A 288,358-nucleotide genomic window follows, 5' to 3' on the forward strand; every position below is an offset into this window, starting at 1 on the left:
CTGACTGCTGAGTTCACTCCTTGGCTCTGATTTGGGCCACACCAACAAAGTGCCTCTATGTGGTTTGTGGGGACTGGCTGTAGTGCAGGGAGCTCCCACTCATGGGAGCTGAGCCAGTTTTGGTTTCCCCCCACCTCTGCAGCCACCCAGCACTGCAGGCTGTGTGTCAGTGACCCCCATGTCCCCGTGCCGCACCTCAGGGATGGCAGCACACAGTGCAATAGGAGCTGTAGGAGCTCTGCTCCCACCCTGTAGGAGCTCTAGGGGTTGCAACACAGGCCTTGTATTACTGCAAACATTTAAAAATGAAAACAAATGGAAATTATATTTTGTGTCCACAGGAACATCAGCACAGAGCCAAGGGGAGACCCAGGGCTAAGAGCTACATGTTGTTGATGGGGCCAGCCTGGCCTAGCAGTGTGGATGTGACCTTGCTCATACAATTTGGCTTCAGAGCTAGGTTTTCTATTCTCTGGACTTACTTTAATTTAAAAGTATAGGTGTATCCATGGTTGGCAATTCGGTCCCAAGGTGGCCTGGTCTTTCAAGATCAAAAGAACTGCAAGTTGAAGTTAAATGTATTTTTCTAGACATATTTCATTATTGAATCTTTATACTTACAGTTTTTTGACCTGTAGTAGGTTTCACAGCTGGGTGAGCTGGGGCTTGTTTCTATGAAACTTCTTCACTGTTCAGTGTACTGTGAATACTATGAGCCACCACACCCCAGCAATGACCAAACAATGAGCAAAAAGTTTGCTGCAACGGAGCAGCTGAATTTGCATTGATTCAGGATATGGCTTGTCTTTCTGAGGTATCTAAATCCATTTGCTTTCAGACCACAGTCACAAACTGTGGTGATGTGCCCAGCACCTACCAGATTCAAGCCCTCAGCCAACCCTGCAGCTTCAGCTGTTGTGCTTAGTCAGGAAGAAGCTACTGTTTCATTGACAGCACAGAAATCTATAGGGTCCAGATCCTCTCTGATGTTCATGTTCAAAGTATGACTTGCACATTTTCATTTCCAATATATCTAACCACACAAAAAAGCATCTTGCAGATCCCCCTGGATGTCACTAGTGTCCCAGGCCAGAACTGTTAAACCAAGGAGTGTGCTGTGGATGAAGTTAGTAGATTTGTAGCACATCACGGTACCGTTGCTGTTTGAAAACCGATTAGATAACCCACTTGGCAGCGGCTGGAAGCACAGCGGTGGGTGCAGGGCTCAAGGAGAGGCGCTTGTTGTGTGGCTCTGCACTGACACCTGCTGCCCGAAAGGGTGTAAAGTAACTCTAGGCAGCTCCCAGGTAGCTCAGGCTGTGACTGTGTCCCCCTCAGGGGACAGAAACACATCTGTTTCCGAAATGACTCTTTGGCTTGTACCCCATTTACTACATATCAGGTTTCACTGCAAAATGGTGTCAGAGCACGTAAACAGGACTGTTTTTTGCTGAAAGTAAAGGATGTTTTGTGACAGCATCACACCTACCAGACACCAGCCATCCACAGGTGCTCAGGCCTCAAGTCTAGGCCTGGGCAGATCCTCCCTGAACAGGGCTGTTGCAGTTCTTGCCTTCTCAGCCTTGACTGTTTTACACACAGATCCTCCCACTGTGCTTGCATGACTTCCACTATAGATAGCTGCAGGCATCTAAAGGGACTTTAGTGGGGAGAGTGGGGGTGGTCTATGCTCAGACCTGAACTCTGAAAAAATCTTCACTCAACTGTCACAAAAACCTAGAGGTGCCTGAACTCCAGAACAATGTTCTGATCCAAATGTTTTTTTGCTTTTGTTTTTGTTTTTTTTTTTTTTTTTCCCAAACTGTTAGAGTGCATTAGCACCTCAGGAACAACAGGATTTACTTGCCAACAACAGCTCTTAAGTTATGTCCCTGCCCATGGTGGGAGGCTGGAATTAGATGATTTTTAAGGCCCCTTCCAACCCAAACCATTCTGTAATTCTTTGTCTGTAGTTCTGGAAAAGAAGCACTATACATCTTTGCTTTTCTTCAGGGTTCAGTTGCTAGGTCTCAGAAAGTGTCTCACGCTGTCCAAGGGTGTGAGGACAATACTGGCCACCCTATTTTAAATTCTAGGAGAAACTTTTCACATAACATTGGTATCTCCCAAAGATGTGTAAGCCTTAAAGTTCTTCAGCTCCAGGCGCTCTTCAGAAAGTAATGAACAGAACAGACACACGTGCCACTGCTCTGCAGATCAGAAAAAGCCAAGAACGTCCTCCTCTCAACCCTTCCCTTGCCTTCAGTGCTTGCTGATGAAGTCAGATTTAGGCACTTGTTTTGTTCCTGAGCCTGAAACTGCCTAATGCCTGTAAAAGCTTCCTGACAGTGACACCATGTGCTGCTCATGGACTCAACGCTTCACCTACAGGACAAGAAGTACTGTACAGAAAGAAATGCAAAAGATATTCAGAAAGCAACACACTGCTTAGGATGCATACTTAGGGATACGACAGATTTTGCCCTCTTTAACTTGGCCTAGTTTTATATTTGATGCGTGTTTCCAAGAGAGCAAGGATCAGAATTCATTGCTCTCTGTACCTCTTGGCTACAGAATGAGTGTTTTATACTTTCCTCCACACTCCTGTAAGAGAGCTGTAAAAAAGGCTCCCACCTAGTTTAGAAGATAGGGCACTAAGCTTCTGATAGTTTAGAAGACTGAGCACTGTCCTAGAAGTTTCCATTTCCTAAGTGAGTACTTCAAGCTCTCAGGTAAGAAGGAAGGACAAGTGAATGGGTGGACCACACTATTGCACCATGCCCTTCTTTATCTCTACCTAAGCATTAAGAGAGAAGAAAGCATCTTGCTTGGTTCTTTCAAAGAAGAGCTCTTCCAAAGAATGTAGGGCACACTGCTGGTGCTGGATAATTCCCTGCAAAAGATAGGAAAGGTAGTTATATGGGACCTTGCTTCAATTTGCCTTTGTCCTTCAAGTCCTCCCAAACTCACTGGCTCAGCCTACTCTGCACCCTGTTTTGAAATACATCCTGTACTTCCCAGTGTGCTTTCCAGGGCAGACATCTCTCAGGGTCTATCTGGCACTGCAATGACTGCTTTTTGAACACTTAGGTTCACCCTCTTTCCTGATTCCCACAAATTTCATCTGTCACTTCACACTGGCCGGAGCATCAGGGTCCAAGGACTATGTAAAAGAAAGAAGAGTTCAAGAAGCACAGATTCAGAGGCTGAGTTTGGGTATGAAGCTAATCTTATTTCCAGCCTGTCAAACAAACACAGAGTGCAAGTAAGAGGGAGTGAGGGAGTTTACTTTGAAACCTAAATTCTTTTTTGTGATGACTCTTTTACAACGAGACACTCCTCCTGGCTAAAGATCTGTGGTCCACTCTTGATAAGCCCTGTGTGTCCTGTCTACTGTGCTTTGCTGTCACAGGGAGAACTCTGCAGGGAGGAGAGAGAGCAGCAAAGCAGGACATGGCTTTATGTAATGTTGCCTGACTTCTGGGAACTGCTGGTTGTGCAGCTCGGTGCATTGACTTCCAGGAAGAAAGGATCAGATGAGTTTGGAATTAAAAAACATAAAGTCACAGCATGTCTTAAACAAAGAAATATATATTATTCACATCTCCAGGAATAATTTATAGCTAACAGAATGTTGTGTGTTATTTTGTTACCCGTTGCTTTAAATGTGGATGGATTCTTAAAACTCAAACTGTTAACATACTTTTAAAATAAAACTTATTTAGGAGGAAAATTGGATCATCTGGACTTCTCTGAAGCAGGTAAAGTAAAACACTTTTTATTTCAAGAAATATTGCTTCTAGACTTTCCCGAAGCCAGAATTGTACTATAAAAGTATCACAGAAATATTATACAAGATTTAAAAACACAGTTTATATCCTAGTAACTTAAAACCTATGTACAAATAGCATCATTCATGACCATAAATATGTTTTTCTATCAATCAGCCCATGACACATACATCAGATAAAGAACTAGTAATTTTAACATATTTACAGAGTCCATCAAAAAGACTGCTTCTTAAAATTATTAATCCTACTAAAAGAATCTCCTTTTTAAAAAGTTTCAACTTAAAATACAATGTAATGAATGTAAGTTTAACCTGCAGTGCTTGCAATAGCCAAAAAATACTCACTACACTAAATAACATGTAAGAGATAGGAAACACCTGTGAGTTGGACACTATGGAATTACGTCTTTTGAGGTAATTCTTTGTTGTTGTTGTTGTGCTAATCATTTAGAAATTTATAAAAAAGCAAGGGAAAATATTAAGTTTTGAGTAATACAGATTTTCAAAGTCATTTTGGTATTATACTTCATAAAATTTAATGTTTGGTAAAGTTCAAGAAAAAATTTAGAATATAACAAAAATTATCTAAACTACTATTTTTTAACCTTGTGTGCCTTTTGTTTCTAAAATAATGGAAATCTAAGATGATTTTATCATTCCCTTTTATGCCTGTTCAAAACAAAGAAAGAATTTAAGACTCAAAATGATAATGCTTTCAAGATATTGTTCAGAATAATAAAAATCAGGTGGGGTGATAAAAGCATTTATCTATTGACCTTTTTACCAGTATGAGCAAAAAAAAAAGTCAAAAAAATTAATGGAATTTTAATACTGACAGTATCAACATATAGGGAAACAATCCAATTTAAACAAATCCTTCTACAGTTAACAATCATTAGCCATACCTTTCTGAGAGTAAATTTAATTAAAGTAACAAAAACATGCAATATTTTTGCTAAAATAATACTCAAAGAGTCTGTTTCCTCAATCCATTCTGTATACCTCTTTCCTGTCAATCTATTTATTGGTTTCACAATTTCATGAAACAATGAGCAAACTAGGAACCTGTAAGGTATTAGATTCATAAATGGTATGGCATACAGATTTTAAAAGTGCATTTTACTTGAAAGTGTGACAGTAAGAATTGCCAGTGGTTAAAATAATTGATGAGAAAGACATTGTGCAGGCTTATTGGGTGAAATGAAACACTCATTCATGGTGGGATCATTTGGAAATAGAGAAAGTAACTGGACATCCTCTTCAAAGAAATAATTTTTAGCTTTCCCATTTCAAAGTTAACACTGTTTCTTTTAATGAAAAACTGGAAATCTTGCTTCCCAGTGGGGAGAATTACAGTGAAAGCATGTGCATGTAAATAAAAGAAAATGCACACAGACAAATACTGAACTGGGCTCAATTTAGCTGCAAAATGTATCTACAATAAACATGGAATGTCAGTTGCCATGATTACCTTTATTAGTTTGCTAATAAGAAAAAGGAGAACTTATTTAATGGTTTACAACTGGATCTAATCCAAGGAGAGTGGAGCTGAGGCACTGCCTTCTACATTTAGGATTTGTGAACTTTCTTCTGCAAGACTCTGTTCTGGTTTTTTTGAGAAAGTTCCTGCTTTCTGGGTACTGACAGGTGAATCCCTGATGGATATATTTACAGCCTGATGAACAAGGGGTTCATCAGACCTCATGGGAAGATACATTTGATCCTCAAATATATCTTCCATAGTGTCACTATCCTGATGAGCATCTTTTTGAGGAATGCTGATGGGCTGTAGCATGAAGGTGTGATGGGACTCCAACTCTATCAAACCATTTCCACTGAAATCCATATCAAAACGGTCCGATTCTTTATCCTCCATCCATTTTTCAGCTTGATGACTATTTTTCCAGTGTGCGTCAGTCAAACTACTTTTCTCAGGAATATCATTGTTTAATTCAAGTTTCCTCTCCTGACTTAAAGTCACTGTGCTCAAAGCAAGGGCTGCAAAGTCCGTTGGCACAATCAGCTGCAACTCTTCTGCAGTCAGGCCGCTCGATTCTTCAGCAGAAGTCATTTCCACCAAGGTAAAAGTCGTGGATGATTTGTCCCCATTCCCATTGCTTCGAGTAGTATTATCCTTGTCTGTTTGATTTTGCTGGTAGTAACTGTTCAGCAGTGCAAACATTCTATCTACATCCTTCAAGTAATTAGTCCAGTCAGCCAGACTAAGTCTAAAGTTGTATCTGTATTCATATACACTTTCATTCACACTGTACAAGTCTTCCAGTCCTTGCCAGTCAATGTCGCCAGTGAAACTGGGCAGGTTAGCCTTCCCATCCATCCCATAACTGTCCTCTGTTGAAAGAAAGAATAAAGCCTAGTGGTGAACACTATTAAAAGTGCAAGCAAAGCTTCCATATGTGCTTCTACTCCAATGTGCTTGAAAGCACCACTGTTCATAAAGTAGGTAGCCCGAAATGTAAGACACTCCACCTCTTTTGTCATCACATGAAAGGTTCTGGCCTTGGATATGTTCACAGCTCTTGCTAAACACACAGCAATAACGCCCCTGTCTTCTGCTACATTCTTGGGCTGAGTAAAAAAGAATAAAATCTGGTCTAATGGGGTAAGTCTTTCCTCTGATATTTCAAGGTAGGAAAGGTGTTTCAATACACAAATTCACCTTTCCTGAACACAGCAGCAAAATATGCAATAACCAAACAATGGTTAAGTATAAAAGATGGGACGAACTCTGAAAGCCACTGGTGACCTGAACTTCAATGCCCACGTGAATTTGGTTTCTAGGTAGCTTAAGGAATAAGATCTACAAACTAACCAGACACAATTTATTTAATAAATGATAGACAAAGGTGGGTTTTATCTATTTTGTAAACATTGATTTTCATTTATATGGAGCAATTAGGGGAAATAAAAGCTGTAAAAAATTGGTGTGAATTAATTTATAGGACTGCACCACTTCGTAAAATAGTGTTAAAATATACACAGATAGAGAATCTTCTTAAGGTTTTTTTTTAAAAAAAAACTTTCAAAGAAAATATCCAACAGCCTTATCAGATAATAAGTCTGAATACAGGGCATAGATGTGAGTCCAAAAGTAGCAGTGGAGCTGCATTTTTTATTGATCACAGCCAGAAAATGCAAAGACATGAAGGAAACCCATTTCCAAAGTATTTTAAAAAGTCACTACTGTAACTATAGTTACTCAGATTATCAATCGTGGCGTGAAGCCTATTTTATATTGACGAGTAACACAGAACAGCACTGTTTTATTTAATTCACTGTGTAGACTGGGTTCAGTCCAAAGATTTTATCAACTAAGTGGTCTACAAGGAAAAACTAATCAGGAAATGCAAATGTCTGTCAGGAAAAGTGACAAATTTGTCCAACAGTGTGAACTGAGCTCAAATATTCATTTGTATTGAGCCTTTCATCTCTATAGTTGGTTCTTGGCATCTCAATTAATTTGTTTGCATTTTAAGTCGCCCTTTCTCATTATTTAAGTAAAACGGAAGATAAAACTTCTATCACAGATTATATTCTTTGCTTCTTAGTATCTTGGGATTTCATAGTGCAAAGAATTTCTCCAGTATTTAGTCCATCATACGGAAAGTCAAAAAAATACCATTATGGTCAGGGAAAAACTTTGAGATTTTCTTATGATGTGGGGTCTTATTCTGCTCCCACCAAAAGGACATCATTTTCCATACTTGAAAACACCTGAATATTTGCTCTTGTTATTTTTTTACTTCATGAAACTGTAAATATTTGACAACATAAAATTTAACTATTTTCTTTTTTTTCAAATCTAGATCTAGAAATTTTTTTTTTTTTTGCAAACATTTGGCAAACTTTCTGTTTCAGGAAGAAACACAAACTCTTTGGATTTGGTAGAACAGCTAGGACAGAGCTTCCTTCTTTCTTTTCCTGAAGTAGACAAGAGAAATGAAATCATGGCATGGCCACTTGAGAGCCACCTTGGCAAGTCAAATATGGATAATTTGTTTCCTGAAACAAAAGATAATTCAATACCACAGAGATTTCAAGAAAGAAGACTTACTATTTCAGTGCTGAGAGGCAAAAAGGGCATCACAGGCAAGGATGCTTTTTCGGGTAATTTAGTCACCAAACCCTCTAACATATTAACTGTGCTGCAAATGTGATGATATTTAAATTTTTCTCTGTTATGATTTCTATTGATAGTTTTGTAATTTTTTTTTCTTTTATACATTAGAGCCTGTATAGGAAAACAAACTGCTGTAGGGACAATAAGTGGCCAAAGCAATTTGCTGTGTTATGGCAGAAACTGAAACAGGAGTGATGTTTGACCGGTAATCAGTTTGGGGATGGACCACGGCAGTGATGGGGCAAAGAAGGAGACAGAAAAGTGTCTTTGGGCCCAGAAGAGCCTCTGCTGCCTATCCCCAGCAGTGGGACAGAGGGTTGAGCTGAGCAAGCTGGGGTGGCAGGCTGGGCAGTGGGGAAGTCATAGGACCAGTGAAGAGGAACAGGGTTTTTCAGGAGCCTTGCAGCAGGGCAATGGGACTGTGCTGTGGAGGAGCAGGATCAGCAAGGAGTTTGTTGTATTCCTACAAAACAGCTGAAAGTCTGAGCTACATGGTTCTTCACGCTGGATCTAACTTTTACCCTCTAAATGTGGCACCGTTTCTGCAGTTTCAGAGATGTTTCACAGCTGTAAAGGCATTGGGAATTGTTCCTTGATCTTCATGTCAAGCAGGAGAAAATAGCTCATTAGAATACACAGGACAGAGGTAACTTGTATTCATACATGTTAAATAAAGGGGAAAGCAAAGTCTTAAGGTCCTAGAGCTGACTATGTTGGTTGACTGAGCAAGTTACCTCACATCTTAATCCCACGACTTGCAGGAAGCCTGAAATTTTCCTACTGAAATCAAAGCATACAGAGGGAAGAAGAGAGGAAAGAAAAGGTTTTCCCCTGTAAGAAATTTCATTATAAATAGATGTAAAACAGGAAAGTGCAGATGAGTTGCATTTGAGTAACAGCATGGCAGTAGTCTCCTTGACCAATATTTTGGAATTTCTCAGCTATGACACAGACCCAGAAGAGAGAAAAATTGTTGCTAACTGTTCACAGCAAAACTTATTCTGGTTTTTTGTTTGTTTGTTTTTAAATCAAGCATTAGTTAAGCTTTGCTCTCCATTTATCATACCCTGGAGTCTTATGATGCCATCTGTGGATGCATTGTCTCAAAACTCAGAAGAGATTTGAATATGTCTCCTCTGAGACTAAAGACAGGTAGGTACAATCATATCCTTGGTGGCTTTGAAAACCTTCAGACAAGTAGGAGAGGAGAGAGGAATGTGCAGTTCACAAATCCTGTTACCAACTATGCCTGCAGAGCCACATTCTGTCCATCAAAGGACAGAGGTGACACTAGTTCTTTCCCGCTGAAGCTCTCTCCCTGTGTTAAGCAAACAGCACTATACAGCCTGTTGCCCCAGTGTTTTACTTGCAACACAAGTAGTGCAACTCATGGCATTTTGAACTGGAAACAGGTCCGAGTGGAGAAAGCGCATGATCTGAAGGAAGCCTAAAGGGCAGCTCAGATGATTTAGCAGCATAGGGCTCTTCCTTTCTTGTTCCATTTGTTTCTCTGCAGGCATCAAGAGAAGGATCCTCTAAGAGATGGTTTTAATGATTCCCGATAAATTTGTTTTATTAATTTAATTTTTTTTGTTGTTTTAGAAAAGAAAAACATATTCCACCAATATGGAGCTTGAACCAAAATACTGAACTCAGGCATCTGCATATATTGAGAAACTGGGTTTCTGGAGCGATAACCCTTGTGTTATACTGTACCTGCTATTTATTTCAGTAGCAAAATGTTTATTTTATGTTCTGTTGGTATTAGAAGTTAAAATGTTTTTGTTACTAAACAGTGTAGCAAGATATAATTTAAAGATTAATCCGGTGTGCTCTACTATTTCATGCAATCCTACAATTCAAAAATGCCATCTTTGTTAGATCTGTAGTTAAAATGAGGAATGCTTACAAGGACACCTTCTAATTAAAGACTTAAAAGCATAATTATAGGGATTACTTTCTATCATTGCAGTAACCAGTTCCCACCAGGATGTAACAAGCAATGCAAACATCGGGATACAATCCAAATGAGACCTTATCGTTTTCCTAGGTCCCAAAACTACTCAAGTGAGAAGATACAAAGTTGGCTGCAAGAAAATTAGCTGCATAAATTGGAGATCTATAAAACATTGAAACATATTAGCTTAATTGTTCCCTGGCCGCGGGAAACTAATGACAAGGTTCTTTTCAGAAGACCCTGTGAAAAAAGTCTTGTGTAGAGTTGTATGCCCCTTGGACCCAGTTTACCTCTCAGGTAAGCAGTGTATATCAGGAGCTACTCCTCCAAAGTGCACAGAGATGAAAATGCATAAAACTGATAAACTGTGTAAAGGAGTCAAGTCTAGATATGACACTCGACAGATGTTAATCTGTTTTTCACCCTGAGGACAAGTACTGCTCAATGAACAGCAAGTGCAGTACTGTTAAGACCTGCCGTTTCTCAGTCTCTTCAGGTTTTTGCTTTATGTTTGAGTTGTTTCTCTAGCAGCAGACACAGGCCTCTGCATGATAAACATGTACAATAAGTATACTTGGAAGCAGAAAAATATACTTGCAAACAGCCTACTTTCATGTAGGTTCAAGTGTTAGTTATAAAAAACCTCACCTGGTGCCCTTCCTTAGTTCAAATAATATAACCTTCTTAAGAAATTTCATTTCATGCTTGTCTGATCTGGTCCCAGCCCAAAGGAGCATCATCTTTCTGCCATACTTATACTGAACAGTCTCCCGCTGGCTTCTGAGCGCATGCTGCTCATATTGAGCACTGCTTTTCCTTAAAGCAGCATCTGCCAGCATTTCCTAAAGCCAGTGAGAAGATTTTACTTTACTTTCATAGGTTTGATTAGGCTCTTTGTACTGCAGAAAGCTTTTTAAGCACATTTGGTTTACATTTAAAAAGCAGCTGTACAGACTTCGTAAATAAAACCAGAAAAAAACCTCCAACCCATCCAAAATCCACCCGATAATATGAAAGTAACCCAAAAGAGGTGATTCTTTTTGTGTCATTTTCCTAGGGTAAACATTGAAGAAATACAGGCATGAAATATGAGCTGTATGAAGTCTTGCTATGACAATGAACTACGTTAAATGCAGAATGGTAGATCTAAAAAACAATGGCCAAGTTCAGTGTAAAGTAGTTAGAAAATGCATGCATCAAAAGCTATGCTGTGTGCAACATGGCAGGATACAGACATTAGTTGAAATGGACTGGAGTCATGCAATTATTTGGAAAGAAGCTGCTGAGTAGAATAAAAAAGTGTGGATACCTGTGTGGATCATAGCTTCCTCCATCTTTATTTCCTGATATAGGAAAATACAAGAGTAACTTTTGTTAGTGTTTAGAACTTGTAAAACCATTCACAATGTAGTTTTCCATGCACAGCATCTAATTCCTAAAAAGAAATGTACTGTGTTAAATAAAGACAGAGCTGCAGTCCAACAGAGATTTCCTGGAAGTTTTATATAAAAGAACTGAAAAACCACAGTTTTTCAAAAATAATAAAACCCCCGTTGTCAGATATTGTAAAAAAGAGAAATATTTGTAGATGAAGAAAGAGATACAAAGATGCAACACCACAAACTATGTAGAAAGGAATGTTCCTGTAAAAAAAATGAATCGCAATGTTCAGTCAACCAAAGTTAAGTGCAATGAATTCCAGTGATTTGAAGAAAAAATACCAGCTATTTTTGTACTCAGAGACTCTTGCAAAGAAATATTGTTTTCTTAAAAAAATGAAGACTACTGGCGATTAGAAGTTTATGTTAAGTCTCAGTTGTGGTGTAGGGCCTGAAGTTGTTCGCATAGGCAGACAGCAACCTGAGTAAACACAAGATTTAATACCTCACCTGATACTGGGAGGCAAAAACTAACCAAATAAATCCTGCAACAGAGAAAAGAATTATGATTATGAAGATCTGCATGTACTTGTTATGGATTAGTTCCAAAAACATGATATCCTTTCTGTAGCATTTCTCTCAAATGCTGTTGTTTGCCATCAATATCTGTTGAGAATAATCTGTGCAAACTCACAAAGAAGCTTCCTGGTCGTGTTTTTTTGTAGGTGTATATGGATCACTCCAAACTATTCAGAGCAACACTTAGGGGAGTGACACTTCATGCATATAATTAGTACTTAAGTAGATGAAAAAAGTATGAATAAAATGGAAATAAACACTACTATTTATCTTGTACCTGTTTCAAGTCCCTTCGGCCTTGGATTGCACTGCTTATAACCTTGACAACTGCGCAGTTCCATCAGCTGTATGTGTAATTGATTTAAAATGCCTCTTTCCACTGTGTGCACTGTGTTGGTCAGCTGAGAAAGAGAGGAATGGAGGGAAACAATACTTGTTAACAGAAATAAAAAAAACCCTAGAGGAGTCTGGTGAACAGCATTTTGTAACAGGGAACAGGGTTTACCTGATAAGGATCAGTGTTCATATCAAAATATTCCAAGAAGCCAGTTGCAAACTCACAAAAGAGAAAATTGTGGGTGTCATTAACTGTTCTCAAACACCAGTAAGTGTTGTTATTCGAGCTTGTGCAAGCACAGAAAGAGCCCACTGTAATTAAAGAAACAAGTTATTAGTTTTCAGTGAAAAATAATATGCTTGTTTCTTCTACTAGTATCTTTAATTCCAATAATAAAATACAAACATTGCCTTATATTTTTGTTTAGATTTATTTAGATTTGATTACTGTGATTAGCTGTAACAGTATCAAAGTTTTCTGAACAAGCTTCATAAAAACAGTAATGGTATTATAACACATTAGCTCTTCTTTAAACTATAGACTGTGTCAAAGGGACATTTTTTTACCCCATGACTGCTGCTGGAGCACTGCCAGAATGCACAGCAACATGAGAACTCTTTTCATAACTGTTTGTAACTCCACAGTTAAAAAGTAATTAGCCAACTTAATTGTTGTCTTTATAACAAAAATCATGCATATGACTACTTTGAGTACATTTTAAAATGTACTTAAAAATACATATTAGCAGAAGTCTTAGTGCAATCAGAACAGATTATCATTAAGAGACAATTTCTTTCTCCAAATGAAAAGTTGTTCTTAGCAAATTTTCTGCTTGGAGTCAAATATGCTGTAACTTAATCATCACCTGATCTTGAAGAAGTTTTTGAAAGCAAACTTTTCAAGCACTTTTCTTTCTCCATCACAAAAGATGAGAAAGCTTCAATTTTTTGTTAATGCAGAATACTGAGAAATGTTGAAGCATGCCTCAATAGGACAGTTTTCTTTATACCCTGAAATTTAGAGACTTAAAATATCTTTTAGCTCTAATACTTTCTTCATATACGCCATGAGTGTTACACAGTTGTGGTTTTAAAATTACTTTAGCATATGAAAATGGGAATAATGGGCAGAATTCATAAGGGATAGTATGTGCATTTTTTTCATGATAAGTTGCTTATTATACACATTGAAATAAAAATGTTTAAGTAGACCTGTGCTGAAGTTTGTGACAACACTAAAGGTCAAAATAATGCTCTGATTGCACAAAGTGGAAAAACTGTAATAAGAGCAGAGGATAACCTGGATCACATCTGCATGTAGACATAAAACTTACAGTTCCAGAATGGAGCTGTTTGCCAGTGGTTGTTGTCATGTGTAAAACACGTCAGTCCAGGAAGGCTACACTCGTCTCCTTTCTTCTGGCGCCTTTTCCCCTTCCTTTCCTTCTTCCTTCTCCGGTTCTCTTTGAACAGCTGCAGTTTGCCATCCACTTCCTGTGCTGCTTCTCTGTTTAGAGAGAAAGTTGGGCACAGCTGACTAAGAACAGTCTCTGCTTGGTTAGCAACAGCACTGACAGTTTTCATATCTTTCTGGGTTTTTTAAAGGTGTGAGGATAAAAATATGACTTTCTCCTATCTCAACTTCCACCCCAGCTATTGTGACAAGGTGTTCCCTTCAGCAAGCATGAGAAATGATACACTGCTGCATTTACCGGCAACTAAATCTTTTTAAAAACCATTGATCAGTTTATGATATAATTATTTTCATCCATTTTCTATCAATAGGTTTAAAAAATATTATCCATAAGCATTCACAAGCTGGTCCAAAACTACTGAATGTTTCTTGTGAGAGCTTGCTGCATGTGACCATTACTTTTCCTCACCCCCTCCTTTCCTCTCTAGATAAAAAAGACCCAACGAAACCCCAAACCAAAAACCACCAAATCCCAAAACTACATTTCTCCAGTCACCAAAAAGCCAACTATGAGAATGAGAGGATAATAACAATCTTACTTGAAGGGATGAAGATGGCTCTTGAGTTTCTCTTGGGCTTTCACCCCTTTCTCTTTGTTGTAATAGCTACAGGAAAAATTATTAGGAATTATTAAGTCATGAAACTATTTGCACCACAAAACCAAAACAAAAACATACTATCTTTGACACTTTCTTAAGAAACTATACAGAATAACTTACAATTTTCACTTCATGTAAGAAAGTTAAATCTGTGTGAATGATCCCATTCTAGGTTGTAGCAAAACTACAGCTGGATCCAAACATTTTAGTAGAATACAAATATATTTAATCTTAAAATGTTAAAAGTTATCTTCTTGAGATTCACAGTAGCTTCTACTTATAAAATGTATCTAACTAAAATAGGTACCCTACAATGGTTATAAATATCAATAAAGGTTAGGTTCTTTATTTTCCAACTCAAAAAACCCTGGAAAATGTGTGACCTTAGTCACAGTGTAGCTTTCAGTATTTAATGCCATCTCTCTTACCTCTGTTTACTACAATCACATTCATCTGGCTTTCTTCTTTTTAGGTGTCCTCTAACTTCCCTCAAATTCTTAATTTTGTCTTGGAGAGCTTCGATCTGCAGAGAATATTTCCGAGTTTCAATTATTTCGACATTTCAATTATTCTTTGAAAAGATAGCAGTGTGAAGACTTCATTCAGGTTTTAAAATACCTCTTACCTCCTTATCGATGTAAGCCTTGTGGTCCTTCCAGGCTCTGGCAGATTGGTACAGCTCCCTCTCACAGTGAATAGTGTCATTTGGAAGAATAAAACATCTGTAGTCATGAGTTTAAGAAACAGAAAAAAGAAGGTCAGTGATTTCCCAGTTGCCTACCCATTTTTTCTCTTTCTTCTGACATTCTTAATCAATTAATTTTTATGGTCTGTTAATAAATAAATAAACTCGACCAGACCCTCTTATGCTAACTTAATAATAATAATTGCATTCATTTGTTTTCTTTGAAAAAAAAAATCCTCATCCATGACAGATGCTCTCTGCCTGGTAAGCAAAAAAATGCATTAACATTCTTAATCAATTAGAAATTAAATTGAAACTGAAGTAAAAATCTGTTCAGAGTTTAAAGCCTCTTGTTAATCAAATGTGCCATTGTTTATTTAACCACCAGCTTCAGCAGAACCCTTCTTTTAATTTTTGAGAAGAACAGCAGAAAAAATACGTAGATGCCTATCTCTTCCCATGTTATCCTGTTCTGTTTTTTGCCTTGTTCAAAGAATTCCTAAAGCAATGCTGTGTTCTGTAAAGGTCAAAACACTTTATGGAGAAATAATAACTTTTCTGGAAAACTATTTAAAGCTTTATTAATTCCATGATTGGAAATTATCAATGTAAAAAAAGGGATGACTTTTACCTATTCAAAACTAACTTTTATGTTTTCCTTAAAAAAAAATAAAGAAGACAAAAAGAAATAAATACTTATGTTTTAAGTGCAATAAAAGGGATTAAAGAGAGATTTTTGTTGCCTGCATCTTTCTGGCTTTTCAGATCACTCACATTAGCTTTTTTAAGCTAAAAAATTATTTGAGATGTTTGCCTTTTCATTCAGATTTAGTGTAGGGCTAAAAATTGAAATCTAAACAACATTCAGGATGGGAAAATGATTGCAGATTTCTTCAGGATCATAGAATCCTAGGCGGTTTGGGTTGGAAGGGACCTTAAAGATCATCTAGTTCTAAATTCCCTGCCATGGGCACCCACTAGACAAGGTTGCTCATGGCCACATTCAACCTGGCTTTTAACACTTCCAGGGATGGGGCATCCACAACTTCTCTGGGCAACCTGTTCCAGTGCTCTACTACCCTCTGAGTAAATAATTTCTTCCTGAAATCTAATCTAAATCTGTCCTCTTTTAGTTTAAAACTGTTCCTCCTTGTCCTATAATTTTCTGCTTATGTAAAATATCACAAGACCCTTTTAGGTACTGGAAGGCTGCTATAAGGTGTCCCCAGAACCTTCTCCATGCTGAACAGCCCCAGCTCTCTCAGCCTGAATAAACAGGTCTAATGTATCTTAGGTAATGCGAATGGCTGCAAACAAACAAGTATTGAGAAACATGATGTAACTGATCTAATCTATCCTCATGACTGATTTCAGTCATCTCAAATTTGGGCCCCTATGTCAAGCTGGTAGCCTAGACTATAATGAACAGCAGGAGCATCAGCTTAACGGGATGATTAATCCATCATAAGATGCATGTTTCTATATGGAGGATGAAACTCTCTCTGGAGATGCCTACTCCTCCTCAGAAATAAAACCTAAACTAGAGGCCTCCTTTTAAAATACATGTACTAAATATAAATGATTCCACTTCCTAAAAAATACAGCTCCAGGTATAAAATCCAGGATGACAGTTTTAAGTTTCTAAATACTGTATGGAGACAGTGAGGACACAATTAGAAAACAAAGATTTCATTTGAAGAAGAAAAGAAAACAACACAGAAAAAGCAATCATACTTGTGTGTCACTCTAACAGAGCTGGGTTGACCTATGGCATCAGCGCCATCAGCGAACATTGCATCACCAACAGCACCAGCAATTTCCTCTGTTTCTTCCTCATTTTCAGCATTGTGACGCTTGGTGATACTCCTGGTCTTTAACACCTGTAATTCTTCTTCTTCCAGATTTATGTCATATATTTCACCTTCAAATTCCACAGACAAGGACCGGGTTTGGCGAGTGTGAACAAATCGGGGTTTGTATTCTGAAGCAGAAGAAAGAAACATTTCCAGTTGTATATATGTATCTACATGACCCATGCCATGAACACAAAACATATCCCAAGGAACAAGAATGATGTTCAGTAAAACCAGCTTATTTTTCCTCTGACTTTACAGAAACATATTTAATGATTTTTGATACATTGTGACCCTCACTTTCATGAGTAGCATGTAATTTCTATCACTTCAAGGTTTGCATTTCACATTAGTCTGACCTTATGCCAGAATTAGCATCTATATCTGCAAATAAAATCAGTATCTCAGAAATCAGGTATCTAAAAAGAGACACACAAATCAGAGATCGCAGGGTTACAAACCACTTTAGAAAATTAAACCCTTCACCACTGTGAAAGAAGTGCAAATTGGCATGTGACATGTTTGACTTACACTTCAGAATAAAAATGACTTTTTAAACAGTTAACACGTTTTCCTTTTTAAAGGTAAGAATTAAAATGGTATGAATCCATCAGATATCAGTCTATACGTATCTGTATGTATCTATATGTACATATGTACATATACTTTGACACACACGTCATCTGTATTTATGTGTGCAAGTCATAGATCACCAAAAAATTGCCTCATTGCAGAGCTACAATGAGATTTATTATGTCACTTTCACCCCTTGAAAGCTCTGAGCTTAGTAGGGTTGCAGCTCTTTTAGTTATTGCATATGTGAGTAAGACTAATGAGACAATTAATTCTTTGAGGGATTTTTAATGTTATGTACAAGAAAAACCTGTGTTGGGGCTCAGTCTGAAAGACCTTAACTTCTTTTGCTAAATGCACTTGACTTAAACTAAGCTGATAAAACCCACAGTCAATACCATACCAAAGCATGTTCTGTCTAGCAAAACCACACACAGAGATCTCCAGAAATACAAAATTTATCTTGTAAAAAAATCAGTTGTAGGGCATTTCCATTTGTTACATCTATGCTGAGCACACCTATGTCACATAACAATTCTTCATGCAGCAGAAAATGGTAGCTGTAAGAAAGTACTGCCTTTGTCGGGTAGTGTCAGTTCTACTCACAGTTTTTATGTTAGTGTCTTTAAGAATCTCACACTGAACCTCTCCTGCAAGAATCTTTCAGAAGTGCAGTTAGTGAGTCTGATTCAACTTTTCATTCAAACCACCCTGTCCTGAGGGTCTTTAATAAAATTATGCAGAAACATTCATAGAGTCAGATGGGACTGACTCTATTTCTTATAAGAAATAAGAAATATTTCTTATATTTCCTCTTCCATTTCACAGCCTCTGATGATACTACTTAATAATCAAGTGACTGAAAGGATGGAATATACATGCATCTCATCCACATGTCATCTGAAGACTGAGGCCTGAACTCCTCATTCTCTCAACAATGTCTCTTCATCGTGAGTCTTTCCCTGCACTACTCAGAGGAGTGATAAAGTTGATTTGGAGGAGACAGAGCAGGGAAGCATAAGAATGTTGTAAAGGAGAAAATCATAACAAAAGAACTTTTTCTGATGACTCTTTCAGATGTTTTCCCTCCTTTCCCTACTTTCTCTCCCCAGGTAACTTCCCTTGGTTGCAATCCCCATTCAGTCCTTGCTGTGACTTGGCAATACCTCTTTCCAAGGTATGCAGCAGTTATCTCCCTTTGAAAATATCACTTGAGGGAACATTCCCCAGTTTGAGAATCACTCTGGTAGTCTGTGGCATGTAGACTTTCCAGGAGAGGTCTGCTTGTACACATTGTGAGGTTCCTTAGATCATATTAAACAAATGGAAGAAATTATATCAGGGCAACACTTAGTCTGAACAATGAGACAACTTAAGACAGACAATATTGTGGTGGAAAGCACAAAAAATACTAGGGATTCTTGTTCACATCCAGAGTGGAGCTCTAGATAAGGAAATATTTTTAATTATACTGACATTATTTTCTTATTTCATAGACATCTGTGCAGAATCTTCTAACTTCTGTGCTTCTCATAGGACTTCACTATCTTCTTGCTTTAAAGACCCATCTTTACTTTATTCCCTAGTCTAGTATTCTAATTAGAGTGCAAGAGAATACAGCCTGCTCTTGAACCAAGTCTACAATCTGGGGTCCCTTCTATTGCTAAAGCTACAGAACTTCACTTTCATTGCTTGGCAGAGAGAAGAAAATACTTGCTCCGTTTAAAATGATGGCTTCTTTAAACAGCCTTCTTTTGTAGAAATCATTACCAGAAACAAACACGTCCTAAAACCCTCTTGTACATTCCCTTCAGCCCATGCTCCACTAGAGGACACTGCAATCTCACTCGTGTCCCTGCGGGGATCCCGCTATGGACGTGCAGGGAAGTGAGATCCAAGCAGTGTTTCAGGTCCGTGAGCAGCCCCAGCACCACAGTGCAACAGGTGTCTGCGGGTTATCACTGAACAACGAGTGAATTCAGCTTTAACGATGAAAGAAAACACTTGCACTGGCCACCTTGGCAAGTAACAGCACTGATTCACCCGCGGATGCCACAGGGTTGTTATGTCTGAGCAGCGCGAGAGGTGGCACCAGAGCATCGCCACAACCACCACTGCAAAGGCAGCCTAAAGGCTATTCCTCACTGTGATCCAAAGGATAAAGATTGTTATTATTGTTATAATTGGAATCACAAAATGGTTTGCCTTGGAAGGGACCTAAAAGACCATCTATTTCCACCCCCCTCCCCGACATGGGCAGGAACACTGGCCACTAGACAGGTTGCTCAAAGCCCCATCCGACCTGGTCTTGAACACTTCCAGGAAGGTGGTGTCCACAACTTCTCTGGACAACCTGTTCCAGTGCCTCACCACCCTCGCAGTACTGAATTTCTTCCTAATAGCTAATCCAAAACTACTCCTTTCCAGTTTAAAGCCATTACCCCTTGTCCTATCACTACATAATCTTATAAGAAGTCTCTCTCCAGTTTAGGCCCCCTTTAGGTAGTAGTCTTAAACGGGCTTAAACCACTCTTGCCGTGGTTTAAGCCCATTAGGCTTAGTACTTATTTAGGTACTTATTACAGAGGCAATTATGTACAACCTGACTACAAACTACAGATGTCTTCATTAAACACAGAGGTGAAAGCAAGAGCATACAGGTAGGACAATGCTCTGCTAGCCATTTTCCTCTGTTCTTTGCCTCAGAGCCCAAGAGATAAATAACACTTACTTTGCGCATTAGGGTTTCTCAAGAACTGTCTTTGATTTTTTCTCTGGGTCCTGCTGTTTCGGTAATCAGCGTCTCCACAGTTGCAGTTTTTGTCTTTACCACTATATCCCCGGGAGTGAATGCTGCGGGTTCTCTTCCTGATGGCAAGTATGTCGCTAGGCACCTTACACTTGTGAATTCGAAGTTTGCCAGAAGCATCCTCTGTGCACTGCCATTTCTGTGAGAGGGAGAAGTGAAGATGATTTCCCAGCAGCCTTTCAAACCCCTGTTGTTTTCAGGTGGATTGTAAAACAAGACAGGTAAATTTCTTTAAAAATTTAAACGGTGCCTTACATAACACACTGAGAAGGGAAACATTTTAAGGCACATATTCACTCACATTCTTCCCAACATCTTTCTCATGCTAGGCAAACATAAGTTTGAATGAAATCACTGCAAATCTGCATTAAAAAAATACAACCCAGACAAAAAAAAAAACACTAAAAAAGAAAAAAACAAAAAAAGAAAAAGAGATATAAATCAAGAGTATCTAGACTAAACACATGCCTGAAAAGAGCAAGTAAAAATCTTAATTTACTGAGGCAAGGCGTACAGCTGTCAGGGCTGTTTTCACCAACTCTTTTTTTTCTTTGAAGAAAACAAACTTTTTTTCTTTGTTCTGTGACTCAGAATTTCTAACATGATTCAGGGAAAAATAAAAAAAACCCACAGATGAAGAAGAACTGGTTCAGCTGAGAATTCTTTGGAAAGAAAAGGACAAATTGCAAATGTAATCTATAGAAAAATACATAAACCACTCCCTACAGCCAGCAGGTGCAAGCTAGAAGAACCTTAGGGACACTAAACAAGAAATTATCTTGAATAAACTCCTTTGGGTATATAAGCCTTGAGATTTTTATCAGACTTGGGAGGAAAAGGTGTAGTCTGGAAGGAGTACCTGTAAAAAGCGTTGTATGCGTGCTGAATATCAGAGCAAGTGTGGGAGAATGAGAGGAAACAGAGGTTTTTTTCCAGCTTGTCTGCACAATATCTGTCTGACTTAATTATCAACATCACTGAACCAGATGGAAGATTCCAGGTGGATTTTTCCAGTGGATCCACTTACCTTCACATATCAAATTAAAAAGCAACAGGGACTTTAATTTCCTTTCCACATGACACTGTCTTAAAAAAGCTAAATGTAATTTAAAAAAAAAAATGGATAGGTGTTGAGAGATCAGGGCTTCTTTGCCCATGTCCAAAGCTTGCCATATAGGGCACTTCCAATGCACTACACAAACTAAGAAGCCAGTGAAGACTTTGAGTCAGTAGTAGTCTGAATAACAATAAGGAGAACTAGAAATAACATTGTTTATTTATAATTTTGATAGAACCATAAATGACTATGACAAATGAGTTTACTTCACTTTTTGCATCTTAAGCCATAATGACCAGAGTTTGCATACAAAGCAATTAAGTTTGGCTGGATATTGTAAAGAACAAAACTCAATAATGCTATTGATGACTGGAACCTTTTAGCTGCAGTTTCAGTTAAGTTTCCTATAATGTGTCCTTTTTTTGGTTCCCAGCACTGAACAGCATAAGTAGCTTTCTCTTGCCTCATTAATAATAACAAGACAGCTAGATGCTGGTCCTAATGGAGTCCCCAACTTAATTTTTGAAATGGGCACTGATATCAGAGCATACACATTTCGGTAAGTTCCATTAACTAATGGCTGCTTTGGACTGTTTTGGGGATGCTGTCATGCTGACTGAAGAATGAAGAAAGAAAACTAAGCCTTCAGGTAGATTTGCTGATCCGATAACCTGAGGGATGAGCTGATGTGGGTCTGAACCAGGTCCCTCTGGCCTAACATGTGGGCTGAGTTAAAGATGGATTCCATGCTGAGATCTTGGTGTGGACTGGCATGACTGATCTCAGAACAGTAAGCAATGTGTAAAAGGACATCAACTTGACCAAGTCTATGGCTGCCTGAGAAATTACACTCATGCCCAGACTTTAAGTGTAAACATACACCTACAAGTGACAATACGACTTTGTACAAGTAAAAGTGTCCAAGAGCTGTAAAGTTTTGCAGACTATACTCTGCAACAGCATGTGCACTCTTCCTACCACAGCATGATTGTTACAGGATAAGAGCTGACTGCATCACTATATTTCCTGTGTTTATTGGGTACGTGTTACAGTTATAAACATATGGCAGTCTTTAATGAGTCTCAAAAGCACCATTTTGAAGCAGAATAAGTATTCTCTTTGTCTAGCATTAATTATAGCAAGAGGTTCTAGGAGTGGCTTCAATAACCATTTAGATCATTTTTAACAATATTATGACTAACATTGAAACAAGACTCTCTCTGTCTAGTACAAACCAATAATGGTTCTCTATTTAAAACAGGGATTAAATATGATTCATTTCCTCTTTTTTTTTTTTTTAATTTTACTTTAAAAAGTGTCATTATAAAGATGCTTTAGAGTTCTAAGACGGAATTTTCGGTCTAACTTTCCTGAATCCCTGCCCATGCCAGCATAATCAGGCACTGAGCATGCATTATGTAGTAAGTTGTAATGGTCCTTCTGCTCATCTTTAGATCTATAAAATGCATTAATGCACATAAAAGAATATTGTGACTGAATGCACTGCCCTTTCTCTTCCCCTGTTTCCTACTTTCCTTCCTGCTATGAATACCAAACTACTCTTTGTAGTCCAGGAATATTAGGTTTGGTTTCTGGATTCCCATTTCTCCATCAACTAAAAAAAAAACCAAAACACTGGCTTATACACAAACTAAATATGTCTTCATTAAGTTTTCATTTGTACATGATTTATTTTCCCCATGTTTATGTTCTTTCTTACAGTGATATTTCACAAGACACCTAAGCCAATCTAACACTTCATTGTTGCCATAGGAATATGGGATAGTCCTTGCTTCTGGCTGCATGCTGATTTAAGAAACCCTGCACTGATTTACTCTCACCTCAGTAGGAGAAAAGAGAACCAACTGAGAATTAAAAAACCTAAACTAATAGTGTTGTGAAACTCAAACTGTGTCAGCCTTTTTCCCTGTCATTGACTCATCTTTTCCTTCTTTCATCGCATTTCATCACCTACCCTCCAGCAACTATTTCCCTCTCACCTCAGCTCCCCACCCTCAGTTTACATTCTGCCTCAATTTAGCTTCAGAGGGGAAGCAAAGGTGAAAGAGGACCTTTAATGCTTCCACACCAATGGAGTCCTGAAACCCCACACCTGAAAGCTAGTAGGACTTAGCCCCACTAGGAGGGGCTTTGCTGGTTTACAGCCACCCTGAACCAAGCACGGTCTGTTCTGCAGATGCACTTGGAGTCTTGGCTGGATCTGTGTGTGCTGGCTGCCAGCTCTCCCCGAAGTGCTCCCTGCAAATTGCAGAGGCAACTTAGGAGAGGTAAAGGTGTAAAAGGACTGGGCAGCTAAGGATTTTAGGTTTGTCCAGTTTGAAAAAAGGAAGCTGAGGGGCAACCTCATTGCTCTCTACATCTCCTTGAGGAGGGGAAGTGGGAAGGGAGGTCTGGAATGGTTCAAAGTTATGCCCAGGGAGGTTCAGATTCAACATTAGGAAGCATTTCTTTACCAAGAGGGCAGTCAAAACCCACTACAGGCTTCCTAGAGAGGTGGTTGATGCCTGTCAGTGTTCAAGGAGCATTTGGACAATACCTCTAACAACATGCTTTAACTTCTGGTCAGCCCTGGAAGTGGTCAGGCAGTTGGATTCAATGATTGTTGTAGGTCCCTTCCAACAGAAATAGTTCTATCCTATCCTATTCTGCTGGTTTTGGCTGGGGTAGAGTTGATCACAGTGGCTAGTATGATCACAGTGGCTAGTATGGGGCTATGTTTTGGGTTTGTGCTGAACACACGGTTGATAATATAGAGATGTTTTAGTTATTGCTGAGCAGTGCTTGCACAGAGACAAGGCTTTTTTTGCATTTCATACTGCCATGCTGGCAAGGAAGTTGGGGGTGCATGGGAGGTTGGGAAGAGACACAGCTGGGACAGGTGACCCAAACTGACCAAAGGGACATTCCATACCATATGACACCATGCTGGGGAAAGAAGGAGGAAGGGGGGGACGTTCGGAGTGACACTGTATGTCTTCACAAGTCACTGTTAAGTGTGATGGGGCCCTGCTGCCCTGGAGACGGCTGAATGCCTGCCTGCCCATGAGAAGCAGTGAATTAATTCCTTGTTTTGCTTTGCTTGTGTGTATGGCTTTTGCTTTCCCCATTAAACTGTCTTCATCTCAACCCATGAGTTTCCTCACTTTCACCATTCTGATTCTCTCCCCAATCCCACTGGTGGGGGAGTGAGTGAGTGGCTGTGTAGTGTTTGGTTGCTACCTGGAGTTAAACCATGATTCCCATCCTATCCTAATCCTAATCCTATCCTATCCTAATCCTATCCTGTCCTTCAGAAGGATAATCTCTGACAAACCTGAAGTTTAAACATGTTCCTGTGTTCCTCAGTGGGGAGGCAAGTACTGCAGCAGGAGCTCTTCCTTCAATAATTGCATTGGCATGATGTATTTTCTTCTGGGGGTAGAAGTTCGCCCTTATAAAGACATTTCAAATACAAAGGGGAGCACATGGGCTGGTTAAAAGGTATTGTTTGTACTTGGTGGCTTTGCTTTGCATTGCTACTGGCATGGGTCCAGTTGCGACTTAGAGCTACATAAGCAAGACAACACCAATTGACTTTGTAACTATCTGGGGTCTCAATTTCCTGGTATTAATCAGTTGTGCCACAGCCTTCAAACTAAGTAAGTCTATTTAACTACTGATTATAATTAAGGCATAAAACTGTATGTTCAGCATAAATCATTGTGATGCGCTGCACTGTAAATAGCTACTTAGGCAGGACTTCAAATCAACTTCGTGTAGTTAATAGACTGTCACAGCTTTGAGACAGTTGCTGCCCCCTTATATAGAGGGGAAATCAATTAGGCAATTCATGAAAGATGTCTCAACAGTAGGCAAGCTAAGGGTTTCTATGACATGTAAACATCGAGTATTTACAGTAGACGAGTCAGTGTTAAATACCTTGTCAGATTTTATCACAAAGCTATGAAACCCTGAAAAACATGCAACCGGAAATATAACACAGCAGCAATATTTTTACAGGTGTTTTTTCATATTTGTAATGTATGACTGAGTATTATTGCTCAGCCTAGGGAATGTTAAGATAAGGCTTGAAAAATGAAGACTTCATGAATTTAAACATGTCCTCAAGATCTCATTTCCCTGTTTTCCTGTTACAAAAGGAATGCTCTAAATCTGAAAATAGTTCAGATGAAAATACCACCACGGGCTGCATATGTGTGTACCATTTTCTTCTATTAGCAATAACCAGATCTAGGGTAGTGCCAGGGGACTTGATGTGATAACCCTGGTAAGGGAGTCTGGTTCAGGGCTGTGCTACTGCAATCAGAACTGTCTTGCTTTTGCTTTCTTTGTGCCATCCAAAGTGACCATACTACACAGCATATTGAAAGGTGACCTGTAATTAGTTGGCTCTGGTAAACAGTACAGAGTAGCAGGAATTCATTTCTGCTGAACTGGACCTGAATACTGAGAAATGTTTACAGGCTGAGGTCATGTCCTCTATGCATTCCCACAGAGCAATCACGAACCCTGGTCCTGACCAAGGCTCTTGAATACCCCTGGAAATATCAAACTGTGTTGTTACATCTCAGCAGTACTTGAACATTGCACATGAGTGCAGCTGTTTAGCAGGGATGGTTTGCCAGCTTCGCTTAGGGAAATTGGAATTGCTGCATTTTTATCGGAAAAAAATCTCCTCCTTCATTTTAGAACTGAGTTGATGCTGCCTGTAAGGGCAGATCCCAAGTTTTGTACCTCTCTCTCATAACTGAACCACCTTCTATTGAATCATGCTCCAGAGTCTGCTGTCATGAATATATTCAAAGATGGTTATTTATATACAACCTTACCCCCGAGAAGTGTTGCTGAAAAATGCAGTGGTCAGTGGTTCAACAGAGAAGGAAGTAGTTTGTCTTATAAGAATTGATGTAATATAGGCAGAAATGTATGACAGACTTTAGAAATACATTCAGTTAAATGCACAGGGACATAATTGGAGGAAAAAAAGAATGAAGGAATTAATCACTCTAAAGAAAAGGAGGAAAGAGAAAATTGCCAAGGAAATTTGCAGACTACACAATTTTGCATTCTTGATGTATAGACAAGATTGATTTTAAGTGTCACAGTTATAGCAGTTCTCTAGTTATAGAAAATGCATGAACTGCTTTGTCAGCTCTAGAAGTGTAGGCACCTAGGTTGAGACAGAAAATATTTCACCTCCATAGCATTCTCCACCAAATCTATTAACTTGTCTGTAGTTAAAACTCAATATCAACAGACTTCTGCTGTTATCCAATAAGCATCCACTCTCAAGTGCAAGCAGATAGAACCCAATGAAAAGAATAAATTTAGTCTTTTAGTTATAAATAGTAATACCAATAATAATCTGTTAAATTGTACTATACACGTTTAATTTGCAGAGGACTCAGTTTATACGATATTTCACTTCATAATTTAAAATGGAAACTCTGCAAAAAGAGAACCTCAGAGGAGTACTACAAAAAGTGCTAAAAATGGTTCTTGCATAAACTATGTTTTCTCTCAAAATGTTTTTGGTATGTAAAATTACTTTAAAAAAGGTTCAAAAAAATTGATCTGTTAAAAAAGGTGCCATTCTACCAAAAAGTCTTTTTATTAGAGAACACTGACAAGATGATGGCGAAAATGCTGAACACAGTTGTGCATTGAAAGAGATGAAACCAGTGAACCCAGTGATCTTCCTGGAATATCTCTGGATTTCATCCAGAATAGAGCTAATACTTCAGATTAAGAATTGCTTAAATTTGAAGAGTTGTCAAATCTGGGAAGAGCTGACCTCTGTTTAACAAAAAACTTAAATATTTAGGCTGAAATGTGAAATATTTAGGCTGAAATATGAAATACCATGCCTTGAAAGATTATTTTTAGAGATAAAGGAACTTATCTTCATATTTGGTTTCAACTCATAAACAGAGTGGTATGTTAACTAGGGGTATCATAATTTCTGGCAATTCCTACAAATTCTTGAGCAACTAAGTTGCAGGCATGCTTCTTTCAACTATGAGGGATGACTCTGCAGGGTCTAAAGTGAGCTACAAGAGCTGTTCACAAAAGCACTGAAGTACGTGCTTTTAAGCACTGGTCCCAAACACCTATGTTTCCACTTAAGCCTGTATATAGATGCTCTGCTGAATTAATACTAAGAAAAGATGCTATCAATGGGCAGATAGCAAAGATAAACCAGCTTTGAATCAATGCTCTGGTACAACAGGTTGATCACCAGTGCCTTCTGCAAGCATCAGGAGGTTGTTCTGGAATCAGGAGGATCCATGAATGATGTTTATTTGTCATATCATAATTTTAGTTGGGTTTTAGTGGGTGCTCGGGGTCTGGTTGTCAGTGGTTTGGGAGCCACCTGACACTTCTGGCCAGCTCTTACCAGCTTATGTGTTTTTATTCCTACTCTGCAGCTGGTCATAAAGCTGACCTATACACATGTATGGTCTGTGATATTTTTTTTATGAGAACATAGATACTTGAGCCAAAACAGACTACACCTAATAAGCCCCACTCTAATTTCCTTTATTATATTATCTGTAAGCTGATTGATGGCAAGTGTTCTTTTAGGATGACAAAGAGGTGTACTTTTGACTAAATACTGATATGATAATGTGATAAATATGAATCTGAATAATAAAAATCAAATTCTTATGCTAGGTTTTTAAAGGGTGAAGAATATATTTGAAATAAGAGTACAGACTACATAACGTGCTTTTTGGATTAGAGCCAGGAGAATCTTGTATATTTACTGCAGGGCTGATGTTTGGATTCAGCAACACGTCCCCAGTGACTACCTGTAAAGCCCCAAATCACTGTAAAATACATCAAGATCTAATCTAACTACAGTCTCACTGTACAACCGTCAGGCATTTTCTCCAAACAAAACATTACTTCCTCAGGGTAGTTTTGGGATACAATTCCTCAGGAGGAAACACACTATTATGCATCTCCAAAGCTGACATGCATGAAGAAAGAGCTCTTGGAGGGTGTGGCTACAACATTATACCTGTCTAGCACAGTTTGAGTAAATGGGTGTGCATGTCATACCAACATGGGCAGCACGATGCATTTTTCCGTTCTGCCCATTGTCAGTGCTCATTGGAGCTGGCACCAGACCACAGACCTTTACAAGTTTCAGACGTTTGCTGTTCACAAACTGGCAGGTAGTGCCGAGCAGATGGTAGGAGATGTATGCCCATAAAACATACAGACCTGTGTCTGGGTTTCGTTGCTGAGTCATCCAACCTAAGAGCTGAAATTTTAAACACAATGCTTCACAGTCCTTATTTTGGCATGATGGTTCTTTTTTTTTCCCACTGGGAAAATTTTAGAATAAGGCTGTGGTTTGTGTGATTTTTCTAAGAGGATAAAAATGCATGTTTGGCTATGGATTTGATATTGATTACAAATAATAGATTGACCAGCACACTGGAAACAGCCTATCAGTCACAAGACCTCAAAAGGTAACTATGATCTGGGAAAGAGTGTTAAATCCCAGAAGCCAAAATTATGCCTCTGGAAAATTCCTATGACTCAGACTGGTGGAGAAAAAAAGAAAAAACACTTATGAATTAATTCAACTCCTTAATTACACATTTAGGTAAGGGAAGAGAGAAAGAAAAAGTTTAAATGAAAACACAGTTAACATGGTTTTATTTGATATTTGCTAAGTATCCAGAAGAATTTCATGGGTGAGAAGATGGAGTCAGTTCAACAAAAATAATCTGCCAGAGGATTTAAGAGCAGCTTGCCTCTAAACCTCCTGAACTAACATATATTCTCATCTCAGGTTATTCCAGTGGAAATCTGAGAAGAGATTTGTGTCACGATAAGGTCGTATTAATCCAGAGAAACATTTGTTCACATGCTATTATTTCTGCTCTATTGGAAAACTAACAAAGCTTTAGCTACAAGTTCACACTAATTGTTTCCCATTTTAAAACAATAGCAGGGATAGCAATGCTGCAGATGAATTGATATTTCTGCACTGTGTACCTTATTACAGTAAAGCTGAGAGGATAAATATAAAAATATCCTGCAAACCATTTAAGTGTTAAACCCCATCAATATCCACTGCTAAACTAGGCTTAATCAGGTGACCTCAGTAAGTTACAGCATGTAAATTGCTGACAAATTTGGCACATAAACTATGAAGGAAACCTCCCATTCCCACCATAATTTCTTGAGCATTCTCTGTGATGGGGAGGGACTGCAAAGGAAACTTTTACCCTTCTCCAAGCCCTGAAGCTGAGCAGAGAGCCCCTTTGCAGGAAAAGTAAACCTGGCCTGGTTGTGATGGGACTGCCTGTGCTTTGGGTGAGCAAAGGTCAATAACTGGGTCAGGGCAGGAGCTAAAATCTAGTCTATATCCAAATATGATACGAGCAGGTGACCCATAACTCACTTACAAGATGGACAAAATTAATGGCACTTCCCAAGTTGTGAAGCTGAGGAGGAAGAAGAAAACATGAAATCTTCAAGTCTAGGTACTAAGTAAGTAAAAAACAGAGAGCATGTGTTGGAAGGAACATCTGGAGGTCATTTGGTTCATTCTCCTCCTCAAAGAAGTAACAAAGTTATTAGGTTTTGGAAGTATCTCTGGATGGACTTCCCACAGCCTCTTTGGGCTTTGGTTCTTAATTATGCTTATGGTAGCACTTTTTTTCCCATGCATTTAGTTAGGCTTCCCCTTGCTGCAACTTGTCTCTTGCTGATGACCATTTTGCTGTGCACCTCCAAGAAGTGCCTGGGTCTGTCTTCTCTCTAGTTAGCCATTAGTTAGTCGAAGAAAACAACTAGATTTCCCCTTTGCCTTCTGCTCCCCCCCCCTTAGTATTTCCTCACCATCTCAGGAGTCCTCCACTGGACTTGCTCCAGCTTACTAAAGTCCCACTGCTCATGGAGGTCCCACACCGAATGCAGCACTCCAGCTGCAGCTCACAGGCACCAAGGAGAGGCAAGTGCTCACTTCCCATGACCTGTTAGCAGTACTCTTGCTAGTGCAGCTCAGCAGGCATGCTCCTCTTCTTGGCGAGGGCTCACTGCTGACCCAAGTTAATGACTGCCTGAACATAACTCAAAAAGTGTATCCAATGCGCATCTCATTTCTGATGTGTTCTCAAGGAGATGACTGAACTTTTGGAAACTGTCCTCCAGTAAAGGGGATTATGAAAAAAATAAGAAGGGGACAGTGCTCTACGTTGAAAGTACTGCAATCTGTCAGTGGTGCTAAAATAGTTAAATACATTAAAAAAACCAAGGTGAAAGTAGTTTATATGATACAGATGTTCAACATTTTCTCTTTCTTCGCCTCATATTTTATCTACTTTCAGATAGACATTGGACATTGAAAAATTGAAAAAATTATCTTTACTATGCCAGGTTTTTTTTTTTTTTTTTTTTTTTTTTTTTTTTTTTTTTTTGTTTTTTGTTTTTTGTTTTTTGTTTTTTGTTTTTTTTTTTTTAAATAGAAAATAAGCTGAAGCTGTTATCCTGAGTACCACATCCTTGGAGATTTTGGAACTAGCAGGTCTCAGGATCACACCTTGTTTTTATACAGGAAAAACTAAATTTTTTCTTTTTCAACTTCCTCGTGTTCTCCACTTCAAATAAACTAACTATTGACTTAAGTAAATTTAAGTTAAGAAGAAGCTCTAAATGTACTAGACAGTACATTGGTGTATTAATTCCCCAAATGGTTATTCTTAGTTTCAGACATTTAGCAGCAATTTCCCACTGACCAGTAATTTCATTATTTAAAAATCTGGCAGCAATCACTCATTCTGTGAAGGCAATCTTAATTTAACAGACATTAACTGCAATTGATTAGAGTAAACGTAGGAAGTATTATAAACCATAGTAATTAGAATGATATTTTTCTATATATGCACCTATGTAATTGAAATTAAATATAATAATCTCAAAAGATAAAACAAAGTTAAGTCCCACATAACAATATTTCCTCTTTCTCTTTTCCAAGAGGTGCAAAATGACTAAGGCAAATCTGCTGGAGGAATCTCGTAAGTGCACACTGGAACCCATCTGTACTAAAGTAAAATTATTTGATCTATTAACTTTTGATTTTTTGAAGACCTTTTCTACATGGAAAAAATCCTACAGACACTTATTTCACATTGCAATGCCTCACTGAAGCTCATGTTATCTCAGTGTTGTACGCCCTTACTATGTTGACTATTTTGACTATGTTGACTTCCCTGTGAGCACCTCATGTAATCCATCCCTGACAGAGAAACTGCCCTCTCTTCTCAAGGCTGGTGTGAGGGCAAATGGGGTGGGAAGAGTGCGTCTGTGCACCAGGGCCTGAACGAGCCCAGAGGATGCGCTACCACCCTTTGTGGCGCTCTGTCTGATGAAAGGTTTCAGTAGGCGCGTTTAACTTCAACATCACTGGAGAAAGCCTTCAGGATATTAGAAGTACCAGGGACAAGTTTTATCTATTTGTTTAAGAAAAATAGTTTATACACTCCAACGCCTAGGTCTTAAATTGGTCTTAAAGAGGTCATGAGGGATGGCTGCTGGGCTCTGTGGATCCAACATATCTTCTGCATTTAAAAGACCTTCATGGGAGTTTGTAGGTGCGAGACCTGCTATTAAGCACTATCGCTCTCATAACCTCCTTGATGACTCAAGCCCTTCTTCCTTCACCCTTTGATCAAATGGGATTCACAAATATGGGATGGTCTACTGCCCTGGGCTGAGAACAGGGCTGTGAGCAGTGTTTCCTGCAGTGATATCTGGTCAGGACACTTAACCTTTTCTCTTCACATGTGGAAAAGTAAAGTTATTCCAAACCTGGATTATGGAGAGGTAATAAATATAAGGAATAATTGCAAAGAAAATATTTTGGTACTTTAAAACTAAACATTTTAGCGTCTAACAGTCTAAATGACTTCATTGATCTCCTTTAGTTTTTATAAAATGTTCAGATTTTCAAATTTAACCTCTGTTTACAATGGCAGTGCCTGAACTTCTGAGAACTTTGCCCTTGGGTGAGATGGTGTTATTGTGTATATCCCTTCAAAAGTGCCTGCATTTAAGCAGCATGTGTGAGGTGAGAGCTGTGACAGAGGACCTGACCAAGGATGTGCCAGCCAAAACACTAATCCAGTCCAATCTGATTAACCAAGACTTACTGTAACACTTTAATGAACGAGAAGGGGGAAGGTAGGGACGGAGCATTTCTCTCAGCCCTCCAGTTTGCTGTGCTGAGCTCTACCTGCTCTGGGCAAAGCACCATGGGTGGCTGCGGAGGGGAGCAGAGCACAGTGAAGGCTTTATGCCCTCCTTCCAAACAGTCTACCGATATTTCAGCGCCAGGTCTATGCCTGGCTGCAGTGGTCTGAGCAAACATCTGAGGGAAAAGTGCAAGTGCCTGCCTGGGAGAAATCACCTCACACTTCTCTGGGAAGGTGTGTGGGGATGGGGATGGAGAAGGAGGACAGCAAGGCAGGCACAAGCCACTGCCTGGGGCCCCCAGCATGTGCCCCAGCATGGTTGGAGGGGGTGTCAATGAGAAGGCATACAGATCCCTTACATATCTACCCAGTAAATTAATCTCTATATGTTACCATAGGTATAGCATTAATTCAAAATGTATTGAAGAGAATTTGGAGTCAGACTCACTGTTTCTTAATTTAGCTCTCTCTCTGTATACGCACTACAGAGCTTAAGGTGTAAGCATAGTAGTCACGGGTGCAGTAACTTCTGGTTTTATGATCAGGCAATAAGGCCTTTGTATCAGAGTCAGGCATTATACTGAAATAATAAGGGCTACAAGAAGAAAAAGTAATGCTTGGATATGGGTATCACTGCCTGAATCCTTTGAGGCAGTATCACTGCCTGAATCACTGCATTTCTGAGCCAGGGGACCCCTCTATTAAAGGTGTTTCAATAAAAAAACAAACATGAAATCACTTGTAACCTTCAGACTAACCAGCTTGCTTCAGTAATTCTGAACTAGCCCAGGAAGTACAAGCTTTCACTGCTCAAAAAGCTTCTTTCCCTTACTCATAATTATCACTGAATAATCTTACATATTTAGCAAGACACTGAATCAAAGAAAAAGCAGTCATTTCATGTTATGTTTGAGCATGTGAGTTCTACCATAAGACCTATACTAAGACAGTGAACTAAGGGTCAGTCCTTCAATACCTTAAACAGGATCACTGCTTAGAGCAACCATTGTGTCTGGGTTTTTTGGTTTGTTTGGTCTTTTTTTTGCTAGAGATATTCACAACAATGATCTTTTAGTTATCTTTCAAATGCCATATTCTTCAAATTCTTTTGATCTGTAGTGTACATATTTCCTTATGGCTCTTGGAAGACCGCATTTACTTGTTGCTTACCTGTCCTGGTTGTTCACAGGCTGTCTGGTATCTTGCTTGTTGGCATAATTCTTTTACTCTCTCATATTTTGGTAGTTGATTAGATTGCTGAGTGTTTTTGCTGGATTCCTCCTTCTTGCGTAGAAATTTGCTTACAAAAAGATAAAGTTGAACATTTTAGATACATTCTTCTAAACTCTTAAGAGGATGAATGTAACTTGAAAAGCAAAGCTACTTGAAGGTTTACTGTCTTCTCGGGGAAAAAATCCCCACATTTCTGTTATTGACCTTTGATGAAGGTCAGGTACTGAAAAAAAGGCTCAGGTGATTGGCCGAAAATTGCCCAAAGAGAAACAAGGGTTGCTAAAATATGTCAAACTGGTACAGTTCATCACCATTCATACATCAGTGTGGTTTCTTTCACAAGGCAAAACCCTCTGAAGCAGTACTCGCCTGGTTGAAAAACTCAGCTGAAGACACAATAGGACTTCCATACTCAGCACTAGCTTGGCTGTACCTTATATATTACAATGTGTCTTATATGCACTGTTTCGTAATACATCACACAAGATTTCCACAATCTGTAAAGTCATAAAGTGCCAAAAGATAATTGCTGTAAAATTTTACCCAGAGAAAATTTTCACAACAACTGGCAAGGTGAGAGGATCTAAGGAGGTATCAGTGAAAAGAGGAGCAGTTATAGTCACAAATCTCATTTAAACATAACTCTTTTCTTAGCTGCAACAAAAATGAGGAATGCTTCCAGCCTATGATGGAAAATACAAAATCAATGGATAAGAGGATTCTGCACAGCTGGATTTGAAACAGAGATTTGGTAAGAAAATAAATCAGATGATGGCATAAGTGGGCATGAGCACAATGTTAAGGAAAGAGGCTAGGAGAGTTGTCAGAAAAGCATGCTTTCAAATTTCTTCCAAGGTAGGGATTTGGAAGCACAGCACCTTCCAAAGGCAGCGGTGGGAAACCAGGAAACAAGTCAGGCCTGTCAGTTTGCTTGCAAAATTTACTACTTCTCTGACCATAAAAAGAAAGAGGAGAGACCAGAAAGGAAAGCATGTACAAGAGAGTGTTCCCAGCAGGCATGCTCTCCCAAAACTCTCTCACCCCTAACAATTACCCTCTTTCCACCAGAAATGTGTCACGCCAAATTTTGTTCTTCTTGTTCGTTCGAAACCTGAAAGTAAAATAATAATATTTACTGCTGGCACTTAGGTATAGCACTGCTAGTGTTAACAAATTATTTTTGAAAAAACAACTCTCCACTTATATATACACCTGCCATTTTATAGACGTGCTATTTAAGAGACTCTTTGAATGGAAAAGCTGTGGTCGTTGCCATGACACAGCTCATTTTCACAGAGTCCCTTTTTCCACTCAGTTTTTGATTTACTTAGGTGTTTGCTTCTGAACTGGCTAAAAACAATGTTGGGGCCCACCTGTTTCCTGGTCTCTCCAAGTCTAGAAGCTTTAGGACAGATTTGCCATCCATATCTGGAGGTGTGTCAAGTCCTGCTATATCCAGAATTGTTGGAGCAAGATCAATATTCAGAACTATCTGAGGCACTCTGCAAATCAACAGAAACAGTCAAAGTTGTCATGTGTTTGATATGTAAGTCTTCACATTCTCTTGGAAATAGAATGGTAATTAATGTTTATCAGGACTTTGAAGATGTAAAGCTCTACACAAGTGCTAAGTTTAGAAAACCTCCTTTGAAGTCTACAACTCAGAATGATTGGCCAGTACTGCAGACTGTCATCACAAAGAAAAAGCTTAGCACAGTAAAACAAGGAGGTGCAGCAGTCACACTGCTCTTATCTCATTGACAATGAGGGCATGATGCCATTCATTCTGATAAACCACAGGGTGAGCAGTAAAGATGAACACATAGTTTTTAAAAGCAAAACCCAGAGTCTAACACTACATGACTATGCATTACACAATTTTCTCACCTCCTTTATAACTTATTCATAATATGCAAAGTGAAAGACCTGCCTCTTTATGAGACTCATTGCTTTACGATAATAGGGCATCCTTTATGAAATTAAGTTGGGCAGAATGATAATTACATGCTCTATGAAACATTTTACATCAGGCTCAACAGCTGTGCTAGAGACACAAGAGAACGTACACTGATCCCGGCTCTACACTTGGGCCACGAATAAAGAAAGGAACTCGAATATCAAAGTCATACGGCATTGACTTCCCCTTGACCAGTCCAAACTGCCCGATATGGTAACCATGGTCAGCAGTGTAAATAATGTAGGTGTTCTCCAGTTCTCCCATCTCTGCAAGCATTTGGTGTAACTGCAACACAGCACAGAAAGAACTCTGAGTAAAGTGTAGCAAAACATGTTTTGTGTATAATCATGTATAACCATCATTTATAAGCCTTAAATATACAGAACCAAACATGGCATCAATGAGGTTGTTTACACAGATGTTTTCAGGATGGGCATTTTTACATCTTGTCTTTACTGTGCTGTTAAAAAAATCAACTTACAAGTTCAATTTCACATTTGACACAGGGGACAATTAAACAGATCCAGAAAATTAGAATAGAAAAAAATACAGTAATAATGGCGTAGTAGCGTTAGTATGTCCAAAATTCATTGTGTACTCAGAGCTTGTGAAAAAAGTCTGCTACAGCTTTAGGGGAAAAGGTACTCAGATTTGATTTACTGTGTTAGTCTACAACTTTCTCATTCCTTACACTTGTGGGCTTGGGAAAAGGCTGTAAATTTTTATTAAAGTTTAAAGAAATCTCTCTAGGGGAAGATCTTTGGTCATGGTGCTTGATTTTGGAACAAAAAGTCATACAAAGTACACCTAATAGTTCATGTATCATGTTACCTATAATTAGCTGTACACTGCATTGCCTAACTTCTGCAAACACCAGTAGACTGACACCTGAGTTCCTGTGATTTGCCAGTTCCCAGATTTCAGCTGAAGGACAAACTTTGAAGGGAGTGTGTGAAATGAATAGAAGTTGTCATCTGGGCACCTGTGTCTATCCATGTGTACACACAGGTGATGCATCTTCTGTTAATACCAGGCTCTATATTAGGCCCAGTGATTTTTCCCTCTAAAAAAATCATCAGTTTATTGACCCAGCAATTAAAAAAGGAAGTTAGGAGCTCGGCATTATATTGCAGAGAACCAGAACTCATTTCTGCTGGGGATAAGTGGAGTAATTCCTCATGGAACAATGACTTTCCCTGGAATGTGGTTGGTGAAGGTAAAGAATGAATGAATGAATTTAGTTACTGACTAATAAGATTGTATTCAGAGTAGTTTCTTGAACTCACTCTTTCCATAGAGTCGTCAACTGACATCAGGGTCTGAAGTCTTTTGCGCTGCAAGACATTTGTAAACTCCATGTGGATGGGCAGCATGGGCCCCGTGTACTGCATAATCCAGTGCTTATCCATGTTTGGTGCATAGTTATAGCTGGGAGTGCTGGAGGAAAAGAACGGATCTGAAAAGTTGTGCAGCATTACAGGCATCAGAGGAAGGTGGGAACTCCTCTAGCACAGAAATAGCCAACAAGCAGTTAAGTTACAAATTCCATGTGATATTTGACAAATACCAACAAACATCACTTCAGTGGCTTCCAAGCTTCATTGGTTCATGCATCACTTTCTCAAAATTTTTTAACCACTTGCTTTCTGAGCTTTCTTTCAGACTCAAAGATCATTACAAGCTCCATGTTAATATTTGAGATATGCCAAAATGTGTTACTCAACAAATCTGTAATCATTAAAAAGACTTTATCTGAATGATGCATCCCACAAAGATAAGCAGAAAAACTAAGAAAGTCAGAGATCAAAGATAAATGCTTCCCTTTAATATTAAGGTAAGCTGCCCTGATGCATCCAGTAGGAAAATTACCTTTAAACAAAACTCAAAGAAAGTGGGATATCTCAGTGGGATAGAGAAATTTAGTAGTCAGTACCAAGAACACCACCAGTGTTATGAGTTTTCAAGATGCCCCAAAGAGTGAAAACACTGACTTTTTCCCTTCCCATGACCAGAGGTGAGTGCAGACATTACCATGAGCCTGAGTGCAATCCCTCCAGGACTGAGTTCCTGGGTGTAGGGTCCTGACAGGAGACCATGTGGTGGCCTTGAATGAGAGAGCTGAGAAAGTGATGCAGCCAATGTTGTTCCTCCAGATCCATGTTCAGTCTCCATTACTTGCCCTTAGCCCTCATCTAAACTATGTCCTGGTGATGCCTGGTGATGTGGTAGACATGTAAATCCCACCCATACCAAAATAACAGTTATTCATACCTTAAATTCTGTTAAGGTACTGTTTTTTCAATGTGAATGTAAAGCACACTGCATTACCAGCATAACATGAACTATGACAACAATATTGAGATAACACTGCTATTGATACTAGTACTAAGAATAAGTAAGGGCATAGAGTCCTATCCAAAGCAAAGAATGATGCTTTTGGAGTTTGCACAAACATTGAAGGAAAGATTTAAGAGCAGTGTTCTATCCATAGCCAGTGAATTTTTGAAGGATAACATATAAGAAACAAGAATATGTTCACAGATACACCTCCTTGGAAGAAAAGGTACCGCAAAAAATATGTCAAGCAAATTTGCTGTACAGACAAGTAGGTTACGAAAGCTCTCCATCGATCCAGTTTTAATACCTAGCATACATGCTAGATATAAAGGTGAAGTGAAATCAAACAAAAGCCATGTCCCATAATGTTTTCACCTATGTATGACTAGTTTCCTTCTCCAGGAAGAAGGAATCTAGGCTTTGTCATTTTGATTAAGTTCTTTGGCTGTTATTTTTTTCCTGTTTCTAATACACTGCAGTACGTAATACATGAGTTGCAGCATTACATTTGAAAAATAGACATAAATAGAAAGTGAAAAAAATGCTGTTGTGTTATTAGGTTAATTTGATTCTTGTGATTCTCTTTTCAGTTTATAATAAAAATGTAATTAAATATTAATTTACTGTTTAGATACTGAAAATTATAACGTGAGTTAAGGTACATTTTCTCCATTGAAATATTTATGTGTAGTTGTCTTTTCTTCAGAGGTTGCACTGAACCATATCAACAGTGTATACTGATTCAACTTAAGTCACACCTTTGACCAGTCCTTTGCATTTCTTAACATGGTCGTATGTGATCACAGAATAGTGGAAGCAGTTGATTTTACTGTATCAGATATCGTATGATAATCTATAACTATATAATCCAAGGATAAAGATCAGCTGAAAGGATAACATAATAGACTTGTAGTCAACTGCAATAAATTAATGAAGTCCACATTTTAAGTGGAGACCATTTTTTGAGAATTTGAGAAGTATGCCTCTAGTACACACATCTAGTTTTGACTAATCTACTTAACCATTAGCCTCAAGAAAAAGAGAAGTGAGACAACAGTATCACAGGATTTTTCAATCTTCGGTAGAGATTAAGAAGTATGAAAAGGTTGGTTCCCTACTTGGCAAAGACAAGCATAAACTAGAATTCCTTTTCTGCTGGGAATTCTTTTATTTCATGTTGAAAGGTCAAAGTTTTTGTAATTTCCCATGGTTGAAGTCTGATTTTTAAAATGAATACTGCCACAAAATTAATAAAATTTATCCCAGGAGCACAGCCCTTGTGTTGTTGGCTAGCCAGCAGTCCTAGCAGAGGGACTGATGAGCCCCAGACCTTGAAGAAGCAAATCTTAGGAGTTTTGGTCACCTATCAGTTATCAGGCACACTGACAGAAGAGGATACTTCCAGTGCAAACTTTCCTCTGCTTTTTGGAAGTTTGTCAAATGAGACGTTTTCCCATGAAAGAGCTCAGTTTTGATTAATCAGCATTTTCTAGTAAAACCCTACTTTTTTCAGTGGAGTCCTGAGTGCCACTGCCACAGAGGGATGAGGTGGCTGTGAGCTATGCTCAGCCGGCAGCACCATGACAGCCTGCTGCTGTGCCAGGAAGGAGAGCCAGCTGCTGAAGCAGGCTCAGGTCTCATGTTCCCAGGCCATTGTGAGAAGCCTCCTCCACATAATGGATAATCTTTAAAAGCAGCACTCAAGGATTTAGCAGGGCAGTTAAAACCTTTCACAGACACTTTCCAAATGCATTTTGAATTTTCTGGGTGAGAAATGCAGCAGGCAGAGAGTGAGCAGAATTTTCCTCCCAGACAGCTCAGGGAATGGGACCTTCTGTGAAACATCCAGTGTCACTGGCTGATGGATAAATGTGAAACAGGGGTCCAAAGTGTCAGAAAAAGAGTACTAGGGAAGAGACAGAAATGAATTCCAACACCCCACAGCTTTTCTGTGTCCCCTGTGTACCCCTGTTTATTGGGCCTTTCAGAAATCCACCAGAATGGCACTGGTTTCCAGCCACAAGACCTGACATTGCCCTCAGATCTATCTACCTTTTTTTGGTGTAAAACAATCAAACAAACACTACAGAGGTGAATCCTGGGGAGAATATTGCTGATTTCTGAAAAGTTTTCCATGTAAATAGACCTCTCCCCTGTCAGTGATAATTGTTTAACACAACATTTTTTTTTTGAAGCAGCTGGAGATATCGGCTAAATGTTTAGCTGTTATAAGCCCTTGAAAGTCATCATAGTACAATCACTGTTTCTATTCTTCCATTTTTGGGAACGACTTTGCTCAGTATTGACAAGTACTTCCATAAGGTAACCCTGACATCTATATTTCCTTGATTCCTCTTTGCACTGGGAGTATAAAGTTAAAGGTATGTACCTTCTTCTATTGCCTCAGTCACAAAGGCTATCTTCTGCAGAGCACATTAGTTGACTCATGATCAGCAGACAGTGTCAGGTAGCCCACTATCTTCAGGTTGTCCATGGCCTCTAAGTCTGGCAAGGAGCTACTGTAGTATTTGTCATTCTTGTAGAACATACTAACCTGGGCAAATCTACATTGCTCAATTGCCCACTTACATTTGTCCAACACATTCTATGCAGAACTTAATACACAGAGACTTCTTGGTACTTCATGACAGATGTCTTCTGGCACTGGGCAGGACACCGGAAGATGCCAGATTCAAAACATTTTGAACCGATACCCCCAGTTTAACTAACAAAAAAACCCAAATACATAACAATAACACATGTTGAACATGGTCAGACACTTTCCCACAAACACATCCTCATAATGAGAACAGTAATTCACCCTGAGATTTTGTAATCATTCACCTATCTGTGTAAATAAATTTACAGAAACATCTAAGGTGATAATTAAATGTTCTATAGGCTACGGAAGGAGTAAATATCTTTAAGCACTAGTGCACTTTTCTCTTTAAAGGAAGATTCACCACAAAATCTATCATTTCTTTATCTGTAAGCATCAGTTCCAATAGGTACTTATAGTTATGTTGAGAGAAAAGGAGTTGTATTAGCAGTCACCTTGTGGTCAAAAGGCCTCAGTAACTCTTACTGACAACATATTTGTTATATTTATATATTTAAAATTGAACTTCAAAATAAAGAATGCATCTTATTTGGCTTTTAAGGTACCACAATAACTTTTAAGTTCGACAAGAAATAAAAAATCCAAACCCAACAACCTAAAACAATGGATGTTTGTACTTGAGGATCTATTAAAATGAGGTTCCCAAGCAGCAAATAATTCAGAAATGAATTTCACTATCTTCTACTAGTAACTGAACTGAATTGTGATATTCAATGAAATAAATGGAATATAGCCTTTTTGCAAAATATTATATAAATAAATAACATAAATATGTAATATATAAAAATATAATTAAAAGATATTTAAGAAAATAAGTTTAAGAAAATAATGGGAGATTCAACTTGACTATTGCTGTTTAGCCAGTTGTGGTATCTATGTGGAAAAGAAATAAAACAGAGTATAGCATGCTTTAAGAGCTTCCAGAATTCAGTACAACTTTAAATTAGTTTGCTTTCCAAAAAATTGATCTAAATATATACAAGTCTCTAACAGATGGGTTAATGTGGAAAGAAATAAATATATTTACAAACATTTGTTCAATTGCTCACAGTAAAAATCTATGTTTTTCCCTATTTACAACCTCCTGATTCTCTTCTGTTTCTATTCAACAAAAGAAAATTATGTTCACAAAAATACTGCCTAAAAGATATTGGTTTTAATAATTCCATAGAGTTCTCAGGGGTTTTAATCCCCAAAGTGTTTGGCTAATCTGTTTGGATTGGGATTCCTCCCATTAATGAAAATAATACAGTACTTAGGTGACCCAGGAACATTTTCATTTCATAAAAATAAAAGTCAACAACATTTTAAAGTAATACCTACAGTAAAACTGATTGAAAAAAATTAATACTTTCTGTACAGAATTAACACCTCTATTATTCTTTGAAATATGATTAGCAAACATGGCATAAGTGGTCATGTTTCTTCAGAAAAAAATGTAAATAAAAGAAGGAAGCAAATTCTTTGTTTCCAGGAAAAGCAGACTTCCAGGTTTAGACACTGTTCTTGGAAAGCAGGAAGCCCAGATTCTGGGCAAAATTAAAAGTAAAAAAGCCCCAACATGACCAGTGCCATGGTCTGTACTAATGTGAAGTTGAATTTCACCCTACTGGGTCTGCTTTTGCTGCCTTTTAAAAGGGAAATCTTTAAACCCAGTGACATTTATAGATCTAGGGATGTGAGGTATGAAAGTTTCACTCTGAAGTGTAACACAACTGCTATATTTCAGAACAAAGAAGTAAAAAAGTTGTTACCTGTTAAATATAAAACCTTTCTATTTTAAGAAACATTATTTGTTGCTGCTGCAGAACCTCATTGTGCAACTAGAATCTTACTTACATTTCTATTTCACCCCATTTCTTCTAGTCTTGTTTCAAGCTACACTCGCAATGACACACGTGATAATTTTGATCATTTATCTCTACGTCAGGAGTCCAAGCAAGCCTCAGGCCAGCAGTGACACAAGACATTGATATGTCAAGATTTATTACTGATGCAAATGTATGATTCCACTCTAATGGTCAAATGTCCACATTACGAGACATACCATTGTAACTGCCAGAGGCTTCAGACTCGGCCTCAGGGACTCCAGATACAGTCACCTCACACCCCAAAATCACAGTTAAGACTCTGCTGGGAATTCAGAGGTGCAAGAGCATTTCTCTTCATGCTTTGCTACTGCAGACACACCACTACCTCCACACCAGGTCTATCAGCACCTATCATATGATCTTTAAATGGAAATATAAAGTTCTGCCTTTCACATCATCTACCCTTTCTCACATTAGCTTGTGAAGGTTTCTGATCTCTCCCAAGATATCATTTCTATCTGTTCCTCCTAAGATCTCTATCTTGGCAATAGAATTTCTTCCAAGTAGTCATAAAATCTTGCTGTCAGTCCTCCTGCCAGCCCAAGGATCTTTAACTCAGCCCAAGGATCTTTAACTCAGCACAGCCAGCAGTGTTTCAGATTTCCATTTTTTACATTCTTCAGTAAACCTGCCTCCTGCAGATTTTTGCTTCTAATGTTTGTTTACTCACAGCTTATAAACAGCTTAGGTCTGATTCACAGTTCCCCTAAGACTGGTTCACACTGGAAGGTAAAGGGAAGTTAAAGTGCCAGAGGCCCTGAGCATAACTGAGAATTCAGGCTTCCATTAGAGCACCCTTTGAGTCAGAGCTTTCCTGCTTAGCTGTCTGAAGGAACGATATTGTCGTGTAACATAACTTCACATTTAACAACAACATTTCCAACTCTGTTCTCCCACAGATGATGTTCATTACCACAGTAAAAAAATCTATGTATTGCTTTCATCTAGTACATCTTCTCCAGTCCCATTTTCTTCCACAGAAGTGATTTCTGGGCATAGCTAGAGTACATGCCTTAGTATGATTTATTTTCAGAAAATATCACTCATTATGGTCATAGCATCCAGGATAAAGCTTCAGAAATATTTTTAGTTGTTAGAAATAGGACATATTTTAAGGAGAGGAGAAGTGGGAGAGTGAGAGGGAGAATTGAAGCTTAGAAAAAATAGACTGCTGCTTCTGGTAAGATATAGTTTGTGTTTCATTGTAAACTGGAGTTAATAAGAATTAGTAGGAATCACTTAATATTAATAATTAAACAGTGTACACATCATTACTGTTCTTGTCCTTGTAAGACTTCTCATGGCACTCAGCAGGCTGTTTGTGCTGAGGAGGACAGGACTGTACATAATGATGGTATGTAATTCTTCATTTTCTTTTTGGCTCTGATTTTTTTTCATAAATCTTATGGACTGTGCTACTGTATTCATTTGATTTTCTTCTTACCATGTCGATAAGGGAGGAACTGAGACCAACAGACACCCACATTTGAGGGCAGAACTCTCCCCGAGCTGGAGTAGCCACTCCCCTCTTCATATGTGCCAGTGGAAAACTTCTTCTAAACAAACTTCTGGGTTGTGGGTTGGTGTTTTGTTTTGGTTTTTTGGTGGTTTTGTTTGTTTGTTTTTTAATTTTTAGACGAGGAATTTCAATCAAATGGCACTTTACCAGCAAAGAGACATCATATAATTTAAGGGTCTGCTTCAGCTACTGTTCTTTTAAGCAAAACTTCCCCTCACATGTGGTTGACAGGCTATCTTAATCCTTGGTTTGTAGGTATAACCTTCCATCTCAGTTTGTTAAGCCAGCAAGCAGCTTTTGACCTGGTTTCCCTTCTTTGTTGGAGGTAGGCGTTACAGTAACATGATACAGCAACTACATTTTTAAAAACAAAATCCAAGGTCAGATGGCTGTCACCCAAGGTCAGAAAGAAAGGGATTCAAATGGTGCTTGACCACCAAGGAAGAAAACCTAAGGGTTAAATGTTCAAATTACACAAATCTTGGCAGGAGGGATTTTATTGTTCTTGTGCTGTTTTCACATGGAGCACCAAATATTTCTGTAAGAACTGAACTACTTATATCTTTTAGAGCATGTTGCTAGAACATAATATTTTTGGTAGAGGAATCAGTTGTTTGGAATCTTCAGCCACCCAAATTGGCAGTTTATCTTCATTTTGTCTCATTTCTTAGTCTGCAGACTGAACTTAACACATGCAGTCAGTCAGTGCAATAAGAAACACAAAACAACGCAGCAAGAAGGATCTCTTGAGGTCAATAGAGCAAAAAATCTTTGCAAGAAGGTTGCCAAGAAATTAACAACACCAGAAGAAAAGAAGCAGCACAGCCGAGTGCTCTCACAAGTAGCCTAGCAAAGCAAGATATTTAGACCCCAGGAGTCTACACAAACAAAAATTAATTTACACTCAAGTACTTAAATGAAACTAAGCCTCGAACAGATAACTAGGATCTTCTCTTGGTCTTTGGAGGTAACATGCAACCTGTATAAGGTGGAGAGGTAGTTAAAAATTTGGAGACTAACTAAATCCATTTGGTCTAGCAGCACAAACTAGAAAACAAGTAGGCTGAAAACACCAAGCAGTAGAAAGTGTCAAAAGCACGATAAACCAAAGCAAGTTCCTACAAGCACTTTTCAGACGACAGTGAGCAAGGAGCCTAAAATGAGTTACTTTGGCCTGGGGAGATGTAGGGGGAGATTCAATGATTCCAGTGCTTTTCTTCCAGACCTGGTCCCCACAGCTGAGCGGAAACAGTTTGAATCCTACCCTCCTGTATGATGGATAGTCCCTCAGCAGACAGGATGGCTTGCCTGAGGCCAGGCAGTCTGTGCCACTAAATGGGAAGCAATCTGTTGAACGGGGTGAGAACAAGTAGAAATAACTCTCTTGCTATGAAAAGTGGCAATTGAAAGGAGACATGTGAGAGATCCATTAAATTTGATGTAGTGGCTATTCATTATTCTTCACAGGATGGGAAGTAAAAGACACAGGTGGCATAACCAAGCTCCAGGTTTAGAAGGAAAGAAAAGGCAGACCTTTGTCCTCAGTGTAGGGAGTGACACCATGGAACTTGCTGCCACAAGATGGTGGGGTTGCCATCAGAGCTGAAAAAGAGATCAGTCCAATGCAAAGAGAATGGGGCACATTGATCTAGATGCTTCATCTAAAGTGATGATTTTCAGAAGCTGGAAAAACAGAGGAAAAAGTTTGTGGGGTTTTTTTTCCCCCTAAGCATTCCCTGCTGCTTTCTGCTGGAGCATGTAATTTAGGATACTGACTTAAAAAGTTCTTTCATACAACCCAATATTACAGGTTTTATGTGTTCATGTCTATTATTTGCAAACTAATATCTCAATTTCATTAGTTCTCTATACAGGTAGAAATTATTCTGAATATCTAAATAACTACAAAACATGGCTGACTGATTTGCATTACTTGCAAAGTCTAATCTCAGGAATGTGTAATCATTGAGAACACAAGATTATGAGGTCAGGGAAAGTGGTGTATCTAGAAAGTATCACCCAGTAAGAGGATAAAAAAATACCAACTAACAAATATTTAACCATATGCGATGAACAGCAAATCTCTTTCTGGCCCCAACTAGTGATCAGTTTATATATGCAGTTTATGCAGTAACTGCTACATTGCAATTTTAAAGAAGTTAATATAACTAAAAAAAACATCCTTGGGAATTAGCTACTGCAGGGTGCCCAAAAAGCAATTTGCAGATCAAGAAGCTTTCCAACTGTCTTATGAAGCTGATTTATCCTCATTTAGAGACACCAAATCAATGTACAATCCAGCTGTAATATTTTATTAAGGTAGGGTTTGATGTGCAAAGACATTGTTTAAGAACAAATGGAAAGACCAGTCTACAAACCCATGGTAGACACAAGTGCAGTGGAAAACTTCCATAGCACCTCACTATAAGGAAAAGGACACAGAATACTTAAGGTATGAAGCAAGATGTGTAATCCAAGACTATCTACAGATTTTTAGCTAGAGTTAGTTTCAGTTCTAAAACTAAAATGAATAATTCTTTTTTTTTTCATTATAGTTTAATCACCAGGAAAGATTAGGGATGCTATTTTAAAATGCAGTGTAATAAGCTATTTTGGGAATCTGCCCTTATCTAGTCTATAAACAAATCTGGTGCACTCAAAAGCTTCAAAAGGGTGTTTTTACTCTCAATGCATTCAGTTTGTTAGAGCCCAGGAAGCACATATCTTAGAGGAAAATGAAGGAAGTAATATCTTTCCAACAGATCCTGACCTGTGTCTACATATTTTCAGGGTATTGTAAGAAGCTGCCCTTACAAAGCCAAATACTGACCTTTTAATCTCCCACAACTTCCCAGGAGGAAAAGAGCTTCTCTCTGCTTTAATAATGGTCAGAGCTGTCACTCTCCCCCGCAAAAGGAGCAAGCACAGCAAAAAGCCAAGCAAATGTTCACTGCTTACTGTGAGTTTTTTATATTTGAGTTCTCTGTTCCTGCAATGTCTCCATAAACAAATTCCTCACAGAAGCAGGCACAAGGAGTGGGTCTGGCAGTATGTGATTTTGACTTACATATGCTGTGAAGCGTTGGGGTAGAGCTCTGAGAACTGTGGTGCAGAATCCTCGGGGCCATGGGGTGCAGCGTGGCTGATGACCATCATTATGGGCCTATGGGGATATATCCTCTTAGACATTCTGAAGTAATTAATGCTCTCATTAGTGATTAGGTCTGTGAAGTAGTCCTGGAACATACGATTAACACAAAGCAAAAGTTACAAAGTGCATGATTAATTAGATCACATACTATCATGTTATTATGTTATTTTCAAGTCCTCATTAAAGCTCAGATCAGGAAGTAAAAGCATACCATCAAAGAGATGTATGATTTGAGGGAGCATAGGGGAGACCGAGAAGTAATTACTTTCTTAAGCAGGCAATGCCACATAAAATGAGATGGTATTTTGCAAATCAGATATAAAAGAAAGCATTAAGTAAATTTGATTACCAGATTTCGTTATATAGTGCCAAGTAACATTTAAAGTGACAGACTGTACTGACAAATATATGTTTCTTGAATTTCATTGATAAAACACTTCATAAGGTAATGGTTCCCAACTAACATTGACTCTTATGCTGGTTTTATGTTTACATAAACCTTTCTTGCACAATCTTTGTTCAGACTCTACTTTCACATCTGTACAAAGTGGAACAGATTGCAAAAAATCTTTATCAAAGAAATTGCAAATGAGAATGCAGGGTGCAGTTGAATTCCTGCGGGCTCTGTTCATTTAATTGTGCAACTTTAAGCAGTGCAGCTGCTGAGATTAAGGTTGTGACTCGCTAATAAACTGGCTTAACCTACAGCCAAGGTGGCAAATGGAAGCCTACAAGGGGAAGGGAGGAAATGGAACTAAGAAAAAAAGATGAAAACTTAAATTAAACCACCTGCCACCTTAGAGTATTCACTGTTGGCCTGGAGGTCTAGTGCGAGCTTCATTGAGAAAGTGCTGAGACAATGTTTGTAATTTCAAGCACTTCCAGGCATGACTAATCTTATGTTGTGGATTCGAGGCCCCAAACAGCTGCAAAAGCAGAGCCTCAGGGACAAGGTCTGTGTCGCATGTCAGCGCTAGGACAAGCCAACCAGCTGTGACCTCCTCGCTCGCCCACTCCCTGTCCCCCTGCCCCTTCCCCTCTCCTGTAGCAAACTTGGAGTGCATACAGTAGCCCTGGCTGCTACAAACCCTGCAAGCATATGGAAGAGACAGTGAGTGATATTTTAGTTTCCAAAATGGAAAATGAGTGCCAGGCACCAGGGTTGTGATAATTTTTGGGTTTGTGGCCTGTTCAAGTGAAATGCCTATATGACTGCTCTCCCAAAGCATATGATCCCCTCTTGCTTCCCTATTTATTCTAGCTACATACACTGTCTGTGTAAGGAACGTATAACTAACCAGTACTCTTTATTTTCTTTTTTTTTGCTCTCTATAAATATATAATCAGTATCATGTAATTTCTATGGATGGGAAAATCAGAAACAGGCATTGCGAGCTTCCAATAAAATCTCATTACATGGGTCAGAAACCACAGCTGCAACATCTGTATCATCTTCCTTGAGCTAGTTTGAGGAAATTCCAGATTGCCTTCTGGAGGCTGGAAAGTCTGCGTTCTGCGCTCCTAACCATTTCGGAGAAACTTCATGGCAGTGGGCAGGTCACCTTGGCATACTTTCCACACTTTGTCAAGAGCACACACAAGCTCTGAACTTTTCCAGTGGCTGTGTTCTTGCACTTATCTATTCTCATAGTCATATCCGGAGTCTGACACCACAGGCATACAGCCTTCCTTTGGTGTGCACTGTATAATGGAGAACAACACTAACTAAGGTTTCTCCTGCAGGTAGTAAGTGACAACACTCAGCAAACTTTAAAGTTCAGTGGCGCAAGGGGCACAATTATTTTGGGTAAAGGTTTCTATTTACTTTTTGCTCCTGCCACCAAACCATCACTCTCTGGGAGAGAGGAAGGGAGGGTGGGAAAGCGAGAGGGAAGAATCATCAGACTCCACTGAAGAGCCCTGGGAAACTTTCTTCTGTTAAGTGATTAATATTCTCACATGGAAATTGATCTGCAGTGCCCTGGAGAGAAAATGACATCTCAATTTCATGGTTGTACTTGGTTAAGTAATTAATTACCTGGTTAATTAATTATCTGAAAGCTATTTTTATATGGATTAATCATGTGGCATTTATGTGTCTGGAAAATACCTTTGCATAATCAAATCCATGCTTCTCTTTGTTACCATTGCGAGAAATGGTGTAATTATAGAAGCGAGAGTTCTTCACTAATCCAACCCACTCTCTCCACCCAGGAGGGATGTAGCTGCCATTGTATTCATTGAGGTATTTCCCAAAAAAAGCTGCGAAGTAAAAAAAAAAAGAACACACACACACATGAGGCTTTGCAATCCAAGTCTTTTAGTCTGAGTCAAAAGAATGCATGAATGAAGAGAAAATGTGTTAGAATGAGTCAGAGTTGCTTTACCAAAAATCTTCCTTTTATAGCTTAGAGGGTTTTGAAATTAAAATAAGTTATTTCCAGAGTTTTATGAGAGTTGAAAGCCTTCGTGACTCTACGTTTTATTCTTAATCTTATAGAATCTAGTGCTCATGTGAAATGTTTTCAGGCTTTTTTTTTTTTTTTTAAGAAAGAGTATGTTGCCCTTCATTTCCACTTGAATATGGAATAAAAACTCAGTGCCCAGAGGATATATCTGAGAAACACCTTGTGGTTTTAAGCAAGTTCTGTGATGTTTTGAAGCTCAGCTTCTAACTTGAAAGTTTGGGCTTGCTATCCTGGCTACATTTGCTAGTTTGATAAAAGGTTTGAAAAGTCCAGATCTCCATCCTACTGTGACACATTTGGGTAGAGCAAGAGAGAACGCCCACCCTGCTTTGCTGCCACATCTTCTCTAAGGCAAAACTAACAGAGACAAAGGCTTGGAGGTCAAGCACCTCTACCTGGCCTGCCAAACTCTCTGTATTTTTTTCCATTAGGTGACAAGTCAGAACCCACTCAGACTGAAAATTTCAGCCTTTGCGGTCGGGCCCAGGAGGGTTTGTAAGTGCTCCTGTCAATTCCTCTGGAAGGAAGTAAGAAGAAAAGCAATCTCACAATGCAGCTGGCTCCCAGATATCTGGAAGTGTGGATTGCCTATGCCAAAGATAGACACCAAAAACCAGCCAACTGGCTTTGGGAAGGAGCATTAATGCTGGCATGGCACCGTGGCAAATGCTTCTAGGGAGAGATGGGCATGGAAGGTCTTTAGCTGCATATGTATAGTCTGTGGCCTGGATAGAGTAGTCAGTTCAGATGGCTCTGCCCTGCTTTTCCACTGCCTGGGAAGTGTGGTGGCAAAACATCTGATTAGGTCCGCAACTTGGAATTTTAGGGACTTATTATCTCCAGCTCAGTCCCAGCAGGTTACTCTGTGGGTGTCTCAGTAACTTCACTGTTTCCATCTTTAATTATCTTGAGGTTTACTAGACCCTGGAGGGTCACCTTTGCCAGCAGTTCTGCTGCCTTTGTCACCAGCAGTCTGCACACTGGTACTCCAGGCGCTCACAAAATGAGAAACTGCTGAAGAGGAGGGAATGACACAGACCTCTCCCTTTACAGGGGCGGAGTTCCTCTGGGTAAGAGATGCTTCCCTCCCTGCACCCCTCGCATTGCCCCACTCCCTACCCTGAGTGCAGCCAGGCCTACCTGCAAAGAGCTGCTGCCCAGAGCTGCTGTCTCTCAGCTGGGCCATGGGACACACCTCAAACCCCCGTACTTGTTTCCTACTAGGAAATGAAGTCACATTGGAAAACCTCACATCCAACCGAGACACATTCAATCTTACCAAAAGAGCACATTTGTGGAAAGCCTTAAATTATTCAGATCTAATTGATGTGGGCATGGGGAATTTCTTGGGAAAATTGGTGGAAAAATCAAAATGTTCATAATTAAGACTTGCCTGAGGCAACATAAATATGATGCAATCCAACTGTGGAACTGCCAAATGTCACTAACCAGAGATTATAGTCATATATAATCTTACTTTCCTATACCATGTGGAATGTGACATATAAACAAGTCCTACAGACACTAGACCAGGCTTCCAGATCTTCCTCCCACAGCCACCAAGAAAGCAATCCAGCCTGTCTCCTTTATTTTCCTGAGGCCAACCAGAAGTCAAGAACTGTGAGGTGAAGAGGATGGATGACAGTGGGCAGGAAATATGTGCCCAGCACTGTTTTCTCCTGGAATGGAAACCATGCCTCTCTCCAAGGCAGCCAAACTGGGTTAAATTTTCAGTCAGATGTCATGGGAAAGTGTAAGGGTAAAGGCTGAAATACTGTGAGAGGGGAAGCCAAGGAACGAGTAGAAGGGGAAAAGAAGTCAGAGAGAGACAGCAGCGAAGAAAAGTATGGGGGAGTGACATGACTGAGAGAGAGGAAGCATTCTTGAGCCAAGCAAAATCAAGGACAGTCTGTGGTTACAGGGGAAATCTGAGGTCAGCCCTCCCGAGTGCCATTCTAGATTCATCAGCAGCTACTGCACAACCTTGGGGAACCTCTGAGTGCCATGCTCATCAGTAGAGGGCTCTACTGCCAACCTGCCTCCCACAATCATCAGAGGCTTTCAAGCTTGAAATGGGAGTTATGGCCATTTATCATACAAGATGGTTTGATTGCCCCATCTATTATTAAGATTGACTTATACAGAGACCTGGACTCTGCTATTTACAGTCTTGCCAAACTTCAGTCATTAGTGATGATAGTTTCCATGCTATCTGACTCAGGCTGCATTTTGCTCTATGGAACCTTTTAGACAAACAGTTCAGCAATTTCCAAGGAAAGGGCTAGGGGAAAATAAACAGATTTGCCCATTTAAAAATCATTGTCAAGCTTTTCTCTAAGAAGTTCTAGTGTCTGCAGGTTTTGATGTAGTGCCTTTTTAAATAACAGAGGTGGCTATGAAAATGTCTCAAAATGACCAAGCTCCAAAAAACTGTAGCACACAGATGATTAGGAAAGTCTTACTCCAGCTTCTCAGTTTAACATCACCATGGGGTGTTCCTTTATGGACCTGAGAAGGTTCCCACAGTTTCAGTTTTGGCACTAAAACAAAGAGCCACCAGCTTCTTTTTCTCCTTCTCTCCTCTCTCTTTTGATATTTATTACCTGAGAGAAAGCCACCAGCATAAAAAGCAGAGATGAAATGACCTGGGGCATAAGGATGAGAACAGATAAACTGAATTTAGAAAAGGAAAGGGTGGCTTGGAACTGGTGGAGGCCAATTCATCTTGGAATTTCCTTGCTTTAGATTACTTAATTTTCTAACTTTAATAATGTTTTGTTAGCTCACTTTTGGCCCCCTGAACCCCATATTTTGGTGCATGCTATGAGACTGTGGATTGACAGCCTGAACCATTCACCTTTGTCTTGGCAATGATTTAGTATTTTATCATAAAAATAATCTCAGTGCTGTCAAGTTTTAAGCAGCTCCCTGAATGACAGCTTGCAGAAATAGACGTTTTCCCCTGTTGCAGAGTAAACCAGTTCCCATGTCAAACGTGTAGCAAAGCCCCGAATACCAGCAGAAGCTCCAGTGGCTGTGATAATGGATTGCATTTGCCAAACTGCTTTAACCAAAACTGATTTGTTGGTCAAAAGCTCAGGAGGATATGAGTAATTATACAGATGAAGGGAAAAGACAGACTTTTACTGAAATATAAGAGTTCAGCCCTGCACCATGAGGTTTTCTGAGTACCACTGAGTATAGGATAGGTTGAGTGAGTCACAGCTGGGGCACTTAGTGTCTGGCTCTTCATGGTCTGAATGAAGACAAGTGCCAGAGTAAAAGGAAAGCATAGTCCATGGGGCCAAATAACAATCAGCAAATAACCATGACGGGTGTCCTAGTTGTTTTCTGTTTAACCAGAGGATTGTAAACAACTAAAACACTATGGAAGATGCCATAGAACTGCCCAGGAACTGACACTGTGATGTGCAAACGCTGGGTCTTCACATGCTTGGCTTGTAGAGTCAACCCCCATCCTTAACTCAGGTGTAGTCCAACACCTGCTGAATTGCCCAAGTCTGAGTACTGACTGGGAAGGCTCAGCTTTAAAAGCTGCTCATAGTCAGCAGTTAGAGGATTTAGAAAGCCATTTCTGCTTGTAATTAGTAAAATGGAGATTATGACTCAATAGGTAAAAGCCTCATTAAAAAGTAATGCCATTTCAAGGGACATCTTTTCATTATTGCATGTAATGGCCCCCATAGGGATAACAGGAAAGATAAATGCCTGCTTTTGCATTTTAATAACACAATTTTTATCTGCATTCTGGCAGTTTTGCTAACTGTTCCCAGGACACATTGTTATTTTTAATCACATGTAGTGTAGCTTAATATATCAGAATAATTGTATTCTGTATGAGTACGTTCAATTAAGTTTATGCAAACAACAACACATGGCATGGTGAACAGACATCTATGTATCTCTGGAGGGGCTGCAGAATATACATGCTTGCACCTAACATGAATAGATGCCTTAATACAAATTTTTGTTTTCCCTTTAGCAATTAACTAATGATTTCTGAACTGGACTGAGAGATCCAGGCAGTTACAATGAGTGCAAGACAAAGAGAATTTGACCTAGGAGATCTCTGGAGTTTGAAGCCAGAATACTTACAGCTGAATGTGATTCAAATTCTCATAATTCCTGGGACATTTTTCCCCAGCATTTTTTACAAGCAATTATGACTAATGTTTACAGTATTACACAGTAGGGTTAGTCCTCTAACTCCTGTCAGCATTACTGGATTAGTGTACAGGTGAACTGGGCTACATCTACTAGTGAGACATCTCTGCACTTCCATGGATCAAAGGATGTATGTTTTACTCTATACCCTTGTTATTTGTTGAGGCTTATGGGAATGTTTCTGATTTAAAACAAACCCAAACCTCTAAAAAGGCATGCTGTAGAAAGGTTTAGTCACCGTGACCCAGACAAGAGCTTTATGTAGACAGCCCACTTCCTTTAACAAAGTCAGGAAACCATTTACAGGAGTTGCAAAGCACTGTTTATATGACATTTCAGGGCTGACACGCAGTGATTCTGTGCTTCTGGGGACAGAGTCCAACATAGCTTCAGCTTCCGGATTATTCCAGTAAATTCCTCCTTACTTTCTTCCCATTATGCAAGCCATAGATTCAAACCCGAGAAGTTTGATTTTTCCCTTCTGTTGTAAAATTGCAGAGTATTAGTGTATCACATCATAGAGGTGCAGAAAGCCAGCTTAGTATGTCAGCACCACCCAGGAAATGAAATAAGCATTGTCCCCAAATAAACATGGTGAGGAAACTGAGGCACCAAGAGGTTAACCCTCCGCTAGACCTAAGTCATAAAGGAAGCCTGTGGCATTGCCAAGAATTCAGATTTCTCAGTTTCCAGTTTTGTAACTTAAACACAGTTCTCCAGCTTTGTGGTTCTTTCCCAGTTGCTGCCAGGTTTACCATTGCAACCAAAAAGATCATTAAACATTTTATAACTCAGTAGTTACAAAACGCATTAACCTATAACTTGGTACAGCAATTGTTAGACTGGGTGATGTCTTTAACAAGGCCTGTATTATCGGCCAAGCTGGTAGCACTTTCCAGTATTGATGTTGCCTGACACTTCTCATTATAAGATCCTGTTTTAGGTGCTTATAACTCTCTTGTACTTGGACTTAAATTTTTCACACTGGGTGTCTGCTGCAGGCTGAATTTTTTGAAACTTCTTAGCCCAAACAGTAGCCATCTTTGAGAACTGTAGTAATGGAAAAGGAATTGTGGTTAATATCTGAAAAAAATTATGTGAGATTTCATTTGATAGCACTTACATGCTCTGCACTGAGAGCAGAAACCCTGTCAAAGACAGGATGGACTCCCTGTCAAGGAGGCATCTATTAGAATCCTTTGATAAAAACCCTGAGATTTGCATGTGCTGGAAATCAGGACACCTCAGGACATTATTCCCTGTCCACCTGTGAGTGGTGTCAGTAGGTGGGAGAAAGTTGATTGAAATGCAGAGGGCAGGAGGTGACCAGATAAGGACAAGCAGTCTGGGGAACAGCAGGAAATCCAGCAAAGGAGCTAAGAGAGGGGGGAAAGCAGTGGGGGCTTGGGGGCCCAGGACTTGCAATGTCAACCGAGAAACTGGACAATGAAAGGAGAAAGAAACTGACTGACAAGAGGGGTGGGAGAAGCAGATTTGCTGATCAGGCTGGGAAAGGAGATCGCTAATGGTAAGCTGTGGGAACAGGACATGTCTGTCAAGAACTGACTGAACCTTGGAGGGAAGGGAGGGAGGGAGAGAGGGAATGACTTGAGGACAGACAAGCAGGGGGACAAGGCTCAGAGCAGAGGCCAAGGTGATGTCTTACAGGGCCAGAAAACTGGGATGAGAAAACAGGAGTAGACACTGCTCTGCCTAACAGGGTAGGACAAAGGGAGCCAGAAGTGCTTTCGAACAGCAGGGAGGACACAACAATGTCTGAAAGGACTCCTGAGTCTCACTGGTACCTTCCTTTACTCAGACATCTGAAAACCTATAGCTGCATCCCTGGCCCAATATGTGTGATAAAAACCCACTTTACCTAGTTCCTCAGCAAGTGAGCAGTTGAGTGTTGCAGAGAGGATCTGAGACCCCCATCCTTGCAGATGCCAGCATCATCAGCACGCTGATCAAGAATCAGCATCTCTTGATAGAACTAGTCTCTCTTTTTAAACTGAGGAAATTTCACCCTCCAAGAAGTGGTATCTTATTATGTAGTTAAAGACTATAATTTGGCCATGTGAACAAGAGATGAAATGGTTCCACAGACAATGTTCTACCCAGATTTTCCTAAATGAAGCACTTGAATACATAAACTTGCTAAACATTTCAGTGTATGGTTTTCTGTATGATATTTAATAGCATAGGATTCTTCTTTAAGCATAAGTAGGCAGATAGGCTGTGGTTTTTGATGAGGTCCTGGACAGAAAACAAAAAAAGTTTCACTTCACATGATACCATAGAACTAGAAAATCCTGCATGTTATCCTTTTTGGCCTTTTTCCTCTTCAACATTTCATTTTTTGTGGATTATGTGCACGTATTTGCCATATTTCACTTTCATTTATACATTTTTATTTGTTGACTGAAAGTGCAAATTATTCAGAAAAGTGTGGCGTATTTTTAATTATTTAAATATTTAAATATTAAATTATGTCTGATGTTTCCCAGACTCTTTTGTACCAATGAAGGAAGAACCTGAAAGCTCAGAGTTCTCTTTCTTTTTATTTTCACTGTAGAAATAATCTGAAAACCAGGACTCATTCTCTGCTCACTCATTCCCACCTCTGTATCATATTCTGCCACTCTCTCTGCTTTGAAAGGGTGCATGAGGCAGGATACAAATTAGGTCACTGAAATGATGCAGATTAAAAATAGCATGTGCTGGCAGTGATTTGTGCTGTAAGGCTGTGAACAGGAAACACACTGGCTTTGCCTCCAGAGGAAACGTATTGTCTGCCTACACCTTCAGAAGGCGTAGCTTTTGCTCCCTTTATGAAAGATTAACTTGTCCCTGTGTGTCAGAAGGGAGTGGTGCACAGTTTAAATACTCCTTAGCTTTCAGTCTCCTGTCATCTTTGTGTTCTATTAGTGCTCTGGTCATTAGACTAAGAAATGTACCCATAAGTGACAGATGTCAATGGACACACTGATGTGTACTGTTGAACACATTAGCTAGTTGTCAACCAAGTGACCATTTCTGTTCAGCACTACACAGAAGTCTGTGACTAATGTCAAAACATACCAGATAAGGGCATCTTGGTGTAAAGTCACTTCTTGAGTTTTGAGTTTTGCAAATGCAGCCATTTAGGAATTATTGTTTGAGCTGCTTACCTTTGCTATGCTAACATTTTTTTGACACAAAAGGAGGAGAATGACCTCAGAACACTCACATGCATGACTCTTGAATGTTTTTCTAATCAGCTGATACATTTGAGCAAGAAATAAAATACTGGGAAATACATCTTCCCAAAGACAATTGAAAAAGTGAAAGCAAATAATTGCCTAACTTGGTGATCCCTGTTCTTTCAGGTGGGATTCCATAAAGGGAGAACATTATGCATTTGGCATGATGCTGTGAGGCTGTCAGCAGCTACTGAGCCAACACAGATTCCCATTCTCTCTTGCACGGTTACACTGGCTGTGAAGGGCTAAGAGGAGTGAGGATTTACATGTAGTAATTTTACAAAGCAACGTTAAGCAGAGAGGGCTTTGAATGTGTAGGTATGTTGAGTCAGGGTAAGGATTTTAAACTTGTATTTCTTTTCATATTTGCAAAGGGATGAAACTTAAGCTGGCAAAAATGTAAAATCCTGCAGTATACAAAGCATGACACACTATTTAAGAAAAAAATACTAATTATATTTATGTCTTTTGGATATTGGCTGTTCTCATGTGATGGTGTTGTCTTCTAAAATACTAAGATTATGCTTGGCTACTTCTCAATTATTAAGATGTAGCACAATTCTCCTTTCCTATTGGAGGAAGCCAAGGTTGAGGTACTGCACTCCTGGGATTTTCTTTTGTGTTTGTGTAGGTGAAACACAGTGGGAACTGGCAACAGTAAAAGGCACATCTGAGAGGCAAGACTACATGTTGTAGGACTGGGACAGAACAGAACAGGACAGCAGAAGGTGAAGAAAGTGTAAGACTGAAAGAACAGCAAACCAGACGACACTCTGGAAAGCACAAAGCAAAATCTCTAACTTCTGCATCTAATAATCTTATGAATTAAATTTCTAAATCTAAGTAGCTGAAGGGTTATCTACTGACATTTAAAACTATGAAATGAAAGAAAACTTCCCAAGCTTTTCTCACAATTTCCACAAAATTTGAGTGTGACTCTTTCTTCTCTCTAGTATGAATAGCTGGAACCTATGTAATTAAAACAAATGTGTCATCTGTTTGAAACTCTCCAGAGTTACTTTCTTTTCTCTTTCTACCTATTTACTGTATCTATTTCCTACAAATTCTAGTTTAATGTTACCAATTTTGTGGACTTTAACATTCAAGAAGTTGTGCAGTTGGCTCACTTCTGCATTAGCATACAGCTTGTGAATAAGGGAAACTGTAAACATTGAAACAATCCTTAAATGTTTAAGGATTTTTAAAAATGATAATTAGAAGCAAAAGTGATTTTGGTTTGGCAGGGATGCTTCTGAATATTGCCTGCCCTGCTAGTGCCCAGCACAGTTCCAGCCTATGATTTAGCACTAATGTATAATCTTCAAAAAGGGAGGTTTCCATGAAATCCAGCATTGCCTTTAGGTCACATCAGAGCAGAAGAGTAAATTAGAAAAAGGAAAGAAAAAACATTCTGTTCTTTGCCAGGTTTTCCCAGTGGGCTCCAATTATAACTGCAGTTTATTAGAGCACATTTCAGACCTCTCTTTAAATGGCCTGCTGTGCTTGTGTGGAGTCCTCGTGGCTTCAGCAGGACTCCTCTCATAACAGTCTGCCCACATGTGATCAATTGCAATACAGAGGGTTTAGTTAATGCTACAGCAGGTTTAGACAGTGAGTGCCTTATAGATACTGAAAACTATTTGGACTAAACAGAAGTGAGGACATTGTATAAACACTACCCCACCCCTTTATTTCCACGGACTTATATGCAGAAAGTGGGAGGTAAATTCTCATCATTTCTGAGTACCAGGTTGGAGGTATTGTACATCATCTCATTCGGACTGGAGCTCTCTAGTCAAGTGCCTTATCAGGACTGTCACCAGACTGTGACTGCCCTGGGTCATTCACTGCTCTTTCTCTGTCTCAGTTTTCCATTGAGGGCGTTACTGATTTACTCTCAAAACATGTAGAAATGCACAGGATAAGTGCCCATAACATCTGCAACATCAAAACAGAGTCACAACTACACTGTGTGGGGTGTAGCCACTTTCTCTCCACAATTCTCTCATTTTCACTCCCAATTATTTTTGACTCCCAGGTATTCTTGAGTCATTATAATTTTACTAAACTTTCTAGCTGTGAAGTGTAGATTATTACTTGGCTAGCACACTTTTGATGACTTTTTAATAAGGCAACAGTATCCTTGAAAAATATATTATAAGATCTGCTGTTAATTAAACTACCACCTCAAAAAAATAATTGCGGCTTAATTAGAAGGTAGGCTCCTCTTACAAGGAGTAGAAAGATAAATCTTTGAGGCCATGGTATTTTGGGTCAAACAATGTACCTTGGTCAGAATTGGAGATTCATATAAGTATTTTCATTTGTTTCTATTTTCTTTTAATCCTTCTTGCCCTCTGGTAAAACTCACCTACCCTGATGTTCTCTCTGCTTGCCTCTGGAAAAGGACTTTTTTTCTTTTCCGTTTTTTTTTTGACTCCTTTTTCCTTTCAGTGTAAGAGGGCCTAGTCTGTATTTAGTGGACATCTCCACATGCTTTCTTAATACAAGGCAGTGCAGAAGATATGCCCAAAACAGTGTTTACCCCCAGAAGGGCAGAGAGGGCTAGTGACAGAGTTCTGTCACTAGCTCTGTCCACTTTACGTGTGAAGCATTTAGTTGTGCAAAGCTAAGATGACAAACCAATAAGATAGTAAATTTTAAGAACATGAAAGCCAGGTCCTTCATGAAGCAGCCATTTATCAAGCAGAAAGGATTTCTGAGACATAAGTCATGAGACGAAGCTTATATTTTAGGCCAAATTCAGCACCTTTTCTAGCAGTGATTGCCAATTCTCTTTTCCCTCCTTTTCTTCTTCAAAGCCTTCAAAGAGGTTTAGCAGTGCTGTACTCAGATGACAACTTCACTGAGACCAGCTTAACAGAGATTGAAATACTATTCCGCGCATGGGTCAGAGCCAACACCAGGTCCAAAGAAGTTAAAGATTTGTCTGGTTTTGCTTTTTACACAGGAAGCAGAAGGTCTCCAGAACTACAGATGCAGAGATTCGGAAGAAAAAAGAGTGAACTGTCTGTGTGGTGAAGAAAAGATGGCAAACAGGCAGATAAGTTTGAAGCACTGGATATAGCAGCATTAAGAGATTTAGGACCAGCAGACATTCGCCAGCTATATGTTTTGAAAGCATTCTTGTGCCTACGCTGCTGATAGAAACAAATCTCTTTGCTGCCAGTTACATTGTAAGGAAGTCAGTTGGCACCAAAATCTGTGCCTCGCTGGTCCTGTAAAGGGGAGTCTTTGTAGCTGAATGATACTTCTGGACAAATTGCACTCTGATGACCTCGCACAACTCCGGTACCTTGTGAAGGGGAAGTCAGACTGGAGCCTAACGTGTCTACAGATTGAATCTTAGGGGATAGGTGATGCAGAAATGAATTGGGTTTTACATCAAGCCAAAGCACAGATGAGAGGAATAAGAAGAGTTCTTTGTAGACAGGAAAGGGATCTCCTGACTACAGAAAACCACCAGGAATTTACAAGAAAACTATCAAATCTTATTGGTGCATAGTAGAACAATCCTTTTTAAAGGCATGTTTCTATTCCTTTTCAGAAAATGCAAATGAAATATCGCCCCGTGGCAAAGTTTAAATTATACCATTCACCTTGTTTCGCTCCCATGACAGGCACTCCACTCCTGTGAGGTCTTTGGCACCAGTTCCCAGCCTGGCCCTGACATCTTCTTCCATAACTGTTAGCAGCTGTCCACAAGCAGGCCATAATACTGACCATAATCACGGCTGGAACTGCCAGTTCAGACCCACAATGCCACTAAAATGCACCTCTTTCACAGTAAGTGTAACTGCCCAACAGCTTATTTTCCACCTGGGACATCCAAATGTGAAATATGCTGCTTCACTGCAACTGAGTTTCTTTACATGGCTGTTACTGCAGATGTGGACCGTCAGGCAGTACTACCCTTCCTCTCCATAACATTCAACCTCTGCTCTGCATAAGCAATTTGGGACAATAGTTGCTTCTGCTGTGGTTTAACCCCAGGCAGGAACTAAGTACCATTCAGTTGCTCACTCGCTCCCCACCTCCCATCTCAGTTGGATGGGGAGAATAGGAAAGTAGGTAAAATCCATGGATTGAGATAAGAACAGTTTAACAATTGAAATAAAATATAATAATAATAAAAATAATAATGAAAAGAGAGACAACAAAAAGAGAGAGAGAAATAGCTCCTCAAAAAACTCCCAAACCCCCAAGTCATGCACAATAGAGTTGTTCACCACTCATTTATTGATATACAGCCAGTTTCCATGCAGCAGCCCCCAGCCAGCTTTTCCCACAGTTTATGTACTGAGCATGATGCCATAGGGTATGGAATATCCCTCTGGCTGGTTCAGATCAGCTATCCCAGCCATGTTCCCTCCCAAATTCTTGTGCTCCTCCAGCCTTCTTGCTGTCAGGGCATGAAAAGCTGAAAAGTTCTAGAGTTAGTATAAACACTACTTAACAACAACTAAAAACTTCAGTGACCACACTGAATCAAGATTCGGTGATCAGGATTACTCTTGTGCTAAATCCACACCACAACACTATACCAGCTACTAGGAAGAAAATTAACTCTATCTCAGCCAAAACCCAGACAGTTTCATTTTAGGCAGTGATTCGAGACTGACTGCTGAATATGTCAACTTCACCCTAAATGAAGAACTGCTGTTGATTCGTCTCTTACCTGTTCTATACCCAGTGTTATTGAGATACACAGCAAAGGTACGTGGCTCGTGAGTAGCCTGCCATGAGGGAGAAGAGCAGTTTTCGTTGTTGGTGTATATGTTGTGGTTGTGCACATACTTCCCAGTCAGCATTGAGGAACGTGATGGGCAGCACATTGGGGTTGTTACAAATGCATTGATAAAAGAGGCTCCTCCATTCTCCATAATCCTTCTGGTTTTATTCATCACTTGCAAGGACCCTGCAAAAAGAGGTTCTGATCATCACTGTGCTGTAAAAAGTTGTTTGAATATATTGGCTGTTGTAATGCTATTAAAAGTACAGTATCAGTGATTAGCTTGCCTTTGAACATCTGTGTGCTCTACTCTGTAGCTTGGGTAATTTTAGAAGAAAAGATCAGACTTTTATTATATCATCAAAAATATTTTACAGGATTCAGGAAAGACTGAGTTCTTTTTTGTCAGGCTCCAAAACAAAGTTAAAGTATCGATTAATCTAGAAATAGAGTGTTAAAGTTGTATCAAATTTACAGGGCAATAGTTCTTCAAGTGCAGCTGTAGGAAAACAGTACGTTACACAGAATGAATTATTAGTCGATGTACCAGTAAAATATGAAAAATGCTGATATTACCAAAGGATATGTTAATGTTCTTTCAGTTTTATCAGATGACTGAAGAGAGAGAGAGATAGGAATGGGGTAAAGGAGGGAGTGAAAGATGGAGGAAGGAGAAAGAGAGAATTAAGTGGCAATTTTTCTAAAGGAAAGTTTCTGTGGATACAAGATCAGCATGCTTGGCTCTGATACTAAAGCACTCTGCTCAAAACCAGTTTTTGGGGATAAGTATGTATGCAAAATTATTGGCAAAATGCAGCACCTTTGTCAGGAAACTGCATTGATAATGTTTAAAGAACAAAGACATTTTTTGCATCCTTCAAAACATGTTTGTGAACAGCAAGGTGAGAAAGGCAGGGCTTGCAGATTTTTGATTGCAGAAAGGCTGAACAGCCCCAGATAGGGTCTGTCAGTATTTGCTAACAGCTGTCAAAGTTTGTTCTTTCTGTTATTCAACAGAGCAGAGATTGAAGGGTGAGGGTCAACTGTGGATATGTCAGTATGTGCCCAGGAAACAGGTTTGTGAATTGTAATACTTGCACAATTTTGGTGGTAAAAAATGGTTTCTACTTTGTTTATCTTTGATTTTAAAATTTTGCACAGTTGACAGTAGTTGTTTTACATTTAAATCCATTGATTCCAGTGATAGAACAAGCGTTTTTCTTGATGATTTTATTTGTGTTGCTTGAAAATCAAATTAAAAAATATTTTAAAGCAATAGATGGCTGCAAAACCATAAAACTCCCAAGGAAGCTCAACTTTAGGTGTAAGCAGTAAAAATATTACAGATTATCAAGTTAAGCATGCTCTGTTTTGGTTTTGGGCTAAGGAATTGGTGCTGAATATCAAAACTTTTGCATAAAAAATATTTGTTTAAAAAAGGGAAGAGGCAGTAGGCTCTTCAGCATTTCATCGTGAAATGCCAGGGCCTGTGTCCTTAAGGATACATTTAATACCGTGCATATAAGTCACCATAATTTTAGATTCTTCCTCTTTCACAGCCCTTATTTTTCAAATGCAGAACATCTGCATTTGTGCTTTCCTGAATCCCACGTACTTAGGGAGATAGAGAAGTAGGAGAGTAACTGAGCACAGTCCCTGAGGTCCCTGAGCACAACAGGTCTCCATTTACTTGAGTGGGAGCATTTCACTGAGTTGTTGAGATTGTCCTTGTTCTACATCTCTTTATCTCGGACCCCAGGTTGACTTTTTCTTTTTGTTTTTGTTTTGTTTTGTTTTCTTTTGGCCATAACTCTTCCATTTTTGAAAAGTCACAGTTTATTACCGAGAAGTCAGCTGTAAAGTGCTTTGAGGTGCTCATATATAAAGTGCACTATTCAGGCACCTTAATGCATGGTAACTGCAGCAGAGCTGATCTGCACTTTTCTGCTTCTATGTATTATAAATGAGTAGCTGTTAGAGTACTTCCTTATTCTTCCAGCTTGTCAGTCCTCTGCTCTTGCAAACCTGCTGTTTATGACTAAGTTTTCCCTCCAGGTATGCACTTACTGACACTGATAATAGATTTAGCCCCTCTGGAAATTCTGGAATAGGCACTTCAAAGCAGGTGAGACTTCCTCATTTGGAAAACAAAACACCAGTAGGAGATAAAACTTGCTGATATGAGTTATAATCCTTTGCTGTCTGTAGCTCTCCTCACAGCTTGTGCTCTTTACCATCTGGCCCACAGTCTTCAGGGCATATGTACTCAGGCACTATCTGTCAGCAAGACACTTGCGCTCTCCATGACCGACTGGGGAGCACCTGAGGGGAACCAGATAACTGGGAATGGCCACTTTGGACACAGAAGTTAGCAAGTTTTGTCAGGCAAGAAATTCAGTGTCATTTCTCAGTCTATCCTCATCTATCAGGAAATATGTTTGGTAACCAAGGTTTCGTATCAAGTCTTAAAGTTGCTAGGGATTTTCATCACAGGTGGGCATCTCTACAAAGGGATAGCTAGGAGCCACCTTGTCTTTATATGGATTGTATGCAAGGCTCCAGGAAGGTAATAGACTTTCTCAGATCTCAGCACACATCCCCATTTTTTCAGCTTATGTGTTTTAGTGCTTTAGTTCTAGTGAAGATGGAAAGCAAACCAGGCAAATTATGCCTGATGTGATGTATCTAGATGATACTGTGATCTCTTCACCCAGCTCTACTTAGTGGATGGTTTATATGGATTTCACTGAATGGTGCATTAGGTTGTTAGCAAGGGTTAGAAACACTGGAATTACCAACACATTCATTAATTTTGACTTCTTTCTGACATGCAAGATATTATTTACAGTGAGGATTATAAGAGCAATTGGGGGGGTCACGTTTTGAGGTACTGATGTGTGCAAATGAAAAGAGAATCTGGAAGACTGGGGAAGAGACTAAAGAGTGAGCAAAATGTTGGACTGAACAGAGTACAGACCTGAACCCAGTAGGAGGTGGGGCCATTGCCCTGAAAACCTCAGCATGTTGTCTCCATCAGGGAAGCAGTTCTGGGTTCTGGGAGCTGATGCTTTGCCTTGAGCAAGATGCCAATTTGCCTCAGTATTGGACAGTTATTTCTCTACCCTCAGGATCTTGTGGGAATAAAGTGCAAGGTGGCACAATTTAAGAACTAATTTCCCAGCATTAGAGCCCAAGTATCTCCTGAGTTTCTTCAAGAGCTGTGGGCCAGGCAGCTTCACACCACTTAAGCTGCCATCTACCAGATCTACAATATCCTTCCTCTGTGACACATTTCTCCTAGCATAGATAGGAAGCCACTGGAGTTGTTGAGCAATTTGTGGGTTTTATCTCATAAATGGAATGAGGCAGTAACTCTGCTGAACTTCTTTGCACTCAGAATGCAAAACTCAAGGGGATGGTGGAGATCAATAGGAAGATGTGTATATCCCTATGTTTTGAGCACTAACTAAATGCACGTTCCTTGTCTCTTGCAAATTTTACTTTGGCTAACTCCTCTGTATATCATTTGCTCTCAGGCAGATGAGTACTTTGGTTCAATGTTTATATATGCTCTGGAGACAAATCCTTCCTGATTTAAGTCTATAACGTACCTTATATGCTTTTATGTTAAGGCATTAGTTTAGACTAGCTTTTAGAAATGTTCATGCTGGGAATATAGTAGCAAATGATCCATATTGAGAGACTTTCAGTCTTGTGATTTTTGGATACCAATACCTAAGTTTTACTCTGTTTGTGGCAGGAAGTGTTACTTCCCAATGACCTTTGGGAAATTTAAGATTTTTCTTAGGAATCAATGAGGAGCAGGGGGAAAATTCACACATGGAAAACAGTTTGCCTTTATTTTTCGAATATGTGGAATGATTTATTATCAGAAGTGTGAATAATGCGGTACAGTAAGTCTTGGGGCTGAATCCTGTTTCCTGTGAAATGATCTATGAAAAGGGGAAACCTGTGTCTTTATTCAATGCAATGAGAATGCATACACACCCAGGCTATGGCTCAGCTGCCTGCTGATGGGAGCCAGCATGCCCTGTGAACATTCAGAGCAGCTTTCAAAGAGAGGAGCTCCCAGTATGAACAAAGTGACTTGCCACATCCTTCCTTTTCCTTCACCACTTGCAAACCTTCTTGCAAGACTGAAGACAGCAAGATGGTAACACTGTTCAGAGACATGTGTCTGCTGAGCTACCTTGCCCAGTGCCCTGGAGAAAGCAGGCTCTTTCAGACCACAAAAAAGAAAGAAATGACTTGACCCTTTTAACAAAATTTTTCAGAATGACTCTATCAAGAAAAAGTGCATTCCTATTGTAATAGCTGTATTTTAGGCTAAAAACAGAGCTGGGAACAGCTATTCATTATGCAGCATGGCTAAACAGAGCAGACGTTTGAAAGAGTGGGAAATAAAAAAAGATAAGATGAGCTCAGATCTAAAGGCCCGGTTTTGAAGTTCTGCTGCATAAAAGCACCAACACTCAGTCACAAAATATAGTTTATTAATTATGTTCTCAGAACCCTGAAGGGCTGTGAAATTATTATTGCATCATGGAAAATACAAAAATGCTAGCAACTAAAGAATCACTTTTAGATCTAGACCAATTTTTTTCTACAACTTTCTGCTTGAAAGTGTGTGATTCTAGAACAAATGAACTCTTCTGAGTTTCCTGGAATGAAGCATTTTTATTTTCCAAAGTCATACGTCATTTTGTTTAGAAATTCACTATACTTCTGTTAAAAATATGACTTTCATTAAAAAAAAATCTAAGAAGGCAGGATTTAATTTCAAATTAATTAGCCATTTTTTCACCTTCTTGATCTCACATCTCACCCCCAAACCCAAAATATTTGCTTGGGGGTAACCTAAAATGATCCTCTTTCTCTCCTTGATTTTTTATTTCGAGTAGTGAACCAAAAAATCAGCTATATGCATAACTACCATTAATCTCTTTCTAACTTACTTAATGGAAAACATTCAAGGGCCTCCTGGAACATCATCCAAGTTGTTTTAACTTTTTCCATCTTAAGAAGAATATGTGAAAATCAATTCTGGCTAGTATGTCCAGGTTGTGCTCAGATATTTAGTATACTTGTGGAAGTAAAACTATCATATTTTATACATAGAGCATAGTCTTAAAGAGGAATTTTAAATAGTCAATAATGTATAATACTTAATATAATGCACAGAAATATTATGTCCTGAAACCAGACCTGTTTGTCTGTGTGCATAAACATGTCAGATGACACACATGCCTGTGACAAATATATGGAGATAGAGATACATATATAGCACTGAGGGAAAGGTTGACCTCATTAGGCTCAAATTTTTAAATGCTACAGAAAGTCATAAAGTGAGAAAGGGCTTTTGATGCAAGTTTTTTACCTGTATGTCCTTGCATGCATTATTAAATCCTTTTGTGGTGGTGATTAAAGCCTTCCTTGGTGGATTTTGATAAGCATGTACTTCCTAAAGTCTATAACTAAATGTGATGAATGCCATTAAATAATATTTGCTAACTCATTTTCCAAACTTGTCCCACGCTCTAATATTGTTTCAGGACTAGCACCTTCTCTGAATTTAAAGAAGACACAAGACACATGACAAAATGTAGTAGCAAATAACAATTATTTCTCACCTAGCTCCACATCTTGATCATCTGTGAGTACAAGGATGATATTTGGTCTGATATTTTTTCGCTCCTGCTGCACACGTCCTCTGAATCTTGGGGACTTGATGGTGGAACACTGACTTGTTAACAATTCAGTACTGAGCACTGCCAAGATGAGTGCAAACCAAGAAGACTTCATAGTAGTTCCAGTATTTCAATGAAAAGACTGATCCAGAAGTGTCTGAGCTCTAGTTTTCAAGCCTGTAGGAACAAAAAGAAATTCCGTTCAAGCAATAAATAAACTTCCAGTCATACAGTGAAAGGATGACACTTAGGGAAGTCAAGTCTCACACATACCATTTAACATGATTATAAGCTATATTGTTGAATAAGAGGTTTATTCTGTCATTTTCTAGGAATAAACTCAGTCATTATGCAACTATGCTTTTTCAAAAAATTTTTGCTTGAAGTCATGCTATTGCCTGCATTTTGTAGGCATGACTTCTGGTATACTCCTCACAGTGCTCCTTCTCCTACACCCCACGCTTCTTTTTATGTAGCTTGTTCCATATATTCAGTACCTGGGTGCAGTAAAAAATTGCCGGGACGCAGACGTGTTCAGAACATCTGTAGGAGGAGCCCTGTGAAAAGGAGAAAGCAGAAGGCTTGTCAGTCAGAGACCTCAGTACTGTGGCTGCGCTTCAAAGTCTGCAGAACTGTTTGTTACACCTTCTTTTTCTGTACTGAAAGAAAAGAGCAGAAAAAAAATTGCATTCCCCCTAGCTCTCCTACTTAATTTAATACCATACCTATGCAGGGGTTAGGTGGTACCTTGGCTGCTAGAGATAAAGGACATACATCTCACGTCATCAGACACAGGTGCTTTTCCAACATTTATAGTCAGATTCTGAGAATAAGAGTTAATTCCAGAGTATGACACCTGGCAAGCAATAAAGCTATTTTAACTCACCTGCATGAGTGACTAAACCCTTAAAAAGCAGAGGGGAGAGCATGGCTCTCATTTGCAATCTGCATTGGATCACTACATGAAAAGTCATCTTCCCACTGACAAGAAGGCTCATATTAAGTGACAGTCCATACGATCTTACCCAGCATTGTGAAGGAGCGTAACCATCCCTCAGTCAATCAACGACAGACCTGACTGCCTCATCCATAATGCACAGTACCTCTGCCACAGTCTCGTCCTCGATACTCCACTTCCTGACTTGGCTCACTATGTTATTAGAACCCTCACTCCGTGCCTGTCAGTCAAACAGCCTTGCTTTTGTAAGACCTGCTGCAAGAACAGAGGCTTGGCTTTGCTGCAGCAGATTTAAACCTGTGACTGAAAATGACTGATTGGTCTGGGGAGGAAGGGGCAGCCACTTACACTTTAACATTTTTGGCATTACTGACTGAAGCTCTGCAAAGCGGTTCTGTAACACAAGGGAAGGGAGGGAATATCTGGGGGCAAAAAGGAAGGGGGAGGGAAGGAAACCATGGAGTCATGCCTGTTCCCTCCAGGGTATTGACCTGCCACATACATTTCTCCTGTTTTTATTGTGGGACTGTGGATAAAGCATGGTGATATTGGTCAATTAAAAAAAACTCAAAAAACCACCCAAGCCCAAGAACAATCCAGAATTCTGCCCAAGGGGAAGACTGCATGGGAACTGGGGTGCGCCTTATATAATTAGCATAATGGAGCATAAATCACGAGGAGATCTGTGCACCCACACCTGAGACTTCATATTCAGACATGCAACATGAACTGCAAACAGATTAATAAGCAGAAATAATTTAATGAGAGCAAGACAGAAGACAAAAAGGGCCCCACCACTCACCTAAAAATGCGCTAATAGGAAGATGCTCTAAATTTCAGGGGAAGAAGCCACGGGAGAGGGAGGGGATGGGACTTGGTGCCGGACGGCTAGAAAAAGGATCGTGTTCTTGTTTCCACATACACCTTTTATTTTAAGCTTCACAAGCTAAACAGTTTCATGCTCCTCGCTCTGGCAGGCTGTAATTACACCAGAAGAGTGTGAATGTCTTTAAAAGGAAAATCCAAGCATCAGTGGCAGAGAAATCTTGTCTTTCATTGTCTCTGCACCAACAAACACTCCAGCCTTACACTAACATTACAGCACTGCAAAGTCAATACAGGGGATCACCATTAAACCTTAAATGCTATTTCAGTGATTACACAACATTCAGATAAGTAACTGGAAGTCTGTAATTTGTCTGGACAGACTTTTAAAAATAGTTCAGTTTCCATGTATTTGTTCTTAAGTCACATGAAAACTGACAAAAGCCCTGAAGATCAGGGTTACTGGAGAAGTCAACCTTCTTCTGACAGACACCAGATACCACATGCTCTTGGTGCAAAAGCAGAAATACAAGGTCTCTAAATGTCTGATCTTTAAATAGCGAAACTTTGACTCATATCACAAAGCACAAAAGCCTATGTGAAGTGAGACTCAGTGTTTAGTTTCTTACCTCAGTTGTACGGTACAGCAAAGTTTTACAGATAATGCTGACCCAGAAAGTGCAGTCGTCCTGACTGTGCTGAGCAAACATTGGCACCAACATGTTTGAATAATCCCCCACGATATGAAACTGCAAGTTTCTGACAATTACACCTTACTGCTAACAAAATTTACACTAATCCGAATGGACATACAACAAGTATTCTTCATTTTCACCCTCTCTGGTCTATATTATTTAGTTAAAAAAAAAAATCCTTTTCCTGCAGAAAGTTAGAGCCACCTTTGGCAAGTTTTTTCTAGAAAAAACAGTGGGAAGGTTTCTTTTCCAACTGTAATTTTTTCTTATTGATGGATAAAGGAAACTATCAGGATGGATCTACACATATAAAATTAATTACTCAAGTTTCACTGAATGGTTCTTGCACAAGAGCACAGTAATGCCACATTTTGTTGCTCATATTTCAGTTTTGCATATGGCAAATCTTTATTAAGAAGTAATCTTTGACAACTTTTTCTTGTACAGCCTGCTTCTCAGTCCTAGAAGGAAATGAAGTAAAGAAAACTGTCCAAATACAGGCTTGATAGCTTGGTAGGGAAGACAAGGCTGCAATGTTTGCAGTGGATACATGGTTGGTAGCCTATAAGAGCCCCTGCAGACACTGCAATTTGTCTTGAGAAACAGACAAAAATAGGAGAAATTCTAAAAAGGACCTTTTCAATTTTACATGGGGAGGCAAACAATTTTTTTTTGCACGGTGTTCAGAAATCAAGATGGTACTATAAAATGCTTTACTCTAGCCAAAGTGCTATTGGTGAAATTTAAAGTATATTTTTCCTATATAAGATACCTGTGACAACTGAAATGTAGTCAGCAAATAAAGGAAACCAGAGAAATCCAAAGAAACTACTTTTCATCATCTGTATATAATTTTTTTTTCTTTCTGTCATTCTTCCCCCCCACCACCCCCGGAGCAGAAATTCATAGTTTGCAATCACCTTTCAAGGGATAAAATCAGGAAACTCCAATCTTTAGTTGTTTCTATGCTGCTAGTATTATAACAGACAGTTCAAGGACTTGTTGGCATGGAGAATTAATTACTCACAAAACTTGAATCACATTGGCAGGGTACTGCAAAGAAAGGCTGCAATGCCACTCATGTAATGTGGCATAAAAATTACAAGGACTTTATTTCTAGGTCTGTTAAGAGAGTATTGTGCAGTAACTAAGAAGAAAAGCAACAGGTAGAACAATACCTTTTGAAACTGTAGATTTTATACCCATTTTGATCAAGAACTGTTCAAGATTTTTCAGTGCATTGACTGAAAGTGCTTAATTTGGAAGGCACCAAAGACAGACAGTATTCAAAAAAGAGCATTTTCCACTTTGTTTTCATGTCCACATTTTTACTCTGTTCACTTAAAATGCCATTTTGTGTTTGGCCAATAAAAATCTATCCATAATCATACACTTTTTTTATGAAATAGGGCACTGAGCATCCACAAGAATACTCCATTACAGGCTTTAAAGATATATGGACTTATTATATTTAATATTCTACAAATGTGGCTTCCACATAATCTTGCACAGGGAATCTGGCTTACATAAACAGATTTCTTGTTTGTAAATGTGAAATCAAACTTTGGGATAATGAGTGAGTATACTGGACATATGTCCATCCCCCGTACTATGTGTTGTGCAATGCCTCACATCAGTAATTCATGATGAAGGGGTAGCAAAGGGCAAACAACTTTATCTTCTCTGTACCATGGTGTTGGTGTTTTCTTTCAAGCATGAACATTGAGGACATCACATTATCCAAAGTCATAGGTTAAGGCCCACTGCTCTAGTGGTCTTTCATTAGAAACAAAAATGGATCAACTATGGCCAATAAAGGAAACAGAGGTAATAATAACAACAACAACAACAACAACAATAATAATAATAATAATGTGGACTGTGATTGTGGAGCTTAAGAATCACAGACTCATGGACTCATTGAATCATTAGGGTTGGAAAGGACCTCGGAGGTCATCTAGTCCAAATTAGCCCTGCCAAGGCAGCACAGTCTTCAGGGGTATCAGTCACTATCACCAGTTTTGTATAATTAGTAAACATAAGAATGAGAATTCTGGTTTCTGTTTCCCAGATATTAGCAATAAATGTGCCCAGTGAATTGAGAGTATAAGGTATCACAGGGATCCTAAATCAAGAGACTCCTAATGTGGCAGCAATTTGTGTTATGTTGTGTTCCTCATTACTATCCAGTATCCTACAGATTTTATCTCTGTAGTTAGATTTCCCTACCTCCAAAAATTGATATAGTTGTATATAATTAAGGTATAATCCAAAACAGATGTTTTGCAATTTAGGACGTTTTTTAGATTCTCTGATAAGTGCTAGTGCACAAAAATATATCAAGCACATGGAAAAGAAGCAGAAGACCTTGCCATTGCAAGTGTTAAGTTGCCTCATTTCGTTTATGCAAAAGATAATCTTAGATAATTTCTTCTTACAGGCTTCTCTGATAAATAAATGGATAAAACCTCTCAAAGAAAAAAAATCTCACAAAGAAACCTCACAAACCGCCACAAGAAAATGACCTTCCTTTTCTCACTGCAAGCAGAAGAACATCTTCCTATGTATTTTACTTATGACCTGCTGACTTGACAATTTTAGTTTTAATGAACACTTTTAACAGGAATATGACCCCACTGTTCTTTGTTTCCTTAAAATCAGACTCTCCATAAGAAAAATAGAAAGGCAAAGGACAACTAGAAGAATTCTCTTAATTCAGAGTTGGGATTCTGCTATTTTCAGTGTTTTATAATCTCCAATATGACCTTGGAGGTTGGTCACATTGGTGGGCACGTGGTCAGCATAATTTCAAAAACCTGCCAGTCTGCCTGTAGTGCCAGAAATCACTGCCACTGGCATCATGCTAACTGGAGGTGGCTTCATCCACTGTGACCCTACAAATTCCAGACTTAGTAGTTTACAGCTACCATTTTCAGTTCTTTCCTTTATGTTGAAATGTGTCCACCTGGCAATGCTGCTGTAGTCAAGAACATTTTGCATGCACAGAAACTCCAAGGCGAAAGGGAGTAAAAGGGGTTTTCTCAGCCACACAAATACAGCTTCTGTGAATCTTTGATGTTTATGTCAAAGGGTGGATGGACCTTTAAAAGTCTCACATAGTATGTCCTATGAATCATAACAGGTGTGTAGTTAGAGACTCAACAAAATTAGTAACTTCATGAGATTAGTAATTGCATGAAGATTGTGCAGACAGATTGAAACTATGTAATAAAAGGTCAGGGAGGTGAGATGTTGATCTGCACCACAGCAACCCAGCAGTTCAGAGGACTTAAATCTGTCCCCTAAATCACATTGCCATGACCACCAGTGAGTTGTAACACCCTACATCAACAATAACAACTCTCACTTTCACTAATACAGTGAAGCACTTCAGTGGAAAAAGCTGTTGACAGATGACTGTTTTGAGTTTAGTAATGTTAATGCTCTTCTCACATCTTACTCTTCTATCTTGAATTTAAAAGGCAAACACTGCAATCTCAGACTACCAGGCACTACCGTGTAAATCTGCAGGTCAGTTTCCTGTGGGAATATTGAGCCTGCAGCCATGGGAAACACATTTGCAGTACTGTAGAAGCCAGGAAAAAACCGGACCTACCATTTCTTTTTAAAGGTTAATCCCCTAATCTAGGTTGTAAAGTATAGGATTTACAGTGAACACAAAGAATGTAGTTCCTATCTGGGTCTAATCTAATCCTTATCTATTGGATTTCCAGCACACTTTACTAATCAATCAGCTATCTGCTCCCCTTTCAAATGTAATCTGTGTTCTAATTCTAATGATGTATCCTCAGTGCCTCAAGCTAGATTAATTTAAAGTAACTATAATTTAAAGTAATTGCAGGTAGGGAGAATCATAACCTTATATTACGTTTTTACATTGTAATTTTGCAAACAGTTACAGACAGGAAAGGAAAAAGCTTGCAGTGACTTGAAAGTATAATGCACACTTGCTAACCCACTTTTATAACTTTGTACAGGTTAAGGGATATTCTTAGTAGGTAGAAGTTTCCAACATTTCATCTGTTATGGTGAAACAACAAACTCCAATAACATTTTAAAAATACATAACTGTAGAAGAAATGATCTGCCTTTGAGAAAAGAAAAATATGTCTTTTATTTTAATGCCATTAATATAGCCGAACAGAACACTAAAGAACATTAAAATTAATGTTTTTATATTAACTTCAAATCTGTGAAAGTTTTAAAAGAAAATTCCCACATATTTTTCAGTACAAAGAATGCCTGCTGCTAAGTTACAAACTTCTAATAATATACAGTTACTTAAATTTATTTCTCACCATCTGATTTACTTTATTTTAGAATTTCATATTTCAACACAGCCAAGAAGTGCACTTGTCATACAAAAGAGCCTGGTATAATTGAGCCAGATGACGTGCCCCACAAGTAAAATCAGCCATTCATGAAAGCTGGTCACCAGAGGCCATTTCAAACAATGCACATTTCAAAGTAATCTAAAGTAATCCCTTTTTTCTACTGATTTGGTTTCCAGGCAGTCTTAAGCACATGTGTGCAGCAAACAGGAGGCTTATTAAAACCTGATGTTATATTGGAGGTTATAATGCCATTGCCTTGTGATTGAATTCCATGTCTGTTAGTCTTCAAAGAGAGAGGAAAAAAATCAATTAAATTTATATGCTTATTAAACATGAGTGTCACGATACGTGCAGTTTATTAGCACTTGCTAAATAATTAAGACTGAGAGAGATAATTAGACGTGTGCTAGGCTCCAAGGAGGCTTCTGATATCAGATTTTTTTATCTTTAAAGGAAGTGGCTTTCCAGCTACGAGGTAATATAATTACTAAAAGACTCCAAGTATTTTTCAAATATAAAGAGTAAACTCTGTGTATGAAGGAATCTCAGGTAATTTTAAAATTCCATTTTAAACCCACATATCTTTGCTATACTCCTGCTCTCTTCAGCAGTGTGGGGCATTATGAAAATATACTATACAATAACACACTGGTAATTCAGTGATTCAGTAAGTAGTCTTGCATTGGAAGATAATTGTTGCAGAAGTTAACAACAGCAACACAGTTTGCACATTTCTTTAAATTCCTGTTTAACTCCACTGGCTTTAGAAACTGGAAGAGTGCAGTTTTCCACATCTTCTTTTTAATTTAAAAAGCTTCCTTTCTAGATATGTTTGCTTCCCCTCAAATGTCTGAAACAAGAGGGATTTTTGATTTTTGATCTTGTAAATGGTTTGTTTCCCTAAATAAATGGACATGATTAATTTGATTATGAATACAGCATCTTTAGGACAGAGTATCTATGGATCTCCATATTTATTTGAGAAGACAGAGAACATGCCCATTTCCTCATGGTAATGTACACACCTCTGTTATCAAAGGGAGAGGTTATGGTAGGTTGTGCCATCATGCAGGTGGGTGGTTTTGAGTGGAAACTGAGCTCAATGCATGGCTGCTCTGGCTGATCTCCTTGCTGAGCACACAGGGGAAGCAACAGGGTCCTCATGGGGACCACAGGAGTCTATGTAAGGACTGAAGGGTGAGGAAGTATGAATCTACGTAAGTGTATGTATGTTAACTGATAGCATCATCTGTTCTTCTAGGAGAACTCAAATGTACTTTTAGCTGTAATGACGAAGGACTGACTACTCAGAAACACTGTATGTGCCATTCCCTGGATAACCAGGTGAGTCAGGTGGTTCCTCTAAGTGCTTTTAGAAAACTTACTCTATCATACTACAGTGCAGAAAGTGAAATTATTTATAGTATCAGCACTTTGTGTGTTTACATGCACAGTGAATGTGCTTATGTGAACGTAGGTCCACTACAGGCTGCACATGGTGTTTGTTGACTTTTTCTTTCACTTTCAGATCTGAACACCAAGCCTAATTGTTTTTTTTTTAATAATCCCATTATATTCAAATGAGTTTTACTTTCAATAAGTTCAAACTCAATTTAATAGGACTACTAAGGTAGACTCAATGGATCAAGTCCTGAGCACTGTTTGTAAAGCACAATCTCTCTTAGTAGGCTACTTCCTTTTGGCAAGCAGTTTTTCCAGTCCTGGTACAGTACCTTCACTGATAGACATGTAAAAGCTCCTTGACAGACCAAGAAATGTGTTTTCAAATAAGCTCCTCCCCGACAAACCTGTACTATAGAGAAAGCAGCCTACTAATAATAGTAAACAGTCAGCCAGACCAAACAAAACAATCTGTTACAAAAAACAGATGCTTTATATCCTTTTCCATAAAGACTAGACAGCAAGGAAGTTGCATTTCCTTGAGATGCTGTTGTGAAGAACACCACCCTGCCATCAGTCTTTGTAATCAGGAAGACCCTGGTGTTCCCCTAGCTATGTTCCCTGGTGGGGCACAAGGTAGAGCTCCAGGAACACGGGGGCTTGTGTCTGCTATCACAGTAATCCTTCCACTGCCCTCACCTCTCATCAGCTCTCTGTCCCACAGTCTCCACTCAAGCACACATCTGTGTACGCTTGCGGGGGATCCCCAGAGTGACCTGTGACTGACCCACCTCAGGGAAACTCAGAAAGTCATCGCCATGTGGCCATGCCCTGTCAGGTGAAAACAGTTTTGTACAGGAATGACAGCAAATACGAGCAAGGAGTACAGCTGATGGATTTTACTGCCAAATCAGGTGTCCAAGACTTATTTAGACCCTGATATATATGTTTTACTGTGCAAACTAAATGCGTCTGTTGGATTCAAGAGGACTGCTTGGCTCCTTAAAACAACTGCCTGCAGGCTTTTGAAAACATTTCTGGGACAAGGATGTTTTAAGATCTTTAGTATTATTTTAGAAAAAAGCAAAGCATCAGCGGCACAGGAGGAAAGGCCAAAATGTATGAAGCATCTGAATACTGAATTTCACCTGAAAATTAGTACTCCTATCCAAAAAGCCCGAAATTAGAGTCACATATGCCTATTCAGGGACAGAATATATCATATACTGCTTCGCTGTCTGAGGAATACCAGCCTGAATTTTGAAAATCAGTTCTCAGAGAGCTGTTTGAAAATAATCCTCAGTCTGAGATCTAAAGGACTCAAGAATGACTTCCTGAAATTATTCTGAGAATACCTTTATCTCGGAAAACATTTCGAAAGGGTAGCACATATAAATGCACCTTCATTTTCCAAGTGAATATGCCTGTGGAAACACTTTCTTCATCTTTCAAGTGCGCATACAGGTATTTCAATTTCACAGTGCTGGCTTTTGTAGATGAGAGAGCAGTTTTAAAGCATAGAAGATGAAGCTGAATACATTGAGGCAAACATTTTTTTATTTCCAAAGCACTTCTTATTAGGCAAAGTTCCTATTTAGCAATGAAAAGACGTGATTTTACACCGTCTTTATCAATTATATATACACACATATATATATATCTTTATAGTTAATTGTAAGCCTGCTCATAAACCGAGATTATACTAAGATGCTTGACACAGCACATACTGAATTATTTTCTCTAGCAGTGATGGAGTAGTCAGTTAACCTTATGTTGCAGCACCTGATTGTCCATTATGTACAAAGAAGGGAAGACAAGAATGGAAATTCGTAACCATTAGGTAAAAGCTTCTGAATAATACAGCATGGATCAGAAATGGCAAGGATCAGGATGTATAGGAATCACTCCCAGAAATTTGAGATGAGATAGCAAGCCAAAAGACAGGACTGTAGTGTTTTTCTTCATTTTGTGTAGGAAGGAATTTGGGAGGCATCCCAGTTTACAGTGATTATTGTGGGGAAACCATCAATGCTTGCTTTACTGGATGGTTGGGGTTTCTTTCCCTAAATGTAAATGAGCTGTTCTTATATGAAAGGTGTCTCATAAACTGTGTCAATGACCCAATTCAGGAATGCTTAGACCAACATATAGAGAATCCCATTCTCTGTCTTTAGTAGGCTCAGCTGTGAGGTCAGACCAGGCTGCTCAGGGTTTTACCGAGTCAGGTTTGAAAACCGCAAAGATGGACACTGCCCAAACGCTCTGGGGCCCTGTTCCGCTGCTTGTCTGTTCTGAGGGTGAAATTTGTTCTTTCCTATATCCAGTCTGAACCTCTTGTATTTCAAGTTATGCCCAGTGCCTCTTGTCTTGTCTTCCTGCCATGCATGACTGTCAAGAATGAGGTTCCATCTTCTCAGTGACCTCTCTCTAGGCACTGTAGCGCTACTGTTAGGCCCCCCAAAAGCTCTCCTTGCTCCAGGCTGAACAACTCTGCTCCCATAGCTTCCTCACACAGGACAAGAACTCCAACGCCAACCATCTTGATGGCCATTTGCTGAACACATCCCAGTTTATTGATGTCTTTCCCATATTAGTGACCTAGAGCTGGACGTATGTCGTGGTACTATTTCAGTTAGTCCTAGAATTTGTTATATAGTAGCGTCATGGAGAATATCTGTGTCTGTCATTGCCCGTAAGTCTGAGATCTTCTCTATTGACTTCTCATTCCACTTACTTCATCACTCTACACAGTTTAAAAGAAATCCCTAATATTTGTCCCCCCATTTAAAATTATTAAACGTTAAAGACTAAATTTTGTTCCTCAGTTGAAGGAATTAGCCAAAATTTCAGTCCTTATCCAAAGTCCTTTGAACTGAGAAGTCTTCAAATTATTTCAGTCATCACTGCTTCAACAGAAATGAAAACTGATTTAAAAATCTTTTTTGTTTGTCTCATTAATAAAAAAGTTGAAGCAGTTGGGACTGGGGAAAAAAAGCGAAACTTTATATTTGAGAAATGAGAGATTTGAAATACCCTCTGTCCCAGGTCCCATGTAAAGGTAAAGAGCATAGTTGGAATGAAACAAATGATCTTGCTAGTTTCTGATGAGCTGGGTGGTGTAAATGTTTCACACTAACCACACTGCATGCTCATAATATAGGAGCTAATTCATCTGCCATGAATACATTCCTGTGTATGTTGTCCTTTAAAATAAACATGCAAAAATGAGTAATTTATCGAGTTAAATGAATAGTTTTCCAGAGGGGCCACTTCTGTCCCATATGACTGATTTTAAAGTCTAAATGAAGGCAGATTTAATGCTACATCCTCTGTCTCACTATGTGAAACAGTTACTGCTTTAAATATGGAATTTCAAATTTTTAACACTGTCAACAAGTTCCAATTGTTCCTGAAAATATCATTCAGGCTGCTTATTTGTTTCTGAGAAGACTGCAGAACTCTAAACACAGGACTGCACATGGTGAATCATGATAATTTTCCAAAGCCTTTATTTACAGTGGCATTGCATTTGCAAAATGTGTTTATTTCTATATTTAATTTAAGAAATTTTGATGGAAAGTTTATAACCACAATAGAACAGTTTTATAGGAAGAGTCTCCTGGAAAAGGTGGCAAATCATAACCAGCCCTGCATGTATTCAATTTTACAAATCCTTTTTTATTTCTCAGTATCCTAAAAATTATCAAAGAAGTTATTATTCTTGACATATCAATATGATCTCTTAACTTCACAATGATTAATGTGTTTCCCTGAGTTTTTCTACACTAGAAATGAGGTTATTAACTTGCATTTTTCCCACAGAATCCTCCCAGTAGTAAGGGTTACTCATGTATGCAGCTTACCATAAGCTCTTACAAATAGATAATCTGAGACTGAGGGTCATATGTTTCTTAGACTAACACAGATTCCTAATAACTTCCCTCCAAAATTAAAGGTGCTTTCCATGGGTTACAGTGAAGAGCAAACAATGCCTCTTGGACAGAAGTTTCAGAAAAAGCCTACAAGGAGGTTGTAGCATAACTGCCAGTGTCTTCTGCCCAAACATTTTCCTTGTGGCAGAAGAATTCAACAATGTACGTTAATATAGAAAAACTTCCAGACTGCAAATACTCTGTTATTTGTGTTTAGTGTTCTGATGTGTATCTGGAAACCGTAATTTGCTCCTAAAGAAAAGCATTAACACTGTTTGGGAAAACCACTTACTGTGGTGATGGTGTTAAACAGTTCAAAAGACTTCCACACCACAGAAAGGAGGATGCCCGGAAAATACAACATCTTCATATCTCTGTTATTTTATTCAAATTTATAATGTTCTTTTATAAAATTCTTGGCTCTCCTTAGCATGTCCTTTAAAAGTAGGGTGGTTTAAAGCAGATAACACACCCTAAAACCCCTCCCTTGACCTTCAGGACGTGGATCATGGCACCCACAGAGCATAACCCACCACTCAGTCACCCGCTCGTGCTACCCCACCTTCTTGTTTTTCCATTTTATTGAAAGCTCCTAGAAGCTTACCTTTTCCCTAACTAAGAGAATATGTTTAGATTATAGTCATGTTTAAATCTGGTAAAAAATATACCAAACATTTCTGGGCATGAAGAGGGAGAATGCATCTGAAATGAAAAATGCACTGTGCTAAAGCATCGTATGGCACCGGTTTATGTTTCCATTAACTCCTACATTTAAAAAGCTCTGTTGACCCCTGTCAGAGGCATTTATCTTAACATTGCAATGATTTATAAAACTCTGCACATTTCTTTGCATGATTTTTTTTACCAAAACTAGACCTTTATTACAATATTGAGTTACATATTCTTTTTTTTCATGGAATAGAGCTGGGAAAGAGATACAGCAAACTGTCTGAGCATTGGCATCTGTTTCCTACACCTGCTAATGTAATTTTTATGTATCTGCAAATGAAATCCTCCTGTGTTTCCAGTAACACCTATAAGCATGTTTTCAGGACACAGTGTGGGTCCTCTGGGCCATGGCCGGGAGCAGCCGGGCAGGATGTGGCAGCCTGTCCCATCCTACTCCCTAGTCAGCAGCAGGGCACAGGGACAGCCCTAGCTCCACACACTGGGCATCTCCCTGGGGATGAGGACAGGCCCAGGCCAGGCTGGAAAATGCTTGGCAGGGCTGGGGGCAACCCAGGGGGCTGAAATGGAGTCCTGGGCCATAGGTAGGGTGGTGAAGGCCCTGGAGGGGGCAGGAGCTGGCAGCCATGGGTGCCTGATGGCCGTGACATGCAGGCAGCAACAGCATCAGTTGTAAATGACTGAATAAATATATCCATACAGTGAATAAGAATCAAAGCCATTATATATAAGTGCAGGAAAGTTTCCCTAGAAGTTGTAATGGGCAAGTACATTTCACCAGGAAATTGTTATGGATAAAACCACAGAATCAGCTATTGTGTGGGAAAGGGCATAAACAACAACAAGCAAAAATTGTGAGCAGTAGCATGTCACAAATCATCACCTTTACCAGTGTGATAAAGAGGGGTCTATTTATTATAAATTATCCTATCCTCCATGGTTTAAGATTCAGTTCAGCATCTACGCAAAATATATATTCACTGTTAACAGTCAAATGACACAGGTTTTATCTTACAGGTGAGGACACAGTGGGAAAGCAATTCTAGGAAGTAAATAAATGTAACCAAACAGCAAAGAGCTATTGCTAATATATTTTCTTTTTAGTGTGAAGTTGCTTAAAACGAAGGCAGCTGATTGACTACTGTGAATCAGATGGATCTCCTAGACAGTGTGATGAATGTCACAAGTTAGCATCTAATACCTGCCTAAGGCTTGAAAAACCATTCTGTATGCCATCTGTTATGGAAATATCCTGTTGAATAGGACTTTTGGACAAATTTTTAATCTGTCATTCTCTGTTTGTAAATGATATAGGGAATATAACACTTCCAGTATTTTTTCATGTTTTCTTACATAATGTCTTTCATATAAGTTCCTTGATTCACCCTGCAAAGAATTAGCTAATTGATTATCACTGGTATCAATGAAACAGCATTGAAACTAAAACAAAGAAGGATCAGTCTGACTTCTCAGAGTCCAGACTAAGCTTTCTGCTTACTCCCAGATGTGAGGCTCAGATGGAATACCTTAACTTTTCAATCTGAAAATAAATTTCAATACCATTACATGGTATTGAAAAAAACCAAAAAGCACTGGAAGGCTTCTCTTTTCTTTGCAGTGTGAAATGAAAAAATCTGAATCCTTGAAAACTAAACTGTCATCCTCTGGCCATCTCTACCTTTAATGAAAGACAAAGTGCAGATCATACATCCCTATGATATTAAATGACAAGAGTCATAAATACAAGGCCTCCCTTAAAATTCAATTCAACAATATTAATATTGAGGATGTTATACCAGAAGGAATTTCCAAAAACCAACATCCATAATTCCTTATGGATGATGACAGTCAAGCTAGACTGGACCATGAACTTGGATCTTTAATGATCATCCAGATAAGACTCCTTGAAATGTATTCCTGAATTTGTTTTCATTCATCAGCCTTGCATATGAGCTAATACTCTCTTACATTTAATTAGTCACTTTGCTTGTAAACTGATCACACACTATTCAGAAATTATTAAGAGAAATGATAAATTGACAATGCCATTATTCCACTTAATCCTCTATCCTGTAGGAATATAAGACAGACGGTGTGTCCTGGTCTCAGCTGGGATAGAGTTAATTTTCTTCCTAGTAGCTGGTACAGTGCTGTGTTTTGGGTTTAGCTCCAGAACAATGTTGATAGCACACTGATGTTTTCAGTTGTATCTAAGTAGTGTTTATACTATGTCAAGGGCTTTTCAGCTTCTCATGCCCTGACAGGGAGAAGGCTGGAGAGGCATAAGAAGTTGGGAGGGGACACAGCCTGGACAGCTGACCCCAACTGACCAAAGGGATATTCCATAACATATGGCATCATGTTCAGTATATAAACTGGGGAGAAAGCTGGCTGGAGGCTGCTGCTTGGGAAGTGGCTGGACACTGGTCATATAGTGGTGAGAAATTCTATTGTCCATCATTTGTGTATTCTAATTCTATTAGTATTATTGTTAGTAGCATTATTGTTATTATCTTCCTTTATCAAACCATTAACTACCTTAATCTCAACTCACTAGTTTTCTCACTTTTACTCCTCTGATCCTCTCCCCCATCCTGCTGGCTAGGAAGTGAGCGAGCAGCTGTGTAGGGCTTAGTTCCTGGCGAGGGTCAAACCACGCCACTGCATTTCTTCAGTAATGTGTGGTGTGTGTCACCTTAGGAGCTAAGGAGGGGAACTTGAAAGGATTTACTGATATTTACCTATCTACTAATGCAAAAATTTTCAGAGAGGTTTATTTCACAATCTTCATCTGTGTTGGTTCTCTGCCCTGTATAAATATGCAGCCACTGGATATTCTACATCTAAATTCTCAACACTATGTCTTTTCTCTCTTTGAAGATAAAGGCATTTAAATTGCATAATCCACAGGGCATTCAGACTTTGTAATGAAAATGACAACGAGGATTAAAATATGCTTGCCTCTGTGTTGTGGACTACCATGGCATCTGTTAACTGAGCATGTCACCTGTTCCAGCAAGTGCAGCACATCTTGAAGAACTGTAAGTTAGCACAGTTATGCCAGTGGATGAACTTGCTGATCCCATAGGCAGGTCATTTGTGTTATTTTGATACTTCGTTCACAGGTCCCTAGACTATGTGCTGTCACAGAGAAAAGTCCTCACAACATGCTTGTGCCTTAAGGAACAACACTTGCTGGCATTTGAACAGTAATCACCATCTGCTGCTTTTTTGGTTCATTACTGGCACAGACACAGGTAAGATGTCCTGCTCCATCCACCATTGTGTTTGAGTCTATCTAACAATATCAACTGACATCTGAACCTGATTTTTCTCAAGCACCTTTCGATTGCCCTGGAGCAAGAAAGAAGCTCAAAGTGTCTGTCAGCATAGAGGCAAGGTTCCTTACCAGAAAGGAAGCCATACTACAGATGGGAAGAACAGGAATGACTATTCTAGTGAAAATGCTTGTTAAGTATCATTTCCCACTTTCTTTTCTATAGATGTAACACACCAAAACTTCAGTAAAAGGAAACTTTTATAGTCTAGTAATCAAAGCTTTCTCTACTTCCACAGCCAACTATTACTGTTCCGGTCATCTGTGCTCACAATGAAATATCTCCCTCTCAATTTGGGAATTATTCTGTCTTGCACTAATGAGTGGTTATGATTCTTCTTATTCTTCTTATTTTTTTATTAACCAGCCTTCTAGGAAATTACATTGACAGCTGGAGATGGGGCACAGGCATTAGTAAGCCTTCTTTATTTACAAATGTTTCCTGAATTCTCCAATTTTTCTCTGATGCTAGGTGGTTATGTATTTAGTGAAAACTTCCTGCCTTTTTCATTCCTCCAAGAAAATCACATAATGTAAGTACATCAAAGCTGTTGGCTATAAGGAATTAGCAAGGGATCGCCCTGTGGAGGGTCTCTCAGACTATGAATACTACTAATAAGGTAATAAGTATGAGAGTTTCCTCAATATGTAATTGCTCACTCTTCATCTCAGCAGGTTTTTCTTTACCTAATCATCAGCAAAATAACCCATGTAAATCACAGAATAGTCTAGTTGTTTGATCAGTCCCTTTCTTTGTGTTAGCCCTTTGATATTTAACCTCCCATTTCAGCCAGCTTTACAAGGATGTTTTCCAGAGAAACAGTATGTCTCATCTGATGCTATATTAATCATTTGGAGAGAACGTGTATGTTGCTAGGCTGGCAGTAAGTGTATGCATATGAAAGCAGGGCCAGTCATGGGCCACAATGAGTTTCTTCTGCAACAGACCAAGAGCCCTTCATCTTTAGTGCCTAGTGACCTAGGGAGCAGGTCAGATATGATGGCTGCTATAACAAAGACATTTCTTCAATACAAAAATGCCTTTGCAGTCACACTAGCTAACCAGTCTGAAAAATCTCAATTTTATTTGTCTTTAAAATACTTCAAGATAACAGCACAATATGACTGACATGCTAGAAAAAAGGCTAACACATTAATCTTTTCCAAGCCATGACAGACATGCAAATTAACATCTGACTGGAGATGGTAAGCCTTTTGGCAAACTCTAAGTAACTTTTCACCTACTAACAAAAGCAACAGATAACTCCAGAAGAAAATAACTTCACCAGATAAATAAAACACTTGCATCTCTGTTTTAAAAAAACCAACCAACCAAACAGAAAAAGTTATTGTGTTAAGCAATGGGCTATATTGCCCCTTTCTTCTCTGCAAGCATTTTTCTTTTCACCCAGCTTGTGAGAGAGCAAGCAACCTGCATGCTAACTGTAGCACATTTACCTGTCGTTTTCTACAATCAAGCAGATGACAGTGAATTGTGTGCAAGCAGATGTTGAAAAGTAGTAACTTAGGATTCACTTGGATTCAGGTAAAGAATAAAAACCTCCATGTGAATCACAACAAAAGAAGCATAATACTTTTCCGTTCTCCTATCCTGGGGCAACTTACCCAGCCTGACCTGAAGAATAAAATTTCTAAGGTCACCAAAACGGAAAATTAATACCTTTACATTTATGTGTGTGTTACACTGGAGGTAAAAACTTAATACAGAATTAATAATCTTTTCAACAACAGAATAAGCTTTTACCCATAGAGATACATGACACTCTGCAAAACTGCTCAGAGATTAAGGTTTGTAAGTTGTGTGGCAAATATTATAGGGATCTTAGTTTCTATCCTGCTTCATGGGATGAAAAGAAGCGTTTAACTGCTTGTCTCCTGCTGGTTTTGAATGAAAATCCAATGCTTCATTAATATTTATCCCTTTTTCTTCTAACCCTACTATATATGCTCTCTTTCGGGAGTTTCGGGAAAACCAGCAATTATCACATCAAAGGTCATCAGTCCACCAGAGAAACTTCATCCTTAACTGATGAAGAATTGCTGTAGCTTTTGTAAACAATTCAGATCAGGCAAGAAAGTGTTTTCCCTCCTCCCTTCCCTCCTGTTACTCTGTTTGGTTTTATTTAATCAGCTTAGAAGACCTCCTTAGTTTTCCTGTGATGCCATACACTACCCTAGACATCAAAAAGATTTTTATACTGCTTTTACACTATTTATACAGAGGGAATAAAAGAATAACAATAATTTAACCATGCTGCACAATAGGTTAGTCTGAAACAGTCTGAAGGACTCTGCCTAGATTTCCCAAAAGATATTTTTGTTAAGATATGTTCTGAAGTTATTTGCAACTTACTTCAGTAGTAACAGTAGCAATAAAGAAAGAAGATGGTCCATGCAGACGAAAATGACAGAGATGATCAAGTTACTGAATAGAAATCAGAAGAACACCGAAAAATGAAGACTCTATTCCTGCCAGCAGCAAATGTTAAATAAAAAAGGTGTGAGTCAAATCTCCAAGATAAATCAAGAAACTGTTTTCAAAATAATGTTATTTTAAAAATAATAAATGTTGTGTTCATGTTACTTATCTTTTGGCTTCAGAGCCTCTATGATTGTCCATTTTGAAAGTTTTTTTGGCAACCCTAGGTACTGAAGAACATCTTTTTTTTTCTTCCAAATGAGAGATAAATTTTCCTAGACTCATATGATGCCAAAAATGAGATGTCTGATAAAGCAGAGTGAGCTGGCAATGTTAAAATATGTTTTCTTCATGACTTAGGAAGACAGATCTGATGACATGCAGTGGAAAGGGCACCATATTCATCTCTGTTTCCAAGCTCACTGGAGAATCGATGACCAAACATCATTAATTCTGAATATTACTTTTTTTGGCTCTTGTACCTTTGCACAATGAATTGATTTAAGTATGTGGGAATCTTGATGTTAATCACAACACGACTTCAGTGTCATGTAGCCTGCTAGCCTGGGCAGGTTAGTTCCACTAAAACAAAGTATCATTCAGTGTTTAAAAAAATAATAAAAATAAATCAATGAATTTGGCAGAACTGTCAGGGAATACTGCTCCACTTTGTCTGAAGTATCATTTCTTTCTGACCACTATTTCTGGGTCTGATTCTTTACACAACTCTTGTGGTCAAGTCCCATTAAATAAATCTTTTCTGCTTTATATGTGAAGCTGTGCAGGGAATTTTCCTTCATGGTATTACAAAGCAAATATGAATAATTTTATTCAATTTATTGCTTTAATGTAATTAGTTAATTGATTTAAGTTAATAATTTAATCCATGCTCCTCTGCGCCTCCTTTAATGACAGAGACTAGGAGGGAACACTCCTATTACCAAGCCAAACCAGCTATATATTTCTGAAGCATGGTTTTCATTCTGACAGAATTAAAAGTTTTTAATTCCTCATTTCTCTTCTTTACCATAAAGTAGTCTCACATCTCTGAGAGTGAAGATCCACATAAGAAGCCACAGAACCATATGAATATGAAATTTCAGCTTTTCTCAGCTCTGCAGCCATCCTTATCAAGATATGAACTGGTGTGTCCCTCCTGCATGAGAGACTTCCCTCATCATGTAACTGTTTTGGCGAGGATCCTGTCCTTGCACTCATTTTGCTAGGGCAGAAGGTGAGTAGTGGGAGACAGGAAGAAGAGTTGTTTCTTCTCCTGACAGCAGAAAGTGCTGCTGTCTTCTTACTGTATGCTGGCAAGGTTGGGAACATTGGTGTTGCTATTACAGCTTTACATCACATAATTGGCTTAAATTCCTTGGATACTCTGCTAATGCAGGACCTCATCTACAGTTAATTTGCTTAAGGTGGACATAGTAATGTGTTTTTACTGTACTTTCATATTACTACATCTACTCCTTGGGAACTCAAGATTTCAATGTGGTTGGCCAAGCAAGGTAAACTCAAGAATTAGCTAGGAGCACTTTTTGTATATAAAATGGACTTTGTTAAAAAGTGACTTGAAATGTTAAACAGTTGGTTTGTTCAAATAGCTAAAGTGACTAAACATTTGAACTTGACTGCAGAACATGAACACTCTCACAGCAAAATATAGTGCACTGAGGAATTTTGCTGATGGCTATCATATGAATGACCTAAATCATCCCCTAAAAGAGAGACATTTCTTCGATCTTCCACTGAGCATGTAAAACAAAGGAATTGGTGTAGTATAGCAAGCAAGCTTTCATTCGAGCAGTGAAACTTTACTGTTGTGTTTCATGATAAGTACATTTGGCCACACTGGTATTATCAGCTTCATAATTCCTTGCTACTGCTCTGTTTTTAGCCCTGCTAACTTTGGTACAATTCAGACAGATTTGAAGAGCACAGTAGAAAGAAGCCCCAGAAGCAGCTAAAAGAATTTCACTCCCATGGACTTGAGGTCCACTGATGTGAGCTGAAAGGAGCTTCCCAAGTAGGGAACCATTGGTGAGAGACGAGGGACATGTCACAGGTCTGCCATGTGAAAGCTAAATATGCTGAACTGCCCTTAAGCAAGATCCTTCATGGTGAAAATGACAGCTGAGACCACAAAGGCTTTTTTAAAGCTTTCAGCTATAAAAACAGTGACACTATTCCTCTTGGATAAAAATCCACTATCGATATCAAACCCTTGTCCCATCAACACTCAGCTAACAATGCTATGTCATGAGTAGCTATGAGTTGTTAGAAACACACTAAGGTTCTGAAGCTGCTGCAGAACCTTAGACTCCAGAAGAGTTACAGGACAGAAACTGATGAGCTAACAAAAGCTGCTCTGGTTAGCTGTTCTGTATGGTGTGATAAGCACTGAATTTCATCTACAAAAAAACAGTTCTTGAGCACCGTACACAACATTTTCCTGAATTACAGTTCTGCAACAGGGACACCTTGAAGACAGATTAGTTTGCCTGTTCGATACACTTAAACTTTCTGAAGCTTTAGGGAAAGATGGATTTTTATGAAAGAGAATAGAACAGGCAGTATGCTTGTGGCACAGAGACTTGTGCAGTTGTGGCTTTCTTTTTCCAACAGGCTGAGGAAATTCAGTTGAAGAATACAGTATCTGGATTACACCACTGTAAGGGCAAAGGTTGTACAAAATACATTGGATTTTTCATTTTAATCAAGTTATAGTGTCTCTATATGCTATAACAATCACACTGAAATAAAAGCTTCATGTGAAATACAGTATTCTTACTTACTGGCCCCAGGTACTGCATATTGCAAGACTGCTGCTTGTCTAGACACAAGTCTGTGACTAACTTATGATTAATTAGCTTAACTTATACTCTCATCAAATTCATTACTTTCATAAGTAATTTCTTAAATGACTTAGCTCATGTAGGCAAACTTGGGTAATTATTGACATAGTTCAAATAATTAAAACACTTGTAGCAAAAGGCTCTGAGAAATACAGTCAAAGTGAAGTCTTACCAAATGTGAAGTTTCCTCTAGGGTCACAGGCAACAGATTTTTCTGGCTCCACAGAGCTTTTTTTTTTTCAAAATCTGTTCCACATGGTGTGTCTTTGGTCCTTGTTTTGTTAAGAAAAGATTGAGGGACTTGCCCAGGCAAATAGCAAGGCATGGTTGGAACTACCTGTATTTATGCATTTCCAATGCATTTAGCAGACAATATTGACAGTAGTTCCCTTCTCAGTTTAGTCAATGTGTTAATTCTGCCATTTTTTACATTAAATGCTAGCAGGTTTGGGTCACAATCTTGACTGCAGTTATAATCTAGAAATACTTACTGTATGTGATCGTTACCATCTGGGTCAACAGATGTTCTTCTCAAATATCTCAAATATCTCAAATATCAATCACAAATGGATCAGACTGTACTCTAGTGATAAACAGGATCATCCCAATATATCTCTTATTCATCTTTCAAATTGTGAGGCTCAATTGATTCATATTTTTAGAATGTTCTTGATTATAAGTTGCTATAGAAATCAAAAATATTTGCAGCCTAGAGAAACTTTTTTCAGCACAATTATTTTTCTTGTTACATTTTTTCTAATTATGTTTCAGTCTTGTCCATGGATCTTAGTTTTCCATTGTCTAACAGAATGTTTGAGGCTTGTGGATTCATTATACACAAGCTGATACTATAGTTTTAGAAACTCCGTTACTTGAAATAGGACTTTTGAAGAGAAGAGTAAAAATATAGAAATTAATATAGAATCATAAAATAGCTGATGGACTATGCCAGAAGTTTATTGTCCAGAATTCTCTGCATTTGACAAAAAAAATAATAATCAAGGGCCTCTAAGAACAAATTCATTTGGAAATGCTTCCATCAATATGAAAACAGATGCTTCAACTACAGCAACTTTCACAACCACCATTAAACCACTAAGATTTTAATAAATCTGAGGCTAGGCTTTCAAGATTAGTCTAGAACACGTCCCACTGTCCTATGAAGAAACTATATATATATACAAATGTTAAAAGTTTGGAGAAACTGAAAGAATAAGTGCAGGAGTGCTATTTCATGCCTTAGCTTTTCAGGAGCTATCCAGGTCGTAGTGTCTCAGCCTAGGATTGATGCACTGGAGTCTCCTGATGTGAAGTACAATTTAAAGATAAATATACATCCTTAAAATTGATCACTTGTTGACAACTTCAGAACACCTACCTTACTAAAACTAAGTAAAAACTAAAACCCCCTCAATCCATAGATTTCTAGAGTGGACTTCTCTGACTGAACACAGGTCCATGCAACTCCTCCTGTCACTTCAAAACGATACGTTAGTTGAAATTAAAAACAAACAAACCAGAAAAGAACAAAGTGTCTGAAATCTCCTGGCACTGTGCCTCCACTAAGAAACCACAAACACCTCTTCTAGAAAAACAGACTATGGTACAGAAGCAATTGCTTCATTCCCTTCACCCCCTTTTACCTGGCAGCATCAGGATTGCCACCAATGTCAGTTCCACTATGGGTTTGTCAGAGCAATATTGAGCCCAGATTAATACACCCCACTGGATACAGGTTGAGTCTCTGTGTTTCCCAGGGAACTGCCTTACCATGGAGCCAGACAAGATTTATATGGGCTTATTAGCTCCAGCTCTGTGTAATGCAAAAGCAGCTGTACTGATTACAGAGCTGAGATGCTCCTGGAAGGAGTGTAGAAACATTCATTTGGCTTTGAGCTTCAGCTAAATTCTGTGGCATGAATAATCTGCACCACATGGATATCAAGTGCTGAATGTATCCTGCTTCTGAATGGGTGCACAACCAACATATCTAGTGAGGCAGTGCTGAGATAGAAGAATTTAAGAGCTCTGAGCCTAAAAGAAATTCAAACTGTTCTTTATTTCTAGGCTGTCAGCAACTTGTTTTGCACAGAAAAACAAGACTGAATCTGATTATTTAAAGGAAGGTCAGAGAGTCAGATTCACCTTCACGCATGGGATCAAGCACAAAAATCTATGAATCACTTCATGTCTGTTTTGACTGCTTGTCAGTGCTTCTTAGGTCCTGGGCTGAGCCTCTCCTGTGGTATGAACATGCCCTTGAGGCCTTCATCGTGCTCAGTTCTAAACAACTTCTGAAGGTGACGAGTGTTCTTACTTTATGGTAGTAATCATTATCTGGAATTGTTCAGACTCTACAGGACTAGCCCTCTAACTTCTGGGTTTAATATTTTCATTGGAAATGAATAAGTGTAATTGACTTATGTAATGCTTAATGGGAGTTAGCATTACTAAATGCCTACTGAGCACCCTGAATCTTAAACATGAAAAAAATAATCTAGAGTTACTTGCCTCATGAATACAGGCATATATATCCCCCCTGTGATAGGTAAATGCATATAAAAGTTAGCCATACACTGGATTTTAATTACCCCTGAGGGTCATATAACAGAATAGGTTGGAATTTATTCATGTTAAAATCACACTAATTTTAATTCAATCACTGTTTTTACTTTACACGTGCATCTGTGTCTACTTAAATAATTTCATGGGGTGGGATTCACCTCTACATCATAGACACTAAGATTTAATTTTCAAAATGTTGGTGTCACTACATGAGGTAGGTGTCTAAGCTCCCACAGCAGTCAGAAGGCAATCCAGCCTGTACAGTTAGGGGAACCTTGAAACTATTTGACTGTCCAGGTGCAGATCTCCAAGCTCCACAGGCTGTATTGACTCAAATGCTATTGCCTATAATGGGAGTCCAGATATGCACACACTAGCACCTACATCTAGGTCTCTGAATCCTATCCAGTAGATGAGGTAACTGGTGTCATTTTTGAGCTATTGGCCAACTCTTTTTACTGAAAAGATATTGAAAAGCACAAATTTGAAAGTTTTAGGATATAATCAACATACTCTACATACGTGGATTAAAATCTCCCTGGTGATGCTCCTTTAAGCTGTATGCAAAGGTACAACTATTGCACAATTACAAAATTAGAGAGGAAGAAAATGAAAAAATCACATTGGGGATGGTTTCTTAAATTTTCATGATTTCACAACTTTTGTCTGGGGAATCAATGATCACCACTACAAAACAAGGCTAGAGATTACAACGATGTCTACCTCTTTATCTACCTATATGTACACACACACACACACACAGAGATCCCAAACTTTGCTGTGAAATGTTTGGGGGCAAACTATATTGGATTTTCAAATCTTATTTAGTCTCATCTTCCATCTGCCATTTTTACATCTTCTGCAGCTTTCTGCTAAGATAAAAGGCATAAAAAGGAAAAGGTTCAGAGAAGTGTTAAAGTTAGGGAACCTTTTATAAGGAAAAATGTGACAAGAGGAAAAAGAGAAAGGAGGCAGCGAAACAAATGGCACAGATGTGAGAAAGGCATGTCCATGTACAAGTCTGTGCTGATAAAGCTAATCAGGTTCAGTTAAACCCTTGTAAGGACACCTCTAGGAACTGTGACACATATACAAACAAATTAACAATGTCTAAGAGTACTTGGGTCACTATAGCATGAACCAATGTGCTTTTCAGCAAGCATGCAACAAATTACATCAGTGCCCTTTCAGAGAAACTCAGAAGCTTAACTTCACAGGAGCAATTAAAATAATCCATACCTATCGTACTGCACAACTTAAGATACCGAAAGTTCCTTGGAGACCTAATGGTAGGCTTCTGGGTCTGCTCAGTTGTCACCTTGTCTACCTTGCACTAATTGCTTAAGACCCTGCCTTTTAGCTAAAGCTGTTTGGGAGATGCAAAACAGGCATGATTCTCCAAAGAAGCCCAATTTGTTAGGCACACATCAGCCATGGAAAACTCATGGGTTGCTGGGGATCCATCAGAAACTGGAAGCCTGAGGTTCAAGCACTCCCCCTCATGATGACATCTGGAGCTCCAGCTCCAGTCCCAGGAGTGTTCCTCAGTCATCAGGCAATAGTGATAAAATGTTCAGTCTACCTCTCCTGGGAAAGTTGCTCCAGGCAAGGTCCATATGCTGGGGATGAGGAGGAGCAGGGATTGGTTCTGTAGCTTAGCTCACTTGATGTGGGGACAGGCTGCTGTCATTCTTGAGACATTTCTGCTCTTTATCAAATGACAATTTTGTGATGATATGGAAAGAGTAGAAAGAGTTTAGGAGAAAGCACTGAGACTGAGGATATGACTCCAGGCTCCAAGTATCTGCTTCTCAGAGAAGCACGATTGTAGCCCTGACCTAGGTATCTCTGTTTGTGCAAAACAGACAGCTATCTGGGATATCCATCCCTACATCATCCACCATAAGCTGCTTCCATTTCCTCTTGCTCAGACCTCAGTCTGGGAGGAAAAAAACCTCTCCCACAATTGCAGGTGTCTGACAATACTTAGCAAATTCTATTCCCAGAGATTTCTAACCTAAAGTCCCTTTACTGCCTTTTGCCCTAGAGAACGAAACTTTCCTCTGAGCATTCTTCACCACTCAAATGTACAGGAGAAGTCATGTGTACTCTGTGACTGTTTAGGAAGTTTCAGGCCCCCATCTAAGTGGCTCAATGTATTTTCTGATTACCTGTTAAAGATGACTCACAACATTGTGTAAAGCTTGCTATTGTTACACGACTTACTTTGTCACTCAACAACCCAGGAAGGAGCCAGGAAAGCTGCACTTCAGTGCTGCTCCTGAGTTTCAGCTATTTGATCAGGCTTCCTTCCCTAAGACCGATGTTTGCAAGTTTCACAGTGGCTGTTGGTTTTTGTAACTGCAATTGTAAGGCTAGTTTGACACGCCATAGCTAAATATATTTAAACAAAAAATGTGCTTAAAAAGGACTAAACATATAAATGATTCTATTTGTACCTAGTAAAGTCAGCTTCAAAATTGTTTGCTATTTAGCTAAGGGCATAAAAATTCCTTGGGAGGTCTGAACTAAATGAAGCGATAGATTTCAGGGCGGGAGGTTTAATAATTCCCCTAGCTGTATGCTCAAAGGTGCAGGGCCCTCTTGAGCAGAGGCTACATTTTGCCAAATTCATTGAATGAAGCTAAAAAGACCATGATCTACTCAAACACAGAAACAACTTGTCATTACTTGCACTGTCAATACCTGAAAACATGTGACCTTTGCTGCTGGCAAAGTAACATCTTATAGCCCAGAGGTACATTAAATGAGCTTAACATAGAATCAGTTTGACACTAACATTAATCTAGGGTTTGTGGACTTCGGAGAATCACAAATCTTCTTTTATAGCTTGAAGCAGGTCAAACATCTCCCTGTATCGAAACAATTTTTGAGTTCACACAGGTAAAGAAAGTATCCATTATTTAAAATAAACATGTCTGAGACATATACAAAATATTTTAATTAAGTAGCATTCTATCCTGCTTACCTTTTCTGTGCAGTTTTAACAGCATATATTATTCTACTGCTCACTAAACCCTTGTTTAGTTTCCTAGCATCCATAAAATTAAACGTCACTGAAATGGCTGCATTTCAGTGATGGGTGAAATGATCCCTCTTGTTTTCTTCATATAGTGAAGTAATAGTGCCACTTGAAAATGTTTTTCTTTATTTCTACTTACAGAAAGGACATGTCTACAAAAAGAAAAAAAGTGAAACATAAGAGCCAGAATCTCTTACGTTATTATCTAGACAGAAGGTGCGCCCGTTTCAGGTTTCATTTTAAAATTCTGATCTACGTAAGTATTTTGTTGCTATTCAATATACTGATCAAGAATGCACATAAACTGTTGTTCTACATGAAAAATTCAAATATCACAAAGTGATACCTTCTTATTCAACAATATTTGTGCAGTGAATAGCAAACTTCAGAACTAATCCAACATCAAAAACAGATTTCCTCCACAGATACGTTTTGTTCAGATGCTATAACGGTGATAATCTAATGAGTAACTCTATATAGGGCATCTGAAGTTTGTAGCCAGCAAATCTTTGCTACAGGAATATGTTGGATGTAGCCTATATTCCTTCAGTAAAAGTGATTTATTAGATAGAAGCTATGTTTGTAAAGTTGCTTGCAGAAGCTGCAAAACTTTAACACAATCACTCTAACCATCATGAACCACAAAAGACATGGGAAATTCATGATAGTGGTCTTATGATAGAGTTACACATCAATGAAAGTTTTCAGAAATCAGAAGAAGAGTAGAGCTGTTCTACCTTTGATATGTTCCTGGAATGAGACAGATCCACTCAGCTCTCTCTTATCACAATTTTTTTCCAGATAATAACCGTAAGTATCCTTATGCTGTCTATTCCAGTTAATCTCCTTTGAGTTAATAGTTATGTCTTTGTTGCGGTTGTATTACAGCATCATGCTTCACCTTAACTACTGTATCACCTCTCTTTATTTTAACCCCAGCCTATGCATTATGAGTGGTATAATATTCAGACTGGGAGAAAAGTCTCAGCAGAGAACCAGCAGAAAATTACCATGCACCTGAGCTTCAGACAATGCACTCTGAAGATGGTCAACAACACTTGGTAGTGAATAGAAGGAAAATCATGGGGGGGAAAACATCAACACCTCCACTCCAAAATATTCTTAGAACACCTACCTTCTTTCATAAGGTTAAAAATTCATAATGATCCAACTGGGTACCTTGAGGTGTAAAGTACATTCACTATGTTCTGAATATCACAGATTATAATTCTTATAGAATTCTAAGTATAACGCAAGCATGAGGCTGTGCAAACACAGTTCACCACTTCCACGGCATCACGGCCACTAGTCGGGATATTTACGAATTTATCTAAATCACAACTGAAATTCAAAGTTCAAGTTTCCGTATAAAAACTGTTTTCTTTTGTTGTCTTATGGTATTCCGGTTTATTTCAATAGCTGTGTACAGTTTTAAGTATTCAGAAACACACAGTGTACATGATGGTTTAATTTGGTACCATTGAAACTAAGAACAGTGGTGGGGAAGGCCTCCTACCTAAAAGAAAAAGTTATTGTGTGTAGAAGAATCTAAAGATGCTGGTGAAGAATGTTTTCATTTCAGTTACAATTACTGTGTCATCATATCTCTATTTGTTTTCAATTAGTTGCATGGTTGAACATCGTCAGTCAGTCATGTCTCTGACTATTTATAAATATAGAATTAATGGCCATAAAGACCTGCTTTGTTAATCACTGGTTATATTTTATTGCCTTAGTCATCTTAATTTACATCTTACAGGACCTGATCACGGAGAGGTCTGGGAATGCCTTCAGTGGGAACTGGTATGACCTGCAGCTTCCAGGATCAGTTCCTAGAGATAAACATGCTCACTGGGCGATACATGGCTGCCAAGCCGTGAAGCCTGGCATTTCTCCACGGCATTTATGAGCATCCCATTACTGCATTATCCAAGCACTACATAATCTTAAATGTCTCTGTCCTGTGAGATGGTGAAGCAATATTTTCCCTATGGCATTGACTGTAGCACTGTCATGCAGGAAATCTTGCCTGGAGCAAGGAGGTGAGCCTCGATTCCTCTATCAGCTTAATCAGCTATTACCCCAGTTTTCTCACTGCAGTGTAGCACCAAAGGAGCTGAGAAGGGGATGATGACTTACTTAGGGAATCTCTCATGTACACCTCTTCTCTCCTCTGTACACACTCCTATATATTACAAACTGGAAAACTGGCTGGAAACCCATGAATTTTTCTTCCACCCGAGGAATAAAGTGTGAAACACGGTGAAATTCTTCCCAGAAGTAATATCTTCTCTCTCAACATTTCTTTAGGTGAGAGCCTGCACTTCACTTGTAAACAATCTGGTTGCATGTCAAGACACAAACCTACCAGACCTTTACATGACACAGATAAGCAGCCATTTTCTTCTTCCTTCTGGGAACAGATTGAGGAGGAGGTAGGGAAAATTATTACAACTTGAGGAAACAATGAGAAAGAAATGTTGTCTTAGATCCGTAAAACTGCAAGGCAACAACAAATGCTGGAAAGTTTTCCCATTAGTGTTTCTTGGCCCCAAGTCAGTAAGCTGCTTCATTGGTATGTCAATAGCACATATACTTATATAAACACATGTCCAAGTGCTTTTCTCACTGCAAGTAGATTTAAGTAGTTGCAGATATGTAATTTTTTTTCAAGATGTCCAAAAAAGTCCTCTGTGAAGAAATGTCAGTCTCATCCATACATCTCACTCAAAAAGCATTTACAGTTTTCATATTACTTTATATCACCACTGATGTCACATTAGGCAGTTCTGACTGGTTGTATGGTTTTGTTTTAACTGTTTTCTTTTGTCATTCTGGTCTTAATACATAAAGTCAGAAAAGAGTTTCCTTTCTAGTATTCTTTTTTTCCATTCCCTGAGTATATCATGCAATACAGTTCCTGTGTGACCCTCATGAAGCTCAACAAGGCCAAGTGCAAGGTCCTGCATGTGGTTCAAGCACAAATATGGGCTGGGCAGAGAATGAGTTGAGAGTAGCCCTAAGGAGAAGGATCTGGGGATATTGGTTGACAAGAAGCTCAACATGACCTGGCAATGTACACTTGCAGCCCAGAAAGCCAACTGTGTACAGGGCTGCATCAAAAGAACTGTGGCCAGCAGGTTGAGAGAGGTGATTCTGCTCTCCTACTCTACTCTCAGGAGACTCTACCTGGACTGCTGCATCCTGCTCTGGGGCCCTCGGCATGACAAGGATGTGGAACTGTTGGAGCACATCCAGAGGAGGGCCATTAAGATACTCAGAGGGCTGGAACACCTCTTTATGAATACAGGCTGAAAGAGTTGGGATTGTTGAGTCTGGAGAAGTTTCCAAAAAGACCTTAGAAAAGCCCCTAAAGGGGCCCTACAAAAAGCTGGAGAGGGACATTTTACAAAGACATGTAGTGATAGGACAAGGGGGAATGGCTTCAAACTGAAAAAGGACGGATTTAGATTAGACATTAGGAAGAAATTCTTCTCTGTGAAGGCAGTGAGGCACTGGAACAGGTAGAACAGAGAAGCTGTGGATGCCTCATCCCTGAAAGTGTTCAGGGTCAGGTTGCATGGGGCACTGAGCAACTTCATGTAGTGGAAGGTGTCCCTGCCCATGGTGGGTAGTTAGAACTAGATGATCTTTAAGTTTAGTTGGAACTAGATGATCTTCCAACCCAAACCATTCTATGACTCTATGATTATATGGTAATTACAATCTTATTAATAATACAAATAAAGATATTTTGTATTTTTGCAAAATCTCAGATACTTCTGGATAAAGTTACTGGCAATTGAAGTGTATGGCTAAAAAAAATCTCAGTTCTTCTTAAATGTTCATCTGAATGGAAATATTTGGAAGGGGTATAGGAAAACGTGACACATACAATTCTTTTACAAAATCCACCTTAAAGACACTTCTTGCATGAAATATTAGAAGTATTTTTATCAGACTGTGCATGTCTTACTTTGATGCCCTTGCATTGTGCCATTCCTCCAGTAAGGCACAGTAATATGACTGATAATGGATAGGAAGGAAGTGACTTGGCTCTTACAGGAAAAAAAACCCCACCTAAATTTAGGAAAAAAAATCATAAATACTCCCAGAGACGGGCAATCTGACAGCTTGAGCTTGTAATCTTAAGAGTACACTTATACAAAAGTTCCTGCCTTCATTCTGGTGCAGGTTAGAAACAAAGCTATTTGGATCTATTTTGCTCTTGCCCGTCTCTCTTTTCCCAAGCCCACACTAAGCATAATGCCCACCAAACTGCTGACCGCCTGTTCCTCATTAAGGCATGCGGTGCAGAGAAACACACCAGCAAGAAAACCAATGAAGCAACATAATCAGCAGCTGAGAACCCTTTCCCACTAAGTAGCAGGAGGAAACGAAGGAGAAAAACCTCATCCTTTTTCTTTGGAGCTCTACTGGTGTGAACTAATTTAATAGGGATGAGCAGCCACAAAGGCAAACAAGTTAAGTGACATGTGGTAGGTTACAGATATACTAAAAGCAAATCCCTGAGTCTTCCTTTTCACAGCTTGTACAGGGAAAACTCCAAGATCACAGACTTTCTGCTGTATTGACAGTCTGTAAAAAAAAACTCCCTCTAGATCTTAATCAACAGCATATATAGGAAAACAGAAAGGGTTTATGTGTGACTGTGTGATGGAAAAGAAAACCAAATGGAAATGGCACTTGTTTACCAGGTAAGATCAGAAATGTGATGTGGGCAAAAAAGTAACAAAATAGAGAGGAAATGAAGGGGCAAAGTTGTGTCTTCTTGGAATATCTGATTTTATCAGCTATAACTATTGCAGTTAAAATTCGCTTACCCTAATGCATTTAGGTGGAACCCCCCTTATCTTTCAGCTTATAATCCCCTTCTAAGTAATCTTCTTTTCCAAACTGAGAAACTTGACAACATGAGAGGAAAAAAAGTTGAGAATGAATCAGTTTGTTTGCAAAAGTGGGATACACTAGTGAGAACTAAAGTCACTGATGTCAGAGATCACTTGGGAGGGATGCAGAAGCAAATAGCTTCTTAGAATGCTTGCTAGCAGATAATCTTTCCGTGGGTTTGTGTCTGAACATGTATGCGCATGCAACACAGAGATGTACTTCTGTATCAGAGCATTTTCCTAAGGGACTTACCTATTTTTGGTAGGTATTTCCTAGTGACCTTATAGCAGGAAACAAAGAAAACCCTTCTAGATAAGGAGATGAAGACACAACAAGATCCTAGATAGAGAAAGGCTGCCTGACTGCAGATGCAACACAACTTGGCTGCATCCTGTGCAGACAACTAATAACAGCAAAACATCACAGCACAGAAAGAGAAACCCTACAAAAAGACAGTAGTTTTGCTGTACACCTCCTAGCAGGACATTTAGCAATACCTTTGCTGATAGACCAGTGACTGTGCCCTCTGTGTGCATACACTAAAATGAAGGGTGGTGATGCAGTGAACTGCAAGAAAATGATACAAGTTCTGTATCTCTGTTCCTAAGTTTCTTGACCTCCCCTAGCGTCTCCCAGCCTGCTGGGATTTTTGCAAATTATTCTGTGAGACCCATCTTACCATACATCCAGGTTTTTTGCTTGGAGATACCACTGATCAGTCCAGTACTCTTTGACCTCATGTGGACTCACTCTCTTAAGTCCTGTAACATGCAAGCCTCTCCAGTTCTTGTTTCTAGATCGTGCTCATTTCAGATGAACTAAAATGGGTTTTTCAAGCTCTTATACTTCCCCAAAATAAACTGGGAACCATATATATCTATTTGGAACTGGGACTGGGATACGTGTGTGTGCAGTAATGAAACTACGTTTCTAAAAAATCTGACCCCAAGGGTTAAGTTGTATTCAACTTAATTAACTGAAGTTGGCTCTTGGAACGTCAGCGGATAATGTGCCAGGAAAGTCTTTGCACTGAGTGTGTCATTAATAGATTATATACATATGAGACATGATTTTTAAGCTTCAGGTCAAAAAGCCGCCTTTTCATTTTTCTTGGAACTTTTCAACTATTTTATCCATGGTGCAAGTGATAACACTTTATTTCATAATAAATATTCTGAAAGCATTTCTAATACTAACAAATATGAATTACATTTATGCATACTTCACAGTTATAGGTTCACTGTATGAGATATATGACCCAAAACCTGTAGAGAAAAAGTATGTTTATAAACTTTTCTTGCAAAATCTCTCTAGAACAGCAGATGAGGTAGTCAATAAAGAGTGAACCACTAAAGTTTCAGGTTAGATAAATAATGTCCAAGCTTTAAAAAAAAATAAAAATTAACCTTTGGATCTGCAAAAATTGCTTGGAAATCTTCCAGTTTAAGTCCTTTATAAGACTATTTGTGTTTCCTGCCTTTGGTAGACTGGGAACATGGCCGAAATGATCACTTGTAATTTCACTGAGTAGAACTGGAAGGTATGGAAAATAATAATCCAATGCATTCTCTTCATCAAAAGCAAGATCACCCATTGAAATGATACTATTTCATAACTTCCACTTCTGTGAAAATCTAAGGCATGCATTTTCCTGCCCCTAGTCTAGTTAACCTCTTTAAGAGAAACCTAGGAAAAATACAGATAAACCTAGTAAAAATTTAGATAAAATTGGGAGAGAACATTAAGATGTAAATGAAGTTATTAGCTAGATCATCGGTATAGGACAGCCTGGATATCCTGATATGTGGTATGCAAGAAAATAATACATGCTTTACAGGGGACCAATATACAGCCACACATCTGGAGGGAAAATAAAGCAGATTGAATAATCTCACATTAATTCCTATCATTATGAAACATTATCTAAAGATCTGGAAACTTAAATATTCTGTAATTAAAATAAACTATGAGCTAACATGTCAAAGAGTAAGTGGTTCCAACAAAAGTCCATACAAAAACTTGCACGTGAAATAAACTTGATGTATACCAGCTGTCTTTCACAGCTAGTAATGTCTTAATTTTAAATCAAATTTACCTCTGCCACACATATACCTGCTACTAAATCACATGTATTTGCAAATTGTTTAACCAGAAATACTTTATGTAAATGAGGTGACAGAAAATAATACAGTTAAGGGAAAAAATGAATCTCAGAGCATTTTGAACTTCCTGCTCTGTGTTCTGTCATGTGGCTTTATATTTTTATTTGTTAAGCTGAGACGAATCATTTGATACTCAGTCTAGTGCCATAATTCCCACATCACGAGGTCACCACACAACTTGCTATGATCTCCTAATTCCACCTAAAAGTCAGCCAGACCTTGAAAGCACATAACTACTGCAGATATTTTGGAATTGCTTTGGCAGAGTCCAATACGACAGCTTGCATAATGCTTTCTCTTTACCATGACCAGCTGCATACAGTGAGGTTAGGTTCAAGTTTTCATAATCATCATGTTCACATAAACAAGGGAAAATTCCAAACCATTACTTTTCACTTAATGTATATCTTTCCCTGCAGGAAAAGTGCGCTTTTATCTTGACATAACTGAAGTCTATAAAATATTCCTTTTTGTAAACTCACGAAAGGCATATGTTTTGTTCACAGGATATTATTCAATAACCACAAAACATACCATTCCTGGATGTCTTAAAAAATAGAAAGTTAATAGTAGCAAACTTTGGATTGAAAAGCTATCTGCGTAATCATTTACTGGCTTACTAAAATGTTAAGGGTCCTTGAGTTAGTCTTGAGCCTTTAAAGTTTGGCAGGACAGAACCTCCAGAAGATTTACTACAGCTTAATTATTGACCTGACATAAGACTTAGGCTATGTAGCACATGCTGATGGCTTCTTTGGTTTAATTAATTAATGAATAAGCATTATATTTTTGTACCTTTGAAGATTTCCTGAAATTAATGTGCCTTGGTTAATTTTCATAGCATTGGGTAGAAGTCTGTACGTCTTGCATAGTGAATTTATTACAGGCAAAACCTGCAAAAAGGGGAAAGCACATTAATACTTAAAACTGCTAGGAATCACACTTTTCAGTTTTAACACAAGCTCTGTTCATACTGGATTTAGAATTTGTTTGTAAAACTAAACTAAATAAAATAAACTAAATTCCTGTTTACTTTGCCGAATCACTCCGCAGAATCAAGTTTATCCATGTATAATTACCTTGCTTACAAGTTAGCAAACTGCCATATTTAAAATAATTGAAACTTTACATTTTTTAAAAATCCTGACTTCATTGTGTTTTGTTCATCATTAAAGCAGCTATCAGTGTGTACCTGCTATTTCAGAGCCTTACTACAGGCAAGATAACTTACAGCGGATGTTTTTCTACATGAGAAAAAAAAAGGAGCAATTTCAACTATTGTAAAATAGTAGAGAAAGGATAACCTATATTCTATTTAGTTATCAAAATAAAATGAAAGTGTTTTCCTTTTGCACTCCCTGTGAGAAAGCTCTATCAAATTTAACAGCACTGTAGATCTTCAAGTTCAGTGTAGTCCTACTGTTTGACTAACAAAACCTTTCCATCTCCAGCCCCAGATTCGAATGGACAGTTCAAATATCCAGCTGTTTGTTATTAAGTTCTATAACTTGTTGACACATTTTCCAGGAATATTTGTAATATTTGAATAGAAATTTGGAGATACTTGCCTTGGCTTTCATAATTGTTCATTCATTTACTTGTTCTTTACTAAAATGAGGTAATATTGAAATCATATATAAATTACCACAAACAATAGTTTTGTCTTTAGGCAACTGAAAGGTAGCTACTAGTATCTAGTATATTAATCTAAATTCCTCAATCATCTTCTTCCTTTGGTAAGAACCTACTGGTTCATATCTACTTTCTCCTCTTCTAGCCTGAGCAACAATTAAGATTCCAGATCTCACAGGTGACTCTAGCCAGGAGAAAGTTTCACTGACAGAAAAAGGAGCTTTGCTTCATTTATTTTGATGAACACAAGAAATATTTTGTTGACATGAGCTATAGTTTCAGCCTCCACGAGTCACAATCTTCTGACAGAAGAGACACCACCTTCCCCCACTGTCCTGACAGCGAGTGTCTCCAGCATGTGTCTGCACACACCCCCGGGGCTGAGGAGGGCCAGAAGAAAGAACTAATCCGCCCAAATACTAATCGTGCCAGCCAAAACCATAACAGCAAAACAGCAAGCAAGATTAGTTTTCAGATGGGTCAGCTCTATCACATGTGTTGTCACACCACTTCCAGTGCCATCACAAGAAATGCGGAGAATCAGGGGCCACCACCCCAGCAGTCAGAATGTACAACATGATGCCCTTGGCTGGAATATGGAGGCACTAAACCCATCAGACAGTGTTCTCCTGCCTAAGTCAGCCTGTCAGTCAAAAAGGCTTCTCTCTAGTTTCCTCTGTTGTTAAGTCTCTTTGTCAATCAGTCTGTCTGCTCCCCTTCTTCAAGATCTCTCTCCATCTGGTGCACCACCCTTCTGGGAAGGCACAGCCAGATCCTGGCTGCCTAATGCTTGCACACTCCTGAACAGCTCTGAGGCCTGGCTTTGGTTTTGGAACAATCATGCTTTACTGTTTCTTACAGCTCTTTATAAGGGCAGTGGCAGGGAAGTCTATCTCTTTTGAGGCTAATGAGTGCAGTTAGATTCTTCATCTGAGAACTTCCAAAAGGTCAAACCCAACTTTATTAGGAAAACTCGGTTGACTTGCACAGACACCAGCAATGGGAACAATGAACACATATGGGGAGCATTATTTCATTCACAACTGGATACCTGGGAGCAGGAAAAAAAAAAAAAAAGGAAATCCCAGGAAAAATTGGGGCATTTATAGCTTCCAGGGAATGGAGTGGAAGCAAAAAAAAAAACAACTCTCCCTTCAACAAACCCAAACTGGAGACAGTATAAATCAAGCAACCTGAAGTACACACAACCCCAACATGCTGCTCCAAAGTGAAATGTAACCTTTTCTTCTCTAATGCAAAACAGGTTAATACAGTGGCATAAACAGTGGACTCATTGTCTCAGTTAATTGGAAAGGATTGTGAATTTTAAATCATCAGATTTTAGGCAGCCAAGACTGTGAATGTCTGAATAAGTTTAAATCAAAAGCTGTCAGCGTTTGGTATCTTAAAAAATTACCTCATCGTTATTATTATGCAATAAATAAGTACTTGCAGTATTATGGTCCTCTAAATCTTACCTTTTTCTTATTCAAGAAAGAAATATTATCATTATTTTTCCACTCTTCCTCAGTTCAGTCTCTTTTCTTCTGTAATAAATAAACCAATAGAAAATTATAACAATTTCTAAGCAATAAATTTAATGATATTTTGAAAGAAAAAACCCCAAACAAATCACTTTATCTATATATTATTTCTAGGAACAAATTCCAGCACAAAAAGAAACATTGCATAGAGGAATGTTTTTTTGAGCTATCCCATAAGCCTCACTGGGACTATTGCCTCAAGTTTCAGCAGGGAATGGTTACAGCAAAGTACATTAGTACTGCAATTTTCTCCATTTAACATCAATTCTCTTTCCTACTTAGTATTTTCTTGAAAAAGTTATACTGATAGGATACAGTATCTACAGAGGGCAGTAGCTCTCTAAAGCTGCTTCTTCAGGTGCAAAGCAGAAATACAGCATGACTTATTTAGATTCCAGCCAGTAAGTTCATTTAAGCCTGCTTCCTAATAAATCAAAATACAAACCAATGTGCTGTTAGGTTTTCAAGTTGGTAGTGGCTGTGAAAACCAATAGGTCTTCTATGATTTCCCTTTGAAAATTTAAGCTCAGAATCTAGACTGAACACTCTTAATATTAAAAAACTACATAGGTATGAAATAATTGGAGAAGTGAAAATTAATATTATTATTGTATGACCTAATATGTGGGTTTGCCTCTCTTTATTTGAAAGATCATCTGTCCAGTTTTTAATAATTTTTTTTTTGTTTTGTTGATTGGTTTCCATTTTTTTTTTTTAATCAGGGCAGTAATAGCTAGAATAATCAGACTGACAGGTTTCTTTGACATTGTCACTAGCTACTATTGAATCTTTTTAATATCATATACCATTAATATCATATAAAGTTATGGGCAATTAGTGAAGACTTGTCTTTTTCTCTGGACACCCTCAGCACTCTTGGGCATGTATATTGCCTGGGCCAAGAGGTTAGGAATTAAATAAAAGCACTCTCATAGTCGATCACCCTCAACACAACTTATCTGTCCCAGTGGCCACATAAGCTCTCCTTTGACCACATCATCGGAGCCAGCAACGCTCTGCTGACCTTCTGAGTGCAATAACTCTTGGGTGACCAGCACCAGGGATGGGTGAGTGCCCCAGGCCCCTTCCCACAGGAGTTGGTTGAACGAACAGTAGTGTTAGAACAATTTTTTCCCACAGCAAAATCTGTGATATAATGAAAGGCCAAGAAGTCATAACTGACACATTTTTTTCCACTTAGTCTATTAGCTAGACCAAGTCTCAAGCACATGATGTAACGAAAGATTAGCCATCAGCCACAGTAGAAGAGGATGTGAAGGAAGGATAGGTATGCAAACACTAAGAGATGATTAACCACACTATTCCCTCAGTTTTGAAACATAAATGAAGTCTTACTCTGTTTTATTACAGTTCCTTGTTGTAGTTACATGTAGTTACATGGGGGAAGGCTGTGATGCACAAGGTCAGATTTTTAGCTTCAGTTATGTGAGTGCAAATCCCACTGAAGGAGTGACTGCATATAAGTACCAAAGGATGAACCAAATTGCTATTTAAAGGAGTATTTTTTCCCCATTATTGTTGTTGTTATGGGAAACAATTTGGGCAAAGAACTTTTGAAAGGAAAGGGTTTTCTAATGGCCAAGTAAGTAACAGCAAAGAAAATAAAGAAAACAAATTATCAAGCTGAAACTAAGCTAATGAAGAAAATGATTAAAACTGCAAATTAAACAGAGGGAAGATGCTTAAAAAACAACCCTCACATCATTCCTGCTCACAGTCAGCAAGCTTTGAAAAATATCTCCCTCTTTCACTGTGAGAAATACATGACTTTTTTATTTTTCTTTCTTGCTCTCTACTGCACTGAAGATGCCAATTTCAAGTACATGGATAAGACAAAATCAAAAATCACCTAATCACACCAGTTGGAGTGAAACACTGACTCCTTATCTACACAAAAAAGAGTAAGAATATCAGGTGATGAAGCAAAGTGATGATGAAATAAGCCCTTGAATGATATACAGAAGAATGAGTCTAACAGCACCGGAGTCAACAGGAGTCTTTCCATTTACCTTAGTAGGCACTGAACAAGTCCATACAAAGCAGAAAAATACACATGGAGATGGTAGCTACCATTGTCAAAGTTTCCAGATCCCTGTTTTCCACATTCACGAGCATACGGAAATATAACACTTTCCAGTAGGTGCACGAAAGAGTTCATTATGACTTAACTTCAGAGAGGATGTTATGCTATAATTTTATTCTATGGAAAAAGGATCCGTTCCTTTCTTTAAATGCTGCTGTCTTTAAACATATTGCAGGAGAATTTTAATTTTTTTTCTTTCATTTTATTTCTTCAGGTTTTTGTACACCATTTACTACCAAAATTCTGAATACAGCCTTAGTCAGGAACCTTGCCACAACATATTTCCAACCCGTACAGATGGAGACCTAATAGCATCCCAGGATGAGAAAGGCTTACAGCATACTGTAATGCAAGATTAGTATTTATTGTTTCTGCCTTTGAACAGCAGGAGTTTAGATACTGGTGGATGGCATATTGTTTGGGAATTTGAGAGAGTGTAGGTCTGTGTGTGACACTGAGAGAAATCTTCCCTGTATAACACAGACAACCAATAGGAGGGTTTACTATGTGCAGGACTTTTTCCATACTTGTGATATCTTGGTGACAAAACATTTTCCAAATCATTCCAGAAGTGGTAATACGTGGCTGTTACCATGTCCTGGGGATGCAATGATCTTATCTCACAAAAGAAACACTGTCACAAAGCCTCCAAAGGAAGACTGAGGAACTGCGGGGAGTGTTATGTGTGTTTCACTTCATCTCAGACAGACCTAAATTTATGTACTCAGTTTCATGCCAGAAGGGAGATCTTTCAGAAAACAGGAAAATGCTAGACCCACATTTTTCTACAGACTCAGCCAGAGACATGTTCATTACTTCCTCAGACAAATGATGTATAAAGACTGTCCTTACGCACCAGCTTCCAATTTCAGTCAGAAACAACTTTATTCCAGTGGTGAACTTAGTGATTTCTGTGTGCATAAAGTACTTTTGCACTTCCAAGGTTTAAATATTCTATACACAAGTTAGAAGTGCAAGATGATTGCAGCTGTAATTCACTGAAAACAGAATGACCCAGAAAACATTTTGGTGGCTGACTTCACAGTTTCCAATAAATGGACAGGAGAATCCAATTCTAGTTATCCAGTACTTTTTTCCTGGACCATCTATAAGAATGATTGCAGAGCAGTCTGAGCAACTACAATTTATGCAAGCATTCAACTCTCTTCTGGCTTCATCTTTCCCACTGCCTTCAGTAGGCACTGCAAAAAGTACTTCTGGATAAGGATAGGTCCTAGTATTTCTCAGAACTCAAGCTCTATTATTGACACACAGGGGACCTCCAGCGTACACAGAGCTCTCCCACTACCGGTACTGCAGTGATGATGCCATGTAGCTTTGCTCATAATAGATTCAGAAGACAGAGTAGTAAAAAGGCACCAAATGCCAGCAACCTATGAACGTTACGGACTTCATTACTCATGCAGCAGTATTGCCAAAGCAACGGAAACATCTGCTGTTTAAAAAAACAATTGATCAGCCTATGCAGATCATTACAACATCTATTTCGATATGCAAAACAGTGACAGTTATAACTGATCTCATATGCTTCTAGATATTCATAATTCAATAGGATTATCTCAGTAGACTAATTTATAAAGGGCTTTGATCACTTACTGCTAAAGATTATTTGCTATCAATATACTGGATATGCAAGGGGCAATTTAGCATCAGTCCTAAAATGACCCCTGACCCCCATTTCTGGAAGAGAAGGTGCAGAAGAAAACTTCTTGTTGTCACCTTTTTGAAGAGTAAATACTGCTTTTAACAGTCATGAGTAAACCCCTTAAATTAGATAAAATCGAACTATATACATATTTTTTCCCTGAGACAACAGACTCTGCTAACTTAATTTTTCATCATGATTTTGGTGGATATAACTAAAAATTACTGTAGTAGTTGATTGTTCATTTGGAAAAATGTGTTAGCCTGACACAAGAATCTATTTCGCTACATTGTGAAAAAACACTGGCTAGAGGATTCAAGTCTGCTTCCCAGTGCTTAGCTAGCTAGCAGGTGCCAAAACTAGACACAGCTCTTAACTTCAAAAGAATAAAGGACAAATTGTGCTTTCTAACATAAACATAGAAAAACAAAAGTAAAAATTTGAACATTAAGAGAATTGAAGTAAAAATACAATAAAGCCAATGTAGTAGGTAATAGAAATACATTAAGCAATCTAAAATAACAGAAAATATTCCATTCAGCTCTGATACAGCAAGCCACTTTACATATAACTTGCAATTTTTCCTAATTCAGTTTAATCAGAAGGCTTACGGCGTTGGTGGACGAGGGAAGAGCAACTGACATCATCTACCTGGATTTGTGCAAAGCATTTGATAATGTCTCGCATGACATCCTTGCCTCTAAACTGGAGAAACGTGGATTTGATTGATGGACAACTTGCTGGATAAGTAATTGGCTGGATAGTTACACTCAAAGGGTTGGGGTCAACGGTTCTATGTCCAAATGGAGAGCAAAGTGGTGTTTCTCAGGGGTCGGTACTGGATCAGCACATTTAACATCTTTGTTGGTGACACGGACAGTGAGATCAAGTGCACCCTCAAGTCACATCTAAAAAATGTTCTGCTCCACCTCCCCCTTCATGTATTTTGTGTGCTTTCTTAGTTGATAAAATATCAGCATCTTCCTGTGAGTTACTGTTATGGTAGATTTTTCAGCCTTTTGTTTAGTAAGATACACAAACTACTGACAAGGTTGTTTCAGACAGAAAAATAACTCAGGATTTAATAAAACAGACTTTTCCTATATTTCAGCACTTGAAATAACAAAGTCAGTGTGACTTGAAACATGACCACTCCTTATCGCCTCCTGAACACAAAGAACAAGGTCACTAAAATCAATGAGTCAAAAAGCAAGATGGCCTTAATTTAAATATTTAAGGAACAATTTAGGAAAGTGAAACATGAAGGCAAGGAAGGAGGGAAGGAAGCCCACTTGCTGGAAACTTGCCTCTCTGATTCGGAGAAAGCACAAGTTCACCACAAAAAGATAGAAAGAAAAATAATTATATGTAATTTATCTTTTGTGTTAGCTTGTTAATGTCCTTAAAATTTTTATTAGCTTTTTTTTGTTTTGAGAAATGTGGAACCATTCCATAGACACAACTGAGCTCTGCCTTCTGTTAAGGGTTGCAGCACCATTGAAGTTTGAAATAATTTAAGCAGTTGCACTGTGCTTTCAAATCCCCCTACCTTCTTTTTTTCTTTCATTGGATTGAAATGTGACCAAATAGCAGCATGACTGTGAATGGAAAAGATAATTCTCACACGACATTCTTCTCAGTGCTCTGGGGAAAACACACACATACAAACGCATTTGTTCGCGTCTGATTCAAGATGTGAAAAAAAAAAAAATAAGGCAAATCTATGAGGTTTTTTTCTGAAATTCGAAACAGATTTTAAAACTCTCCTATGATTTGTTTTGTTTAGGTTAATTAAGAGTTCTGCTTTATGTTGCCACAATAGACACTAAACATTTGCAATATATTTACTGAGGTTTAAGGAATTATGGGATTAATTTGTATCTATTACACCATTATCCTTAAGCAAAACTGCTTTAGTAATCCATGTGAATATATTTTTATAAGTCAAAGAGGTGACTTATCAGTCTAACCAGACATTTTGCGTTCTCAGAACATTACATAATACAGAGTGCTAGGAAATTTTGTTTCTCAGGAAAAACATGCTCTTTTGTTGAAATCTTATATTGTTATATTGGCAGAGGTGAACTAAAGATGGATGCAAAAGAACTTGTGGATTGGCTGGGAGCTATAGTTTGCACTGCCTCTCTCATATTAGTGTAATTTGTATATTTTGTTGCTCTTACAATGAACTTAAAAATGGAAAATTCCTGAAGTTAAATATGTCCAAAAGAGTGAAAGGTACACTAAATATTGCAATGCTGTGGACACAGGTAGTAAGGATACAGATATTTCTGTTGTTCTGCCTCCCCCCAAACACAGAGAGAAAAAACATTCACTTCCATTATTAAAACATGATGGTGGATATAGTTCTTACTAAGACCATTTTCTTCCATGTCCCACTCACAAAATCTAAATTAGATTATATTCAAGCTTCAGCAACATTAAGTCTCCTCTTCTAAGGAGGGAGCCTTTTTAACAGCTGTGTATCTTTTGAGTTGCTCCAGCAATATGAAGAAGGGAGAACTGTGAAAGCTATTAGCTGTAAAAGCTATTTTTGATCTTAAAAGCTCAAGTCTCCTTTCTTTCATTCAGCTTTTTTATTGTACATTGCTAACTTTTCCTGAAGTTTAAAGCCAGAAAATTGGTATTAGTATTCTTCCCTTAATATCATGGCATACAGGATAGCACAGTATCAATTCACCAGTAAAACTCAAGGCCACGATGTATGATTTTGAAGATGCATACACTATTACATTAATAAATAAGTTCTTCCAGCTTTTCCATCTTATATATCCTTATCTCTGGCTTTGGACTTTGTATGTTTTAAGTTCATACATTTCAGCTTTGTTGGTTAACTCTTTATCTGGCAACAAACAGAATTTTAAAATAACTCCATAAGGACAATACATGCATCAATAGGATATGCGTGTTGGACTAAAATTAGGTTGTGATAATGATCAGTTCTAAAGTTATAGAGACATATAAGAACCATCACCACTGAGAATTGACAACTTGTGGGAAGAACTTCAAGTAAAATGAGGATGCCAAAAGTAGCATTGCTACAGAACAGCAAGGTACTCAGAGGAAATAATATCACTAATATCACTGAAGATAAGGGCTCCAGACTGCAGGGTGCAGTTGTTTGAAATTCATCTATTTCAAGACTCACAAAGTCTATTTAAAGTCCTCCCAAACTTCTGCAAAAGACAATAAAAATCCATAACTGAAAAGAAAGCCTAAACTTAAAATAAAAAATTTTGCATAGTTTTAGCTTATATTTTTTAAATACTATCTTCAACACTGTTTAGTTGGACTGCACAGCAAACCACTGAATTTGAAAGGCACTGTTTGAAGGAGGTCTTCTTAAGGATGTCCAACGTGACCCAGCTGGCCAAAAAGAGGAAGAGCACCATCATATGAAAATGTATTTTGGAGAAATATCTGCAGCTCCCTGTGACTGGAAGAGCTATTTAAAGGTGAGTTGAGAACAACTGCATACATCATGAACAAAGTACAAGCTGGAATGGGGGATTGCTTTAATATACTGCTTTTTATTAATATCCAGTTTATTCAAAGCCACTGAGAACTCGGGGTGAAAATCAAGAATAAAATTTAATTTAAAGTAAAATAATGAAAACAACAACTTGAGAGCAAGTGTTTTAAGCAAGATAAGCAACTGTCATTAAGTCTGAGAATGGCACACATCTGAGGTAGCAGTGAATCTCCTCAAGATGGAACTGCTAGGCAGAAGGACCTAGGTGGGGTGGAGCAATGGGCCATCAGGAACGTAACGGAATTCCACAAGAACAGATGCTAAGTCCCTTTGCTCAGAGCTCATTAGATGGCGCCTACAGTACTGTGCTCAATTTTGGGGCCTGCAGTATAAAACCAGCAATGGTAAACTGGAAAAAGTTCAGTGGAGGACGATCAAGATATTTTAGGGATGGAGCATTTGCCCTGCAGTGAGAACCTGAGGTTGTTCCTCCTGGAGATGAGCTGGACTTTCCCTGCACTACAGTCAGTTCTCACACTGCCACTGCAGATTGTTGTCTGTTTTATAACAAAGCTCCATGGACACAATTTGATGTGCCATAACAAATGGAGATGTACCAAACCGCAAAATTCTACCATGGTTACTGCTGGGACTGAGAGCAAGAGACGCGTTCAGACCTACCTCTCTCAAGAGTGTGGTAACTGAAGAACATGACAGCCTGTCCATTAAAAGCAGCAGCATCCTGAGGATGTAGTTCCTGCTGTCTCTGAAACTTTTTTACAGGGAAATTGCCAAAGTATTTTTCAGTGAGCACACCAAGGACTGAGAATAGACCCCTCACTGGCCAAGAGCATTCTGTCTCCCTCTATGTATGTTACAGTAGGTACAAAAGATACCCAGATAAAGATGCAAAACATGGCAATATTTCTAGGGTTTTGCAGAAGGAACGCACTCAATATTAATAAATTTCAAATACAGCAATTCTTTACATTTGTTCTTAATGCCAATGAAGATGACGCTTGGAAGGAACCCATTAACCAAACTGAGATTTTTTTTCCTGAGATTTGTTAATCTCTAGCAAGAGGACTAGGAAAATAGAGCTGGAGACATGACAGAGGAAGGCTTGACACTTCATTATCATTGCCACAAGCTATTAATTTTTCTCTGAAAATCCAACAATTTTGATTCAGGAAAGATGAATGTCCATAGCAGGGACAGTACATATGAGTTGTGGAAAGTCTTTCAGGTTAAGCTGGAAAGGCTGCAGCCAAGATATTTCCCACTCATCCTTCATCAAGGAAAAGGTCAAGAAAGACCAATGTGTTTAAGCAGGGCACAGGATGGAACAGAACAAAAAAATTTCCTATGAAAAAGATTAAGTTCACTTCCTTCTAGCCTTCATTAAAACTATTCCACATCACTCCACACTTTCATTTAAAGCAGTTTCCTGACAGCATTGAACACAAGATCTTAAAGTATCTTTTTATCAAAAGATAAAAGTGTAAATGGAAAACAGTTTGTGTACTGTATACAAAATGGGGTAAAATATGAAGGACACATAAGAAACAGCAAAAGAGAAATAAAAGCTTTAGTCTTTGCAGACTATATAATTGGTGGTGCACAAGGTAATCATCCAACTTGTGTACTTCCACATACATGTACTCTAAGCTGAACGGTTCTCAGGGCATATGTGGCTTTATCAAAGTGGAAAATTTTTGTTTTACATGAGGCTTCTAAGGAAGAAAGAATTTTCTTCCAGCACTACAAAAAAGTAAGATGGAAATTAACATCTACAGGTATATAACTTCCAAACTGCTTAGAAAACAGATTAGCTCTGCTTTGACACTACGACCTCCTCATGTCCATTACAGCAACTATAGGTATTGGACAACAGAATATAATACATGGTAAATGCCCTAGAAATGTTTGAAGGTGCAACACCACACTTGGGATTTCTCCTGGAAGAACAGATAAATATACCTTTCAGCAGACTGATATGTGAATGGATCAACAGATGTGTGCAACAAGCACACTGAAATGCCACTGAGAAAGAAAAATAATGTATTTTCTTTCCATGCTCTGCTCACCAAATCTGGTCTCTGTTACTTTGGTATGTCTGTCAGCCATGAACCAGACTCCTACTCTGTCTGTTTTAGAAGTTGCCCAGTCTCTCAGACTCATTTGTGATGCTTCTCCCTATAGTATCAGCATGGCACTTTCTTGCCCATCTCAATTCTCATCCTTCATTGTTCAGTAACATTGTTCCTATTAAGTATATATGTTGGTGATTCATGATGAAGTGGGGCAAAAAGCATCTTCAATGAGTGGCCCACACAGAGCTTTCAAGATAAGGACTGAGACACGGGTTCCTCATTTCATACCAGATGTGACTCAGCAAGGCGTCTGGAAGAGAGGGGGTGAGACATTCTTGGAGACCTGCTCTGCCCTCCCTCTGTTAGGCTCTCATTCAAACTAACTGCAACACCTTTTTTAGAGATGAGCTGTTTGACAGTAAAGTATGCCTTAAAAAACACATAGACTCATAAATACATGCATTACTGAGATTGATTCTGAACTGAAAAGCCCAACATATTCTTCTATTGTTGGCCAGGAAATGGAGCAGTTCCGGCAGCCACTGGTGATTGGAGACTAAAAAAACCTAGTGAATAGTTCAAATAGCTACCAGATTTAATACACGGGTGTTCCCCTGTCATGGCAGCATTAGTGTCACAGTTCAGGCTTCAGTACAGGGTTGTGTTACTGCAGCAAATGCAGAAGGGCTGAATTACTGTTGCTCATTATCTGAACTGTCTCTGACTGAAGGGCAAATATTCTTGTGGCAAATTAAAATTTGCTCTGCATTGGATGTTGCTCTGGATCTCCTGAAGTGGGTGCATGCACTCCATGAGTAATCTGCAGCAGAGCAGTGAAGCAGACAGGTCACAGCAGTAGCATCACTCTCCGAAGTTAGGCTGCTGATGGCCATATCGATGACCTCATTAAACAGTACACTGTATGTGGAAAACAGCTTTATTCAAAGCGACTTTGAACCAGCACCCCAAAGCAGTGTGATAGATATATGAGTATGATTGCAGAACTCACTCAACACAGGGATATGTTCAAGCTCCTAAGAACATGATTCTCTCCAGTAACCCTGTGGGTTTCTTAACAAAGACCAAGGATTCGTACACAGCACACAAAAGGAGGAATATACAAAGTCCATATGATATTCTCACACTACAAATGCTGTACAGCTACCAGAAAGAGCAGTGAATTCTCCAGGCTTACATACAGGGTAGATGGGGTTCCTCAAAACAGACAATATCAAGATATAACTGCAGTGTCACTTGTCCAAGACAGCACGATTCTAGTTAGCCACGCCCTTCTTTTATCTGGCTTTTGCAGACCATGGTGGCAACTACTATCCAGTCTAAAGGATTCAGAGGACTTGGTAGACATCCTCTTTATGTTATAGGTATCCATGGTACCCAAGAACAAAACAAGTAGCTGTAAAACAGATCTATTTCTTGAGAAAAGGTTATATTGCATCTCAAACCCTTCACAAGTTGATTAGGTGCAAAACAGTGCAAAATTTGTGGAGAGGAAATGTTTGCAGAGTAATTTAGTGAAAGGGAAAACTGGATGTGAGCTGCCCAGGATGGAAAAGATCTAAAAAAATGATGTATCTGTTTCAATATCTCTCTATAGCTGTACACCTTCCTATGCTGAACTGCTATTTTTTTGAGGAGTCTGGTGATCCCTGACCATGCATATCTCAAAGTCTCTCCATTTTACCCTTCCTCACTTCAGAGGATCTGTGCTGTAGAGGAATTCTCCATATCAAGAAGAAGGAAACCAAAAAACAAGCACAGTGGCCTTCTGCACTTAGAACTTGAAGGGCAGAGCAGTAGAGCACAGGAAGCCTTCCTCCATGAGCTTATATACCACGAATGGACTAAAGCTTACAGAGAGATGAGAAATGCCAACCCTCTACAGATATAGAAATAAAAGAAACTACTGGAATGCCTGACAGATAAATTTGTGTTAATTTCAGAACATTTTTATTGGTCTAACTATGATAATGGTCTCCCTAAATCCTACCACCTCCCAGTGGCCAAGCAGATAGTGTTACAGTCTCAGTTCATAAATTGGCTATAGATGTAAAATAGGTAACGACATGGTTAAATTCACATGTGCTTTACTAAGGACACATTCAACAATTCAGGTGTTACAGGTAAAATAATATAGTGGGGAGTGACACCATGGGAAATCTTGCTAAACATTGTTACAAAGGTTGGCTTAATGTAGAGTTCTCATTGTCAAGAAGTTACCGAACACCAAATATTGTTCTAAAATATATTACTGCTAGTATTTTTGAAGGCCTTGGAAAAAAGTGATAGTTAAAAGGTATCCCGTGCTGATTATTTGCAGGATGTTCAGTTTCTTATTACTTTGCTGTTCTCTAATTTGTGACTGGTATGCCCTTAGGCAGCCAAGTCGGTGGGAGATAATGCTCAAAAGATTTAGTATGGGTAAATCCAGAAGCGTGAGTCCTGAATACTTCATATTTCTGGATTTAGCATAGGTAAATTCAGAAACATGGGTCCTGAATATTTTATATTTCTGTCTTTCTTCCATTCTTTGTCCAACATTGTATTCCTCTAAGATCATCCATTATTCCTCACTACATCTTTACTGCTTGCAGGCATGAACAACATCTCTGATCCCCCTAAGCTTTGTCTGCCTCACAGACCTTTGAGACACTCTTTAAGTAACAACACTGGGTGATTTTTAAAACAGTTCCCTGTAAATTACATAATTTACAAAGAAAAGGCTAAGCTGTCTTTTTTGTGTGTGTGTCAGCATGACCCAGCAGTAAAAGGAGTGATAGTTCGGAGGAGTACAGTGTTTCATTTCTACAGTCAATACCACAATTACACTTAATCTAGGCATCCTAGTCTCTTCAGGTGAATCATATCTCCTGCCGTTCAAATGAAATGCCTGGTTCATGCATTCTTCCGTGGAAAGGATAGGATACACCTTAAAGAGCTGTATAGGAATTACATCACAGCTGTTCAAATACAGACAGTGCTTATCCATGGCATTGCTAATCTGTGGGCCAACCAAGAAACCCAAGATGAAATCAAGTTCTTCCAGCTTAAGTGCCTTAGCAACCCTGGCAAAGCAAGTATGTAAGCTCCATCCCCACCTATAGAAAGAGTTGCTTTCGAAGATTTCCAGGAAGAAATCCTGCTTGCCTAACTGCAATGCCTGGAGGTCTTCAGGGGGACTCTATTAATCAGAGAGAAAACACGCCTTTAGGTAGCTGCTGTATAAGTATTTAAGACGCAAGGGGCACCACAAGTGTCTTGGCTATGCAGACTGGATCCCACCCTCAGAATCTTATTCACCTTTTTAAAGCAGCAGCTCAGCAGGCACTTCTGTTTCTTTCCTCTTTTCTCCCCACACTGTTTATTAGCTTCTCTCCAAAGCCTATTTGTTGACTTAGAAAGTCAAAAACAGTAGGCAAGACTTTCCATATTCCGAGCGGCACTACAGCAATCCTCTAAATGAAAATGGATAGACTTTTGTTAAAAGTGCACATTTAGCCTTCTGCTCCTGGTGACACCGGCACAGTCATCATGCCTTCTCCTGCAGAGACACACAGTGCCCCAGTTTGCAGGGTGAGGTGTCACCACATGGTTGAGTATCTTATAGCTCACACTCCCCTAAAGTGTTGGCCATGTTTCTCTCCCTCACCCCAAGCCACCATTGTACACTTTCCTTTGTACCTTTGTACCATGTGGATCCCCTGTCCACTTGCTGAGATGAACCAACTCACTAGGCAGGCAGCCAACACAGCTTCCCGTTGCTCTGGTGAGCTCATTCATCATGCCAGGAGGTGAGCCAAGAGCCAAACCTGGCATGAGGGAGGAGATGGGAACACACTGCTGGAGGCAGAGGATGGGAAGATCAAGGATGGGTTTCTCCAGGGCAGCAAGCTATTCCACCATCTGAGAAGAGGCAAGAAACCTCACCCTCTGTTGCAATAAAACCTCTTTAACAAAATGGGAGTTATCAGACAACCGATCAGAAATTTCAGGGGGAACTGATTATGGTAAACCTCAGGAAAAAAAAACGTGTTTTTTTAATCGCCAGGCATGACATGCACAAACCCACCATGCTCACACAGCCTGCATGCATTTACGTAGGGAGATTTGGGATTTCTGTTAGTTTCCTTCATGTTTCTGGAGCTGCATGCAAGCCAGCTACCTCAGCATCCAGGAGGATTAGGTTTAAAAAAACAGAAAGTAGAGATCTGAACTTCTCACATTATATCTTGACTCTAACACTCCAAACTTTACAAAAGAGGCTAAATATCTTGAGACTACTGATAGAAGTCAGGAGAGTTGGCAGTTTTGCAGACATTTATGTGCTTGACAACACATTTTTCTGTTTTTAAGTGAAAACAGACAAAACAGTGCACATGTTAGAATAACGAGCATCTTGGCACATTGCAATTACAATACTGGAACAGACCACTATTCTGTTTTAATGGATACTTTTGAGAAAAACAATCCCCTATGTTCAGCTCCCTGTTACATTTATTCTCCAGAACTCCAGTGCCAAAAGCTTCCCCATCTTCTCTGTAGGCTTTCCAAACAGAGTTCACCTCCTGTGAAGCACCACAAAAATACAGCTGCTGTCGAGCAGCAACTCTCCTTGCTAAGATGGGTTAGAATCACATCATAGAGAAAAGGCAACATGCAGTGCCATAATTACATTCAGACAGCACCAGGAGAGGTTTTTCTTTTAGAATATAACATCATTGACTTTCTAGTCTTTTGCTTCCATTTAGAAACTCCATGAAATATTCTATGGATAATCTAGCATTGATATACAAACAGTCTGGATTTCCACAGCACAGCATCATATCTAGAAATCCTCCAGTTCATAATGGTAGTATCGTCACACTAGCATGTGATGAATTGGTGAAAAGGAGTATTTTTTTTTAGAGTTCCAGCAATATTATCAACTTGGCAGGGAACTACAAATCTTACAATGTAGGATCATATTTAATTGTAAATTAATTTTTGCTATAAAAGAAATTTAAAAAACCAAGAAAATCATGATAAAATCTTGAGTGTAAAGGTCAACTATTACAAAAAATGTTTCACTGTAACCAAATCACTAGTAATGGTTAAGACTGGGAAGGCTCAGAGCTACAGGATTAATAGAGCACACACAGTTACAAAGGCTTACCAAACTTTTAAGCAGATTCTACAAGTGACAACTAAAGTTCTGGGAAAATCACTGATACCAAATCTGCTGTGTGGATAAACCATAAGAAGAAACAAGCATTAGTTTTCTCAGAAAGTAAAAGTCTTAAGACACCAAAAATGAAAAAGGAATTACCCTCACAGTTAACAGTAACTTTTGAGCATGAACAAGCAATGCTAAACAAAGATCTTGCAAAGGCTCTCAAAAGCAGTCTACTGACATAATAGAAATATATTAAAATAATTCAGCTAAAAAGTGTCTGATTTGGCAATTCATCTATCACTGTGCTGCATTTCGAGGTGACATTGTTTAGAGCCTTGAGTCTTTCCACTTTACAGCATCCTCTCCAAGCACATGACAGCGTTGAACTTGCCCTACTTGGTAAGAACAACAGTAGAGTTACTGCACTCTGATCATATGGAAATGGTGAATTAGTGTTGGAGGAAGAATAGTGAAAGACAAAAAAAACAAACTTGAGGGGAGCGGGAGGGAATATTATGTTGCTGATCCAGTTGGGAAGGCAGAGTGGTGATTTAAGACTTGTTAAAGGGAGAAGCAGGCTGACTTGCTGTCACTACTAGGGCACAGCAAAAGGGACTGTATCACCTCCAACTCCCTTCTCCTGCTGCTTTCCACATGTGTAACTGCCCAGGGACAAGGTCTACAAGTAACTGCAGTGCAGGGATAGCCACAACTCAATGGATTATTCATTATGCCCCCCTATTTCATCTGTAGCCCACTTACAGCAGCTCTACCTGTGATGGAGGTGTTAGGAAATTCTAGTTTGAGAAAGACAACTACTGGGTGACACGTGTGTCACGTAGCTCTCTTGGAATTGGGCTATTCAGTGCCTTCTAATTTAATATCCTCAAAATCTCCAAAGACAGCAGTTAAAATTTAAACAGGCATTCTGAAAAGACACTCTTGATCCCATTATCAGTGCCGTGGATGGGATTACAATGAGGGTGGTAATGGTGGAAATGTTTTAGGAGAGATCTAGTATCAACAGCAGGAGTGGCCACTAATTGGATTCTTTCTGTGTCACCGCAGAGTTGTCACGGGACCCTCGTTCTCTGTTGAACACTGCAGCTCTCAAGGCTCTCAGAAAGGAGCTTTCTCAATTGTTATCGCATCAGTCTGCCTTCTCACTCAAACACAAATCCCCCAAAGCTCTTTCTAAAGCTAAGGAAATCATGGAACCCATGACTCCCATGACATCTGCGACAAGTGCCAGCCTCGCCTGGGTTAGAATGGGCCTTGACATAACACAACGCTCAAACTCCTGATCCTGCATGAATGTTTGGTCATAAATATATAACATCAAGTGCAGGATGTAAGTTAAACAAAGCTAGATAAAAAAACCCTGCAAACAGTCAAAGTAGTCTGCAATGAAGCGTTCTAGCCAGAAAAGAATTCGCAAATCTTTCAATATATTTTTTTCCATAGCTGCCTAACATTCACTGAGTGTGCATTTTATAATGGCTTCCACATTTAGGAACACTGTACCCAACATCACAACATTTTAAATAAACTGTTTTTATCAGTTCCTGAATGAGAGCTGTTACAATAATTTTCACACTGTTATTTGCCATCTCAAGGATATTTCTAGATTTCTACCTGCAATTTTTTTCCTAACGACCTCTCATTTAGCCTAGTTTTTGAAGGTGTATTTACATGCCCTTTGGAACTTCACCAAGGGAGGATTTTTTCTATGTGAAATTACACCAATCATAATTAATTTTTTTCCTCTGAAACAAAAATCAATGAAAGGCCAAGAAGACATGCCAAGAAGCAGAAATTGAAGTTGCATATTGTGATGGAACAAGCTCACCCACCTCGATTATAAAGTGCTAAGAAGAGGAAGCCTCTGACAAGCAATAAACTGACACATAATTAAGACAATTCAGGGTAGAACACATTCTGGCTGGAAAACATTTTCTTGTGCTCCACCTCACTGCTCAGAGCAGTAAGAGGGAAAAAAAAAGGGTGGCACTTTGAAAACTCTATGTAGACAATAAGTATCCCACCTAGTCTTCACTAGCTGGGGGAAAAAGAAACACATCAGCTTTTGTGCAGTGCAGGTTCCCTCACATCACAAACAAGTTGATAGTACAGACATGCCTGGTATGTTCAGCATTCCATATCAAGCAAAGATGAATTAGCCGCAACAAAAATGTGTTACAGCTTTCATGCAGCAGTTTATGGATCTTTTTGTACCTCTGGAATTTTTTACCTTGAGCATCGTGGAACTTGTACTGTCTCAGATCTTTTCCTCAGATTATTTTTATCTCACGGTGAGGAACATCTTTGTGAGTTCTGAACAATTTTACAGCTGCTAGGATGCTAATGGGAACTTCATGTGTGTACCCAGCACAAGTGCTCTCAGAGAAAAAAAAGCCAATGTCAAAGGAAGGTATGCAGAAGTCACCATAAATATGTCTTTGAATGTTTACCATCTGGAACAGTAGATTACATTTTGACAAGAAGCTGGACTGCCCCGTGGGCATTGTCTTTTAAACAGCCCCATCATTATAAAGGAAGGAAAAACATGATTTGCTGTTCCTAGTTTCTCAGCAAGATTTTCTGGCAGTGCTAGAGAAACTAGTTTTTGGGGGTTTTTTTCTTTCTAGTAAAACAATAACAAGCTGGCCATGTGTAGTTAGCTACGCACTTTCTTGAAAAAATATGGTTTGTTATAAATCATCTGACCCACAAAGAGGGATGCATTTCAGTTAAGCAGTGACAGCAGCAGGCTGTGCAGCTCACAGTGCTGCGCCTTAGCTTTGGAAGACTAAATCTCCCTGTTCTGAAGCTGGCATATTGGGCTTCTCACAGGACACACTGGGAGAAAGAGGAGAAATCCAATATACAAGACTTTAACATAGAGTCATAATGAGGTTTTCCTTTGGTTTTGTTTTTCATTTTAAGCTTGTAAAAGTTTCCATCACTTTTTACAATGAGAAAGTGTGGAGTGAGAGAAAACTCAAAATGGTCAGATTTATTCACATAAACCCTGGTCTGGTTGTGCAGTCATTTTGGGGATTTAGCTAATTCTCTGTTTCAAATTGCTGTGGATGACTTCTGAGGATACATTCATACTGAAGAGCGTGTTTGGAAATACAAACTAAGAACAACCGGTAAAGGGGCCAAATAGTCTCTTCAAAAAAAAGGAAAAGTTAACAAAAAAGTTCGTTTGAGGCAAAAATATATGTGCAACCCAAAACATGGGTTTATGGGCATTGTTACACAGTTGAATGCCAAAATCACAAAGCACCAGCTATAAATCCCCTTGCTCAGCCTACTAAACAGATCTTATTTCAGAACACATTATATACAGCATTATTTGTAGAATATCTCACCTGTAAGTGGTGAGGACAGTGTTAGATTTCTTTCACAAGTAGGAGGCCAATAATTCATAAGCACCACAGGTATGTGAGAGTTAGTGTGAAGATCTGTTATAGTGCAAAAGAAACAAATAATTTCATTACTCTGCACAGGAAGATAGCATATATATATATAGCAAATCTTTTATTTAAGAAAAAAAAAAAAAGCAAATAAAAGGAAAATAACCCATCCTCTAATTTCTCCATCTAGATGATTTAGAGTAAAACAATGAGAACATCTTCTCTGATAAGCTAACATACTGTAATTACTGATAACATTTCTGACTTCTTAGTTAATTTGCTGGGCTTCCCATGCTCTAGACATCAATGAACTTAATAGCGGAATTAAATGAAAATGATAGCAGAGTACTTCCATAACTAATTTCTAATTACATTTCTGCCCCTCTTCCTTCCTAAGCATAAATTTTTGCTTACTTTTAATTAACACTTCAGATCACTAATTTAGAATCTATAAATATAGTGAGACTTTAATGATCCATTATAGTGATGCTACTTAGTTTTCAATGACTTGTAAAACTTTCACATACAGATCTGCAAATGAATTACATCCATCTGCTCTGCTGCAGCTGCAAGAGCAGCATTACACTGCACCCTGCCTTTCCCTACTTTCCTGATTTTCTCTTAAGTTTAAGCCCATGTGTAAGCCAAACCATCTCGATGCCGATCATCAGAAGCCCAGCCAGGTCTCTATAAAGGAGTCTTCAAACTTTACAGACATCTCAAACGCGCTTTCAAAACGGTCTGGTTTGCCTCAGAGCTGAGCCCCAGACAGGCTGCACACTACTGAAGCATCCTCCTCAAAGCCTAGGAAATACTCTGCCGCGGTTCCTTCTCCCGCCCGACCACGGATCTGTTGGAACACGGAGGCGTTTGTACCCGCAGCCACAACACCCACCCGTGCCCGGCTGCCGCGTCGCCCGCGCCGCTGCGACACACACGTGTGTGCGGAGCGGAGAGCGGTGCCTGCGGGGCGGTGGGGGGCGGGTAGAGGAGGCACCCGCAGGGCTGGGATACACCGCTCCCTCCCAGGGAGATTTTCCAATATACACCTCCGAAAGCGTGACCTTAGCGGCGTTGAGAGTGTTAGTTCTATGAAGACAGCCAAGCGTCAGGCTTTGCTCGCTGTTATCTGTCAGCCGTACAATAGCAGCATTGATAAGGCAGCAGCAACTGGCTTTGACAAGTGTGCTGTGCTAGCATTCCTCTGAAAACCGTGAAGGAAAAAGGAAAAAAAGAAAATAGAGAAACCGGCATGAGGTGCCTTTTACTTTACCTGAACGAAGTATGGGGTTTTACTTTTCCCTCTGAGCTGCTGGAAACGATTGCTCCCTCTTCTCCCCCAAAGCTAGGTGTTTCTTCTTTTGCTTGCAGCTCACACTTGGGGAAGACCACACAGCTCCAGCAAGGCTGCCTCTCTCCCCTAATCCCCACTCGAGTGTGATGACACACACTAACCCCAACCATCTGTTGAAACACGTCCTCAAGCACTCAGCACAGTGGTGTGTCAAGACGGGCTGCCCAATCCAATCGCTGGGGTTGGGTGGCTCTTAAGGAGCTGGAGGCAGAGACAAGGGCAGAAACTATAGGACTGAGAACTCTTTAGCAAAGTAACCTGAGATTTTGAAAAAGGGCTGCTATGGAAAAAAAGAGCAGAAGGGGGAGGTACTCGCGGGAAGGTAGAGGGAGTGGATTAGTCTGGTGGCCAGTTGTGTAACTTCTTACGACTCCTTGTATTCCCAAAGGACCACTGGGACCCCCTCGCAGTGGGATGCACAGCAGCACTAGAGCAACACTAAAATGTTTTTATGGCGCGTCTATTGAGGGCCATGCCCTCCGAGAGACGCTTTTCTAAAAGAGATAAAAAATGCAGCTTGAAATCCTGATAAAGTGCTACTGCGGGAGTCGTTTGCACGGCAATGTGACATTTGCATCCCGAAATCCCAATTCCTTACCGTGCCGCGGTTACCCCTTGGCTGCCTCCAGCCTTCCTGGGAGAACGGCGGAGAGAGGCTGGAGTAAAACCGAGGGGCGAGGAGGGTAGAAAAGGGGAAATCCAAAGGGCAGATATTTCTGCTCCTGCACACAGACATCTGCGAGTACTTCCCCCCGAGCCCGCGCTTCCCGGAACGCGGGTCAAGCGCCTCGGCTCCCCGGCGTGCCCAGCGGCTCGCTCGCCCAGCGGCACTCGCTACTCGCCCGCCCCGGGGCTGCTCCGCGCCCGCTGCGCTGCTCTGACAGCTCCGGCCCCGCGCTGCGTCCCCGCGCCCCTTCCTCCCGCCCCCTGCCGCGGGAAGCGGTGCCACCAGCCTGTTGCTTCCCCCATTCCCCACCCGCTTCCGCCACCTTCGCGCCGCCTCGAGCTGTCTTGCGGGATGCAGCCGCAGTTGCAGGATCGCCGCCCTTCTCCTGGGGACCCGTCACCACCCCAGTCCGGGCTGGGGGCTCCGGACAGTGCCGCAGCAGGTCTGGGCTGTGTCTAGTCTATACCTCAGTTTCCCTCGGCCACAAAGCAAACATTATCACACCTTCCTCTTTCTCTCAGGGACACTGCCAGGAAAAATCCACTAATTTATAGAAGATGTCCGGGAAGGGTAGATAAGGGACACAGAAAAACTGCCAAAGAAACAGTTCTTTCCTTTCCCCTCCCTGTAATAAGATAGCGCAGAAGATATAAAATCTCGAGGGTTTTTACCTCATTACCAAGTGCCTGACTTGACACTTGCATTAAATCTACGTTTCACATTATGATAGATGCTGTGTTTTCTTTGAACTGAAAGGGAAGGACATCCTTTTGGCATTAAAAGTTACTCTGAAAGTGTTAACATCCAAGTTGAAGAAAGGTTTGCAATTGTGAAAAGACACACTCTGCCCAGCTATATGAAAGCCATATGAGAGTCTTGAAATGTTGATTTGGCTTACTTGTTCTTTTAATACCTTACACAAGGGTGTTTCTGAAGGACTAGTGGCAAAGCGAATACTTAATAAAAAGTGAGATTCAAGAGCTGGGGTCTGTGCCCCGTTAGCTGTTATCAGAGCTGACCTGGAGAAGAAAGGAAAAAGAAGAAACTGTAGTCACATTTGCATTTGCTCAGATTCTTCCCCAAAGTAATGATACAGTGTCTGTTTCAGTTTATTACTCTGAAACTGCTGTCACAGATGTTGGGTATCCACTAAAACACTACTCCCTAATCTGCTAATTCCAGATAAATAAACAGCTGAACAATATTTTTGACAATAATATGTGGTGAAGTAGGGACGCAACTACTGTCCCTGGGGTATTGTAAGATTCTTAATGTTGCCAATTATGTCTTCAGGGCAAGGGTTTGGTTTGATTTTGTTTTGTTCTACCAGACTGTGGTCTGTAAACAGGCTGCATAACCTTACATATTCAGAAAGCCCTGGAGACTTTATTAAACTCATTTGCATTCTCTTTAGCTGTACTTCCATTACTAGTGTTGTATAATAACTGCATTAAAAATCATTAGTGATCAGAAATATGGAATATCAAAAAGCCCCCAAATTTGTGCTGTATCATCCTGCGTACTGACTCATTGACTAAAATGCAACTCAGCTCACAGCTGCTCCATTTGATGAGATGCAAACTCAACAAGGTTCAATCTCTAGATACTTCTAACCAACAGGAATGTCAGTTATGTGCTGTACAATTATTTTATGTTGTGCTGTTTGTATGCTTACACAATGGTCTGTATTATATTTGTATATAAATATACATAAACAACTTACTGAGCATTTGTGTGCTGTACAGGCACAGATCTGTTAGTTTGTATGCCTGTGTCAGTCAGGGATGCCTCAGCTGATGCCTGTCAAGTCACAATAGTGTAAAACTAATATGTTTAAAAAGACCTCTAATTGAGTGTTTTGTACACAGAGACACATGCACACTCACATTTATCTTCAAAGGCTCTGCAATGATTTGAAATACAATGCTCATCTCCATAACCAGTGTTAGCAATAGCCCCCAAACATTGTGCGTGATCATGTTTTTGCTTAAAAGCTACTGCTGATGTTGCAGGATAATTTAACCGCTACTTGTATGACTACAGCCAGATTTAGTTTGCTGTGACAGTTTATAGCAGACTTTTCCACCACTTCTTCTCTATCCAGACTGCCAGATGCAAAGAGTTTACATTTTAAAGGCCGAAATGAAAGCTGAACTGGAAGAGCCATACCCCAAATGCTGTTAAAATTATGCATCATAAAACAGGTTCTCAAGTTGACTATCAAACCTGTGAACTCTTGCTAAGGTCAGGCTGCCTCCATTCACATAAAACTTGTAGCAAAGTGAATAATGCTTTATGCAAATAACTCAAGACAATGCTAATATGCAAGATTAATTGTAGGTAATTGTGATATTGAGAAACAGTCACTCCTGTTTTGTTCCCAGAGAGAACATGTCCCTTACATAGTAGCTCCAGTTGGTTTCCATGGTAGCCAACAGCATCTTTAAGCCAGGGCACTGAGCTTCACTCAGTGCTGCATAGACCTAAACTCACCACCTTTCCTCCAGCACAGATGGCCTTGGCAGTTTCCTGTCTCCCTACGGACATACCTACACATTCACATACATGCACTTCTGCTCAAGAACCTCATGCAATTCTCAATTCTGGCATTTTCAGCTCTCAAAAATAATTAAAGGGGATTTTTCATGGTTTCTGCAGCAACCTCAATCTATATCCTCTGCCAATACTAATAGAACCTGATTGTTTATTTCTTTGAATAAGTACAAGTCTATTCTGGATTCAATTATTTTTTAGTAGTTTATATGGGAACAGAAGAGGTTCTAGAACACAACTATAAATCCACAGACAAGTCTACTGTCAAATTCTAGCCTAAAATGTACTCATGCTCCTGTTGAGTTTGGGTGATATCTTATCAATAACGAGATATAATAAAAAGGCCTCTAAAACCCCAAGTGGCAAAAAAAAAGGTAAGGAAGGAATTCCCAACAAAGGTTTCTGTCTAAAGATCACAGAAAACAGCAGGTTCAAAGAAGCACAGAAAGATATGCTTCTTCACATAGAGCACCGAGAAATCTTGGACCTACTTGCTTCAGGATGCAGTGGGGATAAAAAAATGAAATACGTTCAAGTGTTAGGGCAAGTCCATGGAAAAAAAAAATACTCACAGCAATTAAAATATATAAATTCTGGAGCAGGGAATCCCTGAGTTGCTTGGAGTGGATCCTGGACAAGTATCATTCTGTGCTTGTCCTATTCTTCCACTTTACCCCAAGGATCCACTATTTTCCACTTTTGGAGGGTGCCAAGCCTAGTATATCCATGATTTAGTGTGGCACAGCTGTTCTTTCTTTCTTAAAGAATTTAGCCATTGGTAGTCTTTGGGCCTCACACTGGGTAGTATAAGAGAGATGAATTCCTTTTAAGAACTTAAGCCAAGATTTTTTAGAGGTTAGCCCATATTCAAGAACCTATGTAAAAATGGTCCAATCAAAAGTATTGAGGATACAGTAGCTGCTAGTGAAGCTGGCAGTTCGTTTTATTTTTCTCCATATATGAGCATTCCAAAGTCAGACATAGTCTCATGTAAAATTTGGGTGCTAAATCTCAAACTATATTCTGTGCAAAATTCTACTCAACTGTTTCCTAAACTGGACTCACCTAAATTCCAGACACACATGGTCTTTTAAAAGCATTCCCCTGGCACCTCTATACATTCCCCTGGCACTTCTGTGCATTCCCCCATACTGAAAGCCCAAGGCCAAGCAAGACTCAGGAGTCAGGCCTCTCTTCACTATAGTCCTCTGCATTGCTTCACTGGACTCTCAGAATGCATCTACCAAACTTGGAGAACTTTGAGTGGCATAGCTAAAGATCAATTGTTTCTTCTAAAACCTGGCCGGAGGAAGAAGAAATAAATAACTTGCAGGACATGCAACCAAATACCCATGGGGTAGCTTTCCTCTCACTGTACCTGTTCAAACCCATTCATTTGAACATAATATTCCAAAAAATATTATTCTGTGTAAAAATACAATAGGGTTAATGTACAAAAAACACTGAAAAATCAGTGAGTTACATACAGTGCAAGCACGGGAAAATGCAGAATTCTGCGTTCATGCTAATTCAGGTACCCCAGAACAACTTCCATATTTTCTAAGGTAATATACATGGGCATATACATGTAGTCACTCAGTATGAATCCATACATATCCTAGGTACAAAAAGACTGCTTTAGAAATGCATTAAGGGCACAGTTCCAGAATCAGGATTACCTTCCCGAGCATAACTATTGCGGGATGGGAGAGTCTAGAGTTCTTCAATTTTTTAAGGAAGCTCTCCTGCCCTCCTCCATCTTCCCTGCAACAGAATGAGATGGTATGGAAGTTATACCCAACTATAATTTGCCTCAGGACTGCAATGCTAAAAATAGTTCCCCTGAGGGGTAACCAGAACAGAAGATAGAGTGCAGGTGAGACAGACAAAAGTTCATAATTGACTCAATTCATCACAGGGCTTTACAATTTGTCAGATTGTTGTCATCACTATCACTTGCCTCCAGAAGAAGATTAATGGTTGAAATAATCGTCAGACTCAAATTTGTGTTTCTTCACTTACTGATTCTTCTTGGTTACCATTTCTGCTAAGGTAACTCACTTGTTAGTAGTTGCATCACAATTCAGTATCAAGCAAGGCCATTGGAATAATGAGAAAAAGACATGTTTTTTACCCTAGCAGGAAAGCTGGTTAGATTTGTTACAGCTAAACTTATTTTTTTTTTAAATATCCCAAAATAAAAAAAAAAAGACAAAGAAAAATACTCAAGAAATATAAACCTCACATATTTGTCACATCATGCTTAGGGAAAAAGAAAACAAAGCCAGCAAAAGTTTTTCCAAGCTAGAGCCTAATATGACGATTTAATGCACTGAGAAGCTGTGGTTCCTCCCTTCTCAGCTGCCAGTTGGCCAAGAGTTCCAACTCCAGCACAGTAAACAAGTGATCAGTGAGTCTGGGAAGAGCTCAATACACCAGACAGCTGGAAAACAGGGGCAAATAAAGGCAGGAAAATCAATAGATTTAACCAGTCAGCACAAGGTAGGTGATCCCATGCTCAGCAGTAGGGAAAGTGCTAAGGAGAATTATATATGGAGCCTATAAGGCTTTAAAACTGTGAGAACTCAGAAAGCAGTGTGCTCTCAGAACTTGTGCTGACTTCACATTTTTGGACAGAGTTCAGTTTCATTACTGAAAAAATTTGAGGTAAACCATCCAATACTTAACAAAAATTGAAAAAATGCCAAAAATTTAGAAGCCAGAATGTCTCATAGCTTTTAATGTTAATTATTAGTAAACTGACAACCAATGGTCATCTTTAAGTCCTTCCTCTTACCTAATTCTCATCTTTGCCCTTACTCAAAACTTGCAGTCTGAAAAAATTGCAATAACAAAGAACGAAGGACTTGAATGACTCCTAGGTTAAACTCACCAAAATCAGGAAAACTTTAATTATGAAAGTTCAGTCTTACCACTTTGCCCTTTGAGTATGCCTCTAATATTGCACATAGTCAAGGTACCACTTGCCTAAAAAAAAACTATGTTCATGATGTTGTTCTGAACATAGCGTGGGAACACTCATAGTTTTAACATACAGATTCATTTTTTCCTAGAGAGTCAAGGAAGCAACAGCCCCTGTAGCCCTTTTATTTTTATAACAACCAAGCATCAGCAAATCCCATAACACTTTAGGAAAACATTTAATTTAACCCTTTTGTGATCTCATCTCAGACATAACCATGAGAATATTTGGGAGCAGAAAGACCAGACATATTGCAGGAGCAGCAGGAGCAGCTATAATACAGCTAATATATAGCAGGGACCTCTCAGTCTCACTTCATCTGTTCTCACTGAGAAAAGATGCCAATATGCTTAGGTTGCCTCATATATAATTAACTTTAGAGTTACACCTGCTAAGATAATTAACCTCAAAGAATTTGGCACCTAAGGTATGGACCTACAAGTAAACATGTAGGGTAATGCAGCCATAATAGCTGGCAGACTCACTCAAAGCCCACTTGATCATAAATCTTGACATAGTCACAACACCTAAGGTAAGCACATACTAAAGTGATAATACAGTTTCAAGTCACCAAAAGAATGATAAGGCAGTATTCATTGCATGGGAAAATGCAAGTTTCCCATTGCATGGGAAACTGGAGTCAAGTTTTCCTAGTGTTTTCTTGAGTGTGACTAATACATTCTCCTGCATATGGGAATGACTTAAATCCCAATATTTATCCCTAAAAAGGTATGTGTAGACAGATATAGGTAATGTTGATATGTAGAATTAAATAACTATATATAATATTTATATATATTTTATATATATAATTATGAATACATGAGTATATAATTCTACATCTAAACTCTTGTTGCTGGGACTAAATTAGGGATATCACAGATTGAAAGCCAAATAAAACCATAATAAACCGGTATATTTATAAACATGACCTTTAGATAACAATTCAAATGTAGCCAGCTACTTTAAGGAAAAAAATAAAAAATAAGGAAAAAAAGTATTAATATGTCTATCCCACCAACCCAAACCCAAACCACTTGTCATTCTCTTTCTAAGTGCCAAAAGCCCATAATGTTCTCACTCTACTGCCAAAACCTCTAGTTCACCTCCTGAAAACATCTATGTCTCACATCCTGTGTCAGCAAAAAAAAATTCATTGTAGAGAAAACTGAAAAAGTGAGGACAGAGCGAAAACTATAACATAATATTAAGAAAGGCCAAGGGAGAACAGTTAACGTGGGGTGGAGAGTTGCTGGAAGACATCGTGATTAGTTTTCAGGTCAGAACAATCCCTCTGGATGTATAAATAGTCCCAACAGCAGATGTGGGTCCTGTATTGATGTTGATGAGGGTGTTCAGTGATAAAGAAAAGAGAGATGTCATTTCTTTCCAAGGAGAGCTAGTTTAGGCAGGTGTGAGTGTGCCATCCGAGGGGCCCACAGAGCAGTAGATTGTTCAGCTGTATTGACTAGTTTTAATTGTGTTGTTCCAAGGGTAGACAAAATTCGGTGTTGTAGTAGTGGCAGAAAGATTTGAGGGAGGAAGGAAGGAAAAAATCATGATACTTTGGAGAATGAGAAGGTATTAGTCAAATTTCAGGAAAGCCAAGGAGGTTGAGGGCATTCAAACTGAGTAAGAAGGAGCTGGGGGATCTTCAAAGAAACACATAAGTTTTGGAGGGGTTAGCAAAAGGGCTTAGAGGAAGCCTTGCAGGAAAGGAGTGCTAACAGGATTTGATTCATTTCAGGTTTTCACAAAAGTTAGAATTTAAAAAAAAAAACCCTTTGGGCTGCACAGCCTGCTGGACGTGGCATTTCTAAAAGGCTATGGTTGGAAGAGAGATTCCTGACCCTTCTACTGGTCTGTCCTCTCTGTACGTCTTCAGCTGTGGCACAGGAGTGCCTTGTTCCTCATCCTCATGGCTTTCCCCTTTCTCTCTCAGTACCCACCACTCTCCTTCGCTGCCCTTTAACACAGCAGCTACATTCCCTCTCTCTAGATAGTCCCTTGGCACTTCTCAGACTGTGAGCACTAAAGGGCAAGAGACACAGGAGAGAGGAAAGGGGCAGAACAGAAAGGGACAAAATGGAAGTCTGGCCAGAAAAGCACTTGCGACTCTTGATGCCACCGTGGGCCTGAGTACTTCTTCAGTCCTCCTCTTCCTCTCCCTGTCCAAGCAAAACCTACTACATCAGCAAAGGGAAACTCCCAACAGATAGTCTCATTTGCTGTCCTTAGGCTGACACTTACCCCAAACCTCCTGTCATGGCAAATGTAATTATTATTTACTTTCAGTGGTAATTTAGGGCACTGAATCTTTTCCAAGCTTGTGTCAGTGAAGTTGAATTTTAGGGGACTGGCAGAGGAAGTTGTGCTATTTGCCTGGTGGTTTACTTTGTTTTTATTTGAATTCCACATTTGGTTGAAGGGAGGGATAAATATTTTTCCTCTTCCTTCATTCTGGTATCAATGAGTGGGAAGGTGGAACCTGGTTAGCTGGACTAGTGTGAAAGGCAGAGTCATTCTTACTTCTGTACTGTCCTAGGGAATTCAGAATATTTTTTATAGTTGGCTCATTGCCTTACCAGGGCTGTACACATGGTTCTAAAAAAAGGACAGAAATGCCATTTTGCAACTAGTTTCGAAACTTGTTTTCATACTGCACTTTAATAAATCCAAGGCCTTTCTAACATTTTCTTCAAAGTGAATGCTATCAGACAGTCACTTTTACACTGAAAAATCAGAATTTGCAAAAGAACTGTATTAAGGACTGTGGTCTAACATGCAGACCAACACTCGTCTCTACAGAGGCAGCTAGGAGCTGCACTCCAACTGCAGACGATGCAGTTTCCAAGGACAGGTTCACATCCAGCAAAACCTTCTGGAAGCAATCCAGTCTTTTCCCTTGCCCTGATCCTGATGGTTCTTGTTTGTGCTGACTCTTTTACATAAATATTAGCTGACCATTTTTTTTTTTAGTGGCTACATTTCAATCAGACTTAATAAGACCATAAAACTATGAAAATACTAGAACTGACATAAGAAAAGGCACAGAAACATAGAGCCAAGGGTGAGAAGAAATAAAACACATCTCCTTTCAGAGACCATCTCATCTTAAATGGGCTTAAGTTGATCTCAAAATCCAAGTTTGGAATTTACACAAACTTCAGACAAGTCACACTGGAGAAACTTTACAATGGTCCTCTTCTGCGGGATAGCACTAGGGGCAGAAAGTGTTCTACTAATGTGCAACTGCCCTGCTATGGGAGATGAGACCTGTCCCTGAGATGCTGAATTATCTCAAGAGGCAATTGTCAGATAACAAGCACTTTTTTTAGGTATTAGCCCAGATGCTATTTAAACCAGTCTCATCAACAATCAACAAAGTTTTCAGTGGAGTTTAGCTTAATTTCCTCATAATGATAGACTTCGACTGAGGTTAGAGTCTCTGCCATGCTTGTCTGGCACTTGAGGAGGCTGACCTTTCCTGTTAGGAAGATAGCCTCACACAGGAACTCCATAAATAACCTTGGCTTGTGCTGGAGGTGTGTTCTGCCAAAGAGTGCCCTTTTGAAGCCATCTTCTTTGGGTCTCAAGAAGGCCAAGATTGTATTTTCCAGATAAATGAATACAGAGGTTTTTAAACCTGCTGTAAGGGTTTTTGATCTGACTATACTCATTGTGTGCTTTCATAAGTTTGCTTCATAGGTGGTAAAATGGTCTACATGAACTTTCTGAGAAGAAAAAGAAACTATATTTTATGTATATGCAAATATATATATACACACATATGCACATCATGTTTTATTACATTTAAATTTTTCCCCATTACTTGAGAGTTTCTGAGTAACAGAAAAAAGCTTTTAGCCTGTAGTTTTTCCAGAAGCAGCTGACAGCCTGAACTTCGTGCTTTTACAGCCTTTCCCTGAAGTGGGACCAAGCTGACAGATCATTTCACTGAAATAAATCATGCTTACCCTTCTACAAAAATGCTTTTCACACAAACCAATCCACAGGTAAGTTTTGAGACAGCAGAATGTAAATTATAAGTAGCAAAGTGATGGCTGATCGTTAGCTGTGTCACAGCACTAATAATAAGGACATGCTAACAAACCATGTGTTAGAGCTAACTGCAGATCTTGATCTCTGCCTGTCTCATGCTGATGTGCAATCCCACCAAGTGAAAGTCGTGGAATTTGTTGACTAGTTTAGAAGCAGTTTGAGCTAGAGATCTGATCTGCTCTCTTGTTATCTTTTTTGTCACTTAAGAAAAACAAGAGAGATGTATTTTACCACTGAATGACAGTAATCACTGGCATATCATTGGTCATTTTTAAACCTTTCCACTTGTGGTAAGTTACTTATTAAAATATAAATTTGTCATTTTTATTGGGACAGCATAGTTTCCTGCAATTTTTTTTCCATTTGACTATTATTCCTGAAATTAGCACCAACCTAAGGCAGTCTGTGTTAACTCTTTCTTATGCTAAACAGCCCTTGTTAGTTTAACAGAACAAAAGCTTCGATTGTAAGTGCAAATATGTGTGAGAATCTAGAGTCAAAGCACATTGGTGGCTTTTTTTCTGAATGACTTGCTTTGGTGCAAGTTTCCAAATAAAGATTTAATTGCACCCACTTGCATCAATTACAATATCAAAGCGCAGAAGTTATAAAAACAGAAGGTGCATACACAATGGCTATTTCACAGTCTGTTTTGAAAACAGATTAGACACAGTTATAATGATCATTTCTTCAAAAGAATCTAGAGATTCAGAAACAGAGCAGACAGTGGATTTTAATTGAAAACTCAGTCCACATTCTTTGTATCCCTCCACTCCATCCTGATCTCCTTTGCAGCATTTAACAAAATAGTTAATGTGTGGTTTTAATGGGGGGGATTTGGAACCTGGAGATACATACAGTTGCAGTACCCAGTTCTTAATATTGCAATGCCTGTGGTACCTTTGGGTGATCTCATTTCCTGCACTTACACTTTGACGTAATCACACTTAGCACCTGTATAATCACACTTAGCACCTGTATGTACAACTTAGCAATTCATTCCAGCAGCCCAGACAGTCTTCATGGGCCCCTCGAATTGGAAAATAACTATCTGTACCTTTCCAAGGAAAAATCTGACTCTGATATACTTGAAAGCCCTTTGTGATTCTGAAATTTCAATTTCTCAAGAGAATAAAAAAGTACATAAAAAAACAGAGCATCTTTTTATATTTTGAATATTAATGATCACAAAGGCATTTGTTTAGATCATAGAAATTCCCTGGAAAATGTTCTGATACAGATTGTACAATACAGTGTATCTTAAAAACAAGTGACATCAGTAATGCTTTTGAGAAACATAAATTTCAACCTCACTTAGGGAAATTAAAAGCGTTTAATTAATACAGCTAATAGTTGTTAGATCAAGATCTGAACATACACGAGTTCCACCAGATATTGATTGTTGAAAAGTCAGGAATATATTGAAAAATGTGGAGAAAGTTGACACAGTGATTGACAGAAAAAATTCCTTTATGAACATGATGCATTAATTAGGCCATGTCATTTTTTTAATGGAAAGATAGTATTTTCAGAGGGTCTTTACTTCCACAAGCAGAATGACATTGCCCTTCATGTACTGTGTTTTCTGAAGACTGTTTCATTGGAGTTTAATTCTCATCATTTTGACAAAGCAACAGTCACTGCAGAGAGTGCCTCTCATCCCAACTTAAGCCTCACATCTTGTTCACAGGGTGAGATCTGGACTGCTTTGATTCTTACTAAACACATACATGTGGTCTCTCAATTGTCCCCAGTGCTGTGTCAGGGTACACCAGTGCTTTGCTGTCACAGTCCCTTCAGCTGCTGAGAAACTCTGTGTTGGCCTGGGGCCCCACTCCTGAGGCATCTCAGTTTTATGAATGCAGAAGACATCTCCAGTATCTATACGGTACTTTTATCAAGTTTGCCTCTGCCAAGAATTTGTCCCAATGTTTTAGGAGACTGAAAAGACCTTTTGGAAAAATTGTTGCTTCCTAAATTTACTTGAATTTTTACTCTTCTAAAACTTAAAGCTGATTTTTAACTGTAGTTTCAGTCATTGCAAATTTCTCTGAGGGATTAAGCATTTTGATCATACTGACATAAAAATATCCAGTAATATGTCCATTGCACAACTGAAAATAAAAATTGAAATATTCTAAAAATATGAGCTAATTTAGAGTATCAAGGACACCTCCAAGGATATTGAAGGATTAGCAATCACAGCCAAATATAGCCAGGTGGCCAATTCAAACACATTACAGAATCTTTCTAAAAAGTAAAAAACCACTATGGTTTTATATGAGATTGTATTTCCGTGCAGTTCTGTCACTGCCTTTTTTTATATTACAAGCAGTCTCAGAAACAAGTTTAGCAATCACCTACATCTCACACAAGTGGCCTGACAGGAGCTGTGATGGGCATCCTCCCCACCATCCCTATGGAGCTGCTTCGCATCCTCTGCCAGGCAGAGATGGCAGCCCTAGCACACAGCGGCAGCCAACGTGGGATATGTGTGGGGAGACCTGCAAAGTTACTGCAGGAAAGACAGACAGAAAAATTTCTCGTGTTCCTGGAGTTGAAACTGCAACATATTTTGTTCATGATGGACTTATCCCTGGCGACTAGCAGCAGCTCTTGAGTGTCAGGTGAAAACCAGTATCTCCCCATATAATCTTAATTCACCTACTGTCACAAAGGGGAAGCATGCAGGATGCCCCAGAGGACAAGGGCCATGATGACATCTAGCAATTTCTCCTAACTTTGGTGTATGGCAGGGGAGTTAAATAGGTGTGAGACGTAGAATGGTGTGAAGAACAGAGTGCCTGTCATGCTGGTGTGTCTCCCTCGGGGTCAATGAGCATGGGCCAGGCAATCACCTTATGTCTAACGTATCCTCTGAGATCACAACTTCTAATCATTTCCCTTCACTTCTGTACTCTCCTTAAAGCATCTCATGATTGTTTTCCTGATTTTAGATGCATATGCTTTAGCTTTGAAATAATAGACAGACAATGGGAGAAGGATACACTCTTACAGTGAGGAGGTGATTAATTCAGAGACCTTTGAACAAAAGAGAAGAAATTCTACCAAATCACGTATATGTTTTAATTATCTGGTATTCTGGGGACAAGGAAGCCAGTTCCATGATGATGAACTGGCTTCCAGGAGTTGGGCAGCCACTCACTCAGGTAAGAGAGTCAGTGGTTCTGGTGAGCCACCAGTGTAAATGAAAAGTGGGAATGAGAGCTAGCTCTGGGAAAGACCCTGGCATAGGAGAGTTGCACACTTTATGCCTTTACATTTGCGGAAAGAGCAGTGAAAACTGTGGTGTGTCCTGCCCTCCCATCCTGTAATGCTTCATTTCTTCTTTAAAATGTAGAACTAATTAAACTTAAAGAAGAAGTGTGTAAATTAATAAGGGCTATAGGCAGAAGAGGGAGAAATTTTTTGGAAATCGAATGGAAATGAGTGCAGAGACATTTTGCTGACCAAACAGTGCAGCTAACCTCAAAGGCAGAAGAGTGCAATGCTACACTTAAAAAATGCATTGTAGAGCTTTTCTCATTTTACACATTTAGGGACAATCCCATCAGAACAATGATGATGTGCATCCAGGAGATTTACTCTCACAGCAGAACTACCCAGCAGAATTAGCATCACAGTCTCTGGGGAACAACTCCCTTTTGGTCAAAGTATTTTACAGATAGGTTGCCAGGAACTGAAATCCAGTGGAAATAGCAGTTCCCAAACTAGGACTCACCCTCTGGGAAAGAAGGGGGGCTACGAGAGATACTGGCAGGGCTGCAAACTGAGATGAGCGTCTGTAATCCTGAATGCTGGATGCTGAATGAGTTGGGGAGAAAAGGGGGAGAGAAGGGTCATGAACAGTACAGCTCACTTTGGAAAGGGGCACAGGAAAAATAGTTTGGGAAATGCTGCAGCAGAAGCCTTTTTTTTTCAAATCCCTTCTTTTCCATTGTTGCTTCCTTGAACAAAGCAGCCCATGCAAAGACAAAGGCTTAAAGCTATAAGGCCTGACACATATTTCCTCATCTCAGTATCAAATATCTCCCGCAATATTAACAATTCTTATACCATAAATAGAAATGCTTGAACTCAGAGCTCATTTCCTGGTTTCTCAGAAAATGACATCCTCTTCCTCTTGCCAGTTTCCCACATCTCCCCGTGCTTAATGCTGGTGGCCTGCCTTTCCCCACCATTGTAGTGGTTGTTCTCTTTTCCAGCAGCCAGCGCTTCACATTCAGTAACCTTTGCCCTTCCATTTGATCAGAGCCAAAATGCCACCTTTAGAAAACTAACGTACCAGAGAAAATGGAAATATGAAGCTGAGCAACCCAATGTGCTCCTATCTTACCCTGTTTTGTCACTGAGGTTTATTTTCTGGAATTCACCTGTCAATTTTAAATTCAGGAAAGATTTTCTAAAGGAGCTGGAGTATCTGAAGACTTGGGTTCTCCTTATGAGCAGAGCTCCTTCAAAACTGAACTTCTATTAACATGGTAAATTTGAGGCAGAACAACTATTTACTGAAAAACAACAGTATTTTACCTCCAGGCTTCTTCGAAGTCTTCTTGTCATTACCAGAAATTTCACTCAATTATCTTCTATACTTCAAATCAGCTTTCTGCTTACACAAAGAGAGTTTCACCTTCTTTTTGATCCTACAAGTGAATCCATGTGGAAATGATTGAGAGCGACGTCACAAGTTCAGCATTATGATTTAAATTTGGGATCAAGCAGAAGGAGGGGAAAAAAATTACACGCATCCATGATTGTTGTGTTTGGGTCATTCAGAGACAGGCTTAAAAAAAATAAGGTCTTTTCTCAATGAATATGAAAAATACCATGGGATCTTTTACACAGGAGCTATTACTTGCCCTCAAATATATATCCAAAACTTTGGCTTCTTCCTCAGTCTTTCATTGTTTATGTAACTTCTTGATTGTTGTTGTCAGTGCCAGAGATAATAGTGTTTCGATGATGCTGTATGTAAATAAGTTTTAGACCTTTCAAAAGGAGAAGCATATGTTTCCATAAGCTCCATGCCCCTTCTATCCTCTCAAGTTGAGTACCCAGAGATTGAAAATCATGAAAGCACTGAGTTAAAACACTCATCCATAATTATTACTAATTATTGTAAATTCAGGTAAGTGTCTGGAAGGTGACCTTTTAAGAACAAACATTTATACACAGAAAAAGTTGAACAAATAAATCAAGTGTCAGAGAAAACAGTTTGAAGGGAGAAACTTAAGGAAGTCTATCTGCTTAGTTTATTACAGAACACTACAGAGTGGACTAGCCAATTTTCAATCAGGAGGCCACCAGGAAGAAAGCTCCTCAGTACCCCAGCAGATCTGGGAACAGTGCCAGAGGCTGGCACTAGAGATGAAATGGCTACGTGCTACATAAATGTTTTCTGAGCTGAAGTAATGCTTCACTGGAACTCACTACCATGAAAATACCATTTCCCCATGTCATGAAGAATATGAATGACCCCTTTTGGAAGACTCAAATTAAGTCAGTCAATTCTGCTTTATTCTCTGATTTTTATTGCACTCACAGAATCATAGAATCATTTAGGTTGGAAAAGACTTCTAAGACCACTGAGTTCAGATCATGGGAAAAATGTAATACATGGGATTGTTAGTTCACTTTGAATTGTATTAACTTAGAAAGGCCTTAGGAAATTATTTTATTTTATTTTATTTTATTTTATTTTATTTTATTTATTTTATTTTTTATTTTATTTTTAAACCAGAGGTCACTGGAACCTAAGGAAGAGTTTTCCTAGAAGAGTTTTATGGCAATGCGAGCAGTGAGGGTTGAGGACACAGCAGAGCATCCAGAAGCATTATAGCAGGCATAAAAAGTGACATGGGACCTAGGCAGACAATTCAATTCTTTTAACTTTCAAGCAAGATAATAGATACATATCTTTTCATAAATAGAGGTCGATATCTTTTGCCACCAATGAATAATGTTAATCTCTAACCTCTGATTCATCAGTAAGCCTCTACTGAAAGTGTATAAATATGTGAATATCTAAATTATGTATACAATCTCTGACTTGCAGTATTCATTAAATCTCCCTTGTACTACACCCCCCCACCCCCACCTGTAGATAAATGAACATGACAAGAAATTTCAGCCTCAAGCCTCATTTCGATGTTTAAGCTTTTCCTTGCTCCTCCAGTGATATTCATGTCAATAAGGCAAGGACAGCCATTTCCATGCCTGAAAACAGGTGCTCAAACTCAGGAAATGGTACGTGAGGGATCAGGGATCAGCGTTGGGCCCAGTCCTGTTTAATATCTTTATTGATGATCTGGATGATTGGATTGAGTGTACCATTAGCAAATTTCCAGATGACACCAAGTTGGGGGGGATGTTGATCTGCTCAAAGGCAGGAGAGCTCTTCCGAGGGACCTGGACAAGCTGGAGAGATGGTCTGATTCCAACAGGCTGAGGTTCAACAAGGCCAAGGGCTGGGTCCTGCACTTTGGCCACAACAACCCCATGCAGCGCTACAGGCTGGGGACAGAGTGGCCGGAGAGCAGCCAGGCAGAAAGGGAATTTGGATTGACAGGAAGCTGAACATGAGCCAGCAGTGTGCCCAGGTGGCCAAGAAGGCAAATGGCATCCTGCCCTGTATCAGGAACAGTGTGGCCAACAGGACCAGGGAAGTGGTTCTTCCCCTGGACTCAGCACTGGTGGATTCACTGTCCCTGGGGGGTTTTAAGATGACACTGGATGTGGCACTTAGTGCCATGGTCTAGTAACCACAGCAGTGTTGGATCAAGGGTTGGACTTAAGGATCTCGGAGGTCTTTTTCAACCCCGTTGATTCTATGATTCTATGAAGTGGGATAGGACTCCTAGGCTTTCTCAAAGGGAAAAAGTGCAGTAGTTCTATATCATCCAGCACAAGCTTCTGTCCACAGTTAACTTTAACAAAAGTATCACCATGATTAGTTCATGCAAGCAAACCAACAAACAAACATTAGCCAAAAAGACAAACAAACTAATTATGTGGCTTTGGAAGCACCTGTTGTACTAATCCACAGCTGATACTGTTCCTACCATGGAAAAGCTGCTTCAGAGTTTTCTGCTGTAGAGCACAAGAAGTTGCCAACTTCACAGGTAATTCACAGTTAAAATATTGGTTAATCTGTCTCACTGCAAGTGTTTACTGTCTTCCCCAAGTAGTTCTTTAGCTTGAGCATTAAAGAAGAACCTAAACTAAGATGTGGTCTTTATGAAAGCAGTGCTTCCTATTGGAATCATTTGGAGAGAGTTATAAAATAAACACAAGTTTTCAAAAATAAAGACATGTATTATATATATGAAAAATAATGTGAATATTTGATTTAGTATCACATTCTAGTAAATATAAAAGATTGCATGAAAAATTATTTTCAGAAAATTTTCATAATTTACTGAAGGAAGATGAGGTTAATAATGGTTGTAATGTTTAGATGATACTTATCACCTATTTTATTTATCTGTTAATGTAATTTATTCTCTTTACAAATTGTTCTCCATGGTGTAAAAAAGCAAAGAGCCCTTGCTTACCATGGAGGCAGATACTTGTCCTCATATTGTAAGCATGGCTTTCATACTATGGTGTTAAATATAATTTGCTGAGTGAAACAAACATGCTTGAAACCTGGAGCTACTCTTTAAGCAAAGACTTCCAGGGGAATCTCTATAGGAGTTACTGCTGTGAAGGAGAGGTGAAACTGCCTCCTCCACCCAGGAATTTCTAGGGCTAAGGCAGAGAACTGGCAGCACAGGCAGCTGCGTTGGGCAGCAGGTATCAGGGAGAAACTACAGTGGGTACACACTCTGTCTGCCCAGCTCACAATCCCATGTAGGAGCAAAAGCTCACTGTCATCACAGTCTTGGGCTAATATGTTGAATCATTTTCATCATGGACTTGGCATAATATGCTGGATTAGGACTAATTCCCTATTCATTATTGCAACAACCTTAGATCCAAACAGCAAATGTGGAAGAGGCTATATCCAGCTGACATAGAGTAGGTACCTATAGACAGTCATGGGGTAGCATCTCAGCAGGCTGGAGCTAAATTGTCCCTGCTGAAGGCATTAAGAATTCTACCTAATACCCAGTTTCCCTGCAAGGCATTCACAATGGTGGAGAACATACTGCCTCTTCAAAGGCACCTGTTGGTACTCTCAGAAGGATGACAACCCGTGAGTCTTCAGGGCCAAAAGATGGCTGGAGGATGAGGTCTGTTATTGTTCTGTGCTAAGCAAAGGGAAACACTTGCCTTGCTGGAATGCAATGACCTTTCAGTGAGCATTTTCATACAGCATTAGCCCAACACAGAGTGTATACTATGAGCAGTTGCTTCTACATAAAGAGAAGTTTTCTGGAAATCTGAGTCCAGGGCCATCTCTGCACTGCTCCTAAATCACCGCAATGGCACCCAGGCTTCCCTCCTTGCCTCCAGTTTTCTTCCACATCTACCCAGGCTTTCTTAAGCTTACCAGACCATATGTATTTGATGGGCCCACTCGGCTGTAAATCCCACCAGTCCCTGGGCTGTAGCCTAACTGCTGTAGAAATTTAATTTGAGCCATATACTTTCTGGGATAGCAATTCCATACTTCTTTAAAGGCATCCAGTGAAAAAGAAGTCTCTGAACTTAGACACAGACTTCAATAAGATTTTTTCCTGCGTATGCACAGCAGAACTGAGCTATTAACTGCTGATAAAGGACTAGCTCTTTGAAATGTGTTTTGTACTTTGATGGTTTTTTAAGGAGGAAGTTAAAAGAATTTAAAAGAACATTTAGACTCAACGATCAAGTATTCCAGGCACTTAGAAGTTCTCAAATTAAGGTGCCATTTAATAAGGCCTGGGTCATATACAAGTTTAAGTCTGTAGTTGGGTATATACAAGAGAATTCTGAAGTTTCTCAGATTATCATCATTGTGGTTGAAGTAATTTGCCTGAAATTTTATGTGGTTTCAACTGTTTTGGCAACATCTATCTAGTTTTATGCACATATTTAAAAAAAAAAAAAAGGGAATATCAAAAAACTGACAAGACCTTGATGTTCCCCAGCAGAAGCCTACAGTAGATCTGGATTTCCAGCTTCTTGAATAAAATAAAGTCGGATTTCCAGCCTCTTGAATAAAATGAAGTAGGATATCATGCTCTTTATAGAGCAGCTATTAAGGGATGGAGAAGAGAAATATACTCGGATAGCTATTTATTTCCTAGTCAGGGGTGGAATGTTCATAGCTATTGCACTTTAAAAATCACTTTTCTATTTCTAAGCTATCATGCTGTCCTTTGACTCCTATCAATCTCATTCATCTACCTGCTTGTTTTGCATGTTTATTCCTGCCTCTTTCAAAATGCAGCTTTCTGTATTAGTTAGATTGTTTCTTTCTCCTGTTTTGTGGCAGACAGTGTGTTAAATTAATGCACCATTTTTTTCGAATCTAGTAAATATCAAGTAATGTCAGGGGAGATCTGTACCTCCCTTGCAGCTCTAGGAAGGTACACGATTGACCCAGCTGACATATCAGAGCTGTATGTGGATGGAACATATTCAGTGTAGTGGAATTTTCTGCAACTCTGCAATCTTCAAATATACACACTTCAGCCAGTTGTAGATAGATTTTCAAAAGGATGTTAAGGAATAATACATTTTTATTCTCTGTTGCCAAGTTTTTAGTCTTTTATTGGGAATATTTTTTTGTATAAATAATTAAACATCAAAGCCAAAGCAGGATTGGTTTTTTAGACTCAAGGATTATCACATTTCTTTGGTCTATTGTTCATATCCCTGTTTTAAGTTGAACAGCATAGCAATTTTTGAGCTGGTATTCCAGATTTCAGGTAAATGATGTAACCAGCAGGCTTTTCTCACATTTCCATGAAAACAATTCCAGGAGATCATTTGTTTGTTATAATGTCAACCAAGGAAATTTTCATTTCTTGGCCACGTGTAGCCTTGAAAAGTGTGCCTTCTATAAATACAAGCAGTACAGGCTAATATTAGTAGGAACAGATTGAAATAATTCTTGTCATCTTAACAAAAGAATCAGTCTTTACTCTTTAAATGTCTGAAGATCTAAATTAAAATCCTTGTTTCTCAAATACTTGCATCAAATCTTGAATCTGCATGCCATTGAGCTTGCTTTTTTTCACCTCCTCTTTTCCACTGCTGCACAAACCAAGCTTCAAGTTCATTAGAGAAGATCAGTATGCCATATTATAAGACAATAAAATACTATACTACAGCCATCTGTGTTTGTTACATGATAAACAGGAGGTTTTTAACCAATATTTTTGTAATTCAAAGGCAATTCTCAGCTGCAAACACAATTAATCTCCTGATGGTCTGCTGATGCCATATAAAATAACAGAGGATGACCAATCTTTATTCTCTTTTGGACACATATAGATGCCATTGACACCAGCCAGCGATGCTGTGCTTGTTACTGCTGTGTAAGAGGGAAATCAAGAGCAAGTCACCTAGGAAGTGACTGCACTATGTGTGGTGTCACCATCCCTATGCCCTTTGGGGACAGGCTGACTGAACTCTTACAACCTACGTCTGTCAGATGATGCCAAGCATGGCAAAAAGTAGGCTTTTTCAAAGGGAACTTCTAGTCCTGTTTAACTTATTTGAAGTGATTCTTTATAAATGTTGGGGAAGGGAGGAAGGAGGTGAAGGTAGAGGGAGAAAATGAATGTTGCACCTTCCATATCAGTTTTACCATTTGTTTCATAAAAAGATGTTAAAGCACAAGTCACTTATTTTTACAATTTTTGTACCACAAATTCTTTGGGGAAAACACTGCAAGACCTAGAAGCTTTTAAGAATAATATAGCATAATCTGGAGAAAAGTTGGTGTGTTTATGCTGTGTTTTGTAACTGACCACTAATTCCCTAAATTAGTTTCTAGTTATTCTTCCTTTGTGTAAGTATGTAATGGGCTGCTGAGTCAAATATTTTACTGACTTCAATAAGTATGCTAGTCAAATGCTGTGGTGATGTGCATTAAATGAGTTGCAAAGCAATGACTGTGTTATGCCGTCTCCCCAACGGACTGCTAATAAAAAAATTTATACCTTACAAACCATCATAACTCTGTATATGCCACATGAAATAAGGCATTAAAATGTTTTAGAGAGCTTTAAAAGTTTTATTGGTGCTTTTTTTGGTATTGCTCCACCTATAAAGCTGGACTTCCTTAATTAGTAAGGACCTAGGCTCAGGGGAAAAAAAAATGTCTGGAAAATACTGGACCCTTTAAATTTTAAGTACTCCAGCTATAGTAGGTTTTGCTGCCATGTAGTTAATGAAGTATTATTAGACAACTAGCCATCCATATTAGGCAGAGCTTTCATACAGATTACTCAGTACATTCATTTGGGGTTTCTGATTTAATTTCAAAGTGAATTAAGTTTTTGGTTTGGAGGAATTATTTTATTCTTCCCAGGATCTTGCTGCTCATTAAAAGATCACTGCATATAGAAGAGTCATTACCTATTTTATATATCATGACATTGTCCACTCAAAATGCTCCTAGCTGCAGATGGATGGGTCAGCAATGCTCTTGCCAGAAAACACTTCTCACAGAAAGACATTCCAACTACTTTAAAACTTAGAGAGAAGCATATGAATTCCATGTCCCAGAAAAAATGAGGCAGTCATATTTTTTGCAAATGCTGACTTCCCCTCCTCTGGTAGTTTGTCTGATGGACATGTGCTTGAACAGAGCACTGGAGCCCTGCTCACTTCTGAATAAGGCCTGGAGCCATAGATGTCTGTGACGATCTGCAGTTTAACCTTTTCTTGCAGTTGAATTTTTCTGCCTTGGCAAGTACTCACTAGCAATGTATAGATTTCTTAAGGTGTACCAGGGACTTAATTATGCTTACTTTAATGCACAAAATTTATGACCCTGAAGACCTCCATAAACCAGTTTCTGCTTTACAGGTGCATGAGTGGAGTGAGGAGCAGGGAAACAGTAGTGCCAGTCCCTGCTGACTGGGGCGAGGCTGTTGAAAGATGGGGAAATCATAGCTAGGACTGCCTCCCATCACAACCCCACTGGAGCACCGTTGTAGAAGCTTCTCTTGTCTCTGATCCCAAAGCTTGATCTCAATTGTGGCTTTTTTTCACGTATTGATGATACAACTTATGTTACAGTCCCATAAATGATGTTTTACCACTATGCATTTAAATAAATGCCACTTGTTCTTTTCTTTGCTGAATCAGTCAGCTACCGTGGTCTTAGTAACAGCTACTCGCTCTCCTCTTTCCTTCTGCCTCCAGGTTATTTTCTTTGGCTAAACCAGAAAGGCAAAATCAGGGGAATGGAAAATGCTCTGCTAAAACTTTAAATTGCTTTTAATGTCTGTTGCAGAGAGCGACAGACAACTTCTCATGCCTGCCTCTGCACCTGCTCCTCACCCACTTTTAGGGCTGAGATGTTACAGACACTCTGAGGTGTTACACAGATTTCCCAACACTGTGCCATCCAAAAGGCATCCAGGTAAAGGCTGAGGATGTTCTCTTGCTCAGAACACTACTCCAGTGCAAACCATGTCAAGGAAAAGCTACTAGGACAGTGGGAGCAGGACTTTAAACAGGCCCATCAGAGGCTACATCTGCACTACAGCTGGAGGCTTGGCTGCAGAATACCAAATAAGTTTAAAGTCGCTGGTAAGAGGGGGATGGTACTTACTGCAGCAATGGGACACCAGGACTTTACCTATTTGATTGTTGCAAGAAGTACTTCACTGTTATCAGTACCTAAGATTAACTCTAGCTCTAATATATGTACATTCCTCTGATTGCAATGGGGTCAGTAAGTGAATGTCAGGACCTGAGAGTGGTTTAGCACTAGTTTACTGCTCTCTGAATATCTGTAGGAAAAGGGAACCCAGCAAGTTTTCTGTGGAGATCATGATGGAAGGCAGTCAGATTTTCCACCCACTAGATCTATGGAGAAGGATGTTTAGCCTAATTTACCCGAGGCTGTCAAATTTAACCCCTAAGATATCACAATATTTTACTTCTGCAGTAAGTCTTGTTAATAGCTAAAAATCAGGGCCTGGCAAGAACTACCGCACAATTACGTTGTGCATCTCTGATGGTATAAGAGCAGAAATAAAGCATTTTTAATAATGACTAAAATGTATTTTTAAGATTTGTTGACTAGACAATAAGGATGTCAATCCCCCATCCATGCCTTTGCACTTATCCAATACGCATTAGTGGAACATAAATATGATTTGAAACATCTGCATCACACTTGTGGAGTATCAGCTGGACACTGACACTTTTCTGTATGCAGTTCATAAGTTTTCCTTTGAAGCCTCTTCCAGAGACCATCTTTGAGTCAGAGGTGAAAAGGAGAATATGGTGGCTTCAAAAAGAGTTAGAAATGGCTTCTTTAGTCCATAGCATAGTAAGAAGCAACATATCATACAGTTCTTTAAAAACAGAAATATCCCTCACTCAAATAAACACCCATATCCTGTTTGCAGGATGAGCCAAAATTTCATTTTTCTTTTTCACGGATCCAAATTACTCATCTTTTTGGGGAAAAAAAAAAAAAAAGAGATATGTTACAACTAAAGTATAAGTCTTCCCAACACAGTGGCAGATTTTCTAAGAGGCTCTCTTTTCAGGCCACTGGAGCTGGGCAGAGCATTGCATGGTGATACTCCTCTGCCTCCAGCACACAGTCCCACTGTAGTTTCAAGTGCCAAGCTGGCATTACCTCCTGATCGTTGCCCTTTGTTCTGCTCCTTTGCTGTCTGGCCCTCTGCCTCTTTCTGTCTTCATCTCTCACCTTCCTCCCATGCTTGCCTTGTAGGATAGGCCATTAGCTGAGAGATTTAACTCACCAAAACCAGAAGAGAATTGCCCATGTTTTTGTTGTGTTTCTTGGCAGCTTGGGGAGCTGAGCTGGCTCATGGAGAGTGGTGTCAAAATGAAGTGGTAGAAGAACATGGCAGAGAGCAGGCAAGGAAGGAGATTTGTGAATGGGAAGCAAGACCTTCCCCTTTGGTAGTAGTAAGAAATTTTGTTCTTAACTTCATGCTTTCAGGTCTGTCTCCATCAGCTGTAGCAGCCATGATGGAATCATGTTGCCACTGGATTTTATACACCTTATGCTCCATGACATAAGGTGTCATGAAGCATGACACCTTAATTTTTTAACCATGACAAAGTCTCATTGTCAACAAGGAGCTGCTAACTAAAGCTACTGTCCGAGTGCCCAAGAAGCAACAAAATGTCTTTTTCTCAGTGTTCCCTCTACAGTTATTAGGTATTTCACACTGGCTCTGTGGAGTAATAGTAGTATCTGGTCAAAACTTCATAGATTTTGAAGTGCACACTTGACAGCAATTATGTCAACCTTTGCTTCTAAGTCTCCTCAACATGCCAAGCTTTCTAGCTGCTTTTCTGTTAGCTGCCAGTACCACGGGCAGCTAACAGAATCATAGGCATGATAAGGCATTTGATGAACTTACAACCACCTCCCATTTTTAAGTCTCGAAATTCTAAATGACCTCCACTCTTGTTGAAAATCATCTGGAAAGTCAGCACAGAGTTAACTTAAGTAATTAAACACGTCTGTGTTAAAGCAGAAAATCTAAGCCTGTGTCATCTAATATACTAATTATATATTTCACTGCACAAATACATATGGCAAAAGTGTAGATACCAGATTATATGACATATGTATTAATAAATTACAAACCTAAACCCTAAGCCCCTGGTCTTGCAAATTATAAAACAAGAATTATTATCCTTTTTTTTTTTATCTTCCATGAAAGCTATGAGGTATTTTGGGGAAAAAAAGTAGTGAACTAAATGAAATAATTTTAATCCACTTAAAAGGCACTACATAGTGCCATAGATACTTAAAGATACTTGGGAGACAGTCTCAAATGGAGGAAAATTAATTTAGAAGTCTTTTCTAGTGGGATTTGTCAGAGAGTGTAAAAAGACTTCCATTTAACAACTCTCAGTTGTAAAAATATGATGGGTTAAAGTTTGATAATCAGCTGCAAAGTGACTTCAGTACTTTTTGGGTAGCCTGACAGTCCATAAATAGGATGCATAAGTGTTTAGGCACTCCAGTATTTCCAGGTATCCTCTGATTCTGTCTAAAGGACCCATTTCATGCAAGATTGCCTTTCCTACATTAGACAAACTTAGTGTCTTTCTGCAAATCAGAGCTCTGGTTTTCAAGGCCTTTGGATATTTGGAGATCCTGTTGACATCTCCAGCTCTTCAGCACTGCCTGTCACCACATCTTACTCCCATTGTGGAGCTGTCAGAATGGCTCTGACCCTCTGTCAAGTTACGCAGAGGAATCACAGACTAAGTGGGTAGCACTGACAGATATGCATTGATGTTGATCTCACTGGCAAAGTTAAGAAGTATTTTTGGCTTTTCATTTTTAATATCCACAAATCAGCAAGAAGTGAACTGGAAAATGAATAGCCTTCTCCAGTAACATTAAGATTTTGTACTCCCTAAAATGTTTTCTTTTTTTGAAAGGTGAATACATACAATTGGATGACTTAGCTCATAATACCCCATATCTGAGTTCAAAGTTGAGAGCATCAGTAAAACCATTGTCCACTAAAAGTGTCTAAGTGCTTTCTTGCTTTCTTTTGGCATCTGTTCTGCAATAAAGTACTTTACCTTGAAGTAATTTCCCTTTTACTCATGGGGATCACTGCACTGGCTGAGAGGATAGAATCACTCAGTGGGAGTGAAAGCAGTAGCAAAGCTTATGGTCAGCCTAAGCATATTTGTATATTTGCATATTTAAACAGAGAAAGGAATGGAAAGCATTCCCCCACCCCCCTTTTCAATGGCTGTCATTTTGAGCATGGCTAGAGGTAAGATGAGGTTAAAAGTTCAGGAAAGAGAGAGAACACAGAACAACATCCTGTGCACTCACTGAAACTATGACAAGAGGTTTAAAACCCTTCCCACGTATTGCCACATACAGTACTCACCCCAAGTAGTCCCCTAAACTGTCTGGCTGTTGTTACAGTTCATTTCTCAGCCAGGAATGGGGTAGGACAGTGCTGAGCCCAGGCAGGGTTCTGTACTTTCAGCACGCTTCGCTGGATGGATGAGACCTGGCATTCCCAATTAGGGCACTTGCACGAAGAGGCAGCCAGGCCATGGCATTGCCATGCAGCCCAGCTCCATGGCACAAGCTCCCACTGGCATCCACACTCCACTGGCACAGCAGCTCCAAGGTAAGGACTGTGCTCCCTGCCCTCTATTTGGGAGCAATCACCAGGAGAAAATTTATACTTATTTTCTGTATACACTCTCCTCCTCTCTCCATCTCCTCCAGGGAACTGCACATCAGGATTTCTGTACAGCACCATATGGAAAGGATGTGGAAGCATGACTGGGTTCTTCCAGGCTTCTGAGGAGCTGCCACCAGAAAGCAACACTTCAAAATGGAAGGAGCAAGTAACACCCTATCAGCCACAGCAAGCGCACTGCCCTGGCAAGGCAGGGAGATGCCTGCCTGCAGAGCCAGCAGGTATTTGAGATCACCTGTAGTGGAAAAGGGATCTGCTTGTACTTTCCTTGCAGTACTTTTCTTATGGTAGATTCATCCTTTATTGTGATACAGCCAGAGTAGCTTTAATAATGCTCGTCAAAAATAACAAGGGATTCATGCAGCAAATTTTGTTTGTGGCTGAATGACATTGAAACACAGGATTGGACAATTAATTTTCCCCATATTTCCTAGCCTTGAGGTTCTGAGGTTAGAAATAACAGAATTAGCACACATCGACAGTAAGGGAGGCCAGAGCACAGATTCTTTGTTTTCCTGAGTTTCTACATTCCCACTTCCAGCAGCACAAACAATAATCCCAGAGACTTCTGCCTTTTATTTCTGCTTAATCTGTATGTGAGGGAATAATTTTTGATTCCAGTTACTGTTGAGAATTTGCGTAGTATTTTAATTCCCTGGATGAATCTAATCCTTATCTCAAAACTGTGCAGGGTAGTACGCAGCTACTGCCATTCAGAGCCTTCTTGAAGCTATCAACTGCTTTGGCCTCATGAATATCACCAGCTCTGTTGGTCACTGTGAGAAGCATCATATTCCAGACAATTCCATCAAAAATAATTTGATCACTTTCATTTACAGCTCCCTACATGCAACCTCCCAGATTTTAGTGGGCACTTTATGTGTTACACTGCTCCCTGACCTGTTTACCACAGTAGGAATCTGCCAGAATTTTTTAATCAATATTATTGAGGTTTTTGTTCACTGACAACAGGAGATTTGCTATACTGAAATAACAGCAGTAAGCTTCTAACAGGTGTTGTAATAACTGTTCCTGCTAGCAAAGATCTAATTCATATGATAATATGTCATCATCTGGAATTTTGTCCTAACTAATTTTTAATGCTATATTGATCTCAGATTCCACCATTTGCCTCTTCAAATAGTTCGCTTCCTTCTTCACAGAGAAAGGGAAATGCAGGTTTTGTTTCTTTTAGCCTCTTTTACTAACTGCTGCATGCTGCCATGGAATTTAATTCTCTGTAACTTTAAAAAAAAACAACAAACTAAACCAGACCAAAACAAAAACCAACATAGAATCTACATTTCCAGAGCCTGAACAAAATATAGTCAACTTGCATATGATCTTGAAATCCTTCTATAAGGAAGATTTCTTACTCAAGAAAAGAATAATAACTGAAGAAATTGAGTGGCTGTAATTTGCCTATCTTTAAAAAGCAATGATTTGATTACTTCACAGAAAGGGTGTCACTCCTCATAATATCTTAGCCAGAAAAAAAATATAAAGAATTGTCAATAACAAAAAAAAAGGAAAAAAAAAAGGGAAAGGAAAAAAGAAAAAGAGAGGCTTGCAGGCTTTTGTGACTATCTTTCTGAACAGTTGTATTCTAACCTATATAAATCAGCAGCCACAGACGCAGGAGCTAAGTTAACAAAGATGTATGGTGCTCTGTGACCCTCATCATCCCTGTGCATCTGAGAACAGAACTCAGAACTATAAGGTTACTGCGAATGTGGAAAATGGCAGGCAGTCAGCTCTTTCACCAGACTTAGCAAAATTGTAAGAATAAACAAAAAGAAAAGTAAAAACCTGTAAGCAGTACCTTGCATGTGGATGGGGGAGAGGGGGGAATTTTATGTCATCTAACAGCTAATGTAAACTACAGAGTGGATTCCTTCCAGAACTAAGCTTGTGATTACATTAGTCATACACACTAGAGCTAATACTATACATTACACTTCCAGGATTTCAATAGCGGGTTAGAGCTACAAAAGAGGGAAACAGTCCCCAATATTGGGCACATCATTAGTAGAAATAAAGAACAGGAAAATAATTGCTGAAACAGCTAGTCGGCTGAACGCCGAGGAAATAGCGAGTGAACAATTATCAGTTTATAATCGATGTGACCATTACCCCCTTCTCTTTCTGAGCACATCTTTTGCACCTGGCACTTCAGGCAAACAGCAGCTGAAAGAGAACTCTGTAACGTGTCCATAATAGACTGCTCCCCTGCCTTAAGGAGCAAGTGGCCATTTCAATGGCTGCAGATGTCTATGTAAGAATGGACACTGCTAGGTACCATTCTCTAGTAATGTCAGAGTCCTTGTAGTCAACAGCTTGAGCTCTTTAATTCATGATGCAGTCTTTATGCTAAAAGGTCTCAAGGAAACACTGATAGCTTCTGCTTCAGATGTTCTCAGCAGACTGTGTAAATGATGTGTTGGTTTAGAAGGTCACGCGGATGTCCTATATTTACTGACAGTAAAGGTCTTCATTGTATAAGGCCTTCATTGTATTTTTCTGCTGCTGTCTGCCTAAATCGATATGCAAGTCAGCTGTGTGGCTTGCTGAATTCTGAACACAGAAAAAAACCCAACTATGTTATAACTGGTTCTCATTAAACTGCTAAATGGAATACTAAAAGGTAGCTTAAAATCAGGTGTGTTCAATAAAGCTATATTTGAATTGGCACATGCCTGGGTCCCATGTGTTTTTCAGTTTGCTTGTGTTGCAGGTTTATCATGTGTATTACCTATGCTTAAATGCTACTTCACTCCAATAAAAACAGGCATCATTTACAATTTCTCTCTAACGTTGCTAAGTCCATGACCCAATTCTTTAGCTAGCCATTTGAGGAAACCTAACACACCCATTGAATTTGCTGGATCTTGGAAAGTGATTTATGCATTTAGATCAGATATGGGGTTGGAGGATTAAATAAAGTCCACACAGGGGCATGAAGTGGGGATTTTCTGTAGAAGATACATTTTTAGTTTGAACAGAACTGTACAGAGCACTCATTCACCACAGTTCACTTTCCTTGTTAAACCTGTAGAAGTCATGGAAAATAAATCACAGGGAGGAGTTTCATCAGTGCCATTATATAAAAATTCCACATTGAATTCTCACATCTGTAGTAAGAAAGAGTGTTTTCCTGTTTCTTCACCAAAATTTCTCTGTGGGGAGAGAGCACATAGACCTCTGTGGCAAGCAGGCCTCTGAGTCTCCCAAGGGCTCCCTGCCCAGTCCAGGAGGGGGGCTGGAACCCATCCGGTCTGGCCTTTTCTGACTCTCCGGATCTGCTGTTGTGACTCAGGCACGGGCAAGTCCTGACTCCAACACAGAACCCAAAACAGATTGGTATCCCAGCAAGACTGTGTAATACACATTCATAACAAGACTGCCTTGGCCATAAGGATTTGGTGTCCTTGCAAGTCTGGAGACATTGCATTCCTCAGATATGATAGATCTGTTGAAATAAGAATAGTAGTTTTACAGATTTGCCTCACACTGCACGTTCAAGACTCAGAGAAACCACTCCTCTGATCTGGGACTTCGCTATACCTCTGTAGTACTTTGTTTGGTTGCTTACATGGAAACACAACAGTAGGAAACTATTTTATGTAATTTAGCAGTAAGAAAGAGAGCAAAGGAGCCAGCATTGTGTGATCATCCAGAACTCTGGACCACCATCAGGTTGTGTCTAGAATAAAATTTGGCCACCTCTACTTTATAGAAGCACCAACATGCAACAGATTTCTACTTTTCCCTTTTCAGGTTATGAAGCTGAAATAATTTATTAGAAAAAAAAATATGAATTTTAATCAATAATCATGCCCATGGTAAGATAAATTTATGCTTGCAAAGGCTTCAGCAGATGTTTTTCATTGTAATGGCTGAGATCCAGAATCTTTTTACATTCTTATTTTCTTTCTTCAAACTGAAATAAGTCCAGAGGTCACTCCAAATTCTTTTTGTGTGTGTATGTTTTTGTGTGTGAAGAAAGTGGACATACGTAAAAAGACCAAAAAAGATTCCCTCTAAATAGGAAAATAAATCAGAAATACCACAAAACAGGATAAACTCAGATTTTCTGAGTGATGCAGACATTTGGAAATAAAAGCCAGCTGAAACAGTAATTCAGAAAACATCGCAACTTCTTTTGAAGTGAGATTTCTCAATGAGGAAAGCGACTTCTTTGGCTCAAGGAAGGTACAGTGGCACCACGAAACTCATGCAACTTTCCCAAATACCTCAGAAACCCATACTATCTCATCCAAACCAAAAAGGAAAAAATAAACCAAGATATTTGACTCACAGACTAGCCACTAAATGTCAAATGGTTACAGAATGCTCCACCTGCCAAGGCTGAAATCTAGGACAAAGATCCCAGGGGAGTCAAAATCCTGTAATCCCTGCTCCAACCAAAGGCCTATTAACTCTAACATTTTCCTAAAAAAAGAGAGAAAATACATATATTATACAATCAGACTAGAACTGAATGTTTTTTATGAAAACAGCATGCCTGTAGAAGGTGCCAGGCTGCTAGTCCCAGAAAATAGAAGGCAACTATAGCTGAGGCAGAAGTAGGACTTGCTTGTTCATCAACCTGCCGTGACCTGAGGCCAAGACAAAGAGTTCAGTCTCCCTGTCTGCTTAAATCCCTTGCTCGGGAGCTTTCACAGCCAGCAAGGGTGCTAATTAGAGTCAACTGTGGTGTTGACACACATGTACTGGGAACCAGGAGGAGACCAACCTCATTTTTACAACAGAATCACACAGAAGGAGGTTTTGGTTGGTTTGATTTAATGATTTGATTAGAATTTGAGCTGATAATTTACAAGGGATAGGTGTTGTATCCACTGCCAGTCCTCTAAGCTAGTCAGCTTTGTACAGGATCAAATTTATATAACAATCCAGACTCAGTACTGTCATAAATAAAGGTATAAATTTCATGCCAAGTGTAAATGAGTAATAAAGTAGTTACAAAGTAGTATGTCTGTACACTGATTTGGCATTCCACGTGTGTGCAGAAGCAATTTGGTATGCTATGGGGACAAAATTCAGTCCTGGCATAAATCAATGGGACTCACATCTATTGAACACCAGAACTGAAATAGGACTCAAAGGCATTTTAGACAGTGTAGGAATTAGTGATGGGGGGGATATGTGAAGGGTGTATGGATGTGGAACAGTTCAGAAGTGGAAAAGAGCAGGAAAGAAGCCTGGAGAGAGGAGGGTAGAAGGTGAATAGGACCTTCTCTGTTCTTTTTACTATTCCTTTTCTTCAATTGCAACTTGAATATATTTTTTTCCCGGCATCCAAACTGTGTGATAAATTGGGGAACAGCTTGGAAAAACTTTAAAGCCTTTTAATGATTAGTCACACCTGATGAGTAACAATCATTCAGGTCAGTTCTGAACGAGATCCAGAGACCTCTGCGGAATTTCCATCTGCTGGCCACAAACAGCTACAGGGGAATTTGGCCACCAAGTATTCTTGAATCCATATTCTTACAGCTGAGGTGAACCAAGCCCAATATATACAGTTTTCCAGACTTAGTTTCCCACAGCAAGCAGACCCCAAGTGATAAAACTGTAGTGACACAAACATCCAGATGCATGGAATGACAGATACTGCAAATCTGGGTGAAAACAGTGAACCACTAACATGTAAGACTGGTAGCTGAAAGCAGGCATGGTTTTACCAGCTGGCTAGGATGTTCAATTGCAACTCATTTTGTCAGGGATACTGGCATCACAAAAAGCAAACGAGAGCTTCATGCTCCCCAATATAAACTGAAGCATTCCTTGCAGTGTTTGCTATTGCGCTGTGCAGGCCTAGAGGAGACCAGCAAACAATGGTGTATGGTATTGCCTAACAGGTTCCAGATTATCCAAATAGTTTGTAAGTGGGCATGAGGGAGCAATGCAGAAGTACTGCAAATTGTCACCATACATTTCAGACATTTATAAGCTCTCAGGTGTTGATCACAGTGGTTTATTTATATACTATGTACACAGTGCTAAGGTCCTTGGCACTAGTAGGGAACAGAAAGCAGCTTTTTTTTTTTTGATTAGATTTTTTTTTCAGACTGAATACTTGCTACCAGTTTTAGACAGGACTTTTTCCTATTTTAGTAAAATCTTATATTGATGTTACTTCGAACAAAATTCCACTATGCAAACCTGTACAGACATTACAGGCATGGCATTTGTCTCATCATTATGTATAAATGCACTTGGATTATCAAAATACTATCTGATACTTTTTCTGAGGCTTCCCAGAGCAGGAAACAGTACAATTCAGGACAAGGTATGCATATGTGAAATTTCCACTGTCAGCAAGCTGTACAATTTCACTATACTTTTTTTGTGCGTATCACCTGCATTTTGTTACCAAACGCAGTAGAATCAACTGTATTCAAATCACAGTTAAATTAAGTAGCATAGTATCTGAAAATATTTTGTTCACAACATACTGAAAGGATGCTTATAATTGATGGGGTAATTCTAAATTTATTACAATTATTCACTGGTTTGATCAACATGCACTCACATACTGTCACTCCTTGATGGAAGTTTCATCCACATATACTTTGAGAAAAACATTTAAACCCACAAAATAATATAATGTTTTATCCCAGTGCAAAAGGTCTTTTCTTCTCTACTACTTCAGCAAATTGTAGAATAAATAAAAATTGCTCTTGGGTTCTTAAAATCACTCAGACATAGGCTTCCAAAAGCTATCAGAAACATAAATAAACACACATCATGGCACATCACCATCACCCACCAAAACATTGGCTGCTTAGAGTTGTGAATACTTCCATGGCAGCGGGTAAAAATTAATAGCCGAAAGTGAAATGATGATAAATACTTTCCATGGGTATATGGACCCTTAAGAATTTTTTTTAGGTCCTCTGAGAGCAGAGGGGATCTCTGGGCAAGTTCATCTCTCTTGTGGACTACACTTACCAGAATAATGCTGATGGAGACTGCCTTTGATTAAGCTCAGTACATATCCAAGCCAGTTTCAAATAATATTCAGTATATCTAGTTCCTGGCAAGACTTCATCAGAGGACAAAGGACAAAGGATGGGTTAAATGATATGTTATCTAAACACTTGCCTGAATTAGAAAGATTTAGGTTAGAATGTGCACTACAGTAATCACAAGTTTTTAGCTCATTAGAGTCTAGGGCAAGGCTTATGTGTGAGAACACAGTAAAGCATGTGCATTGTCAGAACTGGGCTAGGAATAATTGAAGGAGCCAGAGGAAACTGGAATGAGAGAAAGATCCTGCAGGATCTTCCTGACTAGCTCAGTTCTGCATAGCACAAGTTCTTCTGAGCAAGAAAGGACGTGAACCGACTACCAGGTCTCACAGGTGGTATTAAAGTTCAGGCATAATGGATAGAACAGGGGGTAAGAAGAAATTGATTGGCATAGAATTATGTTAATCATGGCACCCATGCACTTCATTCAAGATTAAAGCTTGGCAGCTGTGTAAATTAGCTGTTGAAAAGAAAAGAATTTGGTGACTAACCTTGAATCTACTATCTTTAAGCAGACATTTAATTATTAGAGACACATTATAATTTGTAAGAGAAAAGATGAAAATTCAGTATTTTGAAGCCCATGTTCAGCATCTTAATAAAATATTCTGCAGCAGAGTTCAAGCATCCTCTTTAGATCAGACCAGATTCACCCAAGGCTAATGGTTTGTTTTCCTTCCCCTAAAAATTTATGTACTATAGTTGTCTCCAAGTGACTTCCTGGGTCATCAGATTAATCATCTGCACAAAATGCCTTCATATGCACAGTCCCTAAAATGAAAAATATTTTTCCCCTCAGTCCATCTCTCCCCACGTCACTCCAACTGTAGGTTTGTTCCAGAAGTTGACTGCTCAGGTTTACACTGGGCCTGTTGATACCTGGCAGAGAACAGTGAAGGAGTGTACGTAAGTGAGTTAGTTTGGCTTTAGAGCACACAAAGTTATGCCACAGGCAACTGGGGCCCACCAGATAAGACAGCCCAAATGTTGAAAGTCCTTTCCTTGCTACCATCTCACATAGTATCACTGTGAAGATCACAGGACAGAGAAGATGCAGTGTCCAGTGTCACATTACTGCAGTGGGGCATAGGTTGTGGAAGTCTCCCAGCAATCCCCGACTTAGTTTCCCAGGAGCAATCAGCAGCATGTTCTGGAGAGAATCTTATCTGCTGCTGGTTAGCTAGCATCCAGCTGAGGAACAGATGGTATGATCCCTTAGGAATATGGAGTTTGATGGGCTGAGGCAAATTAAACCATTCAGATCTATTTATCTGATGAGAAATGAACTCATCAGATGAAAGTTGATGATGGCATCAACTTTTCCTGAGGTGGCAGGGGCAGCAGCAGATGTGAAGATGAGTCGGTGAGATAACAAAATCAAGAGGCACCTAGTGCTAAGTTGTACATCTCCATTATAGCAAGCTTGTATGACACTGGCCAGCTGTCTAGTTGAAATTAGCACCTTCTTGAGGTTTAGCTATCAAAACTGGAAGCTAGGTAAGACTGGCTGATGCTGACAGAAGATAGAGAAATCTGCTGTTGGAGTATCTTTCAAGGGATTATCCACCAACAGGGTTTTGATAATCTTTTTTGGATTCTTGCCTGTAGCCACAGCAACTGAGAAGTCACCACTTTCTCCTGTGACCAGGCAAAATGCTGTTCACTCTTTGTTAATGGGGGTCTGGGCAACAGCCTTTAGGATTTGATAATTTCAGTTCTACCTGTTAAGCAATCCAGCCTCCCTGAGAAAGCTCTAAGTAGAGAACTAAGATCCTTGCTGAGGTGTTCCTAAAATCTTCACCCTCTGAAGTGCATGTTCAAAAGATCTTCAAATACTTCCGCAGAACGGGTCCTTAGCACCCGCTGTAGGCGTTTGTTATAGAGAGAGGCTTCTCAGGTGGTTCCTGTCTCTTCATCCTGGTGAGGTAGAGTAGTATGTGTGGGTACAGGATGGGCCCTTAGAGGCTGCAAGACGGAGCTGAATAGCTGGGCAGGGCTTTGCACCAGCAAAGCTCCTGCCAGTCCGTGAACCAATGTGTGCACCTGGGCTTGAGACTGCTGTTTTGTCACAAGCACCTTGCTTTTCCATTCATATGGATTTAGCTGTGCCCATGACAAGGGTGACTGGGGGGGCCACACCGAATCAGGCCCTGTCCTCTTTGCTCTAGGAACTTTCCTTTTCTCCCTGACCATCTGGGTAAATGGGGAAGGTAAATGCAAGGGCAGAGACAGGCTTCTCTCAAACAGCCTCACTCCTCTTTCCACTTCTATGGGAAGAAACAATTGGGGAACTAAAACAATTCAAAAAAAAAAAAAAAAAGAAAAAAAAAAAAAGAGAGAGAAGAAAGAAAAAGGAAAAAAAAAGGAGGAAAAAGCAGTTGTCTTCTCCCCGCAGCAGGAATCACAGTGTGAACAGCCACTGAGTGACAGAGGGAGAGTAGATTGGGCTTCTCTGTCTTTATTCCTCAGTGCATGGGGCTCACAACAAAGGCCATATGCCCTGATTCTAGACATCTTTAGTCTTTTAAGCAGCCTTCAGCATGCAAGTAGCTCTATTAAGCAGTATTAATTATTACAGCATATGTCTGTAAAGATAAAAATGAGAAATATCTTATCAGCCCTTTAATTAACATAACTATACAGCTAACCACTTAGTCAATGTTTGCAGACAGGAAAAAAAGATAAAATTAATAGTCTTTTTGGTGGGAGAGTGATTTGCAAGGCACTCCTGATTTCTGCACAAGCACTCATTCTTCATAGAGATTGAAACAAGAAAAAAAGTTTAGAATAATACCTGTCAAACTATGAGGTTATCTGTGAATTGTTCATTTTGACCATTCACTATCAATGACATGCAATTTGTCCCATTAAATATTTTCTACCACCTCAATGGATGAGATAGTTTTATACAAGAAAAACAGCTGAAGAAGTCTAGGACAGATTTGTGAATGCCACCAAGCGAACTGCTATTCAGCAGAAGAAATGAGACAGATTCTGCTCCTATTACTCTTGTATTTCTAAGGGACTATTCAATGCAAGATTGATCAAGTTGTCAGTTACAAATGACATAAAACAAAAACCTGTGTGGCTTATTGATGATTTTATTTGCAATGCTGTGTTTTCTGCTCTGTGCTCTTGCTGAAAACCAAAGCATATTGAATTTGATTCTTTATCTGCCATATTTTGGTGATGAGCAATTTTATATAGATTTACAAATGAAGCTCTAAGATATAGCTCATTTCTCATTTTTCCTCCTTGAAAATGGCAGAAGTTTGTATGCGTTTTAGAATTCAGTCATTCCACTGAACAACAGAAACATAAAGTGGCTCAAGAAACAAAACCTTGATGTAGAAAAGCAGTTTTATTCTGCACATACATTTTGGCACAGGCAGCCCAGTTGATTAGCAAAACCAGTTGTTTAAAATATTAATCTTATTAGTAAAAATAAAGGAAACTATTACTTCTTATCCTTGCACTTTAAGAAAACTGCTCACTTCAACACAAGAAGACAGAGACCCGAACATTTCAGTAGAAGCAAATGATTTAAAAAACAATCCCTACTTTGAAATGTGCCTCAAATTTTGGAAAGAAAATACAGCTGGGCCCTCTTCAGTCTAGTCTGTTAACTAACCTCATCAGGTTGAAATCCAGCCCTTTCCTATAAGCACCAGGCTTTTGTAGTGTTTTCTCGACCCACAGTCAGCTGCCCAGCTCCCTAAGTGCTTGCATATGCATAAACAGAACAAGGCATCCCTCCCCCGTCTGCTCCCTGAAAGCCTCAATGCTGAAGTAAAGGGAAACCTTTTAAGCAGGGTTTTAATTAGCACCCATTGTTCCCTGGCTGGCAGGACAGGCAGAATGGCCCAGTGGTTTGAAAACGGCTATCACAGTGGGAATCTAACTTTGCAATTGAATCAATCTGCAAACTCCACAGGACTTGTACACTGAAAATAAAAAAGGAAAAAGAGGGAGTAGACCAGGGCGTTAATTATAGTAGTGTCTCATACTGCTACATTTAAAGGGTCTGTGAGCATTTCTCTCGTATATTTTTAAGAGGAAAATAGAATCATATAAATCCACTAGAAAATAAGACCTGGTCATACACGTCTAAACATAAAAGTGAAATTCAGCATTAAGTCTACCACTTGATCTTTAACTTCTAGCATCTGTACTACAGATGGTTATTTCTGAAGATGTCTGAAATGGCTAACTGGGAAAAAGGGATTTCAGGAGGAAGATATTCTTTGGCTTTAGTAGGCTTGGTATATAATAAGCAGGGGTTTAGGTTTAACAGAAATTCCTCCACTTTCAGTAGAGAGGTGCATGTGTGATGACGCATGACATGATGCAGCTGTTTCAAGAAAACCAGACTGGAGTCATTGACTTAAATACCCCAGATATGTACTTGTACTGGAGGCTATCTTTCAAAAATTGAACAGGTAAAACGTGACTGACTTTTTTGTGGTTTTGCACCAGCCCGGGCAGGGCTCACCCACAGTCATGCTGAATAGCTTTGTGGCAAGCAGGTAATTCCCCTCGCCATATCAGTTAGTTATTCCTGCAGAGGGTTTCTCCCTGCCTTCTCAGAGGCTAAACAGAAGTATATATATCTTCAACTCTTGCTTTAAAACAAGATGGAAAACAAGATCATTTATCAGTACCATCTGTTTGATAGATATACGAAGAGAGCAAAGATTTCTGTCTAAATAAAACATAGAAAAGCATGACATGAAATAACATCTCACCTTGTTATATTTTTGAAAGATTCATTCTGCATATTTGTTTTATTTCTTGCTACCCTTTAGGAATGATAGGTCCTCTACTTCATATGAGAGGTTGCCCCATGAACAGTACTGTTTTCAGGACAATGGTCACTAGAACTCAGAGACAAGAGGACACTCTGAGCAAAAATCTGTAAGTTAAACTGGAGTGAATAAAATAATTTAAAATATTAAAATAAAAAACCATGAAGAATAAAATAATGTACTTCAAAAATCTAATTTATGTTGATTTCTACAGTCAGTTCTATGAGGAATTGTATCTACTTTCAATGCCAAAAAATACAATAAGGTTTTCTTATCAGCACACGTTTTCGTAATGATGGCAGCTGAGATTTCATGACATCAAGACCAGGGAGCAGTGAAAAGGCCTGCTCTGAGGAACAGATATATTTATGGACCCTCTTCAGCTGCCTAGAATTTGATCTAAATCAAAACATGGATGTAGCCAAGAGCAATTTTGGAGCTACATGCAAAGCAAACCTCCTGCTGATTTGAAGAACACTCTTTTAATTGTATGTTAAACACATCTTAAAAGTTCACAAAAGCTGGCAAGGAAGGCTTTCAGAAGCTGAGAAGTATCAAAAGTAAAATTTTCTAAGTAAAGGCAAATAGAAAAAGTAAAATCAGATCTTTTTTTCCATTCCTGTCTTCTCCTTCAATGCACAGGATGGGCAGAGTTCAAAAAATGAGCAGCTACACAATGTTTTTGCCCACAGGCCTTATTTACTATACACAATTCATATCCTGCTCTGAAGACAAGAGTTATTAAATTCCCCATGAACTTTTTCATGGCTCTACTCACAATATTGTATTTAAGGGCTTTGTGAACAAAATGAATTTATTTTTACAGCATGTTTCTGAGGATAGGGACACACTACAACAGGAAAAGTGTTATCCTTTCATAGAGGGGGAACCTAAGGTCAAAAGGCCAAAAGAACCAGGGCCTGATATTTTTTGAGAGTCCTTCACATTAAGAAGAGTTTTATCTACTTGAAGCATAAATTACTTTGTTTACTTCAGCTTCAAGGGTATTTATTTCTCTATAAATCTGCCCACATCCCTCCAGAAAGGCATGCCAAAAAAAAATGACCATCTGAAAATTTTTTTCTTCATTGAATGGCCACAAATCATAGAGCAGCCTGAAATTTAACAAGGTTCATTTCCCTTTCTTGCCATTCCTACTGGATTTGCCCTTAGCAAACAGAGGATTCCCACAAACAACAGTGTCTTTGCTAAATAGTTTTGATTATGTCTCAGAAAAGGTGTAGCTTCCCTATATAGCGAGGATGATGTCCTGTGGGATAACAGTGGAGTCAAGACCATCTGGATGCCTTTACACTTAGGCATCTACCTTACAGTTGGGAATCAAACTTCTGCCTAGTCAAGGAAGAGAGGTTAAGTGCCTCCAAAGGGAAATTCCGAACACCTCAGTGGGGCAGAAGGCTAATGTCAGTCAGTGTGACTTCCCCTGAATGTTCCTATGAGCCCATTGAATTGGAGGAGGATGAGGTTGTATACCCAAGGTGCCAGGGTATGGTGCTTGAGAGAAAGAAGGTTAGCAGGCAAACTGCCTTCTGGCATTTTTCATCTTTCTTTGCTTAGCTTTACAACATTATATTCTTCTAAGCTGGTATTTAAAAACAAAATGCTTTGAGAATTTACTTACTTTCTGCTCTCATATCAAAACCTGTGCTGGACATCCCCAGAGCTGGAAAGCTTAGTGCCATCACAAGCCTTGTGGGTGTGGAAAACTGCTTGCTTCTATGGGATCTGCACCAGCTGGAGCATATGCAGCACGGGCAGCTGCAGCTGTGTTGTGGGGTGTCCTGCCTGCAGACAAGTGAGACTCAGAAGTATTGTGACTTCTCCTTATCCCCCACAGAAAGGTGTGATGGGGCATGCACAGACCTCTGTCTATTCCCTCATCTTATCTGCCTGGCATCCCATGCAGGTGCAGTTACCTTAGGTCCAAATCCCCCGCCCATCCCAATTTCTCTTGCAGTGTCATTTTTCCAACCAATCTCTCCTCCTCTAATTCTTCTTGCCATCTCTTTCTAGTTTTCCCATTGCTGCTCAGCTGTACAAGCCTTTTTTATCTTTCACTCAAATACAACATTTTCTTTTTTCCATGTTGCTGGGACCTGTCAGGAAATCCTTAAGAACATGGTTAAATGGATTTGATAGCCTAAACAGCACCAAACAGAATTACATATCCAACTCAAATGTAAAAATATTCTTTGGAAACAGAGTTTCCCAAAGCTTACAAAGTTTCCACTGAGAGTATTCAAACTACATTTTAGAAAGCCTTAAAAATTGGTAGATTTGGGTAACAGCCCTTTTCTGACACAGGACTAACCCGAGTCACTCTCACCTTGTGTCAGAAATGTGTGTTCTTTTTTGTTATACAGGATGGGATCATTTTATATGGGCAACTGAGGGGTATTTACCTTGGAATGCCTTATATGAGAAGCATAATTGTTTTAGAAAGGCAGAAAACTTTTACCTGAAGAACATCCCATCTCTAATGTTTGATGGCTGGGACAGTGCTCAAGAAAATGGGACATATATGTTAAAATCCTCTGCAGAAGTAGAAAATTGATTCCAGCTTTCCAGTTCTGGAAGAAAGACCTAACTAGTAGGTTCTCTGAAAAAAATATGGTAATTTACCAACCTGTAACATTCTTAAAATTCCCCTTCACTGGCTTTCCCCAATTACATGCTAAGTAGGGGAAAAAAAGAAAAGTAATTTTTGGGTTACCTGCAGTCCAAATCCCAAAGACTTTTTTCTATCCTTTTTCCCCCTCTTCACAGCCAATTTGAATCTTGGGAGTTCCTATGATTTCCCACAGGAGACGACATCAAGAGCAAACCTGGTTCATACTGGACACAAGAGACTTTAATAGCAAATCCATTGAACCTGGTTTGGAAAATGGATTCTAACTCAATACCTGAGAACCTTAAAAAAGAAAGAATGGGGAGAATTTTATAAAAAGTAAATATTCAAGGCACAAAATACTTTACTGGAAACCTGTTTTTCATAGGAAAACAGAATCAATCAAAAGTGTTAGCACAATCCTAATAACTACCCTAGTAAAATATGCTTAACATTGACTTTGACTTTTCATGCCTTAAACACAGATGCATCATTTTCCTTTCTGTCTTACATTTAATCAAATGGAATCTTCCTATCACATTGTGCAAAAGTAAAGAAAATTACATAATACCCCTATCTTTCCTTTGGGAGGAAAAATGCTAAGGAATTTTCCATCTTTAGTTCTCTTTTACTACAGATGGCAACACATGGTTTTAAAAGGCAAGGTCACAATTAGCTAGTTGTCATGGTGAATAAAAACACATGGGAAATTGGGCATATAGGATTTAGTTTGGCTTTCTGGGAGAAGGAACATATAAGAAACCCTGTCATGAAGAGTCTGTGTTTAGCCAATCCCTAGTACCTTTAACAGTCTTCTTTTTGGTACTCATGTTTAAACACAGTAAGGAACCTTTCCCTATCCTCAGCTATAAATCAATACCAGCAATGTGTCCCTTAAGAAAATCATTAACAAATTTTATAAATGACTGTCCAGTAAATAGAAGGATTTCCATTTCAATTGTCCATGGAAAGAAACAAAGCTCTTTTTGCAACATAATCAGAGCACATTCTGGTTGTATGTTGCAACCATTTTCAAGATAAATATTTTATAAGACAAAACTGACTCAGTGCTAAATGCTTTTTGGGAAAAATCAGAACAATTTATATATCTGAGAGCTCATAATGACAGTTTTCTCCAAAGAAGAAATTGAAATAAGCTTAAAAAAATTATGAAAAATGCAATTCCAAAACAAATCTTCCTTCGAAAGAGTATGTGAGAAAAGCTTTCTTAGCAAAGTAGCTGAACAACTGTTGATTATGTTCCCTTACAGGAACTCTTCTCGTAAGTGCCTGCTCTAGGTATTAAATTAAAAAGCTGGCCTGGAGAACACAGGAGTAGCAGTATGAGGAAAGGGCAAGTGATAGGCATCAGCTCAGGAAAGACCAATATACAGTTGCTGTTTGGGCATCCTCTAGAGGCTAAAAACCATTTGAAGAGATCATAAACTGGAAAGCGAGACGGTTTGAATTTTCACTAGTAAAGTTGAGAAAAAGAACACTTGCTGAATAGAAAAAGACAGAAGAGTCCAATTTTTATAGAGTGGTAGAGCAGTTCATAATAAAATAATTTTCCTTGAGGGACCATGACAGACTTGAGAGAGGGGCCCATGTGAACCTCACGAAGTTTAAAAGGTCAAGTGCAAGGTGCTGCTTATGAGTTGTACTCCTAAGCACAAACACAGGCTGGGCGGAGAACGGTTTGGGAGCAGACCTGAGAAGGACTTAGGGGTATTGGCTGATGAGAAGCTCAGCATGAACCAGCAATGTGTACTGGCAGCCCAGAAGACCAACCATGCCCTAGGCTGCATCAAAAGAAGCATAGCCAGCAGGTTGAGGGAGGTGTTTCTTCCCCTCTGCTCCACTCTCGTGAGGCCTCACCCAGAGTGCTGCGTTCAGGTCTTCTCAGCACAAAGGGTGTGGACCTGTTGGAGTGAGGTCAGAGGAGGGCCATGCAGATGCTTGTTTTAAGAGATCTTAAATATCACCTCATTCCAACACTTCTGCCGTGGGCAGGGACACGTTCCACTAGACCAGGTTGCTCAAAGCTCCATCCAATCTGGCCTTGAACACTTCCAGGGACTGGGCATCCACAGCTTCTCTGGGAAAGCTGTTCCAGTGTCTCACCACACTCACAGAAAAGGTTTTCTTCCTATTATCTGATATAAACCTATGCTCTTCTACTATTTTACATGCCCTTGTAAAAACAAGAAATGAAAAGTGGAGTACAAAAACAACTGCCAAACTGCAGTTTATGATGAGACTGACTGAGAAAACATTACTTTCTAATGCAGATTCACACATATATATAGCTTAGTGTTTTTATATAGAAGTGATGAATCCCATATTTTTTCCTGGTTGCAAGGATTACCATAGCTGACCCATGGTTGTGCAAGAGAAACAACAAAGCTGGTGTTCATGTGAATTCCCTGCGCACGCAGAGAGACAATGCAAAGAATGAATGGATTTAAATGACAACGTCTAGTGACCCAAGAGCTCCCTAAGTGGGGAAAAAAAATAAGAGAATGAGAACAAGGATTCTATCAGCAGTGGCAAATTCCTTATTAATGTGTACAGACAGCCTCACGTGTAGTAGTGACTTTGGAGCACTGCTTTCTGACAGCTCATGCCACAGCCATTTTGTAATGTTAAAACGCTAATTAGTCAAGAGGAGGGAGAAGGGAGCAAAGCAGACTATTGTAATAATTCCAATTAGTCTTGTAATACTTTCGATCCTGTGCTGTTCATAAACCCCAAAGGAAGAAATTTTGTCACATTGTCCTATACTATATGATCACTCAGAGAGAAACCTTTATCAGTTGTGTAAGCACAGAGCATGGCCCTATGGCTGCTGCTGGAAACAACTAAAAGCACCTTCTGGTTTGGGTACACTGGACATAGCAGCGGTCAGTGTCATGATGTCTCATGTGACTAATACCTCTCACTAATACTAAGTACCATAGGTAAGTAGTTATTTCAGTATTTTACAGAAAGTGTAGGAAAAAATCCTGTATGCAAAGACAAAAATAACAATTAATTTCTTCTAAACTGTAAAAGTCCTGTCTCTTTCCATATTTTTAATGTCCTTAAACAATAACAGAGCAGAAACAGAGAAATCATTATAACTTCACCAACGTGGTGTTCAGGCAAGGGACCAGTTCTCCAAGGACAGTGTGATTCAGGTGTTAAAGTGTGACAGGAGGACATAACCCTGATATTAATTGCACCTCCAAAGTGACTACTTCTTCCAGCAGCTGCAAAAGGAGATAGTTAAGCCTCATTAGCTAAGTCCCAACTCTACTTTGGATGCTAATAAAGGACGTGGTATAGCTGTCAGACAGTAATTCTTCCTCTTTAAAATCAATGCAGTGTAAATAGCCCAAACACTGGGGCTCTGGGCTGAGGGAAAATCTTTATAGGTGAAGCATGAGATCAGTGCACACCTTTTCATCTTTCATCCCAGCAATATTATTTCTACATGGTACTTTCAACTATAGGTAAAGGAAGGTATCTCCATAAAGAGAAAATGAGGTAACCATTATGAGAAAAAAAATAAGAGAACTGTTGTTGAAAATGGAGATGAGATGAAGAATTTGTAGAGGAGACAAGAACGTGAGGACAAAATGAGCAATAAATCAGAGAACATGGGCTAGGGAACGCATCTCATGAAGGGACAAGGAATGTTAGGGAAAAACAGGCACACGCAGCAGCAGTTGTATTGGGATTAAATATATATGGGTAAAGAAATCAAAGTACGTGGCTTTCTTGTTCCTGAAGTGGAAATCTCAAAGACTTATTGATAAAAAATATTCACTGAATAAGCATGTTTATGATTATGTTAGTGTGAAACCGAAATCCAACTACTGTTTCAATTAATAATTTGCAAGTACGAAACATTTCAGATAAAAACTGCATGTAAGGCCAATAGTAGCATATATTAATGAAGGTAGAACACCTGTACAAAGTAATCTCAACTTTGGATAAGATAATCTTTTCAAAAGACAAAATTGCTTTGAGTTTTGACTATTGCACATGTTAGAATGGCATTCTGAAATCCATTTAGAGTAGAATCTTGAAAAGCAAACTGTCTGAAATGATTTAGGGTCAAATAGGCAAGCAATAAAACATAAGTTTCCACTATGATGCAGTGACCAAAGGGCTAATATAGTCCATGAATGTATAGATGTAGGAAAAATGGGTGATGTCTTCTTTTTTCTCTATAGCAAAGAGGAATTAATTAGAAAGGCAGATATATTGGAAAAAAATGGAGTTTTTAAAAGCAGAATCACAGACTTATTCAAAAGCCATAGAAAATACCCAACTAGGAGAGACTTAAATACTTCAACAGATCTAGTCCATTAAAAATAAAATTGAGAGACACTTGACTACAGAGCATAAGCACATTTCTGAGAAGAAAACAGAGGGCCCTTTAGCAGTCAAGAAGGTATGATAAAGGTTAAATGCTAAAGCTGGACATATTTATATAAGAAATAATGCACTTTGGGTTTTCATACAAAATGAGTGATCAACCTCTGAAACAAGAGAAGTTTTGAAAGTTTTATTGTTTGAAATCCTCAAAACAGTGGGTTTTCCTGAGGGGTATGATTTTGTTCTATGTGTGTGTGTGTTATGGACTAAGGCTAGAACAAAGAAAACAGACACGTTACTTTCACAGGTAAATCAAAATACAGCACACTTAGCCAAAGTGGAAAAACTGGGGAAAACAGCACTTCAGTTTTAGTTGTTTTCTCTATTTTTGAAACTTAATGAAGGTAGATTTGACTCAAAGCCATAAAGCTTCTGTCAAGCTGAATTGCATCCTCTGTTTCATGTACTGCTTTACCAACATGTTTTGTCTAGCTCTATTCAGCTCAGAGGTAATACTGTGAGATTTAATGTCTTTGATTTACAGGTCTGAGGAGACAATCAAATGATCTCACCAAATTTAAAGTCTATAAATCTATCAATTTATTCTTATTAACAAAGGAACTTTGCAAGATGATGTTTATCTACTGCAGTTTAATAACTTCTTCTTCTCCTAACAATAATCAATGAATATGTTCTCTCTGATATTTTACTTCATTAAAAAAAATTATGTTTATCTGCTTATCTGAACTGCTGGGAAAGCACATCCATTCATGCACAAACTATTCAATGAATTTGAAAATAATTCTTTATGTTTAAATTAGCATCCCATATTCTGCTCCTGATGATTCCCTGTCTTCCCCATAAGTGACATGAATTGTAATTCTGAATAGTTGCATGAGCCTTTCAATGACACCACATCCTTTGAAGCAAAAATAGTTTGACTAAAGCATCATCAGACTTGTGGGTACCCTGGCAGAAAATACTGATGCTTCTCATGAGAAATTTTCTTAGGAACCTGAAAAGCAACATGAAGAATTTGAAAGCTGGGAGAGGCAACACTGAGCACTTGGAAAAGTTCTCTTTTTATACTCAAATTCTGCCCTTCAAGATACTCCTCTGTGAGACAATGCAGGCGTCAAACTTCACTGTCTGTTATTGGAAAATTGGGTTGCCTAATCTGTATAGGCAGAAGGCAGAGCAGAGTTGTGGAGTTTCTATGGAGATGGAAATTGGTGAGGAAGTGCATTATCTCCTGATTCATCCAGTCTTCCTGGTCTTATAAGGGGCCATTATAGCCATTTATCTCTCTCTGAAGAAATAATGATGTCTTTGGGAGCAATAGTGAAAGCAAGGTTAAGTTTGACTTTAAAGGAGCATATTTGGTATATTTTCACCAGGTCCAGCGTTTTAAAATGCAATTTACAACACAGGTTTTCGTTCTTTGACCTGACAGTGTATGCTAAATATAGATAAACTTGTAGGCTGGTTTTGACATTCATTAAGGGGTAATAGAGAATAAGAAGCATTTCTCAAGTAACTGTAATCTCATTAACACTAACCATGCTATCAAACAATGGTGTCCCACTCAAACTCCCTGCAGAGCAAGTCTGTCAAACACTACTGGATCTTTGACAAGTATGAGTAGATGCCAAAAATGTCTCTGAGTTACTAACTAGGACACATGTGCAGGGAAATTAGAGGTGCTTTACATCTGTACATGTGAGCGATGCATTGAACGTTTGAGTTAGATTTCTTCAGTTTCAGAATGTATAGGGTTACTCAAACTCTTATTTCTCTGTCTCAGCTGCCTCTTCCAGGGAAGTTTTTTTAGCAACTGAAATTTGTAACTGGAAATTGTTTGCAGGAAGAGAGATCGACAAAGTTGAGTTTTTCTTTTTAAAGCCATTTGTTTGGCTGCTGTTACTGTGCATGGATTTGAGACTGCTCCCTTATCTACATATGTATCTTTTGACAGACTAAGGGACTGGGGAGAGGAGTTAAAACATACCTTGATGGAGTCATCAAAGAGAAATAGTATGTCTGGCTTCAATTTAGCTCAGTTCAGGGACATAATATATGTGGTGGACATAATGTATGTGGTGGGTGACACTCATTTTCAAGGGCTTGTAGAGAAATATGTTTCCCAATTTGTATTCTTCTGTAAAAGTTTTTCCTTTCCAATCTGTAAAGAACAGATGTTTTTACAGGCTTTGTATCACAAGCTGAAGGGAGTCCTTTGCCTTCCTCCCCCCTGCTCTCCCTCAGCAGCGTTGGTACAGCAGAGTGGGATGTGAAGCTGACCAGTTACCTGTCCTCCCCTCGGAGAGCACCAGTGCTGCCCCACACGCCCACAGGCTCCTTTATTAGCACTCCCAGCTCTGCAAGCACGTTCTATACACTTTTGAATCTAAGCTTGATTTATTTAATAAAATAGGCTTTCTAGAAGAAAAATGTGAAAGTCTCGGAGGAAGGAGGGAGCCGAAGGGAGGAAGCACATAAAATTGCAAATTCTGGTCCACCTCTCTGAAAATTCTCACCAGAGCTCAGAGAAGGTAAAGGGCCATCACATAAAACATGTTCCTCAAAAACCAGAAGGAGCAAGGGTTAAGAATTTCCATAAAGCCATGTAAATCTTGAGGACAGGAATACATATTTATATACATAGATACATATCTCACAATAACAGATAACCTGACCACAGTACTTTCTTCTGCGCTTACTCTTAACTTGCATGTCCCCTTTGGTTTAAACTTTCACGGTATTGTTTCATTTCCAAGAAAGGCAAGATTGTAAAATTAGTGTTAAGATAATACAAAATAATCCATATATATTTCAAGGAATATAATTTGGTATTTTACTTCAGTGTGCAGAGACAATAAAGTTATGGAAAAGTCAGCTTACATTAGTAGCAATTAATACTTCATTACTATTTCCAGTAAAACAGATCCTTTTCTTAATATAAAGAAACCATCATGTACTGAGGCATTTCTAAAAGCAGAAAAGAAACAATGCATACTACTAGTGATCTTACTACTAGTTTACAGATTCAGAAGGTATTATTTGCAGTGTAATATCCTAGATGTTTTGTAGCATACCTAATAAATCACTTATTATTTACTTACTAAAATAGTTTTCTTTTTGGGTCTACTTACTTCAGATTTTCAGAATTATACATGAAGATTTTTAAGCTTTTCTAAATTAGATTGCTACCTCTCCATTCTTTGTAGTAAATAAAAAATATTTCAACTGCGGTAGAGGTACAGTGATTTGTTTGCTGGATACATTCTGTCTTCTTCCCCTCTCCTCACAAGCCAATGCTCAGCTTTCTTGCTGGGACAATTCAGGAACCACGTTCTCCTTGGGTGATACGTTTCACCTCAACATTTTGTGGTTATACACACTGTATAAACTAAAAGAAGGGGGAAGCAGCGACAGCAGGCCTAAACTCATTAAAAGTTAAAAAAAAATCAGCAGATTAGCAAGGGCAGAAAAAGTGTGCAGAAAAATGTGGCCTCTTGTAGATAAAGACTATAGCATTTTAATCTTTTCTGACACAGATATTCATAGTAATATCACCTTTAAGGTGATATTTTGTCATATTACCTTTGCTGAGGGATAACATCCTACTCTGATGGCAAAACAGATGACTTGAGAGAATGAGCGTGCCATAACAAATTCTTACTAATCATGGAGTTTTTTCTAGCAGATACCTGCATCTGGACTATGGTGCAAAGTACAGTGGGATTTAATAACTGCTATTAAAACTGGCAGACAACCCTGCTCCTAGAGAGGGGCCATATATTTAAGAACTATGCAAATTATGCAGTATGCATGTGACCAAATTCTTTGTAGAGGAAAATCCCTGGCACTGTGTTAAATTAAATAGGATTATGGCTTTCATTAATCTGTATCCAGTGTGACCATACAAGGGTATTAGTTTGATAATATTTAAGGACTTAGCTCTACAGCAGCAGCAATCAGCTGTCTAAGCTCAGTGACTGTGTTGTCAGTGAAAATGTTAACTATTAAAGAGATTGTTATTTACATTGCCTGAATGAAACATGTGACACTCACCAGCTGGCAAATTAAGCATAAGAAAGTTATGCATAGGTCAAGCCATTTTTTCCTTTTGGAATAAGTAGAGAGAGCAAATCGTGGGATGTGAGTCCTGAGAGCAGAACTGCTGAGCCCTGCTCTTGTGAAGCCGTGGGTAATGCTCTCATCAGCTCAGGGGGAGCAGAGGTAAACTGGCGTGATACTACCAAAAACTTCATCCTTTCATCTGAAGCCTTTTCCCTGACTGGCACAGATAGAATTTTAGATAATTTAGCAATATAACATGTTTCCTAACCTGAGAGCAGTCCTTGTCAACCTGGCATTTGTTTACCAGTAGTTATGATGCTACAGCTGTCTCCGGTAGCTGAAATCAGAGGTAACTGTGGCATATATTGACAAACATTGACATTGTAATGGCTCTCTCCAAAAAGGAAACAGATAACTGTCTTCAAGCCCATATGTATATGTGTACCAAAAATAAAATGAAATTGATAATCAGCTCACTTGAAGAGAACTCTTACTCCAGGAATGGATTATATGAAAACAACACTTTTCCCATTATCATTCCATTCTTAAGGTGTTTGAATGTCTGTATTTTTAATAGAAGAGAAAAACATTTTTAATACTTCCATTACATGTTCTACAGACAGCGCAGCTAAAATAAAACAATATGTTTAGAACATCATGTCTAACACTGCAAGACTCTATCTGAAGGTCACATTTTTAAAAGAGAGAGACATCTATATAAATCCTACTGGGGATAATCACTGTGTGATTATAGTGTGGGCTGCAGAATACTCACTCATAAAAATACAGAGCACGAGATGTAGTGGGTTGATTCCTAACTCCCAGACAAGGCTTGCAGGACTACCAGGACAAAATACCCTTTGTGTTTAAGTGGAACAGCCATGCAGCAGAGGTCAGTCAGGGACACAAGCATAGGAGAAGCCTAGAGCACCCTTCCAGTCCCTCAGATTGGGTCTGTTGTTTCCATAGCCCTATCAAGACAGATTTAATCTGCCCCATCATACTCAAATATTCATACATGAGCGTCTGGCTATGTTGTATTAAAAGGAAAGATACAATGCCCAAAGAAGCCTTACTCATTTGGGCACCGCAGGTGACTTCTTCAAGTCAAAAATTCCCTGCAATGTAGGATGATTTGTGATCACCTGACTGTCATATCACCTCACTTCTAACTGCACATAAAGTTAAATATTCATGTGCACATATAGCTATGAACCATCCAGTTACTCTGCACATGCTTCATAAGTTTACGATTAAACTTATGATTTAAATCCAGTTTCTTAATTTGGTCATTTAATCCACTTTTATTCTTATTTCCTTGAATGACTTGATTGGTTTGCTATGGGATTGAGTGACCCAGACAAAATAGCTAGGAAATTTCCTAGCATACCCCAGCTGATTTTTCCTCTGGCTTAGTCAACCAGCCAGCATTTTAAACAAAAGATGTTAAAGAAATGCAAACGTGAGTTGGAGCCTTACCAAATTTCCTTAGAAAATTTTCCCCAAAATCATCAGGAATGCTGCTTATGCTTCCTTAAGCTTTCAGTATGCTTTCCAGATGGATGTTTTGGGAACCCAGCACTATAAGCAAACCCATCTAACTGAAATAAATGTGTGTCTGGACAGGTTCTTCATTGTACCCTGGAGCCACCTGAACTTATGGCAATTCCCAAGGATTCATATGGCTATGCCAATGCTAGGGCTCTTCTCCAGAAGACACACAAGCCGTGTCTGCTCTCGTTTTATTTTTCACACTAAAACTCAGGCAAAATTTTAGCCTAGACAGCACAATTTTAAACTAGAAATATTTTATTGTCACTTCAATAACAACAATGTCAAAAGGTTAAATGCTAAACTGCATTTAATTTAAAATAAGACTCGAGAAGCCATTTGGAAACTCATTATTAAAGTTCACATCACTACACTTTTTAAACATGAAGAGGCATTTTATAGAGGCCTCATCCTGACTTGTAACACAAAAGTATCTGACTTCAAAGTAAATTACTACACCAACGCAATGGCATGAAAGTAATATTAGTGAAAGCAGTTTCCAGAGCTGTATGCTGTAGGTGTAGAAAAGGGCTTTGGGCAGGATCATCTCTCCTGGTGAGGAGGGTTTCCTAGATCCTACAAAATCTTCATGTTGGAGTCACTGCAAGAGTGACAATGGATCTCAATGTGACCAAATACCACAGAGACATAAAATGTTTTCTCATGTCAATATTTATTAAATTCTCTGAATTATGACAAGAGAATTTGGATAACTCCAATTGATGTTCCACATTGATGTATATTCTCTAATGATTAATTTCTCTGGAAAAAGACAGCATTCATTTTGCTAAGACAAGTAGAAAATCCTCTGCCTCCATGCCTGAGAACCTAAACAGAAACAGGAAAGCCTATTTACATTAAAAAAATATTAACTATCAACTCATTTTAAGTATTGTCCCTTACCTGAAGAGGAAAAGGGCAGAAGTTTTAACTGTATGCCTTTTTGTAATTGTTTTTGTACATCAAGCATGTTGCCAAAAAAGACCTGTGTGTTTTGGCTTAATGTTTTTCTCTTTAGGAGATTTTCAAGTACCAAGAGATCAAACAAACAAACAAACAAACAAGCTTCAAATGTATCTGTGATCTCTCATCCAAATACTAAAGACATGGAGGTAGCTCATAACTAGTTTAGAACATGGAAAAACCAGCATACAGTGGTATGCACAAATGTATTCTGTTAAACTGCAAGAATAGTCTCTGCAGTGCTTTCAGTCTGAATTCTCCAGGCAGTTTTTGGGCATAGTCTGGGAGCTGGCACAGTGCAGAGACAGGCAGTTTGCAGGTGGTCTCTGTTCAGAAAATAATGTGATCGGGTAGATGTGGGATGCTCCATGCCAGCCTCTTCATTGCCAGAGAGCATTTGCTGGCACTTTCAAATTTACTAGAGAAACTATAAGCCAGGTGTTCTCTTTTCTCTTTGTCAAAGGAATAGGATGAAGAAAGTTAAAAGAAACTTCCTGCCAATATATCAATTTATACTGAGTTTTAAGGTGCAAGGGAAAAATAGGCTGGTAATCATATTGTTATAGATGCATTTTGAAGGCCAAATTCATCCCTGTTCTAAATTCACTGACCTTTATTTCTATGTCAGATCAATAATAATAATAAATATTGGCAAGTGATATAAAATAAGTTCCTCACAACCTTTGAGCAATGCTTTGTCATCCAAAAAGTTAGGTTAAAATTGAAGTGGTTTGAGAAGAATGAGTTCTCTTAAGATGGATAGGTATGTCAGGGTCCAGGCTCTCACAGTATAATATAGTTATCTGCTTCATTTGTAAAAAGGCTACCATAAACTTTCCTAGTGAAAATTAATTCTCAAGACATTAAAAAAATCAATTACCAAGCATGAAGCCTTCTTCCTAATAATGTTACATACTGAAAATTCAATCTGGATCTTGAAATTATGGTCAGGGCATCTTCTAGATTTATATGTTTACCATTTAAAGGTTTTGCAGGTACAGAACTGAAAATGTACCGAAAGTGGTACAGAACAGAATTTGTCTCTAAGCACCACTTGGGCATGAAAAAAGAAAATGAAGCACACTTCACTTTTCAATTATCATATTCCTTCCCCACTGCCACATCTATCATTCATGTTACCAGCTGTAACTCCGCAGAATGATAAAAAACCTCTCTGTTAAAAGTAATTTTTCTGATTTAAACAACATTTTTCTACATAAGATTCTTATTCTAGCTATGAGTTCCCAGCTGTTTGAAGACAGTTTTATACCCAATTTGAATGTCATGTATTACTTATAGAATTTGTTATATATTCAAAAGACCAAAACTGACTAGCAGACTTATGGGCACAATATTTCTTATGCAAAATTACACAAAGAAACCACGGAATGTAACATGTTATTTAAACTTAATTCTTTAGCAATGTGACTTTGGCTTTTTGGGTATGCACATACAAATTCTTCATAGGAATTCCATCCGAACATATACTGAAAGGACTTCAAAAGTTGTCAGTTGCAAGTCATTGTAAGTAATTTTACCTTAACCATCATGTTTGGTTTCAGTGAGCTAACTCCACTGGTAGAATCTCTCTAAACCACAGTGGCTTTTCCCCTGGAGAAACTAAACAAAGCACCCAATGTCCCAATGTGAACATGAGTCAAGCAGTTGTCTGGATAAGGAAACACTATCAAATTGACACAAGAGGAAATGTGAAAAATCATAAATCATAGCAAACAGCGGTATTTGTGAAACAATAAATTATTCTTAGACAATGTTTGTAAACAATACATTGTTGATCTGAATACTTCAACAGTGACCTAATGTTTATGGAAAAGAGATATAAATACTAATTCATCTTTATGCTGCAAAGTCATCTTTTACTTATTGATCTTATTCTTGGGTCTCCCGTGCTCTCAAAAGACTACAAACTTAGAAGGATGTGGGTTAATAATGATAAGTGATTAAACACAGAAGTAAAAGGTGGTATTTTTAGATAAACATCTTAGGAATTTTGAAATTTAGGAGGAAAAAAGATAGATTAAATTAAAAACAAAATCACTGCCTGAAACCCAACGCAATTATTAAAAACACAAAATAATTGTACTAATCTCTGTACCAGAAGATTGTAATAGTTCTACTAAAAGTCAACTTAAATCCACTGTAGAGAAGTCTTAGTTGAGACCAAGAGGAATAATAATGTTCCATCATTACGTTATCAAATTCTATTAGAGTAGTTAATTGCTCACATTTACAATGATTTCATAATGTGCCATTATGGCAGCTGCAGGGAGGAGAGAGAGCAGAGGGACATGTGAATTCTTGGCACTGAAATCACAGAATCTATGTTAAAGGCTTATTAAGACTATTTAATCCCTTTCCCTGCTGATTCTGGATTGTCCTCCATTGTACACTTCCTAGTGTTTTGTCTAACCTAGTTTTAAATACCTCAAGCAATGGGAATGTCTTCAGTTCCCTTAGGAGATTACTTCAAGGCTAATGGATTTCACTGGCAGAGATGCTTTTTGATCTCTTGCCTACATTTGCCCTTACTTTATTCCTTTTGATTAAGAAAGTTTCTTGCCTTCCCTTTTTCATTGAAAATGTGAGATACCCCATGAATATTAGAAATTCCACCCCCTCCCCCATTGTTACAGTGGTAGGTAGTTTTCAAGTGAGGGATCTAGAGGATTTCTGTCCGGATAAAGCCAGTAGCAAGCTGCCAGCAGTGTTAACAGTCAGTATAGTCATACTTCTTTGGTTGCTGCTGTGCCACTAGAAGTGGTTTCCATACGCAGCCCTCAGCCAGCTACTTGTCACCACCCTCTTCCTAGAGGTTATGCACACCCTCCCACTCCTGATTTTCTGGCTGAGCTATTGCTCGAATTGCTGCTTAAAATGAGTCAACTTACTTAAAGCCTCTTTAAACAGCGAATTATTGCTTATCCATCTCTTTCTGGCTGGCATGGGCTAGACAATCCTTCCAGCCACATCTCATCTAGCCAACAGGAGAGTGGGTAACCAGAAAGCTGGTGGTGACCTCTGATGCAGCAGAAAGAGAAATGCAAATGCATTCACATTTGCCTCCCTGCTCCTGGTGTTTTGAGGAAACTGGGAATGACTGGTGATAAGGGAGTCTATAATCTGTGATTACAGACTGCAAGGAGACAGGTGAACTTTTTCCAGACTGATGGCACCTACCTGAGCTCTGCACAAAAGTCACTCTGGTTGTGTTGCAAAAACAATTTTCTTCTTCACCTATTTTGTTAAGATTATTTAAATTAAAATTTTTTTTTGAAAAAAAAATCCCATTTTTGGTTCACTACATGTGCTGACCATAACTCTGAAAAGGAGGACACACACACAGTTAGGCTGTGTGATCCCAGGTACCATGGTTGTATATGCTGTCCCTCCAGCCTAGCCTGATCGAGGATGGAAGACCCGGAATCCAGCCCAACAGAAGATTCAGTCAGTCACTGGAAGTGTTATGCTTCTGTAGAGCAATCAAGCTGTAGCTGGTTATTTACATATTTTATAAGTACTCTAGATGCTATCAGCAAAGCTATGAGACACCTCAGTGATAGAAATCACTAAGAATTAGGAAGTAGTGGATTTTTAATAAATGTAATACACTATCCCTCTCACTGAAGTGAGAATTTCTGTCTGTAAAGTATAGCCATTAACAGAAACTGAAATATTTAGGACTCTTTAATGCTTTGCAAATGGCTGAGGATGGGATGATAAATGTGTTTTTTTCCTAGGCCTGTTCTAAATTATAATGTTTTGCCAACATAGCTATGTCAGTTGCCGGTGTGAAAAATTCACGTCCCCAGCAGATATTGCTATGTTTGCAGAACTCCTGGTGTGGACGTAACTTAGCCAGAAGGAGAGAGCTTATATTGGCTCAACTTACATCACTTAGGGAGGTGGTGTAACTATGCCAGAAAAACTCCTTCTGTCAGTTTGAACAGTACGTGCTGCGGGTTGCTCTGCCAGCAACAGCAATGGCAGAGCCGTGGGGTAGTCAAGACCGTGATCTCTGTTGCTCCATACATTCACTTTTAATTAGCAGATTAATCAACATGCCACATTTGAGAAATGCATCTCATCAAAGACTGCCGCATTTATTGACATCCTTAGTCTGCATGTCTGCTAATATACCAGAACTGCTACTTTGATGCCTGTCTTGAAACAAGAAACCATGTGCTACTCAAATGTGTATTCTTGGAAACCAGACAGCTAAATTATGACCTCCCTAGGTGTGTTGGCACCTTTTCTGCAGTCATATAATTTTATGTTTTCTTGTTTCCCTACTTGGCATCTACTAGCCTCCAGACCCATATTTTGGAAGTATAGCTCATGCATCCAATCCATCCAATTTCTTCCAACTCTGTCAAAGATATTTTTTAATTTATTCTATCCAAGCTTAACTGAAAAATCTTTTTATAAAAAAGAAGAAAAAATTGTTATGATAAATTCTCTGAAGTCTTTAATATGCCCTTGAGATTCTTTTTTCCAAAATATCACATCATCTATTTTCACATGAGTCTGAATGCTACTCATGCCTGAAATGTATATAGATAGATACTGATTTCAGCAGTTGTTTTCAGCATCAGCTGGCTCCTTCCTCTAGCTAGAGCTGTGTCTGGCAGTTCTTTCCGGTGCTGTGTGACCTCTGTGTTTATGTCTAATATCCTGTCTTCATTTACCACAGAGCTGTAGTATCATGCACACTTGGTAACATTTCTGAAATGTGTACAAGCAACAGAAGTACTACTTAAGGAAGCAATAGAAAGGACAACCTTCAAAGTATTGCCATGGGGGTGTTCAATGAAAGGTCATTTGTACTAGCTCTATCTTCCATAATTAGTTGGTTTGGCTTTACTTTCCACAATTGTGACAGAATGGCTTGCAATAATTGAACCTGAAGAGAAATACATGTCTGTCTAGAAAATGGCAGTGGTGCTTGGCCTTTAGAAGAACAGAAAAGACATCTATCATTGTTACTATTATTACTGAATATGAAAGTCCAACATGTTTCTGGACACCACCTTAAGAGCAGGAGAACTGATACCTACAATAGGAGCTGGAACCAGCATCTGGAAAATTCCTGACAGTTCATTCCTCTTTAGATAATATCATACAGGTGGTTTTGAGCCAGTGGCTTTTCCACTCCCCTTGCTTATCTCTTTCTAACTGCAGTATCATTTGTGTGACACCACTGGTTGTGCTTGTTGAAAAAAATATAAAGGAGGACATCACAACCTCAAAGAATCACTGAATTTCATGTGTGTTAGCAATGTATGAAGATAAATGGCCTTCACAGTTCTGACATGTCTGTCTGGAAAGCAAACAAGAAAAGCAATACTGCATTAGATATATATGGCGTTAGCACTAGCTATTGGCACGTGTAAAGATGTTCAGCTAGCAGAGGATGCACTTGGAACTAACAGAAAATGCTATGATATTTGTGATCAGCTATCTGGAAAAGTTTTAGGTAAGACTTTTTTTCAAGTTTCTAAACCACTCGGGGATCTACTGAATTGCACCCTTAAACCGGTATGTTTATATGCACTTAAATGGTAGCTAATTAAAAAAAAATTACAATATTATCCTCAAATAAATGAAGAGAACAATTCTGGGTTATATGTAATGGTGAAAAAGACCCATGCTGAAAGCAAACTGGGAGAAAACATCCAGTTTCACTGTGTGTGGACATCAGTGAAAGGAGCCTATAGTTTCTTTATACTGTGTAAAGAAGCAAGATCACTTTTGTGCTATTCTTTTACAGTCATTTCATTTCCTGAGAGTACAGCTTACTTTAAAAGTTTGCTAATAACTTAATTAACTAACAAGCTTAGACTCTGAGGCGCTTACTCCTGCCAGTCTCTGCTTTACACAGATATGGTTGTGTTAAATTGGCTTTGTCACAGAACTGTTCCCTCTTTCCCCATCCCTTTGGTGTGATACAATCTTAATTTACAGACAAACTTGGAAAGGTCATTTAAAACTTGATGATGAGATGCCCCTCTATGTCTTAGTTATGCAAAAAGGTATGAAGGGAGTTTAAAGGAGAAGAAACATTTTAACCTACATAAAGGCTTCTAAATGAAGCAACTAGTAAAACTCTTTCACACACAGAAAACATGGCAGTGAAGGCAGGCCACCATCTTACTCAGCTACTCTCATTGAGCAGGACTGTTACATTTCAGAGTACAAGGATATTTGGAAAGAATAGCTGGGATCAGCCAACTTGTTAACCTCTCTGTTAATACTGCTGGCTGTGGTAGTGTTTGTAATGTGGGCACCTGTTCAAAAAAGAGCGGAACAGAGGCAACTCCCTTTACACAAACTTTTCCATTTTGCAAACCACATCTTAAAGGATACCACATCCCTCCCATACAGACTGTGGGCCACCTCCCATTCCACCAGTAACCAGTTAATATTTCTGTAATAGCTACAGCAACTGAGTTTATGAACTCAGATGGGTGGTAAAAACAAAACAAAAAAATAAACAGACCGGAATGGGAGGATTTAATTTGTTTTAATTCTATTTGCTATCTAGAAATGAGACATCTACAGCTCCCTTCAGCTGACAGGTATCCTCTCTTTGACAGCTGTCAGACTGGGAGATACTTTGTGCATCACCAATAACCACTGTCTGCAGAAGACAAGGACATGAAGTGATGACAGCCAAGCTAGATGTCACCTAAGTGAAGACATAAACTGCAGCATCTGTGTTAGGATGCTGGTTCCCAGTATTACCGTCACAGAGAGCAAAGCAGCTCCAGAACTAGATCTGGAGGGAAAGAGTCACACTTGGATTTATCTGCTGCTTCCATTAACTTCCAAGGAACCCACCCAGCACCTTACTTTTACTCACCTTCTGCATTTGGGACAAGTCAGGGGCCTGAAATGTGGCCAGCTTTACCTATCAGCCAGTACCGAGATCTATGTGCCATAGGAAAAACACAGTGAACCATAAAAAGTGCATTGCAAAAGCCAAAGCTGCTTTGGGAAACTGTCCCAAGGTGAACTTGCTGTGGGGACTGAACTTGCTGGAGCTCCAGTGATTCCTGCTCCGACACACAAACAACATGTGATTTACTGTATCTGTTGCAGTTCTAAGTTCAAAACGTTTACTGCACTCCTAATGTTTTATCCATTCTGAAACAAAAATATTTTCCAACAATGTTGAGCTGTGGCTAACTTCATGAAATATCTGTTGGTGATTTACTGGGAAATGAACAAATAAACAAATAAACAAAAAACCCAAAACCACTCCAAAACAAAAACAAGCCAAAAAGACGAAAACAGCAAACCACCAGAAACATTGAATTTCCTCCACAATGAAGATGAATTTCTCCAACTTTTAAAAAAGCTCCTCAGTGCTTATTCTCCTTCTCAATCCCTCTCTAGTCCCCATAATGTGTTATTTTGAGCTCATTTTCAGTTGCACAATTAATAAAGCCAAGCTAACATAGCTGGGGGTTTTATCGTTTGATTATTTGGAGGGGAGGTTGTGTGTTTTACCTGGGAAATTACTTAAGAATCTTCCCTTTGGACGAGACCCCACTCGGTTCACAAACAGCCGCCGTCCCCAGGCGGGGCGGCTGCCGCTGCCGCTGCGGCAGAGGGACACATCCCGCAGGCGTTCCCCGGAGCCGCCGGGGAGGCTTGGGAAGGATCCGGCGGACTCACCTCGCGGCGGACGGGAGGTGGAGCCGGGAGCCTGGAGCCGAGACGGCGGCGGGAGCGGGGTCCGATCGCGGCGGGGCTGGCGGCGGCAGCGGGAGGGGGCGCGGAACAGTGAGATGCCAGGGAGATGCGCGCCCCGGAGCAGGGAAGCCGAGCTGGGGGGACGCTGGGCACCCACCCCGCCGATGGCAGAAAGGCTGTGCGGGGCCGTGCTGAGCCCGGGCTGCCCCTGCCCTGAGCGGCGATCCCGGTGTCACCCTGACTGGCACCCGCGGCGCTGCGAAATTCACGCTGTGACCTTGTTTGCTCTTCTATTTCTGAGGCATCTTAGGTGGGTCTTGCTGAAATTTTGCAGAAATGTGACAGCTCGCGTAAAATGAGATAACTTCATATGATTTGATTTCGTCTGAACGAAATTTTAGAGTATCGAAACAGATTTGTTTCATAAATCTGTTTTGTCCTAATACCTTCTTATCACTCTTGGGAAAATCCCTTGGTAAAGTGCAAGCCTACCACCCTCTAATGAATCTCTTAGAAAACATCAGCATGGCTGATATTGTTGGTTTTATCTTTATAGAAAAGACAAAGACATAGACAATCTCAGGCTTCAGGAGAGAGAACTCTAAACCAAATCTAACTCTAAACCAAGTGAACGGCATCTACATTACTTCTGGGAGGTTATACCAAGATGAGGATGGATGTTTTACTAAGGAATTCGGTGTATAGCTGCACTATAGAAGCCAGAAACATTTAGCAAATATGTTTTTACAGTTGATTTTATAAAGAGGTTATATAGCTTTTCCAGTTGCAAATCTCCACCAGTCCTGACATTTTGTTTCAACCATTGGAAAACAATATTCATTAAAAGAACCACAGCTGCTCCACAAGCAGTCACAACTCATTATTTATCATTAATATCCTTTTTTATTCAGGCATATAAAAAAATCTTTTCTCTTTGTCCTAGTGCTTATGGCAGTGATGTGTCAAACTGCCAGTAAATTTGAAACCTGAGGAGTTTGTTTTTGGAGTCTCCAGTGGAGATCAAAGTTTCAATAGTCACTCTCTCACTGAAAAGTTTTGCCTGTATCAGGCTTATTAGTAGAGTTGTTACTATAAGTACAGAGTAGCAACTCTTTCATGAAGATTAGACTTTTCTAACAGCAACATAAATTATTGCTGTTCAAAAACAAGACAGAAAATTTTCCCTGAACTGGGGACCAATATACTTCAGCAAACACTGGCTGTAAAACAAAGACATGGTCTTCTTCTATCTTTCCTCTGATACTCTGGGAGGGAAGTTGAGCTACAGATACTTCCTGACTTACAGAACTTTGGAGGGATCACTGTCCTTCAGCAAACCAAACCTTTCTGAAAAACACTTATTCACCTGTACAACTAACACACAGTCATTAGCACAGTATTTATTCATGACATTATCTTCACTGCTTCTGTCCTTACATGGCCAAGTGTTTGATTTTCCGTCTACATCAGTCTAACACTGCTGTACTTCAATGAGCCTCTTAATTTTGGGGAGAGCATAGAGAAAAAGACTAGAGGTGTTTGGAATATATGAACCACCATATATCCAATATGGACCATCATCCCCATTGTGAATGTGTGATCACAGCAATGCTTTGTAAGAAGTTCAGTGTGGATATAGAGGGACCCATTTGAAAGCACCCAAGCCACTCTTAGACTTTCTAATCTTTCCTACTTAGTCAAAAGGACAAACATCATTTGAAAGCCTTTCAGACATATTTATATGATTTTTTTAGTAAACATACCATAATGCTGATTAAAGCATGATAAAGTATCATCCGTATGTGCAAAGCATCTCCCCTTGGTCTGTGAAAGTCTTTCCTTCTAAGATGTAAATACTGTCATTTTTTTCTGTGGATGTTTTTGGCTAGGAGTCAATCAGATAATTGTGACAGTTTTATATGAATTTTGACTTGTTCCAAAAACACTTCAGACGACATCCCACACTGTTGGGTGAAAATAGCTCATATGACTTTTTTTTTTTTTCCACCTTAACATTGGCAGACTGATGATGAACAACAGTAACTCTCCAATTCTGATTTGGCTCACATGTGCAAAGCCTCTTGTCTGTCACGCCTGCCTCCCAACCACAGCACCTGCTGTAGTACAGTCCTGTGAGCTTCATCAAATACTTCCCAGTATCATAACAGGTCATCCTGTGACTCTGAAACACGTCTGGTGTTGGCAGAAGGCCACATTGCTTTTGAAACCCTCTCTCTTCTCCCAGCCCTGGAAAAAATGTGCTTGAAAAAAGTATTGAGAAATGGAGAGTTTTCCATTTTCATTGCAAGCAATTCTGAGTCCGTGCACTCAATCTCTATTTAAGGGAGTGTAAAATACCCTTGAGTCAGTGTCCGCAACAGTTGATTCTTCTTGGATTTCAATTATGTCACTGGAGCCTGAAAGACCTGGACATGAGGAGGAGCTGAGGAATGACTGAATGAAAGAGACCTGCTGGTCCCCTTCCAGGCCTGGTTGGAAAGATGCAAAATATCTTGACACACTTTGTCCTCTGCTACTAGTCAAAGGACACGTAGAGTTCTCTACTTGTGACAGCCTTTCCTACCACTGATCTTGTAAAGCCTTTCTTATGACTTTATTTTTCAGTACCAGCCTGGCTATCTTCTCACACTCATGCACATAATCCTATGGAATTGCTGGATTGATGTGGTGCTAAAAGAGCCTATAAGCAAGGTTATCAAATAAAAAGCACTGCTCTGTCATTTTTCAGCATGCTTTTATTTTTTTTTTTAGAATAACTAGTCAAAAATGTAACAATTTATTACTAAATCTAAAGAATTTACTTATATACTGTAGTCAATCTGCTGAATATGACAGATCACATTGTGTATGGACAAAATTTTAGGACAGGATTTTACAAACCCTGCTTATTCCATTCCAAAAAACATATCCCCAGCCTAATGATTAAGAGACTGCTCTTCAACTTGCTTTCCCTACCTATCTGCCATAAAATGGGTTCAGGGGATTAAAATGAGCTTTAGTTAATTCTAATTTTTAGCTGTAATTATAGAATATTTGTCAGAGAAAAAAGCTAGTGGAAATAGTGAATCTGTTTTTTCCAAGTGAGTTTAGGCTATTTAGTCATAACATAATGAAAACCAAAATACTTTATAAGAATGAAGCAAACTTTGAAATATGTTTGGTGTTGGGTGAGGTTACACTAATTTATGATGGGAAAATGATATGTTGCTTTATTGTAATGCTCTTCTGGGTGGATTTTGCAGATTACAGATATGACACAGCAGAATTTATAAATAAGATTAACTGCCCTTATAGCTTCACCTTGTCATTCTTCCACAAAAATATCGTCTAGTAGAAATCAACTACAGATGGCTGAATTTCCAGATTTCATAACAGGAGACTTTTCATTATTATATCTGAAATATTATCAGAATGACCCCAAGTGATAATAAGGAAAAAAGCAATGTATGTGTACATGTATGTATGTGTGTGTGTATTAAGCATGTGTGTGCATACAGGCATCTGTACATTGCTACTGTAACTTCCATGGCCTTGGAGCTTTCCTTTATCTACTCTAAGGTAGCCAGTAGTTATCAGTAACTATTACTTTGCCTGTTGCTTGCTGCTTCAAAACATTTTCCTTTGATTTCTTCTACTAGTTCTCTCTACTGGTCAAGAAAATGTAAGTTTTTCCTTGACTTTAGCGGTGATGTGGTCCTTATAAGGGACTGTGCGTTTTTGTGTTCTTTTAGCTGAACCTGTTCCTTCCATGCCCTATCCTCTGCCATTACTGGAATACTATCCCCTCTAGTCTCCTTTCTCTAAATCTCTGCTTGTCCTGAGGCTACAATAGGCCATGCTGACAAATTACCATAAGCATTTGGAGTTCACTCTTTTTTTTTTTTCTTTAGTCAATGAGTTTTTTCCTTTTTCATGGCTATAGGATATGATTAAATGCCACCAGATCCAGTTGGTATTTTACATTTTACCTCCCTTGGAGCATATTTAGGCCATTAGTTACTAAGCTTTGCTCAAAATACTCCTAGATGCCTTTTTGATTCAACTTAGATAGAATACAATCAAATATACAAATTTTGCACTGAGGAAAAGAAACTGGCCAGTTATGCTATCTATTATGTAGATGCTTGCTTTTCTATGCTAGAAGTTTCAATATTAAAGAAAAATTGTAGTTTGAAGAAAATGCACAAGAAAATGATAACAAGTCATTATACCAAGGAAATATCCATGTAGAGTTGTATTCTGCTTTGCCTTTAAGATATTCTTATATCTAAAGCACACATTTGATTTATCCCTTAAAGAAATGCATATCCAAAATTAAAGGGCAATGCACTGTTTTATCATCTTTGAATATGTTGTTACATTACAATGGCCAGGCAACTTTCCATCTGTAGTTTTGCAAAGAGGTTCCTGGCTGACCCAAAAGCTATACTTTTTATCTTTGTTGGTCTCCAAGAGCTTAGCCAGGTAAAGTAGTGCAGCTTGAGTTACTTCATCCACAAGCCTCCTTTTGAAGTCTTGCCAGCTGCCTCCTTTTGTTTTGAATGATTTGGCAGACATTAGGGAAAAAATAAAATCTTGGCTTTGCTGTGAAACATGTCCACTTTTACTTTGCTGCAAGAATGCTGTCCCTGTCACTTGTGTTGAAGAAAATTGCTAGTGCTGCACTTCTTATAAAACTTGCTGTGCTGAGATTTTCTGGGTGGTATTTAGTTAGCATTGCTGGCTGGGTCCATGAGCCAACCAGGTCAAAGAAAAATCTGCTTAGGCTTTTAGAAAAACTCAGACTCGGTGTTGGATTGGGTATTGAGATTATGGCTAACTTCTGTGACTTAACTTCTTTTATTGATCTGGTATGATCTTGGTAAAATAAACAGACATATTAAACCCTGATCATAACAGCATTTGTTTTAAAGTGGTCATGAGCAGGATGAAAGAAAATCGAATAGGATAGGAATGGAAATCTTACAGAGATAGCAGATCATACACATCCCATTTGGAAATGCCATGCTCCAGCAGTTATCTACTGACTACATCCCTGCTGAGCACAGAGCTAGCAGGGGTAGGAAAGGAGAAGTAGCAATGACTGTACAGACCTCCCAGGTGATATTTGAGACAGAGAAAAACAAACCAGCAATGTCACCTATCAAACACTGATGATACTATGGCAATAATAAACTAGAAAAGGGAAGAGAAATACCCCGAGATTTGGTTTTGTCCTGGTATCTTTTGCCCAAAGGTGGACTGTGCATGGAAATAGAGGCAGCAGATGCTGTTGGATTCAGAAGGAAAAAAAAGGCAAAGTAGGAAATAAAAGCATAAGCAAACAACAAAGTCTACACACAGATTTGTAAGTAAATATTTGAGCAAATTTGGATTATTTTTGCCTTATTTTAAAAGCAAGAACCCGGGCACAAAATTTTGGTCCTAGTTTACATTTCCAATAGTCTAATTCTCTATTATACAAGTGCCTGATAAAAGGTATAAGAGGTGCAGAAAAAAATTCCATATGAAGAATAATTGAAACTGCCTGATACTTTATTTAGAAAGGAGAGAAATAGGAGAGGCTCAGTTGGAGAAATTCAGAAAAATGAATGGCTAAATGAAGGCAGATAGAGCCAAGAGAGCTCCCATTTCCATGGAAAAAGAGGGCATACTTTGAAAGTAAATAAGAGAAAACCCCAAACCAGTAAAAACAATTATATTTCTACAAGTCAAATTGTCAACCACTAAAGCTTGTCACTACAAGGTACCATTAAGCTAAAAAACTTGGGAGAATTCAAAAGAGAAGTATAGATGAAAGACTTCCTGACTTAAATGCAGAAGAATGGGAAAATAAGCAAGCCTACCCACTAGGAAAGAAAACTTCTGCTTGAAAACAGACATTAAACTTTAGCCAAATGTCTACAGGAAGAAATTTTTCCTAAAACTATATTATTGGGTAGCTGTCTATCTATCACAGAGTTCTTTGTGATAGCCAGGTGGGCGTTGGTCTCTTCTCCCGGGCAACCAGCAGTAGTACAAGAGGGCACAGTCTTAAACTCTGCCAGGGGAGGTTTAGGTTGGATATTAGGAAGAAATTTTTTACAGAGAGAGTAATCACACATTGGAATGGGCTGCCCAGGGAAGTGATGGATTCACTATGCCTGCGGGTTTTCAAGATGAGACTGGATGTGGGACTTAGTGCCATGGTCTAGTAACCATGGCGGTGTTGGATCAAGGATTGGACTTGATGATCTCGGAGGTCTTTTCCAACCTGGTCAATTCTACGATTCTGTGATTCTATTAACCACAGCTAGAAACACAAGTCTTGCTCAATGGACCACTGCATAATCTTGCTTCTGTTGCACCTCCCGGGAAGATGAATTAGGATTTGTAATTCAGAAAGTATTTTTTATTTTTTTTTTCCTGGAAACTACTCATCCCATCTTTGCCTTGTGCTGGGAAAGGGCTGGACAATTATGTGATATGGGAACAGTTTCGCTGATGGCTATTCTGGCCAGCCGTTATTGCATCCCAGTAAGTCTGCTATCTTTTAAATGTCCCTGTCTTCTTTACAGTCTTTCTATTGCTCATGAGTAACTTCTTTCCTCCTACCTCACTGCTTCTGCATTTCTCCTCCTTCCTAATTACAGCTTGAAAGAACTATTTCTGGCATGCCTCAGTCTAAAGGATTAATATTACTAAATATTTTTTTGATCTGTAATTCATCCCATATTTTAAAAACAATAAGTTTTCTTCTCTTTTTCTTGCTCACCCAATCAGCTGCAGCGAGCAAGCTCTCATGCAAGTGCAGAATGTCAACTGCTTGCCCAATAAAACAAATGTCTCACTAATAAGTGTTTGGAGGGGGTGGTGGTGTTGGTTTTAACTATTGTTTTTTGCTGAAGTCCAAAGAAGACATTAAAGCTATATTGGATATCCATAAACCACTAGGATGAAAAGAAAGTCCTATTCCTAAGATGCTTCTTCAGGTGAGAAATAGCAGAAGGAGTGAGAAAAAAAAAAAGACAAGCAGGTCCCTACTGTGTATGGGTAGTTTTGTGTGTATGTACAACTCTATGAACTGCAGAGAGTCACAGAAGCGCAAGCTAATCACAGATAAGTAAAATTGCTCCCAAAAATTGCCCATAGGAAGCTGCCCACAACTTCAAATGAAATGCAGACTTTATTTCCGGTTTATTGCTTGTACTCTGTGACTAATTGCATAATAATAATGACCTCTGTTTAGCTTAATGAATACTAATATTTATGTTTATCATCTGAAAATCAGTGTCTGAATCTTAGGAAATTTTGGGGTAAAATTAGTGCATAGAAGATGAAAAAATATTTTCAAACAGAATGCAAAATATTGAGATAATATTCAACTGATCACTGGGTAAGAACCAAAGAAAGTGAAGTTCAGAAAGTGTTCCAGAGAGGGAACAAAATCTCAGATATTTTTGAAGCTATATAATTTCCTGTTTCTCATACGTAGTCACCTAATTAATCATTGTCATTCACTACATAACATCACTTTGTGTAACTCCATTCTGTTTGATATCAGTGAGACAGCAATAAAAGAGTATGAGCAATACACTTTTTGCAAGAGAAAGACTTTTTGATTGACTTATACAAAGTACAGAAAGTTCAGCAATTTCCCATTCAGTGAATAAGCTATTCTCAGAGACATTTATTCCTTTTTCAGTTTGTGCTATGTGATAGTAAACATACATAATCAGCAAAACATAAAAAAGTAAAGGATTTTTTAAAGGTACAGGTTAAGCTTTTCTGAAATACCTTCTGTATTATCCCATGAAAGCTGGATCTACTGAACTCTGGAGTTGTGAGCTGGCCACAGAATGATGTTTGTGCTGGTTGTGAAAACATGGCTTTCCCTCAGGGGGAAATGCTAATTAACATATCTACTGTTTATATAGAAATGAATAGTCATTTCTTTTCTATTATTTCCTGCCTTCAACTATTAGTTATGATTGGGAAGAAAAGAACAAAATGTTGTTATGTGTAAAGCAATATAAAAACAAACAAACGAACCCACCCACAAAGAAAAGCACACAAGAAAAAGGAAGTGGCATTTATCAAGATCTGTCTCTCCAAAGAAACTTCTAAAATGTATCCAGTAAATCACCCAGTCTTTTCAAATACCGATTTTAAATTCATGAAAGGGACTGTCATCTAGCAGTAAGTACAGTGTTCTCAAGTATCTCTGTGTCTGCATTGAAAAACAAGAAAATGTCAAAGTGTCTGAGACAGGATTCTTGGAAGTTAAAGGACCATCCAAGTGTTACTTTGGACAGTATACCTTGTATGTTTTGGAGAAGACTTTGAGAAGAAGAAAGTAGAAAAATTCTGTTAGCAACAGAATTGTATAATTTATTAGATTTGAGTAGGTAACACCTCAGGAGGTGATTCTACAGTGTTGTAACACGATTCACTTCTCTCATCTTTGAGATATAAAACACAAAGAGAGTGCTAGGACTCATTTACTGTTTTAGGAATTGTAGCTGTTATCCCCAAGTTTTCTGGAAAATGTGAAGTCTGAAGAAGAATCAGATATTGTTAGCTAGCAAAATGCAGTAAAATAAAATAAAATTTAAAAAAAAAAAAAAGAAAACACCAAAAAAAGGACTAGGAAGGCCTCTCTTTTAAGCTGCAGATGAATGCTTACTTGGCAGATGGATGGGTGTTAGAATTAGACTCTATAGGAATGCAAGTAGAAATATTTTATGGGTTTTTTAGCTTGTATCACTACATAACTTCATGATGATAAAAACGAGTAGTTGATTATAATGTACTGCTGTAATATCAGTCTTCTGAAGTTGGATTGTAAAAGCAATACAAGGAATTAACATAACTTTTAGCAGCTGCTTTGTAAATGCATAGAAAAATTTTGGTTCTCAAGGAAATTATTTTAGATGTTAAGCATCAAGAACATGGCTAAAAGAGATATCCTTGAAGGAAGGAAAGTCTTGCATTTTAACAAAAAAGGCACAATTATAGACAATCTACCTGTAGTTTTCTCCAAATTGTGCTTTTTGTCACTTGCTATCTAGTAGGAGCTGGAAATCTCAGATCACTCATGTTTCCTGTATTTCCCCTATGCTTGTCACATCTTAAATGTCCCCATCTTTTTAAGCAGGGCTAATCTCTAGAAAATTTTAAAGTGTTTAAGGTTAGTGGTGGGTGACTTTGGAGAAGATGCAAAGAGCTCACTTCTCCAGAGTAACTGGTGAACACAGTAATACAATCTGTAGTGAATGTCTGAAACATCCCCATCACAAATTACTCTATTGGAGAGTAAAACATAGAAAATTGCTGCAATGGCATCTTATTCCTTTTACATGTAATAAACTGATCATTACTTAAAAAAGCTACTCACATTTTTTTCTGTAAGTGTCAATAATTTTTAGTTTTGTGTCAATGCATTTTTCTTTAGATTTAGTAGCAGAAATAAGCTTATTTGGAATTGTCCCAGTGCATAAAAATCTAACAATATGCTCAGTATCTACATGGCTTAAAATAAAAAATTTAATGATCAGGGACAAGTTTTCAAGAAATAACTGAATCCAAAATATTTGCTTGAACAGTATTTATTATTATTTTTATTATTGCCTAAAAGATTCTATTTCTCATACTTTTTTCTTCTTAAAGTCAATAGACAACTCAAGAGAAGTGTAAGTTTAAGAGGCTTAAAGACTGAAGTTTTGCATTATCCAAGGCATAGGGACAGCACAGTCCAAGACTCTACACATGGTTTCATCAAAGTGTTTTAAATCTGACCCAAAGACTGTTAATCCAGACTGCCTCCGTGTGCTTTTAGAATAGAGCATCTCTGTTTTAAGCAACTTTGCCCTAAACCCCAGACATTTTAGGAGTTTGGCAAAGGGCAATATACTCAGTCTTTTGGTGAAGATATTTACTTGCAGTGATGAAGTGTCACAATGTCAGTGTCTTCTTGGATTCAGTCCCCCTTGATTTATGTTTCTTATTGTCACAAATTGCAGTCTGGCATCTTACACCAAGCTGTAATATTCCTTTCTGACATCTGCCTACCTTTTACTGTTGAGTAAAACAGAGTAAAAACACTCACATAATCTGATTCATATTGTCTATCCAATTACGAACAGGCACAACTGGACCATTTTTATAACTTTAAGTTATCTAGAGCCCACTTGCAAAGATTGACTTTCTCCCTTAAACTGTGATCATCTGGGATAATGGGCTTCTGGTTTTGAGAACTTAAATAGTGATGATTCAGGAAAAGATTCCTGGCAGAAATGGGCCAAAATTCATGCCAAAATTATTTTGTTATTATATTATTTTCAAGAAAGAGAAATTAACTCAACCTGAAATGTTTTATTAAATTGCAGAATATATCTGCAGTGAAGGATTCAGTTTAATCACTGAATCTTACTTCACTGGTTTCTGTTGTAATTTCTTTTTTTTTCTTCTGTTATTCAAAAATAAATTAATTTTATCTTAGAAATTTCCATTGGCTTCAATTTTTAATCTCAATACTTGACTCCGAAGCAAAGCATTGTGGTTTTGTGAGGAAGTATGCTTAACTGGAGCAGAAACACAAAAATTTTGTGTTATAAATAGCAGCTACACAACAACAATGAAAACTAGTAGTATCAAAACAAGAATGATCATCTTTTCCAGTTAAGCTAGATGCAATTATTTCCTTTAACTGCCAATGACTCTGATGTGAGGAGTCATAAAGCAGTGGTTCAGAAACTTTTAATTCTCGGACTGTAAACACTGGGGTTTCCTCACACTAGCTGGGTATCAAAGCCAGTCTCAAAACTCCTAAGACACAAATTAATTGTCCAGGCTGTTTTCTTGAAGAATGTAAGACACCCTCCAGAAACTGGTTCTTACCCCAGAGTCAGAGAAAACATCTGAGACAAATTAGTGTGCCAGGAACATGTCCATTGGATAAATCATATTTGGTAACTTGATGGAAAGGAAATTTCTAGTGCTATCTTTAATAGTAGGATTTTGATGTTGTGAAGTAACCTTGGATGTAGTGAATTAATTATAGCTAATTATCTCCCCTTCTATAGTAAATAGTACAGTACTAGCACATTAACTACCTTCAGATTTTGTGGTAAGTGGTCTACAGTAATTTTAAGTGGCAATAAGCTAACAAAAAGAACATGTTAGATGTTTTACTGGTATCTATGTCACCTCAAAAATTATTGGACCTGCATAACACTTTGTCACATAATAAATCCCAACATTTAAGAATGTTGACCATGCTCTAAGGGTAAACATGAAAATTTTGCTAACACAAAACATTTAGACTTTTTTAGATTTCTTAAGTCTTAGGTTCATGTGTCTCTCAACCAATGCCTCATGTTCAGTCACCATTAACTTGTTTTTTGAACTGTTTCAGTTCGATAAGCTGGGAGACTGCAAAATAAGATAGTGTTTTAGAGTCTGATCTTAAGCCCGTGAACTTGATGAACTCCCCTTTGTTAAAACTAGGTTTAGGTTGAACTCCCAAATCTAGTGATAAACAGTACTAACAAAAATCTTGTCTAGTGCTTGACACTTTCTTTTCTCATTGCTCATTATTGCAAATTAAATCCCCATATCTCTTCTCACTCACTTTAAGCGACGAGTCAAGGTAATTAAAATGAATGCAAGAAAAGGACATTTTGGCATCATACCATTCATAATGCTGCCAAAACATTTAAACTAATCCTAGGAGATACAAAAATATGCGTTTGCTAGATCTTGGTAGACTCAATGGGAATCTTATACTGAGAAGGCAAGAGTACATTGAAGAAAGTACACATGGGCCAGTAAGGGAAAGCCGGAACTATTGTGAGAAGAGGGGGTGATATGGAAGGCATGGGCAGCTAAACAATTATTGAACTAAAACCAGAGGAGAATTCTTGTGTCTGAAATATCCTGACACCCTCAGCACCCTTCTCCTATATCTGGATTTCAGTGCTGCCCCTGGAGGCTATCAGAATTAAGCTAAACTTCTGAATTTGTCTTCAGGACATCCTGTCCAGTCCTGCAAATGGATTTAATTAAGACAATAACACAATTCTTCACCTTATATCCTATGCAAATGAACTTCTGCCTGTAAAGGTATTTTTCGAGTGTCTTATTCAACTGGGTGGACACCTCTCATTGTATTGTTTTGTTGACTGTAAATAAATTTATATATGCTATGCAAATGTGCCTTTCCCTGTCAGGCATAGTGATGGTGCCAATATGCACTACCTCTGCATAGTTGTGAGCCCAAGCATGTAGCTCGGTACAACACAACTTCTGAAATGTCATCATAAAACATAAGTGAGAGCAATGAATGGGACTCATTAGCTTGTCTTAGAAGAAAATATGTAAAAAAAGATTACTGCAACTGGTCATATGATCCTGGGACTATCGGACACAAATTAAATACCTCTAGTTTTGCTGACTTCAAAGGAATCTGTTTGGAAAAGAAAGTAAACAAAGTTTCTCTTGGATACACCGAATTCTCACATTAAGATAATTTAAGCAAATGCTTGTTTATTTTTCTTGCTAAATCTTTTTGTTCTATTTGTATAGTAAAAACACTTAGGTCCAATAAAATGCACTTCCCCCATAGATTAATCCACACCTTGTATTTTCATGCTTGAAAACTAACCAGTGTGAAGGACAGTTTGTGTAAAGTCCAGTAGGAATGAAAGAAGACAGACACGCATAATACCAGAAAGTCTATTTAATCTCTATTTGTGGCAAGGATCAGTCAGATGCAGCTGGAATAGCCCCTTGAAGTTTGTGCCAAGTTGTTGAACAAGGCAGTAGGTTTGTTAAAGTAGTTAGCAATCTCCTCTTTGGAAAAAATGTAAAATAAAATAAAACAAAACCCTTTATCTCCTCTGATCCTCTGGAGTAATGCCCATTATAAGCAATAAAAATCATCCGCTTCTTTTAGCACCTCCCTGAGCAATACAAAAAAAGGTGTCATCTCATGTGAAGACTTTCATATGATATTTGGATTCAATATTTTCATTTAAGAGTTCCTGCTGCAGTAGAACAGTCAACACATACTAAAATAAAGATAAATATAAACAAATTAAGAAAAACAGGGATGATGAAATACCTATTATTTAGACAGGAGGTCTCCTTGAAAGAAAGAACAGATACTGTGCCCAAAGGACACTGTATTGTGTTTTTCTACTACAAAGGATGTTTATATTTTTTATAACTCTCCCATGCCTGCATGAAATTTGGTCAGACATAGTGCCTTCACTGTTAAACTATCACAAAATGCATTACAAAGAGGACAGAATGAACTGTGCTTCCTGTAACATCTGACAGTAACAGAGCAACTGTTATATGAACTCATTAGCAGCTTATGCATAACCTTGGCCATTACAACATGTTTTAGTAAAAGAGAGAATATCAGGAGAGCCACTGGACTTCATCCATAGATTTTTAGCAAAAGTGCAGTACAAATTCCTAACTTATTCCTTGCTGGACAGCCATCAAGGATAAGCAGAAGAGACCATAACTTCAATCCTTATGCCAATGATTCTTCCTCTAATACAGATCTCTATTATGTGAGTGTGCACAAAAGTTGCAGGAAGTTTTTATTCAAGTTTTTTTATTTGTTTTAAACTGTCTGCAAACAATCACAAGCAGCTAGTTTGCATTTTTTATTTGTAACGCATTATCTGACAAAAATGTTGATGAGATCAAATTTTGGGACACCTTACTCTGAGTTATGCTCAGTCTGGGTTTAAGGGCACTATATATTTCCCTTCATATACACGTGTGAAAAATAAAATTCTACGATGAGTTATACAAGTCCCAAAAGTGAGCAGTGCCATTAATAAATTACCATGCTACTAAAAAAAACCCAAAACATTTTCCTGGCTCTGCACTGCTAGTTGCATCTGTCTCCAGCTAGTTGGATGAACCATTAGCTAAGCCATCTACCAGGATGGCAGATCCATCACACAGCCCTAAATCATATACAACACTCTGTCAGATGGGAGACAATTAGCTACACATTGGAAAACACAACTGTAGTGATTAGAAGCGAACACAGACCCTAAGGGATTAACCCCTAAGGGTTTAAAACTGATGACAGAGTAACACCTCTGTACTGCATTCCAGTACTTAGAAATTAAATTATTAAGGTGTGACAAGGAGCTGATGGTGCTGTAGGTCCTGGCCTTGCTGACATATAGCCCATTTCCCACAGACAGGCAGCAGATGCCCACTTTTAGCATGCAAACAGTTTCTCTAAGATCAACAGCTTTGAAGCGTGACAGAGGAAGAGTGTGATGTATTCCAGCCAAATAAGAGGAGAGGCAACTTTGGGGATAAGATTATTGTTCGTCTCATTGCTCTTATATAAATAGAGTAGCATTTTTTTCCATGAGCTGGTGAACCATCAGTGTATATGATCATTAATTACTTGTTGATTAGGAGCCATTTATTGTAGCAACAGAAAGCAAGTGCACTCAAAGGTGTACTAGAAAGACATTAGCAGTGTGAGTGGGTTAATAAGCTTTGCACGATGAGATGTTGTACCTCCTTTCTTCCAGGTATAGACAACGTGTCAGGAGCTGATTTCAGGACATAGGCAGTAACCAGCACATGGAGAAGCAGATCCTGTGGGGGCCCAGTCTGGTGGCTCTTTTGTTAAGCTCCCCCTTCACTCATTTCCTATCTGCCAGTTTTTAGTTTTATGCCATAAAAAACCAGTTTCAATCTTCAAACTTGAAGGAGGGATGATGTAGGAGCATGGTGTTTATTTTGCTAGTGTAAAGAATACTTTTCTGCTGGAGCAGTGTAATGGATGGGTGATTGCTGAGGACTGCTACTTTTTGATAATAGCTGTTTAAAAAATTGTCAAGGATGACCAAATCTTGGAAAGAAAGGTAGCATGAAAAAAAAAATCAATAATTAAATAGCAAGTTTTCTTTTTTTTTCCTTGGAAGTATTTCAGTTCTCCTTTTGAATACTGCTGGCCATGGATTTATGTTGGTTCAGTGAATTCCCTGTAAATATTGCCCTCCAGATACCATACTGATCTGAAATTGGGCAACTCATCGAATTAATATGTACTTTTTTCTTTGTAATTTCATTTAAAGACTAAATTCTTAAACTTGGAAAAAAATGTACATTTGTCTTAAAGTTGTTTTATTTGTTTTGAGTTGGAATAAATCTCAAAAGATATTATTTTTTAAATCAACTAAGAAAAGAAAAGCTACAGAGTGGTAAAATATAACCAAATTATCCAGAATGCCAAAAAGTCTCCTCCATAATCAGAGGAAACAGCTGTCAATTCAGCTCTTCTCTGAGAAGAAATCTGAGTAAATAAATGGCCTTTGTAACATGACCAAAAGTCAACACTATTCAAGCTCTCTCCCAAACCACCAATGTTTGTGCCTGGGAGGGCATCGTTAAGGCAATTACTTAATTAAACAGCTAGTCTATTTTGTTTGTTTGTTACACTACTCAAAGAAGCACAGTTCACTCTCACGGGAGCACTTGTGTATCCAGTAAATAGAAGCAGGTTAATTACATGCCTTGAAATCACAGGAGAGAAAATCCTATCCCTTTGTCTTGTGCTAACCCACAGGCAGGTGCACAGCTGGGGAAAGACAAGACATGTCTTGCCTGCCAGGTTATAGGCCCTGCATGATTCTGAAGGTGCACAGATCTGCTGAGGATGTAGCTCTCTTTCCTCACACAGTTATAGACAGATTTGCGCCATATGAATACTATAAGACAGGTATAGTGTTTATTTATGACAGTTAAACATTATTATTGCTTATTGCTTTGAAAGATGGCATAAAAAAGTGTTTATTGTGTCTCAAAATATCTGCCACTCTTAGTGGTATTTACACACTTTTACTTTCTCCTGGCTTCAGATCAAATTGTCTCTAAGGAAGATTTTCCTTTCACTTCAGGTTATTTTGTCCATAGATTTTTACTGTTAAAAATCCCTTATAATTTAAACCAAATCTCTGGCAATCAGTGTACAACAGCGTACTTTCACTAGAGGGGTTTGGAGTTCTTTTCAGGATCGTGTTACCAGTCTTTGGCTTTGTTAATATCGGTCTTACAGTGGAGTCTTAAAGAAGCCAGAAGCATGGCATATTTCCAACTCTACTTGCCTCCAGTTTATACAGACAACTCCTAGGCAGCAGTTACAATGATTGCAGAAATGCTTGTAGGCAACCTACTGATACAGTATGGAGGTGTGCCTGAGAGCATCCCAACTGCCTGATGCTGAGCTAATAGCACGTCAACAATACACTGAACCACTAACTATGCTTAAGAGGTGGTGTCTCATCTTGTTATGGAAGCAACACTTGAGCCATGTTTCCATGTTCGCTATCTGGGCATCTCTGAAAACAGAACACAAAGATATCTATTGTGGTTTGGGGATTTTTTTCCGTCTTTTTTCTTGCGTGTTTCTTATTCTTGTCTTCCTTCTCTCTTACATATCTAGAAAATCAGCCAGAAAAGGCCTCTGCCCAACTACATTTCTCTCCTGAGCAGACTTGAGATTTTGACAGGAGTAGCACTTCTTACATATAAGTGAAATGAGCGTAGCTGTCTGTTCTTGGTCTGACTTCAGCAATAGCAATACTATGACTACCGTTTTATATAAACATATATGAATAACATGTCTCTAGTATAAAGTCCTAGAAAAAAAAGACATTTTTTGTTACTTCATTTTTCCTAGATCTTCCATTAAAGTAACCAGTATCAAAACTGTTAATAGACAATGGTATTAAAATATTGGTATTTACGCAAAATTGCATATCTCAAAGTCTAAAGGGGCAAGATTAGTGTAAATCCATAAATTACTGGAATATTTGGAAGAAAAGAAGACTCTCTAGATAATTTTGTATGTGGCTATGATATATTTCTATTTCACTGTTTGAAATCATGTTTTCAGAGATATAGAAAAAGGAAATGCATAATTCCTTTCCCTAGTATAGACATAAGAACCTCTTCTTCAAGTAAGAAAAGCGTGTGTCTAGGAAATTCACTCCTAATCTTTTAATTAGAGATGTGTTACAATGTTGGAGTGATTCATAGAATCATAGAATGATTTGGACTGGAAGGAACCCCAAAGATGATCCAGTTCCAATCCCCTGCCCTGGTCAGGGGCACCTTCCACTAGACCAGGTTACTCAGAGCTTCATTCAACTTGGCCTAGAACTTTTCCAGGGATAGGACATCCACAACTTCTCTGGGCAACCTGTTCCAGTGCCTCATCACCCTCACAGAGAAAAATTTCTTCCCAATATCTAATCCAAACCTATCCTCTTTCAGTTTAAAGCCATCGACCCTTGTCCTATCACTTCCATGTGCTTGTAAAAAGTCCTTCTCTAGCCCTCTTGCAGCCTTTAGATACTGGAAGGCTGCTATAAGGTCTCACCAGACCCTTCTCTTCTCCAGGCCAAACAACTCCAGCTCCCTCAGCCTGTTTTCATAGGAGAGGTGTTCTAGCTGTGTGAGCATCTTCATGGCCCTCCTCTGGACTCGGTCAAACAGGTCCATGTTTTCCTGTGCTGAGGATCCAAGAATTGGATGCTGTACACCAGGTGGGATCTCACAAGAGTGGAGTAGAAGACAGGTAGAATCACCTCTTTTGACCTATTGGTCTTGATTAAATATGAGGTGAATTTTAAGGTATATTATACAGACTCACCATGTTCCTTGCCTATGCCAAGCAAATCTGATTTTTCTGTCATAGGAGATTCGTGTATAATATATTAGCTGTGACTGACGTGATTTGATTGTGGAGGCTCTTTCTAAACAGGGCTCACGCTGAAGACAGCACAGTGTTTAGCTTGCTTACTAAACCCGCTACAAGATAAGGAAGGAAGGAAGCAGAGGTGAGACAGGAGCATGTCTTCACTTAGATTAATGTTCCCTAACCCAGTGTGTACATTCAGGTTGCTGTAATTTTACTTTTGGTAAACTTAGGACAATGAGGAAACATTGAGGTGTACACATTCTACTTATATTTTGCTACTTTGCTGTGAACTAAAAATTCCTTAAATTAACTTATATTTCCTCATTCACACTTGTTCTTTCTTTTTTTTTTTTTTTTTGTTAGGGATTTGCTCATATTTCGTTAGCTGAAATGTGACTCTAATGTCCTTCTATCCCAGTATTTCTCATGGTTGCGGTACTTTGGCTCCAACAGCAATATTTGATTTGTTGTTACACTTGAGATTTCAGTGGTTTATTAATTGTTTAATGTAACTGTGCAATTGACTTAATAGCATACGATATCAATCTTTACTGATTGCAATAAATCATGCTAAAAGTGAATCTTCTACTTTAAATAAATTGGGAGAAGTAATCTAATGCTCATGAGAAAAAGCAGTGCAAAAAACATGACAAATATGATTGTATTTACTCAGCTATTTTTTTCATCCTATGTTCAGCTTTATCTTTCTAGAACCTTGAAATTCTTTCTTTCCCTAGTCCTTTCAGCCTTTTCAATTTAGGAAATGTATTTTTCTCCTGGAAAAGAGTAGAGAGGAAACCAAAATGAATGGCAAGTTGTAAAACAAGAAAAAAGTACTGTGAACTGGCAGACCAGCAGTGAATAGTTGTAAAATTTCAACACGTCACTGTGTATCCAGTTGTTCAGATACATTGATCAAAAAAATGAGGAGAAATAGAATATCTTATTGTGAAAAAAAAAAAAAGAGATAAAAAGAAAAAACATAAATGGTTGGTGATGAATTAAAGAACAAGGATGAATTAAGTCAGTAAATTAAAAGCTGTTAGGTCTTTTTAAATGTGTATGTCCTCATGTTGGCGGACCCTCAATTGAAATACAACTTTTTCCCCCAAGGATGAGAGTCTTTGTAGGAGACAAGTGACTTTAAAATCTGGTGCCCGACAGTGAAATGAACTCCCACAGGAGACAGAAGCCATCTCTTTGACCTTGCTCTATGTAACACAAATGCTTTGCAGCATGTACGTATGATGAAGTAAAATCTGCCAGAGAAAACAATTTTACTTCATGAACAGTATCTACCTTGGGGAGAGTAAAAGAAAACAAAAACCCCATGTGGCAGATGCCACTCATGTCTCCCAGTGTATGGCTGACAGACATTGAGAAACCACGCTAATGAAAGTAGAATTGTAACCCGTATAAAGGCCTAAGCAAGAAATACCTGTCTGATAATAACAGGTAGTAGACACTAAAGCAACTTATTGCCAATGCCTTAAAAGTGAAGTTCTAGCATTAGAGCCTGAAATAATCAAATCTCACTGTTTATGGTGTTAAAGAGAAGATGAAAACACAATGCACAGTGCAAGCAAAATGGAAAAAATCATGTTGAGTACCATCACATGGCACATATATGGGAGTGGTGGTCTGCTGGAAGGCAGGAAAACTCTGCAGAGGGATCTGGACAGGCTGAATCAATGGGCCAAGGCCCCATATAGGGGTTGCTGTGACACTACAGGCTTGAGGCAGAGCGGCTAGAAAGCTTCCTGGTGGAAAAGGACCTGGAGGTGCTGGTTGACATTTAGCTGAACATGAGTGGACAGTGTGCCCAGGTGGCCAAGAATGCCAATGGCATCCTGGTTTATATCAGTAATAGTGTGGCCAGCAGGACCAGGGCACTGATTGTCCTTCTGTGCTTGGCACTGGTGAGGCTGGACCTGAAATCCTATGTTCACTTTTGGACCCCTCACTACAAGAAGGACATTGAGGTAATGGAATGTGTCCAGAGAAGGGGAACAAAGCTGGGGAAGGGTCTGGAGAACAAGTCTTATGAGGAGTGGCTGAGGGAGCTGGGGTTGTTCAACCTGGAGAAAAGGAGGCTAAGGGAGGACCTTATTGCTGTCTATAATTACCTGTAAGGAGGCTGTAGCCAGGTAGGGGGTTGTTCTCTTTTCCCAGATAACGAGCAGTAGTACAAGAGGAAATGGCCTCAAGTTGCACCAGTGGAAGTTTAGATTGGATATTAGGAAAAATTTCTTCATGGAAAGCGTTGTCAAACCTTGGAACAGGCTGCCTAGGGAAGTGGTTGAGTCACCATCCCTGGAGGTATTTACAAGACCTGTAGATGTAGGACTTAGTGACATGGTTTTTCACTGGACTTGTCAGTGCTAGAGCAACAGTTAGACTTGATGATCTTAAACGTCTTTTCCAATCTAAACAATCCTATGATTCTAAAACCTGCTCACCTGCCCCTTCTTGTCCTTTTTGATAGAAAGGACATTTGCCTCATTGTTAGACTTTGGCTAATGCTGTTCTGTTTTTAGTGTATATCTATCAAACAGATCTCTTGAATGAAGTAGCTGCTGTTATTTAGTCTAAAGACTTAGTTTTGTGACCTTCTGTTTCCCATACAGAAGCTGTTGGCCTTGAAGATGTTTTGGAGTTGATTCTTGGGCTTCTCATCTTCCCTGGAGATCATGTTTCTGAAACATTCCCTATGTTTAACAGTAAAAACTAAACTCTACTTGATTACGCCTGCCTTTGGTACTTTGATGCTGTGTAAAAAGCTGTTGGTAAATCTTGCTGTTTCTTTAAAATCTTTGGTATTTCAGAGAGTTCTACAAATGAGGTGGAAGCAGATGCACCCTCATACCACTGGCTAGCAGACCAGCCATTTAGCATTTATTTCTCTCCCTGCAGTTGTGATATCTGAAATTGTATGTTAACTGTTGAAATTTTGGCTTCTCCCAGCTGGAAAGTGCTAAAATGCACCTTAGAGGGATAAGACCAAGATGGCAGAAAAGGAGTTAACTTGTGCCCCCTGTTTCTGAAATATTCCTTGTTGCTGTTGGGCTCTGTGCTGCAGGTCATGTTTGCATTGCAGCATTACAAGCATTCCTGACTCTGTCTTTTTTCCTTCCCATTCAGTACACTGGTATTAATGACCATCCTGTTATCCCTTGACATCTTCATGGAAATATTTCATGTCTTTCTTGAGGACAATAAAGTCTTTAAACACAGAAAAAACCCTCCATCTGTGAATGCTCTTTGACATTTGCAAACATGGCAGTAAGTAATGTTAAGTACTTTTCAATCTCCGTGTTTTCCTTATTACTCCAGACCGCATCTCTCTCCAGTTTTACTTCACTTTAAACTGAAGAAAGCTCCTTTTAATTTAGTGTTAGCTGTGTGGTATTCTAGGAAAGGCTGAGGGACAGAAAAAAGACATGTACTACAATTATTATATGCACACATAAAATAATCAGACTCCAGAAGTTGAGAGAAATCATGCCAAGATGACATCTCCATTCCATAACTGTGAGAATGACTCTCTAACTGTGAGAGAGTTGTGCATTTAGGATATTCAAAGCAGAAAGAGAAAAGTCAAATGATCCCAAATCGTCTGTAAAATCACATTTATTTTTTCAGATTAAACAATTAGGTATTCTAAGTGTTACAATCCTCAGTACCAGCAGCTAAAAAGAGCAAAAAAGAACACATATAACTCATGTGTGTTATCTTTCTTGTGTCTCTTGTGGCATTTTTTCACATACTTAGAAACTGTCAAATGGACAAATCCTCTCTTGCCCATATACCCCTGCAAGTATGACTGTATAGAGTTATGAAATCATGTGAAACTTCGCAATGTGAAGACTGACTGGATTGTACTTTTTTTTCCTGTAAGTCTTGCAGAAAGCATTTTGCATGAAAAAATTATTTGCTCTTATGTACACAATACATACACATACCCCCACTATTAATCATTAATAAATGTAAACATGGATGTTAATTGTATTTCCAACGAGAAAAAACCACCATCTCAGAAAGCACTGTTAAAAGATGCTTTGTTAATGATTCCTGCTACTTTAAGAGCCTGACTGTTGACTATCTTCTAAATCTGTTCTTTGAAAGAATTCTTTTAAGAATAAGTCAAGGGCAGTGAAACTGACGGAAATTAAGGTTTTGGCAACAGTTACTACTAAACCTTCGACAGTCTGTGGAAAACTTCACAAATATGAAATTAATTTTATCCAAACATTTTTTAGGAAAGCTTTATACGTGTTCTGGATTTTCTTTACCCTCATCACTGATTTCTAAGGAATATGTGTGTAAAATTAAACAAATCTGTTTCTTCTCTTGCTTTAGCTATTTTGTGGTGCTGCATTGGCTCGGTTTCATGATGAGCTGTTGATCTTGCAAAATCTGGCTTGTGTTGCACAAAATAATTCAGTTAAAGAAACTAAATGATTCAAATATCCCAATACTCAGCAAAGTGGAGGAAACTAAGAGACCTGTTTGAAATAATTTGCTGAAGTTTGAGAAAGTTGGTACTTGTTAGAGTTCCCTGAACTGTTTGTTGGGGTTTTTTTTGAGTTCTGAGTTATTGAGAAGAATTGATGATACTTCAACTTTAAGAAAACAATCTTTTTTTTTCTTGAGTTTTTAGAAGTCTTTCAGCTTTTGATGTAGTTATGAAAGACAAGTATTTTAAAAATAAGTGTTTGCTTTCCTTAATTATCTTTTGCTAGGAGTATGTTCTCAGCTGGAATGGGAGGGTACTTTTCACACCATAGGGAGCTGTAATACACCAAGAAGGATGGCCCAGGAAAAACCATGGTGTTGTCCTTGGAGGTTCTATTTGTTAGCATTTTAATATCCCAAGTCTTAGGATTCATTCTTATTGAGGCAAAATTGAAACAAAATCCATTTGTCTCTCACTGTTTAGATGTTTTGATAAAAATGCTGCCATGGTAATGGGCAGAATTGCCATCTAGAAAGTTTGCTGTATTAGGAAAAAAGAGCATGAAGCTGTCTTGTGTTTCACACCTTTCATAAGGATAGAGAGATTTTCAGTGAAAGTCAGGAAGGAAAATTATTAGATTCATCTAAACAAATGAAAGAAAACTCTTCAATTTGAAGAGTTGGTTTTCAATTTAGAGATGGCAGCAGGTCATCTACACAGTGTTCTACACTTTGTTCTACACAGTGTAGAACAAAAAACATCAGCAGTAGTGTTCCCTCTGGCCATAGGGAGTCAACTAATTTGAGTTACCCATTTTCCATTTGAAGAGTGTGAAGAAGGCTTCACACTCAATTGTCTGGAGAAGCTAGAGGCTGAAAAGTAAAGTCCAGGCCATGCTTCATTGCAACTGGAATTTCATTACAGTGAAGAAGCCAACACATTGGCTAGGCAGCAATATAATTAGTGTTATACTAGGTATAAACACTACTTAGCTATAGTATATGCCTTTAATGGTTCACTTATAGGAATTGAAACATGTAATTCTTCATTTTTGTTTTCCAAAATGATTATGCATTTCTGTATAAGTATAATATTGCAGTATTTTAGATTTTTTTGAGTTAAAATATCTAAGGGACGCTGTGTAAATATATTTTTTGGGTTTAGTGAGAGAAAATGTGAGAGTTAAAGCTTGGTAAAATTAGCTGACAGATGTCTTAATGGTCTCTGATTTATTACAAAACAAGCCTTCCAAAAGAAAATACACTCAAAACTGAGTTGTGTAGAGCTTGATGAGATAAAGTAACTCAGTTCCTTTTTTATTGAACCCAATACTTGGCCTATAACTTTCATCTTTCTGGAATACAATTGTGTACACAGCTGCCCAAAGAGAGCAGGGACACAGCTACATGGCTACCTTGGTTAGTATTACTGTAATCCTAAAAGATTCCACAGTCTGGTAATCTAGCAAAAGCCTTTTATATCATCAGTGGTCAATAATCTGCATGGTCATTTACTTTACATAAACACTGTACTCACCAGCTTGTGGAGGAAATATCTATGTACAATTTGATAGTGAATAAAAGTGGAGCTAGAGAGGAGATGGATAGAAGATCCTGTTACTTTAGGATTGCAACATATGTCTATTAGGACTATCCTTGTTGTGGCTATATTCATGCTTCTTACGTCTGAAGTTATTACTGCACTTCAGGCTCAAATGAATAAATTATTTCAGCAACTTAAGATAAAATATGACCACTTAGAAAACATCAATAATATAGATTTTACATATATCGCTTTTCTCAGATTATTTATATCATAATGGTATACATTCTTAAGCATGAATTGTGTGCCAACTGTAACATGGAATTTCTATTTGTCTTTGATATTTGTCATTTCTAGGATAAATCATTTGCTTTTGTTGTTTTTGTCCATGATTTATGCTGCACCTTAATTATAAATAGGGTGATATTTAGAATGACAGAACACAGGGTATGTCCACAAATATTTATGTTTAAAAAGATCAAAAAGTTTGAGATAATCAGCATCAGCTCCCAAATCGTGAAAAATACTCTGAGGAAAATTCAATCCAAAATAAGAATCAATTTAATTCTTAATTTTCTGTTCTTTCGTTTATAACCAAATGATCGGTGTGTTTGGAACCCTAGAAAGCAAAAAAAACCCAAACCCTTAGGAGCCTCTTTAGTAGGTTACCAGTAGAGATTCTATATCACTAAACTTTCAATTAGAATGATAAGTCCATTGGAAATTCTGTCACTTTGTGTAAGAGAGTTGCTCTCTTGTTACAAAGCAAAAAATGACATCTGTTTCGCACTGAGACAGTTAGAATTGGTGGTAGATAGATCCATGCTAAAGACTAACCCAAGAGGATTTTCACCAGAAGTGACAGAGGAGACACCAAAGGCTAATTAATTCTAACCTTAACTGGACACCAAGAAGAGTATACAGGGAACATGCTGTGGCAACGACGCAGTTTGCGTGACAGAAACAGGCTATGAAGAATACAATTATTTGCATTATCTTTCTGTAAAGGTCATACTCTACTTTCCCCTATGCACTTCTACATGGTTACTGAATTAAAGAGATTATTTTTTATTTTTTCAGAGCAAAGGGAGTAAGCAACACAAAGAATAAACAGTAATTATACAGGTAAGTCACTGTCATGGTTAGCCCTGTTTAGACAGCCACCAACTGAACTTCAGCTTTGAGAGTTTATGCAATTTTTTCCTCTACATCAGAAGGAACAGCTCATGTTAATTTAATATGCAAGGGAAAAGAAGGAACACAGTTTTGAATAGACCTTGATGCAGCAGTAGGTGGGACTGAGGACAACAGAGTAAAGCAAGGAGCTTTTTGAGACAAGCCCTAAGCCAGTCTCCTAAAAGGAAGATGTGAGCTCACTGCCTTGTGAGAAAGCAGAAGACAGCAATCATCAGGAGCCAAATACACACATTGATTTATTGTTTACTCAACTTTAAGGACTAGAAATACAAAGCATCTGAGTTTAAAATCAAGTGCTGTCTTCAAAAGACACTGTGTGATTGTGAACACTGATTGGCCTTAAAAGGATATAGACCTCCAAAGAATATAGATTAACATAGTCTTGTTGCAGAAGCCATCATGAGCACCACACATTAAAGTCAGAGACACAGACTTCATCTCACTCTGCCACCAAGGCGCAGAAATTATCTCAGATATCCTTAGGTGGTGATTGAAAGATGAGGTTTTTGACACTTTACTTGGGAATGGCATTGAAATGGGACTGGAAGTCAAGTCCTTCCCTCTATGTTTACAACAAAATAGGTTGGTGTAACAATTCTCTGCACTGCGGTGAGAGTGAAGGTCATGTCCAAAATGCAAGCAAGGTGACTGTATAGAGAAAGGCACATCATTCCCACATGTCTACTTCCTTACCTCCCTCCTGTCTCTGAGTGGTCAGAGGAGTCTGACAGGAGCTATAAAATGCCTAAAGTTTAGTCATGTGCTCAAGGAAGCTCCATTACCTCCTGTGTGAAACAAGAGCATGGCTTAAAACTGATGTGGACTTAGGGACTGGTCATGAGGAAGGATAAGAAAGTGTGCTGAAACACCTTCAGATGAAGGGAGATAAATCCCAGAAGACTGTAAACAGCCTGTGAAATGGAAGTGGAAATCATGCATGTATGACTAGCTGTAAAGGTGTGTCAGAGAAGTCAAAAATGGCCTCAATTTGATCTGTCTTGTGTGGCTACCCTGCTTCTAGTAAAAGCTGTGATACTCTTGCAGTTGCTTGGCTTCATGCTCTGTTCCTCATGGATCCATGGATCCTGGCAAAGGCCAGTCTGTCCACATACCCATGCGTCTGTTACCTGACGCTGTGCCACAGGTTGGGTGCCAGTCTGGTGAAGCCACTTGCAATTGCTGTGGATAAGAAAGCCCACTGCATAAGGAAAAATTGGGGGGGGGTATATTTCGTTTTGCCTTTCGGCTTTGTTCTCTTTAAGAAGATTTAAGAAGAAGTGGGGAAAAGATGTGGACCCTTTAATTTATGCTTCCTTTTATGTTCTTAATCCTTCTTTTTGGGGTTAAGATTTCATGAGTATAAGACATTGCATGTGCATTTAGCAAAGTGTGGTTTACATCAGCTGACACTCTATCTGAATTTGGCCCCAGATATGATGCCTGTTTTACACTTAATCTCCACAGTATTTGCTTCATTCTGAGAAAAAATTTGCCACAGGAACAGCTCCACTTCTTGGTGTCAGGTAACATGGTAACATGCTTGGTTAATTTAATAAAATGACATAAATAAATATCGGAAAAGTTCCATTTTGCCCTTAACAAAATAATGTCAAAATCCAAAATAAACTTGTGAAGATAGATAATCTTGTAGGATTTTGACTTTGGATGCCTTCCACTGACTTCTTCCAAAACAACACCTTCTCTTTGCTGCTGACCAGTGCAGGAGAGTATGTGAGAAGCAGGAGTTGGAGAAAAGGTGTGAGTAAAATTCAGTTTTTTGTTTCTTATGAATTACTGGGAAAATCTCCATGTGATCATGTCTGTTCTGCATACATACCAACAAAGGTGACAGAGAAATAGGTGTATCCTATTGTCTGTTAGGTGAAACCTAAACAAACTAGATTTCGCATTCTGTGCTTCCCACAAATATTTTTTATCTTCATGAGTTCTTCTAAACACCCCAGCACAGACTTCAATTACACACATTATTTACTAAGTAGATTCATAAATACTTCCATTTTCCATTAAAATGAAATAAGGTCTCAAAAAATGATCAGTAAAATTTTTGTTTGAAAAACAAAATAAATATACAATTTTAGGGAAATGGAAAAACGTCATTTAGTTTCTCACAGAATGCAACAGTTAAGTGTTTTAATAGAGCTTTTTTTTTTTAGTCAGAAAAATTTAAGCAAAGGAAAAATTTAGTTTTGAGAAATGTCACACTAGGATGCATTTCTGTGAATGAATAACAATTTTACTACTTAGAGATAACATGCTGGGTGTATTAAATGAATGAATATCATCTGGAAATATGATTGTTAACATAAGCAGATTTAAAAATAGCTGTCAGTTTTAAGTACTTTATTTCCAAATGTAATCAGAGATATGTGTCATACTCCTGTGTTCTCTGAATTGTACTATCAGGGGTTTTTTTCACTTATAAATCTTAATAAAAGCCAATAATACTTGTTTGTTTAAAGGAAAATAAAACACATAAAGAGTAAAGATGAATAACCAATAGCTGCATTGTATATTCTCATTCAACCTGTCAAGGAGGAAATGAATGAAAGGTACAATGTGTAAAGTTTACTGAAGTGTGAAGAGTTTTTAACAAATCCGTTAAACAGACAGTGCTTGAAATTAAGTTCTCAAAATCCTTCTCCACTTATTCATATCATAACAGGTTAAACTTTTGTATTAAATAGCAAGACAGTTTTATTTCTTTATTGAGTCTTTTAGGAAAGATTACATGATGAAGACATTCTGATTGAACTATACAGTTATTTTTCTCTAAAACCCATTTAGTAATGGTATTCCTCAATCAATTATGGATGCACAAATACTTTTCCTGCCCTATCATCTGCCAAAATATAGTTGAATGCAATTTCCTCTGAAATGGCAAATGTTGTAAGTAAAAAACCATTAAAAATAGTTTTAAAAATCACTTATTATGTTTGAACTTCCAAAATAAGTACTTAATCAGGTTTTTAAAATATCTATTTGTTCTTAGTGATCTCAAATTGCATTTTATAATCCAATACTAGAAGCTAGCCATGCTTTTCACATAAATCCCAATGATCTTATCTATTTTCATGCTACATACTAAAGGAAAAAGAGAAGGCATATTTAGCTTTCCATGAGAACGTGCAGACAAACCAAGTGAGCTCTTAACTTGTTGAAAGAACAATTTTTTCAGAAGCATAGAAAATGGCAGAATCAGTAAATATCAGTCTGCCAGAGGGGATCAAAAGAATCATTTCACTGTGGTTTTTTATGGAACAACCTGGAGTTTTTTGTATGAGGGCTTTCTTTCCCCCTTTTCCTAGAGAACGTAGTGCAGACCACAGGAAATGAAAAAATGTTCATTAAGCTGTCTCCAGCATCAACTAGATCCTTGCAAGGAAGATATAAACCCCCATATTCACTGAAGGAGGAGGAGAAAGGTAATACTTTTCTATCCCCAGGCAAAGTACAAAAACAATAAGAGAAGAGCCCTCTTAAGCCATTCCTGATGCAGTGAAATTATGCAGTGCCACCAAAACTTAGTTTTGGAACTTCTCACACCAGGATTGCCAGTACATTTAGTTCTGGCTAAATTTTACACAAAACTGAGTATATTGGCAAAGAGTCACAGGTTCAGGAACAAATGTCAGGGATGCACAAGGAATCCAGACACAATCCCATGCCCAATTTCCTCTCTGATAAGCTAGGATATTTCTGGCTCCAAGTAGGAATTCCTGTCCATTTGAAGATAAAGCAAGGTACTGTGGAGTACTTCAGACAGTTGTTCTGCCCAGAAGGAATGATTTAGAGCTAAAGTGAATGGCAAAATCATACAGAGGGACTGCAAATTTGCATTTAATTTCTGAATTGAACAATATAACTTGCATACCTACATGTCCTCAGTCTTCATGTGTGGAAAAAGGAGACAGAGGAGTGAGACCACATTTGAAAGATGCTACTTTAGGTGTGCTGTTGCTTAATACAAATTTGCCGGGGCAGATGAAGGAACAGGAACTTCACCTGGCCTGAAATGTTGGTTGCAAAAACATGAATAACAGGTCAAGCAAGGATCTGCCTTAGGACTTGCTTGTTTTTCCAGAGCCCTCTGATTCATCTGTGTCTTTTTAAGAGCAAAGGGACTATGGTTAAGAATTTGTATAAGGCAATGTTCATTGCTTGCTTGCCAAATTATGCTTAAAGAAGTTAAGCCAGAGGCCAGAGTTCCTAGAGTGGGATGGAAATCAGAGGAAAATAAATATCTGAGCCACTGCAAGACCTGAGAAACCTGAGGCAGAGGCTGGAGTCATGTGTCTCAAGGAAAAGATTGAAAAGTGCTGCTCTGTTTAGTACCCTGCAGACCTCACTACTGAAAAAAGGTGGCAGAATCCTTACTAAAAAAAGCGTGGCAGGCTATCATAGAATCATAGAATCACATGGGTTGGAAGGGACCTTAAAGATCATCTAGTACCAATCCCTCTGCTGCAGACAGGGAGACCTTTCACTAGATCAGGTTGCTCAAAGCCCCACCCAACGTGGCCGTAAACACTTACAGGGATGGGTCATCCACAACTTCTCTGGCAACCTGTTCTACTGCCTCACCACCCCTGCAGTAAAGAATTTTTTTCCTGATATCTAATCTAAATCTACTCTCTTTTAGTTTGAATCCATTCCCCCTTGTCCTGTCACTACATGATCTTGTAAGAAGTCCATCTTTCTTGGAGGCTTCCTTCAAGTACTGAAAGGCTGCAGTTAGGTCACCTGAAGCCTTCTCTTCTCCAGGCTGAACAGCCTTCTATTCTCTCAGCCTTTCCTCATAGGAGAGGTGCTCCATCCCTCTAATCATCTTGATGTCTCTCCTCTGGACTTACTCCAACAGGTCAATGTCCTTCGTGTGCTGGGGACCCCAGGGTTGGATGCAGTGCTCCAGGTGGAGTCTCACCAGAGTGGAGTAGAGGGACAGGATCATCTCCTTCGACCCCTTGCCCACACTGTTTTTGATACAGCCCAGGACATGGTTGGTCCTCTGGGCTTCAAGCACACATTGCCAGCTCATGTCCAGCCTTTCATCCACCAGCATCCCAAGTCCTTCTGAGCAGGGCTGCTCTTGATCTGTTTATCCCCCAGCCTGTACTGATACTGGGGGTTGCCCTGACCCAGGTGCAGCACCTTGCCCTTCGTCTTGTTAAAGCTCATGAGATTCCCATTGGTCCACTTCTAGAGCTTGTCCAGACCCCTCTGGATGGCATCCCATCACTCAGGTGTGACAACTGCACCACTCAGCTTAGTGTCATCTGCAAATTGGCTGAGGTGCACTTGATTGCTTCCTCTATATCATTAAAGAAGATATTAAACAACACTGGTCCCAAAATGGACCCCGAGGGACATTACTTGCCACTGATGTTCATCAGAATTCTGAGCCATTGACCATTACTGTATGGATGCAACTGTCCAACCACTTTCTTATCCATCTGACAGTCCACCCATCAAGTCCATCTCTCTCTGATTTAGAGAGAAGAATGTTGTGACCAACCATGTCAAAGGCTTTACAGAAGTCCACATAAATTACATCTGTAACTCTTCCCTTGTCCACTTGATGTAGTCACTCTATCATAGAAGGCCATCGGGTCCCATAGACTTATGTGTATTCAGGTTCCTCGGATGGTCATGAGCCTGATCTTCCCCTAGAGTTTGCTCCTCCAGTCCCCATCCTGCTGTCCATCCCATTGAGAGGTATAGGAAGACAAGATGCCATTGAAGACTGAGTCAAAAATATTGTTGAGTACCTCAACCTTCTCATCATCCATTGTTACCAGTTTTGCAGCATTGTTCATTGGGAGGGTACACTTTCTTTGGCCTTCCTTTTCTGGTTAACATACCTGTAGAAGCCCTTCTTGATGTTCTTTGCTATCACACTTACTTTTTTACTGAGAGAAAGAGGTATTTTTTCTCTCAGACCATTATAAGGAAAGAATTGGTGTAGCTCTGTGTTTATTGTCTCGTCCTACATCCTGTTTCAGTCATTTGCTTTCTTCCTGCAATGCAGTAGCAGTGTCAAGCAGCAGGAACTGAAGACAATACCATCTTTGGAAAGAGAACCTGTGCAGCTACATCTGCAGGGGTGATTTGGGAGTACTCAGGTCTAGCGGACAGACATCATTTAGTTCTTTGTTTCCTTCTACAGCAGATCTATATTGCAGGGCCCTCACTTTGGACAAGAGCAGGTTTGCCAGGTCTCTGCTCAGAGTCTTTTAGCCCCACCTGGAATGAGCAGGGCAACATCATTCAAAGGCAGTGTAGAGCTGCCAGGATCATCTTTATCTCTCCACTACGCTGAGTGACACTTATTTGGGTTCAAGTCAAAGACTCATATTCAGGTCCCAAAACCTGCAGTGTGTACTGATTCTTCCTAAGTCTCCTAGTTGTAACCATTCCACACCTATGATCCCACAATGTGTTCTTCCAGCTATTGCCACGCATGATTTTGCCATTTGTAACTGCTAAATTCTTTACATAAATATTAAAAAGCAGGAGTGTTAAAAGACATCAAAGTGATATGTGATTCGCTAAATCATTCTCCTACAAAGTACTTTATAAATGATGCATTAATTCCGTCAGAATGCAGCCCTTCAGCATGGCTCATTAAGTCTGGCAGTTGCTTACCTTTTTTTTGATCTTCTGCGTAGGGAAAGGAAATAAAAGCCATTTTTATCTCCTCAAGAGCATTCCCTACCACCTGCCCTGAAAAAGAACAAACAACATTTTCGATTTGAAGGGGACTTTTTTCCCTATCAGCTGAGAAGCTCTCTCACCAGAGTGTTTACATGAAGTATATTTATGAAATTTTTAGGATTTTGGCATTGCTCTTTCTCTAAATCAAACTTCACTCTGAGCCGTAAAGGTGATCTGTAGGCCTGAAAGACACTTAAAATTATCCCAAACAGGTAGCTGGGATTTTGTCTAAAAGAGAACAGTCTGGGTAATGTAAAGCTCAGTTTCCACTTGATAAGTCTTTCACAGCAGGTGAGTACCTGCACTATCTGATTAGAGCTGCATTCTTCACTCTTGACAAGAAGGGCAAACTCTGGTAAGAGGATATGAATAAGTGCAGTTAGTTACTTTTTGCACAATAGGTCAGTTGTAAATGCTGTTGCACAGAAATTATTAAAAGGTCATATGCATTTTGATTTCAAAGAGCTTTCACTTCAAACTTGGTCAAGTGAATTTTCTGTGTAGAACATGTTATGTCTATAAAACCAGTTCTATTATGCTTCAGCACTGCCCTGATAAGGGCTTAACAAGCGATGGTCCAAATGACAGCAGCCAAAAGCTGAACAGAGCTCTGGTTATGTGTGGTCAGGCTGAGCCCAGCCAAGTGAAGTGGTCGTCCGTGTACATCCGGTGGATGCAGGTGTTAGAAATGCATCAGCATCTCAGAGTGTCTCCCCAGTGGGCTGGTTGGGTTTCATGGAACTGTCTCCACATTGTCTCATCAAATTCCCTCTCCAAGTGGTAGACCCAATACCAAGGCTAGGAAAATGACAGCAAGTTTTAGAAGCATCTCTCTGTTGTATGGATGTAACGCTGCAGGGCAGTTTGTGAATCTCTTGACAGGGGTTCCTCTTTCAGTCACAGAGACCAAATGTGACAGTATGTTTGGCTCTAGTGAAGGGAGGCTGGATAGGCTGCATGCTACAGTGCATGAATAAGCACACCAAGGATGTTGACATTGGGAAGTAGGTCAAAAGTCAGATTTTAGACTCCCAAAATTGTGAAAGGAAGATTGTTGACACAATAAGAAAAAAAGCCACAGAAAGAGAAAACTGAGGAAAGTAGTTCACAAATTACCAAGTAATGGACATGAACAGCTATGCCCAGAGTAGGCTAAACAGAGCCAATACTAGATCTGAATTTTCAAAATATTATGTATAATTATTGTAGTATAATATATAGTATGATAGGACAAGGGGTAACTGCTTTAAACTGAAAGAGGGTAACTTTAAATCAGATATTAGGAAGAAATTCTTTACTGTGAGAGTAATGAGGCACTGGAACAGGTTGGCCAGAAATGTTGTGAAAAGTCCCATCCCTGGAAGTGTTCAAAGCCAGGTTGGATGGGAATTGGAGCAACCTGGTGTAGTAGAAGGTCTCCCTGCCCATGACAAGGGGGTTGGAACTAGATGATCTTTAATGTCTCTTCCAACCACTCTATAAATTTATGATTATAAATACTCGTTAAGAGGTATAAAAATAGTGATATTATTGACAAACTGGTGTGAGTCTAAGCCACATGCTGAAAATTCAGTATTACTAATACTGCTTTTAAATTTCCACAAGATTTTAATTCTCATTTTTGCCTTTTTCTCTTTTCATTATTTCTCACACATGACTATTTGTATGGATAAAGAAAAAATTATAGATTAATCTAAATGAAGGGTCACTAGCAAAACAGATCGAAGAAGTCCATCCTAATGTTCTCAAAAATTACAAACATGTTGAAGAAAATTTAGAATCAGAAATATAAGATATTAGTCATGTTGCAAGTTACTCTTACGCTTGAGTAAATTTGAACTCAAGGTTCATTACAGAATACTCAATTAGCCACAGCTGATGAATTTCAGTGGGTTATAGACAATGAATATATAACATTGTTATCTAATTAAGATGTCAGCAAAGAGTAGGTTTAGCTAATTCAATGAGTTATTTAAAAATGTGATTCTGAACAGGTGTATTTTAACAAAAATTGCAAGGACCTATTTTTAATATTGTTGCATCCTACCTACTATTTTTTTTGCTACATGCCAGCAATAATGGGTAATGAAGACTTGATTTTTTAAAAATTTTACTACTATATATTGGTTCTATCAGCTAACCCGTACAGAAAATTATGACCCTTGCATTTGTCTGAAAAATTGTAGCTCCTTTCTTCCTGTTTTATTTTTTTAGAAGCTCTTTACATCTTACACCAGCTCTGTTTTAGGATGTTTTAAACAGATGCTGTCTATCCTATAGTGCGATGAAAAGAGGAGAATATTTTCTGACAGCTATTGCACAGTCGTTATGTGAAGAATAGTTGAACCTAAGAAGTAATGCCTCTGCTGCATATATGCAACTGTGGCACCCAAATTTGGATCCAGCACAGTTATCTCCAGTGTTCAGTACGCTCACACAGGAATGCACTTCTACACTTCATCCACTCTTCGCGCCACAAGTATTTTCCACCACGGACAACCACAGATGTTCCTTCATAGGTGAAGTGAGGTATTCTGTAGCTTTCACTGAATGGCTTTCTCTTTGTAGTATACCAGTACAGGCAATAAACATAAAATATATTTTAATTTTCCTGTAGCTTAATAGATAAATAAATTCATTAATACAAGTCATCAGATAGGCTCTGCAATCACAGAATTTTTATAAAATTTATACAACGCCATTAATATGGAAAAGACCTACATGAATTATAAAATACTGTCTTGGGAGAAATTTATATTTGCCTGTTAAAACAAACTAGCATTTTGCAAAAAACAGCTAAATGGGATCAGAACAATCTCTCAACGTAGTTGAATGTTTTGAGTTTTTTTCCCCAGGGTTAGGAAAAACACTTTTCCCTGTCATGAAAAAGACAAATCACCATCAGTCTGTCACATATAATTTGACAATTTTCAATGCTTGAACAGCAGGAGACCAAGGCACATATTTCAACATTGCTATTGATAGAACAGTTTTACAGTAGCTCCCAATTTCTATGCTGGATAAATGTCCTGGTTAAAAACAGTTGTATAACAGATATCCATGAAGGCTTGGTGCACTGGAACCAAAGGAGTTGCCTGATTAGTTTTGGTTTTCAGGCTGATAATTTTTTAAGCATGAATGGAAAATCAACTACTATGCTCCAAGGATCAAGCAAACTAACAGGTGTATGTCCTGGCACCTATGAATGCTATGACAAAGAAAGGGGAACCTTTCTGCATTATTTATCAGCTATGGCTTTAAGTAAATGGGTAGAAATTTGTATCTGGTATTTGGATGCTAAAATAAGCATGTAAAGCTTGCATCTTCTTTTGAAATTTCTCAAAGGAACTTAACAAAGTCTCCACTTCTTGGAGATAATTACCATCTTCAAAGTCAAAACTGCCAAATACTATTGAAACTACTTTATTGGACCTATGGGATGACATGTCATAAATAAACATTTTTTCACTGTGTCACAATTTCATATTGCTTGACATACAGAAAAGATTAAAACAAAAAGGAGATAAAGAAGATCAAAACTCTTCCTAGTTATGTAATGTCAAAAAAACCTCCAAACAAAACCAAACCTGCATGCATCATAAATCCTATAGCTTGAAAATACTGAGAAAAGAGTAAAAGTATTGCCATTAAGGAGGGTAAGGCAAAGGTGCAGCCAACTTTCTCCTTACTAATTTATATTGTGGTTTTATTCTGAAAACCATGGCATGGGATTTCACACTGATTATCTCCCTGTAATTTCCACATAAAGTATGTTCAACTTGCAAGTAAACAGATCATTTTTTTCTCTTCCTACAAAGCACTGGAAGCACAGTCTGCCCTCTGAAATGCAAGTCAAGTCTGCTGCTTCTTGGGAATAATCTCCAGTTAAAGGCTAAACCTGCTCTGTCACACATATTCACCAGTATTGCATGCGAGAAGCTTACTGGAACAATTCTATTTTTGATTAAATAGGGGGACTAATTGAATGTCCTTCATTTCCTTCCAATTAGCCGCAGTGCAGCTCCCTCCTAATTCGGTTTTGCGGGGCTTGAGAGATAGGAAAAGCAAGAATTAAACCTGATTCTGATGGGGAAGGAAGCAGCTAAGACCAATGAGCATGTTTGTAAAGGATTTTTACAAAAATGGCAGCATATTGGAGGTAGTACGAAACCTTGGTTGGTCATTGCACCAGACCCTGTTGAAATGCCCAGCAATATTCTCTTGACCAATTTCTGAATTTAACAGAATTATTTTGAGAAGAGACTATGTTGCTGGTTTTGTGCTGTACTTTCAAGTATCTTCAGCTGACTGCCTGTGGGGCAGTCGGAAAAGAAATAATCCTTGGTTTTCTTGATGTGCAGCTTGCAGAAGATCTGTGGTCACATCCTTACACAAACTTGGTGTGGATCAGATAAGAGTATGATTCCTCTTCAAGCTCCAAAGCTGAGCTACCCTTTCCAGCTTTTACCAGACTTAATATAAGAGAGAAATGTCAGGTTACAACAGAACTCCACCCCACCCAATTGATGCTGGCAGCAGCGAAGGCTGGAAAAGTGTAATGTCAGGTCAAGCTTTAATGATGCTTCTCCAGGATACTGGCTTATCTCCAGTAGACAGATCAGAGGTTTTCTGAGCCAGGTCTGGCAGTATCCTGAGGCAAGGAGTTACGCAACTTGACTGCATGCTACTTGCAAACAGGCCTCCCTTGTTTCTGTCTAGAACCTGTCTCATTTTAGCTTCATTTAATATCCTTTTTCTTTTCTTTTTCCTGGAAGAAGCAGTAAGCAATTGATCCACACTGACTGTCCCTATATTTCATACATATCGATGACATACTTCCTCAGTCATCTCTTGCCAGACTGAAGAGTCCAGTCCTAATTTATTGTGTCTTGCATGGATGGATGCCTTTCGAAATCCCTGAGCATCCTTCCCCAAGCATTTACTTGTTGCTACATTATCCTTCTTGACACAGGGAGGGGGAAACAGGATGGCACACAATTGTTCAAAATGTGTGCACATCAGAGATTTATGGAGAGGCGTAAAAAAGCTGAGTTGTCCGTTCCTTCTCATCATAAGGTCTCAGGGGAGAACTGCCTGATTGAAGCTTCTTGGCTCTCCTGACCGTGTAGAATTGGCTGGGGCTTGGGGTGTTATTATAAGCCAGAATTCTAATTCTTAGACCCCGGAGTATTGTTATGATTTAAGAAATGAGAATTTTATCAGAAAATAAGTAGGATTGTAGCCCTCAAACTTTTGAAGTCTTGTCTGAGAACAAAATAGATCTGGAGAGCAATAAGAAAAGTAAAAATTGCTATTTTTTTTTTTTTTTTGTAAAGTTAGAGGGTTTGTGATTTGGACAGATTTTGAGTAAGTATAGGACTGATGGGTGAATAGTAGATTCCATTTTCCAGGCAGTATATACAGTCATAATACATACATAATCACATATTATTCTCCTTAATACATTTACCAAGTGTTATCTTGAAACCACATGGGTGCTTTTAACCCATTAATAATATAAGAAGACTGAGCTAGAAGTCTTCTGATGATTAAGAACCTTCCATCCTACATAAATTATCAGCCATTTTTCACCCTTTTATTTTGATTCGAGCTGCATCCTTCAGTTTACATAGTTTTTATCTTTTAACTGATAGAGAAAAATATGTTTTCTCATCAGTCATTTCGTTGCACTAAAAAATAAGCCAGGCTTTTTTGTTTGACTCTTCAGCAGTTTGCTCTGCTAGTAGCTTTCCTCTGCTCCCACTCCAGCTTGAATTAATCTATAGATAGAAAAGCAGAATAGTGTGTACAGATATGCCAGTCTGGGAGGCTCTTCTGAAGTTTCTCTTACTCAAAAAGCTCTCTGATAATGGTATTACAATGACAAATCTACTAGAAATATTTCACAGTATACCACCTAAGATTACAGTTGTTTTATTAAATTTCCTAGCTTCTGAATATTTCATGATACAGGCACATTTTCATCTTATGATCAATTAGTTCTCCAAAATCAATCCCCTTCTCATTTGTTCCAGTCAGCTTATCTTATAGTAGAAACTCCTCTTAGTTTACCAGTACTCATTTTATTCATTATTGTACTATTACATTTATTATGCAGGAATTTTTACGTACTGAGAATTATTCAGTCCTTCATTAGATATTCCTATCTTTCTCTGTATTAAAAATACTTTCTAATGTCATTAGTAAAAATCATTGCATACTCCTACTTTTTGTTTGAAGTCATTAGTGGAACCACTCAATGAATTCTTCAATAAAAATATTTTGATTTGGGCATGCCTGATAATTATTAAATTAATCCAATTATCTGTACCCCAACTAAATACATTTTTTACAGGAAGTCACATAAAATTCTTCTCCGTATTCCAAATTAGAGTGATTTTGATTTCCTTGTCTTTGAAAATCAGTCATCTAAAAAAGACATTATAATGTTTTGGTAAAATGCAAGTTCGGTAAATCTATGCTGAATTCTGTTTTCATTTACCTTTTTTTGAAGTGTTCTTGAAGTGTTCAAAAGTCTTGTGCATAACTAACATACTATTTAGCTATGTAGACCATTATTTATTTTCTATTTGGTAAATGCATATCCTGTGTTGACTATTTTCCAGTAATATGTTTCCCAATTTAAGAGATTTATTAAAAAGTTCTGCTGCTGGATCTACAACTTCATGTGTGAGTTCCTGCAGTACTGCAAGGAGATTATCTAGTACCCCCAACTTCAGTACATTAAGTTGTTTGACTTTCTGTCTCCATTTGTCATTTCCTTTTCCACATTCTCACTGCTATCATGTCTCTCTTCCATTTTCAGTTTCACCGTTCTAATAGAAAATTGATCAAAAACTTTTAGAAACACAGCTAGTGACACACACTTGACCCACTGGGATCAACAAATCACAAGCAAAAGCCTAATAAAAAAAAAAGTTTGAAGGATTTCTATGCCAAATACTGCTTCTCAGTATCTGCTGGATGAAGACTTAGAGTATAGAAGTGAAAAAAAAATCCAGAGTTGTAATATGCCAACAGTAGAAGAAAACAAAACCATTGACAATGCCAAAGGACCCTCCAGAGGGAATGAATGCAATTTTGGTCATGCTGCAGGACTCGATGAGATTTTTAATATCATTATGGAATTACCTTGCCCCACGCAACATGCTCGAAGCATGGCAAGTTTCTGAACCTATAAAAACGGGTCATTAGTTGCTGCTTCTTCCATTTGTTCTCTCTCCCTTACAAAGCAAGAGGATAACATCTTCTTGGTTCCTGCTGCAGATCAAGAAAAATTCTGAAGTCTTGGATTAATAAAAAATATAGATAATAGGCAATAAACATATTCAGTAGAGAATAATCATCTTATCTTTTTAGAAGACTTTTAAAGTCTCTGTCCTAGGCACAGTATAAAACAAAGCCCACACATTCTCCTCTTGCTTTTTCTTTATGCGTGTACTCAAGACTAAGGCCTAATTACAAGAAACCTGGTTCTTATTACTAATGTGCCTTTCTATCAACAGAGTATTATCATAAAATATTTATACTGTCCAAATTTGCCTCAAATAAGGCCTTAGACTGTAAAAAGTTTTAGGACTTTGACTATGGGAAATGTTGTCTTCTCTGGAGATAGAATAAAACCTGCATTAGATAACTCTTCGTGTCCCTTTTAGTTCTTAGTAATGGAAACTGGATTTAGTGAGAGGAAAGAACTAGCCCTAAGATACTGTTAAAAGATCTATCCAACAATATTTGTGATATTTCATAGGGTCAACTTTGCCACCCTCCATTATTTTAGGTTAGGACACTTCTTAATTAAGGGATTATTTAAGAAAATTTGAATTTATATGTTCAGTGATAATTATTTTTTGTTATTTACACATATTATTTTTCCAAATTCCTCTGAATCTATATTCAATAACTTCACAATAACTTACTAGTCCTGTAGTGACATTTTATTGTATTTACCAGAATTAATTCTGATACTAGCTGAATACATTGTTAAAATCTGAGGGGACTGTGAATGAAAAACATGTCAAAAAAATGGCTCCTCATGAACTAGTAGGAAAGTAAAAAAGTCACAAGATTTTTTAGTGTTGTTATCTATAAATTATGCTTGAAGTTTGTTTTATGGCACCTTTGGTATTTGCTCTCACTCCTTTCTCTGGGTGTTTAGAACATCACCTTCATCGCTGAATTAAGCTGATCTAATTGGAATTTTATCTCATTTTCTCACTGCTGTCAGGAACACTTGGCGCTGGCATGTATGGCAACACATGGGAGGAAAGGGTTGTTTTAACAACCTCATTGACTTTTCAGCCTCTCTGTTTCCACAGCCATCAAATTCCAATTTACTCTTCTAGGGGCCCTCATCATTCCACAGTCCAAGGTGGACAAAAAGAAAAATAATTTGGTCACTTAAGAGTGAGAAAGTCTATACTGCTGGAACAAAGCCAGTTAGCTATCTCAAAATTTACAGGCTATGTGTACTAACTCCTCACTTCTCTTCCCTGACCCCAGTCTTCCTACTGCCAACTCTTGTTTCCCCCCTCACCACCATCCTGCACTTCCTGGTGGCTTTTCAAAAATCCAGTGACAGAATCATGTGAATACAGATAAATGAGAAGTCAAACAACCCCCCCTTTTTTTTTTCAGGATTATTTTGCCCACAGATCAAAAACTGAGTATGGAAAATAATATTTGAGACCAACCCATAAGAAAACAAAAGGAAGATAGAAGCAATAAAAGCTCATTCTCACAGTCCCTCCCTTCTAAAAGGTTAACACTCTCCTTAACCTGCATAATTTGTCTACTGAAAAAAAGTACAAAACCAAAGGAATCATTGGGAAACCAAAATTGTTAATTCAAATACTAAAAGATTCTTAAGTCATGAAGTTGACCTGCCATGCTTTACAGGGATCTTAGCTCATGGCTGCACAGTTAATTTCTACACAGATTTTTAAAGGATGTAAAAGTGTAAATGAAATAACAGCTTTTTCTAAGGATGTCATGCAACAATTGCTGTTAGGGAAGAAACAAAACACTCTTTTAAAATATTTGTTTCTGACATGGTCTTTTTTCAACCAAGCCCAGACACTCAGAGGTAAATTCATTCCCCATATTTCTGTCTTCATAAACAAACTCTCCCTTCTATTTGCTTTTCTCTCTTTTGCTTTTTCATAAGTGGAAGAAAAATGTCCCAGTCAACTGGAAGCTGGTGGATGTTGCCCCAGTTTTCAAAAAGGACAAGAATGAGGACCCTGAGGAGGACCCTGGAACCTACAGGCCTGTCAGTCTCACTTCAGTGCCTGGTAAAGTTTTGGGGAAGGTTATTCTGGGAGATATTGAAGAATACCTGAATAATAACGGTGTCATTGGTCACAGCCAGCATGGCTTCATGAGAGGAAAGTCCTGCTTATCAAAACTGCTTTCCTTTAATGACAAGGTAATCCAATTAGTTGATCAAGGAAGCCAGTTGATGTAATCTTTTTGGATTTCAGTAAAGTTTCTGATACCCTCTCACAGGATCCTTTTGGACAAACTGTCCAGCACACAGCTGGATAAACACATCATGGGGTGAGTGAGCAATTGGCTCATGGGTTGAGCACAGAGGATAATAGCGAATGGGGTAACATCAGACTGGTGACCTGTCACTAGTGGGGTTCCACAGGGCTCCATCTTGGGCCCTGTGCTCTACAACATCTTCATAAAGGACTTGGACACAGTACTGGAAAGGATACTAAGCACGTTTGCAGATGATACAAAACTGGGAGCTGTTGACTCCCTCAAAGGCAGGAAGGCCCTGGAGAGACCTCAACAAACTAGAGGACTGGGAAATCACTAACCGTATGAAGTTCAACAAGGGGAAGCGCCGGATTCTGCACCTGGAGTGGGCAACCTAGGATGTATATACAGACTGGGGAATGAGGTGCTGGAAAGCAGTGCCATGGAAAGGGACCTGGGGGTCCTGGTCGATGGCAAGTTGAATATGAGTCAGCAGTGCCATGGAAGCCAGGAGGGCCAACCGTGTCCTTGGTCACTGCAATATAAGAAAGATATTAAATTGCTAGAGAGCATCCAAAGCAGGGCAACAAAAACGGTGAAGGGCCTTGAGGGGAAGCCACATGAGGAACTGCTGAGGTCACTCAATCTGCTCAACCTGGAGGAGACTGAGGGGAGACCTCATTGCAGTCTACAAGTTCCTTGTGAGGGGAAGAAGAGGGGCAAGCACTGATCTCTGTGGTGACCATTGACAGGACCCAAGGGAATGGCCTGAGGTTGTGTCAGGGGAGGCTTAGGTTGGATATTAGAAAAAGGTTCTTCACCCAGAGGGTGGTTGGGCACTGGAACAGGCTTTCCAGGGAAGTGGTCACATCATCAAGGCTGCCAGAGTTAAAGAAGCATTTGGACAATACTCTCAGGCACATGGTGTGACTCTTGGGGATGGTCCTGTGCAGGGCTAGGAGTTGGATTTGATCCTTGTGGGTCCCTTCCAATTCATCATGTTCTGTGATTATGTGATTCTGTAAATTTTATTTTTTTTCTGTCATTGGATATTATTAAATAACATCTTCTACTATCTGTAACAAATACATGGTAGAAAAGTGTATTTAAAAATGAATAGTGTTCATGTTTCAACAGAAAAAGAAATGAAACTTAGATTTAATTTTGAACTTTCTTAATCTACAGTCTTGTACTTGAATACCTCATAGGTCTTTGCTAATTTAGGAGACTTAGAAATCACATGTGTAAGAAGACCTATGTACAAAATATTCCTAAGATAAGAAGAAAGACATTCCACTCTTATTTATTTTAATGGATTCCCAATTTTATCTATGTACACCATGCCATAACTTTACTGTCACTTAAAAAGAATAATTAAATAACACTCCTACTGATCAAGAAAAATCTGGTTTTTGAAGCTAAAAGCAGTTGACATCTTGTATCTTGGTGACTTTCTATGATGTATGATTTCTTTATGTGATGAAAATACACCTTTTAAAAACTTTTAAAACATATACATGATAAATTGGTGAGCTAAAATCTCCCAAAGACATATTTTGGTTTCATATAATTCTGTCCCATATTAAATAATTATGGAGAAGAACAGTGACTACACCACAGATGTTTCCTAATTAAGTGGATCAAGGGAGACACAGATGCTAATGACTCTTTATTTTTGTTTTATGTGCATGCTATTTATAGTCTGCAGTGCTATATATACACTAAGACAATAAAGTACAAATCTAAATTCAACTCCCTTAAGAAACAGTTTCTTTATAAAAAATTGCTTCAAAATCTATTGTTTCAGAACTGTAATTTAACATAGACTATATTTGTGCTTTTAGGATTCAGCTCCTGAGGTTTACTTCTGTATTCCTTCTCTCCTGTTTTGCCTTTTTTCTAATCAATATCTAATGTTCTGAGTTTTTTTTCCCAGACTCTTCCTTTCTCACTGTTTTGATTTCTCTAGTGTCTTTCTTTCTAGTACCACCTTCTGATTTTGAATTAACATTCATGGTAAATGTCACATAAAGAAAATGCTGTTCTTTGGATGACATTATAGGAAAACTCTGAAATGACTGCAGGTGAACCATTTAATCACTGCAATAAAGAGGGAAAACCCCAGCTGGAATTTTGAAAAGTTCATCTGATGAGGTATACATATGAAAGGCAGATGAATGAGACATGGAAAGAGAAGGTCCAAGGAAAGCAATATGGTTCCACAGGAATAATGAAAGAACTCCCATTGAATAAACAGACTATCCTAAATATGACCTGGGATGTCTTTGAGGACAATGGAGGATGGACATGTCACAGAAAACAGTAATGTACTTAAATTCTGAGGTTTTGCTTTCTTCAGATACAGAAGAAGTCATAGAAAAGCTCCTCAATAGTTTAATTAGGCTTGAATCAAACCCTGTTTTGCATTCTAGTGTGCAGAGGACTGCACACACGGTTTGTCATAAAGGTTGAATCACAGTTAGGAGTTGTCATGCCAGCCCTGCTAAATTCCCCTGAGTTTGTGCTGTTGGTTCCAATGTACCCATAGACTTCAGCCATGTTGACCGTATCTAAATTAGAAAATTAAACAGTATCAGGGTGCTGATTGGCTAAATGATTATATTTCTAGAGTGGTCACTCCTATTCTTTTTACCCGGATCATCTTTTACTGACCTATCTATTTCCCAAATAGAGTTTGGAAATAAACCTGGTCCTTGAAGTATTGGCAACTGTCCACTTCTTATCAGAGTAGCATTATACAGTATGATCGTGGCCAGAATATCCCAGTGGTACAGGCTGGGAAAAGGGACCCTGGCAGCATTTAATTTCCTAATATAGATTAGTTGCTGAATTGAAGAATGTGTTTTATGCTTTGTCTGGTTCAATCTAATGGAGTGTCCCCAGAGGGATAGTGCATAGGAATTAACCCTTCCCATCATTAAGTACTATCATTTCAATTGGGAGAACAAATTTGTAATAAAAAAGAATATCTCGGTTCATATAGATTAGTGTAACTAAAAGGTCAACATGATTTCACTGACAGTTTATACAAAAGCTAGGTATTTTTTTCCTGCAAAGGAATTCCTATGTTTAGAGATTTTAAAAGCCAAGAGAGCAGCTGTATTCAGAATAATGCAACTTGTTACTAGAATAATGAACTTAAAATCAGCAACAAAAGCAACATGCCATTTACAAAGTAGTATGCTGTCTAGGGAGATGGAGACTAGTAATATGTTTCTCTAAATATGTTTCCATATTTAAAAGAAATTCAGATATATTTACAATCAGAAGTATGGTGAACACTGATTCTCTGTAATTATTTTTCTATCTTTCATAATCTAGGATACTGTGTTTTCAGACTCATAGTGATGAATGCTATAAAAAAATAATTTGATATTATCAAGAATAGTGAATTATTGATGCTTGTAAAACAGCAAAGATTAAAAAAAGCAAACCCAAAATATATTCTTATCAGCATATCCACATGAATGAGCAGATAAGTATGAAAATAAAGTGTCTGGACTATCATGGCACAAACTCCATTCCTCTATAAATTTTAATTAAAAACTAAATGCTATTTAAGAATGTAGACAGTTTAGAAAATTTATATGCCCACAAATCTGTTTCAATAAAAAATACCCAGAAGACTGTGATACATAAAAATGATACATTGATAGGTAAGTTCTGGCTCCAAAACCTTTATAGTCCAGCTGAGCCTGGACTCAGCAACAAACAAGACAAAAGAACGAGGTGTATCATATGCTAATTACAGAGGGAAACAAGTTTAACAGAAAGAGGTGAGTTTTACAGAGGAGACTGGAGCTCAAAAGCTCTGGATGTCATAGAGAAACACCGAATGTACTTGAAGATGTAAGAAACTAGTGCAAAAAACCAGGACCAGGCATGCAGGAGTCTCAGAAGGGAGTTCATGGAGACCCCAAAGTCTGGGTTGTCTCCACTTATTTTATTTCCTGGAAACAAAAAAAAAGACTCAACTTAATGCTGAAAGAATGGTCTGTTCATAATTTTCTGAGTAAGTCTTCAGTGTTCAATGATGTGTTGACCAAGGAATTAGTAGGAACTCACAGCTCGGCGATGGAGCGTAGTTTGACTTGATCATCTTTGAATCATGGATCCTCCATACCCAAATGAATGGGATGTCTAGCATGTCAGATCCATGAATTCTGTAAAGATTTAAAGGAAAAATTATATATTTACTGAAAGTGTATATGGATGTTAGAACAGCATCGTAAAAGGAAAACAGATTCTTAACGTTATACTTAACAGCAAGAATCCTCAGTAGCAGACATAATTTCTCCAGTGGTCACTGATGCTGGCTAACAAGGCTCTGCAATCTCCTCCATGGCACACTTTAAATGGTCTTGAAACTGCATCATTCTTGCTTTTAATTTGATGAAGAGAGTCTAGAACTGTCCATAGCTGTTTCCTTTGATCATGTCTGCTCCTTTGCTACAGCCACCTTGACAAGACCATGCATGTCCACTTGCCACACCCAGCAAGTTTTGTGTTTGGGTAGTAGAAAATCAAAAGGGAGAATGCCATTTTATTCTCTCCAGCATTGTGCTTCAATGTCTTGATTTTTACAGAACATCTTGGTTATCATGTCCTCAACTGCTGACTTGCTTACAAGTTTCTTCAGTATAGCCACTTGTTTTTTTAAGTGCAATACCATGAGAAGCATCAATTGTACAAGGTCCTTTTGATTTATATTTAGCTTGCAGAGAGGCTGTGGATGACACCACAAGACCAACCTGAGAAATACAACCTTTCCCTTCCCTTAGCCACTGCACATACTTGTCACCAGACTAACAACAAGGAATGCCCACCACAAATCTACTACTAAGCAGCATCCAGAGAGGGTTGAGACATGTTGTTTTATTACAGAAACACGCGCTGCCTTTCTGGTGCAACGAATCCAGTCTGGGATTCAGTACAAGACATATTCCTGTGACACTAATGCCATATTGGCAACTACTCATTGATGGATATTTGGAACAGCATGGGTAAAGCAGTAAAGTAATGGGTAAAGCAGTAGTAGTGCCACTCTACGGGCAGAAGGCAGTAATTCTGAGCATCTACCCCTAAGAAATTAATTCTCAGAATTTCTGAAAAGAGGTGGGGAACACTGAACACACAACATCTTGAGCTGGAGTGGGAGCCTGGCTTATTTGGTTTGGTTCAATATTACTCAACCTCTGAATATACAAAATTTCAAAAGGGGTTGACATTAGAAGTAGTCAACAACAGTTCAGTCACCCCTAGGGCACTACCAGTTTCATTATTATGACATTAATTATTGGCTGAAACTAGCTGTGCTATGTTAGGAACTGATCATTTGATTGCTGGTGGCACCAAGTGCACATTGCACACAGAGAAATCAGGTTATGAAACAGGGAAAGGAGGGAACAAAAGAAAATTAAATATGGATACCCGTAATCTAGACTATAAGAATTTTCCCTACATTACGTGATAGCCATGTGACAAGGAGACTGCTCTGGTGACCCAGGAGGTCTCATGCTGTAATATGTCAATAAAAAAACATTTATCTTCTGTCTTAATGCATAGTTTGGCTCTGCCAGGGATACTTTTTTTATATATATATTTGTAATTTTAGCTGTTTATTTTAGATTCTTCTTTGCTCACGATCTAACTTTCACTACTTACTGGATGCAAGATTTTTTTTCAGTCTTTGTCTTTTGATCCATGCCACATCTGAGCAGGATGAACTCCCAGTATTAAATCTCTCTTTAATGTTCACCACTGCCATGAGTTCTACAAACTCTTCTGAAAATTAATATGATGTTCCTTCCTCTTTTTATTTATAACAGTCTTAGTACAAACATTATCTTAGTCTGTTGTTTCCCCTTAGGTATATTGTTTGTCAGCCCTCTGGGGCTCTGTAGTCCGGGTTTAGGTTTGTGTGAGGCAAAGTAAATGCAATTCCTGACAACTCAGGTTGCTACCACAGTACCATGGGGAAAAAAAAAACAAAAACAAAAAACCGAACAACAAAGAACCAGCTTCAGCAAAAACACTGCTGAATGTAAAATGAAGAACTTCTTAGAGTTAAGAAATTCCAAAATTCGTATCCTCTGTATTCTTAATTAGGATTATTATGTAGTATAGGTAAAAATTAAATAATCATGTACATTTTTTTGTATTTAGTTTTACATACTTCATTCAATGAATGCAGTTCTGCTACAGCTACCTCAGAGCTGTCTGCAAAAGAGTGTTCTTCCTTTAGGATCTTTACCGATTTAGAAAGCAAGTTTGGAAATAAAAGATTGTTAAGGCATCAGCATGCACCACTAGGAAACCAGCAGGTAATTACAGATGCAGATTCAGTCACCCACATGAGATTGCACTGAAAGTCAGTGGCAGCACAGAGAATTGCATGAAGGTATTTTAAGCCCTAGTTTAAGATTCTAAATACTAAACCGTCCTAGAAAAATTACATTTGTCAGTCACCTTCTCCCAGGTAAAGAATGCTTTTAATGACTAATTTTGCTTCTGGAATTGCATGAAGTATACTGACTGTATAATTAGAAATTAAGGCATGGCTTATCCAATCTAGGTATTACACACATTTGTCAAGAAAACACTGACATGACCTGTTTCATCTCAAATTTACCTTTGGGTATCTGTTTAGGAGTACACATCTTACTTGCAAATTGTTTTGCAGTATTCCAAAGCAGGAAATACTCCCTTTCAGTCATGAAAATTATTCCGATCACTGTTGTCAAAACTGCAATATATCACTTCTCTCCAGATTTTCAATGGCATTAAATAAATGAAACTGCTGATGAAAAAAAAAAAGAAAGAAGGAAATACTTAAGAAAATATTCATTTTTTTTGAGATGCTGTGTGTATCTACTGTGATCAAAAGAAGCAACAGAGTTATACTGGTTTTAAGCCACTAGCAGAAGAGGTCAATGAGGCACATAGACTGCACTGCTGCTGCAGTGAGTGCAACAACATAATACCACATGTAATCTTGCTTTGCTGAAATTGAAGCAGAAGCCATTGTATTAAAAAAACCACAACAGATAATAGTACAAATAGACCCTTATTCTAGTGTATTCCTATGTTTGATGACCACTATGCATCTTTTATGAAGAACAATTTCATACCACTGTGTTGTGGGAATGTGCAATGCCTTTATCTTCTGCTTAGAATATTCTTTCTGATGCTCAAGGATCAAGCATTTAATGAGTCTTTCAATATTATCTATTCACTGTAAGTGGTAGAGTAAAAGCTTCATGGAAAAGAGTCTATTTGATCTAATATATATATTTTTATATGCTATTATGAATTCCATATTTTGGCTTTTGATGTAAATTCCCATATGTAGTCCTTATGGAGCCCTTTATAATTATTTCATTATGGTGCTAAATCATTCCTAATCAACAGATAGGAATTATGATTTCAAAAATATGATTTAGGCATTTCAGAATGCATAGAAGAGAAACATTCAAACCAACAGCTATGTTTATTTTGATGCAAAAGGAATTAAAAATTTTCTCAAAATATCACATTATTAACATTTAAAAATGAGGGGGGAGAATATAGATTTTGAAGCAGTTGGGAATTTCAGCACCCAGCTATGATCTGATGCCTTGCAAGTATAGAACTGAAATTATTTAGCATTGTATTGTAAGCCTGAAATAACGCAGACTGGTAGAAGTGACTTGTTGAAACAGAATTTGAAAATTATTGTTATTGTATTTTGCATATTGTTTTTTTTCTTTTCCTTGAAAAATATATAATTAAAATTATTATTTACACACACACAAACACATTCAAAGATTATAACTCCACGGGATCAGTTCTCTTCTAGGTACAGATCACTTTGTAATTGTGGTTTGAGATACATATTTAAGCACTTGCATATAAAATGTTAATTTCCTTTACCAAAGAAGTGGACTGATTCCCTGACCAAATGATTATACTTTAATTCTTCAGCCTATTCTAGTCTGTGTGCAATATAATAATTATTGTATCTCTGAATTATACAAGGTAGTACGAGATAAATTCCTTTTTTCTTCCTTATAACCTTTAGAGATGAAACTTTACATTGTCATTATGGATATCAGCTTTTTTCTGGGTGTCATGTTTTTTAAAATGCTGGACTGAAGAACAGATGGGTTTTTGAATTTTGTTCTCTGACAGTACTGTGAGGATACTCATGTAAACCTTCCTGCAAGCAATTTACCAGGAGATCTTCAACACACTGTGTGTTCTCAACGTTTTTGTGTTTAATGGAATTTTGGGAGGGTGGCATTGATTGCTTCAGCCATTGCTATGGAAGTCTTTGAAAATAAAAGCTGACAGTGGGACTTCAGTTGCATTTTTGGATGCACTGATAACATTAGGAAGCAACTTGGCTGTTGAGCTTTCCACCAACTGTGGAGTCTGAGGAGAAATGTTTAGTTACGGTATTTTTAGAGATTTCATATCTAATAAAAAATGATTACTACAATTTCATCTGGCATGAAGATGCCATGCAAGTCTGCAAGTCTAAGGCTGAGGAAAGGGATTCTTAAACACAGTGTGTGGAAAGCAACATTTTGGCAGTTATGCTGATTTGAATATTCAAGAAGGCAAAAGATGTCCAAGTGGATCTTCCAAGGAGGATGTACTCTTACAGGGAAGATGCTGCAGAAGGCAACTTTGTAACCATTTCATTCTTTCTACCAACATCACCTGAATCATCCCAAAGTTACTTTCAGCCATATATTTATGCAAGTGTTGATTCCAATCAAATATTAGAACATCTGGGAGATTGTTCTGTTTACATTGAATCTATATGTGCTGAACAGCAAATAATTTTGCTGTTTTAGTCCACAATGAATTTTCTACTATAATTTCAAATAAATGTTGAACACAGAAGAAGAAAGGATTGTTTGACTGATGAACTTTTGGAGGTATAAACAGAACCCTGCAAAACTGAACTCTGTTTGATCTGAATGACCAAGGCCATGCCCTGTGAGTCTGCTAATCTTTCCCATACATTCAAAGACTGATTGATGGCTTCAAATAGTGCATATAGGTCTGTTACTGAGAATATGAGTATGACCATGAGAAATGTTACAGATTTGACAGTTCTCCTTAGTTTCCTGCACTTGAATAAATAACTGAATGAGTGCTTCATGCATCCATGCGAATGAGGTCTGGAAAGCTTCCAATCTGTTTCAGACTCTAGACTTTGAACAGATCTGGTTCCTTGTCTCAGGCTTTCAGACCTCTATTTAAATTGCCTCAACTCCTGAAACTATCACTCTTGACTGGACTACTCTTTCTTTCCTATGAGGCCAAAATTTCATCTCTAGGAAAAACCTGAATTCCTATCTAAACTTTTGAGCCCATGAGATATGCTTCATGAGGGACAACCTTGACATAATTTTTTAGAATTTTGGGGGGAAATTATTTTAGAATGATAGCCATTTTTAGTGCCTAGGTACAGAAGAGTCATGGGTCTTTCAATAGACACTCTTTCAAGCTATGATCATCCTGTCTCTTGTGAGTAATTAGCTCCAATCTACCTGTCAAGGTGAAAAAGCATTGCTGATTCCCTATTTTCCATCATCTTTCTGATTGCCTGTCATGTTTGAGGCATGAGAAAAGTGCAGCAAACATAGAGTAGATAAGTGTTTGGTAAATTTTTGTGTGAGCCACTGATCAGCTTCACATCTTAGTCAGATAAACTTGATTCAATTTATCTGCTCTCTCTGCAGTTTTGACTTCTGAGCAGCCAATTTAAATGCCCCTGCACCATAATTCCCAGTTCCTTTGGTAGTGGAGTTAGGTCCAGATGAGTCACTTCTGCCCCAAAGTGTTGGGTTTTACAAATGAGTGAACTCTTGGGCATCAACTATTCTGGTATTCATAGCCCTAGAAAATCTCACTAAGAAAACAAAGCTGTTGAACATATGTAGTGCACTCCATCTACCTCCAATTCAGTTTCTTTAGAGTGATTCTTAAGATATCTAGGGCAAGATCCTATTAACTGCGCTATTAACGGACGTGAATGTCTCTCTGTTAAAGTTTTAATCAGGACACAGAACTGTTGGAAGACCTAAAGATGAGTTGGCACATGCGATTACTGGGGTGCTCTCATTGGGCCCCTGAGACTTCAAACTTAAGGCCACTTTAAGAAATGTGCTTGCATATTCTCTCTTAACTTGAAACTCTTCCATCTGGTTATGTCCAGTATTATTACTCATTCCTGAAGACAAAAGACTTACATATGTTATTAGAAGAAATGATTTTTTGAGGAAAGAAAACTAATTTTCGTTTTCAAGGACAAGGAATGTTACACTACACAGGTACCTGTAACAATAATGATAGTGAAGGAAAGCATGTTTTCAGGACCCTGAGGTTGCTGGGATGTAACAGGTATTTCTTATTGAAGTAACATATTTCAGCTTAGTAGTTAATATGTTGATTTTTGTTTTCCTTTCATGTGTGTAAAAGAAATACATATTAAAGAAATGTTTAATTGGTATTCCAATGATATTTAAAATTACTCTAGAATCCTTGAACTGATTAGATCCCTATTTATTAAGCTAATATCTTTGAGAACTTTATAAAACCTACAAAATGCAAAATTTTTGAAGTATATTCCATTTTATAAAGAACATGACTTTTTTCTCCTCTATATTAGCTTTTAAAAACCAAATTTTTAATAAATGTCAGAAATTTTACTTTGTAGTTTGATTTTAACCTTAAAAGAGTTGCACTTAAGCTTGAAAATAAAATTAGATAAGTTTTCCAGTTGCCATAATAAGGTTATCTATGGTCTTCACAGGGACTTATGCATTTTTCTTAGATATATTCTTGAAAAACTGATTGACAACTTATGAATAAGATGAAAATGGAGCAAAATCACTGCAAATTACACTCTATGTTAACTAGTATTTATTCAATTTTTATATTAATATGCTGGGTACAGGACCATATATATGTGTCTGTCTGCGTGTATACATGTTTATATATATGTGTATGTTTATATATGTATATGAATATGCATGTGGATATGCACACACACACATAATTATGTATAAATACAGACACTTTTGAAATTAATTCCATTTGCTGTTTATTTTTTTTTCTTCTGAATTTTTACAGTGGATACCAATACCTATTAGCAAACTTTGATGCTACTGAAAGAATATTGAGATTTCAATAAACCAGAAGTAGAATGCCCTCCTGTTGCTTTGCAGCTCTTCCTATCCTACTCTCAGAAAAACAAGCATCAGAAATTAATTCACCAATTCTGTGTGGACCTGTATAGAGGACCAAACAAATAATCCTCTTCTTTAGTTAGCTGGCAGTTGTCTGGCAATCTGTGATGTTCCATATTTTTTACCTAAAAGAAAATATAGAATATATGAAAACTTGTGGATTTGAGATGTTCCTTGGAGAATTCTGGATGCACAAACCAATGAATGGACTACACTCATTAATATATGTGCAATTCTTAGGAGACAGTTTAAATATGGATAAGTTTAAGCAAACAAGTAACAATCAATGTTGAAAACATTCCTTATTGTACCTTTTTCTCAGTGTTTAGTGTATGAACACAACTGAATGGAATTGCCAAATGGAAGAGAGATTTCCAGTATTTGAAGCACACCCCAGAGTATTTATGGCTCTATGTGGCCACAACATACCTTTTTTATCATTTACCCACAGGTTGTGTGAAACTCTACCTGGTTCCTTTTGATATTTAACCCATTAGTGAAACACAGAAATTATGGAATATTTTGAAGTTTTGCTACACAATGCCTGGGATTCTTCAAACAAGTGGCTGTACACCAGAAAAAAAGGGCCATTCTAATGTTTAACAGATAGGAAAGGTAGGTGAGGTTGGAGGAGAGGTGATACAATAGCTCTGGGCTAGAGAAAGGCAGAACAGCATGTGGGGAATAATCACAAAGGCTAAAGTGTGGCTTAATACTAATCCCTCCTGCTCTAGATTAAAACTAGATCTCTGTGTGCCAAAATTGACAGGTCCTGAAATCCACCTGCAAGGGAAAATAATTTGGGGATATTTTGGTTATTTTATAAGAAACAATGTGGCAGGGAGTAAGATGACATGGAAACAGGGAGGAAGGAAGGAATTGCAAGGAAGGAAGCTGGCTAACCAACATAGTGCTACCAGCTGCAGTTGGCTATTCCAGAAGAAGGAAGACAAAGCAGAAGGAACAATAAGAAAGATGAGACAGGTTTTCCAGGAAAGAGTTTTTTTTTCTCTTTGAAAAACTGAGGTTTATATCATGGTTAAATGAAAATTACCATAGGAGCTGTCAGGTTAATACAGTTTCCATGGGAAACAAATAGAGGAGCAAGTCTTTCCAAATCCAGCTTGAAGAATGTTGTCTTCTGAGCAATTTTCAAAGAGTACAGTTAAGTTTTCTTTTGTTCCTGAAGCAGAATTGAGGCCCCTCATTAGTTTTTGTGCCCTGTGGATCTTACACCAGCCATCCTGAAAATATCAGGACATGAATATGAACTGCTGTTGTAGTGATTACTCCATTATTGTAATCTTATAACAGTTCATTAACTGTCTACTATAATAAAAATGAGCTCCTACTAATACTTTGGCTGTTTGCTGACAGAAGGAAACAATATAATTTCATCTTTTATCCTTTCATATGTGATCTAAAAGAGCAGTTACCTTGTTCTGTCAACCATGAGCAAAAGAGTCTGGTGCTATCCCTACCCTTGCTGAACTCCCCTCCTCCTCCTTGCAGGACTATAAAACACATTGGAAGATCCTACCTATTGTTTAACAGTTCAGAAAGAGACAATATAAGAAAAAGTAGAAAAGTTAGAACAGATATTTTGGAGCTTAACTGAAAAAAAAACAAACTATGAGACTCACAACAATATCCAGAGTTGATGTAGTCTGCCAAGTGTTTCAGCTCTGAGGAGTTTATTATAGAGATGGAGATTACATTCATTGTCTTGGAACAGAACATATATTGATTTATCGAGGATGAAATGCATTCTAGTTTTCTCCAATTTATTCTAAAAAGTAACCTGGGCCCCTCAGTCAATCTGAAGAGATGTAGGTAATTCCAGAGGGCAATCCATTCCATCCTAAAATCTCTAAAATAAGCAGAATATTTTTGTGTACAGAGGGACTCTAAATGCTAAATACCCTGTAGTTTAAAAAATCCTGGGGAGCCATCTCTATATTTAAAAGCTTAATCTTATTTCAGAAAAATAGAAGGAAAAAAAAGGGAAATACAAACAAGAAAATAGACCCTAATTATGAGGACAAATACGTATAGAGTTTTTAAGAAATGGTCATAACTTTGGTGCTGAACTACTTGTGGATAAACCACACAGTAATGTTTTGTTATACAATGCACATTTCACTTTAACTGAAATAGAAATTTGAAGCATAGAATGGCTGTTTTCATCAAGATATTTCTTTTACTACTGTAGTGATTTTAATCTTAATAAATTATGCTCCATCTCAATTAGCAACCAGACCCCAGGTCTTCCTTGGTATTTTGGCACAAAGCTCAACCACAGCATACCTGCTCCTTCATTCTACTCTAATAGTCAGGTAGCTTGCTCACAGCTTCCAGACAGGAAGCTGTTATCCAAATCTACCTCCAGTCCTGTAGTAACAAAAACATTTCTCTCAGCCTGAGCCTCCACTAACATGCTTTCCTTGTTGCTTTTGCTTCTGGTTTTTATATTACCTCAAATGGAAAGCTTTTGTGGTGTGGTAAGTGACTAACCTAAAATGCGCATTTGAAACTTTCACACGGTATTGTGAATCCCCGTGGCTTTGATTCAGAACTCTCTGAAGGTACTTTTTCCCTGTAATGGTCCTAGATGGCATGCACGAAGAGGCCTGTAACTCAGTCTTCAGATAAAAAAAAAGAAAACTTAATCTGAAATAATCTCAAAGGCTTGTTTTCATTTGCTCTTATAAATAAAAGGAAATTTTCTCATAAGAAGAGTAAATTTGCTACAAACCACCAAAATGCAGAACCTACGCGCACTTGAAAAGCTGGGCACCCCTGAAGAGCTGCCATTTGTTTCAGGTCAATTGATCTCTCTTTCTTCTTTAACCATTTCTCCTTATCCTGGCCATCTCTCTTTCCTTTTCCTACATTTCTGTCTTAAACCTGTTGTATAGTCCTACCCAAAACTGGGCTTGTGTATGAGAGAGATAATCAATTAACTCTGAGCACTCTTTGTGCGGAAGGCAAGAGTTACATACACTGATAGGTATTAGTATATCTATATATTGTCTCTTGGGAACTTTCAAGACCCACCAGAAGCTGTAGTAAGTTTATTAGAAGAACCACAGGCTTGTGTAAACTTGTGCAAACTATATTCTATGGGTTCCCTGTTTGGAATGAGGAAGATGTCCTCATAGCCTGTGGGACTGCCTCATGTACTCTTTCATTTTGAGAATTACAATTTAATATATTAATTTAGAATACATCTTAAGTATTGATTATGGAATATTATTAAAAATATTTTCCAAGTCATCTGAAAGGACTTTCTTTTCAAGTAACCTTCAAAAAGTTAAAAGCACAGTCCTTAATACCATTTCTCCTAAGTTATTTTTTACCACAAAGGCAATATAAAATTTACATTAAAGTTTCTTAAAAGTGTATCTGGCACTGGGAGAAAGAATGATTTGCAGTGTAGATGAAAGAAGAGAACATGTTCTTAACACTCCTCTAAACAATAACATAAAATGACAACATACTTACTTTAACCTGATGTTATGTTCAGTGGAGAAGGGGAGTAATGAAGATTGTCATTGGTATAAGACCCAGTTCCACAAACTCACATTTTACAGTGTCCTAGTGGGAGATGGGAGATGACATCAACACTGACCTCTGGGCATAGATATTCTCAAGGGCAGTTACAATGATCCTGCAGCTTACAGGAAGGACATCAGGCACAAAGTGTCAGGGTTGGTCACAGATAGACGCACCGCTGTCTGCACACAGGAGACACCTGAGCTCCTCCTCCACAGACAAGATTGCTATGGGGCCAGTGCCAGACATGTTCCAGACAGTAAAGAATATATAAAATCGGTGAATATACACGGCTTTCTCAATTCCACCAGTTAGGCAGTCGATAAAAGAGATATTGCTATTACTCCATTTAATTTGTAGTTGGATTCTCCTGTGGAAAAGAAAGTCAGGAAAACTGAAGGGCTACTGAACAGTCTTATAAGAAACAGGATATCTAGCTGTCGCAAAATAGGACTTATTAGAGGCATATTTCAAATCCTTCCTATACAGTATTTTATTGTACAGCAGTTTTCCTTTCTTTACTTGATTCCTTTTCACAATTTTTTCTGTCATATATTTAATACATTTTTTCCTGTTTGTTCATTTTTGCAACAAGAAATCACAATTCAGTGAGTGAGTTGCTGAAAATATTTCAAATCCATCCAAATTCCTATTAAATTGACCATCTCAAGGAGAATAGCCTAATATAGCTTAGTCTTGCCTCAGCTTTGAACTCAGCTGAAGGAAAGCAAACGAAGTTTTATAACCCATTTTGCTTTCTTGAATCAACAATGCATGGCTGAAAACAAGAGTATGTTTATTAAAGATTCGAAAAACTAAAACTGGATTTTCTGTAGATTCTATGTTAAAATTATGCTAAATATAATAGTCAAACTTCACTGGAGTATGACCCTTTCCCATGTATTTTTAATAGTACCTTACTACTTTGTTATATGATCTAGTGTTCTATACATACATATACAGCGGTCTGTGCTCATGATACATTTGAAAACCTTTTCATAAGAAGAAATGGTTGGGTATGCAAACTTTCACATTTCTCTGTATCTCATCCAATTATTTCTCATAAGTACATTCTGTCTGTTTTTGAAGACCACACATGAAAAATGTCATACTTGATACTTTCGTTTCTCAAAACTGATATACAGAAGGGTCTGGGCTTTCAAAATTGAATGTGAAAGCAGATTATAGCTATAACCATGGAATTGCTACCACAGCATCATAAAACAGCATAAAAGACTGTCAAACTTTCAGCACTTGAAAAGAAAGCCTTATTTAAAAAATATTTCCATGTGTTAATCAGATGTTCACACTACTTTACATATTTTGATGCTAAATCTACCCAGACACAGATATTATTATACTCAACCACCATCAAGTGGCATCATCTTTCTGAAAAAAAAATGAAAGGATACAAATGGGTCCTTATTGTGTATGTGCTAAATGGAGCTTTGCTTTGTTAAACTAGTTTGGAACAGTTACAGTGCTAAGTGAGAGCCACACAAAGAAAGATGCTTATGAGCAAAAGTAACTAGAAAAAAACCTAAACCTACTTCAGAGACCTTCAGAGTTTCTTCCAAATCTTGCAGGATGTCATCCATTGGAAATTTTCAGAGGAAAATAGCTAAGGAAGATTAATTCACTGTTTAAGAATTTATCTGTGAGGGAGAAGGGCAAAGGGAATGTAATAGACCTGGAAATAAAATAAAGAACTGTGATATAATTCCATTTGTCCTACAACACCTCAAACTTAATGTTATTCCATACATACCCTTCTAGAAGTCCATCTGTCTATGAATATAAGAACATTTAATGATAGTGAAAATCAGTTCACACGTACACAATTAAACAACAAATTTATACAATCATTGTGATTCCTGTGTAGCACAGATTAGTTAACATCCTTTGGTTAGTCATTCAATAGGTTCTTTTCCTTGATTATCAGAAATTGGATTATAGCATATTTTTTCTGATAATCCTGACATTGCTTCAGACATGGGTTATTTCATGTGAAGATTTTCATACTAGAATTCTCTCCTGAAACTGCTCACCAGCTTAAGCTTTTCTTTTTCATATCTCCTATCTTGCTGGTCCTTTAATTTAAAGTTCACTTTTCAAGAGGCATGTAGTCAAGGTCTACAGATAGAGATTTTATATGCTTTCAAGAAGAAAAATTTTGTTCAGACCAGTATTTTTTAAGCAGAATAAGATATTTACAGGCATGAACAAAACAAAAAAAACTTGTATCCTTACTTCATCATCCTCTTCTGACCACTTTTGAGCATAGGTGGATTAGGATACTCTCAGTGTCCTTTTGCTGGGCTCAATTTCTTCACAAATGGAGCTTCTCTCATCTTGAATTTTTCTCCAACTTCCTGAACTTGTTGGAGTCACTTTGATTTATAATTAGAAGTGATTTTCTTCTCTTCTCTGACTCCAGAGTCCTTTTATGTGTGACTAACTTGGTCAGTATGTTTTTAAAGTGCTTTACTTTCCTGCTGAGAAGAATGTAATTTGGATAAATCCTACCCTCCTCAAGACAAAAGACAGAAAAAAATTAACTTATTGAAATATTCCTCTGTTTGACATCAGCCCAATACATATACCTACTAATGTAATTTCATGATAAATAGATATGGAAGACATTCTTCATCTCTATTCATAACACAAGGAGTTTGACAAGAAAGCAGAGCAGCCACTGTAGTAGTCATTAAAGATGCCTCAGTCCCAACTGCTGTTCAAAAGCTTTGGGTATGTGGATTGAATTGAGTGAATTCCAAGCACCTAAGAATTGAGTGAATACCAAGCACCTAACTTGGAGAAAGTGAGGTGTGTTGTCTTGGACCTGAAACGTTTTGGAAGTGTTGTAGGCAAGTTCCATGGACTTGCTTACAGATTACAGACTTAGCTTAACAGATTTGCTGGGAATTTCCCCTTTCTAAAATCTGGCTGGACTACCACTGTGCTCCAGCTCTATCCAGCTGTCAGAATAGCTCTTTGTTGCTATCGTGTGCTATCAGTGTGAAATTAACTGTGAAATGAAAAAGACCTATAACTGAACTGTTTCTGGCAGCTTGTCTAGTCCAAAGCAAGAGATAGTGATTAAAAAGATTGCTAAGAACGGTAAGAAACACCACACCCCAAACTATTTGCTTGCACTTTGAACTGGAGCATTACAAATCAAATGCATGACTTATGTTGTAGCTTCATGTTGTTTCTAGGAAACCTTTCATAAAGTTAATGGATACGGCTGTCACCCTTTGAGACAAACTGATCTTCTGAGTTTAGCAGGAAAGCTGCGGCTTTTGCATTCAGCTTGGCTTCAGATTTTTAGAACTGTTCAAGGATCTTATTCCCACATCACTTTTGCTGAACAGTAATGTAAGCAGAAAGTAAGGAACAGCTTCTGGGGTAATGTCCAGATTTTCACTGTAATACAGTTAAAACCACAAAGAAAAGTGGGTTCCAAACCCCAGTACATCAGGGACAAACTAGGAGAGAAGCCCTGTGCTGTGCATAAGTTAGGGTATTTCTCTTATGAGGCATGAACTACAAATTCATGTTCTGAATTCAAGCATATTTATCATAGTAACACCAAAAACAGAAGTAATAACTAATTTCTTGAGTGACTCTTGGCAATTATAAATTTTTTCCTCTACTAAGTTATCAGCTCTCACTGGCAAGGAAAATCCACTTGCAGAAAATGTGTTTAATTGTAAAGCAAAATTTATGTAGAATGAAAATACTTTGCTTTCTTTTTCTTTCTTTTTCTTTTTCTTTTTCTTTTTCTTTTTCTTTTTCTTTTTCTTTTTCTTTTTCTTTTTCTTTTTCTTTTTCTTTTTCTTTTTCTTTTTTTTCTTTTTCTTTTTCTTTTTCTTTTTCTTTTTCTTTTTCTTTTTCTTTTTCTTTTTCTTTTTCTTTTTCTTTTTCTTTTTCTTTTTCTTTTTCTTTTTCTTTTTCTTTTTCTTTTTCTTTTTCTTTTTCTTTTTCTTTTTCTTTTTCTTCTTTTTCTTTTTCTTTTTCTTTTTCTTTTTCTTTTTCTTTTTCTTTTTCTTTTTCTTTTTCTTTTTCTTTTTCTTTTTCTTTTTCTTTTTCTTTTTCTTCTTTTTCTTTTTCTTTTTCTTTTTCTTCTTTTTCTTTTTCTTTTTCTTTTTCTTTTTCTTTTTCTTTTTCTTTTTCTTTTTCTTTTTCTTTTTCTTTTTCTTTTTCTTCTTTTTCTTTTTCTTTTTCTTTTTCTTTTTCTTTTTCTTTTTCTTTTTCTTTTTCTTTTTCTTTTTCTTTTTCTTTTTCTTTTTCTTTTTCTTTTTCTTTTTCTTTTTCTTTTTCTTTTTCTTTTTCTTTTTCTTTTTCTTTTTCTTTTTCTTTTTCTTTTTCTTTTTCTTTTTCTTTTTCTTCTTTTTCTTTTTCTTTTTCTTTTTCTTTTTCTTTAATTTCAGCTGATTTAACATGCAATATTCCTTGTCAGAAAAGCTTGCCTCACAACTGAAAAGTGGACCAAGAAGGCTTATTTCTCAGATCTTCCCAGTTGTATTGACTTTACAAACAGCATGATTTCTAATTGTGATGCTGTTTTTAAGAAAGGAGAAATTTCAGTTCACTGGGCTTAATATGGTTAAGAATAATAGTGGGGATGGAAAAAATAGAAAAAACCTATGCCTATCCCCATCCTCAAGACACACAATGTTATCAGTTTCTAAATCTAAATCTCTTTGTAAGTCTCAGTTCTTGCACTAGGGCTTGTTGCTGTAGGGATTCTTTTTTTCTTTGTGGAATTTCTGATCTTTATCAGCATTCAACATTTCTGAGTAAAAGACATTTCTCTTGTATGGCCCATGCACCTTCCCAGCTGCTTGACAACCTGACAATAAGTAGAAATATGGAATGTTCTCTCTTTTCTCTCCATTATACTCTAAATGACGAAAGGAGGAATAGAACTCATTGCCAGTAAGGACACAGTGGAATATGCACATCACCTTGTCCCATAAATCAGTTAAAGCCATGTGGGTTTTTTATTGATGAAATCAAAAAGACCTTAATTTAGACACAACTAATTCAATTTTCATTTATGAATTAACAATAATGTTCTTAAACAGCTCAGTTCAGAATCACAGAATTGCAGAATATTATTTCCATAAGGTAGATCTGAGAAAATGAAGAAGCAGAGGGGCAATAGGAAGAGAAAAATACTATTCACTGGGCTGAGCCTGGGTGGCAAAAAGAATAGGGTGAGAACTGCAGTAGTGGAAATGGCAGCTAAATAATGCTGATCATGTACAATTTAACTTGCAAACCCTCCCTCTAACACATTTTTATTATTGTGTTAAGTTTTGCAAATAAAATAGGATTGTGCAGTTAGAGACTTCTTATCTGATCAGATAAATCTACTGACAAAATAACCATAAACTGAGCAAATTGACAGCTGCTATTGTGGTTGCTGGAACTTGTGAGTTATTTTCTCTCATGAGGCAACGTATTTTCGTAGCGTATAAACTAAAATTGCACACGCAAAAAGGATATCAAGTTGAAGTTAACTATTACAATAGCTGTTCATATTTCTGAGCAAACATGATAGCACAGTTTTGCTTTAAACACTAACTTATGTTTTGTTCGTCAACAATATCACTATGGATTTATCTGTAAGAATTAGTAATAATTACTGGGATTGCATGGTCACTTAAATTCACCCTTAACAGTAGTGGATAATGTCATGGTGACTGAATTGGAGGAGCTCATTCTGCTAATGTAAATCTAATCCATGCAATTAATCCTACCATGTTTGTAAAAGGCACCACCGACATAACCTTTTCTGAAAATTCTTTTCATCTTCACAGTCTCAGACTTCTCTTGGTATTTGTCCTCTTTTCGGTTTAGATTTCTGCGGGCTTTTTGTTTTTTGGTTTTTGTTTTGGTTTTTTTTTTTTATTATTTGGAATTCTGTCCCTCCTTCAGCATACAAAATCTAAGGACAGTTACTATTCTTCTCTAAACCCAGCAACAGATGAGGGCAGCTGCAGATAAAGTGACTTGCTGAAACATCAGCTGTAGCCAGCAGTTCCAGCTTGTTGGAACACCACCATCTATATGCTTGAGAGACTTTCTGGAACCATACAGCACTAGGGATGACTGCTAGGAGAGTCATAACATAAGACATGCAGATGTTCCTGCTTACTCCACCCAGTTCCAGTTTATTTAACACGCTGAATTATCTTAGCTTCTTAAGGAAGCAAAAAATGCTGCAGCCTTCTTTCCCTCTCTCCTGCTCCGGCACTGTGAATGCTTATATTTGCAGAGCTGCAGCCTGGGAAGAATAGATAAGAGACAAACAAGAAAAATATGGAAAAAATTGTCTCCTGTGTGTTTTTTATATGGGACGTGGGGTCTGAAGGCACAATAGAGAAAATCTCATGTTATAAGGGAGGTCTGGAAAGCCTGTGTCTGTGTGAAGTTTTCCTTTTTGCAGGGTCCCAAATTGGAGGATGAACAAAGGTCTAGAGTAACAGTTCCCAGTTTCAGCAAAAGTAGGTGGAATGTAAGGCTGTCCATTTCTACCGGGCTTCTCAACCTTCAATTACACATGGGCTTCCAGGAGGGAAGAAAATTATTTATTGAAATAAATGTCAGTAAGAGGCCCAAAGCCTTTCTCTCTTAGCATTGCTAAATATCTTGGGATGAGTCATGCTGTAAGAATCTCAGGAGTACACAAGTAAAACCCAAAGAAGCTGAGACGTCTGAAAGAGTTCTTATTTCAGCACAAGACTGACCCACTCACTTCCATTACTAAAACGCATCTATTTAACTTTCAGCTATTCCCAGCTTCAAATGGTAATTAGTACTGGGAGCTAGATGAAAAATAACCCAAAATCTGAAATACCAGAATTAGAGCATTGAGAGTCAAAACTGCATCTTGAACTTATCTAATCAAGTGCTACCTCATCTACTTTAACTTCATGAGCACCACACTGAGAAGCTCAGAGTGACAGATACCACTATGGCATCCTAAAAGGATTTAGTGGCTGGAGCATGTTCTCCCCAGTGTCTCTGCTGTGGTCACTTGAAAGCTGCTCAGGAGATGCTCTCAGGATCTCTGTAGTTGTTCTTGCCTTTCTGAAAGGGTTCAAAGGGATTTCTTCTCCCCCTCCTTTTTTCACACAATAGACGAGTGGTAATTGTGAAGCTGAAGTGCAATATCCTCCTGTCATGCAGACAGGCAAACCCACATTTCCCAGGAAACTCTTTAACCACAAGACTACAAACATTAGGCTATAAACAATGCACCAGGGTGGGGTGGAAGGGGAGAGGTTCCCACTTTGAAGATAACTCATTGTTCAGGCATCAGTTCTATATTCATCATGCTAGAGAGAGAGGGTGCCTAGCATCAGAGAGAGGGTGGCAGGGTCTCACACTTTGTGAAGAGAACTCTATATACCAGGTTAGAGCTTCATGTGCCAAAAAGAAAAAGAAATTCCAGGTACCTTTTGACAGAGCTTGATCCTTTTGTAAAGCAGTGATTAATACTTACCTTTTGAATAAGGATCTTTCAGAAGGATATATGTCAGCCAGATATTAGGTGCCTACAAGTACTTCTTTACGTCATGGGGGCACATAAGAGGGCAAGGTTCCAGACAAATATGGCTAACCTTAGATGGCAATGTTATATACTTCTAGCATGCTGGATTTCTTGTCTTTTTGCCAGGCCTACCTCCTACATAAAATCTAGTCTGATGTTTACTGTGAGCATGAGGTTGAGTGTTCATAAGCAGGGTTATAAACTGTTATAAACTGCTGAATACATTATTAGTGACAAGTTAGCTGCCTAAATCACTGTCCTCCATAGTAAAACATTATTGAAATTCACTCAGATATTTTTTAACTGTCCTGTAATTAGAGGATTATCTAGTACAAAGAACATGGAAATGTTAGCAATCAGGACGTCTGACACTTCAAAACTAAAAATATTCAATTGCCTGTACTCTTCTGCATAAAGTAATTTTGCTTGAGTCTGCTCATACCAAACAATGGGTGTCATGCCATTCACTACAAAGTGTGATCTGGGCTCAGATGTTCAGTAGGAACTGGATCAATTTTTTTGCTTCCCAGCAGACCACAGAAGACAGAAGTGTCTAATAGACAGACTTGGTTAAAACACACTAAACTTAATCAAAATGTTTCTATTGGCAGGGTCATTGACAGATGCACAGGATCACCTGTTCAAACTCACTAAATCTGGAGAGGAAAAAGACATGAAAGGACAAATAAAAGCTATCCTATTTTGATCGCCTTTCTTGATAAATCAAAAAGTCAAAACTAAAAATCCCACCAACAAACCAAAACTAAAAAGCCTGAACTGAAAGTTCAGTTGTAGACAAGACCCAATTGAAATCAAATAAATCAATAGCACACTTCCAGGATGGTTTCCAATAATTAGAACAAATGCTAAACCTATTTTATATTGCTGACACACACATGTCCTGACACAACAGATAGCAAGTGAATAGTTCAGAAGGGTATGGTATGGAGAAGGTTGGCCCTACCACAAGTGCAGAGATGTAAATGTATAGAGTACTGCTGACAGTCTTTATAGCATGAATGCCAACACACTTGGCTGACCAGTGTTCCCTCATGACCTGTGGTTACCAGATGTGCAGTAGTCATCTCATGATGACCTTCCCTCTCTGATTTTCAAACTGTAATTAAGATAACTTTATTTTGAAAAGGTAGCTGACAATATAGGAAACAGGTTTCTCTTTCAGCATCAGCTAACCACATGCAGATGTCTCTGCCAAGTGCCTTCTCCCTTTCACAAAAAAGATACCTTATTCATTCCTAGTATAGAAATATCTTCATGTTATTCCTCCACTGCCTTCTACAATGGTATTTTTCCCTCTCTAACCCTTTCAGTCAGTACCCTAAACCACTTCTATCGCAGACCAGGGCCATATGTGGAAGCAAAAATAATTCTTAGGCAGAGTCCCTTTTTTGCACACAGGCACCAGTGTCCCTTAACCCTCTTTCCACACAGTATGTAAATGCCTCGCAGGTCCTTACTCGAAATTCAGTGCTGTCAACTATTGGACAGGCCTGAACCTAAGGGCACATTTCACTGACTTCTCTCCTTTGCTAACTGTATCAAAATCTGAAAGTACTGTGTTTCTTTTCTTGCCTTAACTCCTTTGGACTTCACCACAAAAGCAGCCTCAGTCACTAACAGGAAGCAGATGACCTTCCCCTTTCATGGGTCTCTTATTGCATTAAACTTTTTCAGTAAAGTGGCAGAAAAGACTTATTTATAAAATCTATCTAATATGTGATACCAAGTCCATAGATGCAAGCTATTGCAGCACTACACAGCTTTGGAGGTTCTGATCTAACAAAATTCTCATCATTTTGCAATATTCACTCAAGGCCTCAGCTTGAAGAAACTTTCCTTAAAAGGTGGATATTTTTTTTCTTGGGGTCTGGATTGAAAGACTTTCAACCCCACCCAGCTATGATAATTCTTTTCATCTTCTCATCTGGATAGTTTTTACACTTCAGGACAGTGTGTTAGTTAATTTTCTATATTTCAGTGCTATGAATGCATAAGTGCCTGAGGATCTCTCTTGCAATTTTTTCCCATTCCATGAACATCATCTGTACCTGCATAAGCAGTAATGACGCTGTGTTTCCATAGACAGAATACAAAGACATTCCAAAAAAACATAACTGAAAACACTGGAAAAAACTTTTCTGAGGAAAACTGTAATTTATGTAAATGAAACTTAAGAAGTACTTTTCCATTTCCCTATGGATTAGTATTTTTCTCTTGAAACCTTCTGGCTTTGGGGCTTACATTTTGGTGTCAACATTCTGGGCTCTGAAAGAGCTGAATGGTTTCAGAGCTTCAGTCAGGAAAAAAACAAACCCAAATGTCAACCCCACACTTATTAAAACAATAAAAGCAATGATAATGCAGAAATGAAGTGTTTACAGATTGCTTGCTGTATTACATTACTAGCCTTAAACATAAGCCTTTAATGAAGGAATGCCACATTAATAGGGCATCAGGAACCACAGAGGGATCAAAATGATGCAAGAACCGACATAGTCAAATCTTCCTTTAGAAAAGCAGTTTTCCCCAGTAGCTTAAATCTTGCAACTGTTCCCTTCACAACCCATCACAGGCCCCATAATAAGTGTATACAACTAGCCACATAGCCACAGCAGTGGGAGACTGTGAAAGCTGAGGGGAGAATTCAGTCTGTTGGGTGGGTAAAGTAGATGTCATTTAAAACCACACACAAAGGCTGTGGTTTTACATGCCATAAATGATTTCTTCTATGAACAGCATATTAGAAAACACACAAGAGGAGAAACAATTCATGAGTTCATCCTGAGATATGTGTGACTTGGTCTAACACATAATTATTGAACTACTAGAGGCTTTACTAATGGAAATTGATTAGGAATGGCCAAAAGTTATAGAGATACGAGACAACAGCCTTTGAATAAATATTCTATCAAGGTAAATAACCTTAAAAGGAACAATACAACAACATCAAGGTTAAACATCAGAGTAAAGGAGGCTAATACAACAGTCATCCCACAGAAATAGAAGCCATGTTCAACTAGAATTAAAAGAAATTAGTTAGGTCTAAAACCATAACAATGGAAAAAGTAATAAAAGAAGAAAGGCAAGAGAAGTTAAAAATATTAGGCATTAAACAACAGATGAAAATCCAAGTCAATGAGCAAAACCAGATTTAACTGTGTATAAAAAAAATGGGGTTTAAATTTGCTGTGACCATTTGACAGGTCTTCATCTACCCACAGCCATTGTATTATTGTATATAATTCTCTGAAAAATCTCAACTCCATAGTGAGGTTCAGTAAAAAAGGCAAATAGATGAAGACAATAATACTACTGAGAAACCAAGGAATAAAGCACTGAACATCTTCAGTGCACACTCTCATATGCTGTTCTGGTTGCCCTGTATAAAAAAGGATGAAATAAAGGGTAGAGGAGCAACAAAAATGTTCAAAGGTAGCCAATGGTCTGTGTGAGGAAGGACTTTTTTGTTTGGAAAAGAGAAAACTAGCAGAGGGTACAATAAAAGATCATAGAAAAACTCAGTTTGCAAGAGACCTCAGGAAGCCTCTAGTCCCACCAGCTATTAAAACAGCGTGACCTCTGGAGTTTACCCAGTTGGACCTGGAAAAACCTCCAAAGATGGAAACTTCACAACCTCCTTGGGCAGCCTCTTACACTGCTACACTGTCCTCATGGTGTAAAAGCTTTTCTTTGTGATTCATCTAATGATTTCTTGTTTTAACATGTGTCCATCATATCTTGTCCTCCCACAGTGAAGAGTCTGGCTCCTCTTAGGTATTGGAAGGTTGCTGTTTAGATCTACATGAAATCTTTTCTTCTGTGTTGGGTCAGTAAAATGGTGGCATTCATGGGAAAGACACAAAATGATCATTCACTGTTTCTAATAATACGAAAGGCAGCAAACAAAAACTTTAAACAAAAAGCTCATAAAAAAAACCCAACTCTTTTTTCTCCAGAAAGTATACAGTTGTAGATGACGTATAACTGTGGACAATGTCAAACTTTGCAGAATTAATTGCCACATGATTTTGTCTCATAGAAATAGGCTTTTGAACCCACAATTTGTGAAGAAAGTCTGTAGGAGGTTTAAACATGCCTCTGTAATGTCTATGCAACATTCAATTTAGGAAAAGCCTTTTTCAAAGACTATTAAAATCTGGGAAGGTTTGCAAGAAGAAATGCCACCCTAAAAGTTCCCAATCTGTGTATACTTTTCTGTATTATCTGCTGTTTGTCATTGTTAAAACCAGGGTGGTGATCTAACGCTGGACAACAGTAATGATATTCTATTACTTTACTCACAGATTTTAGAAAACTTGGCAGAGGGTGGGCTGGGTGCATACTCTGCTCCCCACTGAGTCCCTGTCAATGCCTGTGAGCTATTTACTCTTCTTTCTACTGTAACAACTTCTGACGACTTCTGGATTTTCCCTCTAACATACACTCTTGACCAGCTTAATGGGAGTATGGTAAACAACAACAGCTTGACTGTGTAAATAGAGAAATGAATGTTTAAAAAGAACACATCACTGTATCTGATCAACACAATGAAAATGTGGGGATGAGCAGGAAATAAAGTCATTTTATGAGCTTTCATGGATGCAGGGAAATACCAAAAGACAGAATGCTTATCTGAAAGGCGTTATATTTCCATATATAGTTGTATTTATCCTTTTGTCCTTAAGCCACTCACAGGAGCTTTCAAAACAGAGATCTGTTTCCATTCATGCTTCAGTGTTGTCTGCAGACAGCAGTGAAGTTACAATTCATGACAGGCAATCTTCAAAAGGTTTGGAGGTTCAAAGCTTGTATAGGCTTATCTGAATTTCTCAGGTCTGCAAATCTCATGGTATCAGCCTACAGCTTGGTACTTGAAGCACTTCCTGGTGAAATCCCTGATGGAAACAGAGACACAGTTTGACTTCAGAGGGTGCAGATCAGGATATGCATTCAAGCTTCTGATAGGTTTAAGAGGGGGCTGGAGATACAGTGCATGTTGGCAAAACATGCACAAACGTTTTTGTGTTTGCCAGACATGTGCAGACTTTTTTGATTCTTCATGAAAATCACAGAGGAAAAAAATATGGAAAGTCAATTTCCACGCATCAAAAAAGAGGCATTTTATGTTTGTTTTATGATTCTAATCCACCCCAAAATTCAACAGTTTCCACAGATATTATTTGCAGTATTGATTTTTTTTTTTAACACAAAGAAAAGTCAACAGTCAATTCTCACAAAGCTAATGCACTTTATCTCCCTCATGAGTGACCAGTCTTTTGGTCTTTCCTTATGTCATGAGCTGCATTTTACCAGACATCTCTGCTTTCTCTGTATCTGTTTATATCATACTCATTTATTCTGCAGTTGTCCTCTTGTATGTGCCTACCTGCAACATCCTAAACAACATAGCAACACAGTAATGACCTGTTGAAATGCCAGTGCTTTAGGTTTTTTAGGGTACTTCTCAAGAGCAGCATAAAATTTGCGGAAAAATAAAAGTAAAATTTGTGGGAAAGTAAAACCAATTAGGACGATTGTTTTGTTGAATGCAATCATGTTCATACAGACAGCTCAGTAATGAAATATGCCTGTATTATAAAAGTGTTTTAAAGCTTTCTCTTTGTTGAAGAGCAGCATAGAAAGTTTGACTTACTAGTTCATGGTCATTTCTGACTTTTCAGTTTTATAATTTTAACTCGGATAAATAACTTGCTGTAGTGACAAAGATCATTTATATATGAACTATTGCTAATTGAAAGTTGATTGCAACATATCATCTAACATACCAGCTACTTTAAGTGGATCTGGTCTTATAAATGACACAGAACGTTCGGATGAGGCTAGTTTCCAACTTCATGATCCTCCCTTTTACTTTAGCTTTTGACAATGAGAGAGCCACACTTGAAGAAAGTCTTGGTCAGATCAACAACAGAATGTTGTCCATAGTTCCCATAACATAGTTTTCTGTATATCTCTCATGTCGCTTTGACTATATTAGAGACTATGTTACAGATATTACTGTGATTAAAATAATTCTTCTGTGATGTAGATAAAATAGATGCTCTTCTACTTAATAAAAATTTTTCCTAATATTTTCTGCAGATGAAATTCTGTTGTCACTAATCATCGTTCCAGTTGAAAACATTTTATCTGCCATGCAGTAATTGCCATAGGAATTTCTCCCTCGTATCATATTTCTACTCATTTGGTGGGCATCTAGTGACATAACATGAATTAAGTATGCCATAAGAGCATTTCTGTAGAGGCAAGGTAAAGGGGTAATTTGTTTGAAATAGGAGACTAGTATTTGGGTATACAGAGAAAGACAAATTTTGAAATACTTAGTTACAAGAAAGAAAAGATAAGAAAAAACAGAATTTTGCAAATAGACATCACTGAACCAGTGTACTTCAACAAGCTTAGTGTGCTCAGGTGATTTTCATATTTCCAGAAGTATGGTTTTAGTTTGACAGATTTTTTTTTTTTGAGTCATCTTACACTACAACTGCTTACCAGCAAATAGCTACAGAAAGGACAGAAGATTTAGTACACATTTCACCTTAAACTCAGGGACCACAGCACAGAATGCATTCATTTAGCTCATTTTCCAAAGACTGTACATAATATGCAGTTCATCTGAATCTCAGTAAAACATGATTTTGAGAGTTTGCCAGCTTCAAAATTTTCCTGGGAATACTTTATCACGGGTGTTCTCCATTTCCTTTCCTGATCCTCTCCTTGAGAGTCAGCCAAGTGAATGTGGATAAATATTTGATAGTTTCAAAAATGTCTCAGCAACTAATCAGAAATAACTGGACCAGCTCTTGCACAAGTAAAACTGATTACCTGGCTCTTAATGTGTGGTTCTTAAATGTAGGACCTTATCTTTAATAAACAGGCCAAGGGGAATGTTTTTGTAGTTCATTTAGGGTACTTTTACTGTTTTTTATAAATACACATGAAAATAAGAGCACCTATATTAGTTGCTTTTTTTCCTCCTATGTAAAATATTAATCTCCTTATTCCATAAAGGAAAGTCAGTGTTTATTATATAATTTTTAAACTTTGTACAATCTTAGGATGTCTTTAACTCTGAAGAGTAATGAAAATAGTAGGAAAAAAATGCTGAACCAAAAAAATCCCAATTCATATTTAATGCCTTAATAAATCCCAGATTTTGACTATGCAGATGATGATGTAGAAATAATTCTTGTTTTCCATTAAAAACTACATTAAAAATCCAAACCCAAGTTGCATTCTGTTTTTTACTTTGGCTATCATCATTCGTACCAATGGGAGCAGCATTCCCTGTCTGGCAAAGGCTTTGTTTAAAATATTAATGTACTCTTGTGAGGTACGCTGGCTATCATGGAAAATAAAATGTGTTATTTCTCCATTAAACTGTTGCAACAGCATTGGTGTGCATCTATTCTCAAGAACAGGAAAGACATAAAAAATGTTTTCTGAAGCTGTTACCTGTCTATTAAGCTGTTACAGGGCTGAACTCTCTGAACTCTCTGATGCTTTCTGAAGTGAATGGCCTGCACTAAAGATTTTTTTTTTTTTAAAAATCACTGACATAATATTAAAATGCTGCTACCTCAGAGTCCTTTCTGTTGATCATAACTTCAATGTCTTTCCTCAAGAGCACACCCTCCAGAAGTGTTTATTCAGAGATCCTCCCCTAAGTAGCACTTGTCATCTAGAGGAGAGAAAGGAACAGTTCTTTTTGTGTCCCTCCTGAAAAAAGAATCTCTGAACGAACTCCTTATTTTTCCCCTTACTTACTTATGAATAATATAAATGTGTAGTACATACATTATCCCTTCTTCCTTCATCTCTCTAGAAGCCATTTCATGGAAGAACTTACAATTGTAACACCAATTAAGTTATCTTTTTCCTCACAGTTGTAAAGCCTGTGATGCAGTACTAGCAACCTTAAGTGCTGCTTGCAACACCTTACAGTGAAGGAATCCCAGAGAAATTGTGCACATTTACATGCCTATGGCTTTTAAGTGGGTGAGATAGATTCTGCCTGGTACCGAGGTGAGAGGGAGGTGATTAAGTGTGCAGTCTTATCCTTTGGGATCTTGTGGCTAGTGATGCTACAGTAACACACCTGGAGGCAAAACCATGCAATATTCTTGGGCTTCCTTGTTCTGCTCCATTGTCAAAAACTCTTGTCCATACCCACCCTGCACCTCACCACCCCCCTGCCTCCACCCACTGCATGAACAGGTATTTTTTGAGTTTTTCTTCTTGGACTGAAACGTGTTTACTAAAGCATATAATGAACTCAACATTTTAAAATATTCAAGTAACAAAAAAGCTCAATTTAAAAAAAAATCACTGAAAACTCACCACATGCCTCTGTGGAATTCCTTGTGGTTATATTACACAGAGCTTTAGTAGAATTGCAGGCGCTATGATAAAATGGAAATTTACTGAAAATGACAACTAAATGTTGAGTACATCCCACCCTCTTGGCAACTTCTGCAATGTGATTTCTAAACATTTCACTGACCAAAATAATTTACGGAGATTTCCATGGGATCTTGCAAGGGTCAGAGAAGAAAATTTGTAAATCAGTAATATTAATGCTGACTGTCTAGTTTTTCTTTTACTATGTGTTCTTAGTATATGTGTCAATTAGATTAAGACTCTTTTCTTTGGTCTTGAGAAGAACAAGTGACATGAAAAAGTGAAGTTGAAGAGGTTTAATTTGAAGAGACAGTAAAATAAAAGGAAAATAGAGCTAATCCCAGGCATATAACATATCTTATTACATATTGCCTTGACCGTTCAATCAAGTCATCAAGCATGAATAAGATTCCACTGACTACCATTGCCCAGACTAATTTTAACCTCAGATGTGTTCAGAGGTTATTTGATTTTTTGATACAGCATGTTCCTGCTTGCAGGGCTTTTACTACCAGTCTTGAAGTTGGTGTCATCATACTTTAAAAAGTGGAATGCATATATGGAAAACAATGTCTCTCACAAGTGATGCTGCAAGCTTTAAAATTTTTTGGAAAGTTTCAACATTTCACTATTTAACTTAAGTCCATGCTCTGAGATTCTTGGGTTTCTAGAAGAATCTTGTCTTTTTTAATGGAGTTTTAAGTCTGTAATGGTTGTACAGAAAAAATTCAAATGTATCCCATTCTTCCTAATCACAAAAACTAAAAAAAAACCCCAAACCCCACTGAATCCTAACAGTAGAAGTATATTTAGAAATACAGTGTGCAATTGAAGTCAAATTCAAAGCAGTCATTCTGAGCATTGGAGTTTGGCAATGTTACAAATACTCAATAATAAAGTTAGTATTTTTATCAAGACTTGATCCTTTATTGCATCTTTCCATTGGCTTCATGCTATATAATATGCTGGTCTCTTGCAGTGTCAGTGTAGATGAGTTTGTTATATACTCACTGCCATGATATCATGCTGGATACCACTGCACCCTGTGCAGGTTGCTGTACTTCTGGCATCCTTGCTTAGTTTTTCTGGTTCCTGTGCATTTCACTTAAAAATAAAATTTATATCAATAGACCAAATTAAGCTCTGGTCTAAGCAAATCTAAATTCATCGTGGGATCAACAGAACAGTGGATTAGGACCCATATTCACCAAGGCTAAATATTTTTTAAAGTATTTACTCTACAGTTAAAGCAATATTATGGTAATAAATAGGAGTGCCACAACCTTTGTCTTTTAAACCTTCTTAGTAGCATTAATTACAGGAATTAAAAATTATGTGAATGAAATTTGGGATATATAATCTGCAACTGAAAATATTTCACCACTTAGAAATACATCCCACCACGTAATGTTTCTTAGAATGGAAAATTTTAAGTTTTAAACCTTTTCTTTCCTGCATAAAGGTAATTGTTGTGTAGATACAATTTTCATTAAAATCATTGCTGTAGGGAGTCACGAAACAACTCAAAAAGGATTCATACACAAAAGCAGTAAAAAAAAATACATTTTATGATAAAGATTGTACTTACCAGAGTCGGAAAGTGTTAAGTAATCTAAAGACAAAGCCAGAACACACTGTAATTTAAAGTAAATAGTAGTAATTTTAAAATAACCTTTTTACCTTGTCGAAATAGCCACAAGTCGCAGGAGACTAATATTACTGCTTAGTGCAGGCAACCTCTCCTTTTTACAAGCAAAGTAAATGTCACAAATGATCTGCTGTAGTCTACTTGGCTTTATCTCCTACTCTCTATGGGTGCTTAAGGTTGATTTTCTCATTTCATGACCCTTGAGACTCTTTATGTGCCTTACTGCAATAGAATGCTTGAAGAGGAGAATCACAGATTATGCTGCCTTCTCTTGTCAGCTCTTCCTCAATACCATTTTGTTACTTTATTTGAGTTTCAGCTACCACATTTGCTGCTACTTTACAAGTCATTCTCTGCTCTGTGCTTAATCCCATACTTACAAAGGTACCACTGTCACCTCAGAAAGCTGCTTGGGTTACTCCTGTTTTCTGTCTACCACTTCCCAATTTTGCACCAAACACTGAAGTTGTTATCCATCTTGTTTTCAAAATTCATTCCCTCTTTATCAGTTTAATGCTTTCTCACTTTTCTTCCTCATGCTCTCAACACTTTACAGCTCTCCCAGCACAACATTTTTCCAAATGCTAACCGCTGTGCCCCACTCATCTGTTCCCTAATGCATTTTTTTAAATGGTTGTCAAAGATTAATTATCTGCTTTCCTTCTTCTTATCTATCTCCCTTGATCTTTTATAGCTTTTGAGACATGTCTCTTTGTCTGTCTTTTTCCTCCTCCCCTTTACTCATTAGGCGTTCCTAAATGGAAAGGGATCTTAACAAATTTTATCTTCCAGAATCCACTCAAATTTCCTTTACTACTGCACCATATAATTTGCTGCTCTCACAGTAGTACTTAATCTTGTCCAGAGTTACTTTTATCAGGAATTTTTCTTCCTCTCTGACAATTACCTTATCTCTATCTATTTCAATTATACAGTTAGTATATTCTAATACTTTATTCATAGAATTATATAATCATAGAATGATTTGGGTTGGAAGGGACCTTAAAGATCATCTAGCTTCAACCCCTCTGCCATGGGCAGGGACACCTTTCACTAGATCAAGTTGCTCAGAACTTCATCCAACCTGGCCTTGAACACTCCAGGGATGGGGCATCCACAACTTCTCTGGGCAACCTCACAGCAACCACCCTCAGAGCAAAGAACTTTCTCCGAATATCTAATCTAAGCCTACTTCCTTTTAGTTTGAATCCATTCCCCCTTGTCCTGTCACTACATGATCTTGTAAAATGTCCCTCTCCATTTTTCTTGTAGGCTCCCTTCAAGTACTGAAAGGTTGCAGTTAGGTCACCCAAAGCCTTCTCCAGGCTGAACAAATCCTATTCTCTCAGCCTTTCCTTATAGGAGAGGTGCTCCATCCCTCTAATCATCTTGATGTCTCTCCTCTGGACTTGCTCCAACAGGTCAATGTCCTTCCTGTGCTGGGAACCCCAGAGTTGGATGCAGTGCTCCAGGTGGGGTCTCACAAGAGCAGAATAGAAGTGCAGGATCACCTCCTTTGATCCTGGCTGGCTCTCTGGGCTGCAAGTTCACATTGCCAGCTCATGTCCAGGCTCTCCACCACCACTCCCAAGTCCTTCTGAGCAGGGCTGCTCTCGATCTATTCATCTCTCAGCCTGTATTGACACCAAGGGTTGCCCCAACCCAAGTGCAGAACCTGGTCTTGTTAAAGCTTGTGAGATTCCCATTGGTCCACTTCTAAAGCTTCTTCAGATCCCTCTGGATGGCATCCTGTCCTCCAGTGGTTGACACACCACCCAGTTTGGTGTCATCTGCAGATTTGCTGAGGGTGCACACAATCTCTTCATCTATGTCATTGATGAAGATTAATCTCTGAACTGATTAGAGATTCAAATACCTTCAATTCAAAATGAATGGCCAAGTTGTGATCCACTATAAGATTGTAAGGCTATTTCTTCTGCCCATTATAGTCATGTTAGTGAAGAATTATCTCTGGTTCCAAAACTTGTGTCCACTGTTTAAAACAGATATATAATATCCGCTAATTTCTTGGCCATTAAATTATGTCATTAGCAGTCAAAAAAAGAGGTTGTAAGATTGGTCAAAGTGAATAACCATTTTTAAATTTGGTTTTGTCTGTTTATGCCTCATAACACAGATGACAATACACAGTTCATATGTTGAAAAATTAGTTGAACTTTTAATATACTGCCATACGACATTGGAAAGACAAAATGCCGTATTAATAGAGAGAATGTTGCACAGATGCAAATAATTTCTCAACATAACTTTTCATTCCTCACAAAGGAATTGACTGTTGCTAATGCTTGGCAATATTATCCTACCTCACAGTGTTCTATCACAATGCGACTTAAACCACAATTTGGCACTGTATTCCAGTGGTTTGCAATTCTACATTTATCATGAAGGTTGTGTTTTGCTGCTGCTTCAGGTTTCCTGTCACATTCCATGGTGCTCTGTGTCTGTGAGGAGTATTCAGAAGTGAATACGTTTGACTCAGCAGTGAAATGAAAACTCACTTTTTAACGGCATTCCATCGTGCTCCATCGTGGCTTTGTTTGAGAACATCTGAGACTTACAGATGCATGTTAAAATGGCACATGAAACATCACTTCAGCAAACAAACAGCAAAATACAAGAAAGACTATCTGACTTTTGTTTAGAATAATAGTTTGTTAATGAGGAATATCTATTACAGAACTAGTTTAACTTAAGCAACATGATCATACTTTGTAGAGATGTACAAACTGTGTGTCCAACTCCCCAGTGCTGTGAAATCAGCACCAGTCTTTATGAAATTATTGTGAGGGCATAATAAAGCAAGGTATAGAAAAGAATCACCCATGAGAGATATTTTATTGCAGAGTCTGTCTGACTGCAGTCAAGAAAAATAACAACACAAAACTAACACAAAGAAGCACAGTGATGAAGCTGCAAGGAACTACACAATGAATGCATAACTCATTGTTACACTGCAGAATTTAAGTATATCGTTAAAAGTCCTTCAGTTTAGATAAATCTGTATAACCATGTCAGTTAATTCATAGTTGTTTCCATTTCTCACTGAAGTACCAGTCAGTGTAAACAGCTCTCATCTTTGTAAAATACATACAAACAGTAAACCTTTGAGACAATTATCAGCTAGATGACTAAGAAAGCCACTTTGTCTGACTTAGTGAAACTTTACATGACTGCCGAAAGGTACCAGAACCTATTAAAAAATACCTGGCCTATAGCTTTTGAGAACTATTTCCGCTTCTTGGAACTAATGGAGTAGAAGAAATAATATTTAAATTATAATTGACACTCAATAACACTTCCTTCAAAACGCACTACCCCATCCATGTGGCAGAGAATTATCCACCTACAAAGCCATCACACAGATTTCAGCCTTTTTTTACTATTGAAGAAGAAATACTAAAAGACACTTTTTCAACTTCAATAGCTTGGATTTCTCATAATCAAGCCCCAGAGAAGATACAATCCTTCTGGAATATACAGGCAACATTTTTCTTGGCTTTGAACAAAAAAGAGTTTGTAGGCTGATACTATAAGCTGTCCTTTCAGGCTTTTTTTTTCCAGGGAGTTTGCCATACTCTTGTCACACATGCTAAATCTTAACAGCAAAATATTTTCGCTCATCTGGATCAACTCACTCAGTAGCAGTCAAAGCCTGTCTCCCATCAACTTACCCAGAATTTCTTACTTCCCAAACTAGCATCCCAGCAGACTCCCTAGGATCACATGTTCAAACCCATCTACTCTGTCTTTCAGAGTGCACTTCGATAGCCTGCTCTGCTTACTGCTTCCTCTGTTCCATCGAATGCTGGGTTCTACTAACACGTTTTTAACAACAGCACAGTATTCCACATTCGGGGACAGAAATACCACAACAATAAGATACAACTCAAAATCAAGAGGCGAGTTTGAGTTAAAAGGAGAGGTTTACTCTCAGCCTACTTGGGTGGCATCTTCCACCAAGGAGGGAGCCTTCTTTTCATTCAGGTAAAGAAATTCTCCTGCTTGAAAATTAAGGGATTCTTTGCAGTCTGGGCACCCAAGTGCATGACAGGATTATGACATACCCAACCACCCACATTGTCACAGAGTGGTTTCGTTTTAAAAAAAAATCCACAAATGCCAGGATGAATTTTAAGATGGAGAACACTCTCCAAGCACTGTGCTTAAGTGAAAATGCACAAGGGCTACTTCACATACACATATCCCAAAAACAACAACAACAAAAAGCAACAAAATAGCAGCAGATGTAATTTTTTTTGTCTTGTATAATACAAATATTTCCAAATCAAATAACCAATAATAAGTCCTTTTGACTCATCTTCTGAACATGCTCTCCCACAGGATTAAGAATATATGGTTATGATCTCACAGTCTGTAAGAATTCCCTTGGGAGGGGGAGGGGATTAAGCCAGCAAGGTTGCCCATTTTATTCTCACGATCTCTCTGCAAACTGACCTCTCAGGAGTCCCCAATTCCCTCAAATACTGGTGTCAAATTGGAATGAAGTTACATTCGCATCTAAATCTACAGATTTCTCTCTATTGCTTAAAACGTTTATAGGTTTGTTCTTGTCAAGACCTGGGCCTCCAGGAAAGCAGAAACTGAGAAAACTAGCTAGTCTTGTTCCAAGACATAAACTTCTTGCTGCTCTCAAGAGCCTGAGGTTGCCCCCTGGGTTTAATGATGCAATTTCCCATCTATATTCATTTTTAAATGAAAATATAGTTGAGTCATAGTCTGGGAAAGGGCTGCTTCATGTGCTGAGGTTTCATGCAGTCAAGGCAGAAGGAAATATTTGAGAGCAGGCAAAACCTTCCCTTCTCCTCCCTCTTTCCTCTTCTATTCCCACTTTACACAACCTGTTCACAGAGAACAGTGGAGGTTGCTGAAGGCAGGGAAGCAGAAAAACACTTTCAGCCTGGTAAAGAAACACATGCTGAATCCCTGTCATTCAAAACCAACTTCAGGAGCAGGTATTAGGCAAGAACCATTACAAGCTGCCTTCAAAGTTAGTGGAACAACTGTCTTATTGAAATGATTATATTGTAACCAACTATGTCAGCTTTCTGTAAAGTTCTGTAAAGTTAGCTGTTTCTTTGTACAAGGTATATAGTTTGACAACTTTAAAATCAAATTAAAAATAAAGCGATCAGAAATGTTTGAGTCATGATTCTGCATAATTATTTTGTTGTTTTCTGTTAACCCAAAGTATGAACATAGTTTCTTGGAAAATCAAAGACAGATTTTAAGGAGCTATTAATGTCAAAGCTCATTACTTAAAGAACAATTAATAATTTCCTTGCATCAAACAAAACATTTAAATAAATGGTTATGGGAAATCTTCTCTTGACTAAACTGAAAAGTTGCCATCTGTCTTTCATGCTCCCTATACTATCTGTCAGTAAAAAAAACCAAAAAACTTATGCAGTAGAATAACACAATGATAAGCTGCTGGTATTTATGTTAGTCTGCTCTCACTCAGGAATATATATAACTATAATGCAGCATTTTGTCGTAAAGATTCAGGCATATATTGTGAACTTCTTGGCGTCTAAGAAACAATTTACTATAGAGCTGAAAGTTGGGGTTTTTATTCATTTCAGAAGGAAAACAATTTGGATCCTGTGCTGTCACAGGCTCTGTAAAATAAACAGGAAGGAGAGGCTTTAGACAGAGATCTCATGATTTTTATAAAGAAGATACAACTTTGCCATTTTGGGGCTCACATGCACACAGTATAAACATGCACTCTCTCAGTAAAGGACACTGGTGAATATATCCAGAACTACCACATTATCTGTATTTAAACCATCTGTTTATGTAATGTCTTAAATGCAGAGGGCAAGGCACATAGCTATATTTTACACCAACCATCACCTTATCCCATGGGATTCACTTACCGCTAAGGAAGCCCAACTTGGGCAGCTGTCCTGCTGTGTGACCTATGGTCACTAAGTGAGATCATCAACCCGTTTCAGTTAGACATCACCACGACTGCATATACCTAGAGGTTGGTAGCCATGTTTTGAAACATTGACTAAAACATACTAAGGGAGAAGCATTGCCTAGAAAATCAATCCTGGTAAGTGCATCAGTCTGTCAGGTGAGATCTTGCAAAGTGCTGCTGGGTCTGTAGCTTCTCTGAGGAAACTGTCCCATGTTTGCTCCGAGTTGTAACTTCCTGTGAGATTTTCTTGGAGAACAAGATTTTCTCCACGCGACCAGATCTTTTTTTTCCCTGTCTCCCCTTTCAGACCTCTCTTTCAGCTGTGAACCAATCCTGGGAGGCTGCAGCCTCTTTTCATTTCCCAGGCAGAGAACCCCTCACTCTACACACCTGACATGGTCAGGTCCCAGAGCAGAATTGAGAGTACTGCTCAACATCCACAGGATATAGTGCATTTCCCACCAGCCCTCATGCCCCAGCTGCTTCTTAGAACACAGCTCCATGTGCTTTGACTCACTTCAGCTTTGACCCACACACAGGAGCATTTCAGTCACAGAACCATCAATAGACAGTATCACTTTATCACATAAACCAATGCAGGGAGCTTCATACATTCAGTAAAAAAAAAAAGGAAACTGAGATGTCTTATAATCCATCAAGTGAACCTCTGAACTGAAAGCAACTGCAAGGTGTAATATGACCCTTTTTCCTAGCTGCAGATCCAGGCAGATACTAAATTCTTTGGGAAGAGAAAATCTTGACTTTGGAAGGGTGTCAAACCTGCTGTCAAAGACATAGCCATTTGTGGGTACCACAAAGCAGAAACTTCTAGCAGAAAAAATATTAGCTGGCACAGCTTGAGATAAAGGGTGAAGAATCTGCAGCTAGGACCTGAAATGCCTAAAATCCTCTGGGGATTGGAAAAAGATTAAAACTTACATACACATGCGCACACACAGGTCCACCTTCAGGAATGAAATCTAACTGGTAAGCTCCAGAAAGAAAGAATCATAGAATCATAAAATCATTTAGGTTGGAAAAGACCTCTAAGAATAAATTATCTTCTCTGTGCTAATTAGCATTAGCTCCAGGTTCAGGTGGCAACACGTGCTATCTGTGAGACAGGCACAGATGTGACCTGTAATAAACTTGAGCCTCTTGGACTTTAGCTTTGGATTCACTCTTCTGTCTTGAGTCTCCTCTGTTTTCTTTGTTTTACTGCACATGAAATGGCCATTTGCATTTGTGGTGTGTGTTTGTAGACTAAATGTGCTTCATTAAATTTATAGGTATAGTGTGTTTTTCAGATTTTTTTCTTTACAGAGAGTCTGGTCATTAGAGGTAATAATAGTAAACGATTGCCTCCGAAGTTGTGTAACAGGACATTATTACAAAGCCAGTAACTGTTCTGTTATTTATAGTCTCTAATTTACTGCTTTTTGTCTAAGCAACCATCAACTAACTGTACTCTTAAATCTTGTTGTTTTGCTGAGATGTTTAGACTAACATTTTTATTGTTACATGCTTTTATTCTTCAGTTCACTCCACACACACTGTTTAGGTGATTTGTTTCCTGCCCATGTGCACTGACAGCCCAGACATTGAGAACTGGATTAATAGGAAGTAACTCATGAGTTGGTTTTATGACTGAGAGTCCTATAAATGAGATTTTGATAGCACATATAATTAATGCTGTTGCACAAAGTAGTAGTTTTACCTGTGATCTGAGACCTCGAACTAAACATCCATACTTTCTGCCAAACTTGTCACAACAATTTTTACTTGCAGGTTTTTTTCACACTGTCTTTAGACAAGAGTGCTGAATCTGGGAATCCTCTAGAACACACCATTTCCCCCCCAAAAAATGAGCAAATACAACTGAAAGGCACAAAACTGAGCCACAAATTCTCCTTTCATCCTGTATGGGCACACACATGGATGGAGCCATTCTAAGGCTATGAAAAAAAGAGTAGATCACTGATATCATATCATTCTCTGAATGCCTGTCCAAAAATTGTAAATTATTATGTTTTTTTTTCCAAAGGAAACAAATGGTTTCCACTTCCATTGAAGTGACACCCTTAGTAATTTTCCATGTCAATACCAGTTGATTAAAAACAGACACAAATTATTCATCCCATAGTCTGAAATAAAAGAAAAACAAACTTAGTAATAAAATATGAGGAAATCCTCCTATTTCACCTTAAATGTCAGCCAATGCTTTGTTCTCCTGTCATGATTTTAAAGGTCAATTATGGAAAAAATGTTCTGGAGAAATTGTAAGTACTGAGGTTTTTCTTACAAGAATATGATACAGGGAACTTGTAACATTCATGTTTACGAATTTCTGCTGAATTGCTCATTCACTAGTTAAATTCCAGAGTCAGCAATGGAAGCCTCATTTAAGTGTAACCTAAAACCTATTTGTGGATTGAAAATGTCAATACAAAGGTTAATTCCTCACAGAACCGTCTTTCAGAAGTGGAAATAAAAGTATTATAGCCTATAAGCTGAAATGAAGCCTTTCTCTTATTTATAATTTCTATGCTCCATTTTCTCACTAATTAATCCTTCAGATTGCTTAGGAATGTCAATAAATAGTTTTTTGTTCAAATTCAATTGAACAAGATTCTCAATATAATTTCTTCCTTTTTTTGCAAAGAATGACTCAAACTGCAGCTTTGTTCTCGCTTATTGGTGCAGGAGTGAACTCAGCAAGCAGCTGTACCATAAAAGGCAAATTGGTAGAGTTAGTAAATGACATACTTCAGAGGCAGCTTTCAAAAACACTTCAGAAGAACATAAACAGTCACAAGATGGATTTTCACTGCTAGAACTGGTAGCTTTGGTGGAGTAGCACCAAACAACTAAAAAGAAAAATGCTTGTAAGTAGAGCCTCATTTTTCCTTTCCTCATACTTTCTGATTCTTTTCTTACCTGTCCCTTTGGGAATCTGAAAAAATGTATAGTTAATTGGGGTTTTTTTGGTTAAGCCAGTCGTCATCCAAACATGACCAGACAAAATATAATTTAGCTCGAAGTGGTAATTATATGAGTAAATTTTCCAGAAGACCCTTGAGTGTAAAACAGTACATTATAAACAAAGTTATGACACTTCATAACTTTGTGGAGAAGTACAGACAGGAATTCAAGGAACAGAACTATTCAGATTATTGACAGTTGTACACAGGAAATTCAACTCAACTTTAGAAAGATTTGTCAGAAATGGACAGAAAACAACAAGGAATTAGGGGAAAGAATTATGGCAGGTCTGTACTATTCTATAATACACATAGTTGTATGTCTTATATGTACTAATATTTCCTATATACACTTCATATATCCTAAGTACAAAACAGAAGTACACAATATTTTTTTCAGGAAACATTCACATGGATGTCATTGGAGATAAAATCAACTGGAAACATATGCAGCTATGTCAGAAAAAGCCTAAATCTGATGTATATTTCAACTAGCAAGAAGAATTCGAAATATCCATTTTCAAATATTTAAGAACTATATTATGATGATAATCCTCTAATATGAGTTTTTCCTGAAGAAAAATTGAGGAAAGAACTTACCACTGGTGGTGATTAGACTGCATGAACAGGCCTGTGGTGGTAAGTGTAGTTCTATATGTATATCTAATCTAATTTCTGCAAGTTATGAAGCAACTTGCATATAAGATTTTTTTTCCCCCTCAGTGCTGCTAACTGGAAGTTGAGTTATACCCTGATACATAAGGTTTCATGTCCCTTTCAGAAACCTTAGCATTAAAAAAACTTGTGTAATTTAACTATATAACTAACTATATAAAACCCAATTATTTAATTAGTTATTAGTTCTTTAACTCTGCTATATTCATAGTATTTTTTTTAATTTTCAGAGTGTTCACAGAAGGTCTTTTCAAGCCTTTATTATTTTATATGACTTTGTTGTGTTCCCTCATTTTTCAGTTAGATAGCCTTAGTCAGAGTCCAAAGGTAGGATACATATTCAGTAGTGCAAAATCATTGTCTTAGAATATAAATATCTTTCATCTTTTTTAATTTCAAAGTGAAACAAAACAAAAGGAGATTCTTGGTACCAATGGAGCTGAGTGTTAAACATATTGCTATTCATTAGAATGAATAATGAGCATTAAAGTTCCATCCCTAAGGATGCTCTCATTTAATACTAAACCAAAAATTTGGAGGCTAGAATGTCACTGTCAAAACCTTCTACTCAGCACCTAAACTGATCTACCACTGTTGTCGTGTTCACCTCTTCTAGATAGAAAGGTAGAATGACTTGAATTTGGATGGATACATAATGTATTACTGCTTAGAATTCATATTTTCCATATATTTAGTATCTTGTAATTCAGATATTCTGTTTTTCAACAAGTCTTTGTTTCTGATTGTCAATAAAACAAATGTAGTTTTCTCTTCTTATTCCCCTATGTTTTGTATATCTATCTCTTACATTCTGACATCTGTCCCAAAAATAAATATTCTTTTCTTTCCTTCAATAACAGTTCTTAGTCAACTATAGAGCTATGGTGAGGATAGAAGCTTGTCAAAGCTAAAACTGGGGACTTTTTGCAAGAGCATACTTCTTGTTTTACAGGACCATGTGAGGACCATGGACAGATCTTACTCATTTCATGGACTGCCATGAGCTCTGAGTTAAAAAATTGTTTATAGCTAACATGAAGTGTGAAGTTCTTTTGTATTAAAAGGACATATCTAGGAAAAAGAATAATAGAATGATGCCATCTATCAGGGTTCTGCATCTACACATAATTAAAAAAAAAAACATATTAGAATTCTTACTACTCTATAGTTCCCTCATCTCAGGCAAAATGAAAGATTAGTGGTACAACAAAACAAATATTCTTTCAGTTAACACTGCCTTTGGTCAGATTCCATCTACACAAGAGATAATCTGGTCATGATTATTTTGCCAGTGATTTTTCTTACTCTGTATCTCCCCAGATCTTCAGCAGTGCTTTTCAGCAGTTCCAAAAAAAGACCACATAGCAGTAGAAGAAGTCAGAGTAGTATCTCAAAGCTGGCATTCACTTTGGACAACAAGAATAGGAATTTTTTTCCAGTAAGGAAAATTGTACAAGTTCTTGATGAATTAAAACAAAATATATGGATACTAATATATCTCAGAATTTTCCATAATTTTCAAAAGATGTCTAAATTACCTCAGCAAAATCTCTGAGAAGTTACTGCTGTAGGAGGCTGCAGTATGTACTGTGGAGGACATACTTTAAAGGCAGATGTCACAATATGTAAAAGTGCAAAGGAGATAAAAGAGCAGCACAGTTACACTGAACATAGTGCATTCATTCCTGGTGCTTTCACTGAAGCAACTCTTGTGCCTCAGTAAAAGCAGACCTTTTATTCTATAAGAAACATAATTATAACATAAACAAATTACTTCAATCCTCTATTCAGTTGGCCTGATAATTCTTAAGATTTTTGTTGTTTCTTCTGTAAGAGGACTGAAATACAGTTTTGGTATATCTACATTCCTAATGTACTACATTCTGTTATGGTCCTAGATATCCCAACATATACTACTCTAATTATTATGGAGCAAATTACATGCAAATTCTGCACTAGAATGGCTGTAAAGAGAATCAGCACAACTATCCTGCTACAGTCTCATTTTCTACAAACTGACATCATGCAATCTGACTGATCTGGCTCCAAAAGAATTACAGTTTTCACAGCTCAAGCCAGGAGACCAAGGTGATGGCATTTTTAATGCTCAGAGTTTGTTGGTTTATGAGTTAAGGTAGGTGGCCAGGTGCTATTTTGTAGGCTCACCTGTCAATCTAATGCTGTATTTGCAATACCATGAGACTAAATGAAAATGTTGTGAGCACTTTTTATGCTGGAAATATAAAAGTTTTTTTTCCTGGAAAAGACTTGCCTAGTGTAACAGGAAGTGATCTAATATTGCATTTAATAGACTTATTATTGCTAAAAGGTCTGAATTTAACTTAGGTAGTCAGCATCTCATGACATTCACTCCTTCACTGGTAGTACTTGACAGTGTGGCAGAAAAGAAGGGGAAGGGAATAATAACTCCCTTCAATCACATCTCATTATGGTAAAAGACAAGTTGGCAAAGGAGCAGCAAAGCTCTTTGAAAGATGGGGTAAGGACTGAGGATTTGGCATGAAGATCTTCTATTTTGAAGACCTAGGATCAAATGCCATTTTATTGCCACATAATCCCCGATTATACAATGACAGACACTAAGGTGGAGAGCTAAATCACAGTGAAGAAGTTAGGATCATATTTTTTAACACTTGACTATATAAAAAAACCCCAACAAAACATTAGAGAAAATCAGTAATCTTTCCATTATATAAGTCATACCTTACAGATGCATACAAGGTCAAAGTGCTAGCCTCAGAAGTTCCGTGATCACATAGGAAGGATGTAGGCTTGACTTTCACAAAAATAATCTGGAAAAAATAATCCCAGTAGGAAAAAATGTCAGTAAAAACTTTGCTTTTATCACGAAAGTTCTTATGCTTTAACTCTTTGAATTTAGGTTCCCACAAAAGCAGTGTGGGGGTTGTTGGTGTTTTTTTCCATCTTGAATGAGATCATGCCTCTTTCCCAGATGAGCTTCATGCAAGCTACTTCTATGTAGCATCACAATGAGGAATCAAATCCTCTTCAGTACTCTGAATTGTTCTTTGAAGGTAATTCATTTTGCTTTGAGAGGATACATGCTGCCTAGGCACCTAAATCAAGCTCTCTGAAGCACCTCAGTGGGACCTGTTGCACTTCTTTTGGGGTTACTATTTGTGTGTTTGAGACATCTAGCCCATCCCAAGTAAAGTAGGCAATACCGATTTGAGGTCAATTATGAAATCAGACAATATAACTGCGCACAATAAAAATTCTTGTGCACTATTTAGTTGACTCTGGTACAGAAGAGATCATAGAAACTTGGTAGAACTATGGGACGAACAATCAGGTTTCAGATAAATATCTTTGTGTAGGGAGAAACTCTAATTATGGTATGCACATTCCTAAAGGTAGTACAATGTTTCTCTCTAAAACACTTAAACCATAGACAATCAATCTACTACATTTGAAATTGGCCAAAATATATATGGGCATCTCATCAACACTAATAACATAGATCCTGCTGAAAATATCAGTGATGATACTTATACACAAAGGTGTCCTTAGGGCATGGTTAACACAAGTGAAGAGCTTGTAAGAAAATCAGTATGAAACAAATGGAACTTTTCAGGACAGTGAGGAAACACTGAAATAAAGCAGAAACCTCCTAAATTGTGACGATGGCATTCCACAAAAAAGAAAGTGAAATTACCAGCCAACACACATCTTTAAAAGTAATATATTGCTTTCAAAGTAAAGGAAAAAAAGAAATCTACCTCCCAGAATTACACTGTTTAATCTTTTCTGCTTTTGAATGAAGAGGAGAAGCACTAGAGTTTTAAGAAAGCCAGTAGTCCAAAAAATAGGTAGAAAGCACATAAGTTGAGACAGTAGTTAGACAAAATACAAAGTTTTTGTATTTTGTATTTTCTATGAATCATAACCCCTGGTTTCTTTACAGTTTTCATGGGTGTGAGCAAAGTAAACAATCATAACCAGGAAACGGTTATGTCTACCTAAAGCAAGCAAATTTATTGTATTTTAAACAGTTCTGAAGTAAACAATGTTGATACAAGTGTGAACCCAGACTTTCCACCTCAAGAGTACCTCAAATTATACTTTTCTCTACAAGAAACCCCCCAACTTCTTACTTGCTATATGGTGTATGTATTAGGCAAAAGTCTAGATTTATGACAGGCTGAAACCTTTCAAAACACAGCACTTTGGATATTGTGTAGAAATAGTCAACTCAGAAGAAAATGTCACCTTTTGGTTTTGTTATCAACCAATCCCATTTTCAGCTTTGACTGACAAAGCTTTGCTTTGTAAGCAGTTAACGGAATTTCTAGGCTTTTAAAAGAATTTCATAAGTTTTCTCCTAATTCAATGACAGGAAAAGTAATCACATAAAATTCAGTCATCTTCTGAAATGAGTCTAAAATGAAGGTATAGTGGTCACATCTGTAAATCTGATTAACTCAAAACAGATGAGTTGCAAGATCTCCCCCTACCCTAGTTTAAGGGAGCCTTTTGAATTTATTATTTTACTCAATATACACATTCCTCTCTATCCTAAAAAGAGATCAGCCCAGGAAAGAGTACTAAGGAGGCAAGGCAGTGCAGAATTTTAAACCTTTTCAGTGTTATTCTTATAGTACCTATTCATAAGAAAACTTAAACTGCAATATTTCTTGCATGCATATATGGACAAAGTTGATAAGTTCTTGTTGCTATAATGACTGGGGTTTGGCCAACCAAGCTACATAATCTTTAAATGGGAAATGCACAAAAAATACCCAAGAGGCCAGAGTCAGTTGAAGATTTCTTAGCTGGTCTTACAGGTAACAAGCAAGTTATTTGGAGATACAATTACTCTTGGCACATTGTATCAGTAGACACATCAGGATCCCATATGGTCTTCATCATCACAAAATATGCCATTTACTTTACTTGGCTGCACTTTGACGCCCTATTTTAAGTGGGGAGATATGAGGGATCTTGACAGTCTGACAGGAACTTCGTGAGTTTCAAGAACAGTATAAGCATTGCCAGCAGATTATTTTCCCCCTCTGTTAAGATCTTGAGAGACTACTTTTGGAATATAGTTATGAGCTCCTGATACAGTGGAAGGCCATCAGATAGTTAGGCACCTGCAGAATATGGCATATAGGGAGAGTTTTAAAGAGAGGAGGCTAAGGTTCATCAGTGACCTAATGGGAAGCCGTGGAAAAAAAACAAAACCAAAGTCTCTTTCTACATGCACAATGATAGGACAAAAGGCTGCAGACAGAAGATTCAGTAATTAGCTTAGTTAGTTAGAGCCCAGTGCTAATAACACCAGGGTTGTGGGTTCAGTCCCTGTATGAGCCATTCACGTAAGAGCTGGACTCGATGATCCTTGTGGGTCCCTTCCGACTCAGAATATTCTGTGATTCTGTAATGAAAATTATGATTCAGTATCAGAGGAGGGAAATTTAAACCATGAAAAACCCCATGATTAGAACAGGGTTTCCGAGATTCCTAGGGATATTGTGGAATCTCCAGCTTTAGAGATATTCAAGACTGAATCAGGCATTACTGTCAGAAAGCTGGAATAATCTGGCCCTGTTTTGAGCTTAGGGTTTGGTCAGAAGACCTTCCAGCCTTATATATGCTAGGACCCTATGACACTCTACAGTACACACTTCAGTGAGCTATGGTGGTGATGTTGGTACTAGGAAAGACTAGCACTAGATAGTTTCCCGCTGCAGAAGGCACAAATTATTTTGCAAGCTTGTTCTGAAGCTTCATTTGAAATACATATATAAAATATATATATATAAGGTAGCACTGAATAATAAGTGAACCAAAGCATAAAACTCAGTGTTTCCTATCACCTGACAGATGCTTACAGAGTTTAGACCTAACCAGCAAGCTGTTCACTGCTATACTTTTGTTTGTCAAAGTAAGCTTACTAATGCACAGCAACTGTTTTCAGAGTACAAAAATTGCCCATGAGCTGCTTACAATTTTGAGGATTTTTTCTTCATTATTCAAAATTATTCATTCCAAAATTTCAGCAAACAAGCTGTGGTCTGTAGTTTGTGAATGAGCTGTTTGTTGCCAGTATGCAGCATGGACTTCATCCAAATCCTATCGAAGTTGATGGAAAATCTCCCACTGACTTAAAATAGGCTTTGGATTGGCCATGTTGAGTGGCAGTATTCGTTTTGATTGGAATTATAGGTCACATGGCACTTTTTCTCCAATATTCAGTGTTTCTGCCAACTTTCTGGACAATAAGAGCATTTGTCTGAATTTTGACACAAAGAAAATACAGAACGGTCATTAATACAGCCAGAATGAATTTGCTGAAAAAACTCAGCTATTCATGGAAAAGAAAATGATAGTATCTGCCCAGACATAGTTCTTTTGGATTCACATGAAGGAGAATTTCATATGATTAGGGGATTAATGTTTACAGAAATGTGCACCCACAGTATTTTCGTGCTGAATATTTGTGTGTATGTTCCCTCTTTTACAGCTTAAAAAAATGTTTATGGACTAACATTGTGAATTAACATGGACAGAGCTTATTTTGATAAGGATCAAAAAAATAGGGTAGTTTTCATTCCATTTTGGTCAATAAACAGAAGTCTTTCAGACTTTGTAGAGAAAAAGATTTAGTACATGTCTTCAGATTACAAGAGCTGAATATGCTATAGAGATAAACTAGGGGGCTGGTAAGCCTAAGACACCCCAAATATAGGCTGTAAGTCCTTAAATATGACAGCATTATATGCTTCATTTCTCTTTTAGCTCCTCACATAAAAAACCTGCTGCTTACATACTCAGCTAAGTAAATCACAAAATAGACCATGTGTTTTTTTCCTAATGACTGAACACACAGCTTAAATCCAACTGCACAACATCAGGTACTTCTGAAAAAAAAAAAAAGAAAAAGAAATTAGGACCTCATGTCAACTAAAAATACTGAAAGTTTTGTTTATACTGAAAAGCAATGCTTAAATAGTTTACTATAAAACATCCTACACAATTTGCAACAGCTTGTCTGGGAAGACCTCACTTTCTTGAAGGGAACTCTAGAAAAAGTAAGGGATTCAGAATTTTGGGGACTGGGCTCCCTTATGAAGAATTTTGGTCCAAAATCACAGAAGGCGGACACCTGAAGTTGGTGGTAGACAAGAGTTATATGCCTGTTTCCTGAAGTATCACATTGAAATCCATCAATAACCTCTGTTGTGCTTGAAGGCTTCAGGGAGGAGAGGTTTTAGTATAAAGATTCTAAAGTGCCTCAGCTTTTGTTTCAGTGTGTGCTTCAGCAATTTTTATCCTAGAGAGCAGAGTCACTGGTTGTTTTTCTCCCATGAAGTCCTGATTTGTTGTTGGTCTTCCTGCTTACCTACTGCAAAAGTTCAATTTGAGCTTATGTCTGTATAATTAAGAGCTGCCTACAAGCATTTATTCCTACTTTTTCTTTCATATGAACATTAGCAGCAAGCCAGTTCTCGGAAATGATCTGACTGAAAACCTAAACAGAGACTTAAGTTTTGTCTGGATCAGTTCCCAGAACCAACTCATATGAGGACCAGATCAGGCATGAAAGAAGGGACAGCTTGCATCTCCCAGTGGGACGCAGAGCGAGATGCAAAGGAAAGTGAGAACTCAGCATCACCAGAAAAAAACAGTTTGTGCTAAGGAAATGTAGGTAAGAATAGAGGTAGGTTTTTGTTGTGTCATTATCAAGACAAAATTATGTGTGTAAAAAACCCTGTAAAAGCAAAAACAGACAGAGGAGGAGGCAGTGACTCCAGTGGAAGAGTGGCTTCCTCATTTCAGTGGGTTTCAGATTGACAAGGCTCATTCAAGACAATACATTTGGCTAGAGACTTCCGTAGTGGGTGTGTGGAGAGAGAGCCATTTTCCCTTTTAGTGATGAAAAAAGAAAGAAGAAGAAAAAAAAAGGATCATAGCATTCCTGTCCCAGTGACACTCAGCTGTGAAGAAGGGTTTGGTTTTTCCTATGCCAGTAAGCTAACCTGTACCATGGAGCATTGCCAGGCACCAGTTTTGGAGCATCCACAGAGTTGCACTGTCAGAGCACACTCTGGGCTGGTTTTGACACCAGCCAATTTGCTGTCCTCCAGACAGATCCTGGACATGGTCTGGGAGTTAATGGATGCCAGGAAAAAGTCCCACAAGACTGTTTGGATGTGGGTACCCTGTTTTGGAGGGCAAGAATATTTAGTAGCATGAATTTGGGTCCTTTTTGTGCCATTTGGCCTCTGTGCCAGCAAACAGTTCCTGGCACATCTGTTTTCCTAGAATAGACACTGCCTTTGGCTTTTATTCCCATTTCATGAAATGTTTGTGCATTTTATTCAATGGTTGTTTATAAAAAAATAAACGTTAAAAAATTCTTGAAGTGGGTATCAGAACTTGAGTCTTCTTGCATCAGTCAAGTGCCAAATCAATCTCTCTTTCCAGGCCCTGTGAATCTTTGTCTCTGTATACTGATAAGATATAGAAAATAATGCCCAACTAAGTTATTTTATAGAGAAATGTGCATTTGTATTTGAGTTATCTGTCTGTAACAGTTTTACAGCGAACAGTCTTGCAAACTGTAATCTGGTTAAAATCTCCTAGTCCAATAGTTGATCTTTCTTCAAATAGACATGCTAGAAAAGGATCCTGGGAGGTGAGCAAGCACCTTCCTTCAGCATACCCCTGTTTCAACTCCCAGGTGGAAACTACAGTTGGCAGAACCAAAGAACCAAGGGCAGAAACCAGGTGGAGCAAGGTGAGAAGGGAAGTTGTTCGCCATACTTTTAGGAAGATGTCCACCATGCTTTCTGGATAGCTCTTTGTCTTCAACTATTTGTATGCCCATCCTAAAACTGTCACCTCAGAGGAGATTCCCAGAGAAGGATTCAAGTTGTCAGTGAGATTGCCATGTGCCTAAAGTTTTGATGTGTGTCATACAGCTGCACTGCACCAGTATTCCCCTACAGAGCTGACCCTGAGTTTCTGGACTGACTTCATCCCAGTTAGCTATTCTGTCAGCTCCATGAATCTCCCAGCCAGATCAGATATATATATACACGATATATTCTATCCTTCCTACATGAATCTAATAATATATATTTCTCGGTTTTTTAGAGTACATTTTCATGCTTTACTGATATTTGTTAAAACCAAGGTCCTTTCAGGTATTTATTTATAAAGCATCTCACCTACCAGATGTTCTCTGTTGAGTCACTATGGACACGTTCCTCTTCATGTGCTTCTAAACTTGTCTTATGATTCATGCTGCATTTAAATCCAGGTCATTTTTTTCTGAAATACAAACGTTCCATTAGGTGCCCCAGTTCATGTAATTTCACTGTAAACATGTAAACTGCAATAAACTTCCTGCTGCACAATTACAAAATAAATAGCTCATTTTAAAAGTGAACTGCTAAAAAATTTCAAATTTATTTTGAAAAGATTTTTTAGAAAAGCAAATATTTTTCATGTCTGATAATCAGTCAATTTTTCATAAGCATTTTTCAAGCTAGTAATTTTTCCATCTGCAGATTCCTTTTTCAAAAGAGAGAAAGATAAAAAGGCAAAGAGAGAAGAAAAAGTAAGAGAGAAAGAGAGAGAGTGGTGGGGGTGGGGGGAAGAGAGGAAGGAATCCTCTGTGCTGGATCCCCAAGGTCCAAGAACTAAATTCTTTTAATGAAACTTTTTTTCATGACTATAGCACAGTTTATCTTTGAACTAACTGCACTTTATTTATGTATTTTATTTTTACATAATAGATGTTGCACACCCTAAAAAGCAGCTTAAATCTTTATCTGATTCTAGGTATATAAAACCAATTTTCATGTATTTCCTTTCAGCTCAACTTGAACTCTAAATACACACAGAAATTATAAGCCCCGCTTAATAGCAAAAGATACAGAAAGATGGGAGATTTTGCAGTGGACAAAATCCCAATATTGCAGAAAGATATCCATCTTAAATAACTTATGGTTTCTTAAAATAAGAGAGCATGTACCTTCATTGCTTGTTTGCATCTGGAATTTTTGGCCAAACATGCTGGTTTTCTCACTCATGAAAGTCAGAGCAAAATGTGAAAACACAAGGAAGAAGTTATACCCAGTATTTTTGTCTCCCCATCTCTCCCCTTTCTCCATAGCTCTTTCACTTGAGTGGGCTTTCTAAGATGATGACATGCTTAAGCAACTTCTCCCTGTTCCAGGTAGGAAGCAGGTGCACTCTTCAGGAGGGTCCTGACACAATTAAGTGGTAAATGCACAGTACCCCCAGCTTTTCAAATGGATGGAAGCAGTTCCTGTTGCAACCTGCCAAGATGCCTGTCCCTGGTCATGCTCTGAGCAGGAGATGGCAGCAGAGGCAGCTCGAAGGAACTGGGGTGAAAGGAGAAGATAGGGATTAAAAAGGGCTAGCTGGCTACTCAAATATTTCACAATAGCTTGGTGAAGTGTTGTTATTTAGCTATGTAATGTTTTGACTACTCGGGACTATCAAAAAGATATGACACATTCATTTGCCTTTTTGTGAATAATCCATCATAAGCAAATCCTAGAAAGTGAGAAAAGTGAGGTCTCTCCCTAAAAAGAGCAGTAAGTAGTATCAGTTGACAATAAAGTTGACAATAAAATTCATAATAAACTGTGAAAGCTGTATTGCTAATGGATATCACACATCTGTATTCATACATCCTTGAAGGATAACCTGCAAATAAAAGGTTTATTTTGGAATTCAAAAAGTGGGATTTACATAGCTGAGATAAAACAAAACCAAGATTTGACAAACTGTAGCATGGTAAGGGACTACAAGGCTGAATAAAGCTGTGGAGGAGTGATCAGTACATGGTATTACATCTAATAGCACCTCTTCAATATTTCTGCTGAGCCTTGTCTGAAGGAGAAACACATGCCCTATTCCAACTACATTTTTGATAGATATTGCAATGTGAATTGAGAAAACAATACACCAATTCACCATTTAGACCTCCTAACTAAATACTTTCTAAATTAATGCTAGGGTAAGACTTCTGATGGTTACACAAGCCCTGATAAATGAACTGGCACTAAAGCACTTAATTCAGGTGCCTGAAATCGTGTTGTTCATTCCCTTAAAGTTCCATTAAGGTCATGCAGAACCTATGGAAAATACCAAACTGAATGCCCTAAGTACTAAGATCCATATAATTTAAAATACTTCTGATATGGGCATAACAGTTGAATTATAGTCTCTGAGCAGTGAGTCACGAGAAAAAAAGAGAGAACCAAAGTCACAGGAGTTGATAACACTGTTGACAGAAGAGATGTGATGGTAAGCACATCTGCCAGGATGACCTGATCACTCACAACTTCTGGTGCAGATTTGTTTGTCAGCCATACTTAACTTTAATAACCTTTTATCATCCACATGGTCTAAAGAAAAAAATTTAATTGGCGTGAGCTATTAATTTAACAGCATGCCAGCCTCCAGCTCATTGGAAGCATTACTACCTGTCATCAAGAAGAACTACAACTCTGAAAACACCTTGTGGCTCACAGATTTTAATAACCCACACTTACTCCAGTTATTTGTTGCTTGCATGTCATCACATTAACTTGGTGTTTAACCTCTCACCCTCTTCAAGCAGATCTACACTGGGAGGAATTGTCAGTTAGACAGTGCTCTAACGGGAAGCTTTGCACCTTTGAAAAATGCAGAATACAACGGTAGTTAAGAAGACTTAAAACTTCTTAGTTTGCAGAAATTAGAAGATAGAGGGTTTGAGGAACTAGGTGTAGACAGGTCACATGGAAAGTTTAGTGCCACAATCCAGGTCATTTCACAAAGGATGCCCTAGCACAAAGAGTACGGCTCTTTGAGGGAGGTTTAAGGTATTACTGTATTAAAAAAACAAATTACATCTCCCCCCCCGAAAAAAAATTACTGAAATTTGCAATAAGTGCCTGAAATCAATATTTCATTGGTAAAATAAGAGACTATTGCTTTAACTGTGAGACTTTTTTGAACGTATTTTGCTTGAAGTGTCGGTTTGGACTATGTGAAATCTAGCAAAACTTAGGAATAGTTATCCTTTTATTTACTTTCAATGGTACTAATTGTCATCATAAACATACACATTTTTTAATACAGCAATAAATCCTGAATTGAAAGTTCACAAGTGAAAGACAGAAATACTGACCTTTTTACATATATCTGTTAGTGTCTGAGCACGTCAGACATCAGTAACATCTGGTAACTGCAGGGTTAATGCAATAAACAGGCAAGAAAAATGGACTATGTCATTCTTTGAAACTCTCACACCACACCTGATTCACAGCCAAAGTATTTTAGTGTTTGCCATTATTATTCTATTGACATGTCAAATCAATTTATAGTTGCACAACCCTGTATATTCTTCATGGCTGGGCTTCGCGAATGAGGATTTGGGAAGGCTCTATCCACATTTGTTGCAGGCACGCTGGTGGCTTATGAGGTCAATACGAGACAGACATATCCGATTGCAAAAGGCACAGCAGAAAGACTCCTTAGATGGTGTATTCTGCAAGACACGGTTCTTTCTGCGTTGCCTTTTCTCCTCGAGAGTGATCCTGCGTGTGTTCTCAAAGGAGACAGCTGCGTTGTAGATGGCCCTGTATATTCACATTCACGTTTTTAGTACAGGGGGGAATTCTTCTGATTGATAGTCCCTGAAGGGAATAAGAGTGCTGTTTACTGCATACACACTGCATACACATATACACTGCTAGCAAGTTAAAAGGACTGATGCCTTCATTTTCTTTGGAAGACACAGAAAATCTCCCTCTGACTTTTCTACACACTTCTCTGATCACAGAATCATTTAGGTTGGAAAAGATCTCTGAGATCATTGAGTCCAACCTTTGGCCAAATACCACCATGTCAACTAGGCCACAGTGCTAAGTGCCATGTCCAGTCATTTCTTGAACACCTCCAGGAATGGTGATTCCACCACCTCCCTGGGCAGTTCATTCCAATATTTCACAATCCTTGCCATGAAGAAATTCCCTTTCTAATGGCAGTTTTCCATTTTGAAGTATGGTATTTTACAATAGAGACATTATTTGTTAGGTAAGAAATAACAGATGGATTAATATAGTCATAAGTTGAGCTGTGGAGAGAAATGCAGAATGATAGAATTTGGGTTTACTGCACTAGTTACAAGGAAAACAGTAAATTATGCCAACTTCTCCTCTCAACTCCCTGCCAATGCAAACTGGTATCTTCACTCCTAAAAATTAAAAACCTGGAGCAGTTTTTTCCAGCAGTTTTATTACTTATGATCTCAAAGATGATCAATAAATGAGATGTTCTTTCACAATAAGATCCCATATGTTCAGGATTTACTACTATTTAGCATTTTCATGAAATCAACTTGAAACAAATTAAAGGAATGATCTATATGGAGAAAGAAAATTGGCTCATAAAAAAGAGAAAATATAAAAGCTGCATTAGAAATGAAGCATATGATTCATTCTGTAATTAGGAAGGCAAAAGCTGTGAAAACAAGACAGTTACAGTTTTGAATCTGGATGTCTGTATGTGGGGACAACTGAAGACAACAATTTGAGGAAGACAATGTGCCTAGGGAAATTGTATAAAATGACAACAACTTATGTGTGTGCAGATGAAAGAAGAGGTAGCTCCTATAATTGTGAAAAGAAACAGTGAGATCCCTGCCAGTAAGTTAACAATAGAGACAACACAAGTAAGGCCAACTTTTGAGCACTGTGGGATCATGTTTAGAAAAGTACATGAAGAAGACATGGCTCTGATTGATAATCATGATAGGAAATTTGTCAATAGCTACAGCATTAACAGAGACATCAGCTTCTGCTGGTTTTAAGGTGAAATTAAGATGCAAGCTACAAGCTTGTAAATGAAGATAACCTGACTGTTTAAAAGCAATAGAAAACAAGTTACTTCAGCCAGCTCAGGTTTCAGACTTCATGTTTCTCTTCCCTTGCATTTATTACCCTCTCTCAGCTTTGCTGAGGAACATCAGCCATGATTAATATCTCCCAGCAGAAGACATTTCTAAGTCTCCGGCTGTAAAAGAGGGTGAATTCAATATCTAAATTTGATAGCTTTCAGTATAACTGTTTAATTGTTGAAATATAACCAGCGTTTTCAGTTAACAGGTACTTTACTCATGAGTAATTCTTAATTTCCTTTCCTTCCAAATAATGAAACTCTGTGGAAAATACATACTCTGTCCTATGCAGGACATAGTTAAGGATGAGTAGAAAGCAAAATTCCACCTGTAAACTGGTAAGTCAGTTACTAATTTATATTAGTTGTTGGGACAAACTGCATGACAGATTGCTAGACACAGTCAAGCTGCCTTTGAGTGTGTTTGCTTTATATTCCTGAGTAGAGCTGCGACACTTCTCCAGATGAGCATCAGCTCTGCCTGCACTCTACAGATAGTAATCCTCCATTTGTAATTCTCTATTTGTCATCAGTTCAAACACTTCTTTAAATAGGTCATGGGCAGTTCTCTGGTCATCTTTTTAAATGGGTCGAAACAAGTCTCTTGAGTGTTTATTATTACTGCAGGGGGTAGCAGAAGATGTTTGTGTTCTCAGCATCAGGCCTTGTGAGTTCAATAAGGAAATGCAGACTTCTCTTCATTTTCAGGTGAGAGAAATAATCAATACCAATCAGCAGAAAGACCAGCAGAAAGATTACATAGGTTGGTTAGATGGCAGGAGTGGTGTCAGATGTACCCCAGACTGCAGAGGGGAGGGCAGGAAAGGTTATTTTTTAAGTCTGTTGGCAATTCCACTGCCCCTGCCTTAAGTATTGCATGTAACAGTAACTTGTGCATCTGTGCATGATATTGTGCATAAATAATAAGAAAAACAATGAAGTTGACTTTTTAAATAGAAATGCTGTGAATGGGAACGTTCTCACGTGGTCTGTTGGACTTTCCAATAAACCTGTGCCTGGTCTAGGGGACTTAAAAATTTAAAAATCCAGGGGCATATTGGAAAAATACTAAATTTGCAAGAAATTGGGATTCATATGATAAGAAAGCGTTTTCATTACAGCCTCTTTCCAACCTAAAGGTGATTACATGACTTCAGAGAAGGATAACTGGTATTATTGCCTTGTGGAGGCAGGGTACTGTCTAAACAGTTCAAGACAGGCCACACATCAAGATGGGGACACAGTCTATACAGAACATCAGAGGCTCACATCTCAACTTTTCTACTTTGTCTCTTGAGTGAACTGGTTTGAATACTTGTTTGTTATCTCCAAAATAAATCCTCTGAACTGTAAGCATCCTCATTCCCCTCTAGACAGTCTGGGTATTCAGTCTCTGTAAACTGCCTGCACTAAATTTGGAGGTGTTCCACATCACACTTGAACACAAATTCTTCCACTGACTGAAACTAGAACTGAAAAAAATTACATATATCTCTTCACATGACCAGTCCAAATGAAGTTGTTTATAGCAGAAGAGAAGCTGTTTAAGCTGCTACCGCTCTATCATTCTAGCAGACACATGAGTCATTTCATGCAGATTTCCTGCTCCATTTTCAAATAAAAACAGCCAGTCCTTCCCAAAAAATTTGCCCATGATCAGGGTAACAGTGATGAAGAGGATTTGGCCATGCCAAAATAGATAGGGTTACATCATTGAGTAATTCCTCAAGGGCCTTTTAACTTGAGTTAATTTCGAAGTGCTATCATAAAAAGGCTCTTAAAATTATTGGGTTAAATTTAAGGAGAAGAAGATATGTATCCATGCTGCCAACAATTTGATAGTATTTTTTATTTTGCTCTTAAAATTATTGGGTTAAATTTAAGGAGAAGAAGACATATATCCATGCTGCCAACAATTTGATAGTATTTTTTTTATTTTTGCCGGCTCTTGCAGTTAACATCTCCTCATTGCCTGTTGGGTAAGTTGCCTGTGAACATCTTTTTCATTAGTGGTACTATTCTGCAGAAGATCAATCCTTTGATTGCTTTGCTGATCTCCTGCTCTTCTTCTTCTTAATTCTTTCTGGCTTGGTGAGTGTTAATCTGTAGCTTTTTGAGGGCCATGTCAAAGAAAGCCATGCTTGTGGGTGTCACCCAGTCCTTGGTGTCCCCCCTGACATTAAACCTGATGTAAACAGCTGCAAAGGGACTTTTCACTCACTCTCTCCTTCTCCTCCTCAAAAGCTTTCAAAATTTGAGTTATATATGTATTTCAGAGTCTGAATACAGATTACTTTCTTTTGACATATATCAAAGTAAAAGTGATATACTTGGCCTATTGGAAAAACTTTCATCTCTACTCTATAACAGTAAAATAGATGACTGTATACCATCCATGACATAATATTATTTAAGAAAATAAATATTCTTCATATATTACAATCTTTCAAAGTATTTATATCCTGCTTTTGTACTATATTTTACATTCAAACAATGTTAGTTTAATTAGCATTTTCATTTTGTTATGATCAAGAGTAATTCCATCTGATATCTGATCTATCCTCCACAAAAGGACATAAATTCTGCACTGGCACAGCATTTGCTTTGATGACATAGCAGGTCACTGTTTTTAGTCCTGAGATCACCTACCAGCATGATAAGAGCAAATGAAAAAAGGTTAAAAAGGTCATATGCTTGCATACTTAATTCACTAACATTGAACTTGATAAATGCTGCACTGTGACTGAGTAAACAATAAAGATACATATTTTACTCAATATACAGTGGACCCACATGTGAGTAATGGAGGCACTTATGCTGTCCAGAGTGTGAATAATGAGGGCACTTATCCCATCCACAGAGAGCGCTTCACCGCTGTGCTCCCATCTGGGAATCCTGTGCCTTGAATTGGTGCATACATCATAGGTCTGCCCTCGGCACTGGGCCAGCCCCTAAGCACACAGGCACTTTGCATTGTTATCCGACAACATCACACCCTGTCAGCCAGGCCAGGGATATGATGTACTGGTGCCTCAACAGCAGTGGAACAGTGGGATGGCTCAGTGCTGAGCAAGTCAAATCAATCACAGGAAAGAATGGGGGGAAGGTGTTTGAAATATGCAAACATATTTTCTGCTTTTGATTTCCCACAGTTTACTTATCTCAAGAGTTTTTTGGTCCTGGAAACATAAAATATGAAAGACAATGGCTTGAAATTACTGTCTGTTATGCCCAGACTGAAGAAAGCAGGCAATCAAGAAAACTTGATTTACTTGCTCACTATTTGTTTCATCCATCTAGTCCTGCAAAAGTTTTGTGTCTCCAGCAGCCTAGTTACACACTTTGCTTTCACCTACACAGATCACCATGGCTGTTGCATAGCTATTTCAAAGCTTTCCAGGGCCTTCCAGATAGAGTAAGTCACTGGAGTTCTCCAGTGCCTAAAGGAGTTTGCATTTATTTCTTGAGATGAGAATCAAGCATGATACTTATAATTTTTGACTCCTCCTTTTCTGATCCATTAACACTCACCACAGTTGCATCATGAGAGCAAAAGTAGTCATTGAAACAAAGTATAAACCTATGAGCAGCAAACTTTCAGGATTTTTAGGTTTTTGTTTCTCTATAAACTTTCAGCTGATGGATGACCAAGAGGTAGGGCTGTATGGAAGTTCTGCAACCTGCAGTGTTTCTGAGCTCAATTTACAAATAATTTTTTTAAAAAGTTTTAAATATTATGTTATTGTTGTTGTTGTTGTTGTTATGTCCTTGCAGAATTAATTTCTAAAAATTCTGATGATTCTTGAGAGAAAATTCTACATCTGATTCCTGTTGTACTTGCTTCGGATCTCCACTGTCAAAGGAATTCCTATGAACTTACACAAAAGAAAATGAAAGTAGCACAAGGACTTTTCAACTCCACAGCAAAGCATTTGTATAATAAAACAGCTATGAACAATGTCAAGTACAGAAGGTGGTTAAAAAGTATTTGGCTTTTTACCAGTTCCATTTGTACATCCAAAACTGATATTTCAACTCTTTACAATCAATTTTTTTGCCATTGTTAACAGTTCTATGTGCCCAATACTAATTATAGGTAGTAAAACCACCTCATAAGATTCAGAACAAGATCAGATCCAAGGGAAATTTCAATGCACAAACCCCCATTCCCTATTATAATAGCTCTTTTCCTGATCTTTGTGGGAGACTGAAACTAAGCAATGACATGAAGCAGTTAAACAGATTAGACACAGACCTTCACATCCTTCCCTATTGAACGACTACAATTTCATAAAAATCAATTTCATATCTGCTAAAAAAGTTAATCTGTACAAAAAAAGTAGCATCTTACTCTTGCATATATATTTTAAAATTAAAGTCCACAAAATTATGTTAAGTATTCTTCAAGCACTTTTAGAAGTCTATATGTAGCTGTAGAATTTGCCTTCAAAATGGGAAACTGAAACAAGCAGTAGGTCTCCAAGATAGGTATCTAACCTGCTGGAATGCCCTGCACATTAGGTACCTCTGTCCTTACGACTGAGAATAAAAGAGACCAGACAACTATCTTGGAAAAAACAAATTGGTATTAAATTGCTTGTGTCGAAGTGTTGATTCCATCCTTGGAGTGAAAATGCATAGTGAAAATGCCTTTTGTTTTCAATCCTTCTAAGACTTCATCACACCTACTGTCTTAAACGCGAGAAAAGGTAAATTGTAACCAAGAACAATAAGACCAAATGATTTGTAAAAGGATTTATGTGCTGCAGCCTTTTGGCTCCTTATGGGGCACTGGAGAGGTGGCAGGAAAACCATCACAACCATTTTTATTTTTCCTTCAGCTGGCTGCGTCATCAATCGGGTTTGTTGGGACATTCTCAAAGGCTGGTTTGTTGGATTCACCTGCCAAACTTCAACAAGGCTTATCCAGATTGTGGTTTTATACAAGATAGGTCTCACAATTCCCCATCTGTGCATCCTAATAACAAAATGCTTTCCCTTCCCTTATCTGGCAAAGACTCCTTCTTCATTCTGTTGCTTTGAATGTTGAGTCCGCAAAAGGATCTGAGCCCAGAAGCTGCTGACCATGTCTTGGAAGCCTTCACTGGGAGTCAGTGCCTGAATATGTGGCAGGAATTTTAGTGGTGCTTACTTAGGCAAATAAGGTATTTTATATCCCATTCAGGCATAAATAAGTACATAGCTGTCCAAATACATGCACAGTAACATTTGCAATAAATGTGGATGTGCATTTGATATTTATAGCTTTTGGGTGTTAAAATGAAAACTCCACTGAAAAAACATTATCCTAAGGGATACAGTTTTCATCCTACATGGAAAATATTCACTTCAGAAAGCTAAATTATTATTTCTAGAACCTGTTTTTGTTGTTTCACCCTGCTGTATGTTGTGTCTGAAGAAAGGTACAGCTGTAAGGACAGTATACTACAGTAGTATTTGGATTGTATTACTCAAGTAATGTGTCAATGACTGCAAACTGAGGTTTAAAGTATGATGGAGAAGAATGCACTCCTGCAGGCACCATGCAAATATATGCAAAATCCTTCATCTGGGATGAAATAAGATCATGTAACAGGGAAGACTTGGCATCAGTGGGAGAGAAAGAAGACAAGGACCTAGGGGTGTTGGTGTACAAGACTCAGAAATATCCCTCTGCAGGGAGGAAGGATAGATCACTTACTGGGAGTATACTCTTGCTAGCAGGTCAAAAGGAGCATTTTTTGTCCTATATTCAGCACTTGTGAGACCAGATTTGAAGTAATGCCTCCAGCTTTGGGCTTTGTAGTACAGGAAAGACAGAAAGACATTGAGAAACTAGAGTAAGACCAGTGGAGAGCCACCAAGATGATGTGGAGGCTGGAGCGTATGGTGTGTGAAAAGTGACTGACAGAAGGGGGGTTGTTGAAGAGGAGAAGGCTAGAAGTAGGAATATTACTGTTGCCTTCAACTACCTGTCAAGTGGTTACAGAGAAGATTGCACCAGAGACACACTGTCTACAAGAGGCAACAGACACAATCTGCAGCAAGGGAAAAGCAGCGGATCACCTAAGAAAGGCTGTTGAATCTGCATCCTTATAGATTTTTTAAACTTTCCTGAATAAGCCCTGAACAATCTTGTCTGACTGTGAAGCCATGATCTCCAGAGGTCCCAAAATTATTCTGCTTTTGTCCCTTCTCTCATCTTGCATACTTCCCCCTAAAAACAAACAAACCCCAAAAAACCAACCAACCAAATCAAACCAAATCAACAAAAAGCCAAAAAAACGACGACCAAAAAAACCAAAACAAAAACCCCCATGACCAAACAACAAAACAACGAGGAATTTTCATTCATCAGCTCTATACCTTCATCTTGCAGAGGAAAATACATCTATTCAGACACATGAAAAACATTGTTGATCACAGCCCTCCCATTAAGTACAGGCATGCTAAGGTTTTCATGGCAGAAAAGATAAAGTAGAAGCTATGTGACATGGTGATACTGCCCCTTCCAGAAGTAATTGAAAACTTTCAGTGAAAGGGGTTTCTTCTAAAAAATACAGTAATCAAAATACTTTGTTTTATTAGGCCAGTCAGGCAAATTTTTGATGAAAAATGAGTTCTATTAGAAACTTTGTCTAAATTCTTGTCAGCTCACCTCTTGGCCTCCCAGCATTTTCCTGTCTGTAACAGGAGAACTCCTTATGCCACAGGTGTCCCAGAGGATGGGCAAATCTGGGAATTGTGTTCCAAGCCCTGCAGCTGAGCATTGCTGAATGTCCTCTTAGGCCACCTTGCACCCAAGAATGCTATGGGAAACACCGCAAAGTCAACAGCCCAAATTCAGTATTGATTCAGCATCATAGAGCAAAATGTTCTCACTGGAAATAGGAAAAACATCCCTATGCATTCTGCCTAAATAATCTTTCCTATAAAATTTCTCATTAAAAGAAATTTCAGCTTTGTATCAGCTGTCTTTGACTTCAGATATGAGTTTACACGGATTTACTGTATGTGTTTCCAGGCTTTGCGCAGCTCAGCAGTCAGCTGTGAGTGAGAAGGCTGTGAATTACATTGCACATCAATACAGACTATTATTTCTCAGACCTTTTACTTGTGAAATTTCCCTCCTTTTTTGTGGGAAACCT

The 288,358-nt window shown here is 38.4% G+C and overlaps 1 protein-coding gene and 1 long non-coding RNA gene across 14 annotated transcripts; both read right to left on the reverse strand.

Moving 5' to 3' along the window:
* Positions 1-3,748: 3,748 nt before the first annotated feature.
* SULF1 (sulfatase 1) lies at positions 3,749-184,105 on the reverse strand. Of its 13 annotated transcripts, XM_064651260.1 has the most exons (26): positions 124,759-124,989; positions 124,080-124,361; positions 122,762-122,854; positions 104,793-104,861; positions 102,478-102,575; positions 69,271-69,446; positions 68,008-68,067; positions 67,454-67,687; positions 61,749-61,988; positions 49,265-49,416; positions 47,071-47,240; positions 36,943-37,093; positions 35,766-35,941; positions 35,073-35,201; positions 34,754-34,810; positions 33,637-33,766; positions 20,098-20,362; positions 16,675-16,921; positions 14,881-14,977; positions 14,684-14,778; positions 14,196-14,261; positions 13,517-13,689; positions 12,352-12,494; positions 12,124-12,247; positions 11,198-11,231; positions 5,599-6,142 (listed from the first exon to the last, which is right to left on the reverse strand). In XM_064651260.1, exons 8-26 carry the CDS (start codon positions 67,623-67,625, stop codon positions 6,112-6,114), a joined length of 2,652 nt encoding a protein of 883 aa, XP_064507330.1. In that variant the 5' UTR covers positions 67,626-67,687; positions 68,008-68,067; positions 69,271-69,446; positions 102,478-102,575; positions 104,793-104,861; positions 122,762-122,854; positions 124,080-124,361; positions 124,759-124,989; the 3' UTR covers positions 5,599-6,111. The 13 variants fall into 13 exon arrangements, with proteins under 13 accessions (XP_064507349.1, XP_064507350.1, XP_064507330.1 ...); XM_064651279.1 differs by lacking the exon at positions 69,271-69,446 and having other exon boundaries at positions 3,749-6,142; positions 20,098-20,314; positions 124,759-124,987; XM_064651256.1 differs by lacking the exons at positions 69,271-69,446; positions 124,759-124,989 and adding an exon at positions 125,150-125,245.
* Positions 184,106-236,247: 52,142 nt separating this feature from the next.
* On the reverse strand, positions 236,248-240,683 carry LOC135417053 (uncharacterized). Its single transcript, XR_010431883.1, has 2 exons — positions 239,914-240,683; positions 236,248-236,534 (listed from the first exon to the last, which is right to left on the reverse strand). It is a non-coding gene; the product is annotated as an uncharacterized LOC135417053 (long non-coding RNA).
* Between the last annotated feature and the right edge of the window lie 47,675 nt (positions 240,684-288,358).

The sequence above is a fragment of the Pseudopipra pipra genome, chromosome 1 (assembly GCF_036250125.1).
Source record: "Pseudopipra pipra isolate bDixPip1 chromosome 1, bDixPip1.hap1, whole genome shotgun sequence".
NCBI lineage: Eukaryota > Metazoa > Chordata > Aves > Passeriformes > Pipridae > Pseudopipra > Pseudopipra pipra.

Coding starts and splice junctions, on each gene's coding strand:
- SULF1 (XM_064651280.1), bottom strand. CDS start 67,625: ATGAAGTCTTCTTGGTTTGCACTCATCTTGGCAGTGCTCAGTACTGAA. Junction 20,315..33,636: donor CCTGTGAACAACCAGGACAG/GTAAGCAACAAG, acceptor TCCCTCTCACAG/AAATGGCAGTGCACAGAGGA. Junction 14,262..14,683: donor TGTGATTGTAGTAAACAGAG/GTAAGAGAGATG, acceptor TTTTTCCTGTAG/CTATTACAACAAAGAGAAAG.